General features: G+C 43.2%; 5 protein-coding genes and 1 long non-coding RNA gene across 14 annotated transcripts in view; 2 read left to right on the top strand and 4 right to left on the bottom strand.

Annotated features, from left to right (window-relative positions):
- KDM3A (lysine demethylase 3A) overlaps positions 1–55,265 on the top strand; it is a 56,597-nt gene extending 1,332 nt beyond the window's left edge. For 2 of the 3 annotated variants that reach the window (XM_030564525.1, XM_030564526.1), the window contains exons 3-26: positions 4,419–4,574; positions 7,861–7,971; positions 9,262–9,364; positions 10,423–10,547; positions 11,147–11,219; positions 11,312–11,400; positions 18,894–19,054; positions 28,265–28,839; positions 30,279–30,480; positions 33,632–33,846; positions 37,612–37,764; positions 37,955–38,050; positions 38,461–38,588; positions 41,248–41,431; positions 42,227–42,396; positions 43,213–43,449; positions 44,778–44,949; positions 47,249–47,339; positions 48,011–48,141; positions 49,225–49,344; positions 49,435–49,574; positions 52,422–52,598; positions 52,683–52,817; positions 54,554–55,265. In XM_030564525.1, coding sequence (XP_030420385.1) covers positions 4,419–4,574; positions 7,861–7,971; positions 9,262–9,364; positions 10,423–10,547; positions 11,147–11,219; positions 11,312–11,400; positions 18,894–19,054; positions 28,265–28,839; positions 30,279–30,480; positions 33,632–33,846; positions 37,612–37,764; positions 37,955–38,050; positions 38,461–38,588; positions 41,248–41,431; positions 42,227–42,396; positions 43,213–43,449; positions 44,778–44,949; positions 47,249–47,339; positions 48,011–48,141; positions 49,225–49,344; positions 49,435–49,574; positions 52,422–52,598; positions 52,683–52,817; positions 54,554–54,649 — 3,840 coding nt within the window. In that variant the 3' untranslated portion in view covers positions 54,650–55,265. Of the gene's footprint in view, positions 1–4,418; positions 4,575–7,860; positions 7,972–9,261; positions 9,365–10,422; positions 10,548–11,146; positions 11,220–11,311; positions 11,401–18,893; positions 19,055–28,264; positions 28,840–30,278; positions 30,481–33,631; positions 33,847–37,611; positions 37,765–37,954; positions 38,051–38,460; positions 38,589–41,247; positions 41,432–42,226; positions 42,397–43,212; positions 43,450–44,777; positions 44,950–47,248; positions 47,340–48,010; positions 48,142–49,224; positions 49,345–49,434; positions 49,575–51,933; positions 51,998–52,421; positions 52,599–52,682; positions 52,818–54,553 lie in introns of those variants that run through there. The other variant, XM_030564527.1, reaches the window with a different exon arrangement.
- Positions 55,266–65,374: 10,109 nt separating this feature from the next.
- On the bottom strand, positions 65,375–118,857 carry LOC115652487 (charged multivesicular body protein 3). Of its 3 annotated transcripts, XM_030564530.1 has the most exons (7): positions 118,160–118,847; positions 113,617–113,756; positions 79,962–80,022; positions 71,709–71,888; positions 68,359–68,480; positions 67,338–67,452; positions 65,375–65,903 (listed from the first exon to the last, which is right to left on the bottom strand). In XM_030564530.1, the coding sequence occupies exons 1-7, from the start codon at positions 118,383–118,385 to the stop codon at positions 65,764–65,766; spliced, it is 984 nt and encodes a 327-aa protein (XP_030420390.1). In that variant the 5' UTR covers positions 118,386–118,847; the 3' UTR covers positions 65,375–65,763. The 3 variants fall into 3 exon arrangements, with proteins under 3 accessions (XP_030420390.1, XP_030420389.1, XP_030420388.1); XM_030564529.1 differs by lacking the exons at positions 113,617–113,756; positions 118,160–118,847 and adding an exon at positions 86,208–86,349; XM_030564528.1 differs by lacking the exons at positions 65,375–65,903; positions 67,338–67,452; positions 68,359–68,480; positions 71,709–71,888; positions 79,962–80,022 and adding exons at positions 101,213–103,211; positions 106,683–106,798 and having other exon boundaries at positions 118,160–118,857.
- Positions 118,858–120,710: 1,853 nt separating this feature from the next.
- On the bottom strand, positions 120,711–130,436 carry LOC115651855. 3 transcript variants are annotated; one of them, XR_004000467.1, is made up of 3 exons: positions 130,163–130,436; positions 126,176–126,307; positions 120,711–121,452 (listed from the first exon to the last, which is right to left on the bottom strand). It is a non-coding gene; the product is annotated as an uncharacterized LOC115651855 (long non-coding RNA). The 3 variants fall into 3 exon arrangements; XR_004000469.1 differs by having other exon boundaries at positions 130,195–130,434; XR_004000468.1 differs by lacking the exon at positions 130,163–130,436 and adding an exon at positions 129,201–130,155.
- A 330-nt stretch (positions 130,437–130,766) lies between these two features.
- Positions 130,767–168,866, top strand: RMND5A (required for meiotic nuclear division 5 homolog A). Its single transcript, XM_030563090.1, has 9 exons — positions 130,767–131,067; positions 139,307–139,449; positions 149,544–149,678; positions 149,877–149,977; positions 158,115–158,281; positions 161,053–161,218; positions 164,032–164,134; positions 165,748–165,902; positions 167,149–168,866. The coding sequence occupies exons 1-9, from the start codon at positions 130,926–130,928 to the stop codon at positions 167,210–167,212; spliced, it is 1,176 nt and encodes a 391-aa protein (XP_030418950.1). The 5' UTR covers positions 130,767–130,925; the 3' UTR covers positions 167,213–168,866.
- An 8,311-nt stretch (positions 168,867–177,177) lies between these two features.
- CD8A (CD8a molecule) lies at positions 177,178–188,730 on the bottom strand. Its single transcript, XM_030565150.1, has 6 exons — positions 188,641–188,730; positions 187,559–187,933; positions 186,400–186,501; positions 185,785–185,901; positions 184,827–184,857; positions 177,178–179,481 (listed from the first exon to the last, which is right to left on the bottom strand). Exons 1-6 carry the CDS (start codon positions 188,684–188,686, stop codon positions 179,430–179,432), a joined length of 723 nt encoding a protein of 240 aa, XP_030421010.1. The 5' UTR covers positions 188,687–188,730; the 3' UTR covers positions 177,178–179,429.
- A 51,685-nt stretch (positions 188,731–240,415) lies between these two features.
- Positions 240,416–254,792, bottom strand: CD8B (CD8b molecule). Of its 3 annotated transcripts, XM_030564071.1 has the most exons (6): positions 254,714–254,792; positions 249,260–249,619; positions 244,611–244,712; positions 243,787–243,879; positions 243,059–243,095; positions 240,416–240,841 (listed from the first exon to the last, which is right to left on the bottom strand). In XM_030564071.1, exons 1-6 carry the CDS (start codon positions 254,757–254,759, stop codon positions 240,829–240,831), a joined length of 651 nt encoding a protein of 216 aa, XP_030419931.1. In that variant the 5' UTR covers positions 254,760–254,792; the 3' UTR covers positions 240,416–240,828. The 3 variants fall into 3 exon arrangements, with proteins under 3 accessions (XP_030419931.1, XP_030419934.1, XP_030419932.1); XM_030564074.1 differs by lacking the exon at positions 244,611–244,712; XM_030564072.1 differs by lacking the exon at positions 240,416–240,841 and having other exon boundaries at positions 243,055–243,095.
- Between the last annotated feature and the right edge of the window lie 22,750 nt (positions 254,793–277,542).

Raw genomic sequence — 277,542 nt, 5'->3', positions numbered from 1 at the left:
AGTTACTTAAATGGCAGAATACTGGGAAGTATTAAATGTATTTTTACCTGTCCTGTAATATAGTTTATTAAGTGGAAACAGGGTATTAACACCATATGACCAAATAGCTCTCTTTGGGCCACAGCTATTGTAGCACGTGAAGCATCTGCTAGTGACAGGATTTCACAGTAATGGAGTTTTATTGTGTGTACATTTGATATTTTCTTCTACTTTTGACTTGGTGGCATACTGCCTTGTTTCATGACTCTATTTCTGCTGCTGCTACCTTCTTTCAGTTCTATGGTTTTCCCTTGCTCTCTTAGTGGGAGACTCTGATTGCTTCTGATAATCTGAGGAAGTGTTTGTCCCTTTTCCTTTCAAGGCAGTTACTAAATAGTTCTAATTGCCTTATTTCTCTTTAGTATCTAAACTTTGGGATTACACTACAGACCAAGTCTAAATTCCAGAGGGTGGCATTCTAGTCATATCTAGTGTGCTGGGGTAGAGTTTTGCCCACATGACATGTCAGGGTAGGTATCAAAGCCTTCTATGGTGTGGGGAGGAGAAATTGCTACAGAGTGCTCTCTGCTCAGTCCTCTCTGATAATAGAAAGGAAAAGGAGCAGGTGCCGCTGGGGATTTTGCAGATCTTCACTGTGAGACCTGTAATTGGTTACGGCTTTGTTAGAAGAGATTAACTCTAATGCAGGGGTAGGCAGCCTATGGCTCGCGTGCCAAAGATGACACACGAGTTGATTTTTCAGTGGCACTCACACTGCCCGGGTCCTGGCCACTGGTCTGGTGGGCTCTGCATGTTAATTTAATTTTAAATGAAACTTCTTAAACATTTAAAAAACCTTATTTACTTTATATACAACAATAGTTCAGTTAATATATTATAGACTTATAGAAAGAGACCTTCTAAAAACATTAAAATGTGTTACTGGCACGTGAAACCTTAAATTAGAGTGAATAAATGAAGACTCAGCACACCACTTCCGAAAGGTTGCCGACACCTGCTCTAGTGCATTCTTCTCTCTCCAGTAGAAGTGTTTAGTGTGAAAAGTGACCAGGATGGCAAGGACTGCAAAGAGCTTTTGTACAAAAAAGCATACAACCCCACTACCAGTCTCAAAAGAAGAGAGAGAGGGGTAAAAGGAATCTGTAGCAAAAGGTCCCAGAGTGATGGTGAACTGAAAAACCATGTTGAGGAAGAGAGAGGATTGAATTGCGTGCTTAGTCTGTAGAGAGACATGGTGGGTGAGGTAATCTTTTATTGGGTCAATTTCTGTTGGGGGGGGGGAGAGACAAGCTTATGCTCTGCTCTTCTTCAGGTCTGGGAAGGAGAGTCACAGCTGAATACAAGATGGAACAGATTGTTTAGCATAACTAGTTAATACATTTCAAGGGATCATTTAAGGTGAAGTGACCTGTTAACTCCCCTCCAGTAATGGAGGGGTGAGAGAAGAGAAAGGAGAGGTTGTTAGTGGGTTATAGATTGGATTTGTAGTTTATATCAATGTCTCTGTTCAGTCCATGAGTTTTAGACTATGTCTACACTACAGACCTTACAGCGGCACAACTGTACTGATGCAGGTGTGCCATTTTAAGGTTTCCTGTGTAGCTGCTCTACGCAGGTATGAAAGAGTTCTCCTAACGTAATTAAACCACCGCCAATGAGCAGCAGTAGCTATGTTGTGGGAGAGCATCCCACCCACATAATGCTGTCCAGACCAGCACTTTTGTTGGTCGGTGTGTAGGATTGTTTTTTTTTTTTTACCATACCCCTGACCAATGTATGTTTTACCAATGAAAGTACTAGTGTAGCCAAAGTCTAAGGCTTTGGCTACACTACTCAACTTTTAGTGACATGGCTGTGTCACCACAGCTGTGCCACTAAAAGTTGTGCAGTGTAGATGCTGTTTGTCAGCTCTTCTGCTGACAACACACTGTTTACACGGGTTCTTGTCACAGCAAAACCTTTGTCTTTCAGGGGCAGGAGGGTGTTTAAATACCTCTGACAGACAAAAGTTAAGTCTTCAAGGCTGGGTCTATGCTAGCAATTTTCTAGCTGCCTTGCCCCCCAAACCCTGTGACTGGAGGGGGATTAATAGGCCACTTAATGGTCTTTTGTTTAGCATAACTAGTCAACACCTGTTTCAGTTGGTTTCATCTTGTTTTTAGCTGAAACACTGAGTACATTTCCAGGACCTGAAGAAAAGTTCTGTGTAAGCTTGAAAGCTTCTCTCTCTCAACAACAGAAGTTGGTCCAATAACCTTGTCTTACTGGTATCCTGGGACCAACACAGCTACAAAATTTAGTCTTTGCAATATTTTCAACTTTGTTTTCGAGTAATATCAAATGTAAAATTGTCAAAACATGTTGTTTTCCGCTGATATGTTCTTTTGTCTAAACAATTAGTAACAAACAATCTAGTTTTTCTGCTTATCCTGTTTGCTTGTCTTCTGCAATTCAGCTGGACAGTGAAAAGATTAGTCAGTTTCACACTTGTTTCTGTGAGTTTGACTCTTGATTCTCATGTTAACACAGTGCTGTAGTATTGGGTTGCACACTCTGTAAGGGATGTTTCACTCAAAACTAAATCGTCTAGGTTTTACAAAATCTCAAAAATCAAACTTAATGCTACAAAAACTTTGCCATAAACTACCTCACATGTCAGATATTATGGCAATTGGGAAGAGGGCATGTTAAAAACCTATATGGAATGCAACTTGTAAATGTAGGCATGAAACAACATCCCAAAACCAGTTCATCAAGCTACCATGTTCTCCTCACTCAGAAGTGAGGAATACTTTGTAAATTTTTATTTAATGGATCCCCAAGAAGTGCAGAAAATAAAAAACAGTAATCAGATCATTTAACTTTATTGCTGTAAATGTTAACTATCTTTCCCCACTCTTTTTGTCACCCTCTTCTTGCAAAACACGCAAAATTTAATTAAGCTCTTCTGTGCAGAGACTGATCTATTCATATGTTTCTGTAAAGCAGCTAACACATTTGGGTGCTGTGAAAATTGAATGATGTTCTGACATGGTATTAAAACAAAACAAAACAAAAACCTAAATGTTAACAGGCTTTTCTTCTGCATTAAGATAATAATTGTTTTAAACTCTCAGCAGGAGTAGTGGAGTTATTGAAATACATTAATTTAAAATTAGAATCTGGCTCACTGTGGAGATGGATGAGTGGTATAGAAGGCTGGAATTTTATGGTTAAAAATGTTGCATAACATTGACTAGATTAGAATTTGTTTATTTTTAGTTTAAAAATAGAGTAGTGTAACTATTGTATAGTAGTTTCACTTCATTGCGTGACAAAAATGCAATAATTTTCATAAGAACAATTGCTTATAACTAAACTTAATTGTTGGATAAGGTTAAAAAAAAGTGTTGGTCTCCTTAATGCAGCCCAGATCTGTAAGTCACTGAGTTACCCTTTTGCCTTAGCAAAGGTGAACTTTGTTGGAGATTAAACTGTTTCAATTCCTTGCCACACCAAGGAATTGTAGCGGCAGCTCCTGCTCTTCTGGCCAAGAGGATCCATTGTTCACAGGCTCATAGAGTGCTATTCCCTATGTCCCTCAAGTGATGGATAAATATAATGTTTTTTTTTTTTTTGCTTCCCCTTATATTTTCCAAAATCCAGTATCTGTCTCAGGAAGATTTCCTGAGGGTGCAGATTAGTAAATCCAAATTCCTTTGTCTAAGGTAGATTTGATTTATGCTCTGCTTTCAGAACATATTTTCAACACACACACACACACACACACACACACACACACACACACACACACACACACACACACACACACACACACACACACACACACACACACACGTAGAACCTCAGAGTTAAGAACTGACCAGTCAACACTTCATTTGGAACTGGAAGTATGCAATCAGGTAGCAACAGAGACGGAAAAAAAGCAAGCACAATACTGTGTTAAATGTAAATTACTTTAAAAAAAAAAAAAAGGCAGCATTTTTTTTCCTGTGTGGTAAAGTTTCAATGTTGTATTAAGTCGGTGTTCAGCTGTAAACTTTTGAAAGAGAAACTAACGTTTTGTTCAGATTACGAACATTTCAGAGTTATGGACAGTGTTTGTAACTCTGAGGTTCTACTATATACAGCTTGCACATACAACACACATTGGTATTTCTGACCAGCATGTCCCCAGTTTATATATGATGTGTTACATTTTGGATACATATTAAGACAACACTGTCTTGGGGGTAGTGGCTGCGTCAGGCCTGATAGTGAGTTGCAGTATAGTGGGCCCTCTGCCATTGGGCACTGAAGGGTTCTTAGGGTCACAAAAAATGCCCTTTAAATAGAAGGGGGAGAAAGACCGAAAGTGCTATTAAACAACAATCTGATGGTCATGTCCCAGATTTTTAACTTCTTCCCCATTCTTCTAGGTATGTGTGGAGTTTGATGGTGAGTCATGGGAGAAAAGAAGATGGATCGAGGTCTACAACCATAAAATGAGAGGATTTCTAGTAGAGCAAAAATTGGTACTTGGTGAACGAAAGTCTCAAGCCAACTCTACAGATACAGTTCAGTGGCCTGCAATGGCAAGTATACAAATTGGTCTGAACAACTTCTCTTCAGTATTTGATCCATGAAGGCAGCATTTCCTAGTTCCTGGTTTGGTAGGCTTCAGAATTTAAGTTTTTTAATGTGATCAGTAGTCCAACAAAATTAGAATTTACTGTTTTAAAAAACTCTAATCTAAATATGTAAGACACATTTATTAAAACAAGACAAAATCCAGCTTCACCAAAATGGTTGAATGCTTTTTTGTGTATATGTTGAACTCTTTATGCACCCATGTGGGAAATCTGAAATTGTACTAAATTTCAGCTCTGTGGCCGTGGGTTGGCAGCATCCCTAAACATTTGAGAGCAGTATTTTCCATTCTTGTGTTGAAGTGATGCCTTGTACTTCCCATAGTGGGACTCTGACTGTTGCCAGGACAGTGTTTTGGAGAGGGAGAGATGCTTCAAATCCTTTTCCCTTCTCTAATTTCCCACGTGTACTACTTCTGAAGGGTTTGTGGTAAGAGATGGAAAGATGATCAGGCATTGAAGATACGTGTTGCTTCAGGCCTTTGTCTTCTGTCCTAAATTTCTCACTTTTCTGTCCCCGTGGCTCAGTGCTCTGTACATTTTCAATTCCTGTTCCCATGTGATAGTTGCCTGCTTTGGGTCATTTTGTGAGGATTGAACCCTGGATCTCATGCACTCAAAGGCATGAGTTTTATTTAACTGCTTGAGCCAAAGGACATAAATCCTCCTTAGGTAGCAGCTGTAGCAGATTGATTAGTGACTGGTCAACGTAAAGTATTAGAGATTGTGAAAGTTCATTTTTCTGGTAATATACATTTAGTTACCAAGTACAGATTTATTTTACTTTTTAAATTCTTTTACTGCCGTGATATACAAGTGTATGGAAAACTGAATATATCATCCAGTTTTCAATCTGTAGTGACGTATGGTGAAGAGGAGTTCAATAACCTGTACTGTTGGTATACTAGTGAAAAGTACTAGTGTCATTGGATTAATTTGTCAAACTTTAGGAGTTGTGTGTCCTGGAGTCCTTTGACTTCCTTAAAAGGTAATGAGATGGAAGAGATGATTGACTATTTTTACTGATACAGCTGCAGTATAGAACATTGTTATACAAATCAGAATAAATTACTAGTCTATTTGCAGCATTAAGTTCTTATGCAGCCAAACAACCCAGGAGTTTGGTTTTGGTTATGCAAATTAATTCAGCTTTTTTTAGCTCCATTTTGATTAGACTGCTGAGATTAGCATTATTTATTTAAAAATCTGCTTGTATATAAATTGGAAATACAGTCATACAGTACTGGGGAAGTCTGCTTTTCACTTTTCTTGAATTCTTGGATTAATGTCAAGATAAATACTACAGATACATTAAATAGTGGTACTGGAAATAATCTAAATTCTTAAACTTTTTGGACTACATAGCATCAAATGGGAAGTACAGCCCTTGCATGTATCTGAAAACATTGTATAGCTTGGACACTTATTTATTCAGTAAATACATTTAGGTATAGAGTCTTTTCTGTTATGTATTTTAGGTACGCAGTATAAAAAAATAAGTCACTTAAAAAAGGAATGCTGTAGTGTTTTAAGGCACACTACTAAAATCTGCCTTGCAGGACTGTTGGTTAATACTTGTAAACAACTTTGATCATGAAAAGTGTTCAATAAATAGTAAGTAATTGTATATTTAAAAATGATAGGACAGACTTCATCTAAATTTAAATTTACTCTTAAATTCACAATTTAGTTCTGGAAACTTATGGTACCTACAGTATCATCTTTGTTCCATGGCATTAAGCTTACAAACATCATTCTCAAATCTCTGCTAACATCAGTGTCAGTGAACTGCAAACATCATTCTTGGATGTGTTCTGATGTCCAAACAAGGAAATAAAAATGCCATTGTGACAGGATACTAGTTGTAGCACCCTAATCACTGAGGTTGCTGCAGTGTTAGGAAGATTGCAAGCTTATATGAAATCAATTAACTGGTTTCTGTTGGGCTAACTGACACCTAGGGGTAATTGGCTCAATAATTGGGAGGAAGTATATAGATTTGGGAGGAACAGGAAGTACTTTGGGGCTCGGAGAATGAGTTTGGGCAGCGGGGGTCGGATCGTCTCCTCTCCTCTCCTCCTGCTGTATGCCTATGAGTCCTTCTGTTATGCTTTGAAATTGAAGATTAAAAAGCACCTGTGGTAAAAGGGAAACAGCCTGTCAAGGTTTTTTCCCCCCACTTTGAACTTTAGAGTACAAATGTGGGGGACCTGCGTGTACCTTTCTAAGCTTAATTCCTAGCTTAAATATGGTACGCTGCCACCAGCCAGAAGTTAGCGTCTGGCACACTTTCTGTTCTCTCAAAACCTTCCCTGGGGAACCCAAGACCCAAACCCCTTGGGTCTTAAAACAAGGAGAAATTAACCATCCCCCTCCTTTTCCCCCCAGACTCACCCCTCCCTGGGTTGCCTTGAGAGGCTTACACAGATCCAAACTCCTTGGATCTTAAAACAAAGAGGAATTAACCATCCCCCCTCCTTTCCCCCCACCAATCCCTGGTGAGTTCCGACTCAATCCCTTGGATTTTAAAACAAGGAAAAATCAATCAGGTTCTTAAAAAGAGAGCTTTTAATTAAAGAAAGAAAAGGTAAAAATTATCTCTGTAAAATCAGGATGGAAAATGCTTTACAAGGTACTCAGATTCATATAAACTAGAGGGACCACCCCACCTTAGCCTTAGATTCAAAGTTACAGCAAACAGAGGTAAAATCCTTCCAGCAAAAAAAGCCACCGTTTACAAGTTGAGGAAACAAACATAAGACTAATCCGCCTTGCCTGGCTATTACTTACTATTTTGAAACGTGAAAGACTGATTCAGAAAGATTGGGAAAGCCTGGAATGATGTCCCGTCTCTCTCAGTCCCGAGAGCGAACAACCAACAAAACAAAAAGCACAAACAAAGACTTCCCTTCACCAAGATTTGAAAGTATCTTGTCCCCCTATTGGTCCTCTGGTCAGGTGTCAGCCAGGTTCACTAAGCTTCTTAACCCTTTACAGGTAAAAGAGACATTAAACCTTAACTATCTGTTTGTGACACAGCCCTTCTGTGTTCTTGGATAGGAGACCAGAAGAACGGGATAGGCAACTATGTATGGCGGATGTAAAGGATGCCATATGGCAGCCATGTTAGTTCCATCTTTATTCAAAATACAGGGGCAAAACACATACCAAATGAAAAAGGACAATAAGCAGGAAAAGTACTATGTCTAAAATGCTTGCTCCTGTCTTTCAGGTTTACAAATCCTTATTGGACAAGGCTGGTCTAGGATCCATGGTTTCTGTACGTTTTCTTGGTGAAGAGAGATGTGTGTTTCTTTCTAAAGACCTTTTGAAGCCTATTCAGGTAATTTTATTCAGAATATCTTGCATACCATTGGCCATGTTTTGTCTAATGTTCACTGCTGAAACATTTAAGTGAAAATTTGAAGCATGTCCACATTGTTATAGCTCATGAAAATCTGTACTTGATACTGTGCATTGTGTTAAAAACCTGATGATGGTAGCTCAGCATGTAACCATATAAGATAGCTTGGTGTAGGAATAGCATTAGGCTTCTAGCTTTTCAGGTTGATGAACCTTTTAATTCCAAAATGGAAACAAAAAAAATATTTTTGAAAAAACAAATTTTTGATAACATGCAAATTAAATTGTGCCTGGAGGGCTTATGGTAAGCAGAGAGCCTGGGAGTGTTGGCTCTCAGTGTAGCTGGGGCTTCAGGGTCCTGATTCTCCTTCAGCTCTGAGAGTACTTGCTGAGTGGTGGAGATTGGGAGCTGGGGCTTTTGACTCGCTGTCAACCTCCCAAGCAAGCTGACAGGAAACGGCAGGTTTCTATCAGAGCTTTGTTCAAAGTCTGTCTGTTTCAGAAACATCTTGAGGAATCTTCGTTCTCTGATGAGCTCTGCTTTTAATCTGGCAGAATGTACTTGAGTTGGCTTTTGTGCAGAACATAACTATAACAGAGTGCCATGGAATTTTTAATAGATGCTTTGGAACGATATTTCAGATCTCATCAATACCACCATAAAATAACTGCTGGGCTGATACGCTGGCTTGATGATGAGTGCATCTAAATTAGGAGGTAGTTCAGAGTGTAAAAAGATGGGAGTCGTTGGTTATCTCTGGGTTGCTAGGCAAGATGATAAACTCCCATTACACTTCGAGTATAACTGTAAAACAGCAATAATCTGTTAGCATTTAGCTACTCCAGGCCTTCCTGATCTTTATTTCGGGTACTATGCCCTCGCTGCTTCACTTTTGTTTGGTTTTTGCATTTTGTTTTAGATATAATTGTAAAATGTTTGAGGGCAGGAATTGTCTCTCTCTGGGTTTTGTACAGCACTTAGCATAATAGAAAATTGATCCTGACTTGGGCCTTTGGATGCTCACACTACAAGTACTAATGGAAGTTTTACTAATTCTTATTAATTTGAAATACTGGTTTATTTTCTGTTCTGTTCCGCACAAATGGCAAACCAAATTCTTAAACACAACAGAACCATTTGTTCATATAAAGCTTCACAGTATAATCTCTTGCTGTTGAACATGCTGCTGTTGGCAAAGCTTTTTTTTTTTTTAATTAAACATTTAGTTCTCTTGGCAACTATTTATTGTGAATGCTTTCATCCTAACAGGATGTGGACAGTCTGAGACTCTCTCTTATGGATGATCAGAATGTTAATGAAGAAATTCAAGTTTTGATTATGAAACATCTAGATGAAAACCACTTGCTGCAAGGTATGAGAATGCCATCTATTGGAAGGATACTGGAGGTCACTGCACTGGTGATACTTACAGTATCACCTGTTAACAAAAATCCCTTTTTGCTTTTTCTCCCCAATAGTCTTTCCTTGCATAGAAGAATGTTGAGTAGTCTACTAGTCTCATCACCTCTCCCAAAACAATTTTATAGATTTGCTGTCCACCATCCATAATGCTCCCAAATGAGCAGAATTAGAAACTAGGACTCCTAAAAAAAATGTCTGGCTAACATCAGGCATCTAACAAGTTACCTGATTTTCAGTGGTGCGGAGCACTCAGCAGTTCCCATCGAATTTGATGGGGAGCTGCTGACTGCTCAGTATGTCTGAAAATCTGATGCCTTATTTAGGTGCCTGACTTTAGCCAGCCACCTTTTTTCTTTTTAAAAAAACAAAGCTTTAACCTTGGCTATTCTGTAGCTCAAGAGAAAGGCGTTGGAGACTTCTTCTGGTCAAGTTAAAATTTATTTACAGTTCGTGAGCTGCACCATAATCTCTTATTTGGCTTCCTATAAGTGTTGTAACAAAAAGTTTTGTGTCCAGTGGAAATTGATCTACTTCTGGGTAGGAAATTAGTATAGTGAAGTAATTAACTTGACAGTTCTTGAAAGAGTGGCAGTGAAAGCGAGGAAGAACTCCACAAATCGGACAGTGAGGGCTCAAGCTTCAGGTCCAACTGAGCTGTACTTGCTGTTTTTTTCGACTCCTGAATTCTGAGGTCATCATGGGTCCCCAGTGTGTATTACAGCAGCAGAAAGGCCCCAGTAAGCTGTTCCAGCAAAAGGAATAACCAGAATGTGGAGGTATTCTGGCCACACTCCTTTTTCCCAGCCATGTCAGGGGTCAAGAGAGAGGCACATAAAAACCTACATTGTTACTTTGCTTGTTGTCTTCCAGTGCTATTTACTTATTTTCTGGTGCATAGTGCTACTGGCTAGTTAGTGTTGATATGTGGATATGTAATGAAAGTTACCATAATGTGTGTGTCCCCACATTCCCACTCTCTGAAGTATGTTATGTTTGGTTTTTTTAAAGGTGGTAAGAATGTAATTGGCTCAAAAGTAAGGATTTATAGCTTGGATCCATCTACCCAATGGTTCACAGCAACTGTTGTAAATGGTAATCCAACTACACGGACTCTGGAAGTCAACTGTGAGGAGGTAAAGAAGCAACTGAGGCAACATGGGTAGATAAAAAGAATTAAAACACCTTCCTTGTATCTAGGTAATTCTATCCTTGCTTTTCCATAGTAGGGTTAACCAGCTGGAATAATACCTTGCATTTTGTCATGCTTCATTCCAAAGGATCCTAGAGCACTTTATACTGCATGCACAGTGCCACTGATGTGTGTGGAAGGATAGCAAATGGCTCACTGCACAATAGTGAGAGAGCAGAGGTTTGGGATTTTCTCTTTTGGCCCAACAATTGGGGAAACCCCTATTCTACCATCTCTAGCTGTACAGAGTTTGCAGCACCTTGTCTTGGAGACTGCCTTATGAAAATGCATGCATACAATTTATCTAACTTGGAATGGAGGATTGAGTCATCCTTGTTAAGATTTTAACTTGAAGTTCCACAGAGTCGAGGTTTTTCAGACAAGAAGCTTACTCTTGCTCCATAGTTAGAGTATCATACTTCTGTTTTTGTTTTTTAAAACTGCTTTATTAGTCTCCCTTGAGGTATGAAAATAGTAAATATCTAATCTAAAACTTTTTACACAAATTCTTTTTTAAAAAAGCTTACTCCATTTTCCCTTAAGATTCCAGCTTTAAAAACTCTTGATCCAGAACTGATTCATGTTGAAATCCTACATGACAGTCATGAAAAGTGCGGTAAGATTTTTTTTTTTAAAATTTATTGGCCTTTTGCTGTTTGAAGTAATTTTCTATGGTGGAAACTAATTTAGTCACTTTCAATGTTTCAGGCAAATCTAAGAGAAATGAGGGTCTGAAAAGAAAATCATCTGATGATAAAGGAAATGTTGATGCCAAACATACAAAATCCTGCTCTGAGGTAACTAGGCTTATTTTCACTATTGTAACAGTATTTGTCATTGAGCTGTTAAGGAGGAGTACTACATAGCCTTAATTTACTGACACACTATGCTATGTCTAAGCTTAGAATGCTACAGCAGCACTGCTGCAGCTATGCTGCTGTAGCGCTTCAGTTTAGACACTTACTATAGCAACAGAGGGGTTGCTTCTGTCACTGTAGGTAATTCACCTCCCTGAGAGACGGTAGCTAGGTTGACAGAAGAATTTTTCCATCATCCTACCGTTGTCTATGCTGGGAGTTAGGTTGACTTAACTGTCTCAGAGGTTCAGATTTTTCGCACTCAAGTGGTGTAGCTATGTTGCTCTAACTTTTCAGAGTAGAGCAGCCTCACATTCACACTTTTGTGCTTGCCCAGACATGGGTATAGTGTACACTACTAGAAGACAGAGAACAATATAATTGAGCCTTTGGGTGAGATCACTTTCTCATTTGTAAATGGAGTTTGTCTACTCCCAATCTTGTGCGTGTCTTTTTCCAGTGTGCAGACTTTTTTCTTGCTGGCTATATAGAGAGAGTTAAAGATCAGGGTTTCTCTAGCTTAGAAAAATATCTAGGAAAAGAGGAGAATTCAGTGGTAACTTTATCCTGTAATTTACCTGCCTGACTGCTCAGAGATTTTTTTGCTACCAGACAGGAGTGCACCAGTCTTGCAGAGCTATTGTATATTGTTTTTCTGCAAAGGGAGAATCTGGCCGCTTTTCTGATATTTTCAAGTTTTTCTGAGCCAAGTGCATTTGAGTGGTCCGCTAAGATCCAAGAAAGCTGTCTCGAAGGCCAAAGGTCTGGGTGATTTGGATATGAAAAATAATGTTGTAGCTAGAGAACAGCCCTTCAAATGACCATGTGATTAGCCCCATCAGATCTAGTTGTTTTTTGTGGAGGAGGGAGGGGCCTTCTGGGAGATCTCGGGGTTATCTCTGTGCCATCTTGCTTATGTACATAGTCCTGTTACTGTAGCCATGTGGTCAGTCCTTTGTCAAGCCAGCTACATAGGTCCATTTCATGATCAGGCACTCTTAGTAGATTTCTAAAGTACAGTAGTGATATCAGAGTTCTGGGGTAGCTAATCTGGGTTCCTATAAGGCAGGGGTAGTCAATTATTTTTTGTCAAGGTATAGTGAAGGTCCAGACTCCTGAGAGACACTTTTTTCACACTGCAATAATAAGTAGTAAATAAAAAAATCGTGCAGTCTGGTTAAAAGCAGCTGGTGGTTCGAATTTGTCCAGCACTCTGCCTATTGACTGCCCCTGCTATAAGATGTCCATCATTATCTGAGCACCTCCCCAAAAGCATGCAAGCTGATATTTCTTTTCTTTCCAGTCAGCAATAACTGAACTGTTTCTTTTTTAAATGTGGGGGTGGTGGAAGTATAGATCAAGGAACTGGGTTTTGTATGTAGCGCCCCTTTCCACCTGATTACCTCCTTTAATGGCAGCACGCTTACAGGTTCTGATGGACAGGTCTGGGTTCTTTTGGATCCTGCTACCCACTCAGCAGGGTGAATCTTTTTTTCTTTTTTTGTTATGAAATTATTTGGCGGTGCCTCCATCCCCCTCGCTCCTTCCTGGCAGGGTCACCAGGGCAGCTGGGGCGGAAAATTCTAACTACAGGGGAATCCACACTTACTTGCCAGATAGTTGGAGACTTCCAAGAAATAACACAACACATAAAAATATATTCAACACAAAAATTATATTAAACAGGCAACAAATACAACATAACAGGGTGAAACACTATTTTTAGGGTCACTGGTGCCCACACTGAAAATACCCGACTTGATGTAACAAGTGTAAAATTAGTGTCCTGTTGGTATGTGTACTTTGCTGGGGCCCTTGATGACCTATAAAAATCTCTGCACGGGTTTAGCAGTGCGGCTGACTGGGTTCAGTACAGTCCAAAGGACTGACAAGTGGGAGGAGGTGGTGAATCCCTCCCCAGGTGTAATAAACAGCAGGTTATAAAATCCTCAAACCCTTACTCCCTGGCTTGAGGACACAGTTCAGGGAGTAAGGGGTCCCTAAAACAAATTCCCTGACTGACTGACTGACTAAAAGCTGGTGCATTCACGAACTCCATGCATGACCTTCAGGTTTGAAGATGACGCTGGACTCCTCAGTCACTGCAGAGTGGCTGCTGTCTGCTGACAGTGATCCTCCTCAGGCGGGAATCAGGCTGCGTTGGTCCCAGGATTTCCTCTCATCACAAAGGGGTGCAGGGCTCAAGTTGTAGGTTATACAACTACCCTAACATCCAAACTGTAGCCTCCTAGCCCAGCCTCCAATCACACACCCAGCAGGCAGCAGCCCTGAACTAGCAGCACTGACCACGTGGGGACTGGTCTCATCAGGGGAGCTGGAGGTGAATCCAGCCTGGCTGGGGAAATTTCTCAGTAAACATAACAATTGGGAATCATCCATGAGGAAGGAAAACCCAGCTGAGGGATCTGTGGCCAGTTCGCAGAGGGAACCCTGCTTGTAGGCCTGGGATTCACCAGCTCCCCGCACAGCCAGTTCAGCCCTTCCCCGGACTGGCTCAAGAAAGACTTCAAAATGGCTTCTCCCCTCGCCTCAACTCCCTGGGAGGGGCATCTCCACTTATTGGTTGCCAGGCAGACTCTGAGTTTGCCTTGGCTCCTCCTCCCTGAGCTGCCAGCAGACAGAGCTGCAGGAATCTATGTAATCTCCTTGGGGGTTATGTGTATTTTGCTCTGACGGTGAGTAAGACTGTCCTGACAACTTCTGGGATTGAGTTTGAGATTCAGGGGCCATTTTCTGAGAGCACATGAGTTTTAGGCTATGTCTACAGTTTTAAAATGCTGCAGCTGCACTGCCGTAATGCTTCAGTGTAGACAGTTGACTACTGTGACAGGAGGGGTTAGCCTGTTGGAGGTAATCCACATCCTTGAGAGGTGATAGCTACATCAATGGAAGAATTCTTCCATTTGAGGTAGTGCTGTCTATGCTGGGGGCTGAGTCAACTTAACTGCGTCTCTCTGGGTGTGACTATTTCACACCCCTGAGAGATGTAGCTGTGACACTGTACATTTTTCATTGTAGACCAGCCCTTAGTATTGAGGATTGACAGCTACATTTGTTTTATTGTAATGTAGCTGTCTTGGGAGATGATGATGATTCCACAGCGTGAGGTGGTAACTTAATTCAGTCCCATGGAAAGTTTTGAAGTTAGCGACACACATCTTGTGGATTTGACCCCATATTCCACAAGGAGCTAGTGGACAGTGCTCTCTGACTTTTGCTTCTGAGTGGACAAGCTGCTGTGTTCTGAACTGTTGGTGGTGGTTTCATAATTAGGCACAGAGATTTAAACATTTTATTAAAGCTAATGTTAAAAAAAAATTATATAGTACATAGGTTAGAAAAAGTATCTGTACATCTGGGTATAGTTCTTAGATTATCCACAAATATAAAGTTAGTTTTTAAGTCATAGGATACATAGGGTACATAATCAGCAGTGTTACAAACAAACTCAAATTTAGGTGAATAGATTTAACAAAATTCAGATATTAGAATCTGAATACTTGAGTACATCATTCATGAAAAGTTGTACAGAGATTTGATTGTGGAAAGCAAAATATATTGAGTGGAGATTGTCTCTTAGTAATTGAGAATTAGGTTGGTTGTCTATTTAGAAAATACAATCCATGAGGAAAGTATTTTTTACTTTCCTGACTGTATGCTTTTCATCGGCACTCTAGCTCATCCCTCCTGGTATTGCTGATGTCCAGTGATGCGTTCTATGTAGAGGTCCCTTGATCACCCTGATGGCATCCAACACCATGAGTTGCCGCATCAGACGAGTGTAGCGTTGACCGTTTCCACATTCTCTCAGCACTTGTTCATTACTGGGGTCCCATAAGCTTAAGGCACCAACGATCTCTACACCTAGGGGCTTCTATACTTCAGAAGATTATATGGTTTGGACTATATGTAAGAATTAACACAAACTAATAAAATTATCTATCCAACTTAAATTCTTGAGGGCTTTTTGTACCAGTCTAGGTTTCCAGATGAGTTCTGAAAGTTAGTTGTCAACTTTGATAACTCTTAATTGCTTTAGAGGAAAATTTAGCTGTGGTGTGTCAGCTGGCAGCTATCTGAAATACTTGACTTTTTTCTAGTCTCCTTTTGAAGTTTCTTCTAACTTCTTAATGCATTATCCATTTTTCTGAAATACTTGTGTGCTGTGGGTTGCAAAGATGTAACATGATATACTGTTGTAACAACAAGAGGGAAGAAACACAAGCCAGAATGGAAAAGGACAAGTTAAAGAATATGTAGATGTATTAAAGTCAACAGAGCCTGACAAAATTCATCCTAGAGTGCTTCAGCTAGTTCCTGTAGTAATCTTGGAACCATCAGTGATTATTTGAGAACTCATGGAGGGTGTATTTGGTCCCAGAGGACTGGAGTAGTGCAAAGATGACAGTAAATCTAACTTGTATACCTGGAAAGAGAGAACAACTTTTTAAACAGTGAATTTGTTAGCACCTAGATGATAATAGGGTTATAAGGAATAGCCAGCATGGATTTGTTAAGAACAAATCATGCTAAACTAACGTAATTTCCTCTGCCTATTGGATAGGAACGAAGTGGTAGATGAATATATCTTGATTCTAAAGGCTTTTGACACACTGCTACATGATATTCCCATGAGAATTAGGGGAAATGTGCCATAGATTAATTTACCATATGGCAAATGTGTAACTGAAAGACCGTACTTAAGAGTAGTGGTTTGCTGTCAAAATAAGAGGGCTGCTAGTGGGATCAGTCTTAGGTCTAGTACTAGTGAATATTTTCATTGATGACTTGGATAATGAAGTGGACAGTGTATTTATAAAATATATAGACAACACCAAGCTGGCAGGGTTGCAGCACTTTGAGAGTATAAGGTTAGAATTGGTCTTAAATCAGCTGATTAAATCAGTAAGGACAAGTGCAAAGTACTTCACTTAGGAAGAAAAAATGAAATGCACAGCTTCAGAATGGGGAATAACTGGTTAGGTGGTGGTACTGCTGAAAAGGATCTAGGGGGTATAATGGATCACCAGTTGAATGAGAGTCAACAATGTAGTGCAGTTGCAAAAAAGGTGAATATAATTCTCTGGCATAGAAACAGGAGTGTCATATGTGACACAGGTGGTAATTTTCCTGTTGTAGTTTGGCACTCCTGAGGCCTCCGCTGGAGTATTATGTTTGCTTCTGGGCACCTCGCTTTAGGAAAGATGAGGACAAATTGTAGAGAGTCCAGAGCAAAGCAACAAAAATTGTAAAAGATTTAGAAACCCTGACCTATGAAGAAAGTTTTTGTTTGTTAAAACACCTGGGCATGTTTAGTCTTGAGAAAACAGGACTGAGGGGGGACTTGATAAGTCTTCAAATACATGAAGGGCTCTTGTAGGGCTTGTCTACACTGGCAAGTTTTGTCGATGGAACTAACATGAAAAAATCAACAAAAGCAAAGTCGCCAAAGCAAGTCTACATTTGCCACACTCGGGGCACCATTGTCAACAGTGTGAGCAATGCACTGTGGGTATATATCCTGACAACACCATCTGTACCATCATGCACCGCTTTGTGTCTCTGCCCTCCGATGGTTTCTGGCTTTCCCTTTGCACTGTTTTCCAATTGTCAGTCTTTGTAATGCACGCCAGCATCTGCAGTGAGAGAGGATGGATCCCGCATTTCTCTCCTATGCTCTGTTAACTGTTGTGAGGACATTGTACGTGGCAGCAGAGTTACTCGCAAAGTTACTGACCAGAGGATGAATCGCAGGCACGCGAGTGATATGGACAGCAGCAACTTATCAGTGCTTTTGGCATTCATAGAGCAGCTGCCTATGGTAGACCATCGCTTTTGGGATAGGGAAACAAGCACTGATTGGTGGGATCGCATTGTCATGCAGGTGTGGGATGAAGACCGGTGGGTACAGAACTTTAGGATGCATAAAGTGACCTTCCTGGAGCTATGTGCTGAGCTGGACCCCCGACCCTACAGTGCAAGGACACCAGAATGAGAGTTGCCCTTTCAGTAGAGAAATATGTTGCAATCACTGTGTGGAAGCTTGCAAATCCAGACTGCTACTGGTCAGATACAGATCAATTTGGAGTGGGGAAGTCCACTCCTGGGGCTGTATTGCTCCAAGTGTGCACGGCAATAAATTGCATCCTGCTATAGAGGACCATGACCCTGGGAAATGTGCACGGAATAGGGGATGGCTTTGCAGAGATGGGTTTCCCTAACTGTGGTGAGACAATTGATGGTGCGCACATTCAGATTTTAGCACCAGACCACCTTGCCTCAGAATACATCAGTAGGAAGGGATACTTCTCCATGGTGTTGCAGGCACTTGTGGATCACTGGGAGCATTTCACAGACAATGCAGGCTGATCTGGAAAGGTGCATGATACGCGCATCTCCTTTATCTTCGCTCTGCACTGCTGTGTCCCAATCATAGCCCTTTTCGCGCAAGGCTCGAGAAATTTGCCTGTATGTGTCCCAATTCCTATGGGTCAGTTGCAGCTGCGACTGAACAGACTCCTTTCCTCATATACAGATCAGATCCAGCAGCTCAGTGGTGGTGCGATGTTTGGTGCGATAGCCAGCCATGCTCACCTGGGAAGTCAGCAAGCAAGAAATGGAATTTAAAATTCCTGGGGCTTGCAAGGGGCAGGGGCAGATTGAACTCTGCTGCCCTGCAGCCAAACAGTTGACCAGAGCGGCAGCATGGGAATTCTGAGACACTTTCTGGAGGCCAATAAAATTGAAAAAATAAGGCATGGTATCTACACTGGCTGTTTACCCCTTCCTTTATTGTTGACAAAGACAAATCTCTTGTAGGGGTGGAAGTTTTTTGTTGCCAAATGGCAGTTTTTGGTGAGAAAACTTGCAGTGTAGACAAGCCCATAAAGAGAATGGTGATCAATTTTTCTCCTTGGTCATTGCAGGTAGGACAAGGAGTAATGGGCTTAATCTGCAGCAAGGGAGATTTAGGTTAGATATTATTAAAAACTTTCTAATTATAAGGATAGTTAAACTCTGGAATAGGCTTCCAAAGAAAGACATCATTGTCCAACCTATTCTTAAAAACCTCCAAACGTGTTTTAGGTTTACTTGAGGCTGCCTCAGTGCAGGGGGCTGGACTTGATGACTTATTAAGGTCCTTTCCAGCCCTATGTTTCTGTGATTTGACGACATTCATTTTTGGGGGGAAATTCATCTTAATAGATTTCAAAAGATTCCTTGACTTTTTCCACTTTGTGAATTGCAAGAATAATGGTTTAAAAGTTGAGTTTTTATTATGTGGTCAGATACTATGTAGCTAGAGCATACAATGTATGTTGTATTTTTAAGTGGTTGTGGTAGTCATAGAAGTGATAAATTTTTCTCATGTTGGCTTTGAATTTTTCTGTTGACTTTGACATCTGTTTCAGGTATCACAAAGTCTCAGTCACGTGCAGTCAGTACCAACGGTGTTTGGTGAAACATTGCTAGGGTGTACACTTGCAACCCCTACTAGCAAAGACCTCAGGGACCAAGGCATGCCTCAGCCAGCTAACTCACCTCTTAACCTTGGTGCAGAAACTCCTCAGAGGTAAGTGGTGACTACTACTTTCTTCCTTTTCTTTTTTTTTTATTTTTCTTTTTTTTTTGGGGGGGCGTGAATGTTAATCTTTGGAAAATACAGCAGAATAATGAATTACTTTATACAAAGTAGAATAGACTAATGATTTTTTTTTTAAAGAAATCATGGTAACTAATCTACTCTCTGTCCCATTCCGCCGCCTCCTCCCTTCCCCCTGCAAATTGGTGTGGGTGAGAAATATCTGATTTTTGTCAACTGCCCTGAATATATAATTACCTCTTAGTTGTATTCCTGCCGTTTTCCGTTGACTTAGCTTGTGACCTTAAGGAAGTTGTTTAACCATCCAGTGCCTCTATTTGTCCATCTGTAAAGTGGTGGATAATGCCTGAATATATTTTGTGGCTTAATTGCTTTTAAATTACTGGGTGTGTCTTAGACTCTAAAATGAAAAGCACCGAAGTATTTCCTACTAAGAGGAAGATAGGCATACTGTAACATAGGGAGGGAGATTAGTTTACCTGCAGTTGATTCTTACAGTAAATAGAAAGTGTTCTTGGCTTATAGATGGACTTTGACACCTTAATTTCAGAACTGTCATGAGTTGCAGATAGGGCAAGGGGGGAGTTTTTTAAAATGAACTTATGTTCATTCTGCCCTTCTCCAATGGCACAAGTTACAATTTGGTCCACTTTTTTGGGGTGTTTGCATCTTATAAGGACAAGACTGGTGTAATAAAATACTTAAAGCACTTTACAAATATTTTAATGAAGCGTCTAAATTCTCCTTTGACATTGGGAAAGTATGATTCCCCTTTTGCTGATCAGGAAACTGAAGTATAGAATAGTTACATGAATTACCTGTGGTCACAGAGGAAGCCTGTGTAGAGCTTGAAATAGAATCCAGATTTTTTTGATTCAATCAACTGGTTAGCCACAAGACTATCCTTTATGATTCATTAGTGCAGGCTTCATAAGCTGTGTCTACGGTGCAAGTCACTGGTGACAAGCAGATAGGGCATGAAAAGCAGGCTGCGTCCACACTGCGGTGCATAGCTACATGTCAGTGAAAAGACTCTAGCATTCTATAGGTTGCTAAAAATAGCACTGTAGGTGGGGGAGGCACTGCTTAGGTTTGTAAAAAGCAGTATAGGGTAAGTATCCAGAGGGTTCAGGAATGTCTTTATGCAGTGCCTCACTGTCTATGCTGCTGTTTATACCCATGCTAGGGGAACATGTAGTGTACGTACTTTACATACTGCCATAAGACATATGCACTTTATACATACCCTTATGGGAGTTCTGTCTCATATACAGAATGTTATTAACTTAACTACAAATGCAGTCCAATTGCCTTTTATTTTTTGGAGGTTAGGGGGGAGAGAGAAAGGAAAGCAGATTAATCAAGAGGTTTCTTCCCTGTGTGTAATCAGTCATATCTGTTTTTTGACAAAAATAATCTTACTTATGGTGGCCTGGCAGATCCAATATAGAGATGTGAAAGCAGCTAGATACAGTTCTAGATTTGACCCATGCATCAAAAGAATTTGTTAAAAGTTCTATTTATGTTTGTGAGCATGGGGATGGGGATCTGGAATCTGAAAGGCTCAATTTATGATATTACACCTCTACTCTGATATAGCGTGACCCGATATAACACGAATTTGGATATAACGCAGTAAAGCAATGCTCTGTGGGGGCAGGGCTGTGCACTCTGGCAGATCAAAGTGTTGCCGGCAGATAACTGCCTGAGGCCAAGCAACAGCAGGGGGGTCCGTCGCCTGGTGTGCCGCGCCAATAAACACACCAGGGTGGAGAAGCAAACCAAGTTTATCTGAGATCTTAAAGCGGTGCAGGGAGATTGACTTAGATCAAGCACACCTAAAACAAGCAGTTTGTTTCTTTATATTTATGAGAATTTTTTTTACTGACTAGCAATTCCCCATTTTCCCTTCCTCCTCCTTTTTTTTTCCCCTGTAGCAATTCCGTAAGCGCAGGTGCATTAAGTAATTTTGGCCGCGGCAGCTTGTTAGTAAGGTTTTTTTTTTTTTTTTGCAAGTTATTTTGTTTTTTTGCTAAAGGTGCACAGCACTCATTATTTTTGCTTTAGACCAGTTAGAACTGTTGCAACTGATAACGGCTGTTACACCTGGCCTTTTAGGTCGATTAAAGTTCAAACGTGGAGGGACTCTTGTCTGCTGAGGCCTAAAACCAGGAAGGCTCCATACTCTTGTGGCCTTCCACTCTCCCGAGTTACGTAGGGTTATGCTTAGTGACACCAACAACTCCCTCCTTTGAGAATACTTAACAAACTTTTGGCTGAGTGTTCTCACATTTAAAGGATAACATGTGATTAAGCTCTAGGGAGCTGGAGTGCTTTACAGCAAGCAAGCAAGAGAAAAGTAACAATACACAACACCACACCAGTGAGCAGGAGGTGAACAATGCCTTCCCCTAGTTCTTCCAGGTTGAGTAACCAGCCCCAGAGGGAATTAGAAAGAGTAGGTTTTCTTTCCTGGGCCTTTCACTGTTCAGAAGCCTGTTTGGCTGACAGGATGTGCTTGTTAATATCCTGTGCGCTTTCTGGGACATAAGTACAGCATTCATTCCCTATAAGGGCGCACACCCAGCCCTGGGAAGCCACACTTCCACCCAGGAAGTGTCCAAGTATGTCTCCATGATCACAGATCAGATGGTATTCCTGATGCGTTTGTAAGGGCAGTGGGCCAAGTCTGGTACTTAAGATCACTTCGAATGGCCATTAGCTGGTCATTTAGGAAATCGCGAATTTTTAAACATACTAGATCCCACTGCAGTGCCTTCCCAGCCTCAGTTATATTTAATACCATTTTTTTTTGGTGTAGTACTATAATACACCTGTTATTTAACTATTTTCAGGTACTGTTAAAAGGCATTTCCATTAATAGCATACATTATTAGTTACTGGAATGGTTTTAATATGGGTAAAATTTCTAGTAGCAGAACAAACTCTTTGGGTACTTGTTATTTAAAATCCAATTAGAGAGAGAGATATATGCTGAAGGATTTATTCAAAACACAGGGCGCAGCCTGTAGAATAAACCCCAAAATTTAATTAATACCACATTTTCAAACATGGGTCCCACAAATGTCCTTCCACCAGTGTATAATTTTTTGTTTTTTTTACCAGGGTCAGTTTTTAATGTTCTTTTTAGTCAGGAATTTCTGGACTTTGGCAATTTTAGTGGAGCGAGTGTTTTTTTTTTTTTTTTTTTCCAAAACAGTCGTGGTGCAGCATCCTTGTATTTTTTCCCTACTGTCCAGAAGGCACAGTGGAGCTAGAAGGTGAAATAGGCTAATTATTAGTAGGAGAATTCTCCCGAGGTGGAGGGGTCTTTTTGCAGTGAGAATCTTGGGTCCAAGCAGTCAGTCTTTGGCACTTCACAGCGGTGTTGGTAGGTAGCAGGACTTAATAAGGGCCTTTCCAGCATGGAGCCAAGGCAGTCTTTTGTCGGTGGACCTTTACATTAATCCCGTCTCCTGGTTCCAAGGAGTGGCAGGGCTGCTAGGGTCTTTGGGTAGCCCTTTTTTACCTGTGAGAAAAGAAACTTAACACATTTTATTAGTGCCTGGCAATGTTTTGCAAATCTTATAGCTGCATGGGCAAATTTAAGCCCTTTTTTTTTTTTGGTTGTTAGCCAAGTTTTAACTGTGAGCCGTGTTCTTGAATGGAGTTAGTGTTTTATTTATAGCCTGAGCTTGCTATTTTATTTTATGTTTTTTTAGTTAATTTATTTTGATTTTTTGTTTTGTTTTTTTTTGGCTTTTTTTAATTTGTAAAGGAAACTTTTATTTTTTATTTATACATTTTTTTAACAATGAAGACATAAACATTGTTATTATATAGTACATTAGTTTTATTATTTACTATATGCTATATATATTTTTTTATTAAAATAACCTTATTACAGAGCTTTGGAGCAACAAGCCAGGACAAGCACACCCATTTTGAGGAGTTTACTTAATACAACCTTTAGTTTAATAGCCTTTCACCATCCCCAGCCCATTGGCTAGAAATTTGAGGTAGCCAGAAAGATTCCATGTACAATATGGGGAGTGGGTTAACTTTTTATGTCTTTGCTTTCAAAGACTGTTGGTATGCAAATTTTAACAACAATTTTGCAATTAACAATTTGACCAATAAAGTTTTTTTTTTTACTTAAGGAAATGCATTAGACTTTAGTATATTACATTTTTTTGATTTATTTAAACATTTTGTATTTCAAGTTGAACAAAACAAATATTTGCATTTTAATTTAACTTTTTTGTTTGATTTTAAACTAGACTATTTTATAAAAATATTAAACACAAAAATTCCGGCCACAAGACACACACCACAAGACAGAACATAGAAGACAAAACATAATTTTTATTGTGCCAGTAAATGCATGGTATATTGAATGCTGTTTAGCTGGCATTAGTTTTTTTTGATTATTTGAAAGACAAAAAAACAAGAGGTCTACCCACCCTTTCTGGGCAGACAATCATCACTTGAAATATACAAATACTTTTGTTGGCTTCAGGCAAAACAGAGGAATTACCCCATAGTTTCTTGTATTTGTTTTATAGGCAGCCCAGGTTTTTAATTACATAATACTGTATACATTCTTCAGCTAATTTAACTAAATTGTTCATAGCCACACCAAATGATTGCAATTCAATAACTTCTTTGCCTGAATTTATTTACAAACATTTTACAGACACCAAAAACTTTTTTTTTTTAGCATTTTTACAAAGTTCAACTGCCGTTTTTTTTAGCAACTGCAGAGTTAACTTTTTACTTTTTTTTAAATCACTTGCTTGTTTTTCAACAGCCACTTTTATTAACTTAAATTACTATTCCAAGTAAGTCCTGGGTATTTGAAATTTTCATGCTTACACTTACTGACTTTTTTTTTTACTACACCCTTAAAGTTTTCCAACCTGCTTTTTAATTTTTTTTTTTTTTTGTGTGTTGCCTGCCTGCCTGGGCCCGATCCTGCTTTTTTTGCTGAACCGTCCCTTCCATGGGCACCAACTTGTTTCACTACCAGTTTAGCTACGAGGGTGGGCTTCTCATTTAGCCCCCACTCCTCCTGGTCTTTTTTTTTTTTAAACATTTTTACTCACAAGACTACCCGAGTCCTCCTTTATGAGGCTTGCCACCTGGACAAAAACACATGGCCCATTGGACAAAGGCCATTTACTTAACATATAATTTAAAGGACTATTCTTAGAGGGTTTACCCAGAGACTCATTCATTTGTTTGACACTTAAACAGAAAAGAGAATTACACAGAGAGCAGAGGGAATTACAGTCTAAACCAGACTTTCCCACTTCTATACACTGACCACTACAGGGGACGGGACAGAAGGATCTTAATTCGACCTCAGAGCTTCCTCGCACGCATGGCTTTCACTCCGAGGAATTACGAACGAGAGGTTCAGTTCCGCCCACACTCCTAACACTCAATGAACAGAGCAGGAAAACAACAGTAACCAGTTAAACAGACCAGAACCAGAACCAGATAGCGTTTTCTTATTCTATTAGGACTTACTTTTACTTATGCAGTTTTTAACATATAACACCAACAGTACCAAGCAAAGCAAACACAAAATAACAAGGGTAAAACAAATAGATGGTGTAAATTCTGCAGGGCTCCCCCCTTCTTAATTGCTCACCAAACTGTGACAAATTTCTGTTACCAATTTATCCCTCATGTCAGGTGATCAGGCTGACACTACAGGATCATTGGGGGAAGATAAAGAGAAAACACCATATAACTGAATTTTAAAGCTTTATTAATAAAATAATAAAACAACAAAGGAGAGTGTTGGGAACGCTCCCTCATCACTCAGGAAAACATTAATGCCCCAAGCCCTTTTTATACCCACACACGTACGTCCAGACTGGCCACTTCTGTGTATAATGTTCAGAGAAGGGGGGAGAGGTGGACTGGAGATTATCCTGTATACAGCTTGTCCAGAATTTCTAACATGCTTCCGCTCTTTGGAGGGCTGTTCTCTTGCACCCTGGAATCTTCTCCAGCGTCTTTTTCAGAGATTCCAGTCCAGGTCAGCTGCCTGCGGCTTCTTCAGTGTCACCAAGCCACACCGGCTCTGGGGTCACAAAGGCACACTGTTGGATCTTACTGGACAGTTAAGCTTTGCAAGTGTAATTTTAGTTCTGTAACTTGTATTGCCTTTGGTTCGCCTCTGTACCTTGAACGCAGAGCAATCCCCCCCCTTTCCATCCCTGGGCCAAGATGATTTTTAAATTAACCCGTTCCTTTCCTTAATAGACAAATTTGCTCACCCTGTGTCAGGGCTTTTTGGTGATTAAACGCTTCTTTTAGATGTATGATTTTATCTAGATTGAAGTACCTTCCAGTGGGCATTGTTTAGATGGATTTTTACGCGTGTAAATATTCCAATTTTCTAAATACCTGCAGGTTGTTAAACCATAATGTACGTACATGTAATATGCTGGGGTACCCTAGGGGGTGAGGTGGAATGTTTAGACTGCCCCCCCCCACCCATTTTCCACTTACACACACAGGGAGGGTGCCCTGTCCGCGCTAGCGGCTCATAAACTAAGGATTTTTCCCTACAGGGTACTCACACAGGAGAGGCTAACGAGGATGGCCACGACCCTCCTACACCTCCCTTCAGCAAAGAGTGTCAGCTAGTCTCTCGGAGACGGCGCCGCTTACTCTGATTGCATCCAGTGAGATGATCAGACAGTCAGTAGCCCACACGGAAAGGAAAGGGGAAGGGAAGATGGGTACACACACTTCTAGACCCAGGCAGCTTCCTCACCGGACGATGCCAGACCAAATCAGCTCACCATGGGTCGGACCTCCTAAAGATCCACTAGTTACCGAGCTTGCGTTAGAGTAGTCCTGGTCACGAGCTTTTGCTTCACAGGGTACTCTAGGCGTCTTCCGGTAACAGTCACTCACACTGGCCCCCAGTACCATTCTGCATCTGATCTTGCTTTTTAGCTACAACAGGGAGAGAGTGCACTAGGACATAGGGTCTCCCCTTTCTAGACAGGTCCCTCCTTTGTCCCTGCACTATCCCTAACCTTCTTTTGGATCCTTGCACTCTGCCAGACAGAGGGAAGAACTGGAGCTACAGTGGGGTATTTTTACAAGAGCTCTCCATACAAACAGCTTCAGAAGCTACCCATTTACTGACAAAACAGGAGTAATTGGAGGATCATGTTATAATTAAGTGATCCTTCCGGTGGCCACCTTTCTGGTCCTCTAGTTGATATTGAGGCCAGTCTACTATACAGAACTTCTTAGTTTGCTTTTAGTTAGTGGATCTGATTCAAGCACTTCCCAATTCGCTAGAATGCATTCTAAGGGTGTGCACCGTGCCCTGCCTGTACTCTGTCCCTGCCCCATATCCTAGGGTGACACTGGGCATCCCCAGGTCATAACAGGCAAAAATCCAGACTACTGGACTGTTCCTACCTTATCCAAGGGACCGGTTCCTCACCGTCGCCCTCAGCTGCTTCTCTACTACTCGAGCGCATTGCACCGTTGTGCCGTCTGGGGTCAGTCGAACTGCGTCTCCGCCGAGGCCCCCGGTGAAGTCACCGGTGCGCGCTGGGCGTCGGTCGTCGCCGCAATCCGTCGACCACCAGAAGGGATCCAGGCAAGGCTAATTTTAGCCTCAGTGCCCCATGTTGGGCGCCAAGAACTGTTGCCGGCAGATAACTGCCTGAGGCCAAGCAACAGCGGGGGGGTCCGTCGCCTGGTGTGCCGTGCCAATCAACACAGCAGGGTGGAGAAGCAAACCAAGTTTATTTGAGATCTTAAAGCGGTGCAGGGAGATTGACTCAGATCAAGCACACCTAAAACAAACAGTTTGTTTCTTTATATTCATGAGAACTTTTTTTACTGACTAGCAATTCCCCTTTTCCCCTCCCTCCTCCTTCTTCCTCCCCCTGTAGCAATTACGTAAGCGCAGGTGCATTAAGTAATCTTGGCCGCGGCAGCTTGTTAGTAAGTTTTTCTTTTGCAAGTTTTGTCCTTCTGCTAAAGGTGCACAGGCCTCATTATTTCTGCTTTAGACCAGTTAGAACTGTTGCAACTGATAACGGCTGTTACACCTGGCCTTTTAGGTCGATTAAAGTTCAAACATGGAGGGACTCTTGTCTGCTGAGGCCTAAAACCAGGAAGGTTCCATACTCTTGTGGCCTTCCACTCTCCCGAGTTACGTAGAGTTATGCTTAGTGACACCAACAAAAGCAAGTTTGATATAACGTGGCTTCACCTATTGATTTTTGGCTCCCGAGGAACACGTTATATTGGGGTAGAGGTATAGTTTGAAATATATGTAGACTGAGCAAAGTAGATCTGGAACACACAAAGATACTAAACATTTTTCAGAGTGTAACTGCACTTCAATCCTGATTTAGTGTTCCCAGTCATCAAGTTCTGCCCCGTCTCCCTGAGTCTGTCCCAATAAGAGAAGAGTACTTCCTACAGAAAATAGCATAGTAGGAAACAAAAGGTTCTCTTAGAAGTGCTATTTGGTAAGCCATTGTCCAAATTTAACCTATTCATACTACTAGATTACCATAACTGAAAAACTTTAAAAGAAAGTTACTGTGTGCATTTAACAACACTCTGAGCGGAATCATTTTCACCGTTTTCCTATATAGCTTTATAAAAAAATCTAAGGCAAGAAGAGGCCAGTAGTTTGTCTAGTCTGGCCTCCTGTATATCACAGCCCATTAGTGTTCACCCAGTTCCCCTGTATTGAGGCTAATAACTTGTTTGACTGGAGCATAACTTGCATTTAACTATTGATAGATCATTTCCCCTATTTATGCAGGTCTTTCACATAGCAACAGTGGGGAGAGAGAGACCGTATCTCTTTATAAATAGTACCTACCCTGTAATCCTGGGGGGGAAGTACACAGTCATCAAGTTGGCACAGGTGGGCCAGAAGGAATAGTACTTGTAGTATCTGAAACTCCCCTGGTGTTTTTTAATTGATTGCATCTCTTTAAGGTGTTTGGTATGTGAAACTTTTCTGGATTCTTAATCTTCACTCTGCTAGCATCCATGATTATACTTCCTATTTTAGTCATGTAAACTCAGGTTCCTATGAAAAGCTTGAGAGCTGATGCATTCCATTATGATTTGAGTTTCTCTTTAGGTCTTATTACTGCATATTGTACATTTCAGCATTTGCAAAGAGAATTTACCAGAAGAACATCCTTCTTGTCTTAATACTGCGGTTAAAATGTCAAAAGAAAATCTGACTGTCTTCCATAAAGCAGAGTTTCTATGTAAAGAACAAACTAAAAATCCTAATGATCAGAATAGTAACTATACCTCTTTGAAGACTTCAAGATCGCCACCTTTGACTGATACACACAATGAAAAACAAAATGGCTTGAAAAACTTCCACAAATCCTTTATCCAGCCAATGACGAACTTCCCAAAGGAACATGTTCCTATAAAATCCATACAACATATAGACAACTCTTCAAGAGTAACGTCCAGGCTTAATGGCATATCAGAACGGCAGAAAATCTTGGATTGCAAACCCTCAACATCAGATGCTCCTGCTATCCTTTTCACTGGGCATGAGATTAAATTACAAAGCAGTTGTAACCAGAGCAGCTGCAAAGGAAACAAGGCAGAAAACTCCTTTTCTGTATGTTCCTCAGTCAGAGGAAACTCAAATGAGATTTCGTGTGAGAGAAATGAAAACGAAGGTGCTAGGGCTGGGAGCACCAATAAAGTCCACAACAATGGCAAGTATATCTGGAGCTGATATATCAACAGAGAATTACTGTGTATATAAAATTGCTTAGAAATTTCCAGAAATGTATTAATAGGATAAGGAATCTTATGAAATTGCAGTCTTGATGTCTGAGTTAGTGAAACTCCTAGATTTCATTTCTAGAATAGAAACTGGAGTTATGATGTGGTTCCTAAAATTTATACCCAATTTTCAGACGGAGTAAGTCTTGGGAAAAGATACTTAAGGTCCTGGTAGGATTAGATATGCATGTCATGATGAAAAAGTATTCTTTTTCTTTATCACAAACCTAATCCAAACAAAAGTCTGTTAGGCTAAATTTGGGAAGAAGGGTTGCAAAAGTGAGTATAACTTTTATGACTGGGGCTCATACTCTATGGCATAATGAGACCAAATGCTGCAGCAACAATCCCTAAGTTCTAAGGCAATGTTAATTTATTCTACCTTTCATTTCTATCCCTCCACATACACTCATATGAGTCAAGCTTATAGTTGAAAATAATTCATTGACAAAATTAGTTGACGGGGGTTTTTGTAGCTGTGCTTTCCAGGTAGCCCAGTTGCCACTCACTGGTTCCTGCAATGTTCTTTAGAGGAACTTTTTCTCTCTTTCCCACTCCTGTGTGTGCTAGAGAATGGAGAAGCTTATAGCTGGATTCAGTGACTCAGCTCCATGGGCCTGGACTGCTACACTGTCCTGCAGGCAGCTTAGCTGATCGAGCTTGCAGTCAGACCACAGGAATCCAGCTCTGGTTCCCTGACCCCCTGCTGCCTGGCTTTGTGGAACAGGTCATGTAGCATACACTGTGACTCAGTTCTCTATCTTGTGGGTAAAGGTGCAGAACAAGCAGCAATTGCAGGTGGATCCCAGCTCGGCATGAAGTCGGAGGGGAAGGTGTCCTGAACACTGACTGCAGTAAAATATTAAATTCCATAATGCTTTTGAAAAATATCTAACTGCAGCAGCAGAGTCATGGAGTTCATGGGGAGTTCACTGAGATGAATGGGGCAATTTATATCTCAAAAGTATTTCAGGCTCTTTGAAGACTCCAGAAGACATTGTTGCATCCGTTTACACTTTGATCTTGTGTTCAAGGTTGCAGCTAGCTATTAGATCTGCAGAAACATAGTTTAAAAACAAACCAACAGAAGCTGAGGTTCTGACAGTTGTGTGGGAAGGGGGAAATTGTGTGGCTGTAACAAAAAATGGGGTCTTGACTATGAAAACTTCAAAAGAAGTTTATGTTCGGTAATGAGCAACCAACTTCAAAATATGTTAAGATTAATTTTGAAGTATAGGGTGAAAAATTAAAGTAACTTAACAAAAGCAGATATAGCTTTAACAGAGATGCATAGGGTAAGCAAATGTGAGTCTGAGTGACTGGGTTAAGTTACTGTTTAACCTGCACTATTTTTTTTTTCTTCCTGCAGTAATTATTCACAGGTCAGTTTTGACAGATGCTTGTAAAGTCAAGAAGCTGCAGCAAAGTGGGGAAGCTTTTGTGCAGGATGGTTCCTGCAATAACATTGCACCTCACCTGCATAAATGCAGGGAATGCCGCCTGGACAGCTACCGGAAAAACAAAGAGCAAAAAGACTCTACTGTCTTTTGCAGATTCTTTCACTTCAGGAGGTAAGAGGAATTTTGAAAATATGTGGATATTGATATTCCCAGCTGTAAAAATAGATTTAAGATGACTCAATCGAATACTTAAAAAGTAAACCCCCAAAGTTAGGCATGATTAGGCACCTGTCTAACTTAAAAAGTGCAGTATGCTCAGTAGTCTCTTTAGCCTCTCTTTTAGATCTTGGCCTACAATGGCTTTGGAAATTGGCTGTAGGATCTATGCCATGGCAATCACCTCTAAGTCACTGTTTCAAATGCATCTGAGATCAATTAATAACCTTGACAGCTGTCCAGTGGTTTAAGTGATAAACACTGTGTTCTCAGTGTTGGATGGATTAATTTTAAATCGAGATAATTTAAATCACCAAATGGAACGTTTTAATTAAAATCAATGATTTAAATCAATGTTTCGTTTTGTACATCAGTTTTTTTCTAAAGAAAGGTGCATTTGTATTGGGTTGATTATTTAATTGTAAATAAACATGTTCTTAAAGCCTCTACACTAGATTTGGTACATCTTTTTGCTATCTAGGAGGGTATGCCATTGCTTGAGTAAGTTTCCATGGATGAAGTCCTAAATACTTGAGCCACTCAGAGCTCAGGTAGGGAGAAGCAATAAAATAGGAGTAAGAGACCATCCAGGTCAGCTCAATGGATGATCCTGGAGAGATACATGATAGTGTCTCCTGGCGTAAGAGGCTGGGTCCAAATGCCTGTGATGACTTTGCCAGTCTCTTGTACTCAGTAGCACAGCTGCTGGGTTCCCCACAGGATCAAGCCCTTAATACAATACATGACCTATTATGCCATATTTATACAGCTTGTTCTCTTTAAATGCTTTACTCTTGATTCTTTCTTTATATAGAAAAGTAACCATTAGCTCAGCAGATTTCGATAGAGATTTAAACAATGTAATGAGTACAGCGTTTCATGGGCTGTGTATTTTGATATTAAATTCAAATGACTTTATGCTTGTGCTGTACTTTGGGTTTTTAATGATTATCAGTAGTGACAACACACACAGCTGCATCATAAAAGTTGGCATATGTGGGTGGAATCAGAAGACATTTGTCATCGAGGTATGGTGAGTCTCAGCACTTGAGAGCCTGGGAGTTAGTGTGTTTATCCGTAATCCCAAGCCAACTGCTGGATGTTTCTGCTAAAATAATTAGAAGTTGAAAATCAAAATGTCTTGGTTAGGTTTCAATGTCAACATCCATTTGAGTTGATTAATGGAACAGTTTGTACTTCTCAGAGTTTGTGTGTCAGGCTGTCAAACTATATTTGACTTAAGCCTTTAAGAGGTGTTGGAACTGTAAGGACTTGTCTATACTTATGGCTTGATCAGCACTGCTGCAATCAATGCAGCAGTGTTGATTTAGCAGGTCTGGTGAAGACCCACTTGGTCGATGGCAGAGCACTCTCCCTTCCACTCTTGTACTCCAGCTCCCCAAGAAGATGAAGATAAGTTGGTGGGAAAGCGTCTCCTGTCACAGTGCGATGTAGACTCTGCTGTAAGTCGACCTAAGTTACATTGACTTCAGTTACATAACATGTATAATTGAAGTAGCATAACTTAGGTTGACTTACAGCCGTAGTGTAGACTAGCCCTAAGTAAAACCAAATGGTCACTGTGTGTGTTGTGGCGAACCCTCCCACCCCACCATGCCTGATCCAGAGAGGTTGAGTCTGTTACAGCTGCCTGCTTGGAAGCCTGGCTCTTTTATCTCACGCTGTAGAGATTCATGCTTTCAGTTCCAGAGGTTCCTGATTCAGTACCCTGGAGTGTCCTCCATGAAGGTGGCTTTCAGGGACTAGAGAAATTATTTTTAAAGGACAGCTTAAATTTTGGAGTACAGTTGGGAAGGAAGGTATAGATTTTTCTGCAGAAATGCAGACTAAGCAAGATCCTTGAACATATCCCCTCCTTTTTCAAATCCTACATAAATCTCTCCCATTTCATGAAATCTTTCTACATTCATCTCATTCCCAATGATTTTGTCACACCTGTCCTAACTAGTCTAGATTTTCTTGTGTTAAACTTTATGCAACAAAAGAATTATACAGTCCATATCCCATAAAGTGACATGCATGTAGTGCTGTGTATAGAGAGCGCACTTCATGATTAAATTTAAAAACAAACTTTGAAGTCCTAGTCTCCTTGAATGAAGATATGGGGCTGGAAAAATCTTCCTGTTTTTACTGTTGCATTACAGGCTTAATTTTCTGCACACCTTCTAGTGAAGGAAATATTATAGCTCTTATGAGCTGTTGGGGAGGAAGGATTGAAGGGGAGAAATAAGAAAAGGGTCAGTGAGAACAAGACATTTAAGAGCAATATTGCTAACTTGTGGTTTAATTTCAAAAGGTGACTTTAATGGTAAGGTGGCTTAGTATTATGTCTGAAATACCCAGACTACACAGGACCACAAGTCATGTTAACTCATCCCTTCAAGGTAGGTGTTGAGATTTGACAAAATTCGACAAAAAAGGAGGTCCTATCTCCTCTGTGTGGATGTTAAAGATCCCACAGCACTCTTAATTCCTGGGAAGAGTAACTGGTAGGTTTTTGGCTATGTTTTTTGGCGTTTTTTTCCCCCCTTGGTCTAATATCCTTGGCCAAAACTTACTTTCCTGTGATTTTTATGCAGCATATTGAGGATCTGTTATTACTTTTCCACCTCAGAAACAGCTATCTTTCACTGAGATTTCATGGATAGTTCGTAAAGGAGCCCTATTAATGAACACTTTTTTAGGATGTGGCTTGTAAAGTTTTCTTTAATATACTGCTTTTTCTTTCTTTTTCAGTAGTTAGCTACAGCCCCCTAAGGTGCATGTCTCATATTGCAAATGCATTTAAGATTCTCACTAATTGGATTCTTTAGATTTCCTGGCTTAAAATGTTAAGAGCACAACAAAAACTGAATTTCTTCTTCCATGAGTAGGGTTTAATCATGATTAACTGACATAATAGAGAACACAATTTACCCTGATCTATACTAACCATTAAATCATTCAGCATTGTCATTTATCTTGTTAATTTCTTGTATGGTTGTATGCCAGTGTCTGGGTGACAGAGTAGAACAGGTGGAAATGAACTAGTAGAGAACATTTGGTTTTTTTTGTTTTTCTTATCCCCACCCTCTCTCTGCCACAGGCTGCGGTTCAATAGACATGGACTGCTGCGTGAAGAAGGTTTCTTAACCCCGGACAAGTACGAGACTGAGGCTATCAGCTTGTGGCTGCCTTTAGCAAAAAATGTTGTGGGTCTAGATCTAGACACTGCAAAGTATATTCTAGCCAACATCGGAGACCACTTCTGCCGGCTGGTGATATCTGAAAAGGAGGTCATGTCCACAATAGAACCACACAGTAAGAGCAGCTCTTCTGAAATGTAAAATTTAGGACTTTTCACTCAACTTTTCAAAATAGGTCTTCATAGTTTGTTTCCTGCATGCACATTGATTGTGTACATTTTGGTGTTGCCATTTAAAAATATTTATTAAATGTCTATTTTGATTCTTGATGGTGGAAAGTAATATGTTTAAGCTTGTGGATGTGAACGTTAAGCAACTTTGTGCTCTTGGACCCTTACCAGGATTCAGCTCTGCTAGTTTCCATGGTGCACATGAGTCTCATACTCTGAATTGGCCTGACCTCTCCTCCCTTTCTAGAAAAAAGCTTGAAGTGCAGTTCTGTTACAGAAAGTGATGACGTAAAAATGGTACTTTTTTTCTACTCTACATATCTGCTGCCTGTGTATATTCAGTCAGATCTACTAACTTACTGACAAAATAAGTTTTTTATTGCTTTCTGTTCTTGGTAGCAATAGGGGGCTAACACAGTTTTTCATAGATTGTAGGGCTGGAAGGGACCTCGAGAGGTCTGCGAGTCCAGTCTCCTGCCCTCATGGCGGGACCAAATACTGTCTAGACCATCCCTGATAGACATTTAGCTAACCTACTCTTAAATATCTCCAGAGATGAAGATTCCGTAACCTCCGTAGGCAGTTTATTCCAGTGTTTTAACCACCCTGACAGTTAGGAACTTTTTCCTAATGTCCAACCTAAACCTCCCTTGCTGCAGTTTAAGCCCATTGCTTCTTGTTTTATCCTGAGAGGCTAGGATGAACAAGTTTTGTCCTTTCTCCTTATGACACCCTTTTAGATACCTGAGTTGAGTAATATGGCTTCTGTTCCTTTTTGTGAATCATGGACCTCATCTTGCTTCAATTGAAGTTGATAGTAGAACTCTCATTGTCTTCAGTGGTGCAGGATTGAGCCCCAACAGAATTGTTTAAGTTCCAGTCAGTTGCACCATTTTGAAACGTCTCTGATGGCAAAGGACTGAACAGGTGTTGCTGAAGGGATAATTAGTTTGCGGAACTTCTGCTGGTGCAGATGTGCACGAGGGAAAGAACTCTGTTCAAATTTCTGAGTCCATGCTGAGATTACAGGACTGAGGGTACGTCTACACTACGGGATTATTCCGATTTTACATAAACCAGTTTTATAAAACAGATTGTATAAAGTCAAGTGCGTGCGGCCACCCTAAGCAAATTAATTCAGCGGTGTGCGTCCATGGTCCAAAGCTAGTGTCGATTTCCGGAACATTGCACTGTAAGTAGCTATTCCATAGCTATCCCATAGTTCCCGCAGTCTCTCCCGCCCCTTAGAATTCTGGGTTGAGAGCCCAGTGGCTGATGGGGCAAAAATCATTGTCGTGGGTGGTTCTGGGTAAATGTCACTCATTCCTTCCTCCGGGAAAGCAACGGCTGACAATCATTTCGCGCCCTTTTTCCCTGGATTGCCCTGGCAGACGCCATAGCATGGCAACCATGGAGCCCGTTCAGCTTTTTTTTTTTTTTTTACAGTCACCGAATGTGTACTGGATGCTGCGGACAGAGGCGATACTCCTGCGCTACACAGCAGCATTCATTTGCTTTTGCATGATAGCAGAGATGGTTACCAGTCGTTCTGTACAGTCTGCTGCCAGTGTAAATTGGCAATGAGATGACGGTTATCTGTCTTTCTATACTGTCCACTGCCATCATGGGTGCCCCTGGCTGAGATCAGCTGGGGACGCAAAAGCAAAACTGGAATGACTCCCCGAGTCAATCCCTCCTTTATGGTTTCTAAAAATAGTCAGTCCTGCCTAGTATATGGGGCAAGTGTACTAGAGAACCAATGTATCAGAGAGCACAGCTGCTCCGTGTCAGATCCCGCAGAAATGATGAGCTACATGCCATTCATGGGGAGGTGCCCCTGCAACAATCCCACCCGTTGCTTCCCTTCTCCCCCAACCTTCCTGGGCTACCGTGGCAGTGTCCCCCCCCCCCATTTGTGTCATGAAGTTATAAAGAATGCAGGAATAAGAATGCAGTGACTTGTTAGTGAGATAAAATGAGGAGGCAGCCTCCAGGTGCTATGACAGTCCAGGCAGGACATTAAGTGGTGCGGAGGAGAGGAGCCCAGCATCCTGCTGCCATGATAGTCCAGGCAGTACAGAATCTTTTCTTTACACAGGAAAGGGAGGGGGCTGATGGAACTCAGCCCCCAGTTGCTAAGATGACGACGGTTACCAGCCGTTCTATCCCATCTACTGGGAATGACCAGGAATCATTCCTATTTTTACCCAGGCGCCCCCGGCTGACCTCACCTGAGGCAAGCCAGGAGCACTCACGGGCTGATGGTGACAACGGATATCAGTCATATTGTACCGTCTGCCACCAGGGAGGGGGGAGGAGCGGATACTGCTCCTCACTGCTGCAGCATCGCGTCGACCAGCAGCATTCATTAGTCATAGGGTGACATTGAAAGAAGTCAAGAAACGTTTTCTTTCACGTGGAGGGGGGGGAGTAAATTGACGATCTGTTCCCTGAACCACGCCGGACAATGTGTTTGAACCTACAGGCATTGGGAGCTCAGCCAAGAATGCAAATACTTTTCAGAGACTGCCGGGGACTGTGGGATAGCTGGAGTCCTCAGTACCCCCTCCCTCCCTCCATGAGCGTCCATTTGAGTCTCTGGCTTCCCGTTAACGCTTGTCACGCAGCACTGTGCAGTCTGTAGATTTTTTTTTCAAACGCTTTGTCATTTCGTCTTCTGTAACAGAGCTCTGATAGAACAGATTCGTTTCCCCATACAGCGATCGGATCCAGTATCTCCCGTACGGTCCATGCTGGAGCTCTTTTTGGATTTGGGACTGCATCGCCACCCGTGCTGATCAGAGCTCCACGCTGGGCAAACAGGAAATGAAAATCAAAATTTTGCGGGGCTTTTCCTGTTTACCTGGCCACTGCATCCGAGTTCGGATTGCTGTCCAGAGCGGTCACAGTGGTTCACTGTGGGATACCGCCCGGAGGCCAATACCGTCGATTTGCGGCCACACTAACCTTAATCCGATATGGTAATACTGATTTTAGCGCTGCTACTCTCGTTGGGGAGGAGTACAGAAACCGATTTAAAGAGCCCTTTATATCGATATAAAGGGCCTCGTTGTGTGGACGGGTACAGCGTTAAATCGGTTTAACGCTGCTAAAATTGGTTTAAATGCGTAGTGTAGACCAGGCCTGACAGCTAGAAAAAACTATTCTTATTTTATCTTAAGCACACTTTTAAATAGAAACCATGAAAAGACAACAGATATGGAACCCTATGACATTTTATACTATTACTCCTCAGTGTAGAATTGTGGTTTATGCAATGTCTTTTTCCTGTAGCTATAATTGTATAACGAGATGTGCAGCATGATTTAAAGGAACGGCTGCATTGTTTCTCTTTATATGCGTATATTTGCACATGTGAGCAAGGCAAGGTGGTAGTATCTATATTTTACTCTTTATTGTGCACCTTTGACAGCCTTGTTTGTCCTCTGTCCACTAACCAGTCTTCTCAGGATATTGTCGTACATTCAAAACCTTGAATAGATTCAAACTTGCCTCTGAAGTTTCCTCATCCTCCTCCAAACATGTAATTCTTCCTCTAAATTCTCCCTGAAATGGGGCAAGATTAATTTTTGAGCCATTGGGGGATATTTCATACCTGAAGCAATTAATTATTTTTAAAGTACATTAATTGAAACTCATAGGGCTGCAAGTTAACTCTTTAACTTTGACTTGTCTGTCAATTACCATAGGACAAGTAGCCTGGAAACGTGCAGTTCGAGGAGTTCGAGAAATGTGTGATGTGTGTGACACCACGATATTCAATCTTCACTGGGTTTGCCCCAAGTGTGGCTTTGGAGTGTGTGTAGATTGTTACAGGATGAAAAAGAAAAGCATACGTGAAGGTGAGAATGTGTAGTGTCCAACTTTCTTAAAAATGTCTTAAATTGTTGAACTATTATGTTAATGAATGAATGAATAGGCTTATTGTAAAGCTCTTTTTATAAACGTGTATTTTGAAATTATTGAAAGACAAAAAAGTAGCTATTCAGAGACTGAATACATTAATTAGTCATTTAAAATGATTGTTTGCAGATGTTGCAGCTGATACTTTCTCCTGGCTTAAATGTGTGAAGGGTCAGTTACATGAACCGGAGAACTTAATGCCTACACAGATAATTCCTGGAAAAGGTATTCTAATAATTACTGTGGAAATACATGCATACAGTACCAAGTATTCTGTTGTTCACTCATATAGGGCCTGATCCAATGCTTGTTGAATGAAAAAGATTCCACTGACTTCAGTAGGCATTGGATCTAATCCAGAATGCTTCCCCATGGACTAGGATAAAATAAAATGATTTGAGTAATAAAATTGTTCAGCCAGTTTACCAAGAAGGAGTGTTTAAAAACTAACTCTGCATTTTGTTTTGCTGGTGTTACTTTCTGTACTTAATATTAAATACTTCACACAAAATAAAACGTGAGTTAAACTGATGTATCACCAACTGTCTTTTAGCTATGTAGTGTACTCACATTGAATCTTGATAGTCTGTAGGTTTCATTTTGATATGAGCTCATTACTGATTCTTCTCATTTAGCTCTCTATGATGTTGGTGACACTGTTCACTCCGTAAGAGCAAAATGGGGAATAAAGGCAAACTGTCCTTGTGCGAATAAGCAGTTAAAGGCCCTATCAAAACCAAATCTGAAGGAGGATCCAAAACAGGTATTGCCACTCTCACACACTATATATACAGCTATTTTGAGAAACAATTGAGTCTTTCAAAAGTGCTCAGTGTTGGCCTGACTCTGCTCCCATTAAAGTCTCACTGATAACTGATTTCAACACTAACCACTTCTGAAATCCCATCCTATGGGATCTATGCAATATTAATGTGTGTGTGCATATTTACTGGTTCAACTTTCTTAAATGTACTAGCTAAATGCTTAGGTGTCTGTTTATAGGGACCCAGTTTTTTAAATAGGTGTCCAATTCTTGAAAAGCACTGAGCACTCTGTGGCTCTCTTCGACTGACTGCTAAAGGAAAAGGAGGATTGTACTGAAGAAAAGAGATTTTCAAGACCTTTCTAGACTGGAAGGGTGAGGGAATGTGGTGGGGTGCAGAAACAGAAGAGAGGAAATTCTTTGAGTCTTGGAGACTTAATGACAAAATAATGCAACAGAGTAGGTTAAATCTAGAGAAAATAAGCGGTTCAGAGGAAGTTCGGAGTTCTTAAAAATACTAAATCTGTTTAAATTCCTGGAAGATATGAAAATGTTTCTTCAAGGATTCTCGTATGCCTTATGAAACTCCAGTAGTGGAGTATCTAACAAGAAGTTTAGACTAACTAGATAACTAAGTCTTAATGGCTATGATATGAGAGAGCTTTCCTATAATTAAAATTTAGCTTCTGTTTATGAAAACGTAACCATCTTATTGTAAACAAAATCCACAAAGCTAGAGTCCCTTTTTAATTACATTATAGAATTTTTTAGTACTCTATTGGTAAGTTTTAACAAACACTTACAGGTACTTGGGATAAATGAAATGCTTCCTTTTTGGCAGTGCCCTTCTGAAAGCTGAGTTGTTTCCATACTACATATGAAATATTTAAATTTATCATGTTTTTATTGCTAATTGGACTTGTGAAACAATTTCCACTGTAACGTATTGGCAGGGTTGATGATGAAACAATTTCCACTGTAACGTATTGGCAGGGTTGATGATAACATTAGTGTTCTCCATCCCACCCCACCTCCCCCCCCAAAAAAAAAATTACCAAAGGCAGCTCCACAAATGGTATAAATCAGCATAGTTCCGTTGATTTCAGTGGGTTGTCTGGCCTTTGTTTTTGAGGATGTGGTAGGCAGAAGGCCATACTTAAATTATGGCTTCTGCAAGCAAGTATTAAAATAGGTCAGACTTCATTTTTAAACTTAAAAGCAGTGTGAACTTCAAAAAATTATTTTAGCCTTAATACTCTAGGGAAGTGTATTTGTTTTCTGTCTGGCCGGATAAGGTGATGTCCAAATCTTGGCAGACCAAAGGGCTCCTCGGGTGTTTGCACACTAGTGAAAGCATGTCAGTTATTGACATGCTTTATGTTGCATAAGCAAATAATTAAGTGCCTGATTAAAAGTGTACCACTGTATGTCAAAGTGTATCAATAGACTAGTTTCCGTGTGTTAAAATGTAAATGAAAAGTTTCTAGAATAAATGTAGGTGAAATCCATTTATCTGTATGGCTTGAGGGACATCTGATAACTAGGTAGTCAGAGAAAGGAAATTATATTTTTAGCTGTAGTTTCACAGTGAAACCTTTTAGTCACTAATTTTAGTGATACTCTGTTGGGAGTGAAAGTTTTGCACCCAGCTGAAGTGGAAATGTTTGATATTCAGTTAGCCGAAAATCCTCATCTGAATGAGCATTGGGTCCTCCGTGCTTACTTGAGTATTCAGGATTTTGGGCCCTGAGGATGGAGGAGTAACTGCATGAGAGGGGAGCCTCCCTGGTACAGTTTGAGCAAGGGGCAGTGTGGGAGGCCCAGGGAAGCAATGGGTGACTCCCTCCAGAGCCTTTGCTGTCTTTTCCCCCCTCCCGCCTGTGTCCAGCTCGTGCTCCCCTCTGGAAGCTGTGCTGTAAGGAAGGCCCTACTATTTAGCTCAGGGTCTACCCTGGGCTTCTATTCACTCCAGCCCTGTGTTCCCCTGCCCAATTCTGGCTGCAGCATCAATGTGCTGACCTGCCTCTGAGCCCCTTTTGCCCAGGCCTAGCACCTATGGGGTCAGAGGATATTTGGCAGCTGTGAAGGGAAAGTGGTTGCCTGTCAGGGGAGTATAGGTGCTGAAGCTGCAGGTGAGGACTTTCCATTTGGTCCGCTTGGCATCTATTCCTTCCTGCTCCCCACTAGGGGTCCTGTTGTAAAGGCATTCTCCTCCTGCCCCGGCCCCATCCAGTTCACCCAAGCTTCTGGTGTCTTTGGCCCTAGTGCTCCCTGCCAGGCAGGCCCTTTTCCTCCCTGGCAGCAGAGGATCCTCCAAGCTGGCAGGTGCTGGCCTGAGGTGCATATGCTCAGAAGTGGAACAACAGGCATTTACAGGGGAGCACATGGGCTGCAGCTGCTGGGAGCCCAGGGTGGCATTGGAGCAGAGGAGTGGGCTATCCTTAAAGCAGAGCCCCTAGTGGGGAACAGGGCAAAACTGCTGATGTCTGGTAGGCAGGCCGGTTGAAAACTGCTCTAAGGTGTCAATAACAGATGCAAATAAAATATGTTAAGTAATGGGCTAGGTTGCTATCTCTGTTCCTCCATAGACTTCCTCTGTGACTTTGGGCAAGCCACTTAAGTATCTTTGGTTTCTATAAGTCTTCAACTTGTCTTGCAGAGTTTAATCCCCGGAGAGAAATCCACACTTCAGCATAATTTTGTCCTAAACCCATTAGCCACTAGCTGTGATTCTCCTGTAAAACCAACACTTGGAAGTAAACCAGTCTCTTCAGTAAATACTTCTCCTTCCTTAAGTTGGCTGGCTAACCTAACCAGTGGAAACTTAAATAAAGAAAATAAAGGTAAATGTCATATATGAAAAACAACCTTTAACTGCTACTATCTAATTAAAAATGTATAATATCAGAGACATCTGTGGAATGGGGTGGGGGTTATGGTGGCTGGCTACTGGTATAAGAGTTTAATACACAAAAGTCTTTTTACCTGGTTTATTTTCGGTAAAAATTTTAAAATGTCTAACCACCTAAGTCGTTTTTGAAAATGGAAACTAAGTTCCTCAGTCATTTAGGCATTTTTGAAAACTTCACCCGTGGCACTGGATTTTTCAAAACTGCCTAAGCACACTAGGTACCTAACTTGCTTATATACTGGTGAAAATCCACTCGCTAGACTGTAGTACTCTGTATCAATACATTGGAAGGAAGTAATGAAGACTTCTGAGGAATAAGTAAAAATGTGTCACTTCAAATATGGTGCCAGTTCGGGGAAGAGAACAGATCCCCCACAAAAGGAGCCTAATGTCTTAAAGTCTGAAGAGTCTAGTGATCCTGTTAGATTGGCAATAGGCAAAATATTTGTTGATACTGGACTTGTTTACATTTCATCCACAGAGTTTTGTCTGTATCTGTGTTCTTAAATTTTAAAACTACATAAGGGGGAAAATATCACCTCCAAAAGGAATAGTATTTTTTTTAATGAATATAGTTGAAATGTGTGACTCAAAGGTGGCTTTAAATGGAATATATTGGCCATCTTCACAAGTTATTTTTTTTTTATTTACATAAAACTGCTTCAAACTCCAGAACACACCTACATTGGTTCAGTTTATCAGTGGAGTTTTTTCCTGTCCATTTCAGATAAACTTCTCACCTCCACTTTAAAGAATGAAAACAAACCTCTTCAGACCTTCCCCATTTTCACTAAACCCCCTACATCCCTGCAGACATTCAACAGTGCAATATTAACACCTGTGAGCAACAACAACACAGGTTTCTTGAGGAATCTGCTGAACTCTTCTGGAGGAAAGGTATATGAGAATTTTTGCAGTGCTATTTCTTACTGTGGTTTTAAAGCCAAACTCTTCTGGAAATGTATAGTGAATAGGAACCATTTCACCAGGCATGTGCCAAATTAAATACACAAATATATTTTCTTGAGGAAGGCAGTTTCATTGTCTGGCTTCCGTCAGAGGCATGGAGGTGCCTACTTATAGCCTGCATGCAGTAGTACCACAATGGCATAAGCTTGGCAGCTACCCTTACTCTGTCTGCTGCAGTCAGAGCATCCAGCAGGTTTACTTCCCTGGTAGCCTCCGGGAGTGCTCCTAAATGACCCCCAGCTAGAGTTTAAAGCTGCTGCTTCATCAAGTGGATTTTTTTTTCCAGATGCATGAAGTGCAAATTAATTCACACCTGGGGGGACAGGGTGAAGTAAACCCAGTGTGTAACTAATTTTGAAATAGTGGGGGAAATATTTAACCGGGGCTTCAGAAATGCAATCTCACTGATTTCAGATCACTAACTTTAAAAATAATCCTAACTAGGAGCCATGCTCCATCTTCTTCAGCGGGTTTGCACAAGTTATAAATAACAGCAAGTCTTTCTACAGTATTTTAGTATAAAGCTATGTCACTTACTTAATTAAGCATAAACTATAAGGAGATTATTATCCCTACATAATATAAACATGGGCTGAAGTGAAAAGGAAGCAGTTGGTGGCAAAAATATGTAATAGGAGTGTTGCATAACTTATTAAAACCTCTGCAGAACAAATGGCATCTTGACATATGACTGTAACAAAAGCCTATATTAACATCCACTTTCTCTTCTCTCTCTAAATTCAGACAGAAAGTGGGCTCAAGAGCACTCCCAAAATCCTTGATGACATTTTTGCATCATTGGTGCAAAGTAGAACTCTCTCAGATTTGCCTAAGAAACCTCAAGGATTAACTATAAAGCCTACCATATTGGGCTTTGATACACCTCACTATTGGTTATGTGATAACCGCTTGCTGTGTCTTCAGGATCCCAACAATGCGAGTAACTGGAATGTCTTTAGGGAATGCTGGAAGCAGGGACAGGTATTTTCCTCAAGATGTTTTTTGTTTCCTGCACACTGACATTATCCTTAATGGGCTAATACAGACTATGTAGATTTTTATAATGGCCCTTATAGCTGTGGTATCTGAGCACTAGTCAACAGAAAACATCTATTCTATATTTAGAAGATCCTCTCTAGTGGCAGAGCATACAGCTGGACATTCAGCCTTGGTTCTGAGATTGATTTATAATTTCCAGTTAGTAATGCAAGGTATGGCATGCTACTGTGCCAGAGAGCCACCATGGATTATTATCTAATTATTAAAGCAGGGTGGGACTGGACTTCAGACTTCTTTTAGCTTTGCCACTGACAAATGACGTGGTCACAGAATCACTCTGCTTTCATTTCATTGTCTGTTTAGAGGAGAATGATTATCCATAATTGCTTCCCTTACATGAGTGTTGAGTGAGTTCATTAATGCTGAGCTCCTTGCATAGAAGAGGATAAACTGTGTAAAGTACTACTTCTGTGCATTTTAATACCTCTTGCTGGGATATATTGGTGGCTCCTATTGTGACTCTGGCTTTCTTGTACCAGATAGGTGTCCATCACAACTTCTTTGATTTACAGGGACAGGACAGCACAGCAGCTGTCTCTAAAACTATATGTAAACCTCTATTGGGGAGTGGATTATGCACCCTTAATACCCACCATGTCATGTTCATAAGCTGCCTGGGAGTTGACACCCAAAGTCAATTATGAAAAACTGCTCACTTAGCAGTGGTGATCTCTGTCATTGTCTTGTGGCCAACTTTTATTTATTTTGTCTTCTAACAGAACATACTTTTTCCAGTTGAGAGTTAAAATGTGCGAAAGATTTACTACTTCTGTTTTCCAGGCAACTTAATACATTTGAAGTTTTTGTAAGCTTTAGAAACTACAACTTAACTTCTGAAAGTACAGCATATGAATGAATTAGCAGCTTTGTTGCTACTGGTTCCTCCTTCAGGCCCGCCCCACCCCCCAAGAATGGATAAGATTTCAAACTACAAAGCAGCTTTTATTATAAAATGTACAGACTACATAAGTCTAGCATGGCAGCCTAAATAATGGAAAGGCATTGTAAATTCTACTAAGTGTATCTTCATGAGATCCCCGTATCCTCAGCAACACTATAAATAAGATGTTATAGAAAAGGTATAGTTATTTTAAAAAATATTTTCAATTTTTTGTTGCTAAATTTGGTATAATCTCTGACGTTGCCATTATAATTCCTGTATGATGAGGTCCTGCAGAAATGCTTATTAAATCTTAAAATATTCTGTGTTTAAAGAGGCTTTAATTTTCTCTAATTCATATGTCTTTTAGCCTGTGATGGTGTCTGGAGTGCATCACAAACTAAATGCAGAGCTTTGGAAACCTGAATCCTTCAGGAAGGAGTTTGGCCAACAGGAAGTAGATCTGGTTAATTGCAGAACCAATGAAATTATCACAGGAGCTACAGTAGGAGACTTCTGGGATGGATTTGAAGATATTCCAAGTATGCAATGTGAAGTCACTTGTATTCTGTTTTGGCTACTAACAAATATGGCAAACAGAAGAAAATATCCTGCTTTCAATTCTTATTGCTTGCTTTACTACAGAATGGCAGACTTTTTTATCTGTGACATCTCTGTAATGGGAATATGCTGTTCTCTCTGGCTTGGAAAAGTCTGGGAAACCCAACAGTTCCAAGTTTGAGTTTTGGCAAATGTTTCATCGCCCCCATGCCCCAGTGCAGGATGCAAGTCAGTGCTCTTTACAGGTGCACCTTGTGAAATGCACTGACATTGTTCCTAGTCCTCTGTACTAAGAAGATGTTTCCTCAAAATCTCCTTTTGAGGGCTCTTTCTTCAGCATCTTTTTTCCGACTCTCTCTGGTAGAGTGTGTGTCTGTCTGTCTGTCTGTCTCTTTGGGGAAACACTTCAAAGAAGTTTGAGTACTCCCCATAGCCTAACATACATCCTTCGACTGCTTTACCAGTTGAGTAGAATCTGGATGATAAAATTTTAAATGTTGATGCTAACAGAATGGTTGAATTGGCTTTTTGAACCCCCTAGAGAACTCTTTTTATTCCACATGTTGCACTTCTAATGGGAATTACTACTCTGAGAAGTGCAAGACAAGCTTTATATAATGGCTAACTTTTTTAATTTTTCAGTTTCCATAGTGATTAAGTTGTCCTGTGGCCTCATCTTGGATTGATACCAGAAGTAGTATCTTGAATTCCTCATGAATCAGACTATCCTCTCCAGGTGTTCTTCCTAAGACCACCTTCTCACCTGTGGGAAACTAGACTTATACATTAAATGTTAGAAGGATTCAGGGATCTTCTACTTTTGCTGTTTGAATAGGACTAAAGCAATTTTAGTAGCCCTTATTCAGTGTAAAGGGAATGCATCGCCTCTCAGTTTATCTAAAGTGCATTGGGCTAGACATTGTTAAACACTGATTAGTTTGCCCTACTACAAGGGTGGACAAACTTTTTGGCCCAAGGACCACATCTGAGTATAGAAATTTTATGGTGGGCCATCAGTTTTGTGAGCATTCAGGTTGGGGTGCAGGAGGGGGTGAGGGCTCTAGCTGGGGGGGTGTGGGCTCCAGGGTGGGGCCAGAAATGAGTCAGGGTGCAGATGGGGGCTCTGGGCTGGAGCTGCGGGGGGGGGGGGGGAGCGGAGGGCTCTGAGTGGGAGTGCAGGCTGTGTGATGGGGCTGGAATGAGGGGTTTGGGGTGTAGGATGGCACTCTGGGCTGGGACCGAAGGATTCAGAGGGTTGGAGGGGGCTCTAGGCTGGGATAGGGGGTTGAGGCATGGAGGGGGGTGAGGGCTCTTGCTGGGGGTGCAGGTTCTTGGGTGGGGCTGGGGATGAGGGGTTTAGGGTGTAAGAGGATGCTTGGGCTGGGACTGAAGGGTTCAGAGGGTGGGAGGCGGAGCAGGACTGGGGTATGGGGTTGGGGCACAGGGGAGAGCAGGGGTGCAGACTCCAGGCAATGCTTACCTCAAGCAGCTCCCAGAAGCAGTGGCACATGTCCCTCCTCTCTTCCCCTCCCACCCCCACACGCAGAGGCATGACCAGATGGCTTTGGTTCCTGCTGCTCCATCCACAGGCGCTGCCCCATCCGCAGGCACTGCCCCTGCAGCTCCTATTGACTGCCATTTTTGGCCAATGGGAGCTGCAGAGGTGGCGCTTGGGGTGGGAGCAGCATGCAGAGCGGAGCCTCCTGGCTGCCCTGGTGTGGAGGAGGGGAAATGCTGCAGTTTCCGGGAGCCGCATGAACTGGCCCCCGATGCTGCTCCCCAGCTGGAGTGCCGGAGCGGGGCAAGCCCCAGACCCTGCTCCCGAGCAGAAGGTCAAAGACCAGATTAAAATGGCTGGTGGGCTGGATATTTTTCTGTGGTACTTGAGGGAAGAAACTTAAGCAATGGGAGCTGGACAGTACATTTCTAACCTCTGTTCAAAGTGTCTGATACTGAGAGAGGTTGCTGAGAGGTCACAATAGCCACTGATTTCCTGAAGATTTCTGAATTTAAACTGCAGCAGGGATTGGATGGATAGGGAGGACGCACCCAGTTTCTGGAAGAACCAGTTGCTGTTGTAAGAAACTACTTTTTCTGGGACACAAGTCAAGGAATTTTCCAGATTACATTGTTCTAGGAAAAAACAGGGCCCTAGTTTTGCATAAATGTTTGTGGCTACAGTGTGCTTGTAATGTGTGAGACCGGACACCTTTGGACAGATTTTCTATTATAGAAAGTACAAGTTATAAGTAACTGATACCTGTGAACCGTTAATCATAGGCCGTCTTAAAACAGAAGGAGGAGAGCCAATGGTGTTGAAGCTGAAGGATTGGCCTCCAGGAGAAGACTTCCGAGACATGATGCCATCTCGGTATGAACTTATGCAAAAACTATTCCTTGCATGGTTGATACACCAAAGAGATCACAGAAATCACAAATGCTATTGAACTCTGAAACACCTGATTCAGCTCTGAGCAGTGACTGTCGTGTATGCATAAACGACATCTGTTTCTGTGAGACCCTTGGTATGGTTGGGTGTTTGAGAAATAAGTTTTGCTATAGATGCTCATGACAATACAATAGGTTGCATTTACATCTAAATAAATTAATCCTTTGCTGCTGATGATTGTTAAAGTTTAGACTTCAAAAAAGGAAAAAAATCCATAACACTTCTCTTGGTTTTTAGGTCCTGTCAAAGTGTACTTTTTTGCCAAGTTTAAGCTCTGGGCCAAATTTCATCCATGCCTTGCCTAACTTGCATACTGTACTTAGTGACAGTAGAGATAATTGGCCAATTAGTTGATGTTAGGGGCTTCATTGTTCAAAATATTAGTAGTTATACTAACGTACATCTTAAACTTCACATATCTATGTTTCTATGTCTTCTCTAGCTGTTCTCCTGTTTTCCCATTAGAAAGATGATGAAAGAATTATGCCCCTTGGCTGAGAGAGAAAATAATGTTGGTTATAGTAATTTTAATAAATCTCTCCTTCAAATATTTTATACTGTTGCCTAATATTAATGGAGTTGTATTACCGTAGGTTTGATGACCTGATGAATAACATTCCACTGCCAGAGTACACTAGAAGAGATGGTAAACTCAACCTTGCCTCCAGACTTCCGAACTATTTTGTTCGACCAGATTTAGGTCCTAAAATGTACAATGCATACGGTAAGTAATCCTGTTAATTTTGTAGCTCATACTTTCCATATATTCCAGTAAATGTTAACTTCAGAATTAAGTGCAGACCTGTAATCACAGACCATCAGATTAGTTGTTCTGTCAATCCAAATGAGGTGTTTGATCTTGGTTCCCTTTTGTAAGAACTAGCATTGCTCAGACAAGTTACTGTCAACATCCATCAGTTGAGCTCTTTCTATTTATGTAGTCAGTTTTGTCCTTAGTTCTCAAGCACCTCGGTGCATTCATTCCACTGTCCTTTTAATGACATATCTGATGTTCTTTGTTACTTTATTGCAGCTCTCCATGGATATTTGCTTGTTCTACTTGTGCCCACTACTTCTGCCCAATCTTTTGGGAGCTCCTTTTCCTCTGAGCCATAGCCTCCCTTTTTAATCTCTCTCTCAGCCCTTTTTTCCTTGACATGTGTTAAAACAGCTCTCAGACATGGTTCTTTCAGAGCCATGCTTGACAAATTTTTCATTATGGGAGTTGCTAGTATAGCCACGGGAACGGGATTGTTTCTAAGACTCATACTGGCCTACATGGCTATAGAAACCCTATACTAGTAAGTCTTGAGCATGGCTTCTGTACATTTTCGCCATGTTTTAATAAATAAATAAATGAAAGAGAGAATCCTATCTCCTAGAACTGGAAGGAACCTTAAAAGGTCATTGAGTCCAGCCCCGTGCCTTCACTAGCTAGCAGAGCCAATTTTTGCCCCAGATTCCTAAGTGGCCCCCTCAAGGATTGAACTCACAACCCTGGGTTTAGCAGGCCAACACTCAAACCACTGAGTTATCCCTTCCCCCTCATGTTAGGCATGAAGGCAACAGTTACAGTGTGTTCGGCTATAAGCCTATTTTGAAATTGTATATTTTTTATGGTTACAAGTCAATAGAGAGGCCAGTCTGGAATTCTGACTCTCTGGAGGGGAAAAGAAAAAAGAAAAAAACTGATACTGTAATCATGTTAACAAACATTGTAAACATTACTTTTCAAATAAAACTGCTTCTTATAGTGCATATTTTGTTATTGGCCTACAAATATTTTGCATATATTTAAATTTTCCAGGTTTAATTACACCAGAAGATAGGAAGTATGGCACAACAAACCTCCATTTAGATGTGTCTGATGCAGCTAATGTTATGGTTTATGTGGGCATACCAAAAGGGCAGGTCAATCAAGAAGAAGGTAAAACATTTGCTCATTGAGATCATCCCTGTGTAATCAGAGGTAAAGCCCTTCAGTGTAATTATGCGTTCACTCTTTGTTTTGCAACAGAAGTGCTTAAAACTATACAAGATGGCGATTCCGATGAGTTGACAATTAAGCGTTTTATAGAAAGTCAAGAGAAACCTGGTGCTCTATGGCACATTTATGCTGCTAAAGATACAGAGAAGATCCGTGAATTCCTTAAAAAGGTAGGTTAATGTTATGCTTAGAAACAAACTTACACATGAGGGAACAGAGATTTGATGATAAAGTGCTTTTCAATCTAACAAAACTCTAACAAGATCCAATGGCTGGAAGTGGAAGCCAGACAAAACTAAGGTTAAAAAGAAATGCAAATTTTAATTGAGAGTAACTAATAGAACTGGGCAGAGAACTCCCTTTCATGGAGAATTTTGATATTTTGAAAGTGAAATTTTGGTTTAGTTTTAATTTGGAACACAAAACAAACACTTGGAAATTTTCTGCAAGAGGGAATGCAGCCTTGGCTCTGAGGCAGCCAACCTGCTGGGAGCCTTGGTGTCTCCAACTCTAAGGCAGTCTGTGGCAGGTTGCCAAGGAGCAGGAATGTCAGCAGGTTCTGTAGAACTTCATAATCAAACTTCTTTTTTTTCCTCAGCAAAATAGCTGGATTTTGTTAGTTTAGTAATTGGAACAATTTAACTCAGGGTTGTAGTGGATTATTGATTACTGAGAATTTTAAAATCAAGATTTAAAATAATATCCAAAGAGATGCTGTAGTTCAACTACAGCTGAATCAGTAACTGATTGAGGGAAGTCCTAATAGTTATGCTCAAGGTTAAACTAGATCACAATTTTCGTTTTTGGCCTTAATCTGACTTTCATTTCATGTGGCATGTGCTGCAGGGGCTCTTGCACCAAGAATGGCCAGATTGTGTGATGAGTTAGAAGAATCTGGTGGTAGATGAGCAGTGGGGGCAGAGGAGAGAGTAGAAACTAGCCCAGGAGGTAGGATAAAGGAAATCTGAGTGTCTTTTTTGTGTTTTTTATACCATGTTTTCAGTGGATCCTGAATTTATGGCACTGTGTGAGGATGGAGATATGACCTTAAACTGACACTTTAGGCAAGAGTTTCAGTAGCCAGGCTCCACCCTCTTGACTACTACAGTGTAGCTTGAATACATTATAACCTTTAAGCATCTTAAAAACTGGTCAGCTTTTAAGTCTGCCATTAGCTGATATGTAAAGAATTAAAACTGGAGAGAGGGGCGTTTGTAGCTGTCAGTCCCAGACCCTGCCAGAACAACAGATGCAAAACCTGCACACTCATCCACTGCTACAATGGTCCACACCCTCCCACAACACACCTTTCAAGGTCCATGAGTACTGCACGTGCCTATCCCAACTCAGGGTGTACCTCATCCAGTGAACTAAGTGTCCTAATAGCAACTGTGTGGGTGAAACCAGACAGTCACTATGCTCTTGAATGAACTTCCACAGAAAAACAATAAAACAGAAAAACACCCTATCACCTGTGGGTGAACACTTCACCCCCCCCCACACACACATCTCCAAAGTGATCACTATATCTGACTTATCAGTCCTCGTCCGCAAAGGAAACCCACACAACACTTGCAAAAGACAAGCTGGGGAGCTTAGATTCATAACTTTGCTAGACACTAAAAATCATTGACTGAATACACACTGGATTTATGGCTTATTACAACAATCTATAACCCACTAACAACCTCCCTCTTTTCTGTTCTGCCTTGTATTAAGCTTCAGCACTGAATGAGGCCAGGTCTACACTACGCACTTATTTCGGCATAACTATGTTGCTCAAGGGTGTGAAAAATCCACATCCCTGAGCAATGTACTTATACTGACCTTAACCCCCCAATTTTGAAAGATCTATGTTGGCAGGAGAGTTTATCCCGCCGACAAGCTACCTCCTCTTGTGGAGGTGGAGTTGAGCCGACAAGAGAGCGCTTGGAGCATCTTCACGAGAAGCTGTAGCGGCACAACGGCAAATTTGTAGTGTAGACCTGCTCTGTGTTTCCCATAGCTGAAGAAGAGCATTGTGTAAGCTCAAAAGCTTCTCTCACCAACACAAGATGGGTGAGATTAACACTGGAATGGATAATTAAATAATACAGACTGAAGAACTTTGTTTCTGCATATCAGGACTTTGTGTAGGCCTTGCAAGGTGGCTTATTAATTGGGTTAAATTCTAGGTGTAATCCTGTTTGGTAATGGGAATAAAAGTAAACCAGATGGAAAGCATTTAAAAGGGAGGTGGTTGAGTCAGCCAAGTGATTGGAAAGTGTATGTCTTGGGAGGTGAGGGAGAGACCTTGGAAGAGTGAAACTGCCAAATTCTGATGATGGTTCTAAGCTGTTCTCTTGGACAAATAAACTGCTGATAAACCTACACACTGTCTTTATTCATAAGAGATGTGAATGTGGGGATCTCTGACAGTCTTATTAGTAGGGACTAGAGGGCTGGTACAACAGCTAGGTTTAAGGGAAGTTAATGGCAAATAAGTACACTGCTTCTGCCTGGGAAGTTAATACTTCAACTTTGTTTCAGATGACCTTACAAAACAGTGCATTGCTCTACCTTAAATATTTGTATGAGAAGACCAAAGAGAAAGGTAGATTACAGGACATAATATCTTACTTTGTAGTACAAAACCTCTAATCCCATTGTTGTACTGGCTCCCTCTGTGACCTTGTGCAAGTCACTTGAAGGACGCAGAGGGGCTGTCTGTAAATGAGATACTTATCCTTGTCACAGAATCGTAGTGAAGATCGTTAGCAAATGCTTGCAAAGTGCCGTAAGAATACCAAATCTTCTGTATTATTAAATAAACTATGGTGGTAGCCTTTAGAGCGCTTAAAGTACTGGATGATAAAACTTCAATTACAGTACCAGCTATGAAAATGGAACACAGAAATACACAGGTCAACTACTAAATGGTTTGGCTTTGTCAAACACAACAAGTGCACATTGATACAGTATTTGACATCTTTTTGGATAGTCACTGTCATATTGTGACTGTTTGTTTGTTTTTTCAGGTCTCGGAAGAGCAAGGTCAAGAGAACCCTGTCGATCATGATCCAATTCATGATCAGAGTTGGTACTTGGACAGATCTTTGAGAAAACGTCTTCATCAAGAATATGGAGTTCAAGGCTGGGCTATCGTGCAGTTTCTAGGAGATGTAGTTTTCATTCCAGCAGGAGCACCGCATCAGGCAAGAACCAATGATGCTATTATTGATTGATAATTTCAGACTTCTAGACATGTGACTGATATATTTTTGTTCTCACTCTCTCAGGTTCATAACTTATACAGTTGTATTAAAGTAGCAGAAGATTTTGTTTCTCCAGAGCATGTCAAACATTGCTTTTGGCTCACTCAGGAATTCAGATACCTGTCACATACGCATACGAACCATGAAGATAAACTGCAGGTAACTTACCAATTTTTCATGGTTTAGTAGCAACTGTATATCAATGTTGTTGTGTTGAGTTGCACTTAACTCAGGGGTGGGCAAACTATGGCCTGGAGGCCGCATCCGGCCCTCCAGACATTTTAATTCAGCCCTCGAGCTCGCGCCAGGCAGCGGGGTTGGGGGCTTGCCTCACTCTGCATGGCTCTGGAAGCAGTGTATGTCCCCCACCTGGCTCCGACACATGGGGCCAGCCAGGAAGCTCTGCACACTGTCCCTGCTCCAAGCGCCGCCCCCACAGCTCCCATTGGCCAGGAACCACAGACAGCAGGAGCTGCAGGGGTAGCGCCTGCAGATGGGGCAGCGCGCAGAGCCGCCTGGCTGTGCCTCCACATAGGAACTGGAGGAGGGACATGCCGCTGCTTCTGGGTGCTGCTTGAGGTAAGCAACCTCAAGAGCCTGCACTCCTCGGCCCCAGCCCTGATTCCCCTCCCACCCTCTGAACCCCTCAGTCCCAGCCCAGAGCACCCTCCTGCATTCTCAGCCTGACCCCAGAGCCTGCCCCCACCCAGAGCCCCCTCCCACACCCTGTACTTTTTTCTTTTTTCTTTTTTTTCCTAGCCCCACCCCAGAGCCCACACCCCCTTTCGCATCCCAACCCCCAATTTCGTGAGCATTTATGGCCTGCCACATGCCTTGGGCCAAGAAGTTTGCTGACCCCTGACTTAGCATGTTAACAGAATGATTTAAAAAAAAATTAAAACCAAATTCTGAAAAATAACTCTTCAGAAGTAATTGAATTTTCTGTATAACTTTCAGTAAATCCTTTACTGAGGTGTGTGGTGGTGGTGGTGGTTGTGTCCTTTTTAAAATTTTGCCCTGTTCCTCATTTTTTGGTTTCATGTAGCTAAAGAACTACAGTGTCCCCTAATTCCAGACCAGTCTCTCACCAAACTCACATTTTGTGATATGATCATAAGCCAGTCTTGAACTTTTAAAAATGACAGTAATTTCTCTAGTTTGAAATAACCTAATGGAGTTGCACTGAGATTAGCCAATGGAACTGTTGGGGGAGAGACCTGAGGGTTCTGGAAGAGGGAAATATAGCATTGATAGAATTATTAAACCTGGGACATTTCCACCCTCAAGAACTTTAACTTGAAGTAATGGTTGCTAGATTGCACTGCACAGCACAACTCTGAAAATCAGTTATTATTCAACTGCACCTACACTCCTTTCATCAGTTGCCATCTCCGTCTCAGCTGTTCCCCCTCCACCATCCATAGCCTGTCTACCTCCATCCTCATGCTGAACAAGCACTATGCAGCCTTAACTCTAGCCATACCTACAATACACCATTGGGTTCGCATGCGGATTCAGTTCAGTACCATACATAACTAGGTAAGCCAAAATATAGAACAGTCATTAACATGGATCATCCAGTCATTGTTTGATACGTAGGAAAATATCTCAAGTAGCCAGTTATAACTGATGCCATACTTCACTTAATTTCACACACCAAAACATAGCCACATACAGATGTAGAATGGACTTTAATAAAGCTACACCAACCTTCAGTTAATTGTTGAAACTGTGAACATAGTCTTAAACGTGGTTGGAGTTCATGGATGCCTCTTATTTTGGAAAAAGTCAAAGCTTTTTCACTGTACAAGAATCTAAATGTAGAATTTTTCTGACTGACTAGATAAGTGCTTTAGCTTTGCCTCTTTAAAGTGGCTAACTTCTTTTCCTTTTAGGTGAAGAATGTCATATACCATGCTGTTAAAGATGCAGTTGGGATACTGAGAGCTAATGAATCCAGCCTTAGCAAACCATCAGGTGGAAAGCCTTAACCATGAACTATGAAACTGAAAAATATTGGCAGCAGTGTAAACTATTCCATCAGGACCTCCTGTGGACCCTGAGATTTATTAATGTTACCTCATCTTCCTTTCAGCAGTACCAGAGGGTCATGGTACTTTGTTCTATGTATTCGTCTAATGTTTACAAACCTGAGATGTATAGTAGTAATATTAACAGACTCTGATATACTGTGAATGCTCATTTGCAATAGAATTTTGTAAAGAGAAGCTCTCCAAGCTCTACAAAGATACCTCCTGTAGACCTTACTTGGGAAAATATGTACACTGGAAATTTCCAAATTATTCATTTGAAAAATATTAAGACATGATGTAAAGCTCATCAGCTTTTGTAATTTGCTTTTGGGGGTTGGGAACAGGAGGAAGTATGAAGTTTTGATTTAATAGCCAACAGTAAGTGTACTGAGAGTGCAGTTCTTATGTTTTTACATTAATACAGAACTAGCATCAAAAATAGTATTAAAGCTAGTGTATATTGACAAGGATGGGGATTAACCATCTTCAGTTAAATGAATTTACATTTCTAAATGTAAAATGAAAAGGGCAATTTTTCATTAAAAAATACCATATTGAAACTTTGATTTCCAGCTTAAACTGGTATTTGCACTTTTCTGTTTTCCAGGTTTTAATGGTGAATATCCTACATATAGCACTTACTTCTGTTTTAAGAGTGTGTTCCGCTTCCAAACTCTAAACTGACTACCCTAATACAATGCTATTAAGTTAAAAACAACAAAGGCATACAAAAGCAAGGTGTTTCAGGGTAGAAACTGCTATCTTGTGCTTAAAGAAAAGGTCTGAACTAAAAGCCTAGGCAACTGGAAATTAAATTGCATTTAATAGCACTTTTACAAACTTGATTCACTGAAGTTTAATTTAACTACTCTTAAATTCTTATTCCAATACTGTTACGGTAGTCTCTGCATTAGAATGAGATCTGAACTCTCTAGCCCACACTCGATCACGTCAAAGTGCTTTTCAAGGCTGTATTTAAAAGAGCAGGCAGCCTCAGGAGGTATGTCCACACAGTAAAGAACCCACAGGTGGACCCAGACTGCAGGGCTGGTTCATTGCTGTGTAGAGTTTTGGGCTTGGGCGGGAGCTCAGGCTTTGGGCCCCTACTACCAATTGCTTGATCCCTCTTCTTCCATGCAACCCTTCAGCTACTCAATCTTACTGTTCATAATGCTTTTCTACTAAGGTTCTCACTACTTTGTCCAATAATTGCTTCCCCTCTCCTCATTTTTAACCCTGCATCTTCTGCCAACAGGTTTCTTTTGGTGGTAGAAAAAAATATGGCACTAATCCCTATTGTCACCCTGATCTGTCTCTATACTGATCCCTTTTCCCAACCTGTTTTGAGCTCAGATTGTAAACTCTTTGGAATATGAACTATACATGTACAGCTCTTAACATTTTTTTTCTTCAAGTGTTTGTCAGTGCATATATATTCCAGTCTTGATGCACCTGTACCCTGAGGTGATCATGAAATGACAGATCTGAGCCTATTGAAAGGGAGGAGTGAGAGCAACAGACTATGAAAATGGACTTTATAAAAGATGATTTTAACAAACAAACCGGTGGTATTTTTTCTTGCCATGTGACCTTAGGGAAAAAGGAGGGCAAGAGAACTGTCAGTTTCTCAAAGAGATAAGAGCCTGAGAATGGCCATACTGGGTCAGACCAAAGGTCTGTCTAGCGACAGTGGCCAATGCCAGGTGCCCCCGAGGAAGTGAACCTAACAGGTAATGATCAAGTGATCTCTCTCTCCTGCCATCTGTCTCCACCCTCTGACAGACAGAGACTAGGGACACCATTCCTTACCCAACCTGGCTAATAGCCATTAATGGACTTAACCTCCATGAATTTATCCAGTTCTCTTTTAAACGCTGTTAGTCTTAGCCTTCACAACCTCCTCAGGCAAGGAGTATCACAAGTTGACTATGTGCTGTGTGAAGAAGAACTTCCTTTTATTTGTTTGGTGGCCCCTAGTTCTTGTATTATGTGAACAAGTAAAAAACTTTCTTATTTACTTTCTCCACATCACTCATGATTTTATATACCTCTATCATGTCCCCCCCTTAGTCTCCTCTTTTCCAAGCTGAAGAGTCCTAGCCTCTTTAATCTCCCCTCACATGGGACCCATTTCAACCCCCTAATCATTTTAGCTGCCCTTCTCTGAACTTTTTCTAATGCCAGTATTTTCTAATGTTGGACACAACGGTAAATTAGCCTCCTGCAAAGGAAAGGTAATGGCCTCTTACTTTTCTTCCTTTGTCCATCAGGAACTTTTTAATCACCAGAAAATCAAACACAAATTCTACAGAAAATGGAAACATGGATAAATTAGGTCTGAATGAGTACCAAAATATTGCACAAGCAGCTAGAGACAAACTCAAACTTAGTCTTGTACAGCCTAATGTATTTGTTTTTGTTTGGGTTTTTTCGGTGGTGTTGGAACTAACACTGACTGTTTTGCTCAGAATCAGTCCCAGCCAATGAGATTGAACAAAGTGGACCTGGAGGGAGCAAGTTTCTTGGACTTGCCTGTCATCTAGCCAATTGTTTAAGTATGGGAAGATAGGAATTCCCAGCCTCTTGAGAGAGGCTGCCACTACTGTGTCATGCAGTTAATAAACAGCCCGAAGATGAGAACTATATATTGATGATACTGACCTGCCCCTATGAATCTGAAACTTCCTGTAGCTCAGGAAAATTGCCACACAAAAATAGCATCCTGAAGATCAAGAGCAGCAAACCAGTCATGTTCGCGTGTGTGTGTGGGGGGGGGAATTGTAGCTAATGTTGTTAGAGTGGTGGTCCCTGTTGTTTTCTGCTGAACGCATGTGGCTGGAGCTTTTTCAAAGTAGTATTGCTCAGTGGTCTGCGCATGTGCCTTTGTATTACCTCAGGGTTCATGGTTAGGGTTTTATTTCATTGTACTTTGGTAACTCCTAGTAATGTTTTGGGTTTTTTCTGTTTTTTTTTTTTTTTTAATAACTAAGGATTTGTGACCCCCCACCTCAGTTTTCCCTGCCAACCAATCTTTTCCCCCTGCTGAACTCCCAGATCAGGGTAGTGGATTATTCCAAAGGTGCCAGGATTCAAAGTTTGTGCTTTCTACCCTTGCTCATTTTTCATCAATGACTAACAAACACCTACGCTGTTTGTACTGTTTGGGGGAAGCCCACATCATCTCTTGGTGCAGTATCTGCCTCTCCTTCCCTGCTCATATAAGGGAAGGCCAACGTCAGATCTTGGATAGGGAACCCCTCCTGTACGTTGGTTGGCCTGAGCGCTCCCCCTACTATGGAGTCTGCATCCATATCCACCGGTACCAGTGCTATGGACCATGAAAGCATGCACCTAACCATGGCAGTAAATCCAAGAGGGATGCTGCACGGTCCATTAGTTCAGGCCACAAAGGAGCTACACACTCCAAAGTGCACAGGAGTGATAGGCTATACCGCTTGCCAGATCTGCTGGTCCTGGTGCCAAATCTGTGTACCCCTCCTGCTGGGTCTGCCAGATTCCTATGACCTGACAGTCCCACGGCAGGTGTTTTTACTGGTTCTGGTCCTATCAAAAGACTGGATATCATTGTCTCGGGGGAAAATTGGAAGTGCTCCCAGCCCTTATTAACTGTTTACCCTGAAAGGAGTGAGGTCTCCTTATGTTACATTGCACTCACTTTTTCAGAGGGCTCTATCTCCTGCTGGCTATACCTCTCAACGCATCCTGTTCCAACTGCTCTGTCGGCACTGCCATTCACCCAAGACTCCAACTCCTCGATCCAAGGACCTGGACGTTCAGCACAGTCCACCTCTTCCATTTCAGAAGCACAACTACAAGGCCTCCGTGGCAATTTCCTCCTTTGCCTTCCGCAAGAAGCTGGTATCTGGCTCCTGCTGCTGCTGGATGAACCAGGTTGGCCATATTGGAGTTCATAGCTCCAATATTTGCCTTCAGAACAGTCTCCTTTGGCTAAATCAATGACTCTTCAGACTCAGATTCTAGAGCAACCTTACAATTCTTGGGCATATATCCACTGGCACTAGAGAGAAATTGTATTGCCTACTGCCAGTCTAATGCTACAGAACTCACTTCTGCCACCAATGGGCCTACAAACCTTAGAATCATAGAAGGTCAGGGTTGAAAGGGACCTCAGGAGGTCTAGTCCAACCCCCTGCTCAAAGCAGGACCAGACCCCTAAATGGCCCCCTCAAGGATTGACCTTACAATGCTGGGTTTAGCAGGCCAGTGCTCAAACCACTGAGCTATCCCTCCCCCCATAACCTTCTTAGAAGTGCCCTAAAAGAGACAGAGCCCAGCTACCCGTTTTGGCAGTGCAACCCTCTGCACAACACTAGCAAAAACAGTTTTGAGTGAGCCTAGAGGTCAACCATTTCATACATCAGCATTCCTGCCTTCCAGGGTTGTCTGAAACTCTAGCAACTTGGAGAGGTATAACAGACAAGTGGGTTAGCACAGCTACACCACAGATTTCGTTGACACCTCCATATCTCCTGCCCTGACGGCTGCCACCTCCCCCTGAGATTCCTTTCACAACAGTATTCTTACCCTAGAGATGGACTTCCTCCTACAGAGAGGTGCAATGGAGTGAGTCCCTGCAGCCTTTCTGGGCACAGGGTTCTATTCCAACTATTTCCTGGTACCCAAGAAGAAAGGAGGATGGTGACCAATCTTGGATCTTTGACACCTCAACTGTTCAATTTGCCTACCCTTCCTCCCCAATCCGCCAAAAAAAAAAAAGCATGTGGTTTATGGCTCTTGACATGCAAGACTTCTACTTCCATGTTGATGTACATCTGACCTGAGGTTCAGAAGGTTGCTGAGTTTCAAAGTGGTCAGTGACACTTCCAATTCAGGATTCTTCCATTTGGACTTACCACTGTCTGAGTTTTTACAAAGATTTTTCTCTGTGGTAGCGACTCACCTATTGCATCAGGGAATCCTATACCTGGATGACTGACTAGTGGCAGCACAGTCCAGGAGGAAACTTGAGCATCGACATCCCAGCTGCTGCTTCTCTCCTCCCTAAGAGTGAGCATCAGTGTTGAAAAATCAACTTTGCTCCCTACTCAGTCTTTGGAATTCATAGAAGCATGCATTGATTTGACCTACGCAAAAGCCTATCTACCACAGGACTGATTCCAGAACCTACTGGACCAAATAGCCCTGATAACCTCCAACCCTTTGGCATGAACATACGTCACATCCTTCACTCACCTGCACCTTTGCAGCAATAGCTGTAGACAGCAAAGTCTGTTCCCCTTGCACCAATCAATGGACCGTCATGCTCAATGTTTCTCTGGAGGTCATCTCTTCTCTTCAATAGTGGACAGACAATACAAATCTGCTCCAGGGTGCCCTTCCCATCTTAATTCTCAGAACGGACAGGCCACTTTCAAGCTGGGGTGATCACATTGGCGATCACAGGACAAGGCACCCGAACTACACAAGAGGCCAGCAGGCAGAAACATTCTCAAACTTCAGGCAGCCTGCTACATGTTCTTACCAGCTATCCACTATCGCCACATTCTCATGTCAGGCAAGACCAACAACCAAGGGGGCACAAGGTCCCAAGAGCTCTATATGGAGGTGATTTGCCTTAGGGTATGATGCATCAAACATCTTATCTTTGTTGGCATCCTACCTGCCTGGCACCCAGAATGTGATTGCAGATTCTCTCAGCAGGAGTGTTGCTCCAGGGGAAGACTGCCCAGGAGGAGTAATGTTCTGGTTGTTGCAGCAAAGAGTCCTGTGGCACCTTATAGACTAACAGATGTTTTGGAGCATGAGCTTTCGTGGGTGAATACCCACTTCGTCAGATGCATGTAGTGGAAATTTCCAGGGGCAGATAGAGCAATGGGCTAGTTATAGATATATCTGCCCCTGGAAATTTCCACTACATGCATCTGACGAAGTGGGTATTCACCCACGAAAGCTCATGCTCCAAAACATCTGTTAGTCTATAAGGTGCCACAGGACTCTTTGCTGCTTTTACAGATCCAGACTAACATGGCTACCCCTCTGATACTTGATTGTTCTGGTTGTTGATTTTGGTCAGACCAGACGAACTACGACTTTCCTACCCTGCCTTCTCCACAAACTCCAGTGGGAAAGAGCAATAGCCATACTGATTGCTCCATTTTGGCCTTGCTTATTCTAGTTCCCCCCTCCTTCTCCGCATGTCAAAACAATCTCTGCTCCAGCAATTTCTGGAACTGCTGACACACAACAGCAGACTCAGGCCTCTAGATCCATGGATGCTACACCTGACAGCATGGTCTGTGGATGGACACCTCCATTAGCACAGGAATGCTCATTGGTGGGGCAAAGCATCCTCTCCAGTAGCCAGAAGGACTCAACGAGGCAGTCCTATCAGGCTTTACTTTGTGGGCCCAACAGCAAGCACTTGCTCTCAAAGCTGTGGCATCCCTGTGCTCTTAAACTATTTCCTCACCCTGAAAACTTCAGAGTGAGTCTATCAGAGGGCATTCAGCCCCCATGACTGCCTTCCATCCTCCAGTGGAAGGGTATTAGATTTTTATCCATCCCTTGATGTGCTCCTTGAGGACATATATAAGGTAGCTACATGGAGTTCGGTACACACCTTTTCCTCCCTCTATGCTCTGATATGATTCTGTGACATCTCTCATTTGGCACAACAGTCCTGGGTTCTCCCATCTTCATTGCACCCTCCTTCTCTACGTACTGCTTGTCAAATCACCCTCAGTGGAATACACTAGGGACCATCACTCAAAAAAGAGGTTGTTTACCTGTAACTAGAAGTTCTTTAATAGGCAGGGCCCTTATCTGTATTCTAATCCTACCCTCCTTCCCCTCTGCTGCAGCTCTGCAATGGCCTAGGAACTGGAGATGTAGATAATGGGCCCTGCCCTTTTATCACCTTGCACGAAACGCAATACAACAGTGCATGCATGGACTGCTGAGCAATACTACTTTGAAAAGCTCTGCATGTATGTGCATAACTCCTCTGTGGAATACAAATAGGGACCACACCTCTAAGCACCTCCACTTACAGGTCATTAACCTCCCTTACCACCCTGTGAAAGCTATCTGCTGTTGTTGAGGCCTCAAAGGTACAGAATAGGTCTGGGCCTGCCTGTGGATTTGGATTGGCAAATACTGAGAATAGAATCTTCTGTAACTTTTGAAGAAGAGACTGTAGAACTGCTGAAAGAGCAGTGATTTGCAAGAGGGGTCCTTGAAATGTGATGGGGTAGAGATAGGTCTGAAGGGGGAATGGGCAGGAATTAGATGGTATGCGATCCCACAGTGCTTAAGTTATACTTGTCCAAGACTATTGCTTCCCAAGCACTAGAAGTGGGAGATCCTGTCTCCAAATGGAGGAGATATGACTGGGAAGGTCACAACTATGATGCTGTCAAATTGGCTGCTTGCCCAAAGCTGACAAAGGCATGGCTGGGTGGTTGAAATTGGACCAGAAGGCAGCTGCCTTTGTGACATGTCTTCCTGGAGAAGACCTGTTCTCTAACTGGATACTTTGACTGCTGGGAATGGTGCTGGTATTATTGACCTCCATAATGACCACCCCCTCAAGGCAACAGAGGTGTATGTGCACCACTACCAGGTATAGCAGCCATACAATCCTGTGTCAGAGAGGCTCCAGCTATCCTCCTTTCTGTTTAAAATGAAATTAAAGTAAGGGTGGGGATTGGTGAGAGGAGAGATTTGTATTCAAGGTAGAGGGGAAGAGTGTACATTGTAGCCTATCAGGAACTTTAACAACAATTCATACATAGGGAATACGGAGAGGAAACACAAGGAGCAGGGTGAAACAGGGGAGGCCACCAGATTCATACTGAGAAAGTAGAGCAATTGTCTAGTTATCTTAGGTGCCTGTATACAAATGCAAGAAGCTTGGGAAACAAGCAGGAAGAACTGGAAGTCCTGGCAGAGTCAAGGAACCAGGATGTGACTGGAACAACACAGACTTGGTAGTGTAAGTCATATGACTGGAGCACTGTCAGGGATGGGTATAAACTGTTCAGGAAGGACAGGCAAGGGAGAAAAGGTGGAGGACTTAAATACAGTGTAAGAGAGCAGTATGATTGCTCAGAGTTCCAGTATGAAACTGGAGAAAAGCCTGTTGGAAGTCTTTGGGTTAAGTTTAGAGGTGAGAGCAACAAAGATGATGTCATGCTGGGCATCTGCTATAGACCACAAGGTGGAGGTAGAATGAGGCTCTCTTCAGACAACTAACAAGTTTCCAGATCACAAGCCTTGGTTCTCATGGGGGACTTCAAGCACCCTGACATCTTCCACGAGAGCAAAACAGCAGTGCACAGCTTAATAGAGAAACCTTCGCTGAGCTTAAACATAAAGTTTGCAAGAAGTGGAAACTTGGACAGATGACTAGGGAGAAGTACTAAAATATTGCTTGAGCATGCACAGAGGCAATCAGGAAGGCCAAAGCACAACTGGAGTTGCAGCTAGCAAGGGATGTGAAGAGTAATAAGGGTTACTACCAGTATGTTAGCAACAAGGTGGTGGTTAGGGAAAGTGTGGGACCCTTACTGAATGGGGGAGGCAACCTAGTGACATGATGAAGTGGAAAAAGCTGAAGTACTCAATGCCTTTTCTACCTTGGTCTTCACAGACAAGGTCAGCTCCCAGACTGCTGCACTGGGCAGCACAGCATGGGGAGGTGGCGACCAGCCCTCTGTGGAGAAAGAAGTTGTTTGGGACTATTAAGAAAAGTTGGAGCAAAAGTCCATGTGGCTGGATGCGCTGCATCCGAGGTGCTAAAGGAGTAGGCGGATGTGATTGCAGAGCCATTGGCCATTATCTTTGAAAACTCATGGAAACCGAGGGAGGTCCCGGATGACTGGAAAAAGGCAAATATAGTGCCCATCTTTATAAAAGGGGAGAAGGAGAATCCAGGCAACTGCAGACCAGTCAGCCTCATCTCAGTCTCTGGAAAAATTATGGAGCAGGTCCTCAAGGAATCCATTTTGAAGCACTTGAAGGAGAGGATGGTGATCAGGAAGAGTCAACATGGATTCACCAAAGGCAAGTCATGCCTGACCAACCTGCTTGCCTTCTATGATGAGATAACTGGCTCTGTGGAAAAGCTTTTGATATGGTCTCCCACAGTATTCTTGCCAGCAAGTTAAAAGAATATGGATTGGATAAACAGACTATAAGGTGGATACAAAGCTGGCTAGATCATCGGGCTCAATGGGTAGTGATCAGTGGCTCGATGTCCAGTTGGCAGCCGGTATCAAGTGGAGTGCCCTAGGGGTCGGTCCTGGGGCTGGTTTTGTTCAACATCTTCACTAATGATCTGGATGATGAGACAGATTGCACCCTCAGCAAGTTTGGATGACACTGAACTGGGGGGAGAGGGTCTAGAGTAACCTAGACAAATTGGAGGATTGGGCCAGAAGAAATCTGCATTTGTCCTTGTGGAACCTCAGAGTCCTGCACTTAGGATGGAAGAATCCCAGGCAGTGCTACAGGCTGGGGACTGACAGGCTAAGCAGCAGTTCTGCAGAAAAGGACCTGGGGATTACAGTGGAAGAGAAGCTGAATGAGAGTCTCTTGTTGCCAAGAAGGCTAATGGCATACGGGGCTGCATTAGTAGGAGCATTGCCAGCAGATCGAGGGAAGTGATTATTCTCCTCTATTCGGCACTGGTGAGGCCACATCTTAAGTATTGCATCCAGTTTTGGACCCCCACTACTGAAAGGATGTGGACAATGTAGAGAGAGTCCAGCAGAGGGCAATGAAAATGATTAGGGGGCTGGGGCAAATGACTTGGAAGAGGCGGCTGTGGAAACTGAGCTTATTTAGTCTGCAGAAGAGAGGATGAGGGGGGATTTGATAGCAGCTTTCAACTACCTGAAAGGGGGTTCCAAAGAGGATGAAGCTAGGCTGTTCTCGGTGGTGGCAGATGACAGAACAAGCAATGGTCTCAAATTGCAGTGGGGAGGTCTAGATTGGATATTAGGAAAAATTATTTCACTAGCAGGGTGGTGAAGCACCAGAATGAGTTAGCTATGGAGGTGGTGGAATCGCCATCCCTAGAGGTTAAGGCCTGGCTTGATAAAGCCCTGGCTGGGATGATTTAGTTGGGGTTAGTCTTGCTTTGTGCAGGGGGTTGGACTAGATGACCTCCTGAGGTCTCCTCCAACCTTACTTTTCTATGATTCTATGAATATATTTAGTACCCAACTCCTTAAAAATAGAGCTTCCTTCACTTGTTTCTTGAACTCTCAACAGAGGTAGGCTTCATCCTCCTTTTATCAAGCACCAGTCTCACTTCTGAAGAAATACCATGCTGTCCTGATAAAGGTTTTGCTAAAAACGGACAGTAGGAAAACATGCTTCAGTAATGTGTTAAAAATAGAACAGCTACAGCAAAGGACTGTTACAGCTGTAGTCAAATGTTCTTTACAGCTCAGTTTTCCCATTTGTGCACTAGAAGGGAAAATAGCTACTGTTGAAGGCTAGGTGGATTAGTCTGTGGTTGTAAAATGTTTTATCTTTGGATGGAAGGGGCTGCTAGAAATAGCTTTAAGAAAGAAAATAAACTAAATGCTTCAAAGCAGACTGACCATTGAACAAAACTTCCCTTTCCTCAGCATTGTTATCTGCTTGAATGCACACAAAGGTTAGACTAGACTCTTAAAAGAAGAGGCAAGCATTAAACCATAAGTTTATTAAAATCCATTTGTAGTGTTTCAGGAAAATGTACAGACACTTAAATATTAAGGGTTTTTTTGGTAGCAGCTTAAGCCAATACAAGTGCTTTGTTAGAGGAAGAATATTTTTGAAAGATTGTTTTATATCTGAAAATACATTACACCCACCATTTCCCTATAGCCTACACTACCTGTGAAAGATTAACAGAAAAATGGCAAAAATAACTGTTATAGAAAACAAGCCCCAGGAAAAATGTATATTACAGGAAGTATCTTCACAAACAAAGTTTTACATTTTATAGGAGGGGCAGAACATTCCAGCGTGGGGAGAAAAAAAAAACCAAAACCAAGCTATACATGTGAACTTAATATCTAGCTACGGAGCGTAGCTAACCGTGACTGCATTGCTTCAATATCTTCTTCCTCTTCTTCATCAGCTATACCAGCTGCCCCTATGGGTTCAGTTTCTGGAAGAGCATCTGTAACTTTGCTAGGTGCTTTACCCAATGCCCCTGGAAACAAGCAAGATAATGTCCATAAACGTTGTTGAATACAGATCACTGACTGATTAATAAAGGGACAAGTTCTCAGGTAGCTGCACATTGTAGAGGTTTAAAGGTAACAGAACTCAGCTGCTGCTGTATGGTTGAGATAGACATTTAGAGAGAAGTGATTAGGCTACCTAGGCAATAACTACTCATGCTCAATTCTTCCTAGTGGGTACCATGCAGTAGTTTGCCTATTTTAAAGTGTCTAGAGCACTGTATTCTAACTCCAAGGGCCCTGAGGAAAGAGCAGGGGACTCATGCTGTGACACTAAAGGACCCTGCTCCCTGCACTCCTAGGGCCACAGGCAAAACAGCTTTAAAGTAGCTTGCCTTCGTGCTTTATTCCTCTGAGGCTCTTAACAGTTGTGAATGGGAAAAGCTCCTTGTTACAGGGCAGCTTCACTTCTGTTCCCATGGTACTCAGCTCTGAGCGCATCTGTGGCCCAATCCATAAACCCAAATGCTGGAGAGCATTAGGCAGCTTTTGGCAAGTGAGCAGAGGGTTGAAGAGTATTTTTACAAAGGAAAAGGGGGGGACAAAAGAGGTGTGGGAACTGGGCACAAGGAGACATGGCAAAGTATGAGCCAGGGAACCTAATTCACCCATAGGGCCTGGCCAATAAGGAGGCTGGGACTTGAAGCTGCCCTATAGCCCTTCAGGTAATAGTCTACAGTCAGAGACTTCTGAATTAATATTTTATATTCAAAGCACTTTTACAAGTTGTCTCAGTTAATTAGGAGATTTTCCAATTATTCCGCCTAGATTTTACTTAAAGGGACAGAGTCAAGTAGTTCAGGGCCAATTGTTGTGGTGTTATTTAAACCACATAAGACCCAACAAAGATTTTCGTTTTTTCAAAAATTGGAAAATAGGGGAAATAGTTAAACTAAAGTGTGTTTAGCCCAAACAGTGTAGCAGCCTGTGACCCTGACTAGATCAGAATCAAAAGCAACAGTCTCTGCTATTGTTATTGTACAAGATGAGAGAAACACACAGTAACTAAACTGCATCAAGTATGGATGTATTTAAATTCTGGGTTAGGGGTACTAGTACCAAAGGAAAGTGACCTTTTAAAATAAAGGTGATAACCTGACACTGTCTCTGCTGAGTTCTGTGCATTCCTCCTATTGACACTTTTTGGAATCACCCTAACGAGTTCTTTCCTGCCTCAGTATTCACGATCATCAGCCACAGTACTTCAGCCCCATCTTGTGAAGTACTCCCTGCTGCCACTAAAGCTAAGGGCATTCAACGCTTTGCAGAACTGGGCCCCCAGGTATATATAGAGGGTCAAATTCTGCAATAGGAATCAATGAGTTTTGCCATTTAATCCACTGGGAACAGGACCATGTTCTTAGCCCTCATAATACATATCTGTAACAGACTCACGCACTCACCAGCTGTAATCTCAAACAGGATTTTATCGATTTCCATCTCTGCTTCCTCTTCCATTTCCTCTTGGTCTTCCATATTTTCAAAAGTATCCTCCAACATTTCTTCTATGATACCAGCCTATAGCGAAATAGAAGGTAACAGCTCCCATTTCTAGACTTACATAGAGCCACCGAGGAGCACAGCACTCTCAGAAAAGTATACTCAGCTCCTTCAATTTCATAATAGTCCAGATTATGCCTGCCGCTATCACGCTCAAAGGACTCAGCCTATTATTGGAAGCAAGGCTATCTACTACACACACCATTCTTACACGTTCCTGATAGTTCTGTCATTAGGTCAGCATGCAGTGGAGCTGGTTTAGCATGTGGGTTATTTTTTATAACAGACCCTTTGAATGTTTTCACAGCAACAAAAAGACAATTTATTGCATATTTGCTGTGAGGAAGGAAGGACTGACAATTAAGAGTAGGGTAACCCAAGAATTAAATGGCAGTGTTGTCTTACACCTTAGAGCAATATATCAAATTTATTGCATTAATCAAATGCAACTACAACTGGTAACACAAATCTTTGAAAGGCCAGCTTGTCAGTCTCACACAGTTATGTTTGCCCAAATTATATTCTGTAATCAACTAAAAATGTTGGAATTTATAGAAAAATCTTCCATTGGAAACACTTTTTCTTAAATAAAAATAAATCCCCCTGCAGGGCTTGGAGCCCAAACATTTCAAAATTATGCTAGTACATATCACATGCGCACAGTAAAATGGATTAGAAAGTTTAAGTAATCTAGAGTATTAACGCAAGAAAATTATTATTTAAAAGTGTGTTTTTAACTTGAGTATTCCTTTAATGGCAGCAGAGGAAGACTCTGGACCCTGTCTCTTGTCTGTGTAAATTGTAAGCTCTTCAAAGCAGGGACTGTTTTACCATGCATTTGCACAGTGTTGAACAATGGGACCCCATCTCACTTGGAATGTCTAGGCACTATTGTAATACACAATAATATATTTCAGAACTTACCTTCATCATTTCTTTGGACAATTCCCTCATTGTTGCTTGAATTTCAGGGATTTTTACTAGATTTTGCATGGCTTTCATGACCTCTGTGCTCTTCTGTAACGAACCTGCCACTCTGAGGACAGCTGCCAAGAGAAGGCATGGAAAGGCTTTAGAATGAAGCCAGCACAGGGGAACAAAACTGACGGAGAATCCTGCTTGTACAAATCATCATCATTTTGGAATCTAGGAAAGTGCATACAAGAAAAAAGATTGTCCATTTACTTAATCACCTTCTAAACTTAAAGTTGTCGGCTTTAGAAGACAGGAAAAATCTGACTTGCCCTGTTTCTGAATGATTGAAGAGTTTTAGTGGAGATACTGCTCCAATGAACTGCAGTTGAGCCATTCAAACAGGTCTAGATTCCACCCCACCCCCAGTTTGATTCAGAAAAGGAAATCTTCCTGTTTGCTCTTCGCAGGTGGGAATAAAACCTACGCAGAAAGTCTTACTGACGTTTTCATGCTGGTCAAGCGAGCAAGACTATGTATCCATGTATCTGATTATTCATGAAAATAGTACCCTAATGTGAAGCTGCCTTTGTAATCTGACATTTTGGGAGATTTAGAAACTCTCTCTCACTGGCAGGAAGTCATTTCACATCACTGGATTGTTGGAAAGCCTTTTAATATTGAATTAGATAACTGACAATTGCCCCTTTTTGAACAAGAAATAAAAACTGAATTAAAATACAGCATACAGTGGGTTTCTACCAATATTTTTTCCAGTAGCTAATTAACAGTCCTGGGCAACGTCCAAAGAGGTCTGGGAAGCTAATTATTAGAATGGTGCTTAAATGTTCCTTGAATGTCAAATCCTGAATAAGGCTAACGTTGAGAAATAACAGCATAGAGTTCCCATGTGTTAAATGGCACTCCTGAATTAAGGGGATGAACTGCACATGCTACTTTTCATTGCAACATTCCCAGCTTACAAGTGTTTTTAACATCAGGCCTGAATAATAAGGAGAAGGTACAGGAATACAAAAAAAAAATAAAATCTCAATTGTATTGATAGTCAAATTTTTTCAAGCCAGTTAGGAGTCTAATAAAAATACAAGCCGGAATCCCAAATTCCTGTCTGCCTCTGATAAAATAATGGCTCGATCATCACTATTATTACCGTGGTGGTATTGGTAGTAATGCTAAGTGAAAAACTGAAGGCAGTCTTCACAGTAAAGGAGGATTAAAATCCCTTTAGTGCATAGTTCATTGATTGAATTTAGTTCCCAGATTTACCATTACTATTGTTGAGATTAGTTTTCTAGGACTCTTTGTTGGGTAAAATAGTTGCTAAATTCTCCAGCGAATATAACTGTACTAAATCAATGAAGTTTGATGCTGAGGTCTCCTTGCAGCTAAGCCATCAGTGTCCCCACAAACTAAAAACTTCTTACACACACATCTATGATCATGGCATCCTGGACAACAGGCACTTTGGAAATCTCAGAATTAGAAACAAAAGTGATTCCAATTAACTAAGGCTACATTTTAATCATAGGTATTTTTATTAAAAAAGTTATGGACAGGTCACAGGCAGTAAACAAAAATAAATGGCCCATGACCTGTCCATGACTTTTACTATATACCCAACTAAAATTCATGGGGGCGCCACAAGTGCTGGCATAGCCTGGGGGGGCACTGTGGGCAGGGTGGGGGCACAGGCCAGGGAAGCACGGCAGATGCTTCAGGTTGGGTATTGGTGAGGCTGGGGCAGGCTTTCTACCCACCTCCTCGGAAGTGGCAACCCCAGCTCCTAGCTCCATGTGCTGCCTCTGCTCTGCCCCAAGCCCTGGTTCTGCAGCGCCCATTGGCTGGGAACCACTGCGGAGGCAGTGCCTGCGGGTGGAGGCAGCACATGGGACTAGGAGCTGAGGAAGGGGAGTTCCTGTCAGCCTTCTGGGGAGCTCCCCCCAGGGTAAGCACTGTCCCGCCCCACACCCCCAAACTCCTGCTGTTGGGGGGCAAGAGGGCCAAGACTGCCCCAGAAGCAGCTAGTGTGACTGGCCCAAGGGCTGCCTGAGCTGCTCCAGTGGCTTCCGGGCCAACTGCACCGGGCTGCTGCAGAAGTCACAGAAAGTCACGGAATCCATGACTTCCATGACAAACACAGAGCCTTAATTATAACTATTTGCATGGACCATACAGCAAGAGCCAACAGCTGGATCAGTATCTGTCTTCGTTTACTGTCTTCCAATCCTGCCTCCCCTCATTCTGCTGCCCAGCCAACTTGTTGGGGAGCCTCCTCCCCTTGCCCAGCTTTTCAGGCTAGCACCTCAGTTTTTTGGTGGCTGGCTGGTCGTTCTTTCTGGAAGCTGCTCACACACCCAGCCAGTCCTTGACCCCGCTTCTCTCTACACTTCTTCCAATGCATTCTCCCCTCATCCCCAATGGACCGGATAAGTCACACTAGGTCTCCTCCTAGCAAACGGACTGTGGCTCCTGTTGTGGACTAAAGGTGATTTGCCAGATGAAGAAGATGCCTCCACCGCAGAGCTATGAGCTCCCCCTCGTTTTGTTCTGTGTTTGTACAGTACAGGGTCCTGGTCCATGACTAGGTGCTACAATAATACAACTGCTTGCAAGTCTTCCCCCCCCGCCCATCCTTGGATCCCTTTGCTCCCTGCCGCTGTTAGGAGCTGCAGTGTGGTGAGTTATCAGTGACAGACTAGCCAGAAAGTGCATTTTAAAGGACAATTTCAATATGGACAACAAGGCTTGCAGATGGTCATGGGGGAGGGGGAGGAATTCTAAGAGTAGGGGAGCATGGAAGAAGGTCTCAGTAAGGGATTGTCAAATGCTTTGACAGATGGAAAATGGTGTAAGTGCTAAACAGGAAGCCACTGGGCAAATTGCTCCTCTTCTCTATCAAGCCCACCCTTGCTTTGATGCTTCACGGTGCAGGACTCTGGCTTTAAAAATGCAGGAATTTGTGAGAGAAGACAGGGTGCTCTTACAAATGAAATACCCCTTGGATACACAGCCTGTCAAAACACAACCCACCCCAGTAACAGAATGTGATCAAGCTCTTCTTGTAATGCTAGAATCGTTCTTACAGGGGGGTGTGGAAGCAGCCAGCATTAGGAATATTCTCGCTATTTTAGAAATACTCAAAGAAAAACAAATACACAGCACAGCATGCGAGGAAAGACCTCTTGGAGCAGATGACTTAAGTATAAATACATCCTGCAGGCTTGGACTCATCCTAAACTTTGACAGAATTTTACTTCAGTTTTGAAATGTGCAGCTCAGGGCCAACCTCTACAGTTAATCTAAGAAACAGCTCTTGTATTTAGGCACAACGATGTTCTTACCAAGCTGGTTCTTCATCCCCATGAGCACAGAGTTCATGTGTGCTTTGGATGCATAGAGTTTGCTCACAGCCTTCCGAGAGCGGATCATCTCCTTTGCCAAAACCACACACACGTCTTTTTGACCCTTTTTGGCAGCATCTTTTACCGACCGCTTTACCTTTTCTTCTTCTCTTTGGATATCTGGGTTACAAAGGACAAACAAGTGAGGACAAGTCATCAGAAATGGCTGGAGGCTAGGAGCAGAGATTCATTGCTTATTGGAGTGCATTTTCAAAAGCAACAGTTCATCACTAAAACTTTCCACTTCAATAATGCCTTTCGTTTAAGCATGAATCCAGCCATTGAAGACTGAACGGGGTATTCTGGTTTGTGCATCACCAACAGATTAGTTACTAAAGTTCTAATAGCAAAATATCTATTTCTAGCATAGCACACCCAGTTTTATCTCAGCATTACCTCCAAGGTTCCCAAGCACCCGGCTGAGATCAGCTCCTGTATGAAGCTAAACCCTGATGAGGGTGAAGTAATGCTGGCCAGAAGAGGGAAGCACTTTGAACCACTCATCTCCTCCATTACAACTGCCATCATCAAAGGCAGCCACATTCACATTGTCAGACTGGTTTACAGCAGTGGTTCTCCAACTTTTGTACTGGTGACCCCTTTCACACAGCAAGCCTCTGAGTCTGACCCCCCATATAAATTAAAAACACTATTATAAATGCTGGAAGTGAAGTGCGGTTTGGAGGTGGAGGCTGATTGCTCACAAACCCTCAGTAATAACCTTGCAACCCCCTGAGGGGTCATGACCCCGAGTTTGAGAATCCCTGGTTTACATTAGATTGCATTAGATGCCGCACTGCACTCACCTAGCCAGACAATTGTGATGGCAATGAATGCCCATTTCCATCTACAATGGTCAGGGAACTACACTTGGTCCTATCGGACACAGATCCAACCATGAGGAGACACGTTTATAACCTCTAATCTTACCTATTGTAATTCCTTATACATATGAAGTCCAAGCCCTAAAGGAAGCTACACCTGTTGAGATGCCAACCTGGCTCATACTTTTAGAGATGCTTATGAAAAAGTTAGGGAGGATGCTTGGACCTCTTCCCCTCCTTCCCTCTGGAGAAACTGGGACCTCTTGTCCCTCCCCTCCAATGGCTGGATTCCGCTCACTCCTCTATTTGTTGACTCCCCATCCCCAAAGAGAAAGAAGGATCAGCCTTAGGAAAGGAAGGATCAGCCTTAGGAAAGGTGCCCTCCTATGCTGCCTAATGCCCTTATTTATTTTGACCATTCCTGGCCTGGAACTCCTTGCTGAGATGATCCTCCTCCGCTATCACTGCTGCCTTCTCCTCCCCTGCAGACTGGGCAGTGAGGTCTGATAGGAGGCAAACCATGGCAGCTGTCAGTGGGGCTCAGGGTGGTGCTGGATTTACTGCCCAACCCACAGACTGCGCACGAACTGCCTCGAGTGGACCCTGGTGGAGAGCTCTAGTACCTAGAACATGTTGACAAAGTCCAGCATGGTCCACTTGGGGCAGTTAAAGTGCAAAACGCAGCCTATGGCTTGGGCAGTGAATCCAGCAGCACCCCAACCCATTCAAAATCACCACATCTTGACCCTCATGGTGCAGTCCGTGCACATGTCATACTGCAGTGGAGAAAAAAGCCCTCTATTCCCCCAATGCTACTTGCTGTGTTTGTTGGACCCCAGTGGTGGTGAGTGACACACATTTTATTTATGTGACAGGTTTAAATCTACTAATTTTGTCTCTAACATAGTAATTTTGTAATTCTATGTACAAATTCACAAGGACTACTGAAAGTTACAAATGCTTTGCATGTCTGCATCTGGTTCAGAACTCAGCAATTTGATTTCTCACTAAGGGTACGTCTACACTACCTGCCGGATCAGCGTGTAGCGATTGATCTATCGGGGACCGAATCATGATGTGTAGTGTAGACACGACAAATCGATCCCCAATTGCTCTCCTGTTGACTGCTGAACTCCAGCTTGGTGAGAGGCGGAAGCAAAGTCGACAGGGGAGCGGCGGCCATCGATGCCGCGCCGCGAGGACACGAAGTAACTGATTCTAAGTCGATCTAAGATGCATTGACTTCAGCTACGCTATTCTCGTAGCTGAAGTTGTATCTTAGACCCCTCCCCCAGTGTAGACCAGGCCTTAGACAGGTCACTGGGAATACATCATCCTGATTCCCCCGTCCCTGCACTGGCTCCCTCTCAAACACCTAGAGGTCAAGGATGCTGTTCTGACTTTCAACAGCTTGCATGATATCAGCCCCCACTAACTACCTGAGAGACACCTTTCTTGTGATAACCTCAGCTCCACACCACTGGAAAAGATGAAGCGGCCAAGAAAGAGGGGAAAAACAGTAGCCAAAGAAAATGGAAAATTCCTAGGAGCTGGACCAAGATTACGGAAATCACTGCCAGATGAAATTGGAATGACTGCCAGCCTCATCACATTCAGAACTACATGCTAAATCCATCTCTCTGATATAGCTTTCCCACACTAACGTTCTCAGTCACATTATCACTCACATTTAAATCCTTAAAATCTTGTTTGTTCCTGCCAACTGGGCTGGGAAATAAAGATTTGTGGAAAGTGTTCACACCCCATTATGATGGGTGATCTCACAAAAGTACAGATGATACAGATTCACTCTGCTCCTTCAGGAAGCAAAAATCTTTCATCTATTTAGACCCCCATACACATTTTGTAAATAAATGGCTCAACTTCCCAACAAGCTTTGCAAGTTATTTTAAAATCAAATTTATTTATTACCCAAAATCTTTAATCTTGCAGGTGGGATAATCATGTACTTTGTCAGACACAGTTCATTAAATAATTAAGCTTTGACTTGCTTCCCTGCCAGGTTTATACACTTTCACTGGCATTTAATGAACAAGGCTTAGAAGCAATTCATAATATTGCACCTGGTGCATTAACTTTTAAATGTAAAATGGTACATTCAAAACATAACCATCTGAAACAGCTGAACGGCCACTGTTGATGTCACGGATAAAGGGCTTCTCTAATAATATAACATTATTCTGAAAACATTCAGTAACATCAGTAGACTTAGGAACACCTGAATGGCCTAACTCAACCTTAGTTTAGCCTCCATCTTCACTCCCAGCATTTGAGGTAGGGTGACCAGATGTCCCAATGTTATCAGGACTTTGTTTTATATTTGCAGTTATATCTCCACCCCCACCCCAAAAAAGAGAGTGTCCTGATTTTTCACAGTTGCTAATTTGACGTCCATGTACTAGATGTGAGGAAGAACATATATTGTACTGAATAGTGTCTGCACAAAATGAATTCCAGTCTTTTATGCTTTAAAGTTAAGGTGCTGTGCAATGCTCAATTTGGAAAAGAAACTACTAAGGGGGGATATGATAGAGGTCTATAAAATCATGACTGGTGTGGAGAAAGTAAATAAGTGTTATTCACTCCTTCTCATAATACAAGAACTAGGGGTCACCAAATGAAATTAATAGACAGATTTAAAAACCAAACAAAAGTAAGTATTTTTGCACACAATGCACAGTCAACCTGTGGAACTCCTTGCCAGAGGATGTTGTGAAGGCCAAGATTATAACAAGGTTAAAAAAAACAAAACAACTAGATAAGTTCATGGAGGATAGGTCCAGCAATGGCTATTAGCCAGGACAGGCAGGAACGGTGTCCCTAGCTTCTGTTTGCCAGAAGTTGGGAATGGGTGACAGGAGATGGATCACTTGATGATTACCTGTTCTGTTCATTCCCTCTGGGGCACCTGGCATTGGCCATTGTCAGTAGACAGGATACTGGGCTAGATGGACCTTTGGTCTGACCCAGTATGGCCATTCTTATGTTTTATGCATAAGCTTCCTGAAATAATCAAGGCCCCTCCTTTTAGAAAAGGATTTTAAGTGAGTAAAATGCAGAGATTTTAAACTATCTTAAAGGGATAATGGTAGCTATGCACAGCAAAAAAAAAAAAAAATTAAAGCACCTGAAAAATATTTTCAGGTAAGAGACATATGCACACAAAAGAATAAGGAGTTAAAAACTGGGCTTCTATTCTCCTGGTCCAGAAATAAAACTTCTATTGCAAAGAGAGATGGCCAAAAACTAGCTTGCAAGAAAAAGATAACAACACCATTTGAATCCATCCAGCGATATTAACATTTAGCGATGTTACTGACAAGAGTTCAGTGAAATTGCCTTATAAAGAAAGCATGCATACTGTATGCAGTGATTTTTATTTTCAAAAGCTCACTGATTTACACAGCCAGAACTTTTACACCAGAATGGTTCAGAATTTGGCAGGTTTAAAAATAAATCCATCAAAATAGCGTTCTGCGTTTTGGCACTCACAAGACCAATATGAATTGGAGACATCAATGCAAATTCTCATGTGGGAGTTAACTAATCTTTTGGAGAACGACTCACCCAGAATAAGTGTCATTCAGCAGCAGATAACCTAAGAAATCTCTATCAGCCAGTCCACTGGGACAAAGAGTGCCCTCCCCTCCAAAAGACTATTTTCCTTTAGAAGAGTCTGGGTTAGTGGTGTTTTCCTCATTACCCACAAGAAACACCATATGCTTATAAGATCCTGAAACCATTTCTTCAGCACAACTAACTATGCACTTTACAGGCCATGGGAATAGTTAAAAATCCCTGCTCCAAAGAGTGTACAGTACAATCAGTACAAATACCCTAAATGAAACAGTTCAGGCATGAGAAAGTGCTAAGATCAATCCATTGTGCACAAAGCCTTCCTACACTGACCATTTAGAAGGCCTAAAGCCTCTATCAGTCTATATTTTTGTAAGGTAAGCTTTGTTTGACTACTTTGAGGACAGAGAATCCAGCTGTGTGAATATCAACTTTTGCAGGGAATGTAGGTTTATCTTGTGGTCAAAAGGTGGATTCTACTTTCAGCTCTGCCAAAGACAACATGCATGACTTTATACAAGTAACTGTCCCTTTCCCACAGTTTCCCATCTGTCAGTTGGAGACACATCCCTGCCTCATAGGGTGATGGAGAGGCTTGACTCAAAGTTTATAAAGTACTTAGCGGTCCTGGGATGGAAGACACTAAAGAAATGAGAAATATAGTTACTGCTGCAAGCTACTTGCTGGCTTTAAACATCCAAAACCATCCATTTGACCGGGACACTGTGACATTCCATACCTTGGGGGAGCATACTGTAACTCCCATAGTCCTCATTTTCATATAATCAGGATCTTACATATAAAGCATGCCTTGTAAGGTATGGGGGAAAGGTTATGGTCTGCTGAAAGTCATTTCTCTATCCGTATGTGTGTATCATTAATGCATATGAAGTTATGAGAATTGTGTTATATGTTGGTCACTAAAACATGCTATAAGTTGGGGAATCCACCAGATATTAGCTCCCCAGAGGCAACAGGAAGGAAAGTAACCAACACCCAAGCGGGGTGTCGAACCACCCATCATCCAGCAAGGGAGCTACAATGCAATGACTCACCTGCATAAGGCCACACCAGGGAATTGCTCAACCTTGCTTGGAGAGACTCAGCAATGCCCCCCAGACATGCCTGGACTTGTGCTCCCCAAGCACATGGACTGAGGGTATAAAACAGAGTGGACACATATTGGGCCCTTCTCCTGCCACCGTTGCTGCAAGCAACTAAGACACTGAGAAGACAAGACTCCAAACAGAGGAGACTGGCCGAGGTTTAAGGAACAAATCTGTATATTATGGCCTGCAATATCCAGTGGGGTGAGAAAAGCTGCTTAATCTAGATGTTGCCCAGTCTAATATGGTTGGGCATTTAGATTGTGTGCTTATATTTTATTTTATTTTGGTAGCCATTCTTTTTGCCTCTCTTAATATCACTTAAGAGCTACCTTTTATAATCAATAAATGTTTAATTGTTTATCTTTACCAGTGAGTTTGTATGAAGTGTGGGGCAGATTTGCTCAGGTTGGCAGAGGCTGGTGTATGTCCACTCTCCATTGTGGAAGTGGCAAACCAACTAATAAATTGGGCAGTGCAAGATGGTATATTCCTGGGGTACAGTGCTAGGAGCTGGGGAGATTTGCCTGGTGCCTTTCTCTGTGTGATTGATGAGTGTCTCTGGGAGCATTCATGCAGTCTAGCTGGATGTGGTGCTAAGCGATCACAGCTCCTGAAGGTGTTGCTGCTGGTCACTAGCAAGACATTGTGAAAGACAGCCCAGGCTGGGGAGAGTTCAGGGGGCACAGTCCCAAGCTGCACCCCAAGGGGATCCTGTCATAGGCACATTCTGCTCAATGGCTAATAATAAACTGAATGGTTTCGTTGCAGTCTGACATACACCAATTTTTCTAGATTGAGCATAATCATTATATGTGCACTTTATTATAGGATATGCATTACTGTGGTTTGGCAATTGACTATTTTTGGAATGCGTTGCTTCACAAGGGATCAAAGGCTATGATGAGAAAGCATGGAGTTCCACAGAAGTCTTTGGAGGATGGTACCACCTGCCAGTCTCCAGTAAACCAAACTCAGTACACTGGTCCCTCTTCTATGACCCAGTGGCTCGGTGACAGTGCTGCGCATGATACCACACTATGGCTCTGTTAAAGGGCACTGTGCTGTGCTCTCAAGAACAGGGGGTTCAAGCCATCAGAGATGGAAGATTCTGTGTGGTGCAAAGCATTCTATTGCTCCCAAAACCCATTCTAGAAATCAGAATGAACACATTGTTTATTTGAACAGAAGCATTTGAAACAACATTCAGCGATACAGCAATTGTCGCAGTAACAACTTCATATTTCCATCAGAATTCATATGTTCTACAGACAGATTGTCCAAATTGTCATACTTCTATAGCACCATCCACAGGGAGTTCAAAACAGTTTACAAATTTAATTGGTCTCAACAGCCCTAAAGGATGCACAGACACTAACCTATTTTAAAGAGGAGGACAGACAGGTTAAGCCAGGGCTTAAAAATGCAGCAAACACCTAACAGTCAGAGACTAAATACAAAAGGTCCTCCTGGAACTTGTTCACAAAGCAAAACCCTGGTGAGAAGTCCACCCCCTCACCCAATCCCAGCTGCTGGGAATGTGGGAAGAAGGGGATGTACCAGAAAAATCTACTAATAGTATGGTGTAAGGTCAAACTCCTACTATCCTTTCTGGAAAAAAAAACAACATAAACCACCATACAGGAGTCAATCCTGTACCCACAGAAATTGAAGTCCAAACTCCCATTAACAGAAGTCAAACTTCACCTCTTATATCCAGTTCTCCTGTTTGTCACTTTCCCAGATATACCTCCCTTTACCTATCTGACATGTTAGTTATACTTTTTTGCATACTCCCTGGAAGTTGGTGCACATCGTAACCTCTTACAACTAAACTGTAACTTACGTTGCTGGTTAATTTGACCTAATGGGCACTTTTCAAAATTTTACAAGTGTCTTAAGACCTTAAATGCCTAAATCATTTTAGAAAATGGGATTTTGGAGATTAATTCACATGGAGAATGTATGGGACTTGGGTACTTTTGAAAATTTTACCTCAAGAGACTTCTATGGGAGTTTCATGCTTATAAAAGTTATAAATCCCTAGGACTATACTGTTCTTTTCATACAGTCACAATTCTGCACCTCTAAAATGCAGCGTAAACTCATTATTCTGTGGCTCCACACACTACGCAGGTCTCTGGCTGCTCTCACAATCTGCCCCCACCTCTTTCAGGCAAGGGCATTTTCCCCCTTCACTGATGGTAATTCACAATAAGAGCTCTTAGGTCTTGCTCAATATTATCCCATCTTCTCCTTGGTCAGCCATGAAGTTGCTACCCTAAGGATGTCCTTTCCACAGACACTTAGTCGATCCATCTTCCATAGGGTGACCAGAAAGGAAATGTGAAAAATTGGGACAGGGAATTGGTGGGGGGGCAGGGAGAAGGACAGACAATAGGAGCCTGTATAAGAAAAAGACCCAAACATTGGGACTGTCTCTATAAAATCAGGAGATCTGTTCACCCAGTCTTCCACCATCCTACCTACATGCCCTGTCCACTGAAGTCCTTGGGATTTCACTACATTTATTACAGTTGGCTCTCCACAGACTTTCTGCAATTCCCTATTAAGAAGTTACCTAAAATTTCATTTTTTTCTTTTGTATTTTGATATAGCATATATACACAAAGAGGAAGTCTGAGAAAATGTGAAAAAACACAAACCTCTGATCTGTCTATCAATTACTCTCATTTCTTTTCTCATCTTCAGCGACCATTCATTGACCTAAAAATAAAGACAGGAAAAAGAGAAAGCATAAAAGATACCATAACTAAAACGGACTTGTATACAATATATTCCCAGTTGTCCAAATTCCCTTCATCCAAAATTCCTACTTATCTGAATCCATAGTACATCCTCTCTCTGCAAACAGCATCCACCTCCCAAGGAATGGCAGGGTTCAAGGAAGCCAATTTGCAACAATGCTTCTAATTCATGCTACACCAGTGCAACAACGTATTCACTCAAACTACGATTAAGGCTATGTTTTAGTCACGGGTATTTTTAGTAAAAGTCATGGACAGGTCGTGGGCAGTAAACAAAATTTCACAGCCCATGACCTGTCCATGACTTTTACTATATATCCCTAACTAATATTTGGGCAGGGGACCATGGGTGCTCTGGGAGGGGCGGTCTGGGGGCGCCATGGGTGCTGGGGGAGGTGGCCTCAGCCATGGAGGGGCTAGGGGGCTCTGCACACTGCTCCCATCAAAACGCTGGTTGCGCAGCTCCCACTGGCGGGGAACCGCAGCCAATGGGAGGTGCAGGGCCTACAGGTGTGGACTGCACGCAGCGCCTCCTGGCCCCTCCGTCTAGGAGCTGCAGGGCCTTGCCAGTGGGACCTGGGGAGCTCCCCCCACCCCGAGGTAAGCACCCTCCCCACACCTTCCAACCCTCACACCCAAACTGCTGTTGCTGGCCCACGGGCAGCCCAACTCGGGCAGCCTGTAAGCCAGCACCAGCCACTGCAGAAGTCACAGAATCCTTGACTTCTGTGACCTCCATGACAGATTTGCAGCCTTAATTATGGTCCCATGGCTGCAACATTGTGTCAGTTCAAAGTTCAGCTCACAATAACTAGTTGTATCCATAGCGGCATCTCAAGTCAGCTCTCATCTCTGACCGCACAATCCAGGAAACAGCCCATCCCAGTGATCAGCAGGCAGTAGTCACATTGACACTGCAATTACCACTGAGGGGTCATATTCTGCCACAGCCCAGGACAGGCAGCCTGGGCACTTGGACAGCCACAGGGTGGGCAGGATGTGCAGGGGCTGACAGGGAGAGTGCGGCCATTCATTGGCTTGTAGCCCAGAACAGTAACAACGGCACACAATTGGGTAAAGCAATGCCTCTGAGACTCTTCAGCCCGCCCAGCTGTATCTGGACCTTTACGGCCTCCCAGCCCATACCTATAACCTACCTCAAAGTAGCACTTCCATTTGTACGAATGGCTGGTTAGCTGAAAGTTTCAGGTGTCCACCAGGACATCCAGATAAACGGAGGTGTACTTTATTTTTAAGAAGTGGTTCCTTTATGTAGCTTTTAGATGCATATTTTCAGAATCAATGCTTCAGAAATACAACAAACCTCTTTCCCCAGGGGCACAGATATCCTGCACTGATATAGCCACGTTGGCATGCATGACCCAAGAATCTCTTAATGCCAGTTGGCAAAGGGGCACAGATGGGGTGCATAGAGGTTACAAAAATGTCTTAATTCTGGCACATACATCCTAGTTCACCAAAGACAGTAATGCCAGGTATCAAAAGAAAGCCTGGTCACGCTGGTTATGAATATAGTGAAATGTATGTACTGCTTCTACATAAGGAGCTATACATGTAATAAAAACACGCTCTTACAGTTTGTATCACTATGAAAAAAATACGTGATGGGGAGTTCACCTCACACCAATCCTGAAGGAGTTAAAATGGCTCAGAAAGGGCCAATGAGGCCACATTTGGGGAAGAGCTGGAGACTGGGAAGGCTAACTGATGAAGCAGCTTAGCTGGACAGAGGCTTGCTGAGCTCCTATAAAGCCAGAAAGTTTGCAGCAGCAAGAGACTTCATAATATTTAGACACTTTAACAGTCATAATGAGCTATGGGGAAGAAAGAAAGCTGACCTAAATGGTAAATGCTTGGGACAATTTACTGATAAGCATACGTTGGTAATATTGACTACTGGAGCACCTAGTAGATTTAATTCTGTTTAATTTCTGTTTTAGATTTGGGAATTGCAACAATATAGGTAGTAAAAGCAACTGGGAAATACATAAACATGACAGAACGTAGGGAAGTGATCACTTCCCTAAACTTATTGAGTAGCAAGGTTGAGGAGATGTCAACACACATATACAGTTCCAATACTGGTGTCATGGAACACGCCAACATTTATGGAGTGTGTAGACCAGCATGTCCACATCTGTCAGCTAACTCGGTGCAGAAAAACCTTTTGTCTCATTCCTGCTGCTATACAGAAGCAACTTAGTGGTCACACAGAAATGTTCACATTAGTGCAGAACTGGGTTCCACTGCACTTCCCGTCCTATCCATTGTTAAGGTGATGGACTGAGATGCAGGAGATCTGGTCCCAGCTCTGCCACAGATTTGTGTGTGCCTAGGACAAGTCACTTAATGCCTGCGCGCCATGGTTTCTCATCTGGAAAGCGCAGATTGTATTTCTCTATTTTACAATGAGTGTGACAAGGGAAAGGGCACAGCAGGTCTGCTGACTCAACTGAGTAAATACATCCCAACTGCTGAGATTCCTAACTGGGGCTCCACTGTTGACACCTCTACCTCTCTTGAGTGAAGAAAAGGGACCATTGCAGCTGCAAGCAAAGAAGATGACATCATGCTGTTGACTCTGGGGTGGGAGAGTGGGGCCTGCCACCATCACTCCAAATAGGAGACAGAGCCACAGGGGACCCATCTTAATGTGAGCAGCCTTAATCCAGCCCTGTGTTCACCTACTGTACAGCACTACCTATAATTAAAATCCATAGAAAAAACTCTTCAAATTTGGGTGCCATAGTTTCCTTTCTGAAATGGTTGCACAATTCTACACTTCTAGCCACATGCTACTTTATTGCTGAATCTACAATAATCTCTGTCCAACCTAGAGTCACAACTTAACATCATATTGGCAGCATTTTTCCCCCCGTTGCTGAATTAGTAGTCACTGATCCCACACAGGGCAACAGAAGTTTTAGACCTGCTTCCCTCTGCTCAGCACAGTGCAATTCACAAGCATCAGTGTCTGCTTTTTAAATAATGTCTGTAGCACCACAGAGGTGCATGGTATATAAAGACAAGGAACTGAAGAATTTGAGCTAAATTATGCAAGGTTCAGCCAAAGGAGGAAGAGGATGGATTACATACCCACTTGCGTCAGTTTAACTAAAAGTATTTTTAAACTGATCTAGTTAAGCCAATGCAAATTTTTATGCAGACAGTCTTTGTTCAGTTTAAGAGTGCCCTATTTCAATTTGGTAAAGAGATGGATAAGCTAAACTGAAATAAACTATCCAAAACAAAATAGAAGTGTCTACACAGTGTTTTGCATTGGTTTAACCAAATCAGTTTAAAAAATGAGTTAAATGAAACTGCTTCATCTTCTGCATGTAGTCAAGGCCAAAGAAATGTGTGAATGTATTGTTAAGGACTGGCACAAGGCTTGACAATTTTGCCAGACATCTTTAAGCCATAAAATTAATTAGACAAGGTTTAGTACATTAGATGGCCCAGCGGTAATGTCTTGGTGAGAAGCCCAATTTCACTCTCAGCACCACTCAACTTCTAGGAAAAAGGTGGGCATTGAGATTCTCACCAGGCTACCATCCCCAGACCCAGCTCAGAAGCTACATCTTTTGTGTTAGCCACCAGAACACATCTGATACATGTGAAGTTGTCCACTACCTTCTGGAAGGCAGAAGGAACTCCCAACTGTCTTCCTCTTCCCTCTACAGCAGGGGTTCTCAAACTTCATTGCCCTGCAACCCCCTTCTGACAACAAAAATTGCTACATGACCCCAGGAGGGGGGACTGAAGCCTGAGCCTGCACAAGCCCTGCCACCCTGTGGGGGAGGAAGTCCAAAGCCAAAGCCCAGTGCCCAGGGGAGGGGAGGGGGAGCCAAAGCCCAAGGGCTTCAGCCCCAGACAGGGACCTATAATCCGAGACAACTGCTCAAGGCTGAAGCGCTCAGGCCTTAGCCCCAGCCAGTAGAGTTTGGGCTTTGGCATCAGCCCCTTGCTCCAGCAAGTCTAAGCCAACCCTGGCAACCGCATTAAAATGGAGTCCTGACACTTTGGGGTCCTGATCCACACTCTGAGAACTGCTGCTCTACAGCTTTCTGACTGCGAGGAGTGTGGTCAAGGAATCTATTACTGTACCTGTCACCCAAACTCCTGGCTACTATGAGAGGAGTGATGAAAAGGCCTTTCTTCTACTCTTCTCTGATTCCCAGCATCCAGATGTTGTGAGCAGGACAGCTCTCTCTGCTCCTCTACCCAATTCCTAGAGCTCTTGCAGCAGCCATGAGACAGGGAGGATGGTCTCTGCTGGTCTAGTTTTCATTCCAAGTTCTCTTTTCTTTTGGGGAGGGGGTAAGAGGAGGAGCGGGAAGCAGCAGCTTTCTTCAGTACCTCTAATGCATCTGCTACTGCTCATAACTTTTCCAAACAGTAAGAGTAAAAATGACCCAATTCTTGATTATTGCACTGCTGCCCAAAGAGTTCTGGAAACCAGCAGTGAAACCATCCAGAATTTGCTTATTTCACTCTGTTACTATGTAAGAAAGCTAGTGGCAGCAGCAGCACAATCAGATCCTAGTACAGCCTGCTTGCAGACTCACAAAACAGTGCTGCATCCATTCACACTTGCGTTGCAAAGATAATCATGCAAGGCACAGAAGCTTTATTCCCCCCTACTCAAATTTGGGGGTCTTCAGAGGCTGATGGCTTTCTATTTACCAGGGAAAGAAGCCACTGGGAAGTGGACTCTTTGAGACCTGTTGCCCAGCTCCCTCTGAGAGAGAGCCTCCAAAGGAGATACATTCCAGCATGCAATACGCCTTCTTGATCAGTACAACTCAGGCTGACAGAAGCAGGAGTCCTGGAGCGTAAAGGTTTGACCATCCAGGTAAATTGACCAGAATAGCTACTGCAGAATAGATCCCCATTTGGCTACACATATGCTTTAATAAGAGTATCCATTCAAGAAGTTATTCTGGAACAGCTATAGTCCTTTCCAAAATAACTTTCCCTTACTGACAAGTCCTAATGCTCCATCTCTATCCAGGGGACAACCCAAAGGCCCCAGTATGCTCCAAGCCATCTCCATCCCAGTAGAAGTTAGTCAATGAAGATACCAGCGCCAATCCCTTGTGGGCTATCAGTTACAGCCTGTTGCCTCTATGGGCCGCACCAGCAGGAGTATGGAGACAGGCCCTCATTGGAGCCCCCATCCATCCCAGGAGGGGGCAGCAGCATCACGGACACCCCTCAGGATGGGTGGGACCTTGTCAACTGTGCAGCAGCCCTGAGATATTGGGGGCTCTACCCTCTCGGCAGCCAGCCCCACTCCCTCAGCATCCAACCCAGCCCCATGGCAGCCCCCCTTCAATCCCACCCCCTCCTCGCAGAACACTAGGCCCCATGGCAGCCACCCCCAACCCCGCCCAGCATTCTCACCCAGCAAAGCCCCCCTCAGCGTCAACCCCGCAGCACAGCAGCCACCCCCTCACACACACACCCCGCCCCACTCTCAGAGTCTCCCCCGCTCCAGCATTGCACCCAACCCCAGGGCAGCCACCCCTTCATATCCCCACCCCACTCTCAGATTCTCCTCCCCTAGAACAGTGCCCAACCCCGGGGCAGCCGCCCCTTTACACCCCCACCTCACTCTCAGAGTCTCCCCCGCTCCAGCATTGCACCCAACCCCAGGGCAGCCACCCCTTCATACCCCCACCCCACTCTCAGATTCTCCTCCCCTAGAACAGTGCCCAACCCCGGGGCAGCCGCCCCTTTACACCCCCACCTCACTCTCAGAGTCTCTCCCGCCCCAGCATAATGCCCAACTCTAGGGCAGCCGCCCCACTCCCCACCCCACACACACTCCCCACCCCACTCTCAGAGTCTCCCCCACCCCAACATAACGCCCAACCCCAGGGCAGCCGCCCCCTCACACACCCCGCCTCACTCTCAGCATCTCGCCCCCCCCAACATAACGCCCAACCCCGGGGCAGCCGCCCCCTCACACACCCCGCCTCACTCTCAGAGGGTGTTCGCCCCGTCACCCCCCTCCCGCCGAGTCCCTGGCCCCACCCCTAAGGCGCCCTTGTCTCCCACCCTCCCGGGGGACTTGGGGACGCGCCTTCTCCCCTGGTGCCCCCCGCCCCGGGCCATTACCAGTTCCTTGGGCGGCTTCTCCGACGTTTTCCCGAAAAGACCCATCGCTGACCAACAAATCAGCGACTTCCGACCCTTCCGGGTTCCCGTCCCCTCCTCCACACGCCAGCCACAAACATTGCGCAGGCGCAGCTCACCTCCCTCCTCCTGCCCTGTGACGCGAGGCTCATCCGCTTACCACTGCGCGTGCGCCCACAACACCACCGCCCCCTGTGAGGGGAAACAAACCCCAAGCGCCTGCCACTGCGCATGCGTCCAGTTTCCTTCCCTCCGCCCTCCCTCCGGGGCGTCTCGGAGGCAGCACTGCGCGTATGTCTTTCTTGTGGGCTGGTGTTAAGACCGGTGTGTTCCTCCCTTCAGCCGCCAGGGGGCGTTTAGCTCAGGCTGCGGCTGAGAGTAATAGAAAATCATGATGGAAGGAGGGGTGGGTGTGGAGAAGGGAGAGGAGGTGTATTATAATCTAAACCTGGTGCTGGTTCTCTGTGACCTGGTCTACACTACGCCTTTAAACCAAATTTAGCGGTGTTAAACTGATTTAACCCTGCACCCGTCCACACAACGAGGCCCTTTATATCGATATAAAGGGCTCTTTAAACCAGTTTCTGTACTTCTCCCCAATGAGAGGAGCAGCGCTGAAATTGGTATTGCCATGTCGGATTAGGGTTAGTGTGGCTGCAAATCGACAGTATTGGCCTCGGGGCGGTATCCCACAGTGCACCATTGTGACCGCTCTGGACAGCAATCTGAACTCAGATGCACTGGCCAAGTAGACAGGAAAAGCCCCGCAAACTTTTGAATTTCATTTCCTGTTTGCCCAGCGTGGAGCGCTGATCAGCATGGGTGGCAATGCAATCCCAAATCCAAAAAGAGCTCCAGCATAGACTGTGTGGGAGATACTGGATCTGATCGCTGTATGGGGAAATAAATCTGTTCTATCAGAGCTCTGTTCAAGAAGACAAAAAGACAAAGCATTTAAAAAAATCTCCAGGTTATGATAGACAGAAGCTACAGCACATTGCTGTGTGACAAGCGTAACGGAAAGTCAAAAAATCAAATGGACGCTTATGGAGGAAGGGAGGGGGTACTGAGGACTCCAGCTATCCCACAGTCCGCGCAATCTCTGAAAAGCATTTGCATTCTTGGCTGAGCTCCCAATGCCTGAAGGGTCAAAAACATTGTCCCAGGTGGTTCAGGGTATATCTTGTCAATTTACACCCCTTCCCCCCACAAGAAGAAAAGGGGAAAAAAACACTTCTCGCTTTTTTTTAATATCACCCTATGTCTACTGCATGCCGCTGGTAGATGGGGTGCTGCAGCGCTGAACACCCGCATCCTCTTCCTGGTGGATAGCAGTCATATTGTACCGTCTGCCACTGTAATCATCAGCCCGTGAGTGCTCCTGGCTGGCCTCAGTGAGGTCAGCCAGGGGCACTTGGATAAAAATGGGAATGACTCTCGGTCATTCCCGGCAGATGGTACAGAACGGCTGGTAACCATCCTCATCATAGCAACTGGAGGCTGAGCTCTATCAGCCCCCACTCCCTTGTCTAAAAAAAAGATTCTGTACTGCCTGGACTATCATAGCAGCTGGAGGCTGCCTTCCCCTCATTTTATCTCACTAAAAAGTCAGTGTTTCTTATTCCTGCATTCTTTATTACTTCATCACACAAATGTGGGGACCCTGGAACGGTAGCCCAGGAGGGTTGGGGGAGGAGGGAAGCAACAGGTGGGGTTGTTGCAGGGGTACCCCCTAGAATGGCATGCAGCTCATCATTTCTACAGGATCTCTGGGGCTCTAACACAGAGCGGCTGTGCTCTCTGGTTCTCTAGTACACTTACCCCATATTCCAGGCAGGACGGACTCTATGTTTTGTCTAAAAATAAAGAAGGGAATGAACTGGGGAGTCATTCCCATTTTTGTCCATGCGCCCCCGTCCAACCTCAGTGAGGCCAGCCAGGAGCACCCATGACAGCAGCAGACGGTACAGAACAGCTGATAACCGTCATCTCATCACCAATTTACAATGGCATGGCAGCCGGTGTAATAGGGATGGTAACCCTCTCTGCCACCTTGCAAAGGCAAATGAATGCTCCTGTGTAGCACTGCAGTACCTTGTCTGTCAGCAGCATCCAGTACACATATGGTGACAGTGACAAAAGGCAAAATGGGCTCTATGGTTGCCATGCTATGGCATCTGCCAGGGCAATCCAGGGAAAAAGGGCATGAAATGATTGTCTGCCATTGCTTTCACGGAGGAAGGCTTGAGTGATGACATTTAGCCAGAATCACCCGCGACACTGTTTTTGCATTGGGATCTCAACCCAGAATTCCAATGGGCAGGGAAGACTGCAGGAACTATGGGATAGCTATGGGATAGCTACCCACCGTGCAACGCTCCGGAAATCGACGCTAGCCTCAGTACATGGACGCACACCACCGACTTAATGTGCTTAGTGTGGCCACGTGCACTCGACTTTATACAATCTGTTTTACAAAACCGGTTTACGTAAAATCGGAATAATCCCATAGTGTAGACATACCCTCTTCTATCCAGCACCCCAACACCATCATTTGACATTGAATGGTGATGCCTACGTTTAGGGAAGAATCCTGTTGTCTTCAGTTACAGATGTAGTCCATGAACAGCACTTGGACTACTTGTTTTCTCACTATTCCTTAAACAAGTATCTGTAGCATTATTTATACAACACTACGCTGGTTACTGTAAAAGACCACTGCTAGCAAAATGGTATAGTGCAATTGAAGTGAATGGAGCACTGCCAATTTACAGCAGTTGGTGATGTTCCTAAAGTAACTTACAGTTTGTTCCTGCCATTGCTCCAGCACCTGTGTTGCCTCTTGTGTACAGTCTCCTTTACTTTCAATACAGTCTTGCAAAATTATTCTCAGGGCTGGTCTACACTACGGGGGAAAATCAATCTCAGATATGCAACTTCAGCTACGTGAATAACATAGCTGAAGTCAAAGTATCTAAGATCGAATTACTCACCGTCCTCACGGAGCAGGATCGATGTCCACGACTCCCCATGTTGACTCTGCAACTCTGTTGGGGTTGGTGGAGTTCCGGAATCGATATAAGTGTGTTCGGGGATCGATATATCGCGTCTATATGAGACGCGATATATCGATCCCCTAGTAATCGATTGCTACCCACCGATACAGTGGGTAGTGAAGACATAGCCTTAGAGCCAGTAACTTTAACAGACAATAAAATCTCATTAGTGTTTTCATTATCATCCATCATCATGAGGAAGCACAGGCAAGTGTATAGAGCAGTACATTTAGATTTTTTTTTCCACTTCAAAGAGAATGGACCAAATTCTTCCCTCAGTTGCACTGGGCAAGTCCATAGAGGCAACCTGAATTGTCCCAGTTGAAATTAGAGCAAAATTTGGGATATTGCTTTTGAAGAGCTGCTGTTAGGATAGGTCTCCTATAGGGTCTTGGGAAAGGTACCTGAGGCAAATCCTCATCCTTGCATCAGCCCCTTTAAGACACACAAAAGGGACCCAGCACAGCATAACAGAGACTGTATAATCCTCATGTCTGTCTGGGAGGAGCTTAGGATCCCGCCTCACTTTTTATGTATATGCTGAGTTGGCATATCAGCTAAAATAATTTGCTCAGGAGATAGTGGTGGATGGAGGTGTTTATATCCTTCTAGATGTCTTATGGTTGAATAAGAAAGGAAACGGTAGTTATCACCTTACCCTCTTTTCCATAGCTCTAATCTAACTTGAATTGGACAAAGTTGCACAATTAAAATACTACATTTACTGTATATATCACTTATCCACAAACAGCACTGTGGTTTAGAAGACAGGCTAAGACTAGTCCCATTTCACTAATGTGGAAAATGAGGTACCAAAGGGTTAAAGTGACTTGCCTGAAATTAAACAAGTTAATGAGAGTTGGGAATGAAAGCAGGATTTCCTAATGGCCAGGGCCCTTACTCTAACCCCTAGGCCAGGCTTTTTATAATTTATTTCCTCAAGGAATCTTTGTACAAGAGAGAGCAAGGTTTTATCATATTTGACCCATTTTCTATCTCGCCTACAATAGCTAAAGCAGCGTATTCTGAGGAGCTGATCTGTGTCTTCCTACCTACTTTAGGGTTTTACACTACAGTAGTAACTGAGTACCTTCTGCAAAAAACAGAGTGACGATAGCAAAGTGTCTAGTGGACTAGTACATTTAATCATTTACTTATTACATATACACATACCAGAAATATAGGATAGGGGTGGTACAAAGGTTTTAACACCATGAGTTTGTCATAGGTACATTACTCACACAAAGCAAATGCTATGAGTCAGTTATGCAGCTGATCCCAGTTGAGAGCAAAAAAACTTTCAGGCTACACCATCATGTATTCTGTATATGCCACATATATTACAGATGAGCTATTTAGGAATATTTTAATTAATACAGACTTGTACAGGAGCTTAGGCTATCCCTCCTTTGGAATTAAAAATCACACACTTTACATTTTAAATAATTTTTTCTGTTAACCCGTATGTAGACCCAGATTGTGCGCCTTGGTGGGAAAACCCATGGAAGGATTACATTAAAACAATGCAATTGGCACAGTAGTATTTTGTATCCATAGAGTGGGAAGAGGAAGTAGTCCTTCTAATCTTCAAGATGGCAGCGCATCCTCAGGGAGCCATGCTGCCATGGCCTCTGCTGTGTATGCCTGTCTCTATTGCCCCTCCTCAGTAGGGGGTTGATACCTAATGAGAGTTGGTTTAAATTAGTGGTTCTCAACCAGAGACACACATACGCTGGGGAAACACAGAGTTCTTCCAAGGGGTACATCAACTCATCTAGATTTTGCCTAGTTTTACAACAGGCTACATAAAAAGCACCAGTAAAATTTCATGCAGTGACTTCAGCTTGTAGACAATAGCTTCTTATACTGCTCTATATGCTAGACACTGAAATGTAAATACAATATTTATATTCCACTTATAATTATGGCAAAAATGAGAAAGTAACAGTAAGCAATTTTTCAGAAATAGTGTAGAGACACTTTTGTATTTTTATGTCTGATTTTGTAAGAAAGTAGTTTAAGTGAGGTGAAACTTGGGGTATGCAATCCTGAAGGGGGTACAGTAGTCTAGAAATTTTAAATTAATGTAGATAGTTTAGAGTTCTCACATTACTCTGCCACTGATTTTGTGTGTGGCCTTGGGCAGGTCATTTCACCTCTCTGCCTTAGTTTATCGGTAAACTGGGGAATACGTACCAAGATCATGGCATAGTAGAGAGTGCTGGCTGGGAGAATTAGTCAATGCCTGTAGAAGGTTTGACCATGTAAGGCAATACACCAGGGCTAAGTATTACTAAGCAGTGCAGTGAAGCAATACAGGATTTTTGGAACAAGGTAAAAGAAAAGGGCGTTAACCACCCTACTCTTAATTACAGTAGCTACATAGCATTATACATACCTTCATTATTTAATTCCTAGAACAAGACCATTTAACACTTACAAATATTTATTGTTCATCTCAGTCTCCTTCCTAAATCCTACCCAGTATGAGCAGGTATTTTCTAGAGAAGAGTTCTGTTCATTGTTAGGAGTATTATTTATTCCAGTGCATCCGAGCTAGAAGAGCATAAGGACATTCTCTCGAAGTCTCTTGCACCTCATTAAGCCTATTGACCGAGTAGCTCAAAGTTGGTCATTTTGCATTTTCACTTGTTGAACTCTCACACCAGCCTCTTTCAGACTACAGAGAATAGGACATTGCACTTCTAAGACCCCTTTCACCCAAGGATTTCAAGACACTTTGCAAATATTAATGAAATGCAACTGAACAAAATACTTAACTACCCAAATTGTGCCAATCTTGTTTTATATTCTCAGGGTACGTCTACACTACGGGATAATTCCGATTTAACATAAACCGGTTTTATAAAACAGATAGTATAAAGTCGATTGCAAGCGGACACACTAGGCACATTAATTCGGCGGTTTGCGTCCATGGTCCGAGGCTAGCATCGATTTCTGGAGCGTTGCACTGTGGGTAGCTATCCCATAGCTATCCCATAGTTCCCACAGTCTCCCCCAACACTTGGAATTCTGGGTTGAGAGCCCAGTGCCTGATGGGCAAAAATCATTGTCGTGGGTGGTTCTGGGTACAGCCTCACCCCTCCCTAAGTGAAAGCAGCAGACAACCGTTTCGCGCCTTTTTTCCTGGGTGAACTGTGCACAGCACAGCAAGCATGGACCCCGCTCAGATCAACACCGCGATCGTGAATGTTGTAAACACCTCGTGCATTCTTGTGCAGTCTATGGTGAACCATGAACTGCAAAGGCAGGCGAGGAGGCGGCACCGGCTACAGCAGTGCGGCGACAAGAGTGATGAGGATATGGACACTGAATTCTCTCAAACCATGGGCCCCTGCGCTTTGGAGCTCCTGCTGGTAATGGGGCAGGTTCTACCCATTGAATGCCGATTTTGGGCAGGGAAACAAACACAGACTGGTGGGACCGCATAGTTTTGCGGGTGTGGGACGATTCGTAGTGGCTGCGAAACTTTCGCATGCATAAGAGCACTTTAATGGAACTTTGTGACTTTCTTTCCCCTGCCCTGAAACGCCATAATACCAAGAGGAGAGCAGCCCTCACAGTTGAGAAGCGAGTGGCAATAGCCCTCTGGAAGCTTGCAAAGCCAGACAGCTACCGGTCAGTTGAGAATCAATTTGGAGTGGGAAAATCTACTGTGGGGGCTGCTGTGATGCAAGTAGCCAAAGCAATCACTAAGCTGCTGCTACAAAAGGTTGTGACTCTAGGAAACGTGCAGGCCATAGTGGATGGCTTTGCTACAATGGGATTCCCTAACTGTGGGGGGGCGATAGGTGGAACCCATATCCCTATCTTGGCACTGGCGCACCAGACCACCCAGTACGTAAACCGCAAGGGGTACTTTTCAGTGGTGCTGCAAGCATTGGTGGATCACAAGGACGTTTTACCAACATCCACGTGGGATGGCCAGGAATGGTTCATGACGTTCGCATCTTCAGAAGCACTGCTCTGTTTAAAATGCTGCAGCAAGGAATTTACTTCCCAGACCAGAAAATAATTGTTAGGGATGTTGAAATGCCTGTAGTTATCCTGGGGGACCCAGCCTACCCCTTGATGCCATGGCTCATGAAGCCATACACAGGCAGCCTGGACAGTGGTCAGAAGCTGTTCAATTACAGGCTTAGCAAGTGCAGAATGGTGGTAGAATGTGCATTTGGCCATTTAAAGGTGCGCTGGCGCACATTACTGACTCGCTCAGACCTCAGCCAAACCAATGTCCCCATTGTTATTGCTGCTTGCTGTGTGCTCCACAATCTCTGTGAGAGTAAGGAGGAGACCTTTATGGCAGGGTGGGAGGCTGAGGCAAATCACCTGGCCGCTGATTACGCGCAGCCAGACACCTGGGCGATTAGAAGAGAACACCGGGAAGCGGTGAGCATCAGAGAAGCTTTGAAAATGAGTTTCATCACGGGCCATGGTATGGTGTGACTGCTGTGTTTGTTTCCCCTTGATGAACCCCACCCCCTTGATTGACTCATTCCCTTTAAGCAACCCACCCTCCCCCTTCGATTACAGCTTGCTTAAGGAAATAAAGTCACTATCGTTTAAAAATCATGTATTCTTTATTAAAAAGGTCATTATAAAAAGAGGGAGAGAACTGACAAGGTAGCCCAGGTGCAGTTTGGGAGGAGGATAGGAGGGAAGGAAAAGGCCACCAAAATCATTTCAGTGTAATGACAGCCATTTGGTTGGGCTGTCCATGGGGGTGGAGTGGGCAGGGCAAAAAGCCTTCCCCCACGCGTTCTTACACATCTGGGTGAGGAAGATATGGAACATGGTGAGTACTGAGGGTGGTGACACAGGGGCTGCAGCGGCACTCTGTGACCTCGCTGCTCTTCCTGAAGCTCCACCAGATGTCAGAGGATGTCAGTTTGATCACGCAGCAGCCCCAGCGTTTCATCCCACCACCGCTGATCTTCCTGCCTACACCTCTCATCTCGAGCGTCCCTCCTGTCCTCACGTTCACTGGCATCTTTCCTGTAATGTGATACCACGTCCTTTCACTGATTCAGATGAGCTCTTTCATTGCAGGTTACTTCCATGATTTCCCAGAACATTTCGTCTCGCGTCCTCTTCTTCCTCCGCCTTATCTGAGCTAGCCTTCGGGATGGAGTAGGGAGGCTTGAAAAATGTGCAGTTGCATGAGGGAGGGAAAAAAGGGAGAGAAGTATTTAAAAAGATACATTTTACAGAACAATGGTTATACTCTTTCACAGTGAACAACACTATGCACCTTATATAGCACATGTGATTTCACTACAAGGTTGCATTTTGCATCTTAATTTTGAGTGCCTGCGGCTCTGGTGTTACAGATCTCACAGATGCAGGTCCGGGCATCAGAATTCAGCTTGCATGCGGCCATGGTAAGCCATTGTCTTCCGGCTTCTGCAGCCTTCACTTCCATTCGCAGAAGCCACCCCCACCCCACCTCCAATTCTCTAGGATGATCGCTTTACCCCCCCGCCCTCCACCGCATGGCTGGTATCATGGAAGATCACTGCTAATCACCCCCCTTCCTCCCCACCGCGTGGCTGGTAGCTGGGAAGATTCCTGCTAGCCAAACGTGAGAAAGATCCTCCCCTCCCCCTGCTCGGCTACATGCAAGGAAGGATTTCTTGTAAGTAACAGGCAAACACCCCTCTCTGTCCCCTTAATTAAATTCCTGAATTTCAACCAGGTTACCATGAACGATATTACTCCGCTGAGGATAACAGAGCGAGATAAAGAACGGATGTTTCTTGAATGCCAGCAATCACTGGGACCATACACAGCTATGCTTTGTCATGCAATGATACCCCATTACTTGCTACATGCATGGCATGGTAAAGTGTCCTACCATGGTGGACGGAACAAGGCTGCCTTGCCCAGAAACCTTCTGCAAAGGCTTTTGGAGTACCTCCAGGAGCGCTTCATGGAGATGTCCCTGGAGAATTACCGCTCCATCCCCAGACATGTTAAACTTTTCCAGTAACTTTACTGCCCGCGAATGCATCCCAAGCCCTCAGGGCAAATCAATCATTAAAAAAAGCTTGCTTTTAAAACCATGTTTTAAATTTACAAAAGGTACACTCACTAGAGGTCGCTTCCATGGCTTCACTGTCTGAGCTAGTGGGTTGGGAGGGCTGGGACGGTAATTCCGTCTGGGTCAGAAAAAGATCCTGGCTGTTGGAGCTGATGGAGAGCTGTGTGCTCTCTGCAAGCTCGTCCTCCTCTTCCTTCTCCTCACTTCCCTGTCTGCATAATCCTCAGCTATGGTTGAGATTACAACCCCCACTACAGAATCCAAGGACAGGGGTGGGGTAGTGGTGGCGCAGCCCCCTAAAATTGCATGCAGCTCAGCGTAGAAGCGGCATGTTTTCAGCCCTGACCCGGACCTTCTGTTTGCTTCTTGGTTTTCTGGTAGGCTTGTCTGAGCTCCTTCACTTTCACTCTGCACTGCACTGAGTCCCTGGTGTGGCCTTTCTCCATCATGGCCTTGGAACTTTTTTCAAATGTTTTTTCATTTTGTCTTTTGGAACCGAGTTCTGTTAGCACCGAATCCTCTCCCCATATAGCGATCAGATCCGGTACCTCCTGTGCGGTCCATGCTGGAGCTCTTTTTTGATTCTCAGGAGACTGCATTGTTACCTGTGCTGATGAGCTCTGCGTGGTCACCTGTGCTGATCAGTGCTCCACGCTGGCCAAACAGGAAATGAAATTCAAAAGTTTGCGGGGCTTTTCCTGTCTATCTGGCCAGTGCATCTGAGTTCAGATAGCTGTCCAGAGCAGTCAGTGGTGCACTGTGGGATACGGCCCGGAGGCCAATACCATCGATTTGCAGCCACACTAACTCTAATCCGATATAATACCAATTTTAGCGCTACTCCTCTTGTTGAGGAGTACAGAAACCGATTTAAAGAGCCCCTTATATCAATTTAAAGGGCCTCGTAGTGTGGACGGGTGCAGCATTAAATTGGTTTAACACTGCTAAAATCAATATAAACACATAGTGTAGACCAGGCCTCAGCCTTTCGTCTGTTCTTGTGTCTTTTAGATTGTAAACACTGGGCTAGGGAGTGTCTCTGTGTTTGTATAGCATGCAGCATAATAGACTCAATCCTGATTGCAGCTACTATAACAAGAGTTTAATATAATAAAAGCACCCTATTGCTTCTCAGCTGAAACGGCCAACAAGGATACCAAATGCGGTGGTTTCTGAAATAGACATGTCCACTATGAACTAGACTGAGGCCATGAATTTCACATAGGCAACCAAACAGATATTAGATGCCAAAGATTTGAGTCAATACTGTACCTACTGTTCATGATCTAGAGACCTACAGCAGCAAGACTCTCTCTCTCTTATTACCATAAAAGTCATCCTAGCAAAACTAGTGTGTCTGTGTCCTCTATGTGCCTCCTTCTGACTGTCCAAACTATTGTCTTATTTCTCAAACAGAAATAGATTTATACAGCAACAGGGAGCATTAGAACAATCTTTGGCTGAAACGGGCATCCACTCACTACTGCCTGCAAATCAAGGACAGTACCTCTCCTCCAACAAATATTGGTCTCAGTTTTCACATTACATGACAACTTTCTGTAACCCACAGTGTACACTTAGCCCAAAGGTGCACTCTGCCTGACCATTACTGCAGTAGTGTTGTATAGAACTGTTCATCTTAGGAAAGAGATTACTAAGGAGGGATATGATAGAAGGTTATAAAATCCATTAATGACATGGAGTAAGTGTTATTTATTCCATCACATATCACAAGAACCAAAGGTCACCCAGAGAAATCAACAGGCAGCACATTTAAAACGAACAAACAAACAAAAGGAAGTACTTCAGCACACAACACAGTCAACCTGTGGAACTTGTTGTCATGTGATTTTGTGAAGGCCAAAGCATAACTGGGTTCAAAAAAAGAATTAGATAAGTTCATAGAGGATAGGTCCCTCTATGGCTATTAGCCAACATGGTCAGGGACATAATTCCATGCTCTGGGTGTCTCTAAAACTCCAACTGCCAGAAGCTGAGACTGCACGACAGAGGATGGATAAATGGTTACCCACCTTTTTGTAATTGTTGTTCTTCGAGATGTGTTGCTCACATCCTTTCCATTGTAGGTGTACGTGCACCAAGGACGCAGCCGGAGACTTTTGCCTTAGCAGTACCCGTGGTGCCCTCTGGAGTGCTGTGCACATGGCGTAGTATAGCAGGTGCCGCCAGCCCTGTGCCCTCTCGGTTCCTTCTTGCCGACAACTCCGACAGAGGGGCAGGAGGGCGGGTAATGAAATGGACATCAGCAACACATCTCGAAGAACAACAGTTACAAAAAGGTGGGTGACCTTTTTTCTTCAAGTGCTTGCTCATGTTGATTCCCTTGTAGGTGACTCACAAGCAGAATCCACAGGGGTGGGCTTGGAGTTCACAGTCTTGCAGATTGGAGTACTGCTCTGCCGAAACCAGCATCAGCCTGAGCCTGCTGGGTCAGCACATAGTGTGAAGCAAATGTGAGGATGGACAACCAAGTTGCAGCATGGCAAAATTTCCTGGATCAGCACCTGAGCGAGGAAGGCCACAAATTACGCTTGCGCTTAGTCAAGTGGGCAGTCAGAACTGCTGGCGGAGGAACCTTCGCTAGCTCATAACAATAGCGGATGCAGGCCGTGATCCAGGATGACATTCTCTGGGTAGACACTGGGTAACCCTTCATCCGGTTTGCGACAGACTTACGGAATGGCTTCGTCCTCTCTACTGTGATAGACCCAGGCCAGTTGGATAGAGCAGAATAGCAGAAGGCAGATATACTGGCCACTGGATTAACAATTTTCTGTTCCCTGACTGACCAGAGCAGGGGCCGCTCCAGGCTAATGAGACAAAGAGTCAGGTGAGTTCATTCAATTAATGTGAACACCTGACTCTAATTAAGGCCCTGCTGATACTATAAAAAGGGCTCACTTCAGTCAGACAGGGAAGAGTCAGGGAGCCAGAGGTGAGGAAGTGCGGCTGAAAGACTGATTACTGAAGACACCCTCAGACCATAGTTAAAGGAGCCCTAAGGTAACGATGAAGAAGGGAGAAGCAGGAGAGCTGCGGGGAAGTGGCCCAGGGAAACGTAGCAACTCTGGCTGTGAAAGGTAGGCCGCCAACAACTGCTACCATTAGGGTCCCTGAGCCGGAACCCAGAGTAGAGGGTGGTCCTGGGTTCCCCCCAACCCACCACTACAGGAACATCTCCTGGGCGGGGATGTCAGGCCCCTGTCAGGACAGGAGGCTGAACAGAGACTGTGGGAGTTCCCTCAACCTCCTTGCAGGCCTGTGATGAAAAGGGCTCAGTAGACTGTAACCCTGGCCCTAGAGAGAGAGAAGGGCTACATGGAGGGTTACAGTGAGCCACTGAGGCTAGCATAACCCGCCTAGAAGCGCAGGACCCACGGGAGCAAAGGTCAGAGCTCTGCCACACTATGTAGAAGGCCAGTGCTCACCTGATATCCAGGGTATGCAGCCTGTGTTCCTCATCAATAGCATGAGGCTTTGGGCAGAGGACTGGAAGATATATATCCTGACCAGTATGGAACTGAGACACATCCTTGGGCAGAAAAGCTGGGTATGGACACAGCTGGACCTTCTCCTTATAGAAGATCATGTAAGGGGGCTCCAACATGAGTGCCCTGAACTTGGATACCTTACGGGCCGAAGTTCTAGTGACCAAAAAGGAAACCTTCCAAGAGGAAAGCAGAAGGGAGCAGGAAGCTTCGGGCTCAAACGGGGAGTCCTGTGAACCTGGACAGCACAAGGTTCAGGTCCCAAGGAGGGACCGGGTCCCGGGCATGCAGGTAAAGACATTCCAGACCTTTCAGGAACTGCACCATCATGAGATGAGTGAATAGTGACCTGCTGTGAAACAGAGGATGGAAAGCCAAAATAGCCACCAGGCGACACTTGACTGAAGACAGTGACAGGCCCTGGAGCTTCAGGTGTAACATAGTCCAGGACGTCCTGCAGGGGGCCCTCTTCTGCCCAGATGTGGTGAACCAAGGCCCAACATGTGAACTTTCATTTTGCTATGTAGGTAGCCCTGACGGAGGGCTTCCTGCTGCCCAGCAGGACCTGCTGGATACCAGCGGAACTCTGCCATTCCTCCCCACTCAGTCGTGCAGAAACCAGGCCATCAGGTGCAGTGCTGCCAGGTTTGGGTGCAGCAGGTTCCCATGGTTCTGGGACAGCAGCTCCAGTTGAAGAGGCAGCTGCAACGGGCTGGCTGCTGAAAGACTCGGAGCATGGTGAACTAGTGCTGATGAGGCCATGCTGGGGCAACAAGGATGACAGTTGCTTTGTCTTGTTTCACCTTGAGCAGGACTTTGTGGTGAGATGAGAAGGTCCTGCTGAGGCAATTCGCCAGGACGTTCTTGGCAGCAGGCAGGTGGGTGGCCACCAAATGAATGGTGTGCCGCACACAAAAATCCCAGAGGCTGAGCGCTTCCCGACAGAGGGCTGAAGACCTGGCACCACCCTGCCTGTTGATTTAGTACTGTCCATCAGGACCTGCACACCTTGCCTACCAGGTGGGGCAAGAAAGCCTGGCGTGCCAGGCAAACCCTCTGAGCTCCCTGACATTGATATGAAGGGCTAGGTCATGTTGCAGCCAATGGCCGTGGGTGTTGAGCTCACCCCGATGGGTACTTAATATAGGGAAGGGGTTCTCAAACGGGGGTGGTCATGAGGTTATTACATGGGAGGTCATCAGATGTCAGCCTCCACCCCAAACTGTGCTTCATTTCCAGCATTTATAACAGTGTCAAATATATATATTAAAGTTTTTAAATTTATTGGGAAGTGGGGGTGTGGAGGGTCGCACTTAAGAGGCTTCCTGTGTGAGAGGAGTCACCAATACAAAAGTTTGAGAACCACTGACATAGGGTCAGTTATTTCCCTAAGGTGAATATGGGACACCTGGTAAAATTAGTTGTATTCAAGCAAGTTCAACGGTATTCAATCATAACTATGCAGTACAAATGTTCAAACTAACATCAAGTTGACTGAGCCCGTTTAAAAAAAAATACTGCATAGTTGGATTCTTTTTATTTACCTTCTTATCAAAAGTTTTTTGTACTGAAAGTTTCCATGCTAGATTTTCAGCTAGATGATTTTTGACACGTGTAAACAAAATACTTTCATCCATTTTATGCATCAAAGGTCGTAACACATACACTTTGCCACTATATTAAGCACCCATCCTCCCCACTGCTGCTCGCACTGTACACACAGGAAATAAGAAACAGTTGGACTTTGAAATCTCAAACTTGTTATTTAAATAAACAGTAATATAAAAGTTGTTTTAGTCATTATGTGACAATTCTATGCTATGCCTAGTACAGTGGATCTCATACTAAGCTCCACATGCCCTTATGGCTGGCTGTAGAATAAGACACAAAGGACCAAGCAATGGAGGGTTATGAGGGGAGAGTGGAAGATCCTCTGTCATAGACCTTTTACAAAGTGGTCTGCAGAATGAACTGCAGAACCATTGGTCTAGCAGAACAGCACACAACAGCAAAAAGCAGGCTCAGAAATGCTTACAAAGGAGAACTCTTCAAGCCAGGGACACATTGTCTTCCAGTGTTTGGCAAGTGTCTAGCACATTTTTGGAACTACAAAAATAAAACAAATTACTCCACCACTAGAAAGATGATCTATAGGTCTTGCTGCAAGTCTGAAATAGTAATGAGTTTAAATGGCTCTGAGTGAGATAAGGAGTCGTACTTACTTATTTTTGCATTTCTTCTGTATACAGAGACACAAGTTGTATTATGTTTTCATTTGTCTTCACAGCTATGTAAGACTGGTGACATCTGTAGCCACATGCACAGAATATTTATCAAAAATAATATTACAAATCTGCTGCCTTCTCCTTTTAAAATAATTTATTTTACGGATTTTTAAATGGTACTGTCATATAACATACATTATTCAACAAAGGCGAGCTGAACAGACTCTAAAAGAAGAAACTCAAATTATGCAATTATCTCAGATTAGAATTTCAAATGGTCACCCAAACCCTAACTTGTAAACTTTTGCTGGAATACACTTTTCCTGTAGGCTTGATCTTTGTGCTTACAAAAGCTGCATTACATTTCCAAATGTTGTAAAGGAAAAAATAATTAATTGTATCGTAAATATGCATTCAGTTTCAACATACAAGGCAACCAAATGATTCTGTCATTAACATTACCATCATTTATATTTTAGTTCACTGCACTAACATTTAAACTAAAACTTCAAACCACAAAATCTTTAAGTGACTAACATTTAAAAGGCCAGCTGTAATATGCTGAAAGCTTACAAAGGACATTAGTACACAGCTAAGATGGGGTATCATTTGACAAAGGCTGCTTTTTCTTATAAGAAGCCCATCTACAAACTGGGCAGCAATGTCGCCCCCCAGCTAACCACATCACGATGCAATTCTGATGAAACACATGACCGCATGGTAAGCCCATTAGCAGACATCCATTTTCAAAATTCTCTAGACACACAACACATTCTGTACAGTGCAACATATTAGAAGGCCAGGCTGACCAATCTTCTGTAGTGCTATATGAGCCATACGACCTCGCTTTCCTTTCATACGGCTCGTTATGATAATTTTTATTGGCACATGAACAGATCTCAGCATTGCACTGAGACTCTCCTTCACTGAGACTGTGAACTGTACTTAGCTCATCCTCAGATACTTCTTTTTCACCACTCAAGACATCTTTGCTTTCACTGTCTGAGTCACTTTCACTTTCTTGAGAGGCTTCCAACATTTCCTCTTCAGAATGGATGCCAAGACATTTAAACCTCCACATTGGTAAACTTTTTATATAATCAGTTGGTATCAGAGGGTGAAGCCATAAATCAGGGAAAGCTAATCGCTCCAAGAACAAATCTGGCTCGTCGTCCCAATCTGATTCATAGGGCAAGTGTTGAAAAGAAGCAATTGGGTGGAACAAGTAGCTGGTGTACCAGTCCCACAGACTTGACAGCCATTCCAAGTTATTGGCATTTCTTTCATCATTGTTGTTCCGTCGTCTTTTTTTCTCAAAGTAATCTACTAGTAAGCCATGACCCAGGTAAGTGCTGAGGAACAGGGCTGGGTGTGATGAGTAGAACATCCAGTCAGCTCTCACCCACGAAGCCAGAGTAGTTGTATTAGAATACCTGAAGAGTTTTAAACTATACTCATAAAAGCTATCTAAGTAAGGTAACTGCAAAAAGCCCAACACAGGTAGCCAAGAAATAATTAAGAGAGAATTATACGTCCCTAAAGTGCTTATAAGAACCACAAAACGCTTTATAGTAGCACCTTGCGTGATAAATAGGTCCATCCAAGCCATCAGATTAACCAGTACTAAGCTTAAAACAAATAAGTCATTAACTTCAGGTTGTATTGAGCGCAAGAAGGAATCCATGGCCCGTAGGGATATAAATTCACCAGTGTTATTCCCATACCTATAAATTCCCTCTGGAGTTCTAAGTACGTAGCATGGTGTCTTATAGATATCAATCTCTGCCATGTGACTCTTGTTGTCCCAGTTTTCTACATTCACGAAAATAAACTCAACTCTTCCAGTAAACTTCACACTTAGTGCAGAAAAGAAAGCCGGAGGCTGGTCAAGGTTTGCAAACAGGTATATTTTCACCCGATACTGGTCACTTTTCTTCCATTCTTCTTTTAAATGTTCAGAGTTGTAGATAGTTTTGATCCGAGAAGCTGCATGGGCTGTTATCCACTTGAAAATGTGCTCAGCTTCAATTTTGCGTCCACTGTATTCTTTAAGCATCACTTTTCCCTTAGAGGTACTGGTTTGTGGGACTGACATAATTAGTGTGGATCTCACCCAGCCTCTTCTCCTGCAGTATCTACAAAGAAAACAGTGGATAAGACTATGCAGTTTTATATTTCTAGGACAGTAGTCCTTAAATTTTGAATGCAAGTCTGATGATTATCAGAGGCCCTAAGCACCTGTACACAGCAAAATAAAGGGGAAGTGTGTGTGCTCAACACCCATGGAAACCTTTCCCCACTCCAGAGCCTGCTGTTATAATTCTTCTACTTTCCCACCTACTTCACAAGGGCACTGTGGGGTCTCGAGAGGATGCGTAAAGCATTGCTGATGAGGAAAGTGCTAAATAAGGGTTTATTATAGGTAATAAAGTCAAGTATCATTGATATCAAAGTTCTTATAGTAGAATTTGAAACAAAACAAAAAAAACATGCTCACTTGAGTGTTAAGTAGAAAGCTTTAATTTTAGAAGTGATTAAGTTCCTAGGCCTTCCAGTTGTAGAGATAACCATTACAATTTAAACAGACGCAGCGCTGCTTTCTTGACTCTGCAAACTAACCTCCGGGGTGCTTCTGCTGTTATTCATAGCTTTGTCAAGAAGTAGCAGAGTGAAGTTAGCAAGATTCTGGTCTGTTTCACTGCTGCTTTGAAGAGAGAAGAATCCTGTAATTTTACTCTTTGGCTTCTTGGGAAAGCTATGAGCCACAGAGGCAGGTACTGAAGCTATTCAGTGGGGTGGAAGACATAAAAAGAAGCACTGTTAAGGGAAAAAGAGCAGAGGCATTCTGCCAGGAGGTTCTGGACTGAAGTTCTACAAGAGAAAGCTTCTCTGCTTTCCAGTTGGCTGAAGGAAGGGAAGGGAGACTGACTTCAAACAAACACCTACTAGCCCCAGTTTGATAAAGACTAAGCTCCCAAGAGGGTCCACAGACAACTCCCTGGCAGATTTCCAAGAAACTTTTCTAATCCCAGCAACTGTGGTGCTGGTCTGGTCAGTCAGGTGTTGTTCCTGGAACTCACTAGTGACCTCTTCCCCCACAAATCTTTTGTATCAGCCTGTGACTAATCAATTTAGTTAGCAGGTGTCCGATAAACTTTTCAGGGCATCTTAAAAACCAACAATAACTATAAACACAGCCATCTGCCTCTTTTTCCAAACCTGACAAACAAGTTCTGCAAAGGAATAAAAGCAGGAAGACTGGCTCACCTTCCAAACAATCTAGTCCCTTTCTATCTGTAGTCATAGTTTTGAGCAATTATTTTTAAATTCTCCATATAAAAAAAAAAAAAATTAAATCGCTGCCACCACAAAAAGAAGTTAACATTAATTTTGGAAAGGGCCACAAGACATTATGCCAATAGCAAAAGAATCTTAACTGATGATGATGCTGGTGCTCTTAGTGGGAGTTTCAACTGTTGTCTGATGAAAATTATTCATGAGCATTTATTCAGCAAGACAAAAAAGCTTAGAATACAATGTTATTTTTAAATAAAATCTAACTTAAAGAAATAAAACTAATATTTGATCAGAATGTGAAGACTAGTCAGAAATTAAGTACACGACTAGATGATCTAATGGTGTCTTCTGAACTTAAATTCTATGAATCTATGAATCCTGCCTCTTATTTTTAAGATGTTTAAAGTTAAAAAAATTCATATAATATTAGCTTGCACAAACACTTATAGTCTAAAATTTCTCTCATCCTATTCAGTTTAATACTTCTGTAAACTTTTAGGATTAAGACCATATAAGAATCATGCACACACAAACTACTCTTCCTGTAGTCCTCTGAAGGAAGTGACCACTGATGCCTGCTAAGTGATAAGGATTTTATTGGTTTTGCAACAGCATTGCAACAGCTACTGCTGAAGCAGCTGAAACAGATTCTTCCATTTACAGTTATGTTCAAGAACCAGAGAGTCTCTGGCACATTTAAGAGCTTCGGTTACATTACGTCTACTTTCCAACAGGATACTATATGTTGTTAAAAGGATGTATTCATATTTACACATGTATATACACACATTCCTCGGGCTCAGAGGGAACAATAGCCTGCATACATTCTTCTGAGAATAGGGTACTTTTGTCAAGGTTCAAACAAAGGGCTTGTCTACACATGGAAGTCAGTGCACAGTAAGCTAGGATGTAAGCTTAAAGCGCACTAGCTTCTCCACACTCACTCCCCACGTGGACGTTCTTACTGAGCACTTTTCCCAATGTGGAGTGGCAGTCAAAAAAAAAAGAATAATGTTGGGAATAATTATGAAAGGGACAAATAATAAGACAGAAAATATCCTATTGCCTCTATATAAATCCATGGGATGCCCACATCTTGAGTACTGCGTGCGGATTTGGTAACCCCATCTCAAAAAAGATATATTAGAATGTAAAAGGGTATAGAAAAGGGCAACAAAAATTATTAGGGATATCGAATAGCTTCCATATGAGGACAGATTAATAAGACTGGGAATTTTCAGCTTGGAAAAGAGACAACTAAAGGGGGGATATGATAGAGGTCTATAATGATTGGTGTGGAGAAAGTAAATAAGGAAGTGTTATTTACTCCTTCTCATAAACACAAGAACTAATAGGCAGGAGGTTTAATTCAGACAAAAGGAAGTATTTCTTCACACAACGCACAGTCAACCTGTAGAACTCCTTACCAGACGACGTTGTGAAGGCCAAGACTATACCAGGGTTCAAAAAATAACTAGATAAGTTCATGGAGGATAGGTCCATCAATGGCTATTAGCCAGAAAGGGCAGGAATGCAAAACCATGCTCTGAAGTATCCCCAGCCTCTGTCTGCCAGAATCTGGGATCGGGTGACAGGGGATGGATCATTTAATGATTACCTGTTCTGTTCATTCCTTCTGAAGCACCTGGCATTGCCATTGTCGGAAGACAAGATACTGGGATAGATGGACCTTTGGTCTGACCCAGTATGGCCATTTTTATGAGCACTAAGAGTGCCTTTGGGCAGTTTAGCTTAATGCACTTCCAAAGTACATTAAGCTAATGTGCACAAAGGCACTATTGGTACACAGTAAGTGTGTGTCCACACAGGGAGTTAGTGTGGAGTAGCTAACGTGTAGAGCTCCAGTGGACTATTCCCCCCATTTGGACAACCCCACAGTTAAAACACGGTGGCCACAAAACATATATATTTTGCCCCCCCGTTTCAGACTAAGATTTAGAGTCTTGTAACTAATAAACACATCCAACATGGGCCAAATTCAGCTAGGCCATAAGTGAGCACAATTCCCATTAACTTCAGTCATGGCTATAAAGCCAACAGATTCATTTAGTCATCTTTTCACACTGCTGTAAATATATATTTCTCTGACGCTGCTTTTAGTAGCAGCAATTTTATGAGTAATTTATGAAAATCATAATGGAGAGTTTTGAACATACTTTAGTGGAGATAAAAACCTGTAGGTAGCAGCCTTTTGTCGTGGCTACCTTTACAACAGAAGGCATTCCAGTTAGAATCCAACTGTACTTTAAGACCTCCTATGGATTTAAATCACTCTTTAAAGAACATACCTGGGGTCACTGGAGCAGTTAAAAGTGCCTGTCCGTATGCCAAACCTTGATACTTTCTTCACCATTTTTTCCCAATGGACTTTACCCACGAGAGGACTTCTATCATTTGCTATCACCTATTGCCAAAGGGGAAAAAAAGCTTTAGTGCCAGAAACAACCTTAATCAACATTTTACGACATCTGCTCTCCTACAATTAAGCTCACTCTTAATGAAAACAGAAACCGGTTCATCCTCAATATTTCATTTCCTCCAGAATATACCAAAGATTTCATTCTGAAGTTTTGTCTATCCCTAGCTAAATGACTGTGTTTGTTAAGTGAAGCTATAACATTGGTAGTAGGAGTATAATGATTTCTTGCCAAGAGAAAAACATGTCAGGGACATGACAACTAATATAATGATTTGCTACATACCAAAGCTTCTAACATTTAATAGCAGCCTTGCAAAAAACTCATTAAAATTTACCAGCCCAGGTACAAAAATATGTTTGCTCTTTACCACAGTGAGGAAAATGTTAGTGATACATTACTCACCAGTCTCTCCTCTCTATCCCAGTGAAAAACTAAAACCTACCCAAACAAAAGTTGACCCAGAGCAAGTAGAATTATATGCAGCTGCTTTAGACTATACACAATCATTACCATATTAGACTCCCTTAAGCCATTTGCCAATGGAGGCCATGCTGTCTAGTGATTAGATCCACAGACAGGCACCTAGGAATTTAATTCCAATTCTACCAGTCACTCACTCTAGGATTGTATGTAACTACTCCGTGCCTCATTTGTAACATGAGGTTTCTTTCCCATTTGCAACATGAGGTTAATATTTAATTCACAGAGAGGTTCCAAGGCTTAGTTAATAATGTCTAAAAAATGCTGCGAGCCTCTTTGATCAAAAGGCGCTACAAACAAATTATTAAACACTCATAATCTGACTTATCAAAACTGAGAGAGAGAGAGAGAAAAAGTGTTAAACTGCCTGCAAGCTGCTGACAGGTAATTTTAAGTTATATGATTGATCACGAATCAGTGTGACATTACAGTATCTACACACATGGTTTATTTTAGAAATGCGTAATATGCCCTAAAAGCTGACTGGTTGCCACTTTCTAAATGATTTCAGACTTCACTTTAAAACTCATGTTTGTCAAGTGTTTATTAAAATAAACACAGTAAAAGTGGTCCCAATGATCGTTTGACCTAACAATCAGAAATTTCACACACACTGCAAAAGTTGCTATCTCCATCATGATTAGCCACCTTATGTTGCTCGTGCAGGTGGCTGCATAGTCATTGTGAGCAAACATTAGGACAGCTGAACCATAATTTAAAGATTGCATGGCCAGAACCAAAAACCCTAAGACAATGAGAAACACTCCTCCATTGTATAGGGAATAAACAAGGCTGTCGGAAGCCCAGAGGACAAATATATTTTAACAGTACGTAAAAGTGAAACACTATTTCAGTCTCTCCCACTTTCATACTGCACTATACAATTACTTGTAATGACAGCCAAGAAAATACAACAGTCACTAGTAGGCGTCAGTGTAATTTGGCTGTTTGCACTGATTGCACCATTACAGCACAGTTGTATTATGTTAATATGACAAAAAAGCTTCTCTGTTGGAACTGGTTATTTATTTGCACTAGCAAATGAACACATTATTATTAGTGGTTTTAAACCATGACAGATCTAGTTAAAAAACTAATTTACAATATGGTTTTGCAATATGAAGTTTTGCTAGCACATCTTGGAATTGTGTCTTTTGCTTTGTTTTCTTTGTAAAATACTAATATGGCAAAGAGCCATATATTGCAGCCACTCTGCACAGTGAACATCTGCTGACATCACTAGTTCAGCGCACAGACAGGATATGATTTTATCCTCTACGCATCACATTTCATGCTAGACGTGTTCATAATCTGTAAACGGATATCAGTTTGAATGGGAATGCAATAAAATTTACATCATATTAGTCCATTAGTGATTTAACATGTCAAGAGGACCCAGTATGATAACAAAAGTACTGTGTTAACCAACAATCCTGTATATATTAAAGATTATATGCATAGTCTGAGTCTAAATACAGGTGAGAAGGGTTGGTTGAGGTTACATAGTCCAGATCACTGCTATTTGTATATGGAAGAGAGAAGACAAATTGCTGTCATGTAGCAACTAGTCAGGTAGAGTAGTGTGGCAAATTGGAGAGGCATAATAGTCCAGTAGTTAGGGCACTAGCCTGGGGCTTGGGAGATGTGGGTTCAATTCCATGCTCTGCCACAAACTGCCTGTGTGACCTTGGGTAAGTCATTTAGTTTCTCTAAGCCTCAGTTTCTCTACAGAATTGAAAGGATCAGTTCTTTAAAAGATGATGAGATGCTCAGATACTATGGTAGTGGGTGCCATCTATGTACTTGAAGACAGACAGGTGTTCCCACTGATAAATGAAAAGTATGAAAGCAGAATTAAAGTTAGTATTGGATTGTTAATTATTTCCAGACTTCTGATGCTTAGGTTTTTTTAATTACAACATTTTAAAAAACAAAGATACATGTATTATATTATTATAATATACAATAATGTTGTTTTAAGATATTACTTAAAATTAAAATAGAATTCATGTAGGAATATACAATATGGCAACAAGATAAAATCCTGTAGATTCTGACAGGAAATTGCACAATAAAAACTTGTGATACAATAGCTTTGTTGACATTGAATTAGAATGAAAGGTCCCAAGTGATTTCAAGTGAAGTCTCAATGAAGATGTGACTCAAAATTATGCGGTGAAGGAACCAAAAGGCCTTTAAGAACAGATATTTGGATGAGTAAGATGCCTAGAACAACATCAGTAGGAAGTGGCTCTCCCTTCCCCCTACCCCACCAGCATGAAAGCATCTCAGACAATTGTGCAGCCAAATGGTTTCTCCACCATTAGCTAATCAGTATAGTTGCTACTTGCTTTGCCAATTGCCCTTATAAGGGTTTTTTAAAAACTTTATTATTCCATTATAAATCCCATACAAGTGTTGAAGAGTTTGATAAAAACCAATGAATTTGAGGAAATTAAACACTCCTACTGTCCAGATCAGCTGCTATCTCTATACAACATAGAAAGATCACTCCCTGTTCCATTACTCCAGAAATACACAAACATGAGCACAGCAGGGTAGCAGCCAAAATTCTAAATTTCATTTCTGCTGTTGGTTTAAGCCAGATATCCTTCATGCTATTTCATGCACAGTTTTTTGCAGGTCATTATAATAATATCTAGCCCCTCGTTAAATTTCCAAGATGTGCAAACATCATAAGAATGTGAATGAAGTGTCAAGCAGCTGACAACTGAAGACAAGAACTGCATTTAATTATAAAACTTTGGTATCGTCTCCAGTACAGTATGTTATTTTAGTATTTTTGATTACTAAATGATTTCCACCCTCCCAACCCATAGTTACAAGACATAGGATAAAAATGTTCTCTGGAGGCAGAAGAGGGATTATGATGAGATGCAGGAGAGAGATTAGGTATATTTTGATACAAAAAAAAAACCATTAAAATAGGATTAATTAGACAATTTTAATGATAAATAATGGTTTCATCATATCACATACAGAATAAGGTATAATGCATGCTAATTTAAAACAGGGTGGATTGAATTTAAATCACCAGTCAGGAAGACTTGATTTAATCATGATTTTCTACATAAAAGTGCATTCCTGTTGGTTGTTATAACCTTTAATACATATTCTTCACAGCTCAGAGGTAGATTAGGTTTCATGTTTAGAAAGTACACGATACATTTTTAAACAAGTGATTTATTTTGAAAACTTTTCAAATTGGTTTTATAGCAATATCAGAAAATGAATGATTGTTTGGTTATTTCATTTACCAAAGGTAATTGAAGCAGATATTTATGAAATCATTGGGAAGTGAACTATCTCCAATTCAACAGGTTAATCATTAATATTTGGAGAATTTTATTGCCATACTGTATTAGGAGGAGATCACCACCAGACAGACATTTAGATTGTTTTATTTAACTAAAACAACATTAAGTATTCTGGATATTTTTCCTTCAACAGCAAACATATAATATTTCAACAAAACAAGCATACGTCCATCGCTTCTCACATTTATCTCCAGACTTCTTCTCCTTGTCCAGACCTATTCCGCCCCCAACAATCTTCTATTCCTTGAACATTTTGAAACTTTGCACTTTTAGAGAGAGGTAAGGGATTGACTTGTAGAGGGACAATGAAGCTGAGGTCTTATTTCTCACCTCTACATATTATTTATTTATTTAAAAACATTTTTCCTGTTAACAAGCATGTTATCTCTGGAGACACAAATCCACAGTTTAAAAACTGCAAAACTAAGCATTGATTAAAATAAGTTAATCAAGTGTGTGAACCAGGTCCTAGTGGGGAGCCAGCTGTAGTCACTCAATTAGGGTGAACTGCAAAGAATGGGGCAGACAATCCTCATAAAGCTGGTGGATATTTCAGTACTTAGATTCACCAAACCAGCATAAAACAGCTTCTTTATTACCTTACTGACTACTCAGATGGTATCTTCTAGACTGAGCACTGAGTTCCATTGGGTAGATAGATAAACCTAAATAATCTATACAGAAGCCTGTGGAACCCCATAAGACTGGGTCCTTAATCCATGAACTATTGGAACTCATTTATAAAACTTTTCTTAAACATTGCATGAATATATTGTCTCACAGTACAGAATTAGAATTTATAATCCCTATTTCATGATGCGATATATTTGAGCTATAACGTATCTTAATTAAAACTATCCATTTTATCAAACAAATCCAATTTAAATTAAAAAAATCAGATTTGTTTTAAAAAAAAATCCTTGATTTTTATCCATCCTGATTTAAAATGTAGTACTTTATCATCAAGAACACAGGGTGACTAAAGTTGTTTGACTGAAGAATCCCAATGTTGTTGTAGCTATGTTGGTCCCAGGATATTAAAGACACAAAATGGGTGAGGTAATACCTTTTATTATTAACCAATAAATAAATTAACCAATCTGTTCTATCTTGTACCTAGCTGTGACTCTCTGAGTACGTTTCCCAGACCTGAAGAAGAGCTCTGTGTGAACTCAAAAGCTTGTCTCTCTTTAGGGTGACCAGATGTCCCGATTTTATAGGGACAGTCCCAATTTTTGGGTCTCTCTCTCTTATATAGGCTCCTATTTCCCCCCACCCCCATCCCGATTTTTCACACTTGCTGTCTGATCACCCTTTCTCTTACCAACAGAAGTTGGTCCAATAAAAGATATATTACCTTACCCACCTTGAATCTCTAAAGGAACCCAAAGCATTTTACAAACTGATACGGAGCCTACTTGGGGATCATTTCACCTATCTATGGTGAAACAGCAGCTGTTTGAAAGAAATACCAACTTAAAAGAAAAAAAGGGGACTGAACAGGGGCCTGACACATCTGAGGAGCGTGCACTAACCACTGAGTTCTAGATATTCTGAAAAGGCCTTCCCCAGTCTCTTATGTTAAAGCTGTTCCATTGTGGATAAATACTTGAGAGAATGACTTTGTAGCCAGGTGGTTAGGGCGCCCCCTTGGAGGATGGAGACCCAGAGACCAGTCCCCCTGCACCAATTACTCAAAGTATTTATATATAGTAGAACAGCTTCTATGGGAGACTAGGAGCCCTACATCAGAATATCCCATTGCTTAATGGTTAGAGCACTCTCCTGAGGGATTGGGGACCACCTGTTCAAATTCTTTCCCTGCTTCTGGCAGAAGGGTGAATTGAACCTGAGTCTCTCACATCCCAGGTGAGTTCTCTAACCACTGGTTTAAAAGTTATAAGATGGGCACCACCTTCTCCTCTTCTCCCCTCAGATTTTGAATGGGACCTGATCTAGTAAGCAGCCTTAGAGCATACCTACTGAATCAAGGGTGACCATACATCAAAAAGTAGAGGCTACAATGTAGAGTAAGAAATGTAGAAGGGAGGGGAGGGGAGGGGAGAGAGAGGAGGAAACACAATGAAAAACCAGTTCAGAAAGTCATATACCACAAGCTATTACTAGAACAAAAAATGGAGAGAAACCAAGAACGGAAAGGAGATGCTACAGCTTTCTTGCTTTTATTCTGTAGGACTGGGCAAATACCATTTAGCAAACATGCTATTCAATAAGTTGCACTGGATCAAATAATATATTTAACAATTTTTATTTTTGCAGTAACCGTGACCAACTCTATAGCTGGTCAAATATTATTCAAAAATACCAGTTATATTCAAATAATTATTTGTAATATAGTCTTCTACTATTTGATCAGTCATAGTAACAAACAACTACATTTTAAAATGTATTAAGTAAGCTGATGAATAACATGCTGCAATCAAATTCAGTATGCAATTGACAGTACACAACCAATTTTATTCCTTTAAAATTATTGGTGACGACCTTTGGGAAGGTGGCAACACACATTTTTCATCCTGGCCAGTCGGGGTCAAGTACATTTTCCCCCAAATCCCTGCCTTTCCTACTGGAATGTTACAATGCATATACATAACATACAATGGCAAATTCTTACTGTACCTGGCTATATTCCAGTGTAGTGTGTACACTTAAGAACAAATATGTATTATTGTGCTTTTTACTGATTCTATATTATAGCATACTGTTTACTAAGAGACATTTAATGAAAAACAGTTATGATGTTCTGTCACTTCCTATCCTATTTGCTGTCGCACAGGTTAATTCTCCAATGCTTGTTACCTTGGAGTACCCTTCTGGGGTTTTTCCTTGTTCCATAGAGTCAAATACAGTCTCTTAGCACACTCAGAACATACGTGTTGCTATTAGATGAACTAGTCTCCAAAAATATGCTTCAAAGGAGAAGTTATTTTAGCCACGATAAAAACTAGAAAAATTTCCAATACCTGTACCAGCCAGATACCATCCTTTGTGTCTTCTACAAGCTCATAGAAGTGCATTTCACCACTGAAGTTTGTACTGGAAACTGATTCAGAGGCCTCTTCTTCCTTGAGAGCAGAATAGAGCTCACCCTCCATGAGGTCTCCTGAAGGATGGGCAGAAGGGAAAAAACAATTACATTACATTTGATAAAGGTCACATTAATCAAAAATATTCTGATACGAAAGCTATTTCTTTGTCAGATAGTGAAGATGTTGTTAATTATATTTTACATAGCTGGGTGCAGCACCACTTCAGTCCAAGGACAATTCAAACTTTATTCTTAATTTATTTGTATATGTATTTATGCTTTTAACACACATCACTTTTAGCTGTCAACAAGCCATGGGACATGAATATTACACAGATATACTCTACATATGTAATTGGACATACTGAAAAACAAATGTCTTTTCAGCCCCATAAGTCCCTGCTGATGTTGTCTGAAATTTACAGCACTAAAATGGAAGACATCAGTTTTAGTTTAGATGTCTTCTCCTTTATTTTACATGAAATTTAGTTCTATCGTGAACAAAGATCATGCAGAAGGCAAACTGTTAAAACTGCCAATTTGGAATTCTAAAAACCTGTCTAATCAATAACACTATTATTAGAATTTTATTTACACTGGGATAATCCAAAGTATCTTGTACACAGCTAGCCTAAGGTTAAATTATTCCACTCTAAAAGTTGATTTATTCTATTTACAAAGTAGTATACATTTCCTAAGAACTTGAAGCCTTGCAACATGATTTTTCCTTAAAACAATGTGTATAAATGTATTTGATAATCTCTCTTTTGTTATCTCCTTTCCTTTCCCATACTTTCTTTTAGAGACATTACAAACCAGATTGTTAATACCGAATAACATTATAGGAGTTGCTGTATTAAACTCTCTCTTGAAAACATTTTTTTTAAACATAGAAGTTGTTTCTTACAGAACATATGAAATTTAGAATTAAAGTAGAAACTCTTGGTAGTTAGAAAGCTATGAACTTAATTGAGAGACATCTCATGATTTAAAGCCAAAAAAAAAAATTGTGTAAAAATGTTACAAAACTTAATAAGAGGAGTGTTTCTGTGACATTAAACAAAAAAAAATCAAACAATATTTTGGTTGGAGTTAAACATTCCCCTTCGGTGTTTGCATCCAAACATTACAACTTCAGGAAAGCAGGGGAGCCAAAAAACAATAGTGACCAGCAACACAAGTGAAACTGACTAATCAGTTGTCACTGTTCAAACCAGAGAAGTAATAATAAAAAGGTAACTAAACAAGGTAAATGGTGAAAAGCAAGTTAGATTTTTAAAGTGTTGGTGTTAATGGTATCAGCAATTAATAACAACAATTTTTTTTTTTAAATCAATGGGATCCAAATCTCCTCTCATTTTCACTAAAAGTCAATCCATGTTAGTCTTTTTCTTTCTGCCCAAACACTCTTTGAGGTCCTAACTCCCATCTTGATTACTGCTGCCTCTTCTCCATCCTCCCCCTCTCCTACACCCACACCCCCTTGACAATCAATTTAAAAATCAGCTGCTAAAATTATCTTCCTTGCCTGTTACTCAGTCCACATAATCCCTCTACTGCCTCCCAACCCCATTTGCCATATCACATTCTAATTTCACATCCTCACCATCAAGGCCCTTCTACAACACCACACTTCTTTACTGGTCTGCTCAGTTGTTATGTTGCTTGCCACCTTCAGAGATGTCAACCTCATCCTTTCTCAGCTTCTCACACAAACATTTCCATGCCTAATTCCCAAATGCATTTTGTACATGTGACGCTCTTATGTATAGAGCTATAAAACCACTACACTACCCTCTCTTCAAGACCCACCTCTGAAGCAAGACCTGTAAGAAACCAGTCAGGTTGCTAGGTTGAGGAGCACACAGGAAAAGCTGGCACATTATTATAAAGATTACCATATTTGTTGGTATCCTTCTCTCCCCCTGCTTCATGGACTAGATCAGTGATACTTAGCCCTCAGTGGTTCAGAAGCCAAATTAGCGATCGACATTATCCAAAAGAGCCACAGTAGCGTGAATTCATTGTTTCTTTAATATTATATATTATTCTTACAGCAAAATGATGGACAAAGTATTATTTTATCAACTAAAATGGGTTAATAACATAGTAAGAGCATCTTGATTGGTTAATAATTAAATCACACAGCCATAGGAGAAACATTAAAAAGCCACTTGCGGCTCATGAGCCTAGGCCTGAGTATCACTGGGCTATATTCACAAAGGTACTTAGGCATTGTGATGCTGAGCATTGCAATGCTTAATGCTTAGGTGTCTAGGAAATTGCTGTGATTCACAGAGTTAGGTGCTCAGGTTTCTTATAACAGAGGGAGATAGGCACCTAGGAATGGAGTTCACAAAAACCAGCAGTTAGATGAGGAGTCAACTAAGCTAGCCAACTGGAGATGCATCTGTACTAAGCCATGCCCCTCTCAGGGAGTTCCATGCCTAAGTCCAGGGGCTAGAGAGAAGTGCCTCTCTCTGCTTGGGATTCTCTGCTGTGAACCCTCTCCTGAGTCAAGTGCCCAAGGTATTTCTTACAAAAAGTTTGAGCTGGGGAGACGAAGAGCTCCCTCATAACTTTTAGTCCAATGGTTAGGGTATTTGCCTAGTGTGTCTATGACCCTGTGCTTCGGTTCCCCCGCACTGCCTGATGGCAATGGTGCCTGATGGCTGATCTGCCACTTCCAGTTTCAGTTTGGATAAGTAATTAAAGAGTTGTTGGGAAAGTGAGAGACAGAGCACACACAAGTGTGTAGATAGACAATACTGTATATAGAAAAAACCTATCTACATACATACGAAACAAACTGAACTTAAAATATAAATCAATACAGGTGATTTTAAATCTTATTAAAATATGTAGAATCTGTTTGGTCCACACAAGGTTGTGCTTATATTTGTGTGGCTCTCTTGTGTAATAAGACTGGATACCACTGCCTTAACCATGGGCTAAAATTTCTGTGGGAACACCTCCCACCATCATGGACCATTTTGAGTGCAGTTAAATATGCTCAGAGCACATCAACTGGATCAGGCCCCACAGCTGAATTAGGCAGAGGAGCATTTATCTTCCCTTAGCTAACGAACTGCACTGGGGCTCAGGCGCCCAGACATCTAGAGTGAAGCACCAGCGTACATGCCTGGAGGCAGGAACATAGGCACCTAGGGAACTCTTCCTGCAAAAAAATGTGGGCGCTGAGTAAGCTTAAGCACCTACTGGGTTAGGTGACAGGGGAACGGAAATTTTGTAAATACCAGTGGTATCTGGATTTTATGCACCTGAAGTGGCAGTTAGATGCCTAATTTCCTTTGTGAATCTAGCACCATAGGTCACTTGTCTTTTTAGTTAGCAGGCTTTTTGGCACAGGAGTTAGTTACATCTCTGTGTGTGTTTATGCAGCACATAGCACATCAGAATGTTGGTCCTAATTGGGGTCTTCAAGCACTGTGGTAATATAAATGGTAAATTAGAGGAGTTCCACCAGGACAAGGCTAGTGTGATCAAAATTAGGCCCATGACAATGTCCTTTTAATGGGTTAATATTTTGGCCTATGTAGTTACAGTGCTGAGGGTTAGAGTAGCCAGGAGGATGCAGAATGGGAGAAAAAAAAATGTTTTGAGTTTTAGAAGCAAAGCTGACAGCATACTTCCCAACAGCATACTTCCTACTGCGCAAACATAATCTAACATTCAGGTTCAACCCCACTCAGCAGTTCAGACTAACTTCTCTGAAATATTCTCTTTCCTGTGAAGGGTATGCTTTGCAAGCAAAACCTTTGCTCAATAACTAGTCTACTGAATATAGAAGGCCTATTTTCTTGAAAGATGGTATAATATGATATTCACATTTACAACTTGGGTTAGAAATTTAATGTATTTCACAGTTTTACAGCTTTTTGAATGATCTCTTACATTTATCACACTAATATTTTATTATTATTTGGTCTACCAAGACAACTGGTTATTTATTTAAGTTCTGCTTGGAGAGCTGTTAACCCATAAAGGCGGACACAAGGTTGAGAAATAGAAATGTGTATTGTATGTAACATTTTGACAAGACCTGAAAAACTGAGGCTCTGTCCCCTCACAGTAGGCATATCATGATACTTTTCACAAGAGTAGCATTTGCCTTGATGTCCTTGGCCAAAATTTCCCTCCTCCCACAATACTGTTGTAAGGCATGCTCTGTGCCAGCTGGCTGCTGTCCCACACTCCAGAGGTGGCTGCACTTCAGAGGTGCTGTATATATAATCTGGAAAGCACTTAAGGATCCTTCAGTATGAAAGCTGCTATTAGAAATGTAAGACTATTACCAATGAGATGATTTTGTTCCCCAATAAGCTCTTAATGTGTATTAATTTTTTTTAAATCAAGTATTCAGAAATTAAGTACAGAAAACCATTTCTAGGCCAAAAAAACCCAGCAAACCTCTCAACGTTAATGGGTGAAATATCTTCTTACGTATGATCTCTTACCTGACTTCTCCACCAGCTCCCTGACATCTTTCTTTTCCAGCAGCCCAGAGTACCCAAGCCCCCTGCACTCCAAAATGGTCTTCAGCTTCTTGAAGCTTAGGGCCACCGGGTCCACCAACTGGCTGGCAAAGAAGCCAGTTTCATACCAGACAATGGCTTCAAAAAACCTGGCCAGAACAAACAGGACCAGAAAATAGAGAAGCAAGAAAAACAGCTTCAGCCACATCTTTCCGCTCTCTGTGTGTGACTCTCCGCCGAGAGAGCCAATCCTAGGAGAGAGCGAGAGAGAGAGAGATCCCAATGGAGGAGGCAGGGGGAAGGAGCCAATTATTCAGACCAATAGCCCCACTGCTGCCGCCGCCGCCTGGATCCTCCTCCTCGCCCCTGGCTTCTGGGCCCGCTCCTTGCTGCCCTCGTCCCAGTCAGGGGCTGGGGGAGAGAAAGGAGATCACGGGGTGTTACCAAGCTGGGCGGGGAGGGTGAAAGGGGATGGGGGCTGCGCTCCCAGTAGGGACAGTGGGGGAGCTGAGGCCCCCAGTCAGGCCGGGGCGGCTAGTCTGCGGGGGGTGGGGGGATTTAGGGGGAGGCGCCTCCGCTCGGGGACCCCCCGGGGCCGAACGGTCAGCAGGGCAAGACGCTGGGCCTGGCGACTGCCTGCGGGCTCCGGGTCCCGGCCTGCCCCCCGCGGAGCCCGAGCCGCCGCCGGAGACATAACAAGTGACGTCGCAAGCGGGGACAGCCGCGGGAGGGGGCAAAGGGCGCCGGGGAGGGGGGATCTCGGGCCCCGCCCCCGGGCAGTGCTGGGCGCTCAGCCAGCCGCCAAAGGGAGCGAGTCCGGAAACACAGACCCCCGTGAGCGCTATTTGTGGGAGGAGGTGCCCGGGAATTGTCGCCGCCCCCCCAGCCCCGATCCTAGACAGCCTCAGGCTGCCCGATCTTCCCCGGCCCTGGACACTCACTGCCCCCCATCTCTTCTCCCCTCCCCCACTTTCCCTGACCCCAGACATTCACTGCCCCCCATCTCTTCCCCGGCCCTGGACACTCACTGCCCCCCATCTCTTCTCCCCTCCCTCATTTTCCCTGGCCCCAGACATTCACTGCCCCCCATCTCTTCCCCGGCCCTGGACACTCACTGCCCCCCATCTCTTCTCCCCTCCCTCATTTTCCCTGACCCCAGACATTCACTGCCCCCCATCTCTTCTCCCCTCCCCCACTTTCCCTGGCCCCAGACATTCACTGCCCCCCATCTCTTCCCCGGCCCTGGACACTCACTGCCCCCCATCTCTTCTCCCCTCCCTCATTTTCCCTGACCCCAGACATTCACTGCCCCCCATCTCTTCTCCCCTCCCCCACTTTCCCTGGCCCCAGACATTCACTGCCCCCCATCTCTTCCCCGGCCCTGGACACTCACTGCCCCCCATCTCTTCTCCCCTCCCTCATTTTCCCCAGCCCCGGACACTCATTGTCCCCCCCCTTCCCCTGGCACTCACCCCCCCCATCTCTTCCCCGGCCCCGGACACCGTCACTTCTCCCCTCCCCCATTTTCCCTGGCCCCAGACACTCACCCCCCTCTCTTCCCTGGCCCCGCACACTCATTGCCTCCCCATCTCTTCCCTGGACACTCACTCCCCAATCTCTTCCCCGGCCCTGGCCACTCACTGCCCCCCATCTCTTCTCTCCTCCCCCATTTTCCCAACCCCCGACACTCACCGCCCCCCCCCAATCTCTTCCCCAGCCCCTCATCCGGAATGATTACCTTCCCCCCACTATCCTGTGACTGGTATTATCCTTTTCCAAAGTACACGGGCAGCAGCAGCGTGTTTACCTCGGCCCGCAGCTCCCGGGCCCCCTCTAGGACTGAATCGAGGCGGAAGCGGGAGGCTGAGGCGTGGGGCGGGCAGGCCTTTAACACCCCGAGCCTGGCGATTCCGCAGCTCCCCTCCCCAGCCCAGTCCCTGCTGTGAAGGGCTGACCTCACGCTCCACGAACAAGGGAGCTCCAGGGCAAGTGAACGGGGGTGTAACGCGAGGAGCCCGCTCCTTCCTGCTCATAGAGGCTGCTTTAGCTATAGGCAAGCCGGGCAGCTGCCTGAGGCTGCAGGTTTGGCCCGCCCACCCCTCTGTCATGATGGAGAGGTGGCTGGGGAAAGGTGAGGTGTAATCCCAGGCACCAGGTCAGAATGCCACTCACTCAAATGTGCCCTGGCTGCTCCTTCATTGTGATAGAGGGAGGGCAAATCCGCTGTCCTTGTGTGAGGAGGCTCAGCTGCAAACTGAAGTTTTGCCTAGGATGGCACATTGGCTTGGGCGGCCTCTGTCTGATGGAGATTAATATACGCTTCCCCCTTAGCTCACATGATTTATTCCTCTCAGGAAAAGTGATAACAAGCAACCCAAATGCTGCTGCTCCCTAGGATCAGGCCCTAAGTGCTTCCAGAGATAAAAAACCCCCACCCCAGTGATTTGCCTGAGCTTGAGTTTAATGTAGGTGCTCGGTTGGACATTACTGGGAAGTTCTATGGTGACTGATTATAGACTTAATGCTTTTGACATTAATGTTTAAGCATTTTATTGAAATTTTCACAACTGCAGGAAATGGGGGGCATCAGATATTATTTAGTGGTAGTAGGCATTGAGATTCAAAAAGTAAAGTCTATATAACCATTAAAACACAAATTGTCAACATCACATGCCAAAATATACAAAGTATATATCCTTAAATCAAACTCTAAAGTTCTCAAGCAGGATTTTTCTTACATTGCCTCTTTACATTTCAATTAGCAATTCTGTCAGTGTGTGTGGATGGTGAAACTGACATTTACCAATAAAGATGTAATCTTTGCCAGCCTAACTATAGAAAAGCCATGCAGTTAGATCAGTTTAGGGTGACCAGATGTCCCGATTTTATAGGGGCAGTCCTGATTTTTGAGTCTCTTGTATAGGCTCCTATTACCCCCCACCCCCTGTCTTGATTTTTCATACTTGCTGTCTGGTCACCCTAGATCAGTTGGTCAGGCAGCTTAGGCCCCCCATTTAAGTTTTGCATGAAAAGAAAAGCTTCACAAATCCACAGCACTGATGCATGTTCCATTTGTAACTCTTATCCAATAAGCCATGAGATATCTGACCATAGGTATTGAAGTTCCTACAGCTGAAGCAGAGCTAGGACTGTGACTGCACAGGCATCTCTCCCCACAGTGCCAGCAGGATCCAACAATTCAGGCGTGCTCCAAGTGGGAGACCATTCGCTGCATGGAGCCCCCATGGTCAACTGGGAAGATGCATGAGCTGTCCCTGGGGAGAAAATAGGAAGTAGAATTTCATGACATTCCTGGGCCTTAAAAAGGGGAAGTGTGGATACCTGTGTACCTGAGTGCAGCACAGAAGAGTTCAAACCAGAGTGGTCAGGATGGGTACTGTGGGACACCTCATGGAGGCCCATTATAGCAACATAACCAAAGGCAGTGTCTACACTGATACTTAGTTGATATAACTCTGCCTCAGAAAGCTCTATGCCTCTCATTGAGGTGGTTCTCTTTTGTCAGAAGAATAGGAGAGTTTTGTTAACTGTGTAATGTAGACAAGGCCTAAGGCTCCTTGAATAATAGCAGGGCCAGCAGAAAAATAAAGTCTAGCAACAGCTGTCTCAGGACACAACCAACCTAATTTCTGGTGCAAGTTAGTTAGTTCACAGCCAGGGCTCCCTCAATGAGAACACCATAGATACCACAGCAAACAGTTCTGTGGCACCCTATAGATTAACAAACATATGCATCCGATGAAGTGGGTATTCACCTACAAAAGCTCATGCTCCAATATGTCTGTTAGTCTATAAGGTGCCACAGAACTCTTCGTCGCTTTTACATATCCAGATTAACATGGCTACCCCACTGATATTTGACATCATAGATACCATTCCCCAGATTTGAACATGGCCACTCTTATCCTCAATGTACTTGCTGAGTAGAGTTTGGGTAGTCAATATTAATTGGTTTTAGTGGTAGCTGGTCACCAGCTGAGCCTTTTGGCTTTGTCAACTTTACTCCCTATATTGAAAGTCATAATCCTTTATTCTTACTATGTACATTTGTGAGGGGGTAGTCAAAAGTAAAGATTTGAAGGGTGAATCACATCGCTCTAATACTGGACAATTAAGGATAAACTGATTTTATGAGATAGTTTTGCTAAATACTGAGCCACATGGGGGAAGACCAGCTTGAACAGAATGTAGCCAGGAATCAGTTGGTACTTTAACATTAGTCTCTGAGAGGGAAGGATTGTAATGCTCTCGCATTTCTTCATAACATCTCACAGTCTACAAAACTTTTCAAGCTGACAAATGTGAAGTATAATTTCTGGGTCTCTGTCAAATCTTCCATGCACTAAGGATCCATCTAAATAATGAGAAATTGACTCACTGCTGTAATGACCACTAACAGGACTAGCCCTAACACACACCCCTGCCCACACTGAAAATGGTTTGGCTACTAGCATAGATAGGACCAAAATGTTAACAGTATTACAGAAAGCATGTTCAACATCACCTGATGTCAGGCCCCTAACAGATTCTTTGTACCTATGCTGCAACTGGTCTGCAAAGCTACAACCCTCTTCACCTTTAAATCCCTCTTAAAGCCCTACTTCTTCTGAGACACATATAAGAACCTAGCTGACTAAATCTATTTGTTTATCTAAAGTGAGCAGCTCAGACATGTGGAGCGATGGGTGGGAGGAAAGCAAGAGGCACCTACCATGTTTAATTTTAGTTAAAAGTTTGTTTAGGATTTTTAAGAAGCAGTGGACTTATTATCATATGAACACTTTGCTCATATGTTGTATCCCTAGCTGCTTTTGTGGTTTTAGGGAGTAGGGGCTGTCCAACTCCTCCTTAATTTGGAAAGCACACAGCACTAATTAAAATAAGAGTCCATACAGCAAAACTGTTTGTCAATTAAAGGAGGTGCGGTAGGTGCAGAGACACAATGCTTGTCTCTAATATGGCATTTGCCTATTGTCAATGGACTAAGTGAACCAGAACAGCAATAACTTTGCCAATAGCCTCAAAGTTAAATTCCCAACATTCCCCCAACACCACTGGGTGTGTTTCTTGGTTAAAATAGTTTCTTTAGGCTTGTAGTTCAACTTTCTGGCTGTTCACATATAGTCACATGCTGATATTTTGGCCAGTACACCAAAATATGAAACTCTGGAATATGACTGTCCTAATAGTAAGGAAACAGACAACACTACTTTTTAAAATTTGATTTTCTATCAAAGCCCAGAGGTAGACTGGGCAGCAAGGTAACTGAATTAAACTTTCATTGCAAAGAAGTGGAGACTACCAATGTTTCTCTGTAGAGCAAGAAGGTTAGAAGAAGAGGGGCCTGTGAATCAGGATCTGGCTTAGCTTTAGTAGTTGAGGCAGAAGTGTTGTGGGGAGCCTTTCAACTCCATTTTGCACCTATGTGGCCCAGTTAGGGGAACTGAAGCAGGAGGAGCCCTTGAAGCAGAGGGCTATCAGCAGACAGAGACTAGGCTGTATCCCCCATCACATTGTGTTAGGCCTTGTCTATACTACACAGTTTTGTCAGCAAAAGGCAGCTCTTGCCGACAAAACGGGGAGGTGTACACACTACAAATCTACTTTTAGCTGACAAAATAAGACCACCTCAACAAAAAGCATAAAGCTTTTTGGGGCAAAGTTAAAGCAACAAAGGGTCAGTGCAGACACTGCTGCTATTTGTTGACATAACTGGCTTCCACCCTATTCTAGCTCCTCTTGGATATATTACTACATTTTTGGTTGCACTTTTCCCCTCACCTGTTCATATACGCGCTCTCTCTATCCATGGCCCCACAAAGTCGCAGGATCTCCTTGTCAACCTCCTCCTAGCCCTGGCCATCTACAAAACCAGGGAGAGGAGGTTAGCCAACGGGGTTTCCTGAGACTGTGGGGCCTACTTCTGCTCCTTAGTCCGTTCACCCATCTGGGCAGAGTTCCTCTGGGCAGTGTCCACTAGCTCCCTTGACACCTTCGAGGAGCAGTGGGTGCTGTCTGGGGTTCTCTGCTTGGTATCATCAGGTTCCCTTTGTTTAGCCCTGTAACCTCACTCCCATTCCTGTTATCTCCTTAGTTGTCCCCCACAATCATATGGAACCCCAGATCTGTGGATTCTCCCCTTAGGCTGGGGGGAGGTCCTTTAGCAGTGGGCAGGCTTCTGCCCACCCACTTCCTGGATCCCAACAGGACCAGTATTCCACAGTGCCTGCCATGACCCCTCTGCTCACTGTTTTGATCTCTGTTGCCCCACAGGCATGCGCCCCTCCCCTCTCAAAGCTCCAGGAAGTATCTAACAGCTGAGCATGCTGCACCCTTTTGGGAACAAAGAGCAAATCATTAACATGGAATGCTCCTCTTCTGCCCTGCACTAGGAACAGAGCAGCAGGCAGACTGCTGCTGCAAGTTCAGGACTTCTGTGCTGCTTTGACAGAGGGTAGGTCTACACTGGAAACTTCAAAGTGCTGCCATGGGAAAGCTCCCATAGCAGTGCTTTGAAGTGTGAGAGCTCTCCCAACAGTCCTAGTAATCCACCTCCACAAGGAGATTAGCTGCACATGCAGCTCCCATCGCTCAGAGCCTGGCTACACTAGCACTTTAAAATGCTCAGACTTGCTGCGCTAAAGGGGGTGATTTTTCACACCCCTGAGCCAGCAAGTTAGAGCACTATAAAATGTAAGTGTAGACAAGCCCATATTCTTCAGCAGGGAGAGCTCAGAGAGCTGCTCAGAATACCGCTCACCGCAGCTGAGGGTATGGCTACACTTGCACTTCAAAGCACTGCTGCGGCAGCACTTTGAAGTTTCAAGTGTGGTCGCAGCGCCAGTGCTGGGAGAGTGCTCTCCCAGCGCTGCACGTACTCCACATCCTCTACGGGTGTAGCCTGCAGCGCTGGGAGCCATGCTCCCAGAGCTGCGGCACTGTTTACACTGAGGCTCTACAGTGCTGTATCTTGCAGCACTCGGGGGTGTTTTTTCCACACCCCTGAGCGGGAAAGTTGCAGCGCTGTAAAGCGCCAGTGTAGCCATCGCCTGAGGCTGCTGTGGGAGAACTTGGAGGGAATCATAGAACCATAGGCAGGCAGAGTGGGCTGCTTCAGGAGAGACTGCTATGCCAAGCAGAGCCAGGGGCTGATGGGGGGAGGGGCATCCTCCTTCTCCTGCCTCAGGATAGGACAGTCAGCCTGCTGTCTCCCCCGCAGCAGACACACCACTCTCCTCTTCCCCCCGCCCCGCCCCATACTTCAGTTGGGAAAGCAGCTGACAATCTACTAGAATGCCCCAGAACAACAGGATTGAGAAACCATCATATGATGCAGTACCTGCCCCATCAGGAATAGCAAACCCTTCCCAAAGCACCCTGCGGCTAGTTGCACAGTGGGGGATAGAGAGCAGTGCTCTGTGATAGCTGTGTCAATGCAAGAGCTGTTAGCGTGGATGCACTCTACTGACACAAGGAGCTAGTGTGGACATGCAACAGTGGTTTTAATTAAAACAGCATAACTTTTGCAGACAAAACTTTGTAGCGTAGACAAGGCCTTAGCCTAACACAGCCCTCTTCCTCCACCACTCATTTTCTCCAACCTAAATTGGCCCTACCTGTACTGATTATAGGCTAGATACAACCATCAACTTTGCTGAATTACAACCTAATTTTTTCAAATGTAGCCCCCATATATAGGAAGAGTCCCTAATTCAATTGTTAAGACTGTTTGGACCAAAGAAAGGTGAGACACATACTGGTATTTTCAAAGAACCCATTTTAAAATTAATTCTAACCACCTATTTCGCAGAATTACTTGTGAATGGTCAGAAAACTCTTCCTGTACTCAAAAAAGCAAGTACTGTGAGTGTGAAGAGAGTACTCTATTACTTATAACGTGGAATCTGATTTATGTACAAAAATGAACATGGAGAAACATTTAGACAGTTACAGCAACAATCTTTCATTGTTATTTACCTGAAAGAACAGGACTGAAACCTGAAAACGGGGACAACCATGTTTTGTCACATAGCCAAATTTGAAGTCTTGAACTGTCCACTGACAAATAATCAGAATTGCTTTCACTCTCCACCTGCTGCTAGTTTGGAACTAATAGCAAGAATTCATGGGTTAGATTAACCAAAATACAGTTAAAGTTCATTGAGAAATCGGATAAAGAAACCCAAAACTTTGTTAACTGACAGGGAAAGTAGTATTTCCAAGCCTTTAAGATGCAACTATATACAAAATGAAAATTATAAAAAAAGTTTTAAAGACACCCCAGTTAACAGTACCCTTTTAAATGGAATTTCAATAGCACAATCTATATTGTGCAAAGGCAAGATATCATTGTATTGTTTTACTGGCAGTTTTAATAGTCACAAATCAACACAAATTCCAGCAAGCACTGTGTGCTATCACAAATTTGTGACGTTCTGAAGCTAACTCTTAAGAAACATATCTTCCATGATCCTGTCTGTGGTATAAATTGAATCATCAAAGGATTCAGTTACACTGTCATCTCAACATAATTAAAGCATAATTTTGTTTTTACAATTTAGACAGACACTAACAGTGTTTTAAGAATCACTCTAAAGCCTTGGATACATGTCATTATTCGACCACAGTTATTAAAAAACAAGCTAACAAGCAATGTGTGAAAGTCAGGATATATGGAGATAAGGCTCCAGAAACATCTCAACTGGGTTTACTGACTCATAGGGCTTGTCTACATCAGAAAGTTGCAGCGCTGGTGAGGGAGTTACAGCGCTGCAACTTTGAGAGTGTCCACATCTGCAGGGCATCACCAGCGCTGCAACTCCCTGTTTGCAGCGCTGGCCGTACTCCCGTTTTGTCTCGGGTGTAGAGGATCCAGCGCTGGTGATCCAGCGCTGGTAATGCAATGTAGACACTCACCAGCGCTTTTCTTGACCTCCGTGGAAGGAGGAAGCCTCTGGTAATCAAGCTGGTTTCCTTTCCCGGTTTGCTCTCTCGGTCCCGGAGCCACCCAGCAAACCGCGGGGAAGGAGACCTGCTTGCTCGGGGTTCCGGGACCGAGAGAGCAAACCGGGAACGCCGCGGTTTGCTCTCTCGGTCCCGGAGCCAGCCAGCAAACCGCGGGGAAGGAGACCTGCTTGCTCGGGGTTCCGGGACCGAGAGAGCAAACCGGGAACGCCGCGGTTTGCTCTCTCGGTCCCGGAGCCACCCAGCAAACCGCAGGGAAGGAGACCTGCTTGCTCGGGGTTCCGGGACCGAGAGAGCAAACCGGGAACGCCGCGGTTTGCTCTCTCGGTCCCGGAGCCAGCCAGCAAACCGCGGGGAAGGAGACCTGCTTGCTCGGGGTTCCGGGACCGAGAGAGCAAACCGGGAACGCCGCGGTTTGCTCTCTCGGTCCCGGAGCCAGCCAGCAAACCGCGGGGAAGGAGACCTGCTTGCTCGGGGTTCCGGGACCGAGAGAGCAAACCGCGGCGAAGCTGGTTTCCTTTCCCGGTTTGCTCTCTCGGTCCCGGAACCCCGAGCAAGCAGGTCTCCTTCCCCGCGGTTTGCTGGCTGGCTCCGGGACCGAGAGAGCAAACCGCGGCGTTCCCGGTTTGCTCTCTCGGTCCCGGAACCCCGAGCAAGCAGGTCTCCTTCCCCGCGGTTTGCTGGCTGGCTCCGGGACCGAGAGAGCAAACCGCGGCGTTCCCGGTTTGCTCTCTCGGTCCCGGAACCCCGAGCAAGCAGGTCTCCTTCCCTGCGGTTTGCTGGGTGGCTCCGGGACCGAGAGAGCAAACCGCGGCGTTCCCGGTTTGCTCTCTCGGTCCCGGAACCCCGAGCAAGCAGGTCTCCTTCCCCGCGGTTTGCTGGCTGGCTCCGGGACCGAGAGAGCAAACCGCGGCGAAGCTGGTTTCCTTTCCCGGTTTGCTCTCTCGGTCCCGGAACCCCCCTTGAAGCCGCCCAACAGCGCTGCAGTGTGGCCACATCTAACACCACTTGCAGCGCTGGTTGCTGTAAGTGTGGCCACTCTGCAGCGCTGGCCCTATACAGCTGTACTAATACAGCTGTAACAACCAGCGCTGCAAAATTTTAGATGTAGACATGGCCATAGCTATGAAATTGTTTGGTAACTGCATACAGAGGAATAAGAGGCCAACTTAACAGGAAGAATTATAGGTGGCTACTCAACAAATCTACCTTGACTGTGAATATGGAAGTGCATATACAGAAGTGTGTATCAGCAAATATTAACTATACCACTGCAGTGTTAACTGGAGCAAAATTCCTAATTCCAACAATGCAGTATTCCTATTGGTCTTGTTCTATTTACTGTATTTAATGTACCTTTGTTCTTTTCTCCTCCAAAATTTTAGTCGTCAATATCCTGAACATTCATTGTACATGAGCTGAGGCCCAACTGGCATAATCAGGAGCAGAATAAGTTAAGTAGCTCTTTAAAAATTCTTATTACTACTACTAACTAGTTAGTATGTTGTCACTGCACCAGTGCTGACTTCTTCAATTTATAATTCACTACAGAAATTAAAAATAAGAAAAAAATTAATGTGAAGCATTTGCATGTACTGTAGTACAGCAGAAGCCCAGGAAGATGGACAACCTTGATAGTGCAGTTGAAAAAATCCATAATTGAAAATAATAATTAAGTTTACATTCAGTTAGCCATAGGAATGAAGAGTATTCCATGAAGACAGAGTAAATTAATATTGAAGCATAATCTGTGATTCCTACCATAAGATTTAGCTATGGTGCCACAGAAGACAGAGCTTAGGAGCTCGGTGCCTCAGTTTCCCCATCAGAAAAGTGGAAACACAGTGAATACCGAGTAAGTGATGTTAAAGAAATGGGACGAAGTTTTAAAGCAGGGTTTGAAAAATTTACCAGATACCAACTAGTCAAAAGATTAAACTCATTAGACAGAGTCCGAAATAAAAAGACAGGAAGAAGCTCACTGGCCAACTTAATGACCTACTGAAAAGCCAACTGCCCTTCCCAACTTGCTGCTTACCATGGTGTTGTCCCTTTACCCTACTCAAGGGCTCCATCTTTTGTCAGCTGCTTGCTAGTAGGTGTGTGACAGTTTTGAAGCCCCCTCCCCATACATTTCCCCTGCAAAAGGAGCATTCTCTCTACCAGCCCCTAACCTTAAAGTTGTTCTACTAGTTTATCCTCCATTTCCCTCTCCAGTAGTTTCTTTTGCTGCCGCTCAGGATTTTTTCCAAGTAGCAGGGTTAAAGTGACATAGTTCTGATCAGTTGCACTGCTGGGATGGGATTCTGAATACAACAATAAAAGCTAGCAAAATTCTGCTCTTATTCCAGACCACTGCTGTTTGAAAAAGCTCTGAACACTGAACTACATGCAGATTCACAAAGCTAACAGCAATAAGATGAAATGATCTAGTTACATCCTCAAGAGGGTGTTGCAGAGATGGAAATAAGATCTTTAAAGCTTGACTAGACAAAGCAGGTGGTAAGTTTGGCTACAGAAGCAAAGTGGTGGAGATGAAGATACTTTAAACAGGTATTATCTTCTATTAGTTTTCAAGACAAGATGCTTCTATTTGGGCAGAATCCTGGGTGAAGTCATAGTTCTAGGACTCCTCAAATGCCTTTTTCTTGAGCTAAAGTGCCAGCTTCTTCTGGAAAAAGGCTACTGGCCAGTCACAAAACCCAGGAAAGCAGCAAGCACAATCAACCCCTTCCTCCCACCTCTAAGCCTTCTCCCTACAGCCAGTACTGCTGCACAGGTATCCCCTTAGCCCACCGACACCGCATACCCCGTGCAGGGTCACTGCCTGTACAGTTTCCTCAGGGGCAACTATTACCTCGATAGCAACGTGCGTGTAGCTGGAAGCAGAGCTGCCTAAATTTCCCCCTCAGAAGCGCACCTGAGCATTTACATCTGCAGATACAGCACTTAACCCCCGCCCCCGGTACCTCGCCGCCTCTCCCTTGCATGCTCCCACACCTGACGTTGGCTGAAGCAAGCCCGTTGCCTACCCAGGGGCAGGAGATGGGTGGGGGCTGCGCCCTGGGGTGTCTTCCCCCAAGCCACCAGCCTTCTCCCTGGGAATCGCCTCTTCGCCCATTGGGGGCAGCCAGCCGGCTCCTGCCACCACCCCCGAGCCCCGCCCCCAGGACAGGCGCCACAGCAGCTGCCCCCCCCCCGCATCTCCGCCAGCGGCAGCAGCCTGAACGGTAGCAAAGCCCCCCCCCCCAACCCTGCTGTCTATGGGGCTGCCTGAAAACCAACCCAGCCGAGGACCCCACCTAGCCACCCGATCATAGGCTTCGAAGACCCAAGGTGCCTGGAGCGGTGCCTGAAGAATAATTCCACCGAGGACTCCAACCGCCTGTACAACCAGAGCACGCGCACTAAGCAAGGATCCGAGCGATCGTCCCTGATCCCGGAGTAACAAAGCCACCGACGACCCTCAGCGCATCGTCCAGCTGTTTTACATGGAGCTTTTCTCAGGACCCCGGCTGTCTACCATGCAGCCTGCACAATAATTGCCTGAGGACCCCGGGTGCCTAGTACAGTGCCTGCGCAGCGAGTGCGCCCGCTGCCGCTGAGGACCCCGGCTGCCTGTGCGTTGCCTGCACAATAACACTGCTCAGCCAGCCTCAGGTAGAAGTTCCAAACAAAATTCCGCCCGGCGAGCGGCGGGGAGCCCGGCGGCAGCAGGGAGACCCGGCCTGAGGGAGCGGGGGCCCCGCCGCGCTCGCTCGCTATGGATCAGTGTGTGACGGTGGAGCGGGAGCTGGAGAAGGTGCTGCAGAAGTTCTCCGGCTACGGGCAGCTCTGCGAGCGGAGCCTGGAGGAGCTGATCCAGTACGCGGGGGGGCTGCGCCGCGAGATCCTGCAGAGCGAGAGTACGTGCGGCGCGCCGGGCCGGGCCGGGGCTCGGGCAGCTGCGGGGGGAGCTACCCCTCAGCCTCGCCAGAGAGCCCGCCCCTGGTTCTCCTAACCCCCGCCCCGATCCTGGTTCTCTCCAAACTCCCCCCAGATCCCGGTGCTCCCCAGGCTCCCCTTCCCCCCAGATCCCGGTTCTCCTAGCGCCCGTTTCCCCCCGAGATCCCGGTTCTCCTAGTGCCCCTTCTCCCCCAGATCCTGGTTCTCTCCAAACTCCCCCCAGATCCCGGTGCTCCCCAGGCTCCCCTTCCCCCCAGATCCCGGTTCTCCTAGTGCCCCTTCCCCCCCAGATCCCGGTTCTCTCCAGGCTGCCCTTCCCCGTCGATCCCGGTTCTCTCCAGGCTCCCCTTCCTCCCAGATCCCAGTTCTCAGTTCTCCTAATCCCTCTTTCCCCTCCAGATCCCAGTTCTCCTCAAACTGCCCCCAGATCCCGGTTCTCCTAGCCCCCTCTCCCCCCCCAGATCCTGGTTCTTTCCAGGCTCCCCTTCCCCCCAGATCCTGGTTCTTTCCAGGCTCCCCTTCCCCCCAGATCCTGGTTCTTTCCAGGCTCCCCTTCCCCCCAGATCCTGGTTCTTTCCAGGCTCCCCTTCCCCCCCAGATCTCGGTTCTCCCCAAACTCCCCCCAGATCCCGGTTCTCCTAGCCCTCCTTCCCCCCCCCCAGATCCTGGTTCTTTCCAGGCTCCCCTTCCCCCCAGATCCTGGTTCTTTCCAGGCTCCCCTTCCCCCCAGATCCCGGTTCTCCTAGCCCTCCTTTCCCCCCCAGATCCCGGTTCTCCTAGCCCTCCTTCCCCCCCTAGATCTTGGTTCTCCCCAAACTCCCCCCAGATCCCGGTTCTCCTAGCCCCCCTTTGTCCCCCAGATCCTGGTTCTCCTAGCCCCCTTTCCCCCCCAGATCCCGGTTCTCCTCAGCCCTCCCCAGGCTACCCCTCCAGATCCCAGTTCTCCTAGTCCCCCCTCCGCCCCCCGATTCCAGTTCTCCTAGTCCCCCCTCCGCCCCCCGATCCCAGTTCTCCCCAGGCTCCCCCGATCCCGGCTTCTCAGCCCCTTCACCCCCCCATCCCGGTTCTCTTTGGTCCCCCATCTGCTCCCCTCCCCGATCCCGGCTTCTCGGCCACTCGCTCAAGTGATCCCCCAATCTTGGCTTCTCTTCAGACCCCTTCCCAAGACATATCTCTAAGAAGCTTTGGGGGTCCACTTTGTCTGTGTTTGCTCACACCCCCTGTCCCCACAGAGCGCCAGAGCCCCCAGCTTCTCCCCCCTCTACCCCCAAAGTCCCGGTCTGGCTTCTCCTTGGGCCCCCTTTTCCCAGCCCCAGCAGCCCCCTTCACCACCACTACTACCACCATCGCCCCTTCCCCATTTGGAACAACTCCCTGGGGCTGCGGTGTCTTCCCCCCCCCCCGTCTTGGCCTCATCACCCCCAGATGCTGTGATTTTTAAGCACTCAAGGAAAATGAATTAGCGATTTCATAAACAGAATGTAAAAGGGGAAAATTCCCAGCCAGTCAAAACATGTAAAAGTTAAAGGAAACTGTTTTTAGACAAACTTCCTTCTTTCCTTTTCTTCCTTTCTCTTGCCTATACAGTGTTCATAAAGGGAAACAAGCCTTTGTTTACAGTTTCTGAGATGGTATTAAATGCCCTTGTAAGGGGAAATGTGACTCACAGCAGTTTAGTGAAGAGGTTACAACCATGTTTAAATTTAGACCCTGTCCACACTTTATAGTTAACAACATGCTAACAAGAGTATTTGAGCACCATTGTTGCTAGTAGTAGTGTGGGGTTCTAGCAGAGTTTTTCTGACCTGCTAGGGTAGGGAGACAAGGTGGGTGAGGTAATATATTTTATTAGACCAACTTCTGCATGCTGCAAGGACAGGGGCATTTTTCTGTTTCCCTGACCAGTTAAAAGAAAGAAGCAATCCTTCTTCATGCTCATTCAGGGAAAATATGCAGATTTCTGCTACCCTCTGAACTTAAACAACTTTGTTGCTATCCTGGATCTAACTGTAGCATAAACATAGACTTATTTGGGTGATGGAGGAGGTTAGGACTTCTGGTTGTGGGGCTGAGTTGGGACAGACATTGGTCCATTTTGGGTACGCCTACTCATTCTTTAATGACTAAAAACATTTATTCCTGGTTAGGAGATTCTGCTGTGTCATCTTTATATTTGTCAATATGTTTATATCTTTATTATTTTGCATTGAGTAATAATGAGATTAGTCACTGCTATTGAAAGAGCAGTCATAAAAGCCAGGCTGGGTGACATAAACAACAGATTTATTGGATTTTCTGGGCTAGATTTAATGGGGCTTCAGATGAAGATAAACATAGCCCCCTAAGTATTATATTTGCAAATAATATTTAGCACTTTCAGCGTGTCATATACCAGCTCTTTTTAAACGTGAACATGTAAACCTTGCAAAATCCCTGAGAGGTAAGTAACTCAGTATTTATACATGTAATGGGAGGGAGTGGTGAGACAAGTCATGTGGTTTACCCACTGCCATAGAAGAAGTGAGTGATAGATATGTGATTAGGATCTGGGCATTCCTGGCTCCCAGTCCCGTATTTGCTGTCACTGTGCTCAAGAATCCAAGAGTTGTATTTGTTCTAGTCCCATGTAAATGCAGCTGCATAACTTTACTTGCATTGATGTCAGTGGGATTACTCATGTGAGTAAAGTTAGATGTTGGCAGGATCAGGGCTGTTATTTATATATGGCAGTTTACAGAGAGACTATAGAGGCAGGCCCTGTTCTGATGATCTTACAATTTAGGTATTTGTAGAAGTCCAGTCCAATATAGGCAGTAGAGTCTTCATTCTGTGAGAAGTTCTTAAACAGCTGTTAATCCTCTTGTTCCAGCTGTACATTTTTTCAAGGGTTGATGGATCAGAAATTCCTAGTGGCATTATCTACCAGAAAATAATTCTTTAGAGAATCTTCTTCTTTGGAAGTACGTTTTTAATAATCCCTCATATTTTTTTCAAGCTGTCCAGGCAGGTAAAAATTAAATTAAATCTGTTCCTTCTGCACCCTCTTTTATCGGTCCACAATTCAAAGAATTTTTTTGTTGTACAAAACGGTTTGACTAAGTGGCCAGCACTTTGTATGTTTATTTATTATTTAGCGTGTGCATAGTTGTCTAGCCAAGTGATGGCCTCTTCGGTGGTGTGATGCTGCTCTTCTAGGCCACCGCTGAACCTGGTCAGCAGGCATTCATCGACAATGTGCGTCGTCGGCTGTGTTGTGCCGCAGCTGCTCAAAGGGCTGTTACGAAGGTCCCAGTGATACTAGTTGGCTGCACAGAGACCATGCCCGATCCAGAACCTATTCAACCATTGGCACCTGGGCAGGTCAAAACCAGGCGGGCAAATTGTGGGGTTGGCAACGAGGGACTGGTTGGGATTTATAACAAATATCCATTCCTCTGGCCAGAGTGTTACCACCCTAACATCCTGACGTGGCAGATGAAACCATAATGGGCAACGTGACGGCAGACGTGCAGCTGGTGGTTTAAAAAGGTGGTTGTGCAGCAGCAAGCTTGAGTTGGCGCCTACTTTCTCCAGTAACTGGCCAGTGGCAACCTCTCGTCTGATAGGAGGAGGAGAATTATTGCTCAGAACTGGGAGCCAGGGGCGTGGAGTCGGACGCAGGGTGCTGGAGATTATATACTTGGCAGTGTGTAACTGTGTATTCACCAGTTTGGTGTGTAATGGTCAACTCCAAACTGGTGTGCAGTACTCTGCCACTGAATTCGAGGTGGCAAGAGCTGACGTCCACAGAGTTGGAGCACGAGCACCCCATGACAAACCTGATGGTTTCCTAAGAAGATTGTTGCACCTCTTAACTTTAGCTGCTGTCTTCTTCAGATGGGCATGGTAGCTCAGTGTGTGATGTAAGGTCACACCTAGGTAGAACGGTTCTACTTCATGCTTCACCATCTAACCATTCAGATAAACATTCAGTTTTCAGGTTGCGCTGGCTTGATGAAGATGGAACAAAGTGGAGATTGTTTCTATGATGCTTGGCTGGAGGTGCCAAGTCTTACAATAGTCATCTAACTTTATCATGTCCGGGTTTAAGGTGGCATCAAGCTCATGAAACGTCCAGGCCTGGGTACCGAAACAGATGTCGTCTGCCTAAATGAACTTTTGTGACTCTGTTGTTGGCAGGTCATCGATGTAAAGGTTGAACAGGGTTGGAGAAAGCACAGAGCCCTGGGATAACCCATTGTTCTGTTGTCTCCAAGCACTCGTCTTCTCCCCCATATGGACTCTGAACTGCCTATCATGGAGGAACAGTTCAACGATGCCTGTAACCCAAGGTAGCAGGACCCCATGATACCTTCACGAGCAGGCCAGTGTGCCCTATCTTATTGTACGCCGCTGTTAGATCAATGAAAACAGCACCCGTCTTCAGGTTTCTCTGGAAGCCATTTGAACAGATGTGGTCAGTGCAAGTACTTGATTGCATGTGCTACGGCCTCTGTGAAAGACAGCTTGGTGAGGGCTCAAAATTCTCTCCACATCAGGTAATATGAGCTGTAGGACCAAGCACTCCAGTACCTTGAAACGCACCGATATGTTAAAGACAATCAATAAAATATACATCTTAGAAATTAAGACTCTTATCCTCCAAGGAGAGTTGTGTGGTATGACCCTCCTGCTTACAGTGGGTCTCATTGACCTCAGTGAGGTTCTGCTTAGCCAGAAAGATCAGCCTAGAAGGATCCCTTTGTGGGATCCAAGCCTCTTACCTATTCAAAAAACAAAACACTCTTGTATGTCTTTACTGTTCTGTGACTGTGTCCCCACTGTGCTTCTTTTCTAGACCTTTAGCAAGGCTGGTGCTATCTTTTTTCATATTTTGAAAAGGGCCATGTATGTTGTTGGTACCTAATGAATGAGCAATGTGAATGTGAATATTGCCATTGCTTAGTAAACACTTTGGAATAAAGTAAGAGGTGTTTACTGTGCAGCTTCAGACAGTTTGGGGACATTATAAAGCAAGCTTTTTGGATAGCAAAATTTCCAATTTAATTTTCACTAGTTGTTTATAACTTTTTAAATAGGACAAGGTGTTCAAGCTTTGTTCTTGTTATTAGTAATTTATCTTATTGCTTACGTTCTCATTTTTACCACATAATTATAATCAATTGGAATATAAATATTGTACCTACAATTCAATGTATAGTATATACAGTAGTATAAACAAGTCATTGTATGAAATTTTAGTTTGTACTGAATCCAGGGTGGATTTGATTTAAATCAAATTGATTTAAATCACTAGTCAGGAAGACTTGATTTAATCATGGCTTTTCTACATAAAAGTGCATTCGTGTTGGTTGTTATAACCTTAATACATATTCTTCACAACTCAGAGATAGATGTAGGTTTCATTTTTGGAAGGTATACACTATACATTTTTAAACAGATTTATTTTGAAAACTTTTCAGATTACTTTTACAGCGATATCAGAAAATGAATGATTGTTTGGTTATTTCATTTATCAAAGGTAATGAAGCAGATATTTATGAAGTCATTGGGACGTGAACTATTTCCAAATCAACAGGTTAATCATTAATATTTGGAGGATTTTCTTGCCATGCTGTATTAGGAGAACATCACCAGACAGACATTTAGATTGTTTTATTTAACTAAAACAACAACATTAAGTATTCTGGATTTTTTTCTCCAACTGCAAACATATAATACTTTAACAAAACAAGCACATGTCCATCACTTCTCACATTTATCTCCAGACTTCTTCTCCTTGTCCAGATCTATTCCACCCCCAATAACCTTCTATTCATTGAACTTTTTGAAACTTTGCACTTTTAGAGAGAGGTAAGGGATTGACTCTGTGAACACATATTTGGAGAGGGACAATAGGGTTGAGGTCTGTTATGTCTCACCTCTATATATTATTTGTTTATTTAAAGACGTTTTTGCTGTTAACAAGCATGTTATCTCTGGAGACACAAATCCACAGTTTGAGAACTGCAAAACTAAGCATCTCCGATGGTATCTTCTAGACTGAGCACTGAGTCCCATTGGGTAGATAGAAAGATTAATTTAAATAATCTGAACAGAAGGCTGTGGAACCCCATTAGATTGGGTCCCTAATCCATGAACTATTGGAACTCATTTACAAAACTTTTCTTGAACATTACATGAATATATTGTCGCATACTGTAGAATTAAAATTTATAATCTCTATTCCATGATGAAATATCTTTGAGCTATAATGTATCTTAATTAAAACTATCTTTAGATAGGGTTTTTCCTCAAAAAGCATTTTATCATGGTAGTTGCATTTTGTTTCTCCTCTCGCCACACTTGCAACTCCTGTGATGGCAGTTTGTTGTGCATGTTGTAATGCCTGAAATATCAGAAGAGAAACTGGCTGAGTAACACTCTGCTCCAACCAACAGTAATTCAGGACGTAGAATGATAAAAGAATAGGAATTAAGATTAGGGGTTGCTTCTTGATCCTTGTTTTATTAAATATTGTGGAACTATTAGGATCTCATCCTTTTAAATATTTCTCCTGGGAAGGATTTATGGGAAGCTAGGACTGTTAAGAAAACTATTCTTGAACTGGTTGTTTACTTCAGCCATCACTGTGTACACTACCTAAGGGATATTTTAACACAGACTTGAGCATGTGCCTGATTGAGTGATGTAACTCGTAGAATGATCTGGGCGGAAGCAGTGATGAGAAAAATCCTCTCATTAGCAATAGGTTCTGACACGACTGGAGGAGAAAGTATTCCTGAATCTGGGATCCGAAAGTGGGACTGAAGCAGAACACTGAAGAAAAAAAGTCCATTTCTCCAACTGTGACTGTTTAACCCATAGGGAAACTGAGGCATAGACAGTGTGAGTTGCCTGAGAGATACTAGGATTAAGTTTAGGGGTTCTCAAACATTTTCATATTTATTATTTTATACATAGAGTGTGCCTCCTCCCCTCCAACGGGTGATCCCATAACATTCCTGTGGCAGCTATTGAAACTGATGCAATGGACTATCTGGAAAGGAACAATGTATTTTTAGCTGTCACATGTGATTTAGCAACTGGAAATGAGGAAATCCAGCACAGTGTGACGAGATAGTTCTTTGTGGACCACCAGCTTGTGCTCCATGGCCCAACTCTGCTCTTTGAATCAGTATTTGAGATCTGTTGGTTTAATTATTTAGGGTACGTCTTCGCTACCCGCCGTATCGGTGGGTAGCAATCGATTGCTCGGGGATCGATATATCTCGTCTCATTTAGACGCGATATATCGATCCCCGAACGCGCTTGTATCGATTCCATAACTTCACCAACCTGAACGAAGTTGCGGAATCGACAAGGGGAGCCGCGGACTTCGATCCCGCGCCTTGAGGACGGTGAGTAATTCGATCTTAGATACTTCGACTTCAGCAACGCTATTCACGTAGCTGAAGTTGCGTATCTAAAATTGATTTTCCCCGTAGTGTAGACCAGCCCTTAGACATGGGATTGTGAGTTAGAAGATTTAGAACCTGAATTGTATTGCTTTGCACTTTGTTTTGAATGTAATATGCTACCAAATCAGAGTGGTAATACTGGGCACTCACTTTGCACTGGTATACATAGCTATAAAAGGTACAGGGCAACAATGAATTGAGTCTTTAGGTTCTAATTCTGGACTGTGTGTGTGCGTGTGCGTGTGCGCGCATACAATAATGTAATGCCTAGCCCTAGTACATCCTCAAAGAACTGCACAAATGAATGCTGATCCTACGGTGAGGGTAGAAATGATACCCCAGTACGTTCTGTGAGGAAGGTTTGGTTTAATGTTAGTGCTTTGAGATCCTCTGGTGAAAGGCACTAGAAAGTCCAATTTATCGTTAACCTTGAATTCATCAATTTAAAAAAACTTATTCCATTCAGGAGAATTTGTACCTGCCATAGCAAAACCGGGACTGGCATCTTAATGAAGTTATCCCATATCCTATAGGTTTTATTTTTTTTTAAACGGTGTTTAGCTGATGATACTTTGCCTACACTTTCTAAAGATTGGCTTTTGACTTTTTTTTTTTCCAGAGCTTTTCACTCTTCCAGTACCATTTTCATCTTTTATTATCTTCACCTATTTGGGAAGGATTTAGCATTATCATTTGTTTATAATAAAGTTTGTAATCAATTTTCTTGTCTTCTGCTTAGACCAAGATGGAGCCTTGTCAGGGACCATTTCCCTTGTTATGACACAGTGCTGTAAAAGAATAAAAGACACAGTTCAGAAATTGGCCTCAGATCATAAAGACATTCACAGCAGCGTTTCCCGAGTCGGAAAAGCCATTGATAAGGTATTTACGTTATGAGTTTTATTGTGTTGAAACTTGTTAAGTATTTTTTCCCCTGTATTTTATAGTATATAGTCAACCCAGCTATATTTGGAATCAGAAGGTTGGGATTAAATCCTGGCCCAATAATTGGAAAAATTCCATGGACTTCAGCAGCGCCAGGATTTTATCCCTGTGTATAAACTAATCTTCTGAAAGTTCAGACCACTCTGTATGGAGACTGTCCCCCTTTCAAGCATATTAACAAGAAAAAAATGCCCATTAGCATATATAGGATTAATAGTTCAATGTCACCTTGATCATCTTAATCGATCAGTCCTTCAGCCCTTGTATAGATTACGCCGACACAATACGTCTTCCATTGTTCTCATATCCTGGCCTTCCTTCTCCATGTGCAGCCATGTCTTTTCACGATAAAATCTTCCCATCTCTATGGAGGTCGGCCAAGTGGCCGTTTCAGTTCCAGTGGGTACCAGTTGGCGACAGCTGCAGTCCATCAATTGTCAGTGAGCCTCACTATATGTCTGGCCCATCGCATTTTACTATGCCTGCTCTCAACAGCAACGTCCTGCACTCCACTGTGCTGTCTGATCACTCCACTGGGGACTTGATCGAGGATTGAATTTCCCAGAATTCTTCTTTCCATCACCCTCTCTGAGACAGACAGTTGCTGCTCCTCTGTCTTTGTCAGCGCCCATGTTTCATTGCCGTACAACATTGCTGGCAGTACTGTTAAGTTGACGAGGCTGATGCGTGTTGCCTTATTGATTTTTTCCCTTGGAGAACATCCTTGATAGAATTGAATGCACACCAACCTGCTTTCTTTCTTCGCAAGAGTTCCCCTTTCTGATCGTGGCGCATGTTCATTTCTTGGCCCAAATAGACATATTGCCCAATTTCTTCTGTTTGTTCTCCCTTGATTGTTATTTGGGTTTCTGGCAAGGTATCAGACTGCATAAATTTTGTTTTGAAACAGTTAATTTTCAGTCCGACTTGGCTGCTTTTTGTGTTGTGATCTCATAGCATTTTCTGTAGTTTGATAGTATTTTCTGTAATCAACACAATATCATCCATGAATCTGAGATGGTTCAACGTATTATAGTAATATAGCAAGATGCTAACAGGATTAATAGAAATCTTCTAGCTAAGAAACATGTCTTCTTTCTGTCTTATCACTGGTAACAGACGTTTAGACAGCTGTATCCTGTTTTAGGAGACCTGTTAATCTGGAACAGCTTTATCAAGAAAGGCATTTTTGAATGATTTTTTTTTTCTAGTTTGCTTTTACTCACTTCACTGAGGGCTTGGTCCTGTGAGGTGCTGATCACTCTCAGTGAGAATACAGGATGCTGAGCACCCACCGGATCAGGGCTATTAATATGATGCTTTTGTGTACTTAATAAAGAGAGCACAAAAATTAATCATAGTTGAAGCTTTTCTGATGAGACATTCTGATACAAATTCCGACTTCAAGGATTTCTGGGAGCTCCACAAGTTACTGTAGGATAGACTTCAATATCCCTTCGAAAAGGTACCAGAATTCTCTCTCTCAGCAATTGATGCCATTTGTAAACCCTCAAACCACCCTTTCCATGAAACAATATTGTGAAGCATCTCCCGTGGAAGATAAATCTCTGTGTAAGAGCATCTGTAATAAACAAAACAAAACAAAAAATCCCCCAAACCCTTTTTTCAGATTTTCGTTTGTGTTATGATTTAATATTTAGACATGTTTAGATCTCAGATTGTATGTACTGACAGATTTCTTAAACACAGTGACAGACATAGAGTTGGTAGACAGCAGACAATCCTTTTATAAACAAGACCTCTATGAATATGTCTCTTGCCTCTAAAGAGCCAACCCAGCTATACAATATAAGGATTAATCTTTTATCTTTCAAAACCAGGTTTAAACAAGACATCTAATCTATTAAGTTTTAATTTAGTAGAGCAGAGTGCACTAACAATTGCAATACACAGCACACTGCATTATTGGGTGGAATATCTGTGCAACTATTGTGATTTTTTTGGTTTGTTTTCCCTGTATTTAGCTATCATATAGATCTAAAAAAGAATGGATGGCTTAATACCAACAGTGCTAATTCAAGCATCAGTGTGATATTCAAAGCTTAAGGATACATCTGTTCATGATCCTAGCGACTGTATCTAAACCAATTAACTAGAATAAAAGCAATCCATCCTTTTTACTAGCTTGAAACCTGCTATAAATCTGTTTAATCTTGTCTTGAGTTTGAAACTTGTAACTTTCAGTCCTCTTTTGATTTAACAGATGGACTTCATATGAACCATTCTGAATTTGATTAGGTTCTTTTTCTATTTAGTTGCTCTGGTAAAATGGAATAGCACTAAATAATAGCAATGTAATTTAGTTGGACTTGAGTACTGAGTGAAACAATTGGGAAATTGTTTGTAGTAACAAAAAATAAGAGGTATAACCCACCTGACATTTAGGTATTTCATAAAATTAGACATGGTCTTTTGTTTCCAAATAACTGTTTCAGTTATTCACTCGTGTAGTTTCCCAACAGTTTTATTGTCACTTTTCCAAATTAAATTTGCCCAGTATTTAAAAAATGGACAATATAAATAAAAGTTTTATTAAACTGTAGGAACCACATTTTAGAGACTGACAGAAACAAGAAGTGGAAAGACATCAACAAGTTCATCTGGTCTGTGCCCACAGTGGATGCAGGATTGCCAGTAAGGACCCATAGCTGAAAGTTCAGTCCTGTGATATTCTGAGCAACCTCAACTCTCATCAATATCACCGGGAGTTCAGGGCACAAACACTTCTTCCATGTTATTTGGCACTTTGCAAGATCATGTCTTGAAACACAGACTTTCTGTGAGATCTTGTGCAAGTCACTTGAACCAAAAGCTTCAGTCCATACAGCTGGAAAACTGGATAGAAACCAGGAGCTGCATCTGCTGAGAATTTCCCTAGACAAATAAACTACAGAAAATATATTCTAATCCTTCTTGGGCTATTGACAAAATCCATTGTATAAAGTGGAACATAATGATTTCATGGATGGTCAGGTTGAAGAAGGTCTTATGGGGTTCATCTAATCTATCCACCTGCGCTGATTAAGATAATGTTTGCATTTCAAACAAACCTGATTCTGTTTAGTGAAGTATCTATTGGCTTATTAGGGTTCCATAACCAATTTAAATTAAAGTCTCCCCACATAATATACTTAAGTTTTAAAACAAGTCAAAGAAATTAGATATAATTGATCTAGTGTGTGGATCCCTCATGGCTTCCAGACAAATACTAGACAAACTTTTGCTGTCAATAAATAAAATCCTCATTAGGATTTTACTCAAATGAGTCTTTTACTGTCATTCACAAGATGTAGGTTTTGTATTTACAGTAGTCTTCCAGCAGCATCTTCATTTTCATCTTTATTTTTACAGATAGAATAAAACCCCATGACAATGTGATTGGTGTTTTGAAGGTCATCATGTTCTTGTTACACTTGTTCACATCTGATCATATCTTATCTCACATGAATTTGTCATGGGCTTCAAGATTAGAATGAGGCTTCCAATATTTATTGGAACTAATTTTAGTTGAATGTTACATCACAGTGATATCTATTGTTTCAAATCAGCCAGTATTTCCTGCTCAACAAGCTCAGATTTTGATGGAATTTGGTGTGCAATGAATCCATAGTGAGTTCAGATTAGGGAGTTATAGCTATCTGACAGAATAGCCAGATACATGGAGCACTAAGTGGCTTTGAAAAGAGTTGCAAGGTTTATGAACCAGATGTTATTTCAAAACTAAGTGTTGCCTTAACAGTAATTAAAATAGCTAAAAGGTGAGGGAGTTGAGATATGCATGTAGTTACTAACACGGGAGTAAGTAGGCAAATGAGATGAGATAATAGTCTAGGAGTGACTATTCTCATGTTACACTCCCAGACCAGGAATGGTTTTAAAACTAGGGTTTTATTAAACATAATATCTACAACCCCCCAAACAAACACAGCTTGTAAATGTTCAATCTCACTGAAGGAGCAATCCTCCTGGGATCACATCTTGCTTCCCCACCAGGGCCGGCTCCAGGCACCAGCTAAAGAAGCAGGTGCTTGGGGCGGCCAATACCAAGGGGCGGCCCTCCGGCCACTATTGGGGTGGCACGTCTGAGTCTTCAGCGGCAATTCAGTGGCGGGTCCCTCTTGGAGGGAAGGACCTGCCGCCGAATTGCCGCCGAAGAGTGGTGATTTTTTTTTGCCGCTTAGGGCGGCAGAAAACTGGAGCTGGTCCTGTTCCCCACTGTGTTCACTTTAACCTCATCAGCAGAACTCCAAACCCTTAAAGGGAGAGGGCATAGCCTTAATGGGACAGAGTGCAGGTAAATATAAGCTTGGCATTCCATTATGAGTGCTATACTAGTACCTGTAAGCCTCTGACCACATTCGGTATGAACTAAAGGTTCTTCTTTGAGTGATTGTCCATATGGATTCCATTCTTGGTGTGCATGTGCCTGAGGCTAGAGTCTTTTTGCCAGCAATGTCTGTTGGAGCCACACCTGCACCTGAGGTATTCTCCCCTCATGCACACTCCCACCTGAGGGTGTAAAGAGCAGAGTGCACCCAGCTGTCCCTCAGTTCCTTCTTACCACCCGTGCCAGTGAGACAGAACCACTACAATGCCAGCTTGCTTTCTTGTTTCCTATAAACACTGTCCTAATGGTTAATTAGTTAGTGTTGTTAATATAGATCTATTTTACCCATTGGCATAAAATCTCCCCTGCCCCTTTTATCACTTAATAGGCTCGGGACTCCCTTGTACAAGAGCTCTAGCCATCATAGCAGCAGCAAAATCCCCAGCAGTCAAAACTTTCCCTTCTTGGGAGGTGCTGGGCCTCTAAATGATGGTGAGGGGCATATCTCAGAGTGCTGTTCCATCTACCACTCATTTTCCAAGTGGATTCAAATGGCCTGGGAAACCCATCTGTGATTATTTCTTCTTCAGTGCTCCGTGAAGACCTCTTCACACATGGAGAGAAGGACCTAGTGAAGGCTTGTTCCTTTTTGAGGAGCGCTGCGGTGAGCCATGATTCAATCTTGAGCTCCAGGGCAACATCGATTTAGAGACCCCAGTCGTTGACTTCAATACCTTTTGATGACAGCTTTGGAAAGGGGCAGGAAGGAGTGCCTCTCCAGAGTCGAGCCAAAGTGTAGGTCACCCTCCCTGCTGCCTACAAGGTCCAGACAAAAAGTTAGCGTGGGTCGTACTCCCCTCAGACTAAGCACTTGAAGGGCAGCCATTGGTCTGACCAAGGTTTCTTGGGACCAGCTGTTAAATAAATGCTTGTGGTACCCCCTGTACCTGCAGACTGCTATTCCTCTGGCTTCTGGCGCTTTGTCCCTACTGGTACCTAGAACATATATGGTACTGAGTGATTTAGCTGTGAGTCTAGTACTAGAGTCACCTTTGGAGAGATGGAAAGGAGTGCTGGCTATACCATTGGTCACCAAATCCGCTATATTGGAGTGGTACCAACACCATCCCCTATTTGAGTAGAGGGATCATTAGTGACCTTGTACATCTGAAAGTGTTGCCCTACCTCTGTACTCCTGATCCTCTCTGTCACTGCACAGCAGGGACTCATCTCCCACTCACCTCCATGGGGTCACAATGGGAATCCAAGAGGGATTCCAGGAACTGTTCTCCGTAGGAAAAGGCACGAATCTCATAGAGATTTGCATCCTCCTCCATTGGTCCATTACCCATATGCCTATGAACTTTGGTGTTACTGGGTACCATGTGATATGCAACCCAGTTCCTGCAAGTCAGTAGTTAATGGGACACATGGCGTCATGTACCTCTGTGACGCATGTTGCTAGACTTCACCTGTGCTCTATAAAAGAGTGGCTGAAATGGGTGTATTTACCCAACTCAGACCACACAGATGTGATGGTTATGGTCCCACAAGAAGTCCTCTCTCTGGTGGAAAGACCCTCATGTGGTGCAGAACAGAGTACCTTTCTCTGCACCTTTACCTACCAAGTCTGTGGTGACAGATGCCTCCACTCAGGGGTGGGGAACTCACCTCTAAACCATCTTTGTACTCTGGGCCTGTGGTCCCCTCAGGAAACTTCTCTGCACATAAACATCCTAGGGTCACAGTCATCTTTTAGCATGCAGAGCATTTCTGCTTTTTACTCCAGGGATCCATTATCCAAGTGATGATCCCATGGCTATGCGCTGTATCATCAGACCATGAGGAGCCAGGTCTTATCCACTCTGTCAGGAAGTTGTTAAGCTTTGGCGTTGGTGTATTTTTCACCCTATCACACCACTCGCCTTGTGTCTGCCAGGCATTCAGAACTTGCTAGCTGAGCACCTCAGCAGACAGTTCCCTCATAACCGCGACTGGTCAGTCAAGGACCCAGTGCTTACAGAACGTGTTTCACAAGTCGAAATAGACCTATTTGTCACAGACCAGAACAGGACATGCCATGTGTTCTGTTCCAAAGGGGATCTAATCCAGGCTTACTGTTGATGCCTTTCTCACTTCCTGAACACTGGGACTGAGGTATGCCCTCCTCCTCCCCAGCCTATGCCCTCCCCTCCGAGCTGGTGAATCTCTCCACGCGCAGCACCCGATCACTTTATGGTGCTATGCCTAATATAGTGTGGCAGAACAATGGTCATATTTTACAACTGACAGCTTGGATGCTGGCTGGATGATATCCACTGAAAGAAGGTGTTCAGCTGAAGTTCGGAACATTATCCTCCAAAGCAGGAAAGACAGACTTAGGAAAAGGTTTTCTATTTGAGTATCTCAGCGCTGCTGCCTCTCTTGACAACACCCACTACAGCAATACTATTTTTAGCCCTGAAACAATCTTGGCTTTCTATTGGCTTAGTAAGGGTTCATCTAGCAGCAATATCTGCTACTGTCCAGGGTCATACTGAAAGTTCTTACCTCTATAGTGGCTTGATTAATTGAAGGTCTAATTTATGATTTTTCTCCTGGTTCAGGAGCCCTCTCCCATTTGGAATCTCACTATAGTATTATCAAAGTCGATGAGTTCCCCAAGCTTGAGCCCTTAGCGACCTGTTCCCTATACAAGTGGTTCTCAGACAAGGGCCTGGTGTCCCCTAGGGAGCTGTGAGCAGGTTTCAGGGGGTCCTCCGAAGAGGGCCAGCGTTAGACTTGCTGGAACCCAGGGCAGAAAGCCGAAGCCCCACTGCATAGGGCTGAAGCCAAAGCCAGAGCAACTTAGCTTCATGGGGGCCCCTGCGGCATGGGGCCCCAGGGAATTGCCCTGCTTGCTACCACTTAATGCTGGCCCCGGCTTTTATATGCAGAAAACCAGTTGTTGTGACACAGGTGGGCTGTGGAGCTTTTATAGCATGTTGGAGTGGGGTGGGGGGGCTCAGAAAGAAAAAGATTGAGAACCCCTGCCCTATACCACCTACCAATGAAGATTGCGTTTTTTGTAGGCATTACATCAGCTCAAAGGGCAGAAGAGCTTCAGGCCCTCAGGGTGGATCCCCCTTATACAATGTTTCATAAGGTCATGCTCAGGCCTCATCCCATGTTCTTTCCCAAGGTTGTTTCAGAATTCCATGTAAACCAGTTCATTTGTCTCCCAGTTCTCTTCCCCAAGCCTCACTTAACCTTGAGAGAAGCCAATCTTCACACACTTGCAGCAGTAAGAGCACTATGTTTTTACATGGACAGGACACATCTAGACAGTTCGTGACCTCTGCAGAGAGGGTTATAGGTCAGGCAATATCTTCTCAGATTATCTGAGTTAAAGGACATATTACGAATTAGCCAAATTAAATCCACCCAGCCACATTAGAGGGATGCCTTCTTTGGTAGGGCTGTCCCATAGTCATTTAAGTAGGACTCCTACTACCCACCTCCAGGCAAACAGATAACTGTGTATTAGTCACCAAGAGTGGAATTCATGTGGACAATTACTTGAAGAAACAGCAATGACTTCCCTACAGTAACTGTGATTCTCTGAGATGTGTTGTCCACATGGTTTCTATGACTCACCGTCCTTCCCCACTACTATGAAGTCCTACTCCTCATGAATTCTGTATTGGCAAAGGAACTGAAGGATGGTTTGACCTGCCCCACTCTTTATGGCATCTGGTTTGGGATGACATGAGGACATCTAGAGCATAGGCACAACCCTAATAGACATTACAGGATTGGACAGATCTTATCTTGTATGCATGTTCACAAAGAGTGGAATCCACATGGACAAGTTTTCTTGAAGAACCACTGTTACTATAAGGTTCTTTAGCAGAAGCCTGAGCAGAATTGGACCAATCTGAGTGCTTATTTGTAGCTGTGCATTCCTCCCTGATAGACCAAACTCCTGAATGCTTATTAAATATCACAGCTGTAAAGGGTTCCATCTGTCTAGTCAGAATGTGGTTGGGAAATTGTCATCAGGATCAGTGATGGAGATGATCCTCGCATGGTTCACAGGATTGTTTCAGATAGGAGGGTTATTATTATTAAGCTCTAAGGTGCTCAGGGCTGCTCAAAACAAACAAACAAACAAACAAACAGTCTGTACCTCACGGAATTTACAAAGTAAGGCACCTAAGACAAAACTCTTGTTAAACGTGAGATAACTTATGAATGGTCATAGCTTTTATATTTTTAATATTGAGCTTTCTGTATCACTCCATGTCTCCCCTCTTACAATAAGGTGGAGAAGACCGTTGATTGACTTAGGGCTAGTGTTTTTGTTCCTCACTAATGATTGTGTCTATAAGATCGGAAGGAGATGATTGAGGCCTTATGCACTGAGTGAAGGAGTATCAGAGGGTAGCCGTGTTAGTCTGGATCTGTAAAAGCAGCAAAGAATCCTGTGGCACCTTATAGACTAACAGACGTTTTGGAGCATGAGCTTTCGTGGGTGAATACCCACTTCCTCAGATGCATGCATGAGTGAAGGAGGTTGTTCCATATGTAGGGGGCAGCAGGGAAAAAGGCATGAAGATGAGATTTGGTGCAGGAAATAAAGGGAACAGTGAAGCTGGCATAGATTCATAGACTTTAAGGCCAGAAGGGACCATCATGATCATCTAGTCTGACCTGCACATCACAGGTCACAGAACCTGATCCACTCCCTCCAGCAATAGGTCCATAACCTCTGCTGAGTTACTGAAATCCTCAAATCTTGGTTTAAAGACTTCAAGTTACAGAGTATCCCCCGTTTACTCTAGTTCAAACCAGTAAGCGAGCTGTGCTCGATGCTGCAGAGGAAGGCAAAAAACTCCAACGGTCTCTGCCAATCTGACCTGGAGGAAAATTCCTTCCTGACTCCAAATATAGAGATCAGTTAGGCCCTGGGCATTTTTGGCAAGTGAAGGGGAGCTGTAGTTGAAAGCAAGGATGAGTAGTTTAAATTGGGTAGAATAAGCATGTGAAGTTCCCACTTTAAACAGAGTATCTGCCCAGTGTTTATAGTCCAAATGTACCCCTTTTCTGTGGTTTGCCTTCATTGTTAACTAAAACAACAAAGCGTATCTCAGCCTCAGGTTAAGCTTTCCCTGCAGGACAGCTTCTGTACTCTTAATTTCCTCTACCAAGAGAGATACTATAGTCTTCCTGATATCTCAGTTGGAGCTAATGATCCACCTATTAACATAACTCAGTAGCGCCTTTATGCAAGGTTCTAGCACTTGACAACTTGACCAGGGTTCTAGAGTTTCCCAAATAGATAGAGGGGAGACAGTGGAGGGATAGATTAGAAGATACGGAAAACTCTTCTCTGCTGTCACTTCTCTGCGAGGACATATCATGGACTGGAAATCCTTTTATTAATTAACTAGACTTGTAATTTGCTAGCATATTTCCTTGTATTGGATAAATTTTAGATTCCAAGCAAGCAAGCCAAGGATTTCTTCTTACAGCACACAGAAAATAACGAAGTATGTTTCTCTTAAAATGGGAGGTAATTGAGGGCAGCTGAGTAATAAGCAAAAAGCATGAGAGTGTAGACATGGGTGTCTCTGCCTAATTAAAGAATAATTACATGGAGTTAATTATTCCAGCCTATTAAATGTTAATTTGTACGTTTCAGAATTTTGACTCCGACATCAGCAGCGTGGGGATAGATGGATGCTGGCAAGCTGACAGCCAGCGAATTCTCAATGAGGTGATGGTAGAACATTTTTTCCGACAAGGAATGCTGGATGTCGCTGAGGAGCTCTGTCAGGTAACCATAGCTCAGGATGTTTAATGTTACCAATAAGTAGAAATTATACCCCAGACAAGCATCTTTAATTTTGTTAGCTGAAACGCTCAACTGGAGTATTAATATTAAAGTGTAAATAATTTCAAAAATGAGATACTACTTTGTAGACTTTTTCTGGCCATTTTTCTGGTAACTAAAAGGTGTGACTTTGTTTTTCAGGAATCTGGTCTTTCTATAGACCAAAGTCAAAAAGAACCATTTGTGGAGTTAAATCGAATATTGGAAGCATTAAAAGTTAGAGTTTTGAGACCCGCATTAGAGTGAGTTTCTCAGTTTTCTTTATTTGAATACTTTAAGTGAAAATCCAAAGGGTGGTAGAAATCTTGGCATTGACATCAATACACTTTAAGGAGAGCGTCATAGTTTATAGAAGGTTTAGATGTTATTCTGTGGTCCTTTCCCTCACAGCTAATGCTGACCTTCCAGGTTCTTTCTGCTGGTCGAATGCTTAATTTGAACTACACATGGTATAATCCTGTTACTAACTTAAGCTTGCAGGAAAAACTGTCAGTTACAGAAACAGCTGTATGTCTTAAAAAATGAAATGTTACCTAGACTACAATGAAACACTGTCACTTACTTAAAAAGGGTCTAAAAGTAGAGAGTGCCAAGTACCTTGGGGCTGTGCACCTCCTGTTCCTATTGACTTTAATGGGGGCTGAAGGTGCTCAGGGCCCTGCAGGATCATGTTCAAAGCTATTCATTTTGTCAGTTTTGCCAATCAAACTCAGATCAGAGAGATCACAAGAGAAGTGAAAAGCAGGGCGATGGAGGAGCAGATGGTTTGAAGGATAGGTGCTTTTCATGGGCTGGTGGTGATAAGCGAGTGGTGATTTAGCTTCACACTAGCGTTTTGCTTTTTCCTCAGGCAGGTAGAGTCCCTGGTTCACTTGAGGTCAGCTTGGAAGATGGATTGCAGGTGAAGTCCTGCTATTAGACAAAGTTATCCTTTCTCCCAGTGGCAAGAGCCAGTGGAGAATGGTATCTGATGCGCAAGCAAAGACCATCTAGCATATGTTGTTGAACTTCAGGCTATGATATATCTTGGATTTAGTAGGCTTTTCCTCCATTAGACCTATAAGGGGAAGTGGAAGATAAAGAAAAAAGGCAAGATGATGAAAAATCCCCTCTTGTGGATTACACTGTGTTTTCTGCCTTTCCAGACCCTGGATAACTGAGTAGGATGTGCTCTACAACCTGCAGTAAAGCATGCAGCCTTGAAAGAGATTTTGACACTTGAGTCCAGTTCCCAGTGTGCATCAAATTCTATGTAACTTAACTTTAGCTTCTCTCTCATATAAATAAAACTAGACAAATTAAAGAAAGTGTTGTTAAAATACATCTTTGGTAGCCTATGATATTTATTCTGTATTACTAGAAACAGTAGAGCAAAGGAAACAGAAATTCTTTACATTTTATTGCATATGATCATCGTGCATTTAGGACAGTGTTTCCCAAACTTGGGATGCTGCTTGTTCAGGGAAAGCCTCTGGCGGGCCGGGCTGGTTTGTGTACCTGCCACGTCTCCAGGTCTGGCCGATCACAGCTCCCACTGGCAGGGCTGCCGGGGGTGGAGGGAGGAAATGGGGCAATTTGTCCTGGGCCCCACAGGGGCCACCCAGAGAATATAGTATTCTATAGTATTGCAACTTTTTTTTGTGGAAGGAGCCCCCGAAATTGCTTTGCCCCAGGCCTCCTGAATCCTCTGGGCGGCCCTGCCCACTGGCCTGGAGCAGTGAACTGTGACCAGTGGGAGCCACGATCGGCCGGACCTGCGGAGGTGGCAGGTACACAAACCAGCCCGGCCTGCCAGGGGCTTTCCCTACACAAGTGGCATCCCAAGTTTGGGAAACACTGATTTAGGATGTCCATATTTCTTCATTGTTCAGTGAAGTAATTTTCCTATGGGCAAAGCCATTTTTCCCTTGATACTTGTGTTCACTCGTAACTACTAATCTTATAGTCTGACCAGGAGTGGCGCCAGGGTTTGTGACACCCTAGGCGGACGGCCATTTCGCTGCCCCCCGCGGGTCCAGTGGACCTACCGCAGTCATGCCGGCGGACGGTCCGCTGCTGGAAAGGTTCCGGTGAAGCTGCCGCAGTGATGCTGGCTGCCAGTCTGCTGGTCTAAAGGCTCTGGTGGACCTGCTGCAGGCATGACTGCGGTAGGTCCACCGGAGCCTTTAGACCAGCGCACCGTCCACCGAAATGACTGCGGCAGCTCCACCGGAGCCTTTCCAGCAGCGGACCCACTGCCGGCATGACTGCGGTAGGTCCACTGGACCCGCATGCCGCCCCCCCAGCAAAATAGCGCCCCCCAAAAATTCTGGCGCCCTAGGCCATTGCCTACGTCGCCTAAATGGTAGCGCCGGCCCTGAGTCTGACCTTGAAAATCTATGATCATGAAATTGGCGTCAAAGTTAAATGCACTGACGCTGTGATGTTTAAGCCATTACTCCACATACACCAAGTACTGAAGTCTTTCTGTAGAACATGAGGAGGGCAGCATAAATAATTACTCATTGAATATGCTAAGATGAATGGAATGTTGAGCTGGTTCAGTGCCGCTGAACTAGATAATTACAGGGCATGAATAATCTAACGATGACCTGGATATACCAATTGAAACGGCATCACCTGCCATTTACATACACCTATTTCTTGTAGTTATAATAGTAGCACAACCTTAGTGAAGGTCATTACCTGGAGATTGACTGCTGATTGCTATTAATGACTGTCACCTGCACCTCGGGGGCAGCAAGTCCTCTTGCCTCCAGCTAGCCACACATTTCCAGGAAATACCCTGTACCTCATTCATTGCTACTTGTTTATTTCTGGTAACTCCCACAATGTGCTAAGCACTGCCAAACAGGAGGGAAGGCATGGTCTTTTCTCCAAGGATTTCGTATTCCAAAGACAGGGGGTTGGAAGAAAGTAGTGCAGCTTATAAGGTGGTGGTTAATCACGTCTTGATTATAAAAAGTTATGTGAACAGTGTTTTGAACGAATAAAGAGGTACTATAAGCGATTCCCAATTACTCCTCACACTTGAGATTAGTGAGCTAGTTTCCCATGGGTCCCGCAGCAGAAATGGAGCTTCAGGAGGGAGCTGAGTTTGGAAAGGGTAGAGGCCTGGAGGGTGAGCTCAGGAAGGTTCGATCCATGCATGGGGACAGCATAGAAGGAGGCCTGGCAATGTTTGTATGAGAAGCCAACAAACAGGCAGACAAGGCTGTCAACATTAAATGTAGCTTTAAAAGAAATGTTTAAATGGCAGGCCCAAGTACTTGGCTGACCTGCTCCCAGGACTGTGCTGCTGCTGTCGATGGAGCATAAAGGTGGAAACAGGCAAAGAACTGTTAATTACCGCACCATTAGTCAGGCAGAGGAAGATCCAGTGTTTGGTTAGTTACACAACTGCTCAAATCCCCCCCACTTCCCCCCGAAAACAAACATGAAAAAACAACCACCTAAAGATAATTGCTGGCCATTGCTTTTTTTTTTAAATAAAGCCACTTTTTTAAAAGGGACACTCAATTAAAGTTCCTGTGCCCAGACAGAGTGATGGAAGTTTATGAAATAGAGAGATCTATCGGTGTTACTGATTACCCTTTAGATTATTAAATATAAAAGCTATAAAACTTTAAAATTCTAAGATTAGTAATACCTGGGCTAACCTTTATATTTAGTTGACTTTTTTTTTACCAATTTATGCTGTTTATTTACTTTTTCTGCATTTCACTCAGCTTGAGCAGGTAGCCTACTCAGCCCTGATCCTACATTCTAATCCCTGAGATTCCTGCACTTGTGTAGAACCCCACTGACTTCAAAAGAGCTCTGCATAGCCAAAGAGGTTTGCTCGTTCAGTCTGATTGCTGGGTTGAGGCCTTGTGTCCTTTCCATATGGATCCCTGTGCCTCTGTGGAGCCCCATTGATTTCAGTGGGTCTCTGTGCGGGTGTAGGGGTTCACTTCTGCAGAACAGCTTTCAGGATCTAGGCTTTCAATTGTAACTTCTTCAGGGAATGGATTTGTCTTCCTATGTATCTGTACTGCCCTGTGCACAGCAGAGTCCTGATATTGTTGGGGGTCTCTGAGCACTACAGCAATATAAAAATTAAGTGAGAATGAAGCTCAGCTTTGAAGGTTGTTTTTAATTATGTATTGTATAGAAATAAATGTTCAGCTAGATTTGAATCACAAAAGTGAATATGTAGAAAAGCAAGTATTGTTCTGAAAGAAGTATCAGCTTTCTTCGGGAGGGCAAACAGTGCAGTGACTAATACTTCATTTCAGAGCTTGATAGCATATATGGGGGTTGAAACTGAACGTAGTTAACAAAGGAGTGTCACTTGTTGCTTTAGCAGGAATCTTTTTAATAAGAACAGAATGTCCTGGGCTGCTGTCTTTGATTGTGACATTAGTCAAAATGATCTGGACAAACTGGAGAAATGGTCTGAAGTAAATAGGTTGAAATTTAACAAAGACAAATGCAAAGTACTCCACTTATGAAGGAACAGTCAGTTGCATGTGTGCTAAATGGGAAATGAGTGCCTAGGAAGAAATTCTGCAGATCTGGGGGTAATAGTGGATCACAAGCTAAATCTGAATCAACAGTGTAACACTGTTACAAAAAAATGAATCATCATTCAGGCATGTATTAGCAAGGGAATTGTAAGCAAGACATGAGAAGTAATTCTTCTGCTCTATTGCACACTGATTAGGCGTCAACTGGAGTATTGGGTCCAATTCTGAGTGCCACGTTTCAGGAAAGATGTGTACAAATTGGAGAAGGACTAGAGAAGAGCAACGAAAATGATTAAAGGTCTAGAAAACATGACCTATGGGAGAAGATTGAAAAAAATTGGGTCTGTTTAGTCTGGAGAAGAGAAGAAGAGTGAGTGAGAGGGAACAAAAGAGTTTTCAGTTACACAAAAGGTGGTTCTAAGGAGGAGGGACATAAATTGTTCTCGTTAACCTCTGAGGATAGGACAAGAATCAATGGGCTTAAACTGAAGCAAGGGCAGTTTAGGTTGGACATTAGGAGAAACCAGGACCGGCTTTAGGCTGATTCCCCGATTCCCATAAATTGGGCCCCACGCGTCAGAAGGGGAAGAGGGACCCCGCAAGGTAAGGTAAGGCCCCAGAAGACAACTGTTGCCGAGGAAGGACCCTCCACCGAAGTGCCGCCCAAAACAGCGACAACCGATTTGAGCTGCCACCGAATTGCCGCCGCTATCTTCGGCAGCAGCTCAATTGCTGCCACTGTCTTTGGCGGCATTTTGGCTGCAGTTCTTTTGAATTGGGCCCCTCATGTCCTAAAGCCGGCCCTGGGAAAAACTTCCTTTCAGGGTGGTTAAGCACTGGAATAAATTGCCTAGAGAGGCTGTGGAATCTCTTTCATTGGAGATTTTTAAGAGCAGGTTAGACAAACACCTGTCAGGGATGGTCTGGATAATACTCAGTCTTGCCATGAGTGCAGGGGACTGGACTAGATAACTTATCAGTATCCTTCCAGTCCTACGAATCTGTGATTCTAGTTGCAGTGTTTGCTGAGCACGCTTTCCTACTTATGAGCCACTTAATCACTCTGGATGACATTTGATGGCCCTTATTTCCTAGTAAGGGTCTGAGCTTCAGTGACAATAGTCAGCTGACCAGGACTGTACCATGGACAATATTTTCATGATACTAGGTTCCTGGTTGAGAAGCTCTATTGATACCTTTTTCAGTGACGTTAGCCACTTAGTGGAGATACAATGCTGACAGACTTGGTTGGGTTGAACCGTCTGAGACTTAAACTGCACTGCTGAAATTCAAGCATCTAAGTTTACTGATTGTCAGGGATCCTAGTTTTCCATGAATAACCCCCCCCCCCCAATTTACCGACTTAAAAACAAAAACAAAAACAAAAATCCGCATTTTTCTGTGATTACAATGAAATGTTGAACTTTAGTTTCCCTAACCACAGTATAGATAGGTATCAACTGAACACAGTATTGCAGGAGGGATAGCTCAGTGGTTTTAACATTGGTCTGCTAAACCTAGGGTTATGAGTTCAATCCTTTAGAGGGCCATTTAGGGATCTGGGGCAAAAATCTGTCTGGGGATTGGTCCTGCTTTGAGCAGGAGGAGATGACCTCCTGAGGTCCCTTCCAACTCTGGTATTCTGTGATTCTCTGTTTTATTGATATATTTACAATATTTAAGCAAGTTCAAAGCCTACCAGTGTCATCAAGCACTGTAATAAAATTAATAGAATTGTAATTTGTATTTCTTACATATACTAATACTTCTGTCTCTATTCCATACAGTAGAACGTCATTTATTTGAGTCTCCCTTATCCGACTCTCCATATTACCTGAACCACCAGTCTCCTGGGGCTGACGGTGGTGGGGCTCAGGCTGTCAGCCCGGGGTGGCTGGGGCTCTAGTTGTCAGCCCTGCTGACTGGGGTTGACCACTTAAGCTCTTGCCACCCAGGGCTGATCGCCCGAGCCTCCCTGCTGCCAACTTAAAATCAGGGATAGAAAGCTTTCTGCCAATTCTCCTGATTATCCAAATTTTTGATTATCCAATCTGGCCTAGTTCCAGTTAGATCAGAATAATGGAGTTCCACTGTGTTTTTATTTTTTCACAAAATGGAAAAACTAAAGATTCTCTGTAAAAATGCAAATTCTGCATTTTTCCATGGCAAACGGATTTCTAGGCTCCCTGCTGATTATGAAGGTTATATTTTCCACCGGACATAGTTAAAAGTTCAAGTCAACAGTTCTGGTTTCAAGCCCACAATGCTTAAGTCAGGATTGTGACTCTTTCATTGCAATAAAATGGAAGTATACATTTGCTTGGTTGGAGATGTAAGACCTGCCTACCCGGGTGATTTTCACTAAGCGACTGAAGTGTTTTTGATATGGTAGAGTGGTAGGGTGATATATTTCCTTGCTTTTTTGGATTGTTAATTTCACCTGGACCCAATCCAGCTCTTCCTTGTAAAAGACATTATTGACTACATCACTTCCTTGCTGAGAGGTGGAAAGCTGCTCTTCTAGCTTAATAGTACTCCAGATAAGAAGCAGGTATCCACTAATAACAAACAGGTGTGACTGATCTTACTAGAATTTGGGCTTTATCAAAAGGCTTCTTAAAGGAACAAGATCAGATTGGTTTAGGTCTAGCCGTGTTTAAAACGTCAAAACGAGGTTCCATAAAACCTAAACAATATGAATGTTTCCATGAACTCTTTAGAATGTTCCATTGCAGTTTATTTGGTTTCTATGTAAACATTTTGCTGTGATATTTGCAACTCAAAACACTGCAGTGTTGTGATAGTGCATGGCAGGAGGAAAGGGAGATTAGCGAGGCTATTTTTATTGTTCAAGCTGAAGATAACACAGAAAATACAGTAACAGCATAATCAGTACAAAGTTCAGTTATTAAAACAAAGATTTTTTTTAAAATGTCAAGTGTTAGTAAGATCTGTCGTAAAGAGCTCCCGGGGAGACTGCTCCGGTGCACATCTATAATGTGGTGATTCCATAGATGACACCTGGAGAGTGGAGAGGGGCATCATGTTCTTACAGGTTGAGTCTTTGGATGGTATCTAAAATAGAGGTCCTGACAATTTGTGGCTATTAAAGATTCTGTAGCAACACAATATGGGTATTAATCTCAGGGTCTTGGCCAAATTCCAGCTCTATATTCTGCTTAATTATACTCCTCCTACAGTTTTAGCTTGATATATGGTGTGTACTTCCTGTCCTGGGTTGTTGGGTAGTGTTACTGTGTGCATTTAAATGGGGCTATGTTATTCAGCCCCAAAAGTGGCGGCATTTAAGTGGTAGATTAAGTGACCCCTTTGTATTTATATGTATTCCTTGTCTGAGCTGTGAGGCTTAAGTATTTGTAAAATGTTTTGAGATCCTCTGAGCACTGAGTATTACAATGGAAGTGCAGGATATTCCTTCTTGGGTGCTGGCTGGTGAGTCTTGCTCACATGCTCAGGGTTTAGCTGATCGCCATATTTGGGGTTGGGAAGGAATTTTCCTCCAGGGCGGATTGGCAGGGGCCCTGGAGGTTTTTTGCCTTCCCCTGCAGCGTGGGGCATGGGTCACTTGCTGGTGGATTCTCTGCAGCTTGAGGTCTTCAAACCAATTTTGAGGATTTCAATAACTCAGTCCTGGGTTAGGGGTTGTTATAAAAGTGGATGGGTAGGGTTCTGTGGCCTGCCTTGTGCAGGAGGTCAGACTAGATGATCATATTGGTCCCTTCTGACCTATGAGTCTATGAGATATGGAGCCATATTCTTACTGAGATGCTCCTTGAAATGAAAGTTATAATTGTAACAATTCTGTACCATTGTAGGCTGAAACTGATTTTTTTTTCCCAATTTCCCTTAGGTGGGCAGTATCTAATCGAGAAATGCTTATGGCCCAGAATAGTTCCTTGGAATTTAAACTACATAGGCTATATTTCATTAGTTTATTGATGGGTGGAACAGCAAATCAGAGAGAGGCATTGCAATATGCTAAAAACTTTCAGCCGTTTGCTCTAAACCATCAGAAAGGTGAGTGAGTTTTAGTTATTTTTAAATTTGTAACACATTCAGTACTTGGCATTCTGTTTGAGTTGCATTTGTATTCTGTTGCTGTTTCGTCAAGTCCCTTATTTACTTTTCCAGGGGAAGATGTGGAGGCCTTTTCTTAATATAAGAATATATTCAAGAGCAAGTTGTGATGCCACAACGAACTCTTAACTGTTAATAAACACAAGGAATAATGTGCTAAGAGCAGCTTTACACAGGTGATAGAGCATTGAATAAGTGAAGGGCAGGTTGAGTTAAGTATTCATCTCTCCAGAAACCCCAACGTGGAATTACAACCATAAAATAGTTTTAAGCACACTAACTGGAAAGTGAGAGGGTGGGAATCATGGGTTAGTGAGACTGGCTGTATCTTCCTTCATCTGAAGTATCAATCTGTCTTTCTATTCACACTTCCTACATCCTAGTTTAAAGCTTGTATAATCTTTATAGACTACAACTAGTAGAATGCGATATTGATCAGGCTTGACACTGACATTCTGTCCACTGCTGGGGAAGGATTGGGAAGAGAAACAACTTTAAAATATTATTCAGTTGACTTTTTTAAAGCCACTCACCTGATATTTTGCTTTTTTCTCTTCCACTCTTTTTTATCCCTCTCGTCTCTCCCACCCACTTGCATTCCCACTCCTCTGATTCATCCTTGCTTTGCAGCATCTCTCACAGGTAGCTAGCTTTTTCCAACAAGCTAACACAGAACCTTTCATTTGCCCATCTTCTTAATAGTTTTGAAACTTGTCACCGCATCTTGAAATGTACATTTTCTTCCCCCCCCACCCCCCCATGTTCAGGAATACTGTCCCGGCATCCTGGTAGCTTGAATTATTTTTATCTTTTAAAGGTGACAATCAAATATATTCAAATATGGTTATAATGTTGTTGAGCTTTTTTTTAGGTCTCCTCTAATATAGGTACATTAGCCGGGTAAAGTATACAAAAACACACACACCTACTGTTTGGGCAGATGTCTGGTATTCCAGCTGTATGTGACAATATAAACGTTTTTTTTGTCGTGAGATGCAGGTAACTTGATATCTCGAGAAGCTGGGAAGCCATGAGTGAGTTAAACGTGCCATCCCAAATGAGAGCCAATAAAAAGCTTAATTCCATACCATGGTATACTCTGTTTATGTTGTTGGCAGTGGCTTGGGTATGTGTGTGCTTTCAGTGTGCTGTCCAGCTCTGCACAGACAGCTGGTTCAACAGACCTCAGTAGTATTAGCCAGTGTGGTTAAGTGCGGGAGGCTGGAATGTCGTTGCCTCAGTAGCGCTGTTTAGGCTGCTCCGTGCTTCTGCCCTTGTAGGGTCAATGTTATTAGTGGATAGTGCAGCATGTTAGTTCAGCAGACTCATAAAGGAAGACCACAGGCACGGTTCGGGGGTGAAGGCGCTCGGCCAGGTTTATTGTCCACAAAGCACGGTATTAGCTCCCTGGATCAATGTCTACAGATACACTAACACATGTATGCTCATTAAAATGGACTCAGCTCAGTCAGCTGCGGGACTTTCTGCTGTCCCCTAGGCTGAACAAAGGAGTACGGTAAAGTACCCTGACATTTCTAGGCTAAACCAAACTGGAACACACAGTTAAAACCACCTTACACATTTCATGATGTCCGCTTGTTATCTCCCCTTGTTCCTGATACCTTGGACAAAACATCCCTATTCATTATTTTGTCAAACCATCTTATCTTGTACTAGATTGGGATGTATCTGTACTAGCTAGAATATATGTATGTAAATACTTAGTGCCTAGTACACTAGCAACAACTTTGCCAAGTTCATGGGGTGGAAAGTGAACTTGTAAGTATCTGCTTTTAATGCATGGCCAGACTTTGGTTCACAGCCTCTGGTGTAGGCCTCAGATCTTGCCCCAGGCCCACACTTTGCCCCCCCACCCCCACTACATACTCTCTTCACAAAGCTGACAGAAGAACTTCTTTAGAAAAGTGTTAGGGAGCTTTGAAAACTTCATCACTACTAGTTTTTTCATATCCCACTGCCTGTGTAGAGAGATTGCCCTATTAACATGAGTGCAGCTGTATGGGCAGGGAGAGAAATTAGTATGAAGCTGTAAAAATCTCAACGAATGATCTTAAAAAAAGAAGAGTATATCTCTATAAATCCAGGTGTCATGACCCTAGTGTTTCTGCTGTGCCAGAGTCAGACACAGATTCGTATCCTGTTGAAGAGTGGAATTCCAGCTCCGGCATCATTTGTCTGAGTACTTTGTGAGGCATCTGATCTTAAAACTCTGTAGTCCTGGACATTGGACTAATAATCTGTGCTCCAACCTCATCCAGAGTCCGACCACCCTGTTGGTAGGGGAGAAGTAACATTTTTAGTAATAGCCTTTCTAAATAATAGGAGCCTGACATCTGAAAGCTGCTCAGACATTTGGCACATTGTAAGTAGACCTGGTAGAAGCAGGTTGGTGGGGGCAGAGTGCAGGTGATAGCAGAAGTGCAAAAGTAATGCATTCTATTCCATAGCACTGCTGTCTGTTCTGGTTACAGAAAGATATCTAATCCATGCTGGTTATACCCATATTTGGTATTGAAGTGTGTGTATATTTCTGAATCTCTTGTAACACAACTGATAATCGTTGACTCAGTATACATTAAAAATTATGGTTTTTTCCCGTGTAAAGGGGAAAAGCTCAGACTAATCTTCCCACTATAACATAAAGCAGTGTAAAATGTAATAGCTAAAGATTTGCTTTTTGTCCTTCACAGATATTCAGGTTTTAATGGGCAGCCTGGTATACTTGAGACAAGGTATAGAGAACTCTCCATACGTTCATCTACTAGATGCAAATCAGTGGGCAGACATCTGTGACATCTTTACAAGGGACGCCTGTGCTCTCCTGGGTCTCTCGGTTGAATCACCTCTGAGTGTTAGGTATGCTATTTCCCACTGAAATGTTTTGAAGGCCAGGGTGCCTAACCTTTTCCCAGCTGCGGGCTGCAGTACTAACTTGACAGGAATGCAAGAGATGTGGCTAATGTGCATTCAGTAGAGCCAGTTGTAAGACTACAGATTCCAGCATGCAGTGTGGCCAAATGGCTGCCTATTCGGCTCAAAGTGGAACATTGTATGCTGGGATTCTTAAGCTGCTGTAGGTTACACACCCGTATTAAAGATGAGGCAGTAACCAGCCCCTCCTTGAGCTTAGGACAAGTGTGTGAAAATTGGTACCACAACTTGACACTTAAAAATGAAAAAGCCTGAACCAATTATCTACTTGCTAACTAACACTTTTAGTCAATTTTGTTATCTTTAATTCAGTTTTCTCACTTCGCATTGGTTCTGTGTTGAGGTTCTGTTTCTAAATATGCTAGAATATGATTTCAGCTGGCAAAATTTACAATCCACTCATGGGAATTCAAGATTTGCAAAGATGAAATCTTGCACTTTCATGGGAACTGGTGTTTTCCGGCTCTGTGGTGAATATTAACATTGCGTTTAACTGAAAATACAGAAATCTAATTTTTCTTTACAATTCTACAGCAGTCAAATCGTAAACCACCCTTTACCCAGATAGTGAAGAATTAACCACCACTAGGACTTTGAGCGGTACATCTCCCAAATGCACTGTACCTGACTTTCCTTTTAGAGGTTAGATGAGAAAAGAGAGATGAGTTTTGTCTTTCAGTGGACTCAATCCTATGGAAGTGCCAGTATTTTTTGTGTGGTTATCTGCTTGCTTGTGACTGTTAGTTACGTTCCTGTTTAGTTGACACTTTTAAAGAGGTACAGACTCATTACTGCAGCATTTCACAGACATTTCATTAATATCTTTGATGATTTTTGGTGAACTAATTTCTTTTGGAGTCAGGCTCATGCATTGGAAAGGAGCAGCAGAATGGAAAGGAAAAGTATGCCTGAATATACGTCCTTCTGTAGCAGCGTTTATTGATTAATTTTAGTTTGTGGGTGTAAAAATGAGCACTGAGGAATTTGTGTCCCTGTAATAGATTTTTTAGTCCATCTTTTTTCCTCCCAGAACAATATCCTGCGAATTAATCGTCACTCACTGACATTTTAATGGCCCGTGCATTGACTGAGTAATGTGCACAGTTCATTATCAGTACAAGTATATGAGCTGCTACCACTGAGGTGGAAAAATACCCTCCCTTTTATTGTGTTGATTAGACAGCCGTTTGGGGCCCAACGTGAAATCAATTGAACTGTGATGTTTTATTGTGCATATGTTATTGACATTCAGTCTTGATAAACAAGACTGCTCTAAAATGTAGCTATTATACATACGTAGCAAATACTTTAAAAATTAAACCAGTTTGAAATAAAAGCCTGCCTACAAAATTTTATTTTCTAATATTTTGATGCAGGACCATTTCTCTTTTTATGGCTGTTCAGTGACTTACAACAATGAGAATCCAATCTTAGTGGGACCCTCGGGGCCTGATCCAAACCCGTTGAAGTCAGTGGAAAGACTCTCATTGGCTTCAGTGGGCTTTGAATTGGGCTCTTTAAGCACTACTGCAATCCAAATAAATTATCATGTATTACATCAATTTCTTTTAGCTACTGTTAGTCTTCAGAAGGCTCTTTGACGTCCCTCCCAGTTGTTTTCTTTTAGGACTACTAAGTGAGGTGGTGCTTTTGTTTGTGCAGAATATGAATCTTCCAAGTGTAATGTAAGCTAATGCTGTAGCTTTTTGTCTCCCTCTACAGGCTAAAGCACAGATAATGGTTTGAACTAGTTACTGTGTCTGAGGTAGTGGATCTGATTCTTTAGCTCAGATGCTACAGGCTCATGCTTTTAGATCCAGAGGTTCCAGGTGTAGTCCCCACAGACGACCCTGCCAGAGGCAACGTTCTAAAAGCATTTTATTAACTAAACCTCTCAAAGCTCCTGTGAAAGAGAAAGTATTATTTTCACAGATGATAAAACTGGCACAAATAGTGACATGGCTTTGCCAAAGCAACATATTACGTCAGTAGCAGAGCTGGGATTAGAGCTCTTGGCTCCCCTTCCTGTCCTCAGTTAATTTGTTGCAGAGGGTACTCAGTGCAAAATATTCAGACTTTCCTGTTAATTTGCCCAAAATCATTTCCACACTTATTGTGGCAACCTCTTGGAGTACTGCAAAGGAATAGAATATACTTGGGTAACAGGAAGCTCCTGGAACAGACTCTGTGTAGCACCCAATCTTAGCCCATTTGGAACATAAACAGAGCAGGTTGCATTACCTTCCTGAGCTCCATTCTGTGGAGACTCCTTCTCCGTCTTAATCCCAGGGACCATAGGTAGTGAGATCTGTAGTCTCTTGAAGTTACACTAACACACTATTAAAGGTCTGATTGTGGTCCATGTGTGTACAACTCCGTAGGCTGCATTCAGATCACATTTTGGCCATGCCAGTTATGTAACAGTCTCTTGACCACATGTAAAGCTGTGCGGTTTCCAGTCTCTTTTTCTCTTGGACCATGGATACCAAAACAAATGGTACAGTAAATCAGATTATTGATGTGTTCCGCTCAAATTGTTACCCTTCAGCTTGTTGTACATAACAGAACCCCGAATCCCAGCAACCTGCAGTCTTACTTGTTGGGTGGTAATACAGAAGGCAAGAATGAAATGAGGAAATATGACTGTCTTTTGTCCCCATTTACTTACTAATGAGGTAGAGCTATGAGAAATATTCATTTTAAAACATCCTGTGCTAATATTTCTGTGCATTCTGCAGTTTTTCAGCAGGTTGTGTAGCATTGCCAGCTTTAATTAATATCAAAGCTGTGATTGAACAAAGACAGTGCACTGGAGTTTGGAATCAGAAAGATGAATTGCCGGTGAGTATGTTCTGTACTTTCAGACAGACCAGGATTTGGACAATGAGCAAGCCTTTTGAGTTGCTCTTATACTAGAAGTGTGTATGGATTTTCTGCCACCCCAAAAATCGATGTGAACTGTATAACTGCTAAAAGAGCCAGGAGGGTATGCTGCCACAAAACTGGGGAGGAAGAAAATCAGATTGTTATATTACCATTGTTCAGCCAGGCCTGAGCTCCAGTCACAGCTTGCTGGAGTATTGCTACAAGACTAGGTGGGCTTGAAATGACCAGGAATAGCATCGTTGCATGAATAATGGACTGAATTGGGACCCACAGATGCACTTAAGAACATAAGAATGGCTGTACTGGGTCAGACGAAAGGTCCATCCAGCCCAGTATCCTGGCTACCGACAGTGGCCAATGCCAGGTGCCCCACAGGGAGTGAACCTAACAGGTAATAATCAAGTGATCTCTCTCCTGCCATCCATCTCCGCCCTCTGACAAACAAACAGAGGCTAGGGACACTTCTGGAGGAGCTTCTTCATAGCAAAATCTGTGTGACTATGTTCATGAAACTGTTCAAGGCTCTCTGTTCCTGCTTTGAGAAAGAGAAAAAACTTTTTAGGTGTTGAGCTGGGCAGCAGCAGACTTGACATTCCTGACTATAGTTGTGATGAGGATCTATGTGTGGCACCAGTGTGTCTGCTGTGATCAGTCCAATATTCCTTTTTATAATTGTGACTGTGGAATCTGGTATAAGGTGGGTGACCAGTTCATGCACTGGAGCCCTGACAGAATGACTGGAAAGAACATGGTTTAGCAAAGGATCACTCAGCAGATATGGATTAGTTAATAGTACTTATATAGCTGCTTGCATATTCTAAACACTTCACAAAGACCCCTGTGAGGAGCTGAAGGTATGGAAAGCATTGTTGTTATTTTACATAAAAGGATCCTGAGAGGTTAAGTAATATCAGTGTTACAGGACTCAGTCAGAGCCAGGATTAGAAGTTGGAAGTTCCTAGTCCCCACTCCTTTGCCTAAAACACTGAGCCACATTTTTCTCTCTCTGTCTTTGCTCTCATCTCTTCCTGAAATCATACAACCCTCCTGCCTGAGGAGTGGTGGCAGAGTTTTTGCCTGGACTTGTATCTTCTGCATTGTGATTCCAAGATGTTACATGACTTTTGATGTGAATCATATACGTGTTAGTGGTGGGAGTTTTAAAAGCACTTTAGGAATGTGGATAATCAGTTCTAATAAATTTCTAATGAAAATTAGTCATCAAATCCCTTAGCCAGCTTTGGAAATCTCTGCCTAGAACAGATAAGTCCTGTGGGATCATCAGGTCCATTTCCCTGCCAATGCTGGTTTGTTCTACAATGCATACCTACAAGTGGTGTGCTAGCACTATGCTCTGCTTTGAAAAAACCTAAAGCATTTTAATTTAAGATCACTCTGAGATATTTCTGGCTGAAGGCTTCCCACTCATCAGCACAAGTGATTCTGGTGTACTTAAAGTTGTATTGAAATGTGTTAAATGGCCCTGGAGAGAGTAGTGATGACTGTCTGCTGGAAATGCAGTTACACAAGATACATGGTGATTTTAATTAATGTTTTCTTTTATACAGATTGAAGTGGACCTTGGAAAAAAGTGCTGGTATCACTCAATATTTGCCTGTCCTATTCTTCGTCAGCAAACAACCGATAATAATCCACCTATGAAACTGGTCTGTGGTCATATTATATCAAGAGATGCTCTGAATAAAATGTTTAATGGCAGCAAGTAAGTCTCATTCTTTTCCTATTAGCAAAGTGTGGGCAGTGACCAATTTTAAGGTTAAAATAGTGAGTTTGGGGTGAGAGAAGACTCCATAAACACAGAATGGGTGGAAGCTAGTTGAAATTCTGATGGCTGACTTCAAAGCAGGGTAGCATTGTCGGTGCAATAGAACAATAACAGTGTGAGTTGGCTATATATTATACTTTTATACGACACTGAAGGACCTGATATAAGAATCTCAATAGATAGGATTCCATCACTTTGAAAAATTAGCCTTCCATTTTACAAAAACTATAAGTACCAATTAATTATTGCTGCATGAAGGCTCAGGTTTTCTATACATTGTGTTTTCTGCTGAGAGCAAGGTTAATCACACACTAAAAAATATTTTTTCTAAAAAAGGGAAAAAGGGTCGCGTAGGGTGGGGGAGACCCTTGGAGGAAACTAGGGTAATCAAATAACTTAGAGCAGATGAATATTTCTGCAATGGTGATTTCATGTTATTCGTTAGCTACTTAGATTTGGAGAGGACGGGAAGAAAAGTGGGAAATAAGGAAAGTACTTTTTTAGGAAGGGAACCTCTCCAACTATTGGTAATTCCGCTTCAGGACACACTGCATCGATAAAGCATAGAGAGCTGCACAATCTAAATACACTATAAACTTAATTTTGACCCAAACTTAAATTTTGTAGTACAAAGATTTTGTGAAACCAAATATAAAATGTTGCTGGGTTTTTTTTTCAAATGAAAATTTTGGATGTCTTCTGTTTTTTATATTCACTGCTGGGTTAGAAATTGTCTAGATGTTAACTATAAGTGACCTGTCTAATTTCATAGTCCAAACAGCAAAATGCAGCAAGCAGCCGCACAGGATAAAGAATTAATTTTAAAATCTAACGTCTTCATTTTTAATAATCTAGGTGTGACTAATAAGGTAAGTAGCGACTACATCTTTAAAAAAAATTATTCTAACTCTGGCTAGGATCCCTTTATAGCTAGGGGGTCTGTTCAGTGGAGCAGAGGAAAGCATTATGCAGAAAGGGCTATCTAGTCTCTTTTTCCTGCCTACCCTATCAAATTTAATTGACAACTAGGTGCTATTATAATAAAAATAATAATGAATGTAAATGCCTAGTGCTCTGTTATTTCAACATGTCAAAACAAATTGAGATGTCCAGAAATTGCAGTTGCTGCTCCACTGCAGGCTGTCATATTAGAACAATCCTAACACATTGTCTTTCTCTCTAGATTAAAATGCCCCTATTGTCCAATGGAACAGAGCCCTGGAGATGCCAAACAGATATTTTTCTGAAGAAATGATTCAATGTGCAGTTTGTAAGTGACACTCTGAATTATGGGTGCATTTCAGAAGAATTAAAAACACTTGTTCCATTTTATGCGGCAGACTGAGGACTCCTGTGTTTGTACAAGCTAATGCTACAAAAACTTTGCCAACATTTAGTATATACATACAGAATGGAAATGCTACAGAAATAATATTACCATAAAGCTTTACTATACTCTTGGTCTCCATATCTGATCAAGTTACCACACCAGCAGTTGTCATTCAGTGCAGGTTTTTGTACTTAATTATATGGTGACTTTTTAAAGCATAAACCAATCGCCTCTTCCCTCTTCTCCCCTCAGTATGTTTAATATTCATCCTGCTGTTCTTCTGTCATCCTGTTGATAACTGTCACCCTAGGGAATGTTTGTGGAAAAAGTTTTATTTCCAGTAATGTGTACATAATTCAAAGTAAATACTTCCGAAAAAGTTTGATAAATTGAATAGTGTTATAAAACTAATTTTTTTTCCTGGGAAAAAAAAAAGCTGTGATATATTCTGAGTTTTCTTTCAAACATTTTTTCAATTTTTACATAGAACTCAAAGTAAATGTGCATATATATAAAATATATAAATATATAGCCCTGAGGGGCTAACTGTTAAATTCCATCACTGATTTATAAAAGTGGTGTATGGATAAATTACTACTGGAATGGAGTGGAATAGGGAATCCTATTCCTTTTGCTTTCGTGCTCAAGAAATGTTCGTGTAACAGAATATTCAATAAAATGGAGTTCTAAGTAGAAATGCTTTTAGTCAATGACACTTGCTCTTTGGCCTTTGTAGTCATGTTCTTTGAACTTTGCATTCAGGATTAGGCTATAAATGTCATGTTGCTGTATAGTTTAATAGACAGAGTATGTTATTTATAAACGGTTAGCAAAGTCAAATAAACGGTCAGAGTATTCATTGTTAAATTGGAAAAAAAACAACCACCCATGTCCTGATGCAATCTACTGATCACAAATCTGCACCTTGCAGGATTGGGCCCTACATCCTCATATTAGAAGCTAGCAAATTTTCTGTAGCTTGAAAACACTTTGCTTCTAGCCTTGCATTTCATACTAGACTATTACTGCCAGTGCCACTTTTTCCTGCTCAGTTTGTTATATCGTTTACTAGGTGAATTTGTACTCATAAACCAGATGTAGATCATGGCAGTTAAACCTTTTCTAGTGTGAATATATTTGTATTTATTGCACTGTACTATAGTAGGGCAAACAGCCATATGGCATGTTAAGATACATGTAAAAATATATTTCTGTATTGTGTAATAATCCCCCCCCAGCTTATCTGATTGAATTCTGACACACTGTTTGAATGCACTAGTACAATGCATGACAGAGACGAACGTCTCTGAGAAATCTACATTTTTGCATCCCTGTTTTGTCTGATTTAAGAGATGGACTTGGGCTCAGTGGCAATGGACACTCTGAATGAGACAAGAGGAGCAAACCAAGACACATTAATTTGAATATGTGTTCAGTACGTGTGTGGAAAAAATAGAGCTCTGTGTGTGTGACTTTTTTCTGCAATTAAATTGTATTCATACTGACTTAAAAAAAATGAGGCTAAGTGGTGAAATCAACAATAAACGGGTGAGGATATTATTTTTAATGTAGATTTTTAGTCTTGGTGAAGTTACTTTTAATCTTTATCTTGAGTGGAATTTCTTTATTTGGTATTTCAGCGAAATAACGTGTATTGTAAAGAAAAATGATGTAAATGTAATTTAAAAAAATGTTATTTTATCTTTCCACTTTGTAACACATAGTGCTATCTATAATGCTGGTGCAGTGGGATCACCATAAACAAAAGCTAATTTATGTGGTGTCCTGAACAGAGAATTGTTCATAACATACAAATGGTGCCATTTGTATTAAGTAGGTAGATTCTCCTGTGTAATCAAAATATGCTCAGGCCTGGGGACAGAGATAGGGATTACTAGGGAACTGGTTTTTGTTCTCTGGTTCTCCATCTGACTCCATCCTGGCCTGCAAGGACCAGCTTCTAATCCATGGCAGCTGATGGTCCCTAAAAAGACTGGTTTCAGGGTAGCCCGCTGGCCCTTCCTCCAGGATCTCCCTAGCTGGAACCTTGTGGGCCATTTCCATTTTCTTTGCATTGCCTGAGTGGCGCAAAGAAAGCAGAGCAGGACCAAGCACCTGGGCCTCGTTAGTGCTGTTTCTCCCAAATATGGAACCTATGCGTGTTCTTCAGCGTTGGACTAGCTTTGAGCTCTGCCTGCTGCTTTTCCCACACTGCATGTGTTTTATGATGTTGAATACAGTGAGAACACCAACTAAAATGTCCCCTTTCTGGCTACATGCATGGGGTCTTTATCTTGCTTCGATGCAGTAAGTGTTGCTTTCCCATATCAGTATGTTGATTAGGGTCTCCCAGCTGGAATCTGATAAAGTTGATAGTGCCTGAGTGGAGCTGTTCCCTGTCAGGACATCTGGGCTCTTTTAAGTGCAAAGTATTGCAGGTTGGAAAACATCATCCCAACTCTCCATACGAAATGATGGGCTCTAGATTAGCTGTTACCACTCAAGAAAAGATCATGGCATCATCATGGCTAGTTCTCTGAAAATATCTGCTCAATGTGCAGGAGCAGGCAAAATTACCAATATTAAGAACCACTGGGAAAGGAATAGAAAATGAGACAGAAAATATCAAAATGCCACTCTATAAATCCATGGTACACCCACGCCTTGAATACTGCATGCAGTTCCGGTCGCCCCATCTCAGAAAAGATATATTAGAACTGAAAAGGTGCGGAGAAGAGCAACAAAAATGATTAGGAGACTGGAACAGCTTCCATATGAGGAGAGATTAAAAAGACTGGAATAGTTCATCTAAGGAAAGAGATGACTGAGGGGGGAAATGATGAAGGTCCATAAAATCAGGACTGATGTGGAGGAAGTGAAAAGGGAGGTGTTATTTACCTTTCACAAGAATCAGGGGTCACCCAATTTAATAGGCGGGAGGTTTAAAACTAACATAAGGAAGCACTTCACACAATGCAGTCAACCTGTAGAATTCCTTGCGAGGGGATGTTGTGAAGGCTAAAAGTATAATTGGGTTAAAAAAAGAATTAGATAAATTAATGGAGGACAGATCCATGAATAGCTATTAGGGATGGTCAGGGATGCATCCCCATGCTCTGAGTGTCCCTAAACCTCTGACTTCTAGAAGCTGGGACTGGACAATAGGATGGATCACTTGATAATTGCCCTGTTCTATTAATTCTCTCTGAATCCCTTCTGGCACCGGCCACTGTTGCAATACAGAATCCTGGGCTACATAGACCATTGGTCAGACCCAATATGACTAGGGCCCTATCAAATTCATGGTCCCTTTTGTTCAATTTCACGGTGATAGGATTTTAAAAATAATAAATTTCATGATTTCAGATATTTAAATCTGAAATTTCATGGTGGTGTAACAGGTGTCGGGTCCTGACCCAAAAGAGCTGCGAGGGAGTTGCCAGGCTATTGTATGGGGGTCACAGTATTGCCACCATTATTTCTATTCTGCTGCTGGCTGGGAGCCCAGCACTGAAGGCAGTGCCATCGTTTGCAGCAGCGCAGAAGTAAGGATGGCATGGGACAATATTGCCACCCTTACTTCTCCGCTGCTGCCTTCGGAGCTGGGCCCTCAGCCAGACACCCAGCTCTAAAGGCAGCAATGCAGAAGTAAGGGTGGCGTGGAATGGTATTGGCATTCTTGCTTCTGCGCTGCTGCAAATGGTGGTGCTGCCTTCAGAGCTGGGTGCCTGGCCAGCAACTGCCACTCTCCAGACACCCAACTCTGAAGGCAGCGCAGAAGGGTAGCAATACAACATCCCCCCTACAATAACCCTGGAACCCCTCCTTTTGGGTCAGGACCCCCAGTTTGAGAAATGCTGGTGAAATCTGTAGAGAATAGGGTAAAAGTACACAAAAGACTAGATTTCACAGTCCATGACAGGTTTTTAGGGCCCTAAATATGACATTCTTATTCTCTCTTGCCTCTTGAGTATTTCTCAACAGGTTGTTTTACTGTGAACAAGCTTCTTCCTGCTTGGGACTCTGGGAAGGCTAGCTTTATGTGAGTCCAGTTCCTGAGGAGCCGTTGTTTCGTGTTCATTCTCTCACCCAGTGAGTTAGAAGGTGTGCAGTTTGTGCAGGAAGAATGGAAAAGCCTAGGCCAGAGTCGCAACCTTGCAGTATGAGGAGACCATCGACCTTATTCATCTTCCCTCATCCTCACTGAATGTGAGGCAGGTATGAGTCATTCAGTCATGCCACCAGAATCTTTATACCACACTTTCATGTTTTGCCTTTTATCTAATGCATATCTGTAAATATATTTAAATGGAAATAATTAAAACAATAGCTTTACTATTTTCATCATACTCTGATTTTGCATTATGTGTACTAAGTCCTTTGCAGTCCTGTTCCTGGTAAAAGCAATCTACATTTGCATTAACAGGAATTATTTGCAGTTTTTAACCCCCACTCCTGTCTCCAAGAGATGATGCTAGCAAGTATTTTTTTTTAAATAATAATATTTTAAATACCCATTGTTTTATAGCAATGGAATAGGGGTTCTCAAGCACTTTCATAGCATGAACTATATTTAAATACTGTAAAAGTTCATAAGACATCTCCCTTCCCGTTTGTGAGGGCTTCTCCCACATGCCATTGCAATAATGTCCCTTGTAGCAAATCCAGAAAGTGCTTACATGGAAAAATGGTTGGAGCATTTAATGAGTTTACAGCAGTCTTTGATGTAATTTAGCAGCTGTAAATAAGAGAGACAACACCGTATGATGTAAATGCTTCACAGAGCGATTCACTATAAGAGCTGCACAGTAAAATCAGACATGAAAGTCAGAGCATTCTTCTTGCTGCTCCCTCATTCTCCCTGGCATTCACTGTGAGCTTCTCCCATTTTAATGGTGATGAAATGTTACTTTATAAACCCAGGGCCCATATTATCTCCACCTGCTGTAAAACCTGAGGAGAGAGCTCTAAGGGAGGGAATTTCTGTGAGAATTCCTTTCAGAGATTCCTCCATGCTGCTCCAAGCTTTGTTCCTTGTGTTGCACCACTGAGGGAAGCAGATGTTCTAGCCCCACCTACCATGGGATCTCTCTGGCCATGGCTGCACTCAGGACCTCCAGCTAGGAGCTCTATAGAAAAGATAATGCAGCCTCCGTCTGTGTAATCTAGTCTGGGGATTCTCCATGGGAACAGAGAGCAATGAACATGACCCAGCTGTCTTGATCTACCTACCCCACCACCAGTGTGATCCCATGGGGCTGGATTGGGGGAGATAGTGCAGCAGAGAGTGCTGGGGGCAGAAGAGGGGTGATGTGGAACCAACTAATTTATAACACAGAATAGAATGGGTTGTTTTCATGTTGACATTTAAGAATCTCACATTCATAGTCAGTGTGTATAAGTAGCACTGATGTGTATAAGTAGCACTGATCCCATGTTCTTTGGTAAACAATATATATATATACTCCCTATTTCTCTGTTCTCTTAAAGTAGCAACATACCCTTCAACAGAGAGTCACCACCTTTGCCTTACATTTATAATCAATGTAACTAGAAAATATGGTGAATGTGAAATAATTAGTGCAATTGCCTGTAACCTAGCAATGCACAGTCCCATTGTATCCCAGCAAGCCAGTAGTGTGGAGGCTTTTCCTGTCAGGGATGCTGAGATTTTTAAGCTAAATATCCTTCCCTTCCCTCTGAAACAGTTAGCTCTGGCCTTGAAAGAAGGAACGTGTTGCATAAGTATTGTGACAAGAGGTTTCTTTAAGCTCAAAAATCATGGAGATCTTGCTAGGCTCATCAGTGTATCCATGAAGACTGGTTATTTTAAAAGGTGAGGTGTTACTTAGCTTTATCTTTAGGAAGGAGTCTAGGAAGGGCAATGCGTTTTTGGGCATCAGACCAAATAACCTGGATTTGGACTGGCATCTGGAAAAGGAACAATCGCTGCATTTGGCTGTGTGATCTCAAATGCTGTTCTTTTTACAGCAGCTACAGCTGTGCTACGCACTTGAGGATGCTCCTGAGGAGAAAATACTTACGGTGCTATTAAACTTCTCTCCAGCAGAGTGCAGTTTGGTGATTTAGCATGAAGAGTATATGAATAGTTACAAAATTTCTTGAAATAGGTGTTGGGATTAAACTAGATATGCAAAATAGGTAGGACTGCAAATGTCTTTTTAGACAATACATAGGCGAGTTATTATTTTTGTTTCTTTGTATCATATTTGGTTTTGGTAATATTCTGCTTAACATTATTTATACATCTCCCGTAGCTGTGGTATATAATGATGTTTTGAAGGACTGTGAACAGCAAATGCTGTTTTAAGGATATGAGAGAGACAAGGTGGGTGAGGGAATATCTTTTACTGGACCAACTTCTGTTGGTGAAAGAGAGAAACTTTCGAGTTCCACAGAGCTCTTCTTCAGGTCATTGACGGAAAAGACGTTAATAACTGTGCATAATATAATGTGTCTCTCTTTGTGACAAAAAATACACAATGAGCCCATTTTACCATATTCCTGCAGCACCTTTCTGTACACATCAGGGATCATTGCAGAGCTAATCCAGTGTGAGTAAGAGTTTAAGGGAGCCAGTGTGGATATGAGAAAAGGATTGGTTCTCTTTCCCAGAGCCCTACAGTAGGTATTTGTAGACTAAATTTTCAAAAGTGACTAGTGATTTTGGGTGCCTCAGTGTTTAGGGCCTGATTTTTAGAAGGCAGATGTTCAGTGCTTTCTGGCAATCAGGCTCCATCGGGGTGTCCAGACCTTGGCACCTAAAACCATGAATCACTTTTGAAAACATAGGCCTGGGTGCCTAGTCGTCGGACCATGGAACCTTTTCAAGCCTTATGGTTGGAAATGCAGGTATGTTCCTCATGCCTACCATCTCTCGGTTGATACTATAATTAACCCAGTTCCTCTACTCCCCAGTTCCTCTTTCTGTGCCAAACTCAGGGATCTAGATACTTTTCCCTTCTCTTGCTCTGTCCAGGAAAATGGTGTGAAATCTCTGCCCTGGAGCTAGTTCTGTGCTTCACTCTATTGTGAACTTTAAAAAAAAATGATTTCATATGTTGTTAAGTTTATAAGATCCTTTTGGATCTGGTTATTATTGTGGATCTGGCACAATATCAAACAATCAATGAGTTGAAGAGATGCACCACATTCCCAGCAGATTCCCATCCTCTGATGGGTACAGGATATGTCTCTCTTGATTAGGAAAAGGCTATTCAGCAAAGAATTGCCCAGTGTCCCAGCCTCTTTCCAAAGAATTACCAAGCAAGGCTCTAAAACTTTCTGGTGTGAGGGAGCTTTAACAACTCCAGAGCTGGAGAGGTCTTCTGCAAAGTGAAGCTCTGCAGGCATAAGTGGCACGGCAGTGAAACCTGCCTCAGATCTGAAGTTTGGTGGTTCCATGGAGAACTGGGGTCTCTGGAGAAGATGCCCTGTAGGAAGTCCCAGAAATAACTCAAGAGACCTCAGAATCCAAGCTCCTCAGAGAGAGTCTGAGAGGCTACTTCTGTGGGTTCCACAGCTCCAACATGTCACTTGAGGAAGGACTCAGACAGAGATTTGATTGGGTGAATTTGGCCAAGCCTTGCTGTGGTCAGACCCCCTAAGGATTTCGCCAGAAAAAGGGCCTTCTTTGGAGTGATGTTCACTTGCTTAATGTTTGGACAACGGTACAGTTTGTGGCACTAGGCATTACTAATACCAGTCATGAGAACACACTGCAGTTATAATACTTTGCACTGATACAGCAGTTTCCAAAACACTTGAGATCTTGACAAGGCTAGGTCTTTAAAGCAGCAGGAACTAAAGCACAGAGAAGTTCTGGTTTGAAAACAACTCAGTGGCAAGGCTGATAGTAGGATTTCCCATTATAGGTTTCCCAGTCACTAGACTATGCTGATTGCCTGTAGTTTTAGAGACAGGCATGGAAGCCCTTGTAAATACGCAATAGGTGTAAACAGATACAAAGGCCACCAACTTTGCTTCGGGTTCTGAAAACCAACACAAACTATGTGGCCTTTAGCTGTGCGGTTAACATAATGTCATTAAAATGCCTCAATGAGCACACAGCTCTCAAGGGATGTCACGGCTGGAGGGGTTCTCTGATCTTTCTCTCAGGGCTTGTCTACATCACAAAGTTGCAGCGCTGGTGAGGGGGTTACAGCGCTGCAACTTAGGAGGTGTACACATCTGCAGGGCATCACCAGCGCTGCAACTCCCTGTTTGCAGCGCTGGCCATACTCCCGTTTTGTCTTGGGTGTGGAGGATCCAGCGCTGGTGATCCAGCGCTGGTAATCAAGTGTAGACACTTACCAGCGCTTTTCTTGACCTCCGTGGAATAAGCAGGTATCGCAGCATACCTGAGGAAGCCTCTCTGGTAATCAAGCAGGTCTCCTTCCCCGGTTTGCTCTCATGTTCCCCGAACCCCCGAGCAAGCAGGTCTCCTTCCCTGCGGTTTGCAGGGGGGTTCAGGGAATGCGAGAGCAAACCGCGTGCAAGCAGGTCTCCTTCCCCGGTTTGCTCTCGCGTTCGCCGAACCCCCCTTGAAGCCGCCCAACAGCACTGCAGTGTGGCCACATCTAACACCACTTGCAGCGCTGGTTGCTATAAGTGTGGCCACTCTGCAGCGCTGGCCCTATACAGCTGTACTAATACAGCTGTAACAACCAGCGCTGCAAAATTGTAGATGTAGACATACCCTCAGTTACTGTAAAAAGTGGTTGGATGATTATTTTTAAAAGGACAAATGCTACTACTGAGTAGAGCAACACACCTTGGCCTTTGTTTTGATGTGTGGGGGAAAGAAAAGGACAAAACTTTTTTAAAAGTTCCAACTAGTGAGATTTTCTATGGTTCTATTTAGGACAGCTCAACTCTCTTAGTCTGAGCTCAGAGCAGTGAGATTGTAATACCTGTTTTACAGACCCCAGAGATATAGTTTTAGGTACAGAAACTATTTCTGAGCCCCCCTATTATTCCTTAGGGGAAAGTATTAACCCAGAGTACAGCTTCTCTTAGGAACCGAGGAGATGCCGTACTGGATCAGGCTAGTATCTGTCTTTGACAGTGGCCAGATGCTTCAGAGGAAACTATAAGAAATGCTTTGGTGGATAATTTTGGAATAATCTCCCCAAAGGGGAAGGTTCTTCTGAACCTCTTGTAAGCTAGAAGTTGGCTTATGCCCTGCAGCATGAATGTATATGCTCCCTTCTTAACAAACATTAACAAAAAATCTGTCTGCTGTAACTGTGAATACACTCAGTGAGGCACTATTGTTCAGAGGCTATGGCAATGGACTGGGTGTAAAGAGACCTGGGTGCTACTCCCAGCTTTGCCCCTGACTCCTCTGTGAGCTTGGGCATGCCATTTCCCCTCTCTGTGCCTCTATTTCTCTTCCTACCCTTTGTATGTGTAGACTATAAATTCTGGGGCAGGGACTGTCTCTTATGATGTGTAAGTAGAGCATTTAACACAATGGGGCCTGTAGGTGCTGCTGCAATATAGCTAACTCTCTCTCTATATGTCTAGTTCTTTTTTGAATCTTGCTCTGCTCTTGGCTTCAGTAATATCTTGTGGCAATGAGTTCCACAGGTTAATTATGCATGCTGTAACAAAGTTGTCCAAGTTATTAAGCTAACTGCATCTCTGACTCCTTCTGGTCTCGTCACATGCACCCCTCTCAGGTCTTGGACCTCACGCCATCACCTCTCTTGGTATAGAATCATGTGATTCTCCCACTCTGCAGTCCCCTGTGATCAACCGTGGTTACCTTGGCAGGTCTCATTTATCCTCAGTGCCTGCAGTTCCATCCCCTCTGGATCAATGACAGTGATAACTAGTGACCAGGCAGCATTCGTCAAGCAATGTATTATTTATTTTGTACAAAAGGCTTTCAGACAAAACAAATCTTAAAACAATCAACATCCTACATGCTAGCCTGTCTTTCGCTAAGGCTTACCATTCCCTGGATCTGGGGAAAGATCCTAATCTTTCAGACTTCTCCACAGAACCTCTCTCTGGGTCTGTCACACATGCTGACAATTGATCCTCCCTCTCCTGAGGAGGCGTAACTGTTTATAGTCCTCTGATAGCAGAACAGCTATGTCACTTTGGCCTAGGGCCTGGAGGAATGCCATTGTCTTACAATTGTCCCTCACATTCCCTCCCTCCCTGACCCCCATGTTTGTTGGGAGGGTTGCTTATCTCTAGCTATTTTGTAGCTTTCCTGCTTGCTTTTCTCACAGTCTCCTATTAAATCAGATCGATACCTTCATTCAGGAAATTCCAATAATCCACCATATTCTACTGTAACTTCCCTTTACAGAACAGGTCACATGCAGTGTTCATAACATTCTTATATCTCAGTATTCATAGATTATTACATGGCATCTCAACGTCTGTCACAAAAGGATTTCTTGGTCTAGTGAATGGGACTACTCACAAGTCTCGGGTAGGCACAAGCTTAAGGACTTTAGTAAATTGGGGCCACACTTATTATCAGATTCATTGTTTAAGAAGAGAGACACTTGGGATGTTGGAAGTGGATTTGGATTGTGTTACTGCCAATACAGATGGGAACATTTTGCCTGGCTGATGTGTATAAATATATAGTAAGAGATCTCTCTTTCCAGTTAACATCTTGTACCTACAGACTTAATATCTGAAGTATTTATAGGTTTAGCATGACAGTAAGGTACGGAAGTATTATTGTCCCCATTTTACAGATGGGAAACTGAGGCACAGAGCAATTAAGGTTACAGACTGTGGTAGACCTGGGATTTGAACCCAGGTCTTCTGAAGCCTAGTCCTGTATCTTTAACCAGAGCAACACCTTTCTTCTGTTACTCAAATCTCTCAGCAAAAAGGTCATTTATATTTTTAATTTAGTTCTCTAACTTTTCTGAGGCTAAGAAGAGGAAAAGGAAATGTACTTTAGTGAGACTATCTAGAAGTATAGTTGAATTGTTCCACAGTATTTATACTGATTGTTGGGAACAGAAATATTGAAAAACGTTATGGCAATTATAGCAAGAAAATATTTACATCAACTACATAGTTGAAAAAACTAAGCTCTTTCATTCTGTGCTTAAAACACTAGTTTGCGGAAGGGAGAGTGGGCTTAGATTTACTCTTTTGCCACTTACCTGTGGGTGCCAAGAAATAGGATGAATCCTGCATACCTTGTCAGTCAAAACTCCCCCTGAAGTCAGTGAGAGTCTACCTGAGTAAGGGCAGAATGCTGGGGCCTGCAATCTTTAGTCTTTGGAACCGTAAAGGAAATAACAGCCCTTTTTAGCATTTGCCCTTTCAACCCTGCATCATGTTTCTAAAAGTTTTATAGTTTCATTGATTTTAGCCATTAATACTAAACTCTGATTGTTCAAACTTATTTGGCTTTTTGCCCCATTTTAAAATTAAAAAATAAAAATTAGCCTGTGCTAATGCCCCACTACCAGTTAGCTTGGTATTGGGATGCTCACTAAATACCTTTTATCTCCTTTCCCCATTGTAGACATCATCACAAATAAAAATGTCTTCACGATGGCCTCAGTCCCACATCGCTGAAGTGAATCAGAGCTTTACCACTGACTTCAGTTGCTGCAGGATCACACACTTTGTTGCGGCAGGCCTAATCTGGCAGGCTTTACTCGGTTTTTATGCAAACAAAATTCCCAAAAGACTGAATGTTGAGGTCTTTACTTAGCTGTTGAAGTCAATTGGTATATATCTAAGTAAGGACAATAAAAATCTCAGGATTTGCACCACAGACTTCAGTAAGTGGGGTTTTGCTAGAGTTATGGACTATGTCTTTTGGCATATTTTGCTTTTTTATGACTTGGAAACCAGCTTGAAAGATTCAACCAAGAAAATTTTGGAGGGATTACATTTTAAAATCCAGGCAGTAGAATTGATGTAGACAGTGACTGGTGTCCAGCATTATCTATATGCTCTTTTTGAACAGTTTGCCTTTTAAAAAATCAACAGAATAGAAAGTACAAGAACAATTTAAAAAATAAAGTGAGGGCGAGAATGAGTAATGGAAATGGACGCAGGGTTTGTTTATGCAGTCACAGCTCCCGTTTGGAGATCCAGATGCAAATGGCTCAGTCACGTTACATGTATCTGTTTGGCATGCTGGGTTTTCCATTGCTCCCATTCATAGGCCTAAGGAGAGAGGAAAAGGCAATGTTTATAAGTTATTTGGATGTGAAGTGAACAAGAAAATGAGTTCTGTAAAAAAGCAAGATCCACCAGCATTGGTCAGCTCATCTGGCCTTCATCTAAACCAATGGTTCTCAAGTTGTAGGCCATGGAGTACTTCCGGGGACACTTCACACTGGTGAAGCATCTGCCAGTCATCAACTAGTGACACCTTCTGCTTGCTGTAGCCCGCTCCATAACTCTTTCAGGACCTTACAGAGGTTTTTCAATCAACAAATCAGTCCCCAATCTGGATCCTGTACAGCTGCTTCATATTGTTCTTTGTGATATGGTATTGCCAATCCCAAACATCAAAAATCATGAGTCGGCCCCAGTAATCATGAGACTGCCTTTAAAAGCATGAGATTTCCAAAAAAAAAATGCATTTTGGATTCTTTTTATTTGCCTCTGGTTTCTGAGCCTTTGGGATACACTCAGGTTATGTTTTCAGGCATTTCTCTGAAATCATGAGGGCTAGAAATGTCTTTTTTTAATTGAAAGCCGAGACTCTTACATAATCACATGACTCCTGGAGTCAGCACCTTTAAATATTATGAGACTTTTGATAAAATGGCAAGAATTAACTTGTGGCTCTTTTGGAGGAAGTACAACCATGATCAAATTTGTCTGGTGTGCCAGACCTGGAGGAGTAACAAGCACTCAGGGAAGAGAACTATAATGCAAAGTGACCTGGATTGATTGGGGCTGCAGGCAACTGGGGGAAATCCAGTACAATGTACTGTAAGGTCCTGCGCAGAGAACAGGAAATAGACACACAAAAAAAGGAGGGAAGTAACTAAGCTGTCAGTACTAACCATGTCAGAGTGAGTATTTGCTATACTGTCCTGCTATTACTTATTCACATAGCTAAGATTCCTGCTTTCTGTAAGGCAGGTGTGGCTTCTGGACTTGGAGGGGGAAAAGGGCATGTGGTCCCTGGGACACTTCTGATCTTAGGAAAATACATAAATGTTTAAGAACCACAGACTGAAATGTGTACTTTGTAGAGAAGTCTTGTATCAAACATAAGTAGGCTTGGCAGAATTTGATTTTTATTATTTTGACAGAGAATGTCAACATCTATTTTAAATCAGTTTTAGATTTTTAACGATTTATACATTCACAGTTGCACAATTTATGGGTTTTAAGACATTTTTCTACTTTTATCAACTTTAATTTTTACAGTTGTGGGAAATTATGGGGGACACAGTTATTTCATGACATTAGATGCTGAGATTCAAAAAGTTAGAGCTTTATAAACCATTAAAACACATTGTCAACATCACATGTCAAAATATATAAAGTAAATAGCCTTAAATCAAGCAGTTGTACCTGTTTACATTATTCATTTGCTAGTCCATTTGCCATAAGCCTAATTCAAAAGAATAAATAAGTGGATGTTGACTTTAATAAGCGGGCCGGCTCTGGCTTTTTTGCTGCCCCAAGCAAAAAAAAAAAAAAAAAAATTAAAAATTAAAAATTAAAACCGCCTGCATGGCTGCTGGAGTGGCAAAGTGCACACACACACAAAAAACCTGCAGGGCGGCAAAGCGGGAACAAAAAACAACCCACCCCCATTCACTTCAGGCATTTTGTCACCTTGCAGGAAGGGCTCAGTACACACAGGCTTAGGCCCAGGATTGTCAATGTAATGTCTGGAATCACCTTCTATAGTAATCTGTTTCAGCTAAAAGGAAAGTCTAGTGAGTCAGATCTTCAAGCAGTGTAAATCTGCGCCTCTCCAGGGCCTTTGGATGTACACTTGTTTACAGCAGCTGACGATCTAGCTCAGTGTACAGTGCATATTTTCACTGAAAATTCATTTGCAGTGGAAAAAATAAACCCTGAAGTTGCCAGTGCTAGTCCTGGAGCCAGATCCTGTTGAGAAGTGTCCTTTATTGTCTTAGCCCTGGTCTACACTGGGGAGGAATTGAACTAAGTTACTTCAGTAACATAGCTGAGATCAACATACTTAGATCTACTCACTGTGGTATCTTCATTGCAGTGAGTCAACTGCTGACGCTCCCCCATCGACTCCGCCCGCACCTCTCGGCTTGGAGTACAGGAGTCGACAGGAGAGTGCTCAGGGGTTGATTTATCGCAACACAATAAATTGATCCCCGCTGGATTGATTGCTGCCCACCGATCCAGCAGGTAGTTTAGACATACCCTGCGTCGTACCACTGACTTCTGAAGAGCTGTTATTGAAATCAATGAACTGCTCACCAGAGCAAGGACTACTCCTGTGAATAAAGGTTTTCAGGACAGGGCCTTTAATTCTCATTTCCCATCAATGTCTGTGATATTCCTTTTATTCACTACAGCAAAGTGTAAGGTTTAAAAGCCTCACACTGCAAAAAACAAAACAAAACTGGAACTTCTCCCTTAACAACTCCTAGCTCAAACATTCTCCAAGATGTTCCTTCTGGCCTGAAACTTTCCAAGCTTTGGTCAGCTGTCAGGTGAATTCCTGGGGAAGTTTGAGTGCAATCCATTCAGTAACCCCTTTCTCTCAGGGTCTCCCCTCCCCAGGAAACCCCCACCCACTATCCCCACCTCACCTCAGATGAGACTACTGCCAGTCATCAGCTAGCCCCCATACTCAGGGGCCAACTGCAGTATCAGCCTACTCACCACTGGCAAGGTTGGGTTTGGACCTGCTGCCTTGGCCTACCCCTGGGCTGCCCTCTGCAACCCCCAGAACCTATTGCCTTCTGCTAGGACACAGCCTGGGGGCTTTCAAGGCTGGAGCTCCCCAGCTCCTCTGCCTTTCCCCCACTCCGCTGTCTCTAGCTCCCTGCAGGCAGGCCCTTCCCCCTCTACAGGTAGAGGGAGACTGCTGCTTTTGGCTTCCCTGGCCTTCTTATAAGGCCCTGTTGCTCAGTTTGGGGTGTGGCCACTTCTCCCAATCAGCCAGGGTTTTACCTTGCCCAGCCCCAGCACTCTGCAGGGCTTTTCCAACCCCTTCTGGGCTAGAGCGGGTGGTCACCCCGCTACAGCTGGGTACTGTACAAACACAGAACAAAAAGCCACATTGTGGCATGATGACCTCTTGGCCAATACACCAGGGACTGAACTGGGGACATCCAGAGCTAAAAGCAAGAGCTGCTATAGCTTGAACTAAAGTATCAGCCCTTTTTAGCTGGGGGCTGTAATAGAGCGAAGTGAATATTTTTTTTTTCACCACAAAATGCATTTTTCATGTCACCAAAACTTATTTGCAAATTAGGGTCAAAGTTAGTGGATAGTTTTGGCCAAAAACAATTGGAACTTTATTTTCAAAAATGTTGAAGTGTATCAGTTCAGCCGTTTTAAAACAAAATATGGAGTTTTGGTTTCAAAATGGCATTTTGTTTTGAAATTTAACTTTTAGAAAAAGAGAAGGTAAAAAACAATCCCAAATTGAACCAAAAAAACCCCTTGCTGTGGGTTGAACAAAATGTTTCATTTGACCTGAAATAATTTTTTTTTTTCATTTGGCAAGGAAAAACCACAAAAATTCACTTCTGGTTCTAACTGAACCATTCCCCCCCGCCCAGTTCAACCCCCATACTGAAAAAAAATGTGTTATATGCTCAGCTCTTGACCACAACAACTTCCATCCTCTGTAGATCAGCAGAGAGGGGAACTGTAACACACACACTGCAGTGGATTAGAATAGCACTTTGCAAGGCAATACATATCTCATTCTGGAGATAGAGTGAGATAATAGAGGCATATATTTTTTAGGTTCCTGTGTAAAGCTGCTATGATGTGGTCACAGTGCTGTGATAGCAGGGTTATATTTAAAGATCAGAAGGCATTTTCATTCTAAAACCTTTTCACAAAACATTACTCTTTGGGCAGCAATTTCTAATGCTTGATCTCAGCTTAGGAGTTCATTTTTAGCAAGTTTTAACAATCTGGTACCATTCTGTATTAGGGAGATATTAAAAACAGTATTGTTCTGATGTTGATTTTTCTCAGATGAATTTGTTCATTTAGGTAGCTCAAAAATAGCTTGTTCTGAAATTAAAAATCTGACATATGTGGGTCCTGAAGGGGGAATGTGAGTGTAGCTTTGTCTGCAGACATTGGCTTTGCCAAAGAAAAGGCTCTGGAGGTTTGAAAATCCTACCCGGAGCCTTCATTAAATCCAGATTGTCTAAATGCTAATCCCAACCCAGACACTTAGGGCTTGTCTCTAGTATGGATTTGTGCACCAATGTAGTCCCACCAGTGCAAATCCTTAGTGTGCACTTACTGGGACAGTGTAAAAGGAGGCTCACACAAGTGCAACTTCACCCTGTTTAAAACATCTTCCGTCGGCCTTTGGCAAGTCATGTAAAGCTATTTGAACCTGCCTGCCTCAGTTTCCCATTAGTCAACACAGTGATGTTGCGAAGTCTCACTGAATGGTGGTAATAGCTTTGAAGCTGGACAATAAGAACGTGACCTTACAAGCTCCTGGTGCGTGGAGAGCCAATGAAGTCTGTGCAGACAGAACTTGTCAGGCTGAGCCTGAATGCTACTTGTCATTACTATTTATTTATTTACTGTTCACAGGTACCTTTCACAGTGCGGTTATCTGAATGTGCCGTCATTTTATTCAAATAACTAAACATGCAATTATCTGGAAAAGAGGGAAAGAAATGATATCCAAAAATAGCCCCAAACTCTATGTTAATGCAACGGAGTGGGCCAGGTCCTGCATCTCTTGCAAGGGGCTGAGTTCTCTGATCCTGATCCAGAAAAGGATTTAAGTACAGCTCAGCTTTAAGCATGTCTGTAGTCCCACTGTCTTCAACAGGATCATGCATGTGCTAAAATATTTTTTGGGTTCCAGCCCAGAGGACTCAGCACCTTGCAGCCCTTAGATAATACAGGCCAATGTGACAGCAAGCCCGCTGGAAAAACAAACTATACTTTCCCCTATTAACCTTGACGGAGACATGTAACATTTGCTAGGTACATTGGGTGATCCCCTAATGAAAGGGCCTACTGTAATTCATAGCCACAAAGTCTTCAGCCTGCAAACTCTTTGAGGCATGAACAGTCTTCCTTTGTCTGTACAGTACCTACTCTCTATTGAGTGCTACTGTATTTAAATGGTATATAATAATAACAAAGGAGAAAGGGTTAAAGCAAGAACCTTAAGGCTGGTTTTCCGGACTTAATGGCACAGACAAACCCTCAGAAGTAATATTGTGTGCATGTGAGGGGCCAATGCGTGGGACTTTTTGGCTTGTGGTATCAATTTACTTTATAACACGGTGTGCAAGAAGCCACTGAACTAAAGAGAAAATGTCCCCAAATGGAAGTTTACCAACCTTTTACATTTGCATCTTCGTCTTCTGGTTTCTTTTAAAAGAAAAGATGAAGTTGAAAGAATTAGCAAGCAAGTCACTGTTCAGTAAAAAAGACGCTGCAGCAACACATTACTGGCATTTCCCCACCTCCCCCCGAAATCATCCTCTGCTAGAGTTGAGTTTATATTTGCTGTAGGTTTGGTCCAGCCCCTGTCTCTTTCAGTTTTCTTTTGGGCAACCCTTAAGCAAGGCAAGTAGTCGGGGCGGCTCTATGTATTTTGCTGCCCCCAGCACGGCAGTCGGGCAGCTTTCGGCATCGCGCCTACGGGAGGTCCACCGGTATCACGGATTCGGCAACATGCAGTACCCGCAGCCGAATTGCTGTCGAAACCACGGGACTGGCAGACCTCCCGCAGGCATGCCGCCGAAGGCAGCCTGAATGCCGCCCTCACGGAGCATGGAGCGCTGGTGCCTGGAGCCGCCCCTGCAAGTAGTCCTTATCCAACACATAGTCTTATCGAAGTCAATGAAATTGCTCCCAAGGATAAGAGCCACTCATGTGATTAATGGCTGCAGGACTGAGCCTTCGGTTTTTATTCAGGACTAAAACTCAGAACTGGAGCATTGACTGTATGTTCCTGTTTGCGATAGATACTAATCTGGCAAGCCAGTTAAAGTTTGTTTGCAGTGCTTATTTCTACAATAGGCAAGTGGCATGCATTGCCAGAAGAGCACAGTCAAATTTACCCCGAGGTAACTGAGACCTGACCCTGAAAAAGGACTTTTTCAGTAAAAAGCTAAACAAATTCAGTCTGGAAATAAGGCCTCCTGTACATTTTAACAGTGTAAGTAATTAATGATTGGAACAATTTACCAAGGGTCATTCACCAGCACTGACAATTTTTTGATTTTAAACGCTGCTCTCTGGCCTGGGAGCGTAGGAGTATCTGGCTCAGCCGGATGGAGGGGAGTCACTTACTTTGACACATCGTGATGGTGGCTAGCAGGGCAATGAGGAGGAGAAGGCAGGCGATGGCTAAGGGGACCCAGATGTACAAGTGACAGGATAAATCCAGCCCTTTCTCTGTGGCTTTTGCTGCAGGAACAAAATAGCGTAAAAAATAAAACTAACCCAGGAGCTTCAGCGATCCCCTAGGCCCCGGCTCCGCTCCAAAAGGAGGGATCAGGTGGTGGGTGGGGGTGCAGGATGCACTCGGTGCAGGGGAGGGAGGGACCGGTGCAGGCTCCACCACGTGCTGTGGAGACAGAAAAGGCCTGTGCTGGCCGATAGCGGGGGGAGCCGTTTCTGCTACTCGGCAGCGATCCCAGCGGGGAGGACCGGGCTGGTGCTCATGCGTGAGCTGCTGAATTTATCGCCGGGGCTGGTTTAACGAGCCACCAGGTTTCCCTCCAGAGGGAAAACACGTGGTCAGCAAATCCAGGCTTGGGCTCTGTCGAGCCTGGGACAGCCAGCGCAAGCCCGGGGGCCAATGCTGCATGCAGAGCGAGCAGCCAGGGCGTGTGAAATCACAGCCAGCCCCACCGCTGGGGGCTCTGGCTCCCTCAAAGCTGTGGGATGAGCCGAAGCCGGTACCTGAGTTAAGGAATTGTTTGCAGTCCCTGGGTTCCTTGGTGCCGGTGGTGGTGCTGGGCTGGGTGGTGGTTGCCTTCGTAGAGGGGGCTGTGGTGGGGGGAGCTGGAAACAAGAATGGAAACAACAGGTAGTGAAGTCAGTCTCTGTCCCTTCTTCTCTCGCTGCCTTCCTCTGTCCCTCCCTCCGGAACTCATTCCCCCAGTAGAGCCAATAGAGGCTGTGCCCCCACGTACCCATAGCCTGTGTCGACAGCAACGCCTTCCCCAGCCAAGGCTACTCTGTAGGGATCTCCTGAGGCAATCCCAGGTCTGGAACAGACTCCAAAGAGCAGTAAATGCATTCATCTATCTATCTATCTATCTATCTATCTATCTATCTATCTATCTATCTATCTAATCTGGTTTTATACGGCTGCCCATCATCATAGTATCTGGGTGCTTTCCAGTCCACATCATATCAGTAGCAATAGCAAAGCCCTTACTGGACGTCACAGTCTCTGGCACTTATCCCGTTTTGGGGTCAAAACTCTGCTTGGCTAGGGTTTGGGGTTTGATTTTTTAAAAGATTTTCTTAATGTTTAGGGGTTGGTTGGATAGAAAGGGTGTCAGTGATGGGGTTTGTTGGGTAGAAGGAATGTTAGTGATGGGGGTTGTTGAGTAGAAGGAGGTGTCAGTGATACGGTTTGTTTGGTAGAAGGAGGTGTCAGTGTTTTAAGCACCATTCCTACGGCATTATCCATGCTGAGCCATGACTAGGAATGGGAAGGGGAAAGTGAGCAGGCATTTATCCCATTGTCTCCAGTCTTCTGAAGGAGGGGGGATCACTAGGATCCTATGGGGAAACCTACACCCTGCTCAGGGACACCAACTGCTGGCAGTTACAGGCAGTGAGTGGAGGTGAAGGGCAGTGACAGAGAATGAGGGTGAGGCAGATGCAAGGAGGCAGCATGGCTGAGACATTCAGGGAAAGCAAAACATTGAGAGGGGCGTCTGGGCAGAAGCTCTGTGCAGGGACCCCTGACACCTGCCCACCTGGGCACACAGGAAGAAAGGGCCAGATCTGAGGGATTATGAGGATGATGCTGGGCTGGGGGGGAGGGGGAATGCTGGGGCTCCAACCCAGGCAGAGGGAGCTGAGATGGGGTGAGGTTGTTGCTGACCTGGCAAGTGGAGTGGGATCCCGGAGCTGAAGTACAGCCTCTGGTTGTGGTTGACGATGCAATAATAATTGCCCTGGTCCTGCTCCTGGAAGGACTTCACGGTCAGTCTGTAGATGCTGGATTCTCTTTTTGCCTCAAAGCGTGCGGGTGGTTTTCCATTCTCCGTCGGTGCCACCCGGCCGAGGGAGGTAATGAACAAGATGAACTGAGGGACAGACTGCCTGTGCTGGAGCATCCAGGAGACACCGCTGTCGGACAGGTCACGGCCTGAGAACACACACTCCAGCTCCACCCTGTTTCCCAGGGCTAGGGGACTGCCTTCATTGCGGAGCCTCACACTCATTTTGCTTCCCTGGCCCTGGGATCTGCAGCAACCTGAGGGAGAGAAATCCACCCAGCACAGTTATCAGCACAGTCACACCCATCCACAGAGAGCGTCCTCAGCACCATCCAAGCCATAGTCTTCTTACTGGGGTCTCAAATCTCACTTAAAGCTCCATCCTCACTGATTAGTGCCTAGACACCCAGAGCAGTGAACCAAGAACATGCACAGGGCTAGGGGATCAACACGCTCTCAGGCAGACTTGGGTAATACATTTCAGCGACTGCTAGGATTCAGGGCTACAATGTGCTCAGCGATCGCCCAAGCCCTTACAACGGCTGCCCTAGTTCAAAGATCATCTGATGCACAAAAACCATCTGGGTGAAAGCTCAGGTTACACTGACATATACCAAGTTTTTTTAAATGATGTTAAAGTTTTGACTCTCGTGAACCCGAAAAAATCCTTGGGCCAGACTCTGCTCTCAGTCATGCTGGAGTAAATCTGGAGTAATTCCACTGGCGGCGCCTGCATGACTGAGCTCAGGCTCTGGGCCATTTTCTCTATTCGCTCACAGAAACAAAGTAAAACAGAAAACTGAAAATTAATCTGGTGGGTTTGTTTGCTTTTTAATCTTTGTTTTGACTCCTTGTCCATTCATTTTGACTCCTCCATTCAGATGACTCTGGAGAGACCACCCTAAACTCCCATTATTAATTACCCTTCTTAAAGAGGTTACACTAATAGCGATTCTGTACTCACATAAGCTCAGACTGAGAAAAAACAGCAAAGAAAGGAATCTGGCCATTATATCCTTGTGCTGACGGTTCTCAAGAAAGGCGCAGCAGAGCAAAGACGAATTCGCTGGTTTGGCTTGATAGGACGTAGTGCTTTTTGAAGAGGATGTGATGTCAGCAAACATCGTAGGAAAGTTTCTCAGCCTCCAAAATTAAATGAACCAAGAGGAGAAGAATTCATCCCTCAGTCAGTCTTGGTTCATTTTTAAATATTGATTTCAATCATCTTTCCATATTTAAGGCCAAACGCTTTTGCATCGTAATCAGGGATGATCTGTCACGTATCTATCTTCTTGCTAGCTACTGTACTTGTCCTATACCATTCACTAAAACAAATGTTGATTGGCGCAGCATTGGATCCTTTAGTTGGGTGGCTCTCAATTTTTTCCATACCGGGATCCAATCTCAAACTCTCCTCCCGTCTAACTGGGATCTAGTTGCAACCCTCTTCCCATTGAGATATATGGGAAGTACAAGGTGGTTGTGACCCAAGGTTAAGACCCTATGGTTTAGATCTCAGTGTTTAAATCCCATATCTCCTATTTCCTGATGGAAAGTTCATTGCATTAGACTCAGGGCTTATCTACACTGAAGGCCTGCTTCAGTGAAGATGTTACCTTTGCCAACGGAAGGGCTTCTCCCATTGGCACAGGTAATCCATCTCCCCGAGAGGCAGTAGCTATGTTGATGGGAGAAGCCCTCCTGTTGACATAGTACGGTCTACGCTGGGAGTTAGGTCAATGTAACTGTGGCAGGCTCTGGCCCCGAGTGCATCACCCTGAGTGATGCACTTATATCAACATCAGTTTTTAGTGTAGACCAAGCCAGAGTCTTAGTGAAATGCCATAATGCTATAATGAGGATTACAAAACACACTATTTTGTTTATGTGCTAAGCAGGATACAGCACATGATCAGGTATACTTGTTGTACAGTATATTATATAAAAAAAACACATAGTTGGAATGTAGGTTAGTTCCACCCATGCCTTCAGTCAGGTGTTACTGTGCTTGCAAACTCTTTGCAAAAACAACTTTGTGCAGTGCTGAGGGTCTGTGCTGTATGAAACCCACCAAGAGCGGCCTACGACCCTCATGATATTTTTTCAGATCTTGTGGTTTTATTCTCTTAACCACTGTGACTTCCGCCCTGCAGAAGAGAAACAAATTCTGTTATGTACAAGGCCTTTGCTCTCTGCACCAGGGCTACTGCAGACAGAGGTGGAGGGAATGAAACGCCACAGGGTCTTTGCAGCACAGAAAGTAGCTCCACAAGACAGGAGGGCATTGACTTTTGTTACACCATCTCTTGTTTCTTCTCTTGGCTATTTCTGCCTTCCGTGTGTTTGAACACTGATGGATCTTGGAGCAGAGTCCTATGCATGGTGTTTTTGCATTAGACTCTGTGATCAAAGCACCCTTTTCCCATTCATGTTGGAAACCTGGCACCTCTGACCTTTGATACAATTGTTATTGTGGCTGCTACTTTGATGAGATGGTTATGAGAAAAGAAACGAAAAACTTACAGACTCTGGGCTAATTTCATCCAACATGGAAGGATCTTGACTGTAGGTGTGTGTGTGTTTCTAATTTGTGTCTTTGCCAGGAACATACAATGAGAACGCTGGTGATTTTCCATTATGTCTCACTGAGCAAACATCCTTGAAGCAGTGAAAATAATTGCTGAAGTCTGCCTGAATATACCAGACATTTGCAGTATTCAGAAAAAAATGTGCTACTTTGATAAAAATAACACAGCGATTACATGTTTCTGGTTACAAAGAAATGTTCCTAATTTCCATCAAGCAAACGCCTATGTCTGAATCTCAAAACGAAATTAATGTGAGTTCTTTACATGGTTCCAATGTCATTGCAATTGTTCAGCATCGTTCAGATCAGTGGTTCTCAAACGTATTTGATTGTGCCCCCCTCCCGCCTTGCGTTTGTATTAGTTTACACACACACACACCCCAGTCTCCGGCAAGCAGCCGCTGTTCTCTGGCCACCCAGCTCTGCATGTGTGAGGTAAGGTTTTTTCCCCCTAAAGCTTCCCATGCCCCCACCAGAATACCTTCCATGCCTCCCTGGGGGGGCATCCCCAAGTTTAGGAACCTCTGGTATAGCTGGAAGCAGAGGGAAATCCAGTTCTTCAATATTCTGGAGTATTCTACACAATCCATAAAAGGGATACCAAACGCATATTAAAACTGGGTTCTAATTGTGCCAATCAAATGGTTACTTTAATATTTCAGGTACTCACCTACCCTGATGATGGGTAGAGCCCTACCAAATTCATGGTCCATTTTGGTCAATTTCACAGTCTTAGGCTTTTAAAAATAGTAAATTTCATGATTTCAGCTATTTAAATCTGAAATCTCACAGTGTTGTAATTGAAGGGGTCTGACCCAAAAAGGAGTTGTGTGTGTGTGTGTGGGAATCAAAAGGGCATTGTAGGGAGGGTTGCGGTACCACTACCCTTACTTCTGTGCTGCTGCTGCTGCTGGTGGCGCTGCCTTCAGAGCTGGGCATCAGGAGAGCAGCAGCTGCTGGGTGTGAGCCCAGCTTTGAAGGCGGAGCTGCTGCCAGCAGCAGCAGCACAGAAGGAAGAATGGTATGGTATTGTATGGTATTGCCACCCTCACTTCTGCCTTGCTGCTGGCCGGGTGCTGCCTTTAAGGCTGGGCTCCTGGCCAACAGATGCTGCTGTCTGGCTGCCCAGCTCTGAGGACAGCACAGAAATAAAGGTGGAAATACCATTTTGCTCCTAAAATAACCTTGTGAACCCTCTGCAACTTCCTTTTGAGTCTGGACCCCCAGTTTGTGAATCATAGAAGACTAAGTTGGAAGAGACCTCAGGAGGTCATCTAGTCCAACCCCTTGCTCAAAGCAGGACCAACCCCAGCTAAATCATCCCAGCCAGGGCTTTGTTAAGCCGGGCCTTAAAAACCTTTAAGGATGGAGATTCCACCACCTCCCTAGGTAACCCATTCCAGTGCTTCATCACCCTCCTCGTGAAATAGATTTTCCTAATATCCAACCTAGACCTTCCCCACTGATCGCTGCTCCTTGTTCTGTCACTTGCCACCACTGAGAACAGCCTAGCTCCATCCTCTTTGGAACGCCCCCTTCAGGTAGTTGAAGGCTGCTATCAAATTCCCCCCTCACTCACGCTGGTCTTCCCCATGAAATCTGTATAGTAAGGTAAAAGCACACAAAATACCAGATTTCACAGGGGGAGACCAGATTTCATGATCTGTGATGCATTTTTCATGGCCATGGATTTGGTAGGAGCCTAATGATGGGCATGTTATAGAAGCCTGTATAGAACAGGGTAAAGCAGTTAAGACTATAGTATTGCCTAAAGAGGACATACCAATTCTCCCTTTTTCCAATTAACAAGGAAAGATAATCTTCATTGTAAAGATGCCTATGAATTTCCTGACATGAAGGCGGTTTCCTGAATCCTTATTATGATTTATCGTTTAGATTACAGCAGTGCCCAAAGGTCGCTGGGCTAGGTGTTATATGAAGCCATAGGAAAACAAAGTCTATGCCTTGAAAAAATCGAAATGGATTTTCCCATGCATCACTGCTAGTTCTAGCAGAACTGTATAAGCTCCTGTGAGTTTATGAGTATAATATAATATCTCATTGAAAGGTGACAGGGCCAGAAAGAGTTAAGTAACTCACAAATTGACCTGACCCATGGGTGAATTTTAGGAACTGGTTAGGAAGATATGTAAATGAATAGAGCTTTGAAATGCAAGTCTGCCTTGTCAGAGATCTCAAGGGTAGATGTTTGCTCAGGTCTTATAAGCAAACAAGTCTTGTCTATAGCTATAGCTTTAATTCAAAGATCAAAAAGGAATATTAACATTTAGGAAGATACTTGAGGGAAATAGTAGTATTATCTGTGTGTCTCTTTGAAGGTTGTGGTAACCTGTATCTGAACTTTTTAATGGAAATATTACCCTGTCCTAATTGCCAGGATGTTTGGAAGGAGTTCAGCCTATTGTTTTCTTGGGCCAAAAGGCTGCTGGAAATGTATAAGAACCCTGGGACATGATCCTACTTCATCTCAGATCTGCTCTGGGTTTCAAGAGGTGGAAACCTTAAGCCATGAGGATTGAGATCCCCAGTCATTGACTGGAGCCACCCTGAATATTAACATTGGACTGTAACCTATGGACTATTTCTAAAAGGACTTTTGGCAACTATAAGCTCGCGTCTGCTATGCATCTGAACCTCAAGAATTGAATTCAAGTCTGTCTGTATATTGATCTTTTAACCAACACTCTCTCTCTTTTCTTTTTTAATAAATTTTAGCTTAGTTAATAAGAATTGGCTGTAGCGTGTATTTTGGGTAAGATCTAAGTTATAATTGGACCTGGGTATGTGGCTGATCCTTTGGGATTGGAAGAACCTTTTCTTTTATATGATGAAGTAAGATTTTCAGGAATCATCATCATATCTGACAAGTGTGTCTGGATGGAGGCCTGAGGCTCGGCACTTTAAGGGAACTGCGTGGTTTGGACTTCTAAGTAACCAGTGAGGTACTATAGAAGCTGTTCTGTGCTGGCTGGTAAATCTAAGTATTGGAATATTCACCAGCATTTGGGGTTTATCTGCCCGTTTTGTTTGCAGTTCACCTTGATTGAGTGACCTCAGCTGGCTCCCAGAGGCAGCACCATCACACCTCCTACAGATGCATTTTATCTTCATGATTTTATTTGCTGAAATACTTTGTGACTCATGTTTATAAGGAAAACAGTATCAACCCCATTCGTCTTTATTCACTTCTTTGCAATGCAGATGGATTTGTAACTTGTACAAACACTATGCTGTGTCAAAGCGAATGACATTAGAGGGTGCTGTTCATTTATGTTTGCTGTAGCAATGAGATCACGAAAATATCCCTAGTTTGGGTGGGACAAGCGAACACGTTCTTATTGTTTATAGTAAGATTTCCCTTCATTTATTCATAATGGACCCGAAAACCTAGCCCTCTTGGGTGCCATCTCTCCCATCAGACATTTAACTGCTTGGATTGTAGCCACATAGTTGGTACTTAGAGAGCTGAATGACCTAATTTGTACAGTACCTGCAGAAATTTCAGGATATAAAAACTGTACCTGCAGTTATTTCCTTCTGAAAAATTGCTGTCACCAAAAAGGGTGGACTAGAAGAGACTTGGCTTTAAATCAGACCCAATGTAAATAAACAAGATAAATAATATGTTAACAGCAATACTGAAACACAATGGTCCAGGTTTGGATTTCAGATGTATTGGTGTTGTAGCGAGGCGGTGTGGCTCCCCTCCTCCCCAGGGAGGGTTGAGCCCCGTCAATCACCCCCCAGGGCGGAACCACTGGGAGGAAGTCCTGCCCCTCAAAGAGTCAGGAGGCGACCCGGAAGGATAAAAGCCGGGCCTCAGCCCTCAGTCAGGGCCCGGCCGCCGGCAGGAGCAGACGTGCCTGCTGACCCTCCTCACCAGGAAGCCGCTGAGGCCTGAGGCTGGTGGGAGCTGCCCCGCGGTCACTACAATGAGGAGCTGCCGGGCTGCCCCGCAGTCGCTACGACGAGGAGCTGCCGGGGCTGCCCCGCAGTCGCTACGACGAGGAGCTGCTGGAACTGCCCCGTCCCTGCTACGGCCCCGAGGAGCCGCCAGACCAGACCTGGTCCGCCGTCCCAATGGTATTCCCGGACCTACCGTTCTGCCCGGACTGAGAGGAGCCCATGGTACTGGACACCCCAATGGACCAGGTAGGAACCAGGGGGGAGGCTAGAAGTAGCCCAGGGGCAGCTGACCTTAGTCAGGCTGCAGAAGGCCCTGCGCCTATGTCAGTGTGTTTCGGTCAGGACCTCCCCACTGACCGCCACTAGGGCCCCAGGCTGGAACGCAGAGGAGCGGGTGGGCCTGCGTTCCCCCTGCCACCCGTAACCGGGTGGCAGACTCCCCCCCCCCATTGCCACTGCTCTGCCCTGCCCCAAAGGGCTAGAGCTGATAACTGTGTTTGTTGGTGCCCTGCCCCACCCAAGGGCTGGGCCCCTATTGACTTTGCCACTGCTCTGCCCTGCCCCAAAGGGCCAGAGCTGATAACTGTTACGGTGTTTGTTGGTGCCCGCCCGATCCAAGGGCTGGGCCCGTTTTATGTAACTGTGTCGCTGTTCGGTCCCACACACAGGGCCCGAACCGCCGGAGCGGACTGCGGTCCCGAGGGCAGAGGCCCTCGGACGACGAGACGAGGCCAGTGTGGCTCCCCTCCTCCCCAGGGAGGGTTGAGCCCCGGCACCCCCTCGTCCACAGTGTCAATCTGCTGTATCTCGACTGCAGTCAGTGGTGTTACTGAGGATTTACACCAACAAATCTGAGCTCAGACTCTGGACCAAAAAGCCAAAGCCTGAGTAAGGGTCTTACTTTTACTCATTGCTTACCCTGTCCTAATTTTGGTACATCCCCAAACAAACAAAGTGAAAACCCAGTTTGATGGTGCAAACATATCGAAATAGGAAGCATATACGTGGTTTACATTTATGAAGCATTTTACAGCATGTCCCAAATTAGCTCCAAATTCAGTCGTCTTTTGTGTGCTGAGAGGGATTCTGAGTTGTGGGAAAAGGGAAATCTGCTGTAAAGGCAGCATATTCATGGATGGACTCCTTCCATTTACTTGGGTGGGAGGGAGTTGGGTCATCCCCAGACTCCCAAGCAGGGTACAAAGTGGAACAATTTCCCTCATATTGGCTTGCAAAATAATTAATAATGAAAGAACACAAAATGGACACTGTGTAGAATCAAGCACGTGAGTTTATTACGCACAGCGCTGGCAGAGTGTCACTTTGCTTATTAGGCTCAGAGACACTGTCAATCAATTGATTACAGTGGATTATATGGATTTTCCATGGGTGGAGGAAAGTGACGGTGTAGGTAGTAGCAAACCCCTGGATAGGTCTAGCAGCAAGACAAGATAAGCACAGTAGCCAACAGTCAAAGATTATATAATGTCTCTGCCCATGGTTTCAGGTTTATAAGTAATATACAATTAGTACATCAAACAATGTATAAAATGTATTAGTATAAAATATAGATGTTAAATTCTGATTTGGGGTCCATGGGAATGAAGTAGCTCCTCTGATTGTCCAACAGGTACATACTTGGGGGTAAAAGCAAAGAGACAAATGAAAAGTACATGGCAATAAAAATTGTTTTGCAGTTGCTCATTTGTGCTTCTAAGGGCAGGCACTGGTATTTGTGAGAAGCAGGAGGGAGGAGGTCATATCTCATCCTGACATGCTTGAACCTTGTCCATAAACTCAAGGTTGATGAATGAGAAGGTATCTCTTCCTACAGAAGGAATGAGCACAGACAGAAACAGGGCCTCTTTCTTCCTTCAGTCTGTTTGCAACTTCAGGTAAGAGTACCAATTACTGTTCCCCATCTGACATTTTGCTGACCAAGCTTATCTTAGTAAAAAGCTTTTGTTTGTTCTGCTTCTCTGAGTTAATATTGTTCACTGTTTGCTAGGCCTCTGGCCTCTAGACCAAACTCTGGACTTTGGGCCTGTAAAAAGAGCTGACACAGCCTGTATCAGGTTTTTACATAACAGCACATGGATTCTGGCCCTTCAGTCCCTCCTATTGACCCTAGGGTTCCCTAATCCACCAGGTCAAATATACTAATTTTAATGTACCCAGCTTACTTCGGAGTTGCCAGTAAAGCATCAATACCAACAGGAATGTCAGATAGACACTCCCCACATAACTTGACAAAATAGCACCCAGATCCATCCATTGCCCATAATCATCGCTTTAACTTCCACTGCCTGATTCCGCACGTCCGAGTACTTCACATCGGCCTAGTCCACAGTTTCCCCTATCATGGTGTACCTCAGACAGCCTTCCCCTATATGCCTCTGGGCCTCAGCCACCAACTCCTCATTCTTCACCTGCAGGGCCTGTAGAACCTCCTCTAGATACTTACTGCCGTAGTGCCATTCTGGATCTCATGTTAGGTTACCCGTTATTGGTGGAATGTGGTGAAGCAGTGTCCCATCAACGATCAGGGTTGCCCTTCGGGGGACCGTCATGCACACAGAGGGATGTGTCGATGGGCAGGGCTTTTCATTTAACTCAATGGAGTGGTTCTGGGCAGTCACACACCAGTAGGTACTGTTCATCTGGACCAGTTCCATGTGCACCAGTTTCTCAGTGATGGCCACTTCGAACCTAGACAGATTTCTTACAACATTATAAGGGCATATACATAGAATTTCCTTATTAGGGTGGGTGCAACATTCACTAGGCTGCAACGCTTTCCCGGCAACCTCGGAATATGCAATGCCTTCTATTTTTGTAACCTGACCCATCCTCCATACTGGTAGGAAGGTCACCATTCTAGCTTGTTGTGAGTGAAGGATTCCCAGAGGCACTAGGAGACTGAAGATTATGCTGTAACTTATCCAAACCAGTCTTTGGACTCTCATTGATTCTCTGTTTCCCCATTCCCATGAAGGGGTACTGGGGAGATGGGGGTCCCACCACTTCCATAAGGGCTGGGTGGACCTGGCCATCCAGGAAATCAGTTACAATTTTCTGTGTGGTGATAGCCAATGCTTGCCCTTCTCTCCAGCAACTTTCCTTCAATTTCTTTATTTTGGTACCATTTATTAACAGGCTGGTGAATTCTTGACCCAGGTATTTTGTTATATCCAATGAGGTGGATACAGAGTTTGACAGATCTTTTAAGCTGTCTAGGATTAGTTGACTGGCCCTGTTAGTATCCAATCCTCCCTTTCACATGGCACACTACTTGTGTCCTTCATTATGCACCACAGGGGCAGCAGGAACCACAGCAGGAATCCCCTCATGGTTGCCCTTCAGAACTTGCAGAGGAAATTTCAGCGGGTGAAGGTAGGGTGGTCCCATAGCAAAGGCACTGGCTGGAGAGGCCTGGATTCTGTGCTTAGCTCCGCTGCTGGCTCACATTGTCACATTAAGTATCAGAGAGGTAGCCGTGTTAGTCTGGATCTGTAAAAGCAGCAAAGAATCCTGTGGCACCTTATAGACTAACAGACGTTTTGGAGCATGAGCTTTTGTGGGTGAATATCCACTTCATCAGATGCATGTAGTGGAAATTTCCAGGGGCAGGTATATATATATGCAGGCAAGCTAGAGATGCTAGCAACCTGGAGACTCTCATCAATAACCAAACTTCCATACAAACGGACTTCACTAAAATAAGACAGGAGATCTACATTACTCACTTCACCTCTCTACTAAGGAAAAAGGACTGTAAGCTGTCTAAACTCCTACCTGCCTCATGGGGCCACAATCGTGGTACCCCCAACCCACCCAGCAATATCGTCAATCTATCCAACTACACACTCAGCCCAGAAGAAAAGTCTGTCCTATCTCGGGGACTCTCTTTCTGCCCTGCCACCCCCACCAACATGATACAGTTCTGCGGCGATCTGGAAGCCTACTTTCGTCGTCTCCGACTCAAAGAATACTGTCAGGACAACACTGAACAGCGCACTGATACACAGGTACCCTCCCACCAACAGCACAAGAAGAAGAACTCCACATGGACTCCTCCTGAGGGCCAAAATAACAGTCTGGACCTCTACATTGAATGCTTCCACCGACATGCACAGGCAGAAATTGTGGAAAAACAACATCGCTTGCCTCATAACCTAAGTCATGCAGAACGCAATGCCATCCACAGCCTCAGAAACCACCCTGACATTATAATCAAAGAGACTGATAAAGGAAGTGCTGTTGTCATCATGAACAGGTCTGATTACCGAAAGGAGGCTGCCAGACAACTCTCCAATACCAAATTCTACAGACCACTTCCCTCAGATCCCACTGAGGAATACACTAAGAAACTGCAACATCTACTGAGGACACTCCCTACACTAACACCAGAACAAATCAACATACTCTTAGAGCCCCGACCAGGGCTATTCTATCTACTACTCAAGATCCACAAACCCGGAAATCCTGGACGCCCCATCATCTCGGGCATTGGCACTCTCACTGAAGGACTGTCTGGATATATGGACTCTCTACTCAGACCCTATGCCACCAGCACTCCCAGCTATCTCCGTGACACCACTGATTTCCTGAGGAAACTACAGTGCATTGGTGACCTTCCAGAAAACAGCATCCTAGCCACCATGGATGTAGAGGCTCTCTACACAAACATCCCACACACAGATGTGTGAGGAACTGTATCCCTGATGATGCCACAGCACAACTGGCTGCTGAGCTCTGTGCCTTTATCCTCACACACAACTATTTCAAATTTGATGACAATATATACCTCCAGATCAGTGGCACTGCTATGGGCACCCGCATGGCCCCACAATATGCCAATATTTTTATGGCCAACCTGGAACAACGCTTCCTCAGCTCTCGGCCACTCACGCCCCTTCTCTACCTACGCTACATTGATGACATCTTCATCATCTGGACCCATGGGAAGGAGAATCTGGAAAAATTCCACCAAGATTTCAACAGCTTCCACCCCACTATCAACCTCAGTCTGGACCAGTCTACACAGGAGGTCCACTTCCTAGACACCACGGTGCAAATAAGTGATGGTCACATTACAACCACCCTATACCGAAAACCTACCGACCGCTATGCCTACCTTCATGCCTCCAGCTTCCGATCCCGGGCACATCACATGATCCATTGTCTACAGCCAAGCACTGAGGTACAACCGCATCTGCTCTAACCCCTCAGACAGAGACCAACACCTACAAAATCTCCACCAAGCATTCTCAAAACTACAATACCCACATGAGGAAATAAGGAAACAGATCAACAGAGCCAGACGTGTACCCAGAAGCCTCCTACTGCAAGACAAACCCAAGAAAGAAACCAACAGGACTCCACTGGCCATCACATACAGTCCCCAGCTAAAACCTCTCCAACACATCATCAGGGATCTACAACCCATCCTGGACAATGATCCCACACTTTCACAGGCCTTGGGTGGCAAGCCAGTCCTTGCCCACAGGCAACCTGCCAACCTGAAACATATTCTCACCAGCAACTGCACACTGCACCATAGTAACTCTAGCTCAGGAACCAATCCATGCAACAAACCTCGATGCCAACTCTGCCCACATATCTACACCAGCGACACCATCACAGGACCTAACCAGATCAGCCACACCATCACCGGTTCATTCACCTGCACCTCCACCAATGTAATATATGCTATCATGTGCCAGCAATGCCCCTCTGCTATGTACATCGGCCAAACTGGAGAGTCACTACGGAAAAGGATAAATGGACACAAATTAGATATTAGGAATGGCAATATACAAAAACCTGTAGGAGAACACTTCAACCTCCCTGGCCACACTATAGCAGACCTTAAGGTGGCCATCCTGCAGCAAAAATACTTCAGGACCAGACTTCAGAGAGAAACTGCTGAGCTTCAGTTCATCTGCAAATTTGACACCATCCGCTCAGGATTAAACAAAGACTGTGAATGGCTTGCCAATTACAGAACCAGTTTCTCCTCTCTTGGTTTTCACACCTCAACTGCTAGAACAGGGCCTCATCCTCGCTGATTGAACTACCTGATTATCTCTAGCTTGCCTGCATGTATATATACCTGCCCCTGGAAATTTCCACTACATGCATCTGACGAAGTGGATATTCACCCACGAAAGCTCATGCTCCAAAACGTCTGTTAGTCTATAAGATGCCACAGGATTCTTTGCTGCTTTTATTGTCACATTGGTCAAATTACTGAGCATCTGTAGGCCTTACTTTCCACATGCATAAAGTGAAAGTAATGACAGTCGGTGCCTTTTGTAAAATGCTGGTATAGCCCACTGGTGAGTGTGCATTGCAGGTCCTCTCTCTGCCTGTTTGTGACAGCCGGCTCTTTAGCTCAACCTTTGCCTGGCTGCACCAAGGGTCGCACTGATACAGCTACACCGACAGCTGTAACATGGGCAAATCCCCGGTTTAGATGAGGGCTGGTCAAATTTATTCAAATTTATATAAATTGATGCAAATTGAAAATGTGCTGGGTGTTTTTGCCTGCAGATGTTGGCAGGTATGCACTGTCTGCATACTAATATAACAGGCTCTCTCCAATTACTATAGTCTCGTGGGGCTTTAGGAATATGAGTAAATTAAGCCTCAAAGTATTATCTCCATTTTACAGATGGATATATATATATATATATATATATATATATATATATATATATATATATATATATATCAGGATCAGTGCGGCCTCAGGTTAGAATTGTGTTAATCTTTGCAAGATTTTGTGTTTTAGCCTTTTTATTTAGCAAAATTATTCTTTTATTGACATTCTGTGCTGCAGTGCTATCTTAAAAAAAATAACATTTTGCTTGTAAAACAATCCCATATCCAGAGCCACAGACTCTGCTGAAAGGGAGCTAATCTGAATTAATCCTGCTGAGTCCTGACCTCCATGCTCTGTGCTAGCTGCCTGACGCTAATTTCCTGGGGAGGCCAGAGCAGTGAAACAGCTCAGAAAACAATTGATTGTGCTGTTTCATCTGTCTCTGGAAAAGTCAAGTATCATATTCCCAACAATGGCACTCAGTTATTATGGCCATGGGAGCCATATTAGCATCTGGATGCATGAGCAACTGCCTCCCAATGGGAGTAGGTGGTATTACACCCTGCAGTATGGAGCACATGCTGTAGATATTGCAGTGTGGTGTGGTTGGAAGCTGGAGCATTATTGGTGGCGCATAGCCCCATCATCCTCTAATGACCATCTGCTTCTGGAGTGAGTATGCAGAAAACGCAAGGCATCACATTGTCAAGCTATATGTACTACAGAGGTGATGTATTGGTGGAGAGTGTGTGGGGTCACGTCCCCCCTGAATTTGCTGCTTGGCTTGTACTGAGCATGCTCACATGGACTGAGCATGCTCAGTAACACTGATGAAGCCAGCTTCCCTCACTCTGCCCCTCTGCTATCGGCAGATGTGTCGTTTCAGATACACTGCAAACTATCTTGGGTGTTATCTCGTGGTAGCTATAGTTTTGATGGTCTAAATCAGACCATTTAGTTCATCCTGCCACTGACAGTGCCTCAACCTAATGCTTTTGAAGGAGATTCCCTCTTCTCTGTCTAGTCAACTGTATAATGTTGAACATGAGTAAAAATTCCTACCTTACCCCTCTAAATGATCATCTTATGCCCTGCAGCATGAGACATGTCTGTATTTCAGCACTCCTAACTATTGCTATTGTTGGTTATTAAAATCACCCATCAGGAGCTCAGAGATTAAAAAGAAATTGAAGATTTTGATATATTATTTCCAAATTTAGCAAAGTCTCAAGTCACAAGCTTTATGTTTGGAACAGAGAAAAACAAACCCAATTGCTAAGAACACAATTGTTTGACTTTTCCGGTGTCAAATGTAATAAAACTGTGGTTTATGTGCCAGCTAGCTTGCTGCTCCCTTTCCTTTGCAAACTGCAGCAATAAAGAGGTCTTGAGAACATCAAATGTGCCACTACCTCACTAGCTCTTTACTTTAATCTGTAACAGGCAAGTCATTTCTTCAAGGCCACCTCCGCTCATCAGGCTTCTCTTCCCAATGTGTGGGCGCCTATCTGTTTGACACGCACCTCAATTAACTTTCCCTCTTCAGTAGCACTTGTCTTTTGCTATTAATAATGTGGACGTGGTGTGTTTTTCTGAGTTATTTTTATTTGGGACTTCTACAGTTGTCATTGCCGAAGGGAGCTGTGTGGTTTGAACGGCTAATCACTAGCCCAAGAGCCAGAGACTCTTGAGTTCTAACCTACAATGTGTTATTGACTTATCTTGGACAAGTAACACCCAGCTAGATTCACAAAGGGACTTAGGTTGTTTGTATAGGGCCTAGCGCAACAGCGTCCTGGTCCATGAGTAGGGCTCCTAGGTATATAGTAATAGAAATAATAAGTCCAACATTTGGGCCTTGACATTCATACAGCCACCCCTCATTTGTCACCTATCCTCAGTGGGCGAGCATGAAGTCACCTCAGACCTGACCCCACCCTACAGGTAGTGAGCTGCTTGGAGCCCTTGCTCACAGCTAACCCATGTGGGATTCTCAATCCAGGTCTTGTCTCGGCAGTGAGGCCCAGTCTGGTAGGCAGGTGCTGAGCATGCCTAACCTGCACAAAGGCAGCCAGGAATTTCTGTGTCCCCCACCATAGGCCAGTGATTATGGCACTCACCAATGGGACAGACCCAGATTTAAATCCCTCCTCTGACTGATTTAGAGCAGGGGTTGAATTTGGGTGTCCCACATCGCAGGTGAGTGGCTGCGTCAGCTGGCTCTAGACTCAGTCTCCCATTGTTTCTCTCTGGCCCTGCACATATTTAATTATTTACTACAAAGTGGAACAGCTTCAACAGGAGACACTGTTGCCTGGTCTACACTACGAGTTTATCTCAAATTTTGCAGTGTTAAATCTAATTAACCCTGCATCCATCCACACAACGAAGCCCTTTACTGTGATATAAAGGGCTTTTAAAATCGATTTCTGTACTCCTCCCTGACGAGGGGCGTAGAGCTGAAATCTGCCATTTCGCAGATTGGCAGAGGCCAATACTGTCGCAATTCGACAGTATTGGCCTCTGGGAGCTATCCCACAGTGAACCATTGTGACCACTCTGGACAGCAATCTGGAGTCGAATGCACTGGCCAGGTAGACAGGAAAAGCCCTGCGAACTTATGAATTTTATTTCCTGTTTGCCCAGCGTGGAGCGCTGATCAGCAGAGGTGACCATGCAGTCCCAGAATCAAAAAAGCTCCAGCATGGACCGTACGGGAGATACTGAAACTGATCTCTGTATGAGGAGATGAAATCTGTTCTATCGGAACTCCATTCCAAAAGACGAAATGCCAAAACATTTGAAAAAATCTCCAGGGCTATAATGGACAGAGGCCACAACAGGGACTCAACACAGTGCTGCGTGAAACTTAAGGAGCTGAGACAAGCGTACCAGAAAGCCAAAGAATCAAATGGAATCTCATGGAGGGAGGGGCGACTGATGACTGTAGCTATCCCACAGTTCCCGCACTCTCCAAAAACCATTTGAATTCTGGGCTGAGCTCCCAAAGCCTGACGGGTCAAAAACATTGTTGTGGGTGGTTCAGGGTATATGTCATCAGCACCCCCCCGTGAAAACTTGCCTGATATTCTAGGCAGGACTGACTCTCCATTAGACAAAACTTAAATAAGAGAATGATGTGGGGAGTCATTCCCATTTTTGTCCAGGCGCCCCCGACTGACCTCACTGAGGCCAGCCAGGAGCACCCATGACAGCAGCAGATGGTACAGTATGAGTGGTAACCGTCTTTCAACTTGCAAAGCAGTAGATGGTACAGTATGGCTGGTAACCGTCTTTGCTTACTTGCAAAAGGCAAGGGGATGCTGCTGTGTAGCACTGCAGTACCACGTCTGTCAGCAGCATCCAGTACATATACAGTGACAGTGACAAAAGGCTGAACGGGCTCCCTGGTTGCCATGCTATGGCGTCTGCCTGGGCAATCCAGGGAAAAGGGCGCAAAATGATTGACTGCCGTTGCTTTCACGGAGGGAGAATTGACTGACAACGTTTACCCGTAACCACCCACGACAAATGTTTGGCCACATCATGCATTGGGATCTCAACCCAGAATTCCAGTGGGTAGGGGAGACTGCAGGAACTATGGGATAGCTACCCACAGTGCAACGCTCCGGAAATCGACGCTAACCTCGGTACATGGACGCACACCGCTGAATTAATGTGCTTTGTGTGGCCGCGTGCACTCGACTTTATACAATCTGTTTCCCAAAATCGGTTTCTGTAAAATCAGAATAATTCTGTCGTGTAGACATACCCTAAGAGAGCCCTATGGACCAGAACAATGGGAGTCAGGCATTGTGGATCTGGGCCCCATTCTTTTCCCTGGCTGGGATGATTTAGTTGAGATTTGTCCTGCTTTGAGCAGGGGGTTGGACTAGATGACCTCCTGTGGTCTCTTCCATCCTTAATCTTCTATGATTCTATGATTCTGTGAAATACACTATTAGAAATAATATCTTCTTTCAAAAATACTGAGGAGGTTTTGTCTTGAAGCAGCAGCGAATGGAACATTTCCACTGCTAGTGACAAAACCCACTTAACCCAATATTAAAAATAGTTTCAGTTTTTGAAATCTGAACATCATTATTACTGTTAATAACAATAATGATCACTGTTTTAAATCCTGTAAGAAAACCTCAGCTGAACAAAGACCTAAATCTAATAATCTCTCACACACAAACACACATATATTGTTACCCCTTTTGACCTGAGTGACTAGTCAAAGTTGGGGCCTCGAGGGTTGTTTCCATTAGAAGGAGAAATTGATGACAGAGCCAGGTATTTGATGCAATCTTGTATATTTACAGAAGATGTACATAAAATCCTGTTTGCCTGAACACAGTAGGAATAAATCAGCAGGAGATTTTTCCTTTGCTTGTTGTTCCAAAACTGCCTTTCCAGCCAGCACTCTGTGCCCACAAAGCGTTCTCTCTTTGCTTTCTCTCAGGGCCACCTTACTAGCACTTCTGTTACTGTCTATTTGGCTTTCTGGCCACTTCTGTCTCTTTCTCGCACACACAGAGGCCTTGTCTACACATACAGCGCTAGAGCAGTGAAGCTGCACTGCTGCTGTACTTTAGTGAAGACATCACTGCACCAATGGGAGAACATCTCCCATCAGTGTAGTTAAATCCATCTCTGTGAGAGGCAGTAGCTATGTCAGTGGGAGAAACTCTCCTGTCGACATAGTGCTGTCTACAACAGGGGTTAGGTCAGTATAACTGTGTCACTCAGGGGTGTGGATTTTTCACACCCCGAGCGAAGTTGTTATACTGATGTAAGTTTGTAGTGTAGACCTGGGCACAGACAAAAACAGGTCCACCAATCAAAGCCCTAGCTCCAGCATTTGAACCCCTTGGGCCATATGATTCAGCTTTTCTACTCAAGTTTTTCCATATGCCTGTGTTTTCAGTACTACAGTTATTGTTCCAGCCACATGTTTACATTTATCCTGAATGAAAGGCAGTGGTTATGCCCAACCCACAACAACATGGTGTAGCACAACCCAAAACAATGTATAAACATACTGTGACACTCTTTACCTTGGGGGAGCGCCCTGTAACACCCATATTCCTCATCTATGTATAACTGTGATATTGCATATAAAGCATGCCATGTGAGGTATCAGGGGAAAGGTTATGATCTGCTGAAACCCACTGTTCCATCTAAATATGTATATCATTAATGCATATGAAGTTATGAGAATGTGTTGTATGGTTGTCACTAAAATATGCTGTGAGTTGGGGAATTGCCCAGGTATTAGATCCCCAGAGACGAGGACAGGGAAGCTAACCAACACCTGAGTGGGTGTCAAACAACCATCATCAGTCATTGTCCTGCAAGGCCACACCAGCAGAATTGCTCAACCTTGCCAGGTGACTCAGCAATGCCTCCCAGACATGCCTGGACTTATGTTCTCCAAACACATGGGCTAAGGGCAGGGGTGGCTCTAGGTATTTTGCAGCCCCAAGCACAGCAGGCAGGCTGCCTTCGGCGGTTTGCCTGCCGGAGGACCCCATCCAGCAGATTTGGCGGCACATTGGCGGGAGGTCTGCCAAAGCCACAGGACCAGCGGGCCCTCCGCAGGCATGCCGCCAAAGGCAACCTGCCTGCCACCCTCCTGACCACCGGCAGAGCGCACGCCCCGTGGCTTGCCACCCCAGGCACGTGCTTGGCGTGCTGGTGCCTGGAGCTGCCCCTGACTAAGGGTATGAAAGAGAACACAATGGCCCCATTCTTTATGGGTCTTTTCTCCTCCACGCTCACCTATGCTGCAAGCAACAAGGACACTGAGAAGACTGAAGACTCCAACAGAGGAGACTGGCCCAGGTCTCAAGGGTGAAACCTGTGTACTATGAACTGTAATATCCAATGGGGTGAGAAAAACTGCTTAATCTAGATGTTGCCCAGTCTAATAGGGTTGAGAGTTTAGACTGTGTGCTTATATTTTATTTTATTTTGGTAACCACTCTGACTTTCTGCATATCATTTATAATCACTTAAAATCTATCTTTTGTAATCAATACCTTTGTTTTACTGTTTATCTTTACCAGTGAGTTTGTCTGAAGTGCTTGGTAAATCTGTTCAGGTTTCAAAGGCTGGTGTATATCCAATTTCCATTGAGGAAGTGGTGAACCAATTAATAGACTTGCATTGCTCAAGAAAGGGTCTTGAATGGTACAAGCCAATATATTCCTGAGGTACAAGGCTGGAAGCTAGGGGGATTTGGCTGGTGCCTGTGCGATTGGTGAGTGGCTTTGGGAGCATGCATGTAATCTAGCTGGGTGTGGGCTGCACATATGGTTATGCTAAGTGATAACAACACCAGGAGGGATTTGCTGTTTGTCACTAGGAAAGCATTTTCAGAGACAGCAGGGATGTTCCCAGCTAGGCTTTAGCTGGTCTCCGTAATATTCCCCCTTTCAGAATAGTGTGTCGGCCTTTTCAGCTATGGCCCTTGTGTGGTAAGTGATGGTAAAATCAAAGCAGGAGCAGAACATCGCCCACCTGAACTGCCTCTGGTTCAGTCCCTGGGTATTTGGTCCATATAGATCAGTAGTCGATACTGGGCTCCTTCAAGGTAGTGACCCTACTCTTCAAAAGTGGCTTTGGTTGATGGGAGGTCCTTATCCAAGATCTCATAACTTTGTTCCGTGGAGGTGAGTGTCATAAACAGGTAGCTAAGGGTTAATGTCTCTTTCACCTGAAAAAAAAAAAGTAACCTGAAGCACCTGACCAGAGGACCAATCAGGAAACAGGATTTTTTTCAACTCTGGGTGGAGGGAAGTTTGTGTCTGAGTTCTTTGTCTTCTGCCTGAATCTCTCTCAGCTAGAGAAGGATTTTTCTATTTCTTGCTTTCTAATCTTCTGTTTCCAAGTTGTGAGTACAAAATGGGTTTTTTCTTTTGTATTTACATGTCTATAGTTGCTGGAGTGCTTTGAATTGTATTCTTTTTGAATAAGGCTGTTTATTCAATATTCTTTTAAGCAATTGACCCTGTATTTGTCACCTTAATACAGAGAGACCAGTTTTATGTATTTTTCTTTCTTTTTATATAAAGCTTTCTTTTAAGACCTGTTGGAGGTTTTCTTTAGTGGGAAACTTCAGGAAATTGAGTCTGCAACTCACCAGGGAATTGGTAGGAGGAAGAAGTCAGGAGGAAATCTGTGTGTGTTAGATTTACTAGCCTGACTTTGCATTCCCTCTGGGTGAAGAAGGAAGTAATTCTGTTTTCCAGGACTGGGAACGGGGAGGGTGGAGTCCCTCTGTTTAGATTCACGGAGCTTGCTTCGGTGTCTCTCTCCAGGAACACCTGGAGGGGGGAGGAGGGAAAAGGTTTATTTCCCTTTGTTGTGAGACTCAAGGGATTTGGGTCTTGGGGTCCCCAGGGGAGGTTTTTGTGGGGACCAGAGTGCCCCAAAACACTCTAATTTTTTGGGTGGTGGCAGCAGTACCAGGTCCAAGCTGGTAACTAAGCTTGGAGGTTTTCATGCTAACCCCCATATTTTGGACGCTAAGGTCCAAATCTGGGACTAGGTTATTGACAGTGAGTTCCTGGAGTCGCAGACATAGGGGTGTGATAACTGTGGGGGACCGTGTCACTGAGAGAACACTGCCCTGGTTGCCATGTTGGACGCATCGGCCTCCACGATAAAAGCCCACTTAGGGTCAGATGTGCCAGGCAGTGGGTGGTGGTGAAGGTGAGTTTGAGTAATTTAAATGCATTTTGGGCTTTTGGGGGATCAAATAAAGCTGGCATTTTTGTGGAGGTGGGCAGTTGTAGGTGCCATTTGCCCTGAGAAGTATGAAATAAAACACTGATAAAGACTGGCAAAGCCTAAGAAGTGTTGTTTCAAGGCCTGATAGTTCACACAAAGGCCTAGGTTCCCATCCTTCTTTTTGTAAAAAAGCACTGGAGCCCTGGCAGGGGATTCTTGGCAGGGTTTTCTTGGAGATATAGCTGCAGGGCAAATAACTCTGGTTCAGCCATTATGCAGACTCAATCATAAGTGGCCTTTGCCCTATGTCATGGATCCATAGGGCAGTCCCAGTGTGGAGGTAGGGTGTCTGCATTCTTTTTCTCAAAAAACTTCTGTGAGGTCTTCTTATGTGACAGGGAGGTTGGGGGGGTCAATCCTGAATGGGGGCGACATCTGCCCCACCATCAGAGTTCAGGTTACCTTTAAGGTTGGTGTTGCCTCATAGTGAAAGGGTCTGCTGGGTCTGAAGACCTGGTTCTGGTTGCTGCAGGTAGCTCTGCTGGCAGAATTCAGAGTGAAGCTGATTTTTTTGTTCCTGCCAGAGGATGTGGGGGTTGTGGAGAACCAGTCGTGTGACATTGAGAATCAGGGGAAAATGCAGGGAATGGATGGTGCCAAACTGCAGTGTCTCTCGGTGTGCTTGGATGGTGAGTTCTGGGGGCCTAGTGTCTTCTGTCCTCAGGTCTCCATGAGGTCTGGGGCTTCTCACTGGATATTTTTCTTACTGCTGTATTGAAGATTGGAGATGACCAAAATTAGATAAACTACAAGCAGTGTGGGGCTGACGATACTGAACGGAGGCATATAAAGGTAGGCCATGTCTGGTCAGAGATCAGAGCACATGTAAATGGCAAGATAGCACTCTGGAAGGCATAACCAGGGTGCTTGTGGGAACGGACTGGTGGACCAATCTCTATCTATTGTTGTGATTTGGCTATGGTCATGTGTTTCCATTGCAGTTAGCAACATGCAGGATAAGCTAATTCAGAAAGCATGGTGGCTGCGTCACTGTATGGTGCAACTATGACATGGCTGAGGCATGTTGAGATGTGGATACAGAGTGTGTTAAGGAGAAAAACGTATAGTTGAATCTGAGTTAAATCTCCAGTGAAGATGCACACTCAGAAAGCTGCTGTTTAAAAACAAGAGAAAAATCAGGCAAACCCCCAAGCAGCCAGAGAAACATTTCCTTCTTTGTCTCAAATGTGGAGTATCTCCCTTGAAATTACATTGGTGCAAGGCTTAGGATGATCACTACTAGTGACAGGTTGTGTAATGCTGCTGGGCTATAAATATGATGTTTATATTACTGAGAAGGAGAGATTCCTAGTTTCCAATGGGATGCACAACAGGTGCTTCTAAACCTGGTGTGTCCAAAGGTTACCAAACCTTTCAATAACAAGAATATTATGCATGGAAAAATTATTATACATAAATTTTAGAGGTTTATAAAATATTTTAGTTAATTTTTTTCTTCCTCTGAGACCTGTACCATTGGACTCATGATATCAGGGCAGGTGGTGGGAATTGGGGACTAGTATGAATTGAACATTGAAAACTCTGAGATATTTCTAAAATATTGTCCCCCCAAAATACATGGCATTAGGATGAAATTTATTAATATTAGTTTGTGATGACCTGCATATGTCTTCCCCTCCCCATCCATTTCCTCTCTTTCTTCAATAAAACCTTTATACCCCGCAACATATAGTGTGTGTGCCCCATGACAAAGTTTTAGAGAAAAGTTTGATTACTACTATTTTTGATATCCATCCACCTATAATAACTATGAGCGTCATAGTCATCAATATCATCACACGTAGTACTTGTATAGTGCTTTATAGTTTAAAAGCTTCTTACAAACATTGTCTAATATATATAAATACATGTAGAGCATCAGACATTCAGAACTGCTTTGAGATCACCCAGCTTAAAAGATGATACCTAAGATTTTATTACAATGATAATCTTGAACAAACAGTTCATTGAAAATCTCCACTTCCATTCCCTATAATAAGTGAGAATGCTCTGAAAGACAATTTATTTTTGAGTTTACATGTTCACATCACATCTCGCTATAATGCACTGCAATGAAACTCTGGTTGTTGGCTGGACACAAATAAATTTCCCTTTCACAGAATTAATCTTGAAATTTTGCCAGGTTACTCCACCATCTGATTCTCCATCCTCCAAACCACAAAAGCTGAACTAAAAATGGCAGAGAAAGGAAATGTTCCTAATTCTTTAATGTGGTTTCTGATGCTTAGAGAAAGAAACCACTTCCTGGGTCTTTACATATTCAGTATGCAGTACCTGTGTAGCATCACTTGGATGGTATGCGGTTTTCAAACCTTAATTGTTGGTCGTGGAATCAGAAAAAAAAAAGAAGGGAGAAAATGGATCAGCTTCCAGGGAAATTTATTTTTGAAGGCACAAAACTATTTTCTCCCAACCACAGGCCAGGCAAGAGGTACTGATTAGGTATTTAAGAAATGCTTTATTTAATGAAGGATAAATGTTCACAATAGCTTTGCAGCTTTTCTCTCTATTTCACTGGATTTTCCCTGTTTCTGTCTCTTGTTATTGCTGGTGGTATATAGAGTTTCCAGCCCCTCGGGATACTTTTGGGAACTGGGTGAGGAAATGTTTTATTTTAGCAAGGAATCCCTTGCTATTTTGATTTGTTTCTTATGGTAGGCGACTCGGGGCCAAAGGAATTCCTGGTTTTGCTTACTCCATTACAGTTGATAGCATTACATCAGCTGTGAGTCTAACCCATTTTGTTACTTATATTATGGTCACAAAAGCCAGCTCCAGCAGTCAGACAATGAAGTCCACTGACAATGCAACTGCTTTTATCCTCTCCCGCAATGGAATCCTCCAGATCACTTCTGAAACACAGAGGAGGCCAAAACATTGAGGCTGGTGGTCTCTAAAACAGGGTAAGTGATGTTGGCATGTGAAAATGAATGATCAAAGCCGCTTGGCGGCAGCAGATAAGGATCATGAAGTACCTGATTGAGAAGAGGACACTATCTACTCTTTCCTGTCCTGAAAACCAGCCAGTGGAAGATGCAGCTGTATTATATGTAAGCTTAGGGCAACAGTCTGCCTTGGGCTGTTACCTGGAGTTTTCAAAACCCAAAGCAGTGGTAACTTAACCGTTTTTCTCCAGGTGGTGTCAGGAATAAATCAGTGGGGACACAGCTCCTCCGTTTGATAAATGATTGATACAAACCTGAGTGCCTGTACCTAAAATTACTCTTTTATTAAGTCTCAAGCACACACACACACATATGCTATAGCAATAGAGTCAGAGCATCCCGAACATTATAGTTGCCTAAAGTCTGAGATGGTTTCGAGTGATCAGCAGTCAGGCTTCAAGGTGAGATTAGGTGTCAGCTCTTTGCCCAAAGAAAAGCTCCCTTGGACTGCTCCAAAATGTATTCTTTTGCTTTATCTTCATAGCTAACTTGAACAAAGCACATAACTCATAGTGACGCCTAGTGGGTCACCGTAATAACACCTAATGGATCACCAATTCTTCTAGCTTCAACAAATTGCTCATGATCTCTTATCGTCAAAGCATTTCTAGTATTTCTAGTCATAACAACAATAAAACGTATATGTCAAGGGCACTTAAACCCATCTGGTGGTCCAAACATTCCTTCCATTTTCATGGTATAGTCACTGTCTGTCCCATCCTCCTGTTCTAATTAGCAAAACTGCAATCATGCAGCTGTTTGGCCTTGCATCTCAGAGCCCTAATGATTATTTCTAGCTCTGCGGTATTTCGCTTTCAGCTAGCAGTAGATGGACACACAAAATGGCCGACTGCAGTTTGGTCAAGTTCTTTGGTTGCAGGGCAACTTTGGGAATGCTGAGGGACTGTGCCAGGGCTGCATTGTGGCTGGAGCATGTTTTACATTCTCTGCTCAGCCTTTTTTGCTGGCTATAACCCCAACTTTTCTAGTTCCCTTCCAGCATCTAACACCAGTGAAGGTGCTGACCAAAAGCAGGGACTATGCTCCCCAACAAAATTCTAGCCAGTTCCTGATAGGGCAAAAACAGGGTAGAGGAAAGGGTTTGAAAACCATTCAGCAATGTGGTTGTGCTGGATGGCGCTGTCTGGTGGGACATGGCATTTTAACAACAGTTGTTGAAGTTCATTCTGGAACCTGACTAGATTTAGGAACGATCAGCAAAAACATTACAAAATGTTACTCAAGATATAACTGAGATGCAAAATTTGGGTCTAGGTTTGGGTCTGGATTTTGAATTCTCAGCAAAGCACAAGGGTGTTTGGATTCAGGTCTCTGGCCTGTCTGTATGTGTTACCTGAATGTTTTTCAAGATTGGCTATTGGAAAGTGCTTCAGGACCTGGCCCCTCTGGAAGTATAGGCCAGAGAACAATGGACTGTTCAGTTTGTGGGCAACTTTGAAATGCTGAAAAAGATTCACATCGGGTTGGATAGAAAACAAATTTTCAAAAATTTTGGCAAATTGAATTATTGAAAAAAAATAATTTTGTTTCATTTCAATGAAATGAAAAGAAAGTCCTGGGAGGGGGGACCTGCAGCGGGAGATGGGCTATTGTTGCTACTGGCAGCGTTGTGCTGAGTTCAGTCAGCTCATTGTACATAGTCCATTCCTTGTGTACTAACCACAGCAAACAGAACTGCCTACTTTAACTGCCCTGTAGCTCTTAGGGTATGTCTACACTGCTCTGTAAACCTGGGTCTGTAAGTCCTGGGCGTCTGGACTCAGTGCTTCCAGGCCAGTGTTTGAGCATCCACACTACAATATAAACCTGGGCTTAAAATTGCTGGGTCTCACAGTCATGTTTACACAGCCGTGCTTCACTATGCAGACCTTCTGATTCAGGTCTGCGGCTTGAGTTGTGTCCACACTGCAAAAATGACAGGGCTTGGACCCAAGTCACAGCAGGACTCAAGCTCTGACCTACCTACCCCTAGTAGGGTCCTAGGATCCAGAGCCTGAGTGCTTGCTGACCTGAGTCCAACTCATTTGTGTGTGGACAGAAGCGGGGTTAGGCTCAAACCTGAGTCAGAGCCTGGGCTTTAAGTGCAGTGTAGACATACCCTTAAGGTCCTATGTCAAAAGCACCATCCTTTCAGCAAAAGGAGAGAAATTGGGGCAAGACTTTTCACAAAGCCTGTGAGTGCTGCCCCTTCCCTAGCTGGAAGAGATGCGGCTCTGCTAGCTTTCCTTCCTCAGAGCAGAGTGAGCTGACTGCAGAGCTGCCAGTCCTTATTGGCCCAAAGAGCCGTGAGAAGGCTCAAGACTCCTACAGGACACAGCACATCATCAGCACCACTTGGCTGGTGGTCGGCGACATATTTTATCCAGCTTGATTCCTTCCTCCAAATCTCTTTTGTTTAAACATTAAAATGATTTAGTTTTGTACGTCGTAGGGCTCTTTTGCTGGGGATCACACCAGAGGGGTAGCCTTCAGGTCCTACTTGTTTCCTTGTGGCGGAGCAGACCAATAGCACTTCTGGTTTGCATTTTTCCGTAGAATCGAGGAGGCTCACAGAATGTAGTTCCTAGGAAAGAATATTGGCAGGGGAAAGCTAGTCCATCCATTGGGTGAGTGGGTCAGCGTGTGCTAGGTCGTGCCTTGGACATTCTAGTCTGACTTTTTTTAAAAGGTATGAATTTTAGTGCCTGGGCAAGGGGCTATACAGAGGGTCCAGGAGATTGAAGTCTTGTCTTTCTACAGAATGGGTCCAGCATGGGAACTGGCAGTACAAGCTTCTCCTCATAGCCCTGCCAGTGTGCTTCAACTCTGATCAGAGGCAGATTAAGGTTTCCCCGTCCCTTTTGGCTGCGGCCCCGCCCACAGCCCCACCCCTTTCTGTCCCTTTCCTGGGGCCCACCCCTCTTCCACCATGGGTTTCCCTCATTCCGCTCCCGCACTGCGACCCCGCAACCTGCTTGCTTTCTCCCCTCACCCCACTGCTGCCCCAGGAACGGAGATGCTCTATCCCCCTGCCCCAAGACCACAATGGGGAGTGAGAGCTCCCCCAGCCCTGAGGCCATGACAAGTAGTGAGAGCTCCTCCAGTCCTGGGGCTGCAGCGGGGGTCTGGATGCTGGGGCTTCCCCGCCCACCCCTTGCGCTTCTGCGGGGCATGGGCCCTGTTGGCCCAGTGGCTAATGCATCAATGACTCTGACCTGGATGCACCAGCCCTATGATAACAGCGGAGTGCAATGTCCATGCCCCACACAGTCCTTGGCTTCTGTGCTCATCCTAACAACTTGTGTGGAAATGCCTGTCTATTACACAAGTGTGGGAACCAGGAACTTCTCTGTTCTGCTTCTCGCGCTGGTGCTAACTTCTGTTGTGGCCTTGGGCAAGGCACTTCGCCTCTTGGAATCCATTTGTGCAATGGGGATACTGCTATTTACTTACCTAATGCACAGGGCAAGAGATTGATTAGCTAGCACTAGATTCTGCCACCCTTACTCCCGCTGACTTGTAATTTAATCTCAGGGCTTCACTTGCCAAGCAGCCTCCCCTAGTTCCTTCTCCCTTTCTGGTGGGAGCATCTCAACAGCGGTCCCTGGTCTGCTGGGGCCGTGATTTGGAGCAGCCCTAATATAGGCCATGTGAGAAGAGAACGGCTCCTTACTCACAGTTCATGCTATGCAACAGTGTAAGGGGTGGGACAAAATCTGGTTCCAATTATTAGTTATTATCAGAGCTGGCTCTGAAGGCTTCTCACAGTTTAGATTTTTCCCCTTGCAGATAAGTTTCACCATGTCCTGACCATCGTACAACATGGCCAAAGTTCTTCAAAAATTCAAAATCGGGAAGAGAATCGTTCATGGAAAATGTTGAAACATTTCTGCAGTGAATTGTTTGGCATTCTCTGACCAGCTCTGGCGATAGCTATTGTTGTGGCAGCGGTAGGTATTGTGAGGTGGACACCTGCGTGCTGGGAACAATTCCTCTGCTTCTGTTTGCCATGAACAACATTCCCATCCTTTGTAGTTCGGGGAATATAGCTAGGCAGCCGGTGTGATGAGATCACTGCCTCTCATGCTGACCAGTGTTGTCTCCTTTGTACTCCCTGTATGTCTGGCTCCATCTGTTGTCTCTTGTTTTATGCACAGATTGTAAGCTCCTTGGGGCAGGGACTGTTTTGTGTTTGTACAGCACCTAGCACGATGGGGTCTTGGGCTAGGCCTAGGCCTCCTAGGTGCTATGGTGCTACTACTAATATAAAATAACCTAATAATCCTTCCTTTTTGTTATTCTTCAATCGTTGCGGTACTTGCCAGACTAATGACACCACTTAGCGCTAGCAGGGATATTTTCTATGACGAACACAGTTACTATACAGTGGAATTTGAATAGCTGAGTACAATGCTGTGGGCTGTATGGGATATTTTCACTCACTGAGGTGAATGACAATCTGTGATAAAAAATTCATGTCTTTTATCTCTTATTAAAATAAAATGGCTCTGGCTGTGTGGTCACAGGGGCAGAGACATGCAGTGGATAAAGTGACTGATTATTGTTGTTTTTCTTTGGAGCTTAGCAAACCAAAATCCTTTCATCAGCTGCCTTTAAACACATTTTGGAGACAGCTTGCTTGCACCAAACCAACATAATAGAAGAGACAATTTCTAAGAACACAAGAAGTGGCAGATTCAGATGTAGCAGCAGCTGCTGTGCGGTGTGTCCTACATAGCGCTGACCACATTAAAGCATGCAGTCAGGTGTGCAGTGCACACTGATATTGTAGGTAATAGCTGGCAAGGCATAACTGGTCATGTTGTAATGCTCAGGAGCCTTTCCTGGTGCAAGTCCTTCAAAGGTAAGAACTTCTGTAATGCAGCTGAAAAAAATATTTTTATTCATTATTGTTTAGTTTTGGGTCTTGCCTGTATAATAGTCTCATCTGTTGCATCGATGCAGCTATTAACTGTCACAAAGCCCCCAGGCACGCGTGGTAGATGTCTGTGGTTAGATTGTGGTTCCTTTGTGATCGCAGCAGAGCAAAATGGAGGATTTGAGAAAGTCAAGTGAATTCTAAACCCAGGAGACACTTGGCACAACGGTATCAACAAAACCCCGTGTTATTGAAGGAAAGGAGAATGGCTCTTCGTGCACTGAAACCCCGCTTGAAAAAAATGGATCCATTATGTAACTTTCTTGGCTGGACGACATAGCTATTTGGGTTCAGTAGTTACTGCACGAAGTGTATTTGGATAGGAAGCTGCTTAAAAGGTTGGACTCTAATGCAGATGTTAACAATGAGCTCATTGCTTTTATATCAGTTATATCCACAGATCAGCACAGCTGACTGTCACACATTCCATACCTCTGGGAACTTATTCTGCCTTAACTCTTCTGAGGTCACTGGTAAGGTCTCCTTTTTCCCAGCGGAGGGAACTTTCCCTTAGGAACGAGTCTTTGATGAGTTGTTTCCCTGCCCCAGAAGTGGGTGATGGCATTTGTGCCCCAGCTGACTGTTTGGTGGGTTTACCTTGGTGCACATTTTATGGCTAAAATAGTAGGAAATATTCTATCGACAAACATTCCTGATGTATCACTAATATCTTGGGAATCAGTGTATGAGCAGCAACAGTTTGGCCAAAGGGCTGATCCCAGAGTGTTGTAGATTTCTTGCAAAAGTGGTACAAAGAAATGTGAGACAATCCAATGAGAAATTACCAAAAGGGCTGATTTTCTGAACTCTTATTCTCTCTGTGTCAATTCATTTTTCAATAATCACCATGAAAAACTCAAACTGGGCTCAGTTTATATACTATGGTTTAGTTCTTGCTGTTTCATTGAGATCTTTATAGAAGAAAGATTTAAAGCTCCTGTTAAACTGAACTGTGTAATGCTATTGAAACCTGGTTACGCTACCAATGCACCATAATTAGGGCCCTACCAAATTCACAGCCACACGCATCACAGACCGTGAAATCTGGTCTCCCGCCATGATATCTGGTCTTTTTTGTGCTTTTAACCTGTACTATACAGATTTCATGGGGGAGACCAGCATTTCTCAAACCAGGGGTCCTGACCCAAAAGGGAGTTGCGGGGGGGGGGTGTCAAGGTTATTTTAGGAGGGTTGCGGTATTGCCACCCTTACATCTGCACTGCTGCAGAGCTGGGCAGCTGTTGGCCAGGTGCCCAGCTCTGAAGGCAGCGCCCGGCCAGCAGCAGTCCAGAAGTAAGGGTGGCAATACCATACCATGCCATCCTTATTCCTGTGCTGCTGCTGGCAGCAGCGCTGCCTTCAGAGCTGGGCTCTCAGCTAGCGGCCACCACCCTCCACGTGTCCAGCTCTGAAGACAGCGCAACCACCAGCAGCAGCACAGAAGTAAGAGTAACAGTACCGCAACCCTCCCCCTGCAACTCCTTTTGGGGTCAGGACCTCTATAATTACAACACCATGAAATTTCAGATTTAAAGAGCTGAAATCATGAAATTTACGATTTTTAAACTCCTATGACCGTGAAATTGACCAAAATGGACTGTGAATTTGGTAGGACCCTACCCATAATCATAAAAAAATCTTTGTACTGACATTCAAAGCAAAGTTTGTGTTTTAAATAAAGGCCCAATACTGGTCCATTGGGAATCAATGGCAAACTCCTAACGACTTTCTTTGATAAGATGGTAACTAGGTTCTCTGTTTACATGCTTGTTTCCTTCTTAGAGGGCCAGTCCTGCAGAGTGCTCAGAATCTCCAGGAGATGCCCAGCCCCTGGCAGGATCAGGCCCCAAATATTTCAATTTCTGAGTGATACTTGCAAATGATAAAGATGTTTTCCTTTTTGTGTCCAGGTCATTAATTGTTCATTAGATACAACTAATTGGTCAAGCAAAGTGAGGTCTAATAACTCTCCATTTATTATTATAATAATAATTATTATTAATAATTAATAATTCTCCATTTGTTTGCACAGGATTCGCGTGCTGTGTACATTGCACCTACTAGTTTGATGGCTCTCAAGTCATTGCTTGGTTTTTCCCTTTCTTGCCTTATGCGAGCACCCGTGGAGTCAGCATGTTTAAGGAGTAGGATTCTTTCCGACAAGACATTTGCACAGATAGTTTTGTATTTATGTTCTATGATAGACCTGGTGGGGGTTGGGCGGAGGGACATTTTAGCAAAACAAAAGTACAGGGTCTGTCCGTCCGTGTTTGTGACTGTAGGGTTGGCTATTGTAGATATATGGACAGTTCCCCATCTGGGACCATGTGAAGTGTGCTGGATGTTGTTGGTTTATGGCAGGTGTTTTTTAAAGGGCGACGAATGATTCATTTACTGGAGTTTTCACTAAGAGACATGGGTGGTGCGTGGCTAGGGCTAAAGTGGGCACAGACCACCCAAATCTATGTTAGGAGCCCCCCACCACGTTGTGCACATGGTCAGGCTGGCAAGCAGAGCCCCATGTTTGGTGGTGCCAGAGCTGGAATCGGATCAGGGTGTCACTGAGGGAAGGCCCTGCCTGCGCACTGGATTCCCTGTAGATGGAACTAGATTCTTCAGTCCATAAAGACAGGTTCTAGCTCCTGAGTGGTGCTACCAGGGAAGGATCTCTGGGACTGGATGAGGGTCCCAGGGAAGGGGGAGATCCAGAGAGGATTGGGAAGGGGAGGAGACCTGAGGGAAGGATCTTGAAGAGATTGCAGGGAGGACAGGTGATGTTGAAGGGACTGGGGGGGAAAGCAGAGTCCTGGGGAGAGAAGAGTGATCTTGAAGGGTTGGGTGGGTGGGGGCAGGAGTCCCAGGTGGAGAAGGGGAGATCCAGGTCCAGGAAGAGGGTGGGGGGGGTGTCACCTATGTATGGACCTGTGCATCAAGTGATGCTGTGGCGGGCTCCTCCCAATCTGCCAGCAGTGAGAACCAACGGGCTAGAGCAGGGTGTCAAGCCCAGCCCCATGGAACAGGAGCTGCTACTGCTGGGTGAGCATGGGGTGGGCTCAGTCTCCCCAAGGAACATTTTCACCAGCTGCTTATGCTAAGAGAAGACCCCCCCCCCAACAGTTAGGGCCTGCTACTTTAATTGGGTCCAGCTTGAAGGATCCTGCAACTATAGGTTCGGGGAGCCCCGGTTAACATTTGAGTGTCCATATGTGCCCTATGTATGTTGTTTTCTATATACTATATTTTGTTGGAGGTTGCAAAATGGATAAAGCCCTTCTGTCTGGTAAAATCTGTATTTTACCTAAAATCTATATATTACATCCATGGCATACACACCAAGAAGTTAGATAGCAACATTAAGTATTCTTGTTGGAAGGCTGCAGTGTAACACAACTTCATTTCTTCCGATTCTTAATAATAACACACAAGAGCCCCAAAACAGAGAGAGAAAAAGCAGGCTGCTCCCTAAGGCAGCGAGGCACAATTCACCCTGCCTTGCTTTTAGCTGGGTTTTTCCGGATGGACTCCCACACTTTGGTACAGAGCCCCAACACCAGCAAACAGTGACAGCTTACAGTTCCCACAGGCCTCAATATACAACAGTGTGTATGCATCAACTTTGGCAGGAAGCCTGCCCTCTTGTTTCCGCTTTGGTTTGTGAAGGGTGAATACTGTCAGAGTTTCTGTAAAGAGAAGGGGGGAAGGGAAGGAAGGTTGCTCTACAAAACCTGTGTACTTTGCTGACAGCTTGGGGGCCAAAACTGTCTCTCTGACTCATTGTCAGTAGGCAAAAAGTATCACAAAGGCTAGAGACAGCTTTTACTCTCAGGTCTTGTGATAACACTGAGGAGGAGAGACAGGCAACCAGCTCTTTCTGAAGTGACAGCTTGGGAGCATTTTAACATCTGGTATTTGCTGGTCTTCTTTTTAGGTTAACTATCAGCCACTATGTATTTTCATTGTGTGTGTCTGTGTGCAGGTTGCATGATATGGTTATGTATATAGATCTGTATTTTGCTAAATGACCTAAATAAGTTAGTGCAAAATATTTACTGCAAAAGCATTTAAGATATGGTGAACCTTAAGGAAAACAGCTTAGGTTTGATTATTGTAAAGTGCAGCTGTAGCTTTGCCTAATGTTTCAAGGTGGTTTACATTTTATTTATTAAGTAAAAAGGTGACCATTTTCATACATTGATATTCCGTTATTTAAAGACACAGTAAAATAGAGTACCTGTCTATACTCCCGTGTGCTTTAAATTCTGAGAGTTACAGGTTTAATTTACCAAAAGGGCATAATCTGTGGTAAGAATAATAAAAAATGTGCTCAACTCCTTTACATAGAGTAGATTGACCGAGAGAGAACAACTAATGTTTTAGTTAACTTTACTCAAGGGTTAGATCGGGGTAGGCAACCTATGGCACGCGTGCCAAAGGCGGCATGCAAGCTGATTTTCAGTGGCACGCACACTGCCTGGGTCCTGGCCTCCGGTCCGACGGGCTCTGCATTTTAATTTACGTTTAAATGAAGTTTCTTGAACATTTTAAAAACCGTATTTACTTTACATACAACAGTAGTTTAGTTATATATTATAGGCTTATAGAAAGAGACCTAAAAATGTTAAAATGTATAACTGGCACGCGAAACCTTAAATTAGAGTGAATAAATGAAGACTCGGCACACCACTTCTGAAAGGTTGCCGACTCCTGGGTTAGATAATCTGTAGCTTTGATAGCAACTTAGCAGATAATAAAAATATGGTTTTGTACATTTCTAACACAGATTTCTTTTAAGCTAGGCTGTGTGTTTTCTATAAAATATTGCTAAAAAAGGACGACTGTGTTTGCGTACTTTGGGGTTTAACTATGCAGGTACAGGATTTATACAGGATAATTTATATAGCTTTTGTATGTGAGATAGCCTGATTTTCTCTAAAATTGTTATAAATCCCTGGGTTTAGGCAGTGCTGTGGCTGTCTGAAAGTGTTCCTCTGCATGTGTATGTTGTTTCTATTTATGTGTATCTGTGCTGATTGCACTTGGTGTTCAGATGTGTCCTCTGTATGCATATATTTTTCTAAAACACTGAAATATTACTGTTTTGGAGGGGAGCTAAAACTGGTAAAGCATGTCTGTTACGTAAAATCTTTATACACATTAATTTTTTCACAGAGACTGCCCTGCACTTTTCTCCATTACTGTGAAGCATTAAGCCTATCAGAGAGGGGGAGAAGGAAGGTGACCATGATGGAGTGGCAAGTCCTTGCAGGTCTGGCTTCAGAGAGTAATTTGCACCTTTCCTTTGTGTTTTATACAAACTAGGTTCCTGTGTTATGAAGAGGGTTGGAGCCTTGTAAAACAACATTGCTGCCCTGAAGGTCAAACAGAAACCAACTTTTTCCTCAAGGAACTTTTCGTAGGAGTTTGGGATGGCTTAACATCTGCTGCTTGCAGTTCTACGGTTAATTTGTTAGGCGGCACAACCAAGATTATTTTTTTCTAATATTTTCAATGTGTGTGTCTGTGGGTGACATATCTGTAAATATACAAGTTAGTTTGTAAGTAGGCTTAAAGAAGTGTATCTATAAAATAGCATCTCTAAATTGGTTCCAATGGGTGTGTGTTGTGGATGAGGTGTTGCGGGGTTGTTTGTGTTATATGCCTTGCTGCTGAAAGAATTTTAAAAGAAACTTGAATATGTGTCAGGGTGTTTGCCTCTGTGTGTGTGTTCGTGGGTTTAGAAGTAAGTTAGATTGCACTATGTGAAAACGTGGACATTTTATCCAATTCCATCTCCCTTGACAATAGATAAATACATTTTTTTCTCAATTTTTGTCCTGCTTGCATGACCTTCAGTTTTAATAATGTAAGTTCTAGAACATTACAAGTGCTTTTTCCATTCACTAGTACAAATTTACCAAAAAGGAATATGTTTATGAGCTTGCACATATTTTCTGTGTGGCTTTAAAATCAGATATGGCTTGTGTGTGGATGTTAGAAAATACATGGAAGGGTTGTTTGAGGGGCCAATCCCCCAGGACCTGTGGTCATGGTGCTAGGCACACATCCTGTTGTGTTGATGGTAAATAAGGAGAGATGTTTGTTTGGAATGTTTGTGACTACACCCAGTTGGCATCTTGTCACTTTGACTGCAAAAATAAATAAAAAAAATCATCCATGGAAATGGGATTGAATAATGAATGTGAATAAAAGAAATACAAAAAATGGAGCAATTTACTGCCTGTATTAGATTAATAGCTGAGCTATTTTGGGGGGCAAGTGGGCCAAATGGGATGAATTGATTTTTTAAGCACTTTACAAAAACAATATAAATACCTGCTGCAAATATAGCTTATAATATCTCTGCTCTGTTGTATTTCCTTGGCTTTTACACTTACATCCTCTCTTTTAATACCTAAGTAAGGAAATTACATGTGCTATCAGCAATTCTGTTTGTTTTTAAATAAAAAGTCTAATATTAGTTTTCTAACAAAAATGTTTAATAAAAATATATAACTCATAACAAATATATAACTCAGATAATCGTGCAATTATCACTATAAATACCTGGGTCTTTTCTCGCCAGGTATTCACATAGGAAAATGCAGTGAGGTATTTTAGTTCATATATAAATTTATGAATGTCAGTTTTTCCTTAACAGGTGTCTCTGCATATTTTTTAAACACTGCTCTCTCAACATTCTATCTGATCTTTTTTCATACTTTTAGCCATGTTTCTTTATCGCTTTTAAGGGTGGTGCTACTTACTAGTCGTTGGTTTAAGAGTTCAGGACTATACACCCAAACCCATTAACTTCCCTCCCCAGATAAGGGGGACCTTGCTATTAAAGATCAGCTGGCGGAAGGGGGCATGTCAGGCTGAAGAAGCGAAAGGGTTTAGACACAACATCACATCCAACACGTCATGTGCAGCATAGCACGAGGTCTGGTGACGTCGTCACTCTTAGCCATCAGTCTTATTTTGATATTTACTATGTGTATAGTACTCCTAGCAGAGTCCCATGACAGATGTTGTTCCATTAGACTATGTGAGCAAAGTACTCTTTTCCTGTTCATACTGGAAACGTGGCACCTCGGACTTTCAATGTGATTGTTCTTGAGGTTGCTACTTTGAGCTGAGTATGAGAAAAGAAACTGAAAATATCTCGGCACAAGGCTAGTTTCATCAAATGTCCTGTGTGTGTGCAGTTTCTTTATTTGTGTGTTTTCCAGGAAGAGTCTATGAGAAAGAAGGTGAAACTTGCTGCCAAAGTTTGCCTTGCTTTAGCAGATATTTGCAGTATTCAAAGAAAATGTGCTGCATTGATAAAAAGTAATGGTTACCTGTGTAATCAGCACTCACATATTCATAATTTCTATTAAAATGCAGACACGTGTGTCGCCAAACTAGATATAGGATTCTGGAGTTTTGTTGTCCAGCTCAGCCAGCACTACAACCATTATACTGAATGGAGACGAAACCCCTTTTTCTAAAAATCGCAACAAAGCAACATTATATCATTCAGGGAAGTTTGTTAACATAGTGCCCCTTGTTACTACAATAGATCAGCATCAGTTTGGAAGATGGTAGAGAAATAAATGCATGGCAATTCAGCCCTTAAATAACTGCATTTTGGACTAGTCCATGTTCCAGTGATTGAAATCTATAAACATGAGGCCGTGCCAAGTTCCAAAGAGGATGGAGCTAGTCTGTTCTCTGTGGTGGCAGATGACAGAACAAGGAGCAATGGTCTCAAGTTGCAGTGGGGGAGGTCTAGGTTGGATATTAGGAAACACTATTTTTCTAGGAGGGTGGTGAAACACTGGAATGGGTTACCAAGGGAGATGGTGGAATCTCCACCCTTAGGGATTTTTAAGGCCAAGTCCTGGCTGGGATGATTTAGGGGATGTTGGTCCTGCTTTGAGCAGGGGATTGGACTAGATGACCTCCTGAGGTCTCTTCTAACCCTAATATTCTATGATTCTATGATGCTATGAAATAGTTGCTTAAATATTCAGTTACTATGGTGATGGGCACGATGTAAGAACCTGACTAGAATAAAGGATGAAGCAGTAAGAACTACAGTGTTCCCTTAAAGGAAACTACCAAGTGTCCCTGCTGATGTTTGCCCTTTTCATTTAACAAATCTGCTTCATTTTAAAACCTACCAGTATTCTTCTGACATCAAGGCAGTTGCTCGATCAAGACTTCAATGAAATATCATTTAATATCCCTATGCTACAGACGTTCCCCACCCAGAGGAATGAGGGAGAACGTATTTTTATGGGAGTGATTGACAAGTGTATCAAGTTTTCAGAATTAATATACCTCTAGTATGGCCTGATCCTGAAGGGAACTGTTGAGTGCACTCAGCGCCTGTGGAAGTCACTGAGAGCTGAGGGTAATCATGACTTCAGAATGTTGGGTCAACAGAGGTGCTGAGCACCTGAAACTCTCACAAAGGTCAATAAGTCAAACCATGAGGTACTAACTCAGCTTTCCTTCAGTCAACATGGAGGTAAATTTCCTTGGCAATCAGCAGGGACTTGCGTAAGACAGGAACTCTAGACTTGGCCCAATGGAACCTGCAGGTGCTCATCGCCTGTCAAGATCTGGCACAGTGACAATGTACTGTTTGGCACAAAGGGAGCGATCCTGTGCTGACCACCTTATGGAAGGTGATGAGCACTCTCAACTCTCATTGAAGCCAGGGGCACTCAGCACCTTGCAGGATTAAGACCCTTTATCGTTGTTAGGGAATGGAGTAACAGAAATAGGCCTGATCCTGTAAATTCTGACTATGGGCCATACTGTGGGTGTCAAAGTGAATGGGAACTGAGGATGCTCAGCCCCTTTCAGGAGGTGAAGTCAGAGAAACCACGGTGGCAAGCACTGCCCCTGGTAGTACGTATGTACAGGATTGAGCTCAGAGGAATACAGATCTGTATGCCACGAAACATATAGACCTCCTTAACAGTAAGAGTTCTGGGAACTAAGCATCTGAGTCTTAAATCTTGTGTTGACAAATGTTCTCTGTGGCCTTGGACACATTTTTTAAACTCTGCATTATTTTCCCCATCTATAAAATGGAGTTAATGATATTGATTTACTCCTCTCTCAGGATGCTCTGAGGATTCACTGACATTTGCAAAGTGCTCTGAACATTTATTAGTGAAATAAAGGCTCAACATTCTTTTCTCAGGCCAGTGGTAGCACAGATAGTAATTAAGAAATCTGCCCTAGTAGGTATTTGATCACGGATGCTTTCTGTCTCTCAAGCAAATCTTTGAGAATAGATATTATTATTATGTTACAGTCGTGTCCAAAGCCTGCAGTCAAGAATGGGACCCCATTGTGCTCGGTGCTATACAAAGTCCTAGGAAGATACAGTCTAGGACCAGCATGCCCTTTAAATCAGGGGTTCTCAAATTAGGGGTGGGAACCGATTCAGGGGTCACAAGGTTATTACATGGGGGGATGCGAACTATCAGCCTCCACCCAAAAATCCCCTTTGCCTCCAGCATTTATAATGGTGTTAAATATATTAAAAAGGTTTTATAATTTGTAAGAGGGGGTCACAGTCAGAGGCTTGCTATGTGAAAGGAGTCACCAGTACAAAAGTTTGAGAACCACCCAGCTGCCCAAGCAATTCCACTGCGCTTACAAAACTTTCCCCGTTCATTCTGGGAGCCTTAATTGCTATGTACGAACACAAGATCTTTATTCAAGAAGTTGCGTGGGATATTAATAGCTACGACCAGTGGGGAGTTGAGCTTGGAAAATTGAACCAGAACTGGATTCTGATGCTCCAGTGACATCTCATGAGAGGTCAATAAATGGGCTCATTAACTTCATGAAGAAGCATAAAGCTTGACCTGAAAGATTCAGAGGACATCACCAGTCTAACTGCTGAATACCCAGATCAATGTTGTAGTAATTGCTTTTTAGCTACTTTTAATCAAAATAGCACTTTACACGTTCTTTCTGAAAGTGGTTCTTTCTGAATGCTGCACACCCTGCTTGTCAGTGGTGAGAGCTCTTCAGATGCCTTTTTGTGTTTTTATCCTTATTTTTTGAAATACTTTGTGTCTTGCCGTGTCATCTCTGGTCACATCTTTAAGAATTACATTGGGCTGTAACTGGTACAAACCCTGTGTTTAGTCAAAGTGTGATGGGGGGTTCACCTCACACAAGGCCTGAGGAAGTCAAAAGGGCCAGTTCTTGCCAGCAAGTTAAAGAAGTACGGGCTAGCTGAATGGATGATAACGTGGATAGAAAGCTGGCTAGATTGTTGGGTTCAACAGGTAGTGACCAATGGCTCCATATCTAGTTGGCAGATGGTATTAAGCGAAGTGCCCCAAGGGTCGGTCCTGGGCAACGTGCCACTTTCTCTGTAACAAAGGAATCTACAGGCTAAAAGAAGAAACTACTAATCATAGTCAGTGATCACTGAAAACCAGCAGTGGTGGAAAATAAACCCTAAAGTTATTAGTGCTGGTCTTTGGGCTCAATCCTGAAACATTTTGTGAGGAGACCTGGATCAGGTGCATTGTCCACCAAACTTCCAAAGATCAGGTATAATTCAAACCAGCTGAATTATTTGCATGAGTGAGGGTTTACAGGATCAAGGCCTTAATAATCCTAGTGTCTGAGATATAAACTATTCACTGACACAAATGCAAAGGCTGAAACTCTAAGATTGCAGTAAATAAATAAAAAAGTACTTTCACTTGCTTTTCAAATGCTTAGAAATTTCTCAAAAATATTCTTTCTGGCTGGGAACGTCCCAGTTTTTGGTCTTAGCCCAAAAATGAATTCTGGGAAAGTTTGATATCTAGGGTGTGTGTGTGTGTGTGTGTGTGTGTGTGTGTGTGTGTGTGTGTGTGTGTGTGTGTGTGTGTGTGTGTGTGTGTGTGTGTGTGTTCTCCATTACTTCCACGGTTTCTCTTTCCCTACAAATAACGCATTCCAAAATTTGGTTTAAAAAAACCACACGTAATGAAAACATCAGTTTTAATGCACATTCAGTAAAATGATCTATTATATATTTAGCTGTATTATACATCTACTACAGGTTTAGTGTTGCTATTGCCTATGCATTAATTAAAGTACTTCCATGGCATGTGATATGATTTACTGTTCAACAAGTTGTGCAAGAAGTTGTTGAACTACAATTTGGGAGCTCAGGTTGAGTTGCTTATCCACTTTGACTCCTGAATCCTTTCCAGGAGAGAGTCCCCCGACATTTCTTGTTCCTAGATATATTAAATTGCATTTTATTTGAATGTGCCCAGTTTACCCAGTGATCCAGATCACCTCTGCGTGGTTGCCCTGTCCTCATCATTATTTACAACTCCACTAATCTTTGTGTTATCTGAAATTTTATCAGCAGTGATTTTATATTTACTTGAATGTCATTTACGAACGTGTTGAATAGTGCTGGGCCTAGGACCAATCCCTAGTGAAAGGCCTGCTTCAATGATGATTCCCCACTGATGACTGCTTTTTGAGATCGGTCATTTAGTCAGTTCTTATTTAACGTGTTCATTTACTCTTGTACAGTGCTAGCGTTTTAATCAGAAAGTCAAGTGGTACAACGTGCTTACAAAAGTCTAAGTATATTACATCTGTGAAGTTACCTTTATCAGCCAAACTTGTATTCGCATCAAAGAGTGAAATCAAGTTTGTGTGACTTTCAATAAAATCATGTGACCGGCATTAATGCTATTCGTAGCCTTTAGGTCTTTGTCAACTGAATCATGTGTGAATCCTTTGCCCGCGAAATATTTCATTTACCAAACACTGTGTTGTCAGTAAATAAAAAAAGTTGATAATGATTTCAATAAAAAATTTGGTCTAAAAATAGTAATTTTTTGCATAACATGGAAAATGTAGATAATGGCAACAGTTTTCCATGAAACATATTGTTTTAAACATCTGCTTTTTTTACAAAAAAGTGTTTAATGCAAAAAATTTCAATAAGTTTAATTTACATCTAACAGATAAGGTTGACCATGGAATCTTAATCTGGCCCCCTTGTGTGTGTATGTTACAATGGTCTTTAATTACATGCTCGTGTATTATTTTTTCCATGGGACCCCCGCCTCAATCAGTGCTAAGGAGGGACAATGTTCAGGGAACGAGGAACTGTCCAATATATCTTTTAAATCTCCTCATTCAGTGTGTGGCCCCAGGTCTTATTTACTGCATGCCATCAAACTCTGGACAGAATAAGGGATAATGAAATTTTCTGTGTTGCTCATCACTATAGTACCTGAGCCAAACAAACTTTAATAAATTTATCCTGAGCCCTGGGGAAGTGCTATTAGCCCCACATTCGTAAAATAGGGATGAGGTACAGAGAGCCCACATGGACAGCTCTCCCCACTTCACTTCTCCATGGCTTCTCCCAGCTGGGACCCCCACAAGGATTCAAAAAGCCACAAAGTCCCTGAACTCCTACTGAGAATGGGGAGAGAGGAGAGGAAAGTGACCAGAAATCACTTACCTCTTCAGTCTTTGAAGGAGTAAATTTAAAAAGGAGCACCAAGAACCTGAGAACCTCACTCACTCACTCTGCAGGGACGCCAAGCGCCTGGCAATACAGACAGTGAGTGGAAGTGGAGGGGATTCAGAGATGGCGGGTGAGGCAGGTGCCAGGAGTTGGCTGGGGTGAGTCATTCAGGAGAAGAAAGCCAGTGAGAGACACAGACCCCTATCATCCATCTGCACACACCTCCTCTTGGGCAGGCATTGGGGACTGGGTCTTTAGGGTGATGGACATGGTGCTGAGTTGGCATGGAATGTGGGGCTTCTGCTCAGGCAGAGGGGGATGAGATGGGCTGAAGCTGGTGCTAACCTGGCAGGTGGAGTGGGAGGCTGGAGTTGAAGTGCAGCATCCAGTTGCAGTTGATGAAGCGGTAATAATTGCCCTGCTCCTGCTCCTAGAGGGACGTCACAGTCAGTCAGTAGTTGCTGGATTCTTTCCTCACCTCAAAGTGTGCGCATGATTTTCCATTCCCCATTGGTGCTGCCCAGGACAGGGAGAAAATGAACAAGATGAACTGGGGGGCAGAGTCTCTGCTGGTGCATCCAGGACACGCAGCTGTCGGACAGGCTGTGGTCTGAGATCACACACTCCAGCTCCACTCAGGCTCCCAGGGCTAGGGGGCTGCTTCTGCAGATCCTCACTGATTCTGGTCCTCTGGCCCTGGGATCTGCAACAGCCTGAAGGAGAGAAATCCACCCAGCACAGTCTTCAGCACAGTCACACCCATCCACAGAGAGTGTCCTCAGCACCATCCCAAGCCATATTCTCCTTATTGGGGTCTCAGACCTCACTCAACCAAATCTTCGCTGATTAGTGCCATGGAGACACCCAGAGCAGTGAACTAAGAACATTGCACAGGGCTAAGGGATTAACATGCCCTCAGGCAGATTTGGATAATCGATTTCAGCTAGGATTCAGGTCTTCAGTGTGCTCATTGAGCGCCCTGCTGCCCAAGCTCTGTGGGTCACCTCAACCAGAGAAGCCATATGGGTGAAAGATCAGGTTATGCCCATGCTTATCAACTAAAAATGATGTAGTATTTCCATCGTCATTGGGTCAGCTCCCGCTGGTACAGTGTTTTCTGAAATAAGGCCCTTGTAAATTTCAGAATCAACTAGATCTGCTATCGCCAAGAAATGGGGTTCTCACTTCCTGACTGCAACATACCACAATTCTGTTTCCCTGGGCCATTTACGTGCTTAAACCTTATGCCAATACAATGCTGAAATTTAAATACTGATTTGTGACATCCACAAACTCTCCTCTAAGCCACCTGACATCCAGGACAGGCAATGATATTAAAAGCAATTTGGGAATCTGAGTATCAGAGGGGTAGCCGTGTTAGTCTGGATCTGTAAAAGCAGCAAAGAATCCTGTGGCACCTTATAGACTAACAGACGTATTGGAGCATGAGCTTTCGTGGGTGAATACCCACTTCGTCGGATGCATGGGAATCTGAATCACTTTGAAATGAAAAGGGAGGGTAAAGACTCATCTAAATTTCCATTATTAACCACGATTTTCTCTGACTACTTATGTACTATTTCCCCTCACTCCCTGTATTCTTTTGATAGATGTGACTATGAAGTCTGCCAATTTCCTCTAAGATATCTTATGACTTCATAGCAACATTGCTAAGGGATGCTTCCCAGCAAGGCAGGGTGCATCAAATAAGGCAAAATAGGGTTTTAACCCATACCCAATAAAGAAGTACAGAAGAATCATTTATCAAAACCAGAAAGCTGTCCTTTATTTAGCCTCAACTGTGTGAAAATACCCATAAGAGACCAAAAAACATCAAGCACCACTGACGCGTGAAATTGCGAGCCCGTTAGCGAGAATTTTTAAGCAATCGATAAACTCGGGGGTTGTGCCGTGACTCGGGGGTTGTGACTGGAGGATTGCTAATGTAGTTCCTATTTTTAAGAAAGGGAATAAAAGTGATCCGGGTAATTATAGGCCTGTTAGCTTGACGTCTGTAGTATGCAAGGTCTTGGAAAAAATTTTAAGGGAGAAAGTAGTTAAGGACATAGAGGTCAATGGTAATTGGGACGAATTGCAACACGGATTTAGTAAAGGTAGATCGTGTCAAACCAATCTGATCTCCTTCTTTGAGAAGATGACGGATTACTTAGATAAAGGGAATGCGGTAGATATAATTTACCTAGATTTCAGTAAGGCGTTCTACACGGTTCCGCACGGGGAACTGTTAGTCAAATTGGAAAAGATGGGAATGAATATGAAAGTTGTAAGGTGGATAAGGAACTGGTTAAAGAGGAGACTCTAGAGGGTCGTATTGAAAGGTGAATTGTCAGGCTGGAAGGAGGTCACTAGTGGAGTCCTTCAAGGATCGGTTTTGGGACCGATCTTATTTAACCTTTTTATTACTGACCTTGGCACAAAGAGCGGGAATGTGCTAATAAAGTCTGCGGATGACACGAAGCTGGGGGGTATTGCTAACACGGAGAAGGACAGGGATACTATTCAGGAAGATCTGAACCACCTTGTAAACTGGAGTAATAGAAATAGGATGAAATACAATAGTGAAAAGTGCAAGGTTATGCATTTAGGAATTAATAATAAGAATTTTGGATATACGTTGGGGGTGCATCAGTTGGAAGCGACGGAGGAGGAGAAGGACCTTGGGGTACTGGTTGATAGCAGGATGACTATGAGTCGCCAATGTGATACGGCTGTTAAAAAAGCAAATGCGATTTTGGGATGCATCAGGCGGGGTATTTCCTGCAAGGATAAGGAGGTGTTAGTACCGTTATACAAGGCGTTGGTGAGACCCCATCTGGAATACTGTGTGCAGTTCTGGTGTCCCATGTTCAAGAAGGATGAATTCAAACTGGAACAGGTTCAGAGATGGGCTACAAGGATGATCCGAGGAATGGAAAAACTGCCTTATGAAAGGAGACTCAAAGAGCTTGGCTTGTTTAGCCTGGCCAAAAGAAGGCTGCGGGGGGATATGCTTGCTCTATATAAATATATCAGGGGGGTTAACGTTAGGGAGGGAGAGGAATTATTTAAGTTTAGTACTAATGTAGGCACGAGGACGAATGGGTATAAACTGGATATTAGGAAGTTTAGACTTGAAATTAGACGAAGGTTTCTAACCATTAGGGGAGTGAAGTTCTGGAACAGCCTTCCAAGGGAAGTAGTGGGGGCAAAAGACTTTCCTGGCTTTAAGACAAAGCTTGATAAGTATATGGAGGGGCTGTTATGATAGGATTGTTAATTTGGGCAATTGATCTTGGATTACCACCAGATAGGTCTGCTCAATGGTCTGCGGGGAGATGTTGGATGGAATGGGAACTGAGTTACTGCAGAGAATTCCTTCTTGGGTGCTGGCTGGTGACTCTTGCCCACATGCTCAGGGTTTAGCTGATCGCCATATTTGGGTTCGGGAAGGAATTTTCCTCCAGGGCGGATTGGCAGGGGCCCTGGAGGTTTTTCGCCTTCCCCTGCAGCGTGGGGCACGGGTCGCTTGCTGGTGGTTTCTCTGCAGCTTGAGGTCTTCAAACCAATTTTGAGGATTTCAATAACTCGGTCCTGAGATAGGGGTTGTTATAAAATTGGATGGGTGGGGTTCTGTGGCCTGCCTTGTGCAGGAGGTCAGAATAGATGATCAGATTGGTCCCTTCTGACCTATGAGTCTATGAGTCTATGAGTCAGATTCTGATTACAATTACACTGGTGTGTATCCAGAATATCTCAAATGATTATACTGGTGCAGAATCTGCTGCATTTGTTCTCATTTTTGGTTCCTCTATTTGGATAGATCTCCATGCAAGGCATCCTACGTTTCCAGTACTAGTTATTGTTTTAAAAGGAAACATTGCCATGGTTTAATAGTCATGAGAAAAAATCACAAAGGAAATGAGGCTGGTCAGCTTCTTTCGGTATTGCATGTCCACAAAGGCAGTGCGGATGAATAACAGCAATCTTGCTGAGTTGATCCAAGATGTTATATGTGTTGGTTTCACCCATGCATCCAACGATATGATCCTATGCTGACAAGCTCTTTGCAAAAGCTATATTATCCAAGACCAATGACTTGTGTTGTGTGAAATCCACCAAGAAAGTCCCATGACCCTACTGATAGTTTTGTAAATCTTGTGGTTTTTCTTCTCTTAATAATTGGTTTCCTCTCTCCAAAATCGGAGCTGAGCACTGTTATGTGCAAGTCTTTGGCTTTCTGCACCTGGCTTATTACGCAGAAGGAGAGGATGAAATTCTGGGATGTCTTGTGTTGCTCAGCAACAGTTCCCAAGACCTAAAGGACACTGATTTTCGACATAGTTCATTTTCTTGGCTCTTATTGGTTTCCATTTCCTTGAACGTTGACAGATCTCAGGCCATAGTTACATGAGAGGCGTTTTTTCCATTTGATGTTGTAATTAGACACCCATTTTCCAGTTCATGCTGGGAAAAGAGCATCTTTGACCTTTGAGGCAGCATGTAGTTGTTATTGTGGCTGCTGCTTTGGAGAGCTGATTACAAGAAAAGAAACTGAAAATGTCTATAGCAGTTGGGCGAATTCCACCAGGCATGAAAGGATGTTAATAGTGTGCATCTTGTTTTGTTTAATTAGTCTCGTAGCTCTACCGCTAGAAGTCTGAACGGAAATGCAGAAGGTCCATAGATCAAACCCTCTTGATGATGAGGAGACTGATAGTTACAGATCATAGAACTTGTTTTCTTTGAAAATAAAACACAGGATTTTACATACCCAAAATTATCTTAAATAAATGTATTCCAGTTGCTGAGTCAATTACTTAAAAATTAAGAAATATCAGATGTAGAGTTGCTTTGCAACCTTAATTTAGCCCCCTTGTGTGTTTGCGTTTATAGTCTCACACTTTTAGACTTTAAGTGTATGATCACATACTAGCTTTTCCACAGTACCTCTGGTTCATTCAATGCACAGGATGGACCTGACCTGGGGATGAATCAGAGTTGTGTAGTGAAGGAAGCTGTTGTCTGTAGGATCCCTGCCTCATTTGTGAGTATTGCAGAAGGTGGAAGGTGTGAAGTGAATGAGGCAGGACACTGCAGGAGGTGAAAAGATAGTCTCATGATTAAGGAAGTTGAATGATGCCCTGGAGAACTGGATTCTACCCCTGCCTCTGCCATAGAGTGCCTACGTGATGCTGGGCAAGTCTCTTAAAACAAAATGTTCACAGCTGGCAACTAATTGTGTCTTCTTCTGGCTGCCTGCTTTGAGACACCAGAGATCTTATTTGCAGACGTGCTGAGTGCTCGTGTCTGCATATGAAGTCAACTGGAGCTGTGCTTTGAACACGTACCATACTATTAAATTGCTAAATACTCTGAAAAACCAGGTCTTAGGTTATTTCAAATTGGGCACCCAAAATTAGTGGAGGATTTGACAATTTTAGCCTTACTAGCTCCCTGCCCAGTTTCCCCACTGTAAAATGGGGCTAATAAAACAGGGATGTGGTGCAGAAAAATTCGGTCTTTGTGAAGCACGAAGGTGCTACGATGAGAGCACCAGCAAAATGCCTAGGAGCAGATTAAGAACTGTGCATTCAGAGCAGCCTTTGGATGCTATGCAATCAATTAGCCCTGGACCTCACACTGAATGAGGAGAGAAAGAGAAATAATAAAAAAATGACCTGATCACCGAATGTGGCAGGGGTCTTATGAAAACCCATTGTGATCATGTAATTAATGACTATATCATCATGCACACATCCAAGGGGAGAGAATTACGGTTGGACAGCCAGTCTTAATGCAAGTGTTTCCTAACTTTTAGAGCTTGACTTTGAAACCTCAATAATGTTATTTTAATGTAGTTTTGCTAATGTAATTTTATATAGCCTCAAAAATAAAATGGCTCTGGCTGGGCAGTAGATAAAATGACATGATTATTATTGTTTTCTTATAGAGCTTAGCAAATCAAAATCCTTTCATCAGCTGCCTTTAAACACATTTTGGAGAGAGCTCACTTGCACCAAACCAACATACTAGAAGAGACAGTGTCTAAGAATGTAAAAAGTGGCAGATGCAGATGTAGCCGCAGCTGCTGCGCAGTGTGTCCTACATAGTGTTTACCACATTAAAGTATAAACACAGGTGTGCAGCACACACTGATATTGTAGGTAATATCCAGCAAGGCATAACTGGTTACCAGCTTACCCTGAAAAGCCCTTCCCGGTGCAAGCCCTTCAAAGGTAAGTATTTCTGTACTGTAGCGGAAAACAATATTTGTGTTTGTTATTGTTTAGATTTGATCCCTGTCTGTAAAAAAGACTCACCTGTTGCACTGATGCAGCCATTAACTGTCACAAAACCCCCAGGCACGCGTGGTAGATGTCTGGGGTTAGATTGTGGTTCCTTTGTGATCACAGCAGAGCAAAATGGAGGATTTGAGACCGTCAAGTGAATTCTAAACCCAGGAGTCTCTCGGCACAACAGTATCAACAAAACCCCATGTTATTGAAAGAAAAGAGAATGGCTCATCATACACTGTAACCCCACTCGAAAAAAATGGATCAGTTATGTAACTTTCTTGGCTGGAGAACATAGCTAGTTCAATAGGTTTTTCCGTGGAGTCTTTGGATGGCAAACACAGAGTGTATGGGTCTGACCCTGAAGTCCATAGGCAAAATTCCAATTGAAACAAATGCGAGTTTTGCTTAAGTAAGGACTTGGGCCGTATATTTGAAGGCAGGGTTGGGCCCTATATTTTAAGGTCTCATTTGGCCTATGGAGCTGCAACCGTGAATAGTTAGGTGGGAATTTCTCCATAGAGATGAAATGGAAGAGAATATTTTGAATGAAGCAATAAATGATCTTTAATGTGGGGAGCATCTAGTGTTCAAGGACCCTGATCTTTGTTGCTTTGTGACAGAGAACCTTGTTTCTCAAAATATTTTTTTGCAATGTCTTTGGGTTTCAAGTGATGGTTGTCAGAACTGCATGCAGTGTGTAATAGCATCTTCTTGATGCCCCGCTCTTTAGCTAGGTGGGTTTTTGCATTACTACGCAGCAAATTTTGTGAGAGCATGCCCATGCGCACGCGTGAAAGAGCACACTTAATTGTTAAAAATTCATTAAGTCACATTGTTAGTGGGGAGACCAACCGCAAATGACTTAATGTTGCAAACTACTGTTACAGTGTATATGTGCAATACAAAAGGAAGGACAATGTATCACCAAATGCTTTGCTCATTCAGGGCCTGATCTAAAATCTGCTGGCTCCCTTTGGCATCAGTGCAGCTGGGATCAAACCCAACGATAGTTTAGTATAATAACGCTTCATAAGGCATGAGCTGAACATAAGGTAGCATAAGTATAATGAAAACTTAGTAGTATGAGACCTCATGTCAGCATCTGCTGTTGAAGCACGGTTGGGAGGTATAAAGGGTTCACATGGGGATTAGGATACGTGCAGCGGAGTGAAATGTGACAGTGACATTCTACTGGATTTTACTGCTAAAACAATGACATGGGCCAGGTGAAGGGGGAGTGTGTGAAATCACAGATGGAGCCTATACTGCCTGTACTCCATCACCTCCGGTGGCTTCCAATTCCTCACCATAAAGGCTGCAAGAAGATGGAGTTCTTCAAATGGAAGACAAATAGTGAGACTCTGACAGAAAGGAGATTGATTCTAAGCTTTCTTCTCTAGGTAACACTTTGTGAGGAGAAGTGCTGCAGAGAGGAGAAACTAGACCGGATTGGATCTGTTCTAAATGGCGCCAGATCAGACTTGGGAACCTACAATCTCTGCTCACATAAAAAGTTTTGTATCTACACCCTTAAAAAAGGAGAGGGGCAGTTCTGCTGCCTTTGAAATCAATGGCAAAATTCCCCTTGATTTCCCACACCACTGATGGATGCTGTTTCTCTTTTTGTTTTATGATTCAAGGGCCCAATCCTGTGAGAGGCAGAAAATCTCCAGGAGATGCCCAGCCCCTGGCAGGATCAGGCCCCAAGTGTTTCGATTTCTGAGTGATACTTGAAAACAATACTTTTCAAGGCATTTTGTAGATGCCACGACAAGTCAAGCTGTCATTCAGCAAAAATGGCCAGATCCTGCCAAATGCTCAGTTACAACATGCATCTGAGTCAATGGGAACTACAGGTGCTCAGCACCATCAGGATTTAGCCTAATGTTTATGTTAAAAAAAAAAAGAAGTCCTGACAGGCAGTCTCCATGCACCTGCTCCGAGCCAGGAGCTGCTGCACTATATGCAGCATCTGCTTGTTTATGGCATTAACAAGAAGGCACTGAGCTGGTGCTGCTGACCTCACCCTGAAACTACCAGCTGGGCTTGAGGAATGCAGGCAGCCCAGGTAGCAATGATGGGAAAATACCCTGCCTGGTTAGTGGTGATTCATCTGAGTAGCTTGTGAGTCTTCTTGGAGGAAACTCTGAAAAACTGTGTAGGATTTTAAACACCATCAGGAGGTTCTAGTTTGACTAAGACTATGTCTGCACTGCAGCCTATGTGGGCATAACTTATGTCGCTCAGGGATGTGACTAAACCACCCGCCTGAGCGACATACGTTACACTGACACCTGTGTGCACAGCGCTATGTCGGCAGGAGAGCTCTCGCCCGTCGGCATAGAGCGTCTTCAACAGACAGGCTGCACAAGTATAGCTGCTTCTCTACATGGCCCAGGAGCTGGCTTGTAGAAGCCAGTCTCTTCTCAAATCCTGCTGTAACAGTGCAGTAGGACTTTTCTGCAGTTTGCCTATGAACTGCCCTACAGCTCAGCCTCAGGTGTTGCGGGCCTGTGATGTACTGTGCACCATCTGCATTACATTACCTTCTTTCAACTTCAGCGCTTCCCAGGGTCAGACCCATCTGTTAACAGAACCTTTCGCAGTGTAGGTTAGAAAGCCCGGTGCCTCACAGGGTTTCTCTGCCATCCTGCCAGAACAGAGACCCTGGCTGCGCATCCATTGAAGTGTGTCAATAAAGATTTAGGACAAGCTTTTCAAAGTGACTAGGAATTATTTGGATGTCTGACTTGAAATGCCTTAAAAGAGCTTAATTTTCAGAGGGTGGATTCTCTGCACTTTCTAATAATTGGGGCCCTTTACGGTGTCTCAGGTTAGGCACCCAAAATCACTGGGCTCTTTAGAAAATCTCCACCTTAATTTGGATGTAAAAGCAGGACTGTTTATGTTAATTAAATACTAAAGTACTTAAATACTGCTAGTCACCATGCTAAAAGATACCTATTGCAGCGCTTCGACACTGCAATCCCTCAGCAATGGCCCCTATTTTAATATCTTTGATAACCACTGCGACTAGCTGCAACTCTTCTGTGTCAATAAAAGAAGTATTGCAAAGTATTAGGACCTGATCCCAAACACAACATGGGTGCAGGGCTTACTAGTACATGCATTTCCAATGGGCTAACTCATGGTAGGAAGCAGGAAAGGTGGCAATCAGTGGTTTCAGAATCAGGCCTTAGATTGTCAAGTCCCAGAGACTTTTCTTTTAAGCCCTTGGCTGTAAAGTAACGTATTGTGGTGCTTTAGAAAGAAGAATAAATACGATGTCAGTTAATTATTCAAACATTTAATAGGCTTTTAACAATAGTGTGATGAGATATTCATAGAATCTCAGGGTTGGAAGGGACGTCAAGAGATCATCTAAGTCCAGCCCTCTGCTTAAAGCAGGACCAATCCCCAGGCAGATTTTCACCCCAGGCCCCTATAAGGCACCCTTAAGGATTGAGCTCACAACCACAGGTTTAGTAGGCCAATATGCAAACCACTGAGCTATTTCTCCCAGCCTCAGTAAATATGCTATTTGACAAATTGGCATTTATTTAACACAGAACTCGTGCTCACATACTATGGTGATCAGTACTATGGGAATCCCTGAGCCAAGTGAGATGATGGGGTAAGTCTATCCAATACACTCAGAAGAAAGTGAAATATCTAACATAGGTTTTTCCCTACCCACCAGTACAAGTTTGAGTCTTTCCTTTCCACCCACAATGTGGAAATGAGGTTTACTGGCTCCCTTTCTGTTTGACTAAATGCAGGTTAAAACATCGGTGGCCACTGCTTGCATTGGAAAAGAATTACCCTAGGCACAGCTCTGGGGATTACTTCCTGAAAAACAACCACCTGCCCACTACGTGTAAGTAAGTATGAAAGCTATTGTGCTTACTTCATTGAGGAGGCGGTTGGTGGTGATGGTGTGTGGAGGAGAGAACCGCCATGTTCTAATAGGCCAGAAGAGTATTGCTAACAGGTTTGGAGCGTAGAATCCATGGGCACATGTGAAACTAGAGACCATTTCCAGAGGGAGGCAGTGTAGCTTAGTAAACAAGGGGGTGCTAGACTAGCAAGCAGGAAACATGGGTTCTATTTTGGGCTCTGCCCTCTGTATCTGTCTTGTCTATTAGACTGGAAGCTCTTCAGGGCAGGGACTTTGTCTTAAGCCTGGTCTACACAATTTTTATTCCGCTTAAAATTTTTCTTTGAGAGACGTGATTTGTGACAGTGAGAGTACAATACCCTGCATTTACAGGAGTACTCTGATGCCAATATTATTGCATCCACGCTAAGGGGTTGGACCACTTTAATTAGACCAGTTTGGACCTTATTTAATTAAAACGGCAGAAAACTGTGTTTAGAGAAGCTCTTGCTATATTTTTATAGTGTCAAATAGCAGGGACCCCAATCTTAGCAGGGGACGCTTGATGCTACAGTAATACCAACAGCAATTTATTCTCCAAGCAACATCAGGTGAAAGATGGTCCTAGGCCTAGATTGATAAAGTTTTTTTATAACAGCACTCTTGGTCATGAAGTACATAGAACTCAACAAATAATTGTTGTTGTTTTTTTTAGTTCGGCAGCTGAAATGAAAACCTTGAAAAAAAGTACATTTCATTTTGGGTTGAACTTTTTGTTTGACCTGCAATTTTTTTCATTTTGTTTCATTTTTCAGTTTTTTTTTATCCTCTTGTTTTTTTTTCAAATAAATCTACCTAAACTTCTAAATGAAATCTTTCCAAACAAAAACTCAAAACATTTCATTTTGAAAATACCAAAATGAAACCTTTGGACTTAAAAAAACAACATTTTTTTCCCTGTTGAAACTGTTTGCCAAATTTGATCCACGTTTGTGAATAGTTTTGGTTGGTCTGAAGCTGCATTTTTCAGTGAATAAACTATTCATCCATAAAATTTTGCCGAGCTCTATAACTATATTAAGAACCACTCAACCTCCTAGATAAGTGAATTACTGATTCCGTCAAAAGGCTGTTCTGAAAGTGACCTGCACATTCAATAACATTCTAATCAATTGGCTTTAAGAGAAAAAAATAATCTAAAATTAGCTCAAACGCTAGCTTATTAGGTGGAATTGAATGTATAGAGTGCCATGAAGCTCTTCAGAAGAATTTTTCAGTACATTGTACAACAACACTATTTACACAATATTGTACATGACAATACATACAGCAAACCAGCGGTTATTCCTGTAAGGTGCTGAGCAGCCTCAAAGCCTGATGACTTTAGAAGGTATTGAAGGCAAGCAGTAGGAGGCAGCTGGCACTTTGCGGGACCTGACCCTACAATTTGTAAGCTGTAGTAAGTGAGAAAATACTAAATATAGCTGTGGTAAATCCCAGAGAACAAATATCTACTCTGCATTTCAAGTCTCAGGTTGTTTTCCATAACATTCCTCCTGGCTCATGTGTTCCAGGTGTTGATCTCGTGTGGCATTTACAGTAGCCATCTGATGTGCAACACGGAAGAATCTTCCAGGTATTCATCTTACTTAGAAACCCTAAAGTACCGGGAGATACAAAGATGTTAATCCTCTTGGCAAAGAGTACATGCTGCAAAGCACAGAGGTCCAGATCCTCCAGGTATCTGGGTGCCTGACTCTCATTGGTTCCAGTGGGATTTACATGCCTAAATACTTGGAGGGTCTGGACCAAAGTCCAGGAACAAAATACTGCCCTTTTCAGACTCTGCATTACTAAAGTCCTAGTAATAATGAACAAAAAACAGCCTGGCAAAGGGGAAACTGTGAACAATGAACAATCAAACATGATGATGCTAAGCTAGCAAGTCATTTGTGACCCAGAACAACAGTTAACAATGGTATGTGCTGATCCTACATCAACAAGGGTTGGACAAGCAAAGCTACCTAAGTAAGCCTTTCTATGGCTTGGGTTCTCTGTAGCCACGGAGTCTACATCCCACTTGCCTTACTGACATGAGAAATCCCATGACGACAATGTCCTGCGGGCCCTGTATGGAACTGGGTGGTTTTCTCCCTGAGCCTCAAGGCGGAGCACAAGATGTCTGCTTTCCCAAGCAGGCTCTCTGGGGCTGCCCAGTACTGGTTGCTGCCTCCCATTTCATAAGTGGCATCGTGGGCATGGAGCAGGATGCGCTCAGCCCTTCCCACTCAATAACAAAGGCAATGTGTGTGTGTGTGTGTTTGGCGGAGACACTCTCCTAAGCTGCAAGGTCTGGGGAGCACGTTCTGGGGCACTACCAGCTCTAGCAGTCCCTGGAGTGGCACATTGTGTTCCTTCTGTTGCTGCCCTACTGGAATGGCATGTGTACCCTTTCCACCCAGCAGACTCCTATGGACTAGGGTGGGCAGCAAGAATTGGATGAAGGGAGGCAGCCACCTGGAATGCAGTCCTGATGACTGGGGCAGGAGCCATTTGAGTCAAACAGGTGAGGGGACAGGCTAGCAGGGCAGAGCAGAGAAGGTGCACAGGTCCCTGGAGCTCAATGGGGCTACATGCAGCTCTCAGAGCTGGAGTGAGAGTCCAACTTTCAGGAGGAGGAAGTTCATAGATTTTTTTCTGCTTTGTGAACAACCTCTGTTCAGGTTCACCAAGGGCCCATGGGAACATTTTCACATGGCTCTGCTATCATGGAAAGACTGTCACTGTGGTCATCATTCTAGCCTACCCCCCTGCCACTCTGTTATCCCAGGCTTATCAAGGGTAGTGTTAAATAGCCAGATTTATGGGGCTTCCTTTCCCCTTCCCTTAGGAGACCATTCCTCAGCTTAACGGATCTCCCCGGTAGGAGCCATCTTTGCACAACCCAGCTCTTCCTTTTTCATTCAGTGGCTGCCAGTCATGCCTCCTTCGCACTCAGTAATCCCTTGCTGATTGAGAAGGGAAGCAGCTGTAGATTAACATCATTTTTGGGTGGATAAACTGTGTTGAATTTTGCCCACATGCCACACCTCACTTCCTGTCAGGTACAGGGGAGGAAACCACATCCAGAGCAGCTCTCGGGATATCCGCTCGGGTAGGATTTAAAATGTGGCCAAGGCATAGAGAGACTCCAACTAAGTTTGCCCAGGCTGGATCTTGTTTGCCAGTGGCACAACTTGGGAACTGGTCTGTTGCCACGTGATGTGTCCTACGTCTCTATGGACGTACTGCTATCTGCAGATGGGCCTGAGTTGAAAGTTCTGATTCAGATCTGAGCCCCTTCGAGCTTGGGAGTCGTTGAGGCTCTAGCTATCATATTCTGTCCAGAGGCCTGAAGCTGTGGCGAGTTCTGCCCTGAGAGTTTGCTTTCAGCCCCTCTCTAGTGATAACAGGCCCATGCTTAAGCTTTCGGCACATGAAACAGCCAACACTTGGGGAGAAAAAAAGAGAAAATGCCTTTTCTGGGCCTAGCAATAATGGGGTGAAAACTACCCCACCCTGCAGGAGACAGCCAGAGGGAAAAACATACAAACTGCTCCCTTTCCTATGGGATGCCTTCATTATGAGTCAAAGGAGTTGCACAGACACACTCGATTCTGTGCAGTGCTGAGTGCTTCCTGTGAGGTGCTGAGAGTCCTCAATTCCCACTTACTTTAACAGGAGCTGAGGACACACAGCACATACAGGAGGTGCTCAGCACCTCGTGGGATCGTTCCCTGGCATTCGTTTTCGTTAGCACTAGCTCACGCATGAGAAAAGCGCAGCTGTGCTCTTTGCAGTGTACGGGGCTGGAGAACGCAACCAAGAGCACTTACTGTTTGTTGAAGTGAAGCCGTAGTCTCCTGCGCAGGCCTGAAAGGAGACAGGCAACAGCTTAGGTCAGGAGAAGAGTTCCTTGGCTCCTAGCACTCCTACCCCACAAGGGTCTCTCCTGAACTCCTGATATTCCCTGCTCCCACTCCCAGCCATCTCTGCCTTCTCAAGACGCCCTCCCTTTTCCCACACTGGAGCTGTCCTGCCAGGGATTCCCAGCCTGCAGCTGCTCCTTGAGGCCCTGTCTGAAGGGTGCAGATGCTCCTCAATGCTGAGATGAGGAGCAGAAATGTGGGAGGGCCGCCATCTTGGCTGATGCACCTGGTATTGAATTGGGGACCTCCAGAGCTAAAAACATGAGCAGTTGAAGCGCTGTAGCCGTGGGTTGTAACAGACGCATATTCTCTGCGTATTAGTGGAGAGAGGGGCCTGTAACACATTCACCACTGGGATATGTGTGCAAACAGCCCCAGGCTGCATGTATTTGGGGGCAGATCCCTGTGGGATTTGGGGTGGATGATGGATTTCCTGCGAGATCTGTCTCCCCCATCCTCTGCTTCCTTCCCAAATGGATCTTTGGACCCACAAGAGGCTCTCTGCAGGGTGCTGGGGCAGGGGAGAGTGCTCCCTTCTGAGCAGGAAAGGTGAGTTCCATGCATGGAGAAACCCCCCTCAGAGGCGTGAAGAGATCCGGGAGCAGCGCGACCCATTTGCTGTGCCCAGCACTTACGCTGAAAGCGACGAATGGCAGCAACCAGAGACAGCAGTAAAATTACAGCACATGCCACTAATGGGGCCAAGATGAAGGCGCTGCAGGAAGAACCTAGAAACCAAAAGAAACATACAGTGCGTATTACAGAAAACAGCAGCAGCTGGCAGATTGTGCTGGCTACACACAATACCTCTGATAGAAACTCTCCTGAGGCGTGGGAGGGGGCATTGTGCCCCCAGATCCACACACAGATCTGTCCCCTTTCACGCAGAAGGGGGCTCAGCTTCCTCAGGGATACAGTCCTGCCCTTCCCCTCCACCCCCATGGGGCCCCTCCACTTCTCCATAGATCCAGGGGTGGGGGTTGGGCAGGGACTGAGTGGGCTATGTGCAGAAGTGGACAGGCCAGGGTAGGGGTAGCCCTGAGCTGTAATCTCTTTTCCTTAGAATCCTCCCTGGAGTGGAGGATCCCCCTTTGAAGCAGGCCCCTAGGACCGGGGCAGTCCCAGGTATTGAGGCTCTGTCAGACACGGACATGAACATAACTGCTATTAGCATCAGTAGGAGTCACGTGCCTGTATCAAGGGGAGAGACCGGATCCCTGTGTTTTTCTGTACCTTGCATGTTTCAGTGAAGTGTTTCATGACTCTGTGCCAGGGCCCAGAGAAAGCCCTCCACTTCAGTGGAGTCACCCCCGAGTTACGTTGGGGCAGCTAAGAAAATGGAATATATTGAGGCAGCTTCATTCCTAGTGTGACTGTTGGTTTAAACCGAACTGCACTCAGGATCGATTTGGCCCACGCTACATTTTGCAAAGATGCCCAGCGAAAGGCAGTGCCCTACCTCTCATTTTAGCAGGAGTTATGCTAGAGGTTTTGCACCCCAAAGGTTTCACTGGGGGCGGCTTTTTCTCTGTAGGTTTTTCAGTGGAAGGCAAAGAGTCGACTGAAATGATGAAAATAGGATTAATGGGACATAGCACAGAAGACATTTAAATGACACATTAAGAGTAATGAGGAAAATCTTTGACAATCTTTAGGGCTAAAAGGACCCCTCCCCTCCCAAATGAACGGAATTGTTGTAAAATCCCAAATGAACTGAACTGTTGCACTCTTGCATCTCTCAATAACTTCGTATAGAAAAGGTTGAGGCTTGGCAAGTGCTTAGGTCATAATATGGGACAAGGAGTTTTGACATTTAGGCCAAGATTTTCAAAAGTGAGCCCTGATTTTGAGTGTCCAGACTGAGACACCTTAAAGGATCCTGATTTTCAAAACAATACTAAGAATTTACCCTCTGAATAGCAAGGCCCTTTAAAGTGTCTCATGGATTGTTATTAGCATTTGTATCTTGGAGCCCCGATCACGGACCAGGACCATGTTCTGTCAGGGTCTGTGCAAACACAGAACAAAAAGATGGCTCCTGACCCACAGAGCTTATAATGTAAGTCCAAAACAAGCATTGTCAGATGGATACAGACAGGTTGACTGAGGCGTACAAGGCAGCAGAGACAATACTGGTTGGCAGGCTTTGGTCACGCAGCACGCCAGCAGCCTAATCTTTGTCAAGTTTCTTGGAGGCCTCATGGCAAAGGAGAGTTTTGAGGAGGGTTCTGAAGGAGGCTAATGAGGTAGTTTTGTGGATGTTTTCAGGGAGCACATTCCAAGCCTGCCAGGAAACACTGTGAAAACATGAAAATATTTGTTTGAAAATTTAACAAGCAGATGATAGAGGCTGGGTAACGCGGGCTGATCAGTGACAGGCGTCTACTTTTCAATACCGAATGAAAGATGATAGTTAGGGTGGGCATAAGGTGGGGTGAGTCTTGATGTAGGGCATCCTAAATCACTAGTTGCTTTTGAAGATCTTGGCCTTACAATATGTGTGTGTGTGTGTGTGTGTGTGTGTGTGTGTGTGTGTGTGTGTGTGTGTGTGTGTGTGTGTGTGTGTGTGTGTGTGTGTTTTAAATGGCCTCTAAATATTCAGGAAAATAACTAATGTGAAGAGGTCTGATTCTGTTCCCATTCCATTTAATGGGAGGTTTGCTGTGTGGGTGCAGATTTGACCCAATTCATGCTGGTTATTTTTTCTAAACACCATAATAACTAGTCATTAAGTTTCCGAAGAATTTCAATGACTTCAAAATACACGCAATTATCCCATATCTGGTAGGTGAATTTGTAATTATACAGGAACCCAGATTTCAGTGAGTATGGTACTACTCAGTGTTAGTAAAGAGCGCAAGATCTAGCCAACAGCATTTAAAGAACTGCCCAGTATTACAGTATATTGAATGAACAAGGGCGGTGATATCATGCTATACTGGTGGAAGAAGTTATCTCCTGAGCTGTAACACTTCCTACCAGGAATATACGTATCACTGGACATAGCCCACATCTTGTAATAAGTGTTTACAGGATCTGGCCCTAAGATTGCGTTAACACATTTTCTGCTATATTTCCAAACCATATCTTTTTAATATGGAAATATACCTATCTCACACAGCTGGAAGAGTCCCCAAAAGGTCATCAAGTCCAACTCCCTGCTTTCACTAGCAGGACCAAGTACTGATTTTGCCCCATATCCCCAAGTGGCCCCCTCAAGGGATTGAACTCACAACCCTGGATTTAGCAGGTCAATGCTCAAAACACTGAGCTATCCCTCCCTCTTGCTTGTCATGCTATCACAGTTTATTATTTTCCATGATAGTTGAGTAAGTGGGGGTGCTACCAGAAAGCTATTTCTGCACAAAACCCTATTCTCTAGTCTACCTTCAGCTCATATTGTCTTCAGTCTAATATGGACTGAATATTGTCCACATATCTATCATAAGGTTTTGGCCTGAAATCCATCATGGTAATATCCGCGTGCATATCACATCAAACCGATTGCAACATCAACATCCCAAGGGGATTTCAAAGCATCTCTGACTCTGGGCCCTTGTCAGCATATAGAAAGCTCTGCTTGGAGTAGTTTTTTGCTCATTATAACGGTAATTAAATAAGGCCTGTGGCTTACTATTAACTATATGAGTTATAATTTAACATATTTATCTCTCTAAGAAGTCATGCCAGAAAAACCTCTAATGATAAAAAACAACCAATCACCCCAACCCCCCCCCCATTATACAAATACAGATAAAATCTGACCATTCAAACACCAGTCAACTAAAAATCTGGGCTATCCAAAGTTCATTTCTTTCCCTCTGGAACTTAAATTCATATAGAGACTACAATTTATTTTAATGACACGGACACACCAAAAGTGTCAGATGTCCCATGAGGCATCTGGATCATTGGGATTTACCTGTATAACTCCTTTCCTATTTTTGTTAAACTACTGACATGCAACCGACGAAGCGGGTATTCACCCACGAAAGCTCATGCTCCAATACATCTGTTGGTCTATGAGGTGCCACAGGACTCTTTGCTGCTTTTACAGATCCAGACTAACATGGCTCTCTCTCTTATACTTAACAACAGACATTAAAAAGTGAAATCAAAGAGTATTTTGTCATGGATGTCAAAGGAAAAAGAGAAAAACTCCCCTGAAGTGTGATTTTGCTTACACATGATAGGGGAACCCCAGTTTCTTAAACTCAATCTATTTGGGCTCAGTTTTAAATCTGAATGTCTTCATTTTGACTGGACAACAGCAGCAAGTTTTCGAAAGCACTGTTTTTGTGTAGGGCACATTACTCTGGCTGCTCAGATAATTCTCCTCTGTCTTCAAAGAGCTTTTCTTTCAAGTAAGCAAGGATAGAAAAGGGACACACTTAGCCAATGCAATGGCAGTAAATGCCAGTGTATTTATTTGCTACAAGCAAAGGACTGGGGATTCCTCAAGATGGAAGACTGAACATTTTAAAGCCAATGGCCACAATTATACCCCTGCTAAACATACACGTTAGACTGAAGGTTTTAATCACCTTAGGACATGCATAGCTCCAAAGTGAAGCCACGAGGAAGGGTTTTAAGCACATGATCATGTACTGTGATCAAAGTGCTGTGCTTTTTCTACCCTTTGCTACATAGTGGAGAAGCTGTGGATTGAAGAGTATTGCTGAATGTCTGAGAATTTCAAAGAGGTTCTCTAAGGCCCTACAATAGGATCCTATAGCTCAGATCCTTAAGCCCACATAAAGTCACACTGATTTCAATTTAGAGGTTTGGTCTGACGGTCCTGGGGACTGAAATTCTCTGTTTACGCACAGAACAGGCACAGGCAGCACTGTCAAACCAGCAGTCAGAGCCATGCGGGTAGACCTGGTGCTTCTGAGAAGTGCCACAGATTTCATCAGCAGGGCATCAAGGTCCTGCTGGATCAGATTGCAGGAATCAGCAGTGCAAGCTTCCCCTCACAGATACACCAATGTGCTTCAGCTCTGACCTAAAGGGACCAGCTCCAGGAATCAGAAGGTAGGTCGATCTCCATGCCCCATCAGTCCTGAGCTGCTTTCCCTGTTGAGACTGCCAACCAAGTTGCCAGGGTGTGACAGTTCACATGGGGTCCTAAACAGTCCCTGGATGGTGAGAGCTGTTGGCCATTATCAGCCTGTCATGACTTGTCAGGGGAGAACTGGATATGAAAGGCTCAGTATCCCATCACCAGCCCTGTGAGACAGATGTCCAGCCCCCCCATGATTTAATGGGGGTGTTAGGATATCGGTAAATGCCAGGTGAGAAACAGAATCAGTGCGTGAGAATGAGCTGTGAACTCAAGTGGGGAAATAATCCAGTTAAGAGCAAAAACAGCACTGGAATTAGAGAAATATAATAAATGTGAATCTTCCAGGTCTAGTAGCATTCTTTTGAAAGGCTCCTTTACATAACAATGATCAGAGCACAGCAGTGCTCATGCTGTGATCAGGACTGAAAAATGGACAGTGGTACAAGATTACAACTTATTAGCAGCTTTATAACACTGGAAGCAGTTTCCCTACATTTCACAGTCATAGATTCTAAGGCCAGAAGGGACCTGTGATCATCTAGTCTGACCTCCTGCATAACACAGCCCATAGAAGCTCCCTGAAATAATTCCTGTTTGAACTCAAGCAGATCTTTTAGAAAAACATCCAGTCTTGATTTAAACAATTGCCAGTAATGGAGAATCCACCACAACCCTGAGTAAATTGTTCCAATGGTTAATCTCCCTCCCTTTTGAAATTTCACTCCTTACTTCCAGTCTGAATTTGTCTAGCTTTGTATTCAAGCCAGTGGTTATTGCTATACCTTTTTCTGCCAGATTTTCTGGCTAATATAGTCTCTAAGATCTCTTCAAGCACATTCTAGGCCCAAACCTTTCATGCTTTGCTAATGTGGATAGTCTCGATGAAAGCAATGAGAAAGGCGAGCAGTATTTAGGCACCAATCTGTGCCCTGTTACCTTTTCTGTCAGGGTTATTTTTATTATTCTAACCTTTCTATTGTAGCAGCATCTTGGCCAAGCCCTGTGAGTTTGGAGTGGATGCGCCAATCTGAAACAGCACTTACCCACGCTAAGCTCCGTTCCATTGCCAAAGAGCAGCTCTGAGGAATGGGAGACAGCGCAGTAATATGTGCCAGCGTCCAAAGGCTGAAGCTTCCTGATCTTCAGAGTGTATGCGTGCCGAGAGCTTCCTTTACTCACATTAAACCTGTCTTTGTCGATGTTGTTGGTGATGGTGTGTTTCTGAAAAACATTTGAAAATAGTACATACTGGAAGTCTTGGATCTCCTTGCTCCATCGGTACCAATAGATCCCTGATTGGGTAAACTGTTCACTTTTCAATGCACAGACCAATTCCATCGTACTGTTGTTCAGGGCTATAATACGTGGTGGAGTCTGAAATATAGGTGGGGTTTTCTGGCAACCTACAAGGAAGAAAATAACATGTTTATGGTCAAGATATTTATTTCTACACATATTAAATAAAGGATTTCTTCGTGAGTTTAGTCGTTTCTCTGTTCATGGAATTATGGGGGTCACAAATTAGAGATATAACAGACCTATTAGGAAATCTAGCCCCTATTTCATGCCAGTGGTGGATTGTTCCCTATTAATCTTCTTGCCATCCCAACATTTTGTAACCAGTGCCTAGATACTACCATGGGTGGTGCTCTATTGATACCCATATAGACAGGTAGAGAAGATCACACCAACTAGTTCTATTTCTAGTCCGTTGTCCAGTCTACTTTTAAAAATCCCAATCAATGGGGCTTCCACATCTTGCTTAGGGAAATTGGTTTTTTTGCCTTTCCTTCTCTTCGGTGCTTTGCCATGTTTCAATTTCTTTTCCTAGTTCTTTTCAAGCTTCTTAGCTTGTTCATTAGATTTTCTCTGCCTGCAAAGGCAGCAAAGAGGATGAAGATAACTCCAGACAAGGTATCAAAACATGTCAAAAGAAGAACTACAGCTCACTCAAGTGATAAATGCAGCAAGAAACACACATCAAAATAGAAAATATAGTGAAGTCAATGGGAGCTGAAGGCACTTGGCTCCTCAGAGGATCCAGCCCCCTAAGGGTTTTTATGTATTAACATACATTTATTCATACTGACAATTCTACCATGGGCCAGATCCTCAGCTGGTGTTAAAACAGTGTAGCTCTACTGACATTAGTGGAGCTCTGCCAATTTATACCAGTTGATGATTTCTCCAGACTGCTTCTGTTATTTAATCATGGATGAATACAGCCAGAGACTTGGTGGTTGAGATGGGCAGTTATTTTGCTTATTCTCTCACCCGTTGCATTCGATAGACTGTGTGGATTCGGAGTTTTGCAAGCACGTGGAGCTTGGGTAGTTACAGAATTAAAATAAAATAGATAACAAATAAGGGCCAGATGTTGATCTCCTCACTCACATTGAGTAGCACTGTACTCTGTGAATGGTCTCTTAGAGGCAGATTCAGTCATACCCTTATGTACATGGAGTTGTACCTTACGCTCAATGACTCCCACTGAGCTCAATGGAACTATTTAGGACTAGGGTACTACTTAGTGGGACTATTGGTTTGCAGTCTTGCCTAGTGACTTCAATGGGAATATTTGTGGAGAAAGATGCTACCCTCCTTGAGTAAAAGTATCCTACTTTGGCCTTTTTACTTACTGTTCTTAGAATTTATTTTTGAGACAAGCAAATGATTCCATGTCATGAATCTTCATAGCTGGAAACATGAGCAACAGCGGAACAGGATACTGAACAATAATATTAACGCAACGTTGTCAACTCTGATGATTTTATTGTGAGTCTCATGATATTTAGTTTCAGAGGGACAGCCGTGTTAGTCTGTGTCAGCAGAATCAACAAGGAGTCCTTGTGGCACCTTAGAGACTAACAAATTTATTTTGGGCATAAGCTTTTGTCAGCAACTCCCATCCTTTCATGTATTTATACCTGCTCCTGTATTTTCCACTTCATGCGTCTGATGAAGTGGGTTCTAGCCCATGAAAGCTTATGCCCAAATAAATTGGTTAGTCTCTAAGGTGCCACATGGACTCCTCAGTTTTTTTGATGATATTTTGTGTTTTTATTAAAGCCCCAGTGCCTGGAGCCAAGAGATCATGTGAGAATCTCAGCTTTCATTACAAAAGTGCCATTTTTAGCCTTCATGGTTGCTGAGGAAAGCTGGAAAATGTCACTCCACAGACTCAAAAACAAGCAGGAAAATAAAAAAGAAGCCAATTTCATTCTCTCATTAGTGAGCTTTATATCTACTTTGCGATTTGCAGGGCTTGACTACGGTTTTTGAATGCTTAGGGTTGGCAATACAGAACTGAGCCTTTGGAAAATATTACCTCAGTTACGATTTTCTGCCTTGGTGTGCAGGTGTGCGTGTACAGGCTTCGGCGAGAATAATAGGGGGGACTCAGTTTTTCAGCAAACAAAACAATAAACTCTGGATATGATGCAACAGAGTAAAAACAACACTGAACAACCAAGAGCCATTTATTTCCTGTGCATGTTTCAAGGGCCTGCCCTTGGTAGTCTTGTCTCATATTTCTTGCTCCTTGACTTTAAAGTGCTCATGTTCCTTTAAAATCTTGGGCTCATTTACAGTAACTTTTGGTAATAATAATTCTCAGGCCCCTATCCTGCACACTAATCCACATATGTGCGCCTAAATGGTGCCCGATGGATCACAGTGGGTCTCCAGGAGGAACCGCATTAACGTGGGGCACCATGTGGATGAAGCGGGCTGCCTGCTTGGACCAGCTTTCAGGATCAGTGTCTTGACTTTGATACAGGACTTTTGACCTTCCTAATGCTTTACAAATATTGGGAGCCAAACAGTTTTAAAATTGGTATAAGTGGCTACGAGTCCATTGACATTAACCAGCTCTGTATTTGGTGTGCTGTATTGAGGAATTTCACATTTTAATTTTTGATTCTCTAATCGTCTGGGTCTCTTAAGCCAGCATTGGCTTAGCAATATGCTTGCTTGATCTATGAATGCTTCTGGAAGGACCACCAAATCTATCCTTATGACAAACAAAAAGCCAATGCTGGTCGTCCTTATTCAAGCAACATTTCCATTGGGTCACCGGGCATTTTACCTGAGCTGAGTAAGGGCAATATTTACTAGCCTATAATAAAGATGTGGCCTGTGGCTTTGTAGTATGATTCCCACTGTCTCTCTCAAAAATCTCTGACAATGATGAAGTAAAACTGAAGGGAAGGGACACAGACAGCCATGCTGTAAATATAACATGATGGTGAACAGTATATTATATTTTCATGTATTGAAGCCCAACCTTGCAAACCCTTATTCTGGCAGATACTTCCTGTGCCTGCAAAGTCTATGGGACCACTTGCATAAAAGTTTTCAGGATCTGTCCTATAAAGAGCTTGCTGGGTAACCTTCTCATTCATAGACCCCAAGGCCATAAAAGACCATTGTGATCATCTAGTCCAGCGATTCTTAAACTGTGGGTCGGGACCCCAAAGTGGGTCACGACCCTATTTTAATGGGGTTGCCAGGGCTGGCATTAGACTTCCTGGGGCCCAGGGCCGAAGCCAAAGCCTGAGGGCTTCAGCCTGGGTGGCAGGGCTCAGGTTATAGGCCCCCTGCCTGGGGCTGAACCCCTGGGGCTTCGGCTTCCCTGTCCTGCACGGTGCAGCTCAGGCTTTGGCTTTGCCATCCCCCATCCCCGATCCCCCACCCCCAGGGCAGTGGGGCTCAGGCTTTGGTCCCCTCTCCTGGGGTCAGGCAGTATTTTTTATTCTCAGAAGGGGGTCGCAGTGCAATGAAGTTTGAGAACCCCTGAGTTAATCTGACCTCCTGTTTAACACAATCCATGAAACTTCCCCAAAATAATTCCCAGAGCAGAGCTTTTAGAAATAACTTCAAATCTCAATTAAAAAATTTTAATGATGGAGAATCCATCACAACTCTTGGTACATTGTTTCAGTGGTTAATTACCCTATTAAAAATCTACGCCTTATTTCCAGTCTGAATTTGTCTAGCCTCAAATTTCGACCCTTGGATCATATTATCTCTTTCTCTGTTAGATGGAAGAGTCCATTATTAAATATTTTTTCACCACGTAGATACTTATAGACTTCTCTACTCATGGTTGTTCTGTCCTTCTGAGTTATGTGGTTACCCCAACATTCATAAAAAGAAAAGGTCCATTTCATATTGTGGATGGGATTTTTCAGAAGCGCTTAGCATTAACCTATCTCTGCTCCCATTGAAGTAAATGGTAAAACTCACATTGACTTGAATGGGAGCGGAGTTAGAGCAATGCTGAGTGGATTTGAAAATCCCCTCTGGCGTAGTCTATAATGACGCACTTCACTTTATAAATACTAATTTGCAGTCAAAGTCCATAATAAAAACCAGTCCGTTTTCCTCCCCCACATTAGAGATATTTAGCAGTTTCTTATGTGCACACCAATTGTTTGGAATTTCTCAAGATGTGCATGTGTCCAGATTCCATTCGTAACTTGTTTCTGTCATCTCATAATGTATTAATTATTCCTTTCATTGACTCCCCCCATTCTGTCCTAATTTACATTTATTGTGACCTCATTGTAATCAGTGGGATTGCAGAAGCTGTAGAATAAAGTCAGGGGAGAATTTTGCCCTGTTTCTTTCCTGGAAAGAATAAATAAAATGGTTTGTGGTGCCTGATCTGAAAAAAATGGGTGACATAATCTGCAAGCTTAGGGTGTACTCAACACTGTATCCTTATAATAAACCAACAATAAAGCATTTTTATGCAGTATATATATATAGTAGGATATATATACACACCATCCTACTATATACATATATATATACACCATCCTACTATATACATATATATATATATACCATCCTACTACATACATATCATTGGTATTTCTATAGCTCCCAACACCTTGGTATCTAAATACTGATAAAATGTATGCTATGCTGTAGCTGTGATAGCCTATGACTACAATATAGTGTATATTTAATCAATACATCCTATATCTATGATAAAACATGACATCCTATATCAATATTTTCTGTTATTCTAGGGGGAGAATCCAACAGTTACATTGGTCTAAATCTAATCTATCTTTGTACTTATATGACCATATTATCTCAACACCTGAAGCTATATGCTGATTTAACTGATTACAGAATTTAACCTGATGATTCTTGAATATAATATATTCTAAACCAATAACATCCTATAATATGGCAATCCTAATAGCTCCGAAATAAAATAATCCCAAATTATGTCTAGAACATTAGTCTATATTACACATAAATATGTAATATTGTACATACATATGTAACATAAAATATATTACATCTATAACCTACTGTAATGTATCTACATTATAATATCCCATGCTGTAGCTGTGATATAACGTGATGGAGGGGAGGAGGTTACAAAGTTACTACAGCACTTTGCATCCTCCCAGTCTCCTGCACTTTGAGTTAAGCTCTAGTTAACACTATACCAAGGCCTCGCCGTGTTCCTCTGTTACCTGTGATGTGTAGAGAGAGGTAGAGAAAAAGCCACGGCCACTCCATCTTGGACCTGAGGGCACCTGAGAGCTTGTGACTTTCAGCCTGGAACAAGAGCGCTTCTGAGTCTGCTGAAGCAGGAGGAGTGGTTGGGGCGGGCTGTGTGACAGAGCCCACAGCCTGTGTTTGAGCTGCTTCTCATTAGCCTCAAGCAAGGCAGCAGGGAGGGGATGATGAGGGACATGTGGTTAATTGAGTTATTTTTTCACTCCTTTAAGACATGTAAATTGTACATAACCCGCCTGGGAGTGGGAAACAGACCCATCTGACCCATCCTGTGTTCAGACAATGACCTGGACAGTAGATGTCTCTGCTGCATGGGAATATGAAGTCTAATGCTATTTCCACATAGATTTGCATATATGGCACTTTCTTTGGCATGCAAAATGTCTCATCCATCAGCCCCCTCTCCCCACACTTATGTGTTCCAGCTTCTAGCACTACAAACTATTGGCAGCAGGGTCTCTTGGTGTACCAGGAAATTCTGTAGCGACTCACTGACATCAATGGCATTCCATGGGTATAAATGAGATCAGAATCAAACTCTGCGTTACAGTGTCAGGGAGCTAGAGGCATCCTTCTGGCACTCTGGCCCCTGCTCCATCTCCAGTGCTGAGCTTGCCCACTTCCTCTTTCACACCCTAAGCCTTCTGATACTTGTGAGAAAAGAATTGGTCACAGGTTTTAATTGGAAGGGGGCGGATGATTAATCATTGGGTGGTATCTTCCTTGGTGAGTCCCCAGAAGCAACTGCCAGATGGATGGCAGAAGAGTTAGAACAAAGGAGGGGTCCGGATGGAAATATGGTGAGCCTCTCTCCAGGCCTTGCACAGAGCTTGCCTGACAATCAAGGACCAAACCATGCCTCCAGAAAATCCCACAGAATCCTACCACGCTGTTGGTCACAGACAATGCTTAATTTGTGCCGGGACTTGTCAGGGCTGAGCTTTGACACCTCTAGGCTTGGCCGTTCATAGCCCTGACACCTCTGAGCTTGCCGTGTCAGTTATGATAGTAGAAAAATTGCTTAAGCCCTGCCACCTTTTTCATTACAAATTAAGCACTGGTCATGGATATTTTTTGATTGACAGTTTGTTTTTTTAAAGCACTGTGGGCCCAGTTCAAAGCCCATTGAAGTCAGGGGGAGACTTGTCAACTTCAGCAGGTTTTGGATTGGGCTTTGTATGAATAGGCTGTTCATTCTTTGTGCTCGCAACAGAAAGGGTCAAAAAATGTTTTGTGGAAAATTTCCCATTTTCTCATTTTTTTTTCATTAAAAAATGTCCAGGTTTTTGAAGTAAAAAAACAAAAATGGACACGTTTTTGTTTTTTCAATTATGGTTCCCTCCCGCCCCTTTTCTCCCCCCCCCCACCTCCTTTTTCCATTTTGCCACTGAAAAGAAAACAATAAATGAAAAAACAGCTTGGGGTTTTCGGTATCAAAAGATGTTGGATTTTCAGAGTTTCATTTTTAAATAAACAAAACATTTACTGCCATTTTTCATTTTAAAATGTTGACTCGCTATATGATTCACAAGAAGACTCTACCTACTCAAGCTTTGGTATGAGGTAAAAATAGCCTTTTAATTTTCTACAACGGGTATTTTTTCTGGACCTGGATAATGCTGAAGGTGAAGCTTACTCTCCATTATCCAGATACCAGAGGCATTAAAAGAATTACAGGAAGTTTTGACAACAAGAGCAAGAAACCTCAAACACATTTAGTGGCTCACAAACCCACAAAAGTAAGGAAATTCAGCTAAAGCTCACCTCAGTGTGTCTGGGTGTTGCTGTGTTAGACATGCCACTACATGGCTTGAGTGCTGTAATATCAACGCATAAGAGATGCTCTGAAATTTTGGCTTTGCTAGGTTTGTATCATTCAATATTTATGCTTTTAATAATTAAAGGTCCCAGATGAATTCACTGTTTTACATGGGGATTGGCAGGAGAGTTCAGCAGTAACCATCAAACTTCTGTATCTTCTTGTTTACCAAAAAAAATAAAAAAAACTAGTCATAATAATTTTATTTCTACAAATCCCATCCCTATCTCTTCTACTGGGGGCTGAGAAAGCTCCTTCTTAGAGTTGGCAGGAAAATGGGGAAATGATTTTACAAAAAAATTTCAAAGCTGTTTCTATTTTCTGGGTTCAAAATATAGTTCACGTTCATAAATTCACCCAATATGTCATTTTCCATGAAATTTTTTTTTGTTGAAATATTTTTGAAAATAAAACTGGATTTTTGGTAAATAAAAAGTGCTGAAACAATTTTGTTAAATATTTTCTTAAATTTTTTAATATAAATGGAAATTGGAAAAATTTGATAAAAAGAATAATGGAAAGTTTCTATAACGTTGCCATTTTTTCTGAGGAAGAAACGTAGTGTGAAAAAATTCAACCAGCTATACTGCAACGAGTCTGACAGTCCTCCACACTAACCTGAAACATGAAGTGATGGATGAAAATGGTATTATTCTCCTGTCCTGCAACGAGTCAAAGTCTTCACTTGCAAGTCTCATCTTCATGGGTGGGAAGAGTAAACAAGGTCTTTGGTCCCTTTCAATCTTCCACTTTAGTCTGTCTGATGTCAATAGGTCTTCCTTTTTGGGCAGGACGTACCACCTTCTGTTGGACACTAGCGTTTCACTCTAACTAATGTCTCTCTCCTATCTGGTGATTTACAGTTACAAAGCAAATGCTCAAACATTATCTTACAATGTGAGATACAGAGGTTATGACTGAGATTAAGGCAGACATTCTAATTCTACCTATTTTAATAATACTAGCACACAGGTGACCCAGACTGGTTCCAGCCACATATTGGTCAGTGTTCAGTGGAGACATGGGGATCTGAGCATGAGCTGGTACCTGGTCTACCAGCATCACAGTTGGGTTTCTGTGACACTACTTTTGCACCTTGAGAAATCCTGAACCACCTGGAAACATGAGAAGAGGGAATCTTTCCCTTGATTTCTTGGCATATGCTATCCAAGGAAATTTAGTGTCAATTAAAAAGGTCCTCAGTTTTTTGCTACAATGAAAGCAAAAATGAAATGAAATATTTCAGCACTGTAAACATTAACAAGACCTGTTTTCAATGACATTGTTTAATCTATGAGTGAATCCATTGCCGTAACAAGGAATTTTTGTGCCCGAGGCAAGGGCCGGCTCTAGGCTCTTCGGCGGCAATTCGGCGGCAGGTCCCTGAGTCCCTCTCAGAGGGAAGGACCCACTGCCAAATTGCAGCCGAAGAAGCGGCTGCAGTAGAGCTGCCGCCGAAGCGCCACCAATCACGTTTTTTTTTTCCCCTTCCGCCCCGCCTGGGCAGTAGAGCTGAGCCCCTCCGCTTTGCGTTCCCGAGGCAAATGCCGCACTTGCTTCACCCTTGTTATGGCACTGAGTGAATGTTATACAATTCTGCAGCCTGTACATGAAGAGTCAATATAGGAGATTTAAAGATTCTTGTAGATTAATATCCTTGGCTTGCAATCCCATTTTGCGGAACTCTTTATTGAATCAGTTGCAATGCTAGAGAGAACTAGTTCTACCACACAAATCCTTCTAGTCTATTGTGCTATTAAACAGCACATTTGAGTTCCCCTACAGTGATCACAAAAAGCTAGTCTAAGGCTGTTTTTTAAGCTAGTACTTTCCTACCTGTGTGGGTTTGATTTTGTTAGAAGTAGTTTCTTTTCAAATTTGTGGCAAAAATACTAGCTGCAGAACTAAATATGCTTTCAGAACGAGCTTGGAGATCTGGGCCAATGTGTAGGAAAAGCATTGAGTAACATCAACAGCCTTGCTTCCCAATACACCCAATGACAGATTCTCAGTGGCTGTAAATCAATGTAGTTCCATTGACTTCATGGAGCTATGCTAAGTTGCATCAGCTGAGGAACCTGGCCCTATATCTTATGGATATTTTCATTGTTGTATGCAGTGTTGTTGTAGCCATGTCAGTCCCATGATAGTAGAGAGACAAGGTGGGTGAGGTGATATCTTTTACTGGACCAACTTCCATTGGTGAGAGAGATACGCTTTGGAGCTTACACTGAGCTCTTCTTCTGGTCTAGGAAGCGTAGTCAGAGTGTCACAGTTAAATATAAGGTGGAAGAGTATTTAGCTGTAACACTCTGAGTACATTTGCCAGACCTGAAGAAGAGCTCTATGTAAGCTCAAAAGCTTGTCTCTCTTACCAATAGAAATTGTCCAACAAAATATATTACTTCACCCACTTTATTCTGGCTATTTTCACACAGTTCAGTATCTTTTTGAGTTAAGTTGTTTTGTTTTTAGTTAAGTTGCATTTCAGCTGTATGGGGGAGCGTGCCCTTTAAAAATTCCATTTGTTTGTTTCCCTTCTCTGTTAGTGGTAGAATGGTATTTCTTCTGTTGAGACACACTCCCCCTGTTAATACATTCTGCATCGAGGCTTATTTGTAAAGAATGGTGTTCCCTGGGTACTTTTGCAGAATTTGGGTGACATTAATAACATTCCTATAATGAAGGATTCCACCTGGTTATAAGTGCATTTCTCAGAACTCGCAGAGGACTGGTGTCCTTCCAAATTTTTTAATTTGTTCATGAAGCTGAAATCAAGTGCTTTTCTAGCCAGGCTCAACTCAAGCATTCAGAATTTCATAGTGTGAAGGGGTAAAATGTTTAGAAGTTTCTAAGTGCTTTCAATGGGACTTAGAGTCTTAAGTCACTGAGGCATTTTTGAAAATCTTATCCAGTGTATTTACTCCCCACAGCCACACCCACATAACCACCCCCTAGAAGTCTTAGAATCAGTGCTTTATTTGTAATGACAGAGATGCTGGTGCTCAAGCAATTAGCTGCCAGGGCTCAAGCAATTTTTTTTTACTTTCATAACTGACACGGGAAGCCCAGAGGAGCTGAGGCTATGAACTGCCAAGCCTAGAGGTGCAGTGGCTCGGCGCTGGCACAAATTAAGCACTGCTTAGAATAACGTATTACCATTACAGGATTGATTCCCGGATGAATTTATCAAGAGATCTTTGTAAAATATCTAATACAATTGCACATCTGGGATTTTATTTAAAGAGGGGCATGAAACTTCGTGGGATATGGCAGCAGCAAAGACACCCATTTTTGAATCTCCTACCACACTATGTGAAATCGAGAGCATTTCCAGTGCCATCAGTGCAGTGACACTATTGTAAACCTGCTGTAAACGAGAGCAGAATCAGCTCATTACCCTTTCCTGTCTTCTACCTTTCTATCCATTATAGTGTCTCTTTTCCCTTTCCAAGTGATACACTGGGGACGATTTAGTATTCGATCTCCATCACACATGATGACACTTTAAACATACCTAAGACAAGATCCCCTGTCCAAGGACTTTATGCTTTAATTCAGACAAGAAAATATGATATAGAAGATAGTTCATGCCCTAATTGGCAAGGGGAAAGCTGTGGCAGTAAGATCAACATGGAAAGATTATATAAAAGTAGTTTTAAAACCTAACAATCAAACAGTCTTGGCGCTTACCAAGTGGATTGCTCTTCCAGGCAAACAAGGTCTGTAGGGAGTGGGAGAAGCAGGTGAAAGAAGAATTTAGGGTTGGGATGTAGGAAGGGAAGGAAATAGATGTGTAGAGAGAGGCACTAGAGGGAAGGCTAATGCACTGGACTGGGACTTACGTGAGCTGGGTTCTAGTCCCTGATCTGCTGTTGGGTAAGTTGTATCCCCCACCTGTAAAAGGGGGTTAATGAATGATACTTACCTCCCTTTGTAAACAGGGCTGGATTACCCAATAGAATGTGTTTAAGACACTAGCAAAGCAGGGGGAACCAAAAAAATGAGGTGTTTTTTTAATTGATATTTCAAAAAAAAAGCATCAAAGTAGTCATCATGGGAAAAATCAGAACTTTGTTAGACTTCCTTACACTTCACTACACACACTTCCCCCATTTTTCTGTTCTCTTTTTATTACTTATCGCCACCTAAACCAGGGGGGCGTCCTATTAATGTAGATCAAAATAATGCGAGGAAATCAGAGACTGTAACTGATCATCCTACTCCTGGTGGTAAAACAGACATTGTTCTAGAAGGTGTGGATGTGTCAAAGACTGAACCTGCTCATGCTGTAAATAATAGGAGAAAAGATCCTGGTATGTGGGTTGATTTCAGTACCGATGATGTAGCTTACTGGATAGATTGTGGACCAAATGACTGTCAATACCACACTGGGCCATTTGAGAAATCATGTCAGACTTTTACCAATGGCAAACAAACAAGATATTGTCCACAAAAAATATTTTTCGGCATGAAAGCGAATGGTGAGAAATACACTCAAGAATGGCTACTGTATTCATCATCAACAGGGTCTGCGTATTGTTTTGTTCACAAACTTTTTGCATATAAACCCTCAACATCCCGATTTGCTGCAGATGGATTTAGTGACTGGCGGAATACTGTTTTAATTTAACAACATGAAAATAGCACGACTCACAGGGATTCAATGTTGACACATTTAAATAGAAGACAGGGCTTTGGACTGACACAAAAATTGGAAGAACAAATTAAAGGGGAGTGTGAATACTGGCAACATGTCTTGCAGCGTGTTATAGCTGTTATTCAAACATTAGCTGAATGTGGTCTGCCTTTCCAGGGATCAAATGACACATTTGGATCATTGCAGCATGGAAGTTCTTGGGATTGCTGGAGATTGTGGCTCAGTTTGACCCATTTTTAGCAGGCCATATCTCAAAATATGGGAATGCTGGCAAAGGTAATCCAAGATACCTATCCAAGACAATATGTGATGAACTCCTTGGTCTAAGAGTGACAAAGTTCATTCAGCTATTGTGGATGAAATAAGTACTGCTGGTACTTCAGTTTATCTGTCAACTCTACACCGATCTTTCACATATTGATCAATTGAGTATTGTACTAAGATATGTCTCTCCCACAGATGGAAAACCAGTTGAATGATTTAGAACAGTCCTCAATTTGAAAAGCCACACTGGCGAAGAAATGGCAAATCAAGTACTGCATTATCTGTGCCAAGTTTGCAAAATAGATTTTTCTCAAAGTGCAGAGGTCAATCTTATGACAACGCTGTCAACATGTCAGGGTGTTATCAAGGAATGCAGAAGAAGCTTTTAGAACAGAACAAATATGCCACGTTCATAGCATGTGCTGCACACTCTCTCAATCTTGCTGGCCGCAGTGCTGTTGATTGTTGTCCTGTGGCAGTAAGGTTTTTCTCCACAGTTCAGTTACTTTATACATTTTTCTCTGCCTCAATACACCGGTGGGCAGTTCTTAAAACATATTTGGCCAATGCTCATCTGTTGAAATCGCTTTCTAATACTTGGGAGGTACATGCAGCGGCAACAAGTGCAATTCTGGAGTCCTACTCAAAGATTGTGGATGAATTAGAAAGTATAGCTGAAGACCAATCACAAAAGGGAGAAACTATACGAGAGGTAGAAAACATTGCAAACAAGATGCAAGAACTAGAGTTTGTATTTATGTTGACCATGTGGAATGAAATTTTACAACACTTTTACCACACAAGTCAAGCTCTCCAAGAAAAAGAATTGGATTTGAAAACATGTGCAGACCTCTGTCAATCATCAGCAGACCATTACACATTTTAAGGAATGATTTCGAAAGATTTGGAGACATATCAAAAGATATCTTGCCTGTTACTAACTACGAAGAAGCCCAGTCCCACAAGCGAATCAGGAAAAAGCAAGCAAATGATAGCAGTGTAACAGAAACAGCATTGAAACCTAGAGACAAATTTCACGTATCTACTTACTATGCTAAAATTGATACACTTGAAGCTCATATGAAGAGGAGAGGTGAAGTGCATACAGAAGTATCAAGTAGATTTTCTTTTCTAAACGATATGGACTTATCTGACGCACAGTATTCACAAGGTTCCCAAAAGCTAGTTGACTCATACCCTGTTGACTTGAACATGAATCTCTGTGGAGAAGTACAGCAGTTCCACTGTTACATGCGTGCAAAGTTTAAGGAAACAGGAAAAATGAATTCAGTCACATTGATCTTCATGACACAATACTGAAAGACGGAATACAATGTCTATTTCGAAATGTAGAGATCACACTATATATTTTTCTAACATTGATGATTACTAACTGCTCCACAGAACACTCTTTCTCTCAGCTGAAAAGAATAAAAAACCCTCAGAGAACAACAACATGTCAGGTCAGACTTGATTCACTTTCCCTATTGTGTATGGAAGCGGACATTCTTCATCAAGTCAGCTTCGATGAATTTAGCCAGAATTTTGCAATTAGAAAGTCTAGAAAGAAGGTATTTTAATTTCAGCATACATGTAAGTTGTGTCATTTCAAAAAATAAAATTTAATTTTACAATATAGTATTGTTTTTATTTTGAATTGCATATGGGGGGGCACTATAATCTTTTCAGTGCTTAGGGCCTCTAAAGGTCTTAATCTGGCACAATTGACCTGGAATTTGATGTAGTAAGATTATTATATATTATTTATATTACAATAGTGCCTGGAAGCCCCAACCGAAATCCGGGCCTCACTGTGCTAGGCACCATACAGACACATGGTAAGTGACGGGTCCTGCCCCTAAGCGCTTACACTATGCAGCCAGCCAAAGAGAGTGTGTGGGGAAGGAATGTGATCTCTATTTTACAGATGGAGAACTGAGGCACAGCGAGATCAAGTGACTCGCCCAGAGTCACACAGCAAGTCTGTGATAGTAGAACTGACTGACTCTCCATCTTCTGGGACCCCAGTGCTGTGCATTGTCACAAGAGAATTTTCTTCTTGGTAAGAGACAGGATTCAAGTGAGAGGATGTGAAATCCAGTGATTTAGAGGATGAAGGAAGAAGAGGATGATCTTTAACAGTGGTTTTACAGAGAAGAAATACAAGAAAGCCAGAGACTGAGAGGTTGCCATTGGGGCTGATGAGGGGAGGGGCAGGAAGCCGGTACAAATTACTGGGGCTCGGTAGGCTGGAAGGGGGCTTGGGGCCTGGCTTTGTCCGTTCTGTTTAGCCAGAACGCCTTTGCTGGGGGCCCTGAAATTTTTTTTTCACTGGGGCCCGAACCCGCTCTCGGTGGCCCTGGTTGCCATGCTTAAAGAAAAAGATGACTAAGGTACTTATATAATAGGGAAGTAGAGGAAAGAATGGAGTCTAATGATATTATGGAGGAAAAAGTCCCAGAACAGAGTGACAACCGGGATTTCATGGGTTAAGGGAGAAGGACATGACATGAGATCTGAAACTGCATTCACAGTCTCATGACTGCCATTTGCAATATTCACTTTTCACTCTACCAGTGACACGACTCTCCGGGCCTAGCGCTGAACAGAGAGGTACAATGAACACGTGGCTATTGAAGGAAGTGGTTTCTTTACCGAAGATAACTCTGTCAGCTCTCAGAACTTCCTGTCATACTCTTGCAGCTTCGGCCTCCACCCCCCAGCAGTTCAGTCAGGGTGCCTACAAGAATCCGAGACTAAATATCTGCCAGCAACGTTTTCCTTTTGGTGGCATGGCAAATGGGAATCCACACAAGAGATAAAGCTGCAGTGCTTGCGAACAGCTACAGCTAGCGGAGGAAATTTTCTCTCTCCATTTCCATAGTATCTGAACACCTCAAAGCCTCACCACAGCCCGGAAAGGGAGGGATGTGTTATATTTACACACACAGTTGCCATGCCAGCGTGGGCTCCTCCAAGACTCAGGGCAGACCTGTGATCAGCCTCACTTATGGAAATGAGTTCTTTAGTACTGAAATGAGCTGGGTGAGGAAGACCAAGGTCTCTTCTTCCCCACCATCAGCGGTTGGGGAGATTTGTAATCCTGAAGCCCTTTCTCCCACCCAAGTGTCCTAGTGATTAGTTCACCAAGGTGGTTTGGAAACTAAACTTAGTTCAGGCTAGTTCCATTAGCAAATTGTAAATATGGTATGAAAAGGCAAGAACACAACCTAGTTATTGGCCTAGAAGCAGGAATCATTGGATGAAATTCTCTGGTCTGTGTTATGCAGGAGGTCAGGTTGGATGACCATTCTTGTCTTTTCTGGCCCTAAAATGAATGAATTTCAATGAAGTGAAAGCCGTTTCTACGCAAATCACAGAATAATGTCACTGGGTTTTATGCAACTGTTGCAACAATGAAGGGCATTAGATACAACTAAGCCATGGTACAATAAAAGGTTAAATCTCTTAAACAAAGAGGACATTCTGAATTAATTCTCCTACAAACTGAATTGAGGTATGTCCACTGGGATATCCATGTAAAAGTAGAAGTGAAGGGGTTAATCCCTCCCCACCCCAGTTTCAGATAGGTCATATTTGAATGCAGGAAGGTGTAACTATTATTTATTGTTAGTGTTGCAGTAACCCCTAGATGCCCCCATTCCAATCAGGAGCCCTTAGGGCCAGCAGAATCCTTGCCCCAAAGAGCTGTCTCTTCTCCCCCTCATGCAGAATAGCTTAGCTACAGAGGTTTGGTTTTGCTGCAAGCCATAGGTGCCGACTCAGTGGGTGCGCCGGGGCTGGAGCACCCACAGGGAAAAATTGATGGGTGCTCTGCATCCACCAGCAGCTTCCTGCCCCAGCTCACCTTCGCTCCACCTCCTCCCCTGAGCACGCTGCGGCTCTGCTTCTCCCCTCTCCCTCCCAGTGCTTCCCGCCGCAAAACAGCTGATTCGTGGTGGCAAGCACTGGGAGGGAGGGGGGAGGAGGGGAAATGCGGCACGCTTGGGGAAGAGGTGGGGCCAGGGCGGGGATTTGGGGAAGGAATCCAATAGGGACAGGGAGGGGGCAGAGTTGGGGTGAGGACTTTGGGGAAGGGGTTGGGATGGGGGCAGGGCAGGGGCAGGAGTGGGCAGGGCTGGGGGCGAGCACCCACCGGCACCTGGAAAAGTGGGTGTCTATGCTGCAAGCCACAGGAGATTGTAGATCTCACATAAGCAGGAGAAAGGAAAACAAATCTCGCTGTAACACATAGGCTCCATCCCATTGGTGGCAACTTTAACTAGGCTCTTTCCCACCCCCTCCATGCATCTGGTCATGACTCCTATAGAATGCAAGTGTATGGGGAGTTTGCAATGTAAGGGCTTAACACAATAAACATGTACTAGAATATTACATTCAATCAGTTTTTGAATCCACTATGTATACATAGTTCAGCTGTTTACTGATGAGTGAACAATGCCTAGGCCTGAATGGCGTTACTACTAGAAAACATTTAGAAAGTGGGCAACATGTTAACCTATTAGACAACCTATTACAAAGAAGTACTCCAGTATTCTACAGGATTGGTAAACTATCGCTTATAATAGTGTCACAACACTGTTTAAGGCTATTACTGTTTAGGTTTTCTGCAAGAGAAAACATGGGAGGGGGGAGAAGTGTTTTAAGTGGGGCTGGTCAAATAGTTAAACAGGCAAAACTGTAATACATTCATATTTTCATAACTAAAAGTGCCAAGCTTGGTTTGCCACATTTTGCAGGGTTCTATGATAGGTTAGTCACGAGAATTTGGATGATCACGGTGCACAGGTGAAAATGTTTGTGAACCATGAACTTTTCAAGAGTTTTAGCATAAATGGTTACTGGTCTGAAAATTCATAGTGAGAGTTTATAGTTCACCAGAAACTGTACTGTCATGGTTCCAGGGCTAGCTGCACCTCTCCTGACTTCTGATCTATTTGAGTGTCCGCTCCCTTTGGCCCAACAAGAATTATTCTATAAGCTGGGGATATATCAGTTGGAAGTGACAGAGGAGAAAGACCGAGTATGTTGGTCGATCACAGGATGACTATGAGCTGCCAATGTGATGTGGCACTGAAAAAGGCTAATGCAGTCTTAGGGTGTATCAGGTGAAGTATTTCCAGTAGAGACACAGAAGCGTTATTACCATTATACAAGAAACTGGTGAGACCTCATCTGGAATACGGTGTGCATTCCTGGTCTCCCATTTTAAGGAGGATGAATTCAAACTGGAATGGGTGCAGAGAAGAACTCTTAGGATGATTGGTGGAATGGAAAACCTACTTTATGAGAGGATACTTAAGGAACTTGGCCTATTTAGCCTAACAAAATGAAGGCTGAGGGGGATATGATTGCTATCTATAAATACATAAAAGGGATTAAACACCACGGAGGGAGAGGAGTTATTTAAGTTGAGGGTCAATATTGGCACAAGAACAAATGGATATAAACTGGCCATCAACAAGTTTAGGCTTGAAATTAAATGAAGATTTCTAACCATCAAAGGACTGATGTTCTGGAACAGCCTTCCAAGGGGAGTAGTGGGGGCAAAAAACCTAACTTGTTTTAAGACCGAGCGTGATAAGTTTATGATGGGGATGTTATGATGATGTTGCCTACAATGGCCTATGGCCCATCCACATCTGCTATTAGCAAATAGCTCCATGGCCAGAGAGGAGAAACTAGAGGGAGAGAACTTGGAGTTAGTACAGTGAATGGTTTGCCAGATGTCTGGCAGGCAGGTCTTGCCCATGTGCTCAGGGTCTAACTGATCACCATGTTTGGGGTCGGGAAGGAATTTTCTCTCAGTTCAGACTGGCAGAGACCTCTAGGGTTTTTTTCACCATCTTCTGCAGTGTGTGGCATGGGTCATTTGCTGGATTGAACTAGAGTCCATGGTGGATTCTCTGTAACTTGATGTCTATAATTAAAGAGCTGAGGACTTCAGTAATTCAGCCAGAGGTTATGGACTTATTACAAGAATGGATGGCCCGCAATGTGCAGGAGATCAGACCAGATGATCATGATGGTCCCTTCTGACCTTTATGGGTATGTCTACACTACAACTAGACTCCTGCGGTTGGCCTGGGTCAGCTGACTTGGGCTCATGGGGTTGTTTAATTGTGGTATAGACATTTCGGCTCTGATCTGGGGCCCTTCCCCCATTTGTTGAGTCCCAGGGCTTGGGCTCCAGCTCAAGCCCAAATGTCTACATTGCAATTAAACAGCCCCTTAGCCTGAGCCCCATGAGACCAAGTCAGCTGACTTGGACCAGCTGCAGGTTTTTAAATGCAGTGTAGACACACCCAAAATCTATGAAAGTGGGCTAAAGCCATTAAGACTACTTGCTCTGGCATTGTTGGACTAGATGAGGGGGACTCTGGTCTGTGTTTTAAGTGGAGCCGGTCAAATAGTTAAACAGACAAAACCCTGATACATTAATATGTTCATGACTAAAAGGGCCAAGCTTGGTTTGCCATGTTTTGCAGGGTTGTATGTTTGGTTATTCATGAGTATTTGGATGATCACGGTGCACAATAAGGGGGTTGGACTAGATGACCTCCTCAGGTCCCTTCCAACCCTGATATTCTATGATTGTCTCTTAATGATTCTTAAACATAAGTTGTTGGGTGGCTCTTTCCTTAGGATACCTAAATAAACCCCCCTAGGGTGAAATATCATTTCATTATATGGTACAAACACACCACACTAGTGACAGACCCTGATACAATATTAATAATTATTAAAGAGCAACCTCACATGTTATCACAAATGCCAGGTGTCCTCAGTGACTAATCATACAGCACAAAAAGCAAACATTCAAAGAACACAACCAGTGAGATTGGAAGTTATTCATAGAATGCTTCAGCAAATACTTATTTGTACTGAACACATTCACAACAATCAGGATTAGTTCAGCATAATTCTCTAATCACAAATGAAGCTAAATTTTTAAAGAACATTATCTGAAATAAATTGTTCAGCCAGCGGTCTAAGTAGGTGATCCCTTTCGTTAGGGTACTTAGAATTAAAAACAATTTAGAAGTAGAGATGGCTGAACACTGGAATTATCATTCTGTGGGAAATTCTAATATTTTGACATTTGTTTTTGTCCCAAATTGGCTGCATCAGCACATGACTCACAACAGCTCAAGCAAATGTCAAACAATATTTCTATTTTATAGAATATCAGAGTTGAAAGGGACCTCAGGAGAACATCTAGTCCAGCTCCCTGCTCAAAGCAGGACCAATCCCTGGACAGATTTCTACCCCATTTCCCTAAATGACCCCTTCAAGGATTGAACTCACAACCCTGGGTTTAGTAGGCTAATGCTCAAACCACCAAACTATCCTGCCCCCTCCCCCAATATGGAGATATACCTCTCATAGAACTGGAAGGAACCCCGAAAGCTCATTGAATCCAACCCACTGCCTTGATTTAACAAACTAAAATGTTTCAATTTTTCCAGTGGAACAATAACACTATTTCAATGGAAAATTTCTCACCAGCTCTGTTTAAAAGCTTCACATTTTATTCTGAAAGTTAAGTGTTGCCATAAAAGGTAGTGTCTAAAACTTTAGGGTGTTTTATACAAAAAGGAGAGGAATCAAAAAGCTGTTGGATGCTATTTTAATGAATGACGTTTGTGATTCTTTTTACAGGGAAGGAAAAAAAAACAAATAACTTTTTCTTTTGTGCTTCTCTGAGCTGAAATGTCGTTTGTGAGACAAATTTTTGTTTTTGTTTATGCAGGTGCAGTTTTGCACCAAAAATTTAGGTCATCGTACATCAAGGACTTAAACAGCTAAGTAATGCTAAATTTCAGGCAAAGATAATTGTAGGTACAAAATTGCACCCTAAAAGAAGCAGGCTAGGATCAGAAAATTTGTTATGCGTCAAAGAAATGTAACAAGCCAAAAATTAAAAGCATCACAAGTGAAAATAATGTGAAATTTACTGAGATCTACTAGAAAACTGGCAAGCAGATTTCTTTACCAATAGGATCAAACATGCAAGATACACACTGGGGATTTACACAATAGCAGTTCAGAGTCTCAGTGTTTATTACAGGTGACAGGTGCAAGGACTGTGGATATAGAAAGCTGCACAATGAAATGCGGTGCACTGCCTGTAACCTTAGTTTGAAGAACAGCTGTTAAAATGAGTATGCTTAAAAATGATAATGCAACTAGTGTTATTTAGCATGCAACTGATACTTGCAGGGGGAAAACACTTATCATTTAAAAATTACTTTAATTTTAAGAGAGAGAAAAAAATCCCAGCAAGGATAGATGTAGCTTTCAGAAGAGTCAGTATCATCCAATTGCTTTTTTGCAAAGCATTCAACAGGACTGAAAATTCTCCATTTTATTCCACAAAGTAGAACTCAGAGCTGCTTTCCTGGGTCTGACTGCTTGCACAGGACTCCCGCAGGTTGAAATGTTATGCAGTAGGTGAACTTTGAGGAGCTTTCTGATCCAAGAGAGAGCGGAACAGTGGAATTAAGATCTGCCATGTGGATCAAAGATCAGGGTTTTAAAATTGTTTTCTACCTTCATGTTTTAAAATAACTTGGCTCTTTTGGGCACAAATTTCAATTGGTAGTTTGAAGTACCTTATTAATTAAGCCTACACTGCTCCCAGCCCCATTAAAATTAAATGTACCATAAATAAAACCCCATAAATATAACAAAAGTTGTTTGTGTGACCCTCTAGCCCAGTGCATTAGCTTCCCATGTGGCTGCATTCGCTTGCCTTACTTCTTGTTTTTCTAATCTTTCGGGTGTTTGTCACTTCCACCTGCCTGTTTCAATTTAGGCTCTGATCCAGACATTGACTCCATGACCCAAATCCTCACCTGGTACAAATCGGCATATTTCCACCAACTTTAATAGAGCTACGTCAGTTCACCCAGCTGAGACTATGTTAATCCCCTATATCCGGTTCAAGCCCCAGAGACTTCTGTGCATGGGGGTACCAGGGTCTGTTCGCACAGCCAGTTGCAAGACTGGGTCCTTGGAGTGTCAACTCCGCAGGCAGGGAATCAGTCTGTATTTGTGGTGCCATGCAGGTCTAGAGCACTCTCCGAGCGGTAAATAAATCATAATGATGCTGCTGGTTACTACTGAGAAAGTGCCTGCAATTCATGTGTTGCTTTATGGACATTGCAGGGACAAAGAGGTCCCTGCTCTAAGCAGTTAACCATCTGGGTAGGAGACAGAGATGGAGGAAGGGGGATGGAATCATCCTAGCAGATTCCAAATGGATCAATCTCTGGCAAGATGTGTAAAGTTGTTTACTTGCATATTCACTTTATATCCATCATTGGTACCATCATGATCCATCACCGTTGCCACCAATGCACAGGACACCTTTGTAAGGTTTCATTGGTCATTTTCACCTTGGCGACACAGAAACTCTTGGTCATTTAAGTTACATGGACAACTGACCAGATTGTTGCTGATCGCTGGCTTTGGTATAAACACCCTCACCCACACTGAACCTGCTAACTCCAGAAGACAGGGGAATGGAATAAACCGTAGTGGCTGAAAAGCGAGGGTTTACCTCTGCCACGCCTGCTCCATTTTAAATTTATTTTTCTTTAAATGATCTCAAATAACTTGTCTTACTAACTCGCATCTAGGAAGTATAAACAAAGTGCAACCTTTATGGGATGTACACTTGTAGAAAGCTTTAAAAAAATGGAAATGTTTAATATAGTGTTTTTAGTAAATACATTACTCTTTAAGGAGCAGAAATATGACACTTCGTGAGAAGTAATAATTAAGGCAATGAAAATTATACGCAAAATTAACCAAGTACATAATAATAAAAAATTGCATAGTCTCTGTAGAAAATAAAATGCTCAGGAAAAAAGAATGAGGCCTAATTGATGGGTTTTTTAATGTAATTTGAAGTAGATTGATTTATAGTTCACTTGAGAAAATAATAAATAATAAAACAAACTTCACTGTGCTGAAACCTGTTGTATATAATTGGTTACAAACTTTTTACCCTCTGCCTATTTATCTCTTTATACAGTGTATTTACATCTTTAAACTAAGCCTCAGAACCTCCTATTATCCCCATTTTACAGATGGGCAAACTGAAGCACAGATGAGTTAAGTGACAGCCCCAAGCTCTTTCAGGTAGTCAATGATAAAGTTATGCTTGTATCAGGCTAAGCAGAGACAGAAAAAGACGATCCTGAGTTCCTAAATCCCAAGGTTTGGATCACACTTGTAGTATCAGCCCAATTTCCTAGTGTAGCTGAACCTATTGAAACTAACTAACAGATAGCATAGCATGAAATCACCACTCTGAAACTGCAAATAGCTGCTGCCATCTATGGGTCAAAACTAGTAGTGCACATAGATTTGGAAATACCATAGAAGCAATAACAAGGAGTCATTGTGGCACCTTAGAGACTAACAAATTTATTTGGGCATAAGTTTTCGTGGCTAAGATCACTTCATCAGATGCTTGGAGTGGAAAATACAGTAGCAGGTATATATACAGAGCATATGAAAAGATGAGAGTTGCCTTACCAAGTGTGGGGCGGGGGTGGTCAGTCTAACAAGACAATTCAATTAACAGTAGAATACCAAGGAAGGAAAAAGCACTTTTGTAGTGATAATGAGGGTGGTCCATTTTAAACAGTAGACAAGAAGGTGTGAGCAACAGTAGGGGGAAATTAGTTTTTGTAACGACCCATCCACTCCCAGTCTTTATTCAGGCCTAATTTGATGGTGTCCAGTTTGCAAATTAATTCCAGTTCTGCAGTTTCACGCTGGAGTCTGTTTTTGAAGTTTTGTTGTTGTTGAAGAATTGCCACTTTTAAGTCTGTTATTGAATGACAAGACAGATTGAAGTGTTCTCCTACTGGTTGTTGAATGTTATGATTCCTGATGTCTGATTTGTGTCTATGTATTGTTTTGCATAGGAACTGTCCAGTTTGGCCAATGTACATGGCAGAGGGGCATTACTGACCAATGCACATTGGCCAAACCGGACAGTCTCTACACAAAAGAATAAATTAACACAGCTACCACTCTGAAACCTGTCACCATAGAAGCAATGAGGTGCTAATACCTAGTAAGGGACTTTATGCAGTTTACTAGCATGCATTTTAAGTGAATTTAGTGCTGGCAAAAGGTGGAAGGCTAACAGCTCTGGAGGTTGGAATCTCTATTGATCAGCAGAGCAGGCAGTGGAAGTATAAATTTCCTCATATTGTCTCACTCCAGCTTCAAACCTCAGCTAGAGGGACTATTTGTAGAGATGACAGAGTAATTCAGTTCCTCTGGCACACTCATTCCTTGCTCTTTTTGCTAAGGTAGCCAAACAAGACTGCTAGTTGTTGGGGTTTGTGATGTGAACATCTGCCCACTAGGAACTGGACTGAGCCCATCAACCCATTTTCTTTAGGCCACTGTACACCCATCAGAGGGCAAAAACTTTCTGTGACTACTGACCAGACAAGTCAAGTCAGCAGGCTGCATGTAAGAGGCCCCATTACAGTAATTTTGCTTAGGGAGCCTATGGTCTTTAAAGTGTACCTGCATTAAGTCAGACTTTATAGGAGCTTAATGCACAGCCCATGCAGAGAAAGGATCCTAGTCTGGCTTGTTACAACAGCATTCAGCTATTCACCTTGTAATTAGTGTAGATTGGAAGATCTTATCACTCCAAAAAGACACAAAAAGACCTCTACTTCTTAGGTGTTAATTGGCTGCTCCTGCATATTCTTCATACAGCTGGATGGGTATGGTGAGGTATCTTCTCTGTTTTCTGCTACCTCCTAGATCACCAGGAGCCTTATACTAACATACTGTTCTAAGCTTGATGGAAGTATCTCCTTGCCAGCGTTCAGGTGAGCAACTAGCTGCTACATTGAATAGATCTAGCTTTGCTTCCCCCCTCTCCCGGCTTCCAAGAAATCCCCCAAGACCCACTTGTTCCATGAAGCACTCAGGCTAGAGAGCCACTTCTGCACTCTGTGTCTGAGAGTTGCATACTGCTCTGTATCACACCCGCTTACGGCGCCAGACTATACGCTACAAGGTGTGGGGACTCTTCTTTATCCAGCACATTCACAGTTTGTCCAATGCCAGGCAACATTAACATCACTATATAAAATAATTAAATGGTATTTGGCACTGGCTAACTCTTAAGGGTATGAAAGCCTAGGCCAGCTTCTTAATGGGGAAATCTCCACTTCAGATATTCAAGTCTAGGTCCCAGAGTATCTAAGGGCCCTGGATTATTGATAATCATCACCACCACCACAAATGATAAATACCACAGGTTTATGCCAGTGTATGAACATGTGACACTGTGCACTCACATATCATGAGTGCCTCCTGTCAGCTGGGTGTGGTGCTGCAATCTTCTTTTTCTCCAGGCACCCCTGTAGGCTGTTGACCTCACTAGGCAGGTCTTCAGTGGCTCAGCCCTCCATCCAAGTCACACACAGATAGCAGGTGCAAATGAACCCTTTCTGGAGCACTCGAGTCCAAAAAGAACACAAAGATCTTCCAATTCCCTGGCTCAAACTGGACTCAGTTCCTCCTTCCTGAAGGTACCTTCTCTCTTCAGCCCCTCTTGGGCTCCTTTAAATCTAGCCCCTTTTCTTAGGTTTTTAGTAAGGAATCTTGTCACCTCTTTGGGATTTAGGGCACCTCCCCACTGGCCTGGTCAAGGCAGACCCAGGCCCACTCCACTACTCCAGGTCCCAACCCAGGGACTCTGTAAACAGCAGCCCTGGACTACTTCCCCTAATAGTTGTTGCTGCATTCCCTGGGCTGCTTCCCTCTTGGCCTCATCACATTCACTCGTTACCTTAGGGTTACAATCTTTGGGTTCTGTCTGTTCCCTGTTTGAGCAGGGTCTCTCCCAAGCTTCCACACCTGGAGAGTTTCTCTGTCCTATCCCTGCTTGATCATGGTCTCTCCCAGTACACCTTGCCTGGAAAGTTTCACAATCGTCTAGCCCTACATCACCCTCTTGGTTCCAGCCAGGAACAAAGTTGCTCAGATCCTGTAGCTTCTTTTATCTAAGCCTGTTATTCTCTGATTGGCTGCTTTCCTGCAGCCTTTCTAGGCAGTGCTGGAAGACCCACCTTCACTGCTCCTTTCCTGGGGCAGGGTGTGGTAGGACTACAAGGCCTCCAGGAGAGGCCTCAAAGCATCTGGTACTCCCCATCACAGAATGCAGCATGGACTTGTGTATCAATTTCGGGAAAAGTAAAACAGTTACTTAAACACCCAAACAGTCCAAAGAAAATAAAATGTTTATTTCTAGATTAAGAACATCTATAAATATAATCATAACATTTATTAAAGTTCATGAAATCTGATTTAATGTAATACACAAGGCAAAAAAATCAATCATATTGAAAACCACAGCATTGCAATTATTGTTTAAAAACAGGAATAAAAACTTTACTGAACCCAGGAAAATCCATTGGTGAACAAGTCCTCATTTACAATGGTGTCCAGCCGAGAAACAAGAGGTGCCCAATCCTGCAAACACTTCTGCACACAAATAAATTTTCTCAAGTGTTTGAAAGACTTGAACCCAATTAACTAATTGTTAATTATGAGACAGAGACTCAAAGGAAATACAATCATAAGAACGGCCATACTGGGTCAGAGCAATGGTTTATCTACCCCAGCATCCTGTCTTCTGACAGTGGCCAGTGCCAGATGCTTCAGAGGGAATGAACAAAACAAGGCAATTTACTGAGTGATCCATCCCGTCTACCAGCCCCAGCTTCTGGCAGTCGGAGGTTTAGGGACAGCCAGAGCACTGGGCTGCATTCCTGACCATCTTGGCTAATAGCCATTGATGGACCTATCCTCCAAGAACTTATCTAATTCTTTTCTGAATCCAGTTATACTTTTGGCCTTCACAACATCCTCTGGCAATGAGTTCCACAAGTTGACTGTGTTGTGCGAAGAAGTACTTATCTTTGTTTTAAACTTGGTGTCTATCCATTTCAATGGGTGATCTCTGGTTCTTTTACTATGTGAAGGGGTAAATAACACTTTCCCATTCACTTTCTCCACACCAGACATGATTTAATAGTCCTCCTTCATATCCCACCCCTTGGTCATCTCTTTTCCAAGATGAACAGTCTCAGTATTTTTAATCTCTCCTCATGGGGAAGTTGTTCCATACCCCTAATCATTTTTGTTGCCCTTCTCTGTACTATTGCCAATTATAATATATCTTTTTTGAGATGGGGGGACCAGAACTGCATGCACTATTCAAGATATGGTTGTACCGTGTATTTATATAGTGGCATTATAATATTTTCTGTCTTTGATTATCTATCCCTTTCCTAGTGGTTCCTAACATTGTCAGCTTTTTTGATGGCTGCTGCACATTGAGCAGATGTTTTCAGAGAATTATCCATGATGATGCCAAGATCTTTCTTGTGTGGTAACAGCTAATTTAGAATCCATCATTTTGTATGTCTATTTGGGATTAATTTTTCAAATGTGCATTACTTTATAATAAAGATATTCAGAATACCATGCAAATGTTTGTTAAGCAACTTTAACACTTTAATATACAATGAATATTAATAGTTATATTTGGCTCTTATACAGCCCTTGCCATCTGTAGATCTCAAAGTGCATTAGAAAGGCAGGTACATAACTATATCTCAGTTTTACAGATTGGAAAAATTCTAGGACCCAGAAAGAACCAGTTATGATCATCTAGTCTGATCGCCTGCATAACAAGCCAGCGAACTCACCCAGTAGTTTGTGTGTCAAGCCCATAGCTTGTCTGAGCTATAGCGTATCTTTTAGAAAGAAAACCAGGCTGGATTTAAAGACTTCAAGTGATGGATCACACCCCTAAATAAGTTGTTCCAATAGTGAGCTACCTTCACTCTTAAAAAATTGTGCCTTATTTTTAGTCCAAATTTGTCTACATTCAGCTTCCAGCTACTAGATCTTGTCGTGTCGCCTTCTCTTAAAGAGGTGTTTACTGTCACAAATCTCTTCCCCACGTATGTACTTGTAGACCATGATCAAGTCACTTAAGTAGAACTGATTTGAACATTTTGGACTAAACAAAATTTAAATGATATTTTGAGACATTCAGTCTTTCTTTCTATTGATCATACCTCTATAGCCTGGTGGTGAGGCCACTGGGATGTGGGACATCCAGGTTCAAGTCTCTTCCCTGCCTGACTCAGAGAGATCTAGGATGAAAATCTCTTCTGGCAATCCGAGCAGAGACTTGAATGGTGGTCTCCCCCATCCCAGGCCCTACCCACCAGGCCACAGAATGTGTCACACCTTCTAGGATCAAAAAGCTCAGGTTTTACTTGAAAATGAACATTTTGACATAATTCTGTTTTCACAAAATCATTCTGAAAAGTTTTGGTTTTGTTCCAAAAAGTTGCTACAAAACAGAATTATTGCCCTCCAGCCATCTCTAGTCATAACCTCCACTAGGATAAGCTAACCTGGGTCAAGGTAGGTCAGCAGGTGAGTAACAGAGCTAGGAACACTACCACCACTGATTTTAAACATGTAATTTCAATGAATTTTCTGCATCTTTTAACATAATTTTTAGTATCAGGAAAACATTTGAATAGGGGATTATTTTGTTGATGTGGCTGCTTGGTTTCTTCTCTGCTGTCACTTTGAGCTGAGCCCCTCCAGTTCCCCTTGAAACCTTTTAGACCGATTTCACTTCCTGTTTGAATTTCTCCTCCTCAAGCTTCAAGTCTTTGCAAGAGCTCTTAACATTTTTCATTTTCTCTAGATCCTTAGGCTCTTCTCTTCCCTCTCTCCTCACAGATCCTTTTATCTACTTCTCCCATTGTTAACTTCAAGCCTTTTTTCAAACAGGCCCCTAGGCCTGAAGCAGCCTTCTGCATCCCACACGTCAAAACAACTTAATCTCCTCCTTCAAATCTTCCACTGCTGAAAAGTCACTGCTTTGGTGAGAACCTTCCTGTGCTTCTTCCACACAAGATCTCTTTGTATTTCTAGGC

The sequence above is a fragment of the Gopherus evgoodei genome, chromosome 5 (assembly GCF_007399415.2).
Source record: "Gopherus evgoodei ecotype Sinaloan lineage chromosome 5, rGopEvg1_v1.p, whole genome shotgun sequence".
NCBI lineage: Eukaryota > Metazoa > Chordata > Testudines > Testudinidae > Gopherus > Gopherus evgoodei.
Note: the sequence above shows the minus strand (reverse complement) of the source record. Positions and strands in the feature narration are given on the sequence as shown.

Excerpts from the sequence above, each read along its gene's own strand:
- LOC115652487 (XM_030564528.1), bottom strand. The coding sequence starts at position 118,385 with ATGTGGCTGAAGCTGTTTTTCTTGCTTCTCTATTTTCTGGTCCTGTTT. Across the intron at positions 113,757-118,159 it reads GGAGCTGGTGGAGAAGTCAG|GAGACCTCATGGAGGGTGAG; the intron begins GTAAGAGATCAT and ends CCCATCCTTCAG. Across the intron at positions 103,212-106,682 it reads AACTGCTCCAGTGACCCCAG|ATACTGCAGGAGAAGAGGCT; the intron begins GTATGTTCTTTA and ends TTTTCTTTGTAG.
- RMND5A (XM_030563090.1), top strand. The coding sequence starts at position 130,926 with ATGGATCAGTGTGTGACGGTGGAGCGGGAGCTGGAGAAGGTGCTGCAG. Across the intron at positions 149,679-149,876 it reads TCGCTGAGGAGCTCTGTCAG|GAATCTGGTCTTTCTATAGA; the intron begins GTAACCATAGCT and ends TTTGTTTTTCAG. Across the intron at positions 158,282-161,052 it reads TGCTCTAAACCATCAGAAAG|ATATTCAGGTTTTAATGGGC; the intron begins GTGAGTGAGTTT and ends TGTCCTTCACAG.
- CD8A (XM_030565150.1), bottom strand. The coding sequence starts at position 188,686 with ATGGCCAGATTCCTTTCTTTGCTGTTTTTTCTCAGTCTGAGCTTAT. Across the intron at positions 186,502-187,558 it reads GATCCCACTCCACTTGCCAG|CTCCCCCCACCACAGCCCCC; the intron begins GTCAGCAACAAC and ends TCTTGTTTCCAG. Across the intron at positions 179,482-184,826 it reads CGAAGATGCAAATGTAAAAG|GCCTATGAATGGGAGCAATG; the intron begins GTTGGTAAACTT and ends CTCTCTCCTTAG.
- CD8B (XM_030564071.1), bottom strand. The coding sequence starts at position 254,759 with ATGGAGTGGCCGTGGCTTTTTCTCTACCTCTCTCTACACATCACAG. Across the intron at positions 244,713-249,259 it reads TGGAACGGAGCTTAGCGTGG|TCGACTCTTTGCCTTCCACT; the intron begins GTAAGTGCTGTT and ends TCATCATTTCAG. Across the intron at positions 243,880-244,610 it reads AACTCCTGCTAAAATGAGAG|GTTCTTCCTGCAGCGCCTTC; the intron begins GTAGGGCACTGC and ends TTTGGTTTCTAG.